The 288358-nt window shown below is 41.4% G+C and overlaps 3 protein-coding genes and 1 long non-coding RNA gene across 15 annotated transcripts; 2 read left to right on the plus strand and 2 right to left on the minus strand.

Annotated features, from left to right (window-relative positions):
* Positions 1-19937: 19937 nt before the first annotated feature.
* Positions 19938-138695, minus strand: CREB3L2 (cAMP responsive element binding protein 3 like 2). 2 transcript variants are annotated; one of them, XM_067747122.1, is made up of 12 exons: positions 138169-138695; positions 69790-70006; positions 53560-53735; positions 51855-51942; positions 47147-47331; positions 44646-44792; positions 43625-43683; positions 42027-42095; positions 29582-29681; positions 29173-29299; positions 27296-27512; positions 19938-25583 (listed from the first exon to the last, which is right to left on the minus strand). In XM_067747122.1, exons 1-12 carry the CDS (start codon positions 138268-138270, stop codon positions 25508-25510), a joined length of 1563 nt encoding a protein of 520 aa, XP_067603223.1. In that variant the 5' UTR covers positions 138271-138695; the 3' UTR covers positions 19938-25507. The 2 variants fall into 2 exon arrangements, with proteins under 2 accessions (XP_067603223.1, XP_067603224.1); XM_067747123.1 differs by lacking the exon at positions 138169-138695 and adding an exon at positions 138009-138119.
* Positions 138696-138882: 187 nt separating this feature from the next.
* On the plus strand, positions 138883-230289 carry AKR1D1 (aldo-keto reductase family 1 member D1). Of its 11 annotated transcripts, XM_067747125.1 has the most exons (14): positions 138894-139083; positions 139308-139387; positions 140647-140800; positions 159528-159628; positions 173252-173379; positions 183737-183909; positions 191521-191688; positions 195150-195266; positions 198655-198732; positions 202676-202798; positions 208190-208299; positions 208985-209150; positions 212325-212407; positions 227798-230289. In XM_067747125.1, exons 6-14 carry the CDS (start codon positions 183817-183819, stop codon positions 227868-227870), a joined length of 1011 nt encoding a protein of 336 aa, XP_067603226.1. In that variant the 5' UTR covers positions 138894-139083; positions 139308-139387; positions 140647-140800; positions 159528-159628; positions 173252-173379; positions 183737-183816; the 3' UTR covers positions 227871-230289. The 11 variants fall into 11 exon arrangements, with proteins under 11 accessions (XP_067603235.1, XP_067603236.1, XP_067603230.1 ...); XM_067747126.1 differs by lacking the exon at positions 159528-159628 and having other exon boundaries at positions 138893-139083; positions 183780-183909; XM_067747124.1 differs by lacking the exon at positions 159528-159628.
* On the minus strand, positions 193793-202783 carry LOC137229355 (uncharacterized). The gene is made up of 2 exons (XR_010945643.1): positions 202609-202783; positions 193793-194450 (listed from the first exon to the last, which is right to left on the minus strand). It is a non-coding gene; the product is annotated as an uncharacterized lncRNA (long non-coding RNA).
* A 21753-nt stretch (positions 230290-252042) lies between the features above and the next one.
* On the plus strand, positions 252043-254275 carry LOC137228732 (RNA-binding protein with serine-rich domain 1-like). The gene is given in 5 exon segments (XM_067745605.1): positions 252043-252109; positions 252697-252917; positions 252999-253679; positions 253822-253921; positions 253924-254275. Coding segments are annotated over 5 exon segments (1128 nt in total). The 3' UTR covers positions 253983-254275.
* The last annotated feature ends 34083 nt before the right edge of the window (positions 254276-288358 follow it).

The following is a 288358-nucleotide window of genomic DNA, read 5'->3' on the forward strand; positions in this document are numbered from 1 at the left end:
CTGTCCCCACCTTTCATTTCAGAAATGAAGAAACACCTAGAGAAGTTAAGTGACTCACCAAAGTTCACATAGCTAGTCAGTGGAGAACAAGGATAGTGTTCAGATCTTCTTTAATGTTATTCATTTCCCACAATAAACATTTACTCATTAAATAAGCATCTATTAAGTAGTCACTCTGTACTGCTATACTGGACAGTGTGCTAGGTACTGTTTTCAAAGATAAGTTGGGGATAATACACTACTCTGTGAGGATCAGAGTTTTGTGGGGTGAACAACAGGATAATAATTATAAGCAATATTGACATAAGTGCTTTATGTTCTACTAGATTCCAAATGTCTTGGAGTATGATCTTGGAGGACCTAACAGATGATGTCTGAGGAGCCCAGGGAAGAAGAGACTTTTGCCTTACTTCTGAAGATTTGAGTGGAATTTCACCGTCCAGAAATAGTACATTGCAAAAGTGCAGAATAATGAAAAGAACCAGGTGTGCTGAAAAATGCCAAATACTTTGATATGGCATAGACTTGGAATGGAGGAGCAAGGGAGAAGTGGAGGTAGATGAGGCTGGGGGGTAAGATACAGACACTTTGACAAATCCTTCTATTCTCTGAGGATTTTGAACTTTGTGGAATAAGCAAATAAAAAGTGCAGATTATTCCTAGGTAGGAAAAATAGTATATTTAGATTTGTTTTAGAAATCTATAGAGGTGTGAAGGACAAAACTGAACAGGAAGAGGCAGAAAGACAAGTTATGAGGTTATCGAAATAGTTTGTGCAAGAAATACTAAAGGCTTGAACTAAGGCAGTGGCAGTGGTCTAGAAAGAGGAATAAATATCTGAGAGATATTACTGAGATAGAACCAGAAGTATTTAACAAATTAATTATAGATATTGAGGGAAATGGTAGAATCAAAGTTGAAACAAACAAATAGTTCTAGAAATTTTAGGCAAATTCTCATAACACAAAGAACCTAATGGAATTTAACATGGTCTTATCTATATGTCATAAATTGTTGCTCAAGACTTCCATATCTAGTATATCAAATTCCTGCTAATCAAACACAAGTTATGCAAGGGAGAGGTTAAATCAAGAATACTTGTTATATTTACCAAGACTGAATTATGAAGAAATAGAAAATCTAAACAGACCAGACCTATAACTAGTAATGAGATGCATTGGTAATCAAAATACTCTCAGCAAAGAAAAGACCAGGACCAGAGGGCTTCACTGGTGAATTCTATCAAACATTTAAAGAAGAATTAATACCAATTCTCCTCAAATACTTCCAAAAAATTGAAGAGGAGGGTACCTGTCCAAATTCATTCTATAGGGCCAGCATTACCCTGAGTCAAAGTCAGACAAAGATACTATAAGAAAGTTATAGGCCAATATCCCTGATGAATATTGATGCAAAAATCCTCAACAAAATACTAGGAAACAGAATTCAGCAACACATTAAAAGAATTATACTTCATGACCATGTGGGATTTATTCCTGGAATGTAAGGATGGTTCAACATATGAAAATCAATGTAATACATCACATGAACAGTATGAAAGGGGGAAAATGTGATTACCTCAATTGGCATAGAAAAGGTATCTTATAAAATTGAACACCTTTTGGTGATTTAAAAAAAACACTCAAGAAACTAGAGACAGAAGGAAACCTCAACATGACAAAGCTCACATATTAAAACAAATAAACAAACAAAAAACCAAAGCTAACATAATACTCAGTGACAAAAGACTAAAAGTTTTTTCTTTACAATCAGGAAAAAGACAAGGATGCCTGCTTTTGCCACTTGTATTCCACATGGCACTGGAAATTCTAGCCAGAGCAGTTAGGCAAGAAAAAGAAGTAAAAGGTGTCCAAATTGAAAAGGAAGAAGTAAAATTATCTCTGTTTGCATACAACATGATCTTATGTGTAGAAAATCCAGAAGATTCCACATACAAAAAAAAATTGTTAGAATGAATCAATCAATTCAGCAAAGTTTCAGGATAAAAATTCAACATGCAAAAATCAGTTGCATTTCTACACACCAGCAATGAACAATCAGAAAATAAAAGAAAACAATTTTATTTACAATAGCATCAAAAAGCATAAAATACTTAGGAATAAATTTAACCAAGGAGGCGAAAGACTTATACACTGAAAACTACACAATGTTGTTGAAGGAAATTAAAGAAGACACAAATAAATGGAAAGACATCTTGTGTTCACAAATTGGAAGACTTAATATTGTTAAGATGTCAATACTACCAAAAGCAATCTACAGATTTAATGCAATCCCTATCAAAATTCCAGGGACACTTTTTTCAGAAATAGAAAAATTTACCTTAAAATGTACTGTGGAATTTCAAAGAACCCTGAATAGCCAAAACAAGTTTGCAAAAGAAAACAAAGTTGGAGGTCTCACACTTCCTGATTTCAAGTTCCTTACAAAGCTATAGTAACCAAAAGAGTGTAGTACTGGCATAAAGGCAGACATACAACACAGTGGAACAGAAAAAAATGCTCAGAAGTAGACCTTCACATATATGAGCAAATGATTTTTAACAAGGGTGCTAATATCATTCAATGGATAAAGGATAATCTCTTCAACAAAGGTCATTGGAAAAACTGTCTATCCACATGCAAAAGAATGAATTTGAACTTGCTTAGTCAGTCCTAGTTGTTGTAACAAAATAGCATAGGCTTGGTGGATTAAATAACAGACATTTATTTCTAACAGTTCTAGAGGCTGGGAAGTCCAAGATCAAGGTATCAGCAATTCGGTTCTTGGTGACAGCCCTCTTCCTGGTTTGTAAACATCCTCCTTCTGCCTGTATTCTTACATGGCAGAGAGAGGGAGCTCTGATGTCTCTTCCTCTTCTTATAAGAACACTAATCTCATCATGGAGGTTCCACCCTCATGACCTCATATAAAACTAATTACCTCCCAAAGGCCCCACCTTCTACACTGGTGGTTAGGGTTTCAATATATGAATTTTGGGAGGACACAAACATTCAATCCATAATACTTACACTTATAGAAAAATTAACTAAAAATGGTTCAAAGACCAAAAATGTAAGAAAGACCTAAAACTATAAAACTCTTAGAAAGAAACACAGGGGAAAAGTTTCATACCTTTGGATTTGGCAAATATGCCCTAGATATGACACCAAAAGCACAGGTAACAAAGTAAAAATAAACAAATTGGACTATATCAAAATTTAAAACTTCTGTATATCAAAGGACAGAATCAGCAAAGTGAAAAGGCAACCTATAGAATAAGAGAAAATATTTGCAAATCATATATCTGATAAGGGGCTAATATCCAGCATATATAAAGAACTTATACAACTCAACAACAAAACAACAAATAACTTGATTAAAAAATGGGCAAAGGACCTAAATGAACATTTCTCCAAAGATGATATACAAATGGCCAACTAGCATATAAAAAGATGCTCACTATCACTAATCATTAGAGGAATGCAAATCAAAACCACAATGAGATTTCATCTCATATGCATTAGAATGGCTACTATTAAAAAAATTTTTTTAAACCCAGAAAATTACAAGCTGTTGGTAAGAATATGGAAACATTAGAACCCTTGTCCACTGTTGGCGGGAAAGTGAAGTAGTATAGTCACTATGGAAAATACTGCAGCAATTCCTCAAAAAATTAAAAATAAAATTATAATATGACCCAGCAATTCCACTGCTGGGTATATATCCAAAAAGAATTGAAAGCAGGATCTCAAAGAGATATTCACACACCCACATTCATAGCAGCACTATTCACAATAGCCAAGAGATGAAAGTAACCCAAGTGGATGAATAGAAAAACAAAATATGGTCTATACATACAATGGAATATTATTCACCCTTAAAAAGGAAGGAAATCCTGATATATGCTACAACATAAATGAACCTTAAGGCCATTATGTTAAATGAAATAAGGCAGTCACTAAAAGACAAATACTGTATGATTCCACTTACTCGAGATACCCAGAATAGTCAAATTCACAGAAACAGAAAATAGAATGGTGGTTGCCAGGGGCCAGGAGGAGGGGGAAATGAGGAGTTATCTGAATGTTAATGAATACAGAGTTTTAGTTTTGCAAGATGAAAAAGTTCTGGAGATTCACTGCACAGCAATGTAAATATACTTAACACTACTGAAACATATGAATGATTAAGATGGTAAATTTTATGTTATTCTTTTTTACCACAATAAAAAATTTTTTAAAAACTGCTTGTGGAAATCCTCTGAAACAAGGGGTTAAGAACCATGTTTGAGGAAAAAAAAAATAAATTAAAATAAAAAATTAAAATAAATTTATGCTGAGACCACAAATTATTAAATCTGTCTTTGACTTTATGTCTCAGACCTTGAGCAAGGAACATACATTCTCCTAAGAAGATGAGTTCAAATGAGTAGGAGTCAGGCAGGGGCAACTGCAAAGCAAGGGAAGAAATAACTTCTTGATGGAGCTTCTCCACTAAGATGCCATCCCTGTTCCAGATTTCAGGACGTTGGAGCTTGCTCTTTCCTCTTCATTCATCAAAGATAATGAAGAATTACAGGGTGGAATTACTTGCCAAAGAGCTTTCCATTTTCCGACTGCCTCCCTCAGATGATGCTGATTGGAATGAGAAAAGTTCCCTGAGGACAAATGCTCGTGCTCTTAGGACGAGAGTTTGCTTGCAGCAAAAACAGAATGCTCAGAGGTCTGGTTTTGTTATTATTCACAGTCCCTTGGGCGAGCCAAGCACAGTCAGCAATACTCATCCAGGCCAATCCACCATTAGGGAGCTGCACGTGAGAACATGGGCATTTCCCCTTTTCTTTCAAGCGAGTCAGGTCTTTAATTGGATTGCGGTAAGGTACCCTTCCTTGTCCAGCACTGCTATCCAAGGGGTGTGAAAGCAGCTCGTGTTACATTTCTTTGAACTCCTATTTGACTCATAGTTTATACTACTGTTTTTCAGTCTTCCCTCATATACTGAACTCTCTTAAAGGAAAAAAGATTCTTACAGACTCCCGCAGATTCATTTAAATTCTTTCTATTATAATTTTAATTATGTTTGGCAAAACAAGGCAAAAGTCTTTATATTAGTTATAAAGACCCCCCCCAAAATTTCAAATACAATACAAAAGCACACAACCCAGATATTCAAAATCACAATATTTATGTGTGATGAATAGCACTGTTTTCCTCAAACTGAATCACCACTTTCAACAAGAATATGGTCGTGTTTGCTCCAGAGCAGGCTCCTGAGATGGGTGCTTTGTGACTACTCAGCTCTCTGGTCATATTTCTACACTGAAATTACTATTAAGCCTTTGCTCATACAGCCCATTCTGATGCCACTTGGCCTTACTTAGCACAAAGGCATCATATACATAATAATTCCACCTCTATTCTTTACTCATTAGCCCACAGTCACAAAACAGTGCTACTTGGTGATCGGTGTAAATGGGGCTCCTGAAATTACAGGTCATTTAGTAATGAGAGGTAATCCAAGTCACGCAGAATTGACATACACTAATTTTTTAGACAACCATATAAATTAAAACAAAAAAATTAACTTTGAAGATAAATGACAGAAGATTTAGTTTCTTGGAATCAGTTGAGGAACATTATAGTACACTTCCCTTAGCATCTACTTAATACTTAAAGTATTTCATTGTTTCCTATGTATCTCCACCAACTTAAAGTGACAGCAACTTAAAGGCAACAAGTTCAATGGTTCTATGGCTTCTCCTACAGAACCCAATAAAACTATGCCCATTGCCACAAATTATAATTGACCAGCTATTGCGTCAGAGGCTGCTGAACTGATTGATTAAGGTTTCCTGAATGTTTACTCCTTTGGAGTCTGTATCAGTCAATTTATTTTTTCCAGTTTTATTGAGATACAACTGACATAAAACATTGCCTAAGTTTAAGGTTTACAATAGGTTCCAATTTATTGAGTTAAAGAAGATATTATTACTGGGACCAGGAAATGCATTCAGCCCATGTGTAGGCCATTTTGAGACATGAAGAGAAGTTCCTCTGGCTCACCATGGATAGCGTTCCATTGACCACCTGCATTCAGACCATACCACCTGAGCATTCAAACTTGTTGGCTTCCTTTCAGTTGGAAAATGGGAACTGGACAAGAATGACAACTATGAAAACCTATACCAAACCTTCTATTGTCAAAGCCCTTTGCAGAAGGACTTTGTAGTGGAAAGGATGCCGGGTGAGAAAGCCAGAGCCCTGCTTGCTCTATCTTTATCACAAGTAGTTGTGTGACCTCAGGCAAGTCACCTAACTCCTCTAATATTTAGTTATCTTATTTACAAAACGAAAGAGTTGAAATAGAAATTCTCTAAGATTCTTTCTCACTCCAACGATATAATAACTATGAATGAGGGGGAAACGGGAGAGTTGAGGTAGGCTGCCACCTTATCCTATATTTTGCTGTCCTAGAGCAGCCTGAATAATGCCCTTACTACTGAAGTGTTTCATTTTTCTCTCCCGTCTCTCTCTTTCTCTATCTTTCCCTTCCTTCCTTCCCTTCCAGATGGTGATCAGCCTCAGGGAAGAAAGAGGAATGGCAACAAGAACACTTTCAAAGGGTATAACCGCAGACCATCTTAAACATACGCATGTGTTCCCCTTCTCTCAGGAATAGATATGGCTCTTTTGATGTTTTTCTGTCTCCGAAAGTAATTTCATGCGAATTTGCCAATCTGAATGTTGAACGTTTTCCAAAACATCACTTCATCAAAGCTAATGGGTAACTGTGGCTGGTAGTCAAGAGCTCATTGATGTGTTTCCTGTTCCATTACTCAATAAGCATTAAATAACAACAACAGAAACACTACTATTAAAACCACTCTGGAAGAGTTCTTTGAGATGGGAGGAAGTAGGAAGGAAGAGGAGACAACACATTATGCAGAAAGTTGTAACTCATACAAAAGGAGATGCATTTGTTCCCTACAGCCCAAAAGGACTTTGTGATTTGCTTTGAGTGTTACTCTGGCAGGTGATGAGGTGGACACTTCTTCCCTCCCGTAGGGATATGTAATCACATTGAACACACTAGCTCCACCGTGCTGGTTAAATTGACGTTACTCTAAGAGAAGATATGGTGAGATTTAAGAGAGTTCAGAAGCAAGTAATGAAGACTACTAAAAAAAATGGGGGAAATGAAATGAATTGGACATGTTTTATGAGTTTGAAAAGGATGAAGCTAATGGCTAACTCAACTAATATCTTGTGGGAATGTTGGTATGGCTGTCAGGGGACAAAGCTAAAGAAAACAAACTTTCTGTGTCCCTCTAATAAATTTTTAAATTCAGAATTTCTTTTGATTCCAAAAACTCTAATTTGTTCTTTAAGCAAATAACCTTAATAGCCCTCATTATATTTTTTATTAACATTGTCTTCAGTTCTTCCATACAAAGAACCTAATCTGATGATTCAGCCTGAAGTCACCTTCTCAAACATCTCTATCTCCTTCAATGGCTAGTGATAAATGGCTGGTGATGTTTCTTTGCCTACTTGTGCCAGCCAGCCTGTGGTGTCCTTAACACCAGTGTAGTCAGGCTGTTGGGCCTCTTAGGTAGAAGTAGTCAAGAAGTGAAAGGTAAGGAGGGTATCATTTCTCCCTCCAGGAGGCCTACAGCAAAAAGGCTGGTCAAGAAGGGAGTACCATGAGAACCCCTCTGGTGCAAAGGGACTCTGCCAGAGTAAGTAGGAACAGGCAGCCTCTCTCCCAGCCAGCTCCAAAATGATCCACTGGCTCAGCCAGTTGGTTACCCAAGGCAGCTAAGCAGACGACAGGCCTCCTCTGCAGCTTTCTGGTGTAGGGACCATCCTGTCTGGTATAGTTATCTGAGCTGTCTACCAGCTTCCTAATTTGGGGGATGGTCCTATATGGACTGTCTACCAAGTTCCAATGTTTGGCCCCAGTTACTTCAGCAGCTGAGTTGCCCACGCAAAAAGCAGAAAGATTAGGGAGTCTGAAATCTGTACTCAAGTCATCATATTCCCCAAACCCATTCATCTAACCTAGAGCTTGAGAAAATGATGGGGAAATGTTACATGGATTTTGAGGAATTCTTGGTAGCCCTAAGTAATTTAGTGATTTCTTTCATTTTCTGTTCCACCCACAATTTCATGTACCTATTTTCATTTCCTCATGCTTGTCTTGGCCACTTACATTTTTCTATGCCAAAAAAAAAAGAAAAGAAAACAAGAAAACCCCACAGATTCTTTCCTCCTCCCTACCTGCCTATTCTTTTGCATGTAGATAGCCATTAAGGTGGATAGGAATGTTTACAAATTTCAAAATGTGAGTATCTCAGTGGAAGCATGTAAGAAATACTGATGGCTGAACTTCACCTCAGACCAAATTACTCAAGACTCTCTTGGAATGAAGCCCAGGCATCCATATTTTGAGAAAAGCTTCCTAGGCAAATCTAACATATAGTCAGGTATGAGAACCATTGATCTGGAAGCTTGGTTTCTCCTGGGCACCACAATCTGGGCAGTTCCCGTGAAGTGAATGTTGGTACCTGATAAAGTAACATAGTTCCCCAATGCTCTTGCAACATAAACCAATGGTGTTACAGTAGTTTCCAGACGGGAAAGCTTGGGGGTGGGTAGGGTTATTAAGGAATGTTTTGTTGCAGCAGTGGCAATCCATAGAAAGTTTAAAATTACAGGTATATTTCTACTCTATGAGGAATCTCTGTCTAGAAACCTTATATACACAATAATAATAATTATAACTAACTCTTACGTGGTGTATACTATGTGACAATTATTAACATATTACTTCTGTTAACTCACTCTATATTCACAATAACCTGTAAGGTAGGTAATATTTTTATCCCCATTTTGCACATGAAGGAACTGAAGCAGAGGCTAAGAGACTTGCCTGAGACACTAAAGTAGTGCACTGCAGAGTCAGGATTTTGAACCGACTGTCTGTCTCCAGGATCTCTGCCCTAAGGTGGCCAAAAAGTTCATCCGGGTTTTTCCGTCTTACAGAAAAGCCCGAATGAACTTTTTGGCCAACCCAATAACTCTAAGATAGGAGTATATCTCTGGGGCCAAATCCCATTATAGAACCACTTGATTTGTCTGTGATTCCTTAAGCCGAGCTAAACATTTCCTGTTTTCCAACTCTATTTATGGGTTCTAATATTGCTGTTTGAAGACAAATCTGTTTCACATACAGGCATACTTTATTTTATTGTGCTTCACAGATACGGCGTTTTTCACAAATTGAAGGCTTGTGGAGTCAGACTCTCAGTGCTATTTTTCCAACAGCATTTGCTCACTTGGTGTCTCTGTGTCACATTTTGGAAATTCTCATATTTCAAACTTTTTCAGTATTATTATATTTGTCATGGTGATATGTCATCAGTGATCTTTGAAGTTATATTACTACTATGATTCACCGAAGGCTCAGATGATGGTTAGCATTTTCTAGCAATAAAGTATTTTTAAGTTAAGGCATGGACTTTCTTTTAGACATAGCTATTGCACTCTTAATAGTATATGGAATAGTGTAAACATAACTTTCATATGCACTGGGAAACCAAGAAGTTTGTATGACTTGCTTTATCATAATATTCACTTTATTGCTATGATCTGGAACTGAACCTACAACATTTCTGAGGTATGCCTGTAATAAAGGTCTTATATATATAGGATTACAGGATTATATATAATCTAGGATTAGGGCTGGAAAGGCCTTATAAATCAACACAATCAGTGTTGCCCCTGCATTTTATGGATGGCCAAACTGAGGCCTAGAATGTTTGAGATATTTCCAAGACTACACAGCTCATCAACTTAACTCCTGGCAATATGGTGGACTAGCTGTCCAAAGACATTTCCCTTGGTATAGACCACCTACAGTTCTGGATAAAAGACAGATAATATTTTTTTAAATGAATGTCTGATTTATTCATTAAAATCCTTCACTAAGCTGATCCCTTGTTAACTAGAATGGATGTTTAATGAACTGTGGAGTTGGGGAACAGGAGACTAAACCTAAACAGGGTGATAAGCTGGAATGAAGACCCACACACAGCCAAAATCCCTGAAACATTGCATCTACAGTGGGAGGTCTAGAAAAAGCCCACACCACAGAGGAAGTGGATAGGGTTGACTGCAGTGTGGTTGCTTGGTGAGCAGTTAAATACAATACAGAAAGGGGAGGAGGAGAGGCAGGAAGAGGAAGAGAAGGTGGTAGAGGAGGAAGATGAGGAAGAAGAAGAAGAAAATCTCCTCGGAAAATTTCTCATCACATTGGTGTAGCTTTGGGGTCAGAATTCATACTAATTAAATGAACACAGCTAATGATCTGAACACAAACTGGAGATTTAGTTTAAAGTAGTGCCAGGTAGGTTGGTACCTGGTAAGATAAAAGCAGATTTTCTTTGGAGGAACACAGGTTAAATCTAGGTCTCACTGCATTTCCACAGAAGAAGTTTCAAAAAAGATGAATTCACAAGCAAATTTCACAAAATCCATAAAAAGGCAAGGCACCATAAGCAAGAGTCCACAGAAAAACAAACTGCAGAATCATCCTGCCAAAAATTCAGATCTGGGAACTATTAATACAGAATATAAAATAATTATGTCTAATATGTTTAAAAAACAACAGAAGATATTGAAAGTGTGATGTAAGAACAAATGACAATCAAAACAACTAGGCCTTTTCTAAAAAACCCAGTAGAGTTTCAGGAAAAAAATAATTGAAATTAGAAATGTTGTAGACAGATTAAGCAACATGTGATAGACTCAAAGTTGAGCCATCAACGTTCCCCTTCAAGGAAGGACTTATTCAACTGCAAGGAGTACGGTCATCAGTCTGCCTCCAGCTGTCACCTCCTTCAGAGTTTGCCTCAGATGTGGAAAGCTGCATTTGCCAAGGTCACTGGAGCAGCCTGTATCCAGTGACTAAGTGATGAAGGATACAAAGACCCTGTTGGCTCCATCCCAGTGCAGGACAGCTCTGACAGGAGATATTCACTTCTGAGCTCCCTGATGGATTAGCCAAGGATTATTTTGGACTTCACTGCAGTTTGCTTTTTCCCTCCACCCAGTCCTTCTTCTTTCTCCTTCCTTTCACAGGTTTTGATCCTTAATAAACAGCTCATACCTCAAACTCAATTCTACCATCTGGTTCCAGAAAACACAACCTGTGGCACAGCAGATTAGACACAATTGTAAGGAGACTCATTAACTTGGAAAATAAATATGAAGTGATAGCCCACAGGAAGACAAATATGAGGGTTAAGATACTGCAGATAGAATAAGGTCTGGAACAAGAGTAGTCAGAATTCCATAGGAGTTAACACAGGGAAAAGGGAAGAGGCAATATTTGAGAAGACAAATTTTGGCAGAGAATTTCCAAAAATTGATGAAACATACCAGTCCTCAGATTAAGGAAATACAATGAATCTCAAGTAAGATCAATAAATAAAGCACTGAGTTTATTATTAGACAAAGAAAAGATCATAAAGCAGGCAGGAGAAAAGGCCAGATTACCTTCAGATCATCAAGAACTGATTTCTCAACAGCAAGGTAGGAACCCTAAAGACAGTGGAATCACAATATTGAGAGAGAATAACTGTCAATCTAAAAGTGTCAAAGAGGGACTTCCCTGGTGGTCCAGTGGGTAGGACTCTGTGCTCCCAATGCAGGGAGCCCTGGTTCGGTCCCTGATCGGGGAGCTAGATCCCACATGCATGCTGCAACTAAGAGATCTCATGCCACAACTAAGAGTTTGCATGCCGCAACTAAGAAGTCCACGTGCCGCAACTAAAGATCCTGCATGCTGCAATGAAGATCCTGTGTGCTGCAACTAAGACCTGGCACAGCAAAAATAAATAAATAAGTATTTTTAAAAATAATTAAAAAAAATAAATGTGTCAAAGAAATGCTAATTATGTGACATGATGTAGGTGTTAGTCAACATGGTAATCATATTGCAATATATAAAGATATCAAAACAATACATTGTACACTGTAATGTTTACACAATGTTATGTGACAATTATACCTCAATTAAAATAAAATAAAATTGTATACCCAGCAAAACTCTCTTTTAAGATTTATGAAAAATAAAAGACAATTACAGACAAATTAAATCTTAGAACAAGACCCTCATCTAACCCTTTTCCTGTATAACCCTTAGCAGGTATTTTTAAAATTCTTTCATAGCTGCCTGATCTGCAGTACCTGCCTCTCCTGCAACTTTAACATTTTTCCACATCTTATAGCTTTTTGAAATGTGTGAGCCAGCCTGCACTAGCTGAGAGGGGTTTAACATTATCCTAACCCTGGGTAATGCGACCATAAATTTCTTTGGCTTCCAGCTTCATAACAATGATGTCTACTGTGCTTTTTTTTTAATCAATTCTCATCTCATGAATCCAGAAACTTAGCTGCTCTTCCACCTTTTCCATAGCTTCATCACTCATAGATGTTACTTTAGCACTTTTTGTTTGTTTGTTTGTTTTGGCCGTACGCGGGCCTCTCGCTGTTGTGGCCTCTCCCGTTGCGGAGCACAGGCTCCGGACGCGCAGGCTCAGCGGCCATGGTTCACGGGCCCAGCCGCTCCGCGGCATGTGGGATCTTCCCGGACCGGGGCACGAACCCGTGTCCCCTGCATCGGCAGGCGGACTCTCAACCACTGCGCCACTAGGGAAGCCCACTTTATCACTTTTCCGAGTAGACTCGTGTCCAGGTCAGGATTTCCTCTTCCTTTCTCTGAATGTACTGCGTTGTTGATTTATTAGCATTGACCTTATAGCCAACAGCACTGTAACTCATGACTGAATGAACCTTCTCTAACACATACTTTCTCCATAAGGCAAATCACAGCTTTTTTTGCACTTGGTAACACAGACAGAATTTCAGCACTATGCTTGGGGGCCATTTTAAACAGCAAAATCACTCCAGAAAGCACAAAAATGCAGAAAACATGACACTAAATAGATCACAAAAAGGACACTTGTATACAACATGAGTGCTGAAATAAGAAGGCAGAGTGTCACCTTGTTCAACCTTCACTGGGTTCACATGCATCAGGCAACTCACATTTTTCGCTGTCCTGCACAAGTTCATGAATTATCATGAAAGTGCTGTGAGGACTGATTTCGGGGATACAAGTAAATTTTAATGAGTAGACAAACTCACAGATAAGCTCTCTGTAAAACATGAGGACCAACTGTACAACTAAAATATTGCACAAAAATTTCCTGAAAATTGGAGAACTGCTCAGAATTAAGGCATGCTGAGGTTCTTAGGTTGCTCGGGGGAGAGTAAACATACTGATTAATTTTAAATGTTTAAGTTAAATGTTCATGAAAAGAATAAAAACATTATGTTTCAAAAGAATAAAAAGTGTGTTTTAGTTCAGTCATAACCACAAGATGTCATTTTATACCCGTCAGAGTAGCAAAAATTAAAATCAGATCACATCAAGCATTGGTGAGAGTATTGGCAAACAGGAACATATATATTGCTGGTGGAAGTGTAAATTGACACAACCATTTTGATAAAGTTTGTCAATAGCCAAGAAGGCTTATGATACGTATTTTGAAATGCGGTACCCAGAACAGAATGGACTACTCCACACGCGAATCAATTAACTCAGGGCAGAGTGTACTCTTGCTTCCTATGACTTGGGGCAGATTCTAACTTTGCACACACTTCACGACAGTCACACTCCAAAGTGTCAACAGAAACTTTTAGATATATTGCCAAGCCAGAGCTTCCTCAACCTATGATTGGAAAGGCAAGGTTTTAGACCTAAAAATAGGCATTCCATCACACCAAGTGGTCTGCCTCTATCTGCTACCACCTACTTCATCCTCTTAATTTTGCCTCCACGGCTCCTGTGATCAGGTATCCAGGAAAGGCAAAGGGAGCAAAACTTACGTGTGTGAAATGCCATGCGGTCCTGATGGGAGGTCTCCTCTTTGCCATGTCATCCTCTCCCACTTTTCACCCAGGACATGAAAGTGGGACTTCTAATATATTTTTAATCCCAGATTAGAAATTGTTTTAAAATTTGGGTCCAAAGTTCTGGCTCTTGTTAACAACACCTACCCTTTCAGACATGCAGAGCTACATGACCTTGGTTCGTGCAAAAACTCAGGCACCTCTAGAGGAATGAAAACAGCATCAGAGACCACTGCAGGCTTGGCAATGTCAGAGGGGGATGGAGTTTGGGCAGAGAAGAGAAAAACTCACTCACGGCCAGTCCTTGGTGCCAGCCTTTACAACATCAGTTAGGCAATGGTGGGTGAGAACAAGTGCTGAATCATCTGGAAGATTCTTGGAGGTTCTTTGATGGAGATAATCCAAATAGAACACAGCTTAAGCCACCAGAGACAGAAGAAAACAGAGGGGAGGCATGGGACGAAAACAGGAGGATGAAATAAACCACATACTGAACGATTAGACTCTCCCCGGTGCCGTTCCCCACCATGATCCCAGAATACCTGTACAGTCACATTCCCCTGTCAGGACATAGAAATATTTTCCTCTTAAGAAACTTGAATGGTCCCAGGTATTCAAATACTACCCTTTGGGAACCCTAACAAGAAAACACTAACTTATCATCCTATCTCCGTAAAGAGAGAGAATTCAGTCAGTTTTTTTAATTGAAGTACAGTTGACTTACAATAGTCAGGTGTTGTTCAGGTGTACAACATAGTGATTTGATATTTTTATAGATTATACTCCATATAAAGTTATTATAAAATATTTGCTATACTCTATGTGCTATACATGAATGCTCTTTTTTTTGAGAATTTAAAACATTTTTATTGGGACCCTCAGAAAGATATAACTTTTAAGCTGTGACCCAGAACAACGCTTACATACACACAAACAGAACTGAAATTAATGTTACATGAAACAGTGTTAATCTCTACTAAATGCATTCTGATATTTTCTATTTTATTCAGTGAAATTCCATTCTAACCCATTCCATCCCAACCTCATTCTATTCCATTCTATTGTTTCTCTTTGGAAATTGTTGGTTAAAAATACATGAAATTGATTTCCCAGCCCTTTGGCCCTCAGTTTGAAGAACACTAGGTTAAACAAAATGAACATTCGCTTACCCTGACTCTCAGATTTATAACTAATCATTATACATCGTCAATGTTGTTTTATGCATGAGAATGGACAATAGCCATTCAGGTCTTTGAGGAAGGCTGGTAATATGAAAGAGAGGCCACATGGGGACAGAAATGCGTGTGTGTGTGTGATGGTGGTAAAATTCTTATATACCATGAAAAGAACTAACAGTAAGAGTCTAAAATTTATACATAAAATATTAGAACATAAACACATTATTTACAAATATAGAAATAAATGCAAGAAGAAATTTAATTTGGTTGCTTCCAAGAAGTAGGACTGGTGGATGGAAAAGATATAGAAAAATGGACTGCTACTTTTCAATAAAAGCTTTTTAGTACTCTAATTTTTTTAGCTATGGACAATATCACTGACAATATCATTGAATTCTGAATATTACATATTTCAAAATTTAGTTGTATTGCAGGAAAATTTTGTCGTGGGTTTCGATAGCACGATTTCCACCTCTCTCTTTTCCCTGTTACACCATACATGCAGACCCTGACTCTCATTGACCTTTTCTAAAGCACCCCTCCTTGTTCAACCTATATCCCCTGTCAAGTACTGCCCCTGGGGTAGGATTGCATGGAATTATGTATGCAATATTGCACATACTATTTCAACTGTATTTTCTTTTCTGCATTCATTTACAATTTAAACTATCTCAAACCAGGATAAAAAGTTGTATCATCCGTTGAAAGCATTTAAATGATAATGAAGCCAAGAAAGAAAATATTGGGGGGATTAGAGGCGCCTTTTCCATCCTGGTGGTCTCTAAATATGTAGGCGATTATAAATTTACATTTCTTCTTTGGGGGGAAGTTGTTTTCTTTGAACCAGCCCAAGCACATGGACCCATCAGGAAACTCAACTTGCCATCTGTCTTGCAGTAATATTGGGGAGGACATTAGTTACGAACACGCTGGCAGCCCCGATTCCCAAATGCTTTTCACTTAAGAAACGATAAACATTTTGAAACAGACTTCTTGGAGAACAGCACAGCAGCCTCTCCAGCAGCTTTCATGGTACCCCTCAATGGTTATTTTTGCTCCTCCATCGAAAAATGACAGCATAGAGGGAGGAGGGGGAACACATGGGCTCCTCCTGGGGCGAGAACTCTTCTTTAACATGGCCAGAAGATCTAGCAACAGCTGTGCCCATTGGAAGACAACATCAACTTGTGCGACCTGCCCAGGCTCATCAAATGATGAAGGGAGGGATCAAGTTGTAAGCAGCCTCGCAAATGGTGGCTTGGATTATTTTGCAGGAAAGAACTGAAATGAGCCATCTGCCTTCTTTTCCCCTCCCTGTAGAGACAGGAGCCTTTGGGAATGTCCCAAATCCTGGGCTAAAAATCAATCCTGAGAATTCCAGGCAAAAGAATGTGGCAGTGCCACCTTGCCAAGTGATTCCATTAGAGAGGTGATGGATGATAGCTAGAGTGTCACCTGCCCCAGATCAGGCATGGTTGAAGGAACTAGTACTAGGCTGGAAATCAGGACAGCTGGTTTGTGATTCTCCTCTGCACTCATCCACTGTGTAACCTAACGTGGAGCCATTCGCGTCTCTAACTGCCTCCACTTCCTCAGCTGAGCGACAGGGACAATAACAATTGCTCCACCTTCCTCGTGGACGATCAGCAAGTTACATTAGAAGGCATGAGGAAGCACTTCGTGGAAAGCACAGGGTCTTATGCAACGGGGATCATTAAAAAGATTTTTAATCTAAAATTTGAGATGAATGAAGATTTATCTCTGGGACTAAGGAGAACAGAGCCCGGATTGCAAATTGTTTTTTCCTGTAGTGCCTATAAAGGCGATCACTGGGTAGACTCCTCCCCCACTCACAGCCCAACTGCCTCCCTACTCAGGCCTCTCACTTCCTGTCCCTCAGGGTGAAACTAACCACCTTCCTCACCTCCTAGTCCCACCATCAATACAGTATCTTTTCCTTTATTCCCTCTCTCATGAATCCCAGAAAGTCAGCCACCATCTAGTCCAGAGGCTGTCAATTCAGACGACGGAAGGACCAGGTAAGTGATATAAATGAGTGAACCAGCCTGGGCGTGGGAAATGTGGCCAGGCAGAGATGACCTACACCATCTAAGGGCCACCATTATTCAGCTCCTGAAACTGCCACGTCTTCAAGTCTTTCAAGAGAATATGGAAATCTGGAGTTGTGTGAGAAATCTTTGAAGGTTGAAAGTTAACCAGCAATATTTAAATGTTTGAATCATCATAGGGCCAAACCAGAAGCATTTGTGCATGAGCTGAAGGTCTGCAACCTTTGATCTAGGCTAACTCCTGTATTTTTACAAGTACAAATTCTCAAGCCCTAAAAAACAGCATAGTGTAGTTCAAAGACTATGTCCTTGGAGTCAGCAAAGACCAGGGCTTAAATCTCTCATCAGCACCTAATTTGCCATATGGTAATTTGAGTAAGAGTTTTAATTTTTTGAACCCCAATTACCTCAACTGTGAAAGGGGATAATTATATATCCTCCATAAATGTTCTAGAGGAAATAAACAAGATCACAGATAATACATGAAAATCACCTGGTACATAACAGGCACCCAGTAAGTGTCTCCTTTTTCCTCAAGGTCAACAAGTTAATGGTATTACGAGGCAAGAACCCATAACCTTTATCTCCTGAATCCAACCTGCTTTCCCCGCCCCCGCACTGTATCCCATGGTTCCCTTGCCTGGAAAGCTCTCCTTTTCAGAGACATGAGGTATGATTCACCCTGGAAACTGTGCACAAGATTAGCACTCTAGACACCTGCGTTCTGATTTACTTTTTTTCCCGTGAACATGCCCCATCAACCTGTGTAGGTCTCGTTTATTTTCTCTGGAACAAAAGTGACAATCACTGTAAACTGAGGCAATAAATCTGTGTTACGTTGCTCTAAATCGTCATAGGCCCATCTGTGAAACCCAAATGCCTGTGAGCCTGGGATCAGACTCTGATTTGACGTTCTGATGCCTAAGGAATGTGTTTTAAAAGGTACGTTTTATTATTATTTAGATGTGGTGAGGCCAACAGATCAGGAGACAATTGCCATTGAAAAGACAGTTTGTTTGTAAAGAAATAAAATAAAAGCTTAAAAAATGTCCACCTTTCTCCAAAAAGTGATCTATAAGAAGATTTCGACTACATATTAATTAGCAGAGAGGTGAATCAAGTTGAAAGAATATGGAACATTGTCAACATATTTACTAATAAACATTGAGTATTTTTTAAGTTAATGTCTTATAATTTCCTAGCTTCTCCAAAGTAGACAAGCTTTATGATAGTGTTGCAATTTGTCCTATATCAGTTAACAGATCTCAATACACAGTGGGTACTTACTAAATATGTGATAATGATTATTACTTTTAATTAAAGCTGTTGAATTTTTTTAAAAAAAGAAAATGTAGATTGTTACTCACAGTCCCCGAGGTGAGGGAGCTTGCCACACCATGCAGGGCCACGCAGGGAAGCACCAGGGTTGATTGGGAGGCAGAGGGAGTGAGAAAAATTAGGCAAGAGGCTTTACTGTAGTTTCTGCAGAAAGGAACAAGCAAGGCAATGAAAGCGGGTTTAAGGGTGGCTAGTGTGAAAAATTTCAGTGGGCTCTGAGGTATAGCAATTGTTTCTAGTTGTCTGGTACCTCGCCATGGTGATTAGGCGATTAGGCTGGGGGGGGATAGTGAGGTCCTGAGAGCCCATAAAGGAAGCGGTTGGGGAACGGGCTGTGGATTGGTTGGCTTGCATATGAAAGTTGTGCTTATAGACAAGTCCTTTACTTTGTCTAGTGATGGGCTACCCCTGTGAGGAGCAGTCTCTCCCGAGTCCGCAAGGTCCCAGATGTCAAAGCATTGGAAACACGGAAAATCCAAAGGCACGATTAATACAGAGTATTTTCAAACCGGTGAGTATTTGGCCCCTCCACACACCCCTGGAAAGATATCAGAATGTCAAGGAGGAGGTTTCCATTATAGGCTCACAGAATAAGAAAGAGGGAGGGTGTATGACTAAAATCCTCCACTGGGAAAGGACCCTCGCATAGGAACAGAAGAAGAGAAGGTCAAGGTGCTCAGAGAAGAAAGGCAGCAGGAGATTAAAGCACCCATGAGCTCAAGGAAGGGTTCGGCATTCTGCTGAGATTAAAAAAAGTGGGCAAGGGGGGTGGAGGTCCAGGTAAACACGGTCCATGTCCTTAGTCTCTAACATCTTGGATACTCTTTCTAAGGCTAAACGAAGCCCCACTCTCTCTGAGTAGAGAAAATTAAATTTGAATACAGAGATTGCAATGGAATAAAGATGATTCTGCTCGAGTGCGTTGACCTTTATCTACCATTTCATCAGAATTTCTGGAGCGTGAATATGTGTTAGGTGTCCTCTGCAACTGTTCACATGAGGAAGGATCCTTCTCTTCCGCATCAGGTCCAAGGAGTCCTCAAGCATCCCGAGGTGGGGAAAGCAAAATCAAATCCATGGAGTTCTGAAATCTAGTTAGAGAACAGTTGTAGGAGACAACGAAAATAGCAGTCAAGCAGCATAAATCTCCGGAGAATACTGTCTTTCCTCCTGTGACTGACTGAAAAAACAATTACATTTCTCAATATTCCTCCAGCTGAGACTTGGATTCAGTGCTAGATAACATATAAATTGCTGGTTTGAGGCTTTTCTTTCAGGTGGACTAGATAGTCAGGAAAGAATGGTTAGGCGCACATAGGCAGGTCCATGCTTATATGAAAAGCTTTTAAAAACAGAGTATCAGGATTTTCAACTTTCACTATTTAAGAAAAAATATTTTATTTGCAAGAAATAGAAATACAAAAGCATAACAATTTCCATTCATTTTTTTCCAAACTAAATACAAGTATCCTACAAAGCATTTACTTTTTTTGGTATTTACTTAGCTATGATAAAGAATAAAAAGCCATAAAAAACAGCATGATATGACAGATAATAGACTCACAATGTATTCAGACTTAAACACTGCTGGTCTGTATAACGTGTAACCAAAGACAGCAAAGCCCAGCCTGTCAGCAGAGACATTAAAGCTCATGGTTTCTTATAGTCTGGAGTCTGCTCAGCATTGTTTAAAAAGGGTGGCTCACAATTTGTCAAAGAGAGCTGGTGTTTTTCATAGACTCAGACAGTGTTTCATCTGAAAGGGAGATTTGCTGAACAGCATAGGCCATGGGTCCACGGTGCCAAAAGTTCATTGTTCTCAGCCAGCTAGTGCGTAAGGAAGAGGAACAGAGAAACAGCTAAAACCGCTCGTGGTGCTTTTCCAGGATGCAAAGGCTGCTAGCTGGAGCTCACAGACGACTGCATGAACCGGACAGGAGATGAACATCTCCAGCGTGAGGCAAAAACCTGAACTTTACACAGCAGGGCCAGCCTAGGGAGTAGGCACTGCATTCCCTGCCCAGAGGACCTTAGAAGTTTACAGCGTGTTCGTGCAGAAAGAGATCTGCTCAACCTGACCCACAAATTGCTGCACTTTCCATATCGCTTAGCTGTTTATCCATCTCATAGTAATTCGTTGCCCTTGTTTTCTCTTTCTATAAAATTAACTTATTTAGCACAGCACCCAGCATCTAGTAGGTGCTCGAGAATTATTATTTCCCTTCCTTCTAGAAACCAAGACAAAATGAAGCATTCCCAGATTTTATGTTGCCCAAAAGGACAAAACGAAACAATACCTAGTCTTGTCCTGTGGTAGGTGCTGACCCTTTGTCCACGGAGACATGGAGCCTTAATCCTCAAATGCGTCAGGTTCCTCTGAGCTGAGAAAGTGTTCTGCTCTGAGGATTTATAATACCTTTAATCCCGGCTGGCCATTTTTTGATGTGATTGCACCTCTGCAAGATGGGATTTTCCTAATGGACATAACTCTTCCTTTGCTCCTGATGTGCAAATCTGATCATGGCTCACTTTTAGGAAACTATTTTTGAGCCTTTGGAAGAAGTTCCTTTTCCCATGTCCACCTCAGTCTAGTACCACAAAGCTGCATATAAAATCTCCCAGCCCCTAGGTAGTTCTCAGTCATCCTGGATTCAAATATAAGGCACATGTAAGACACAAACGAGTGTCCAAGATGAGGGAGGAACGTGTGTGCGAGTGTGCGAGTGTGCATGTGTGCGTGTACCTGCGCAAGAGGAAGAGAGAGGAGAGAGAGAGAGGGAGAGGGAGAGGGAGAGGGAGAGGGAGAGGGAGAGGGAGAGAGGGAGAGAGGGAGAGAGAGAGAGAGAGAGAGAGAGAGAGAGAGCGCGCGCGAGCTGGCACATGGGTCTTTTGAAGAGCTATTGATTAATGAAGCTTCCTCCGTCCCCTTATTCCCCAATATTCACTAGGGCCTTCTGCAACACTCTTCCTTGGGAGTGAATGACTGACTCAATGAATGAATGAAAAATCTGAACTCTGTCTCTTGCTGCTTCACAGCCCCCTACTCTCTCCTGTAGCTGCCCTCCCAGAAGGGCTTATGCGATCACGTCTCCTAATTGTCTCAGCTGAAAAGCATTCAAAGAAAATGACTCCGACCAGGGCACTACCTGCTACTGGTCTGTCTCACAGGTCCTGCCTGCACTGCAAGCAGGAGAGCTGGTGTCTGTAATAAAGGTTCCTCAAAGACTGGGTTCAACAGAACCGAACTAGTGACAAGAGCTCTTGGCAGAGAAGGGGGAGACCAATGCCTTCTCCTCGTCTCCCATCTCCCCACGTTAGCAAGGCCGGCACGGACGCTCTGTCTCCTCGACGGGGAGAGGGAGGTCTCTGAGTGTGCAACGTGCTCACGTGACACGTGTGTTCGGAGGAGCTGCCCCTGAAGGGCCTCTGATCCTTGTCTTTTGCTTGGTGTGAGGACAGAGGAGGAAGGAGGCACAAAGTGCTAAAAAAATTTTAATAAAACACGTCTGTCAAAAATTCTGAGCCCCCGCTGACTGGTCCTCAGCGGGGACCAGTGGGTCCTCAGCGGGGACCTCAGTGAGTCACTGGACAGTGACTCACTGCCAGAACAAAGGTGAACCAATGCAAGACCCCTGCTCCCAGGGCACACGAGAGTCACAGCCCTCTCTCGGCATTCAGGCTAAACCGAGAGATTTAGGAAGAAAAAAACATGGTACTCACAGTTGGTTTGTAAATAAGTTGAGCTAAAAGCCGCTTTCACAATCTACAAATTAGGTCTTTAAATCAAAATCATTTATATTCATAAAAAGGTTATCGAATTCTGCCTGTACTGGTGTCAAACCTCATCCCCACCCCCTGTCCAAAAGGAGCAACCTAGTTCAGCTGTCAGATTCTTATATAACACTCCCTTTATGTGAGCTAGGCTCCAGAGTCCTAACACTTCACAGAAATTCTTTCTTAAACCTGGTACTGAGGCCTTTCATTTACAGTATCCATTTCTAAGTGCAAAGTCAAGAGCTGTGAATAGAACCTCACTGGGGGGTCTGGGTTACTCAGGTCTCACCCAGTAAAAAAGTACGTGTTCTCTGAACTTTTGAAAGACATCTCTTCCACTAAGCTAATCAAAGAAAGGAAAGAGGAAAAGCTGTTGACATAATGAAAAATATATTAATATGTTTATCATTAACATTGATTCTTTATGATTGATGGTTGTGCTAACAGTCTCTTATTTTCCAAAACTGAGGTTCAGAAACCAAAAGGCTGCCACTGTTTGACACCTTCAGGGCTAACCAGGTATTACTGACTCATCTATGGGATGGCTCTGGGGAGGGAAACAAATCCACTGACATTGTGAGCTTAACTCTGGAACAGAAAAGGTGCACACATCCATTAACTATTTGGAACCAATCTGGTATTATCCAACTCTTCTGCATCCTCTTGACTCCATTACGTCCTCCTAAAGGGATAACTGTTTAGTTCCCCTTACTCACCCAAGCAAGGAGTAGAGGGCAGAGGTCTTTCTCATAATAGCAGCAGTTGGTCCTTGGATCCCCTTACGATGGCCATTTGAGCTCTCACGCTGAGGTCCCTGGTCTCTAGACACAGATTCAGTTGTGGGAAGAACGGTTTCCCAGAGATCAAGCCCTGCTGTATGGAGGGCTGGAGACAGTGACGTCAAGCAAGGGTAGGTCAGGGAGGAAATAAAATCCTCAAGGCACTAAAGACAGGCGCTCGGAGTTTGCTGCCCTTTTCCTTCTCCCTCCTTCTTCAGAAGAGCTGGTTTTCTACTCAGCCTAATCCAGGAGACTTAAAAACCCGATCTGGTTCCAGTGCGTCAGGTGGGTAAGCTGACCCACTCCCACTGACATACAAAAGCTTGCCTTTCTTATCGTCCAAATACTACTTGAGTTAATTCTATATTCTTACCTTCTTAGCCGCCCTCTCCCTCCCCATGCACACAGGCTGCCTGTGTCTGATAATTACATGACATTTTAAAGAGAGGGATGGTTCAGTAGTGGCCCATGGTTAGCAGACACCAGCCAGGCCCAAGAGGGTCTAGAGCAGAAGAGAAGGAGAGGAGAAGGTAGAGAGAAACAGAAGCAGGGCGCATGCTAGCAACCTTCCTCCTGCACAGCCCAGCCGGTCTCAGCCCTCCCCGGCCAATGGAAGGGACAGTGAGAGGTGTGCAGAGGACCGAGAGGGCTGCCAGGACCACTGCAATCCTGATCCAGCTTTACACCAGTGCTAAGAAGATGAATTTGGCTGTCTCCCAGCCAGAACTCTCTCCATCACAGTAGGGAGAGAGGAATCACTGACGGTGAGCCCCAAAGGTACCAGATCTGCTTATGAGGTCTGACGGCAAATGCTAATGACACCAAATCCTGTGTCTGCTATGGAACAGAAGGCCCAGGTATAGCTTAATCTCTTCTAAGTACAGGTTCCAATGACAATGTAGATGAGAGACAGAAACGGAGCCAGAGTGAGAGTTAAAGCCAAGGGTGCTTCAGCTGCTACTAAAAATAAAATACAAAACGTGAGCAAATTTCTTACACGAAATCTTTTACAAGCTAGGGAAAAACACTTAAGGGGCGTCTTCTACATTATACAGTAAAAAGTCAATTTCCATTTCTTATTTGTATGAAAGAGGAAAGTTTTTTTTAAAACTACAAAAGTTACTTTTAATCATTAAAAAAAATAAGAGCAGGTTGGGGGATTAGGTCGTGTCTCTTTGGGTGAGCTGCAAAGTAGCCAAACCTGACTATAAAAGGTAAGACTGTGGATACACAAATGTCACCTACTCTGACCCCAGGAACAGGCCTCAGGCTCACCTCCTGTGTTGAGGCAGAAGAGGAGGGGGAAAGCAGAAGTGTCAGGGGAGGTGGAGAAAGACAAGCTAGCAGGGTTGTCTGAAACGCCTGCTGTCAGGGACAGGGCTTCCCTTCCCTGTTATGGGTATGGGACAGAAAAAGCATCTATCCACAGAGCCCCAGACCCGAGCGAGGCACTGCTCCATCTTTCCCTGTGAGTTCGTTCTACAGGAGGACACATGCTTAGGGAGATTTCCCAACTATAATTACAGGGCTCCAGCAAAAAAGAAGAAAAGAAAGCAAAACATGGCCTGGAAGGATTGGGGATCCCAGAGCCTAGGGTACCCTCCTCGCTCCAAAGGCCAACAGAAGACTTTGCTAGCTTGGAGGGAGGCGTCCGGATGTCTTCAGTGTGGTTGCCCAGGGAAGCCTCAGCGAGCTAATAAATACTATTTACAAATGGGGAGGAGAAGCCAAGGAGGCAGAACTAGGGGCGTGTGGGGACACAGATTGTGGAGAAATCCTACAAGCAACATGATGGGGCAGGTTTGCCTGGAGTAGAAAAGCCTGATTCCTTCAGGCATTGCACTTGCGGCCTGAGAGTACGAAGGGGACGCCTCGCTCCAGCCCCAGGGCCGGAGGACCAGTCAGCGGGGGCTCAGCGCAGAGCATCAGGAGAGACCCAGGCTGAGCAAAGGCAGGACGTCAGTCGGTGCTTTGCCAGATTCCAACAGGCATCCTGGTATTTTTGTGGCTCGAGTTGAACGAACAAGCGTCAGCTCTTCTTCAAAGAGGCGGTCACACCCACCCCGGTGAGAAGCAGGCAGTATCTTTTTGGCACTGTCGGTACAAACAAGCCTGCTCGCCCCACCCCTGACCCTAAGATAATTTCCTATGGCAGTAAGCAACAGGGAGGGAGAGAAGCGGGCTCCCTTCTGCAGGGAGGGACGTGGGACCGGGGGGAGGCGCTCTCTCACCGTGGGTGGAAATCCCAGGCTGTCCTCGTACCCAAAGCCATGACTGCACATCCAGGTCTTCGGTCAAGATCAGGTGGCAAAAAGGAAAAGCTTATGACAAAGGCGGTTTGGAGACATAAAGGTAGAGTGAGGAGATAGAGGGAGGTGGCGACGGTCTCGTTAAAAGGTGGCGTTCACTCTTCTGTCGAGTTCTACAACTTTTAGTGTTTCATTCCCCTCCAGTTTGGTGCTGACCCTGCGAAGGCATCAGAAGGAAAAAGAGGTCTTACTACCAATTACCTCAAGCTCGGTAGGATGACACAATCATTCTATGACTGCGACTCTGCAGGCTGGCCCAAGCATGCTTCTCGTCCTCTCCCCTGTTCCCGAAGTCTTCCGCTACCAGCCTATCCGTCATCCGCATTCCTGCCTCTAGCCTCATGCCAAAGCAGACATTCCAGCCCAGAGGATAAACATGGCAGTTTGATACTGATTTGTTGTACATTGCTTTAAACGACTGTATTTCTTGAGGATGGTTAGTCACCCCTATGCTAAACTCTAGGAGGGAGAAAATAAAAGGATAAAGACCAATCCTTGGTCTAGAATAAATATTTTTTAAAATAATCTAGATAAAGATGAAATCTTTATAGAGATTAAAAGATTCTAGATAAAGACTAAAAAAAAAAAAAACCCAAACTAACTTGAAATAACAGTAAATATATAACAGAAAATAAATACATTATTAAATTATGTAACAGCCTAGAAAGACTCTAGGCATTCAGAGGAGGGCTATGAGGGCTCTGGTATCAGGAAGACATCCCAGAACAAGAGGGATTTCAATGGGGCCTTGAATAGCTGAGACAAGAGGAGAGAAGATTTGTGTCATGAGTCAAGTAGTTGAGCAGCTGATTCTTCTCTGCTCCTAGTGGCAGCTCTACAATTTGCTAAAATAGGAATAATAATAATAATAATGTCTAACCTCTTCAAGTATTTCAAAGGATTTACTGTATATGTCATATTTACATAGTGCTTGAAATAGTAAGCGCTATAAATAATAATAATAAATAATAAAGCACTAAATGCATGTATAATATCATGTAAACATATAGTAGTATATATAATTACAAACTTTCCCCTGCAACATTAGGGGAAGAAAACTGAAGAATCTGAAACAAAGTCTTTCCCACTTGCATTGGAATAGCATCATTTCTGGGAGGCACAGAGGCAGAGTTCAGCTAGACCACGAACCACACCATGTATAACCAGGATTGGACGCAGACGCTCCTTCCCGTGCCATTTGGTGTAGCCAGGTATCTCCCCAGCGTGACAACAAGCCCAGCAGTTGTACAAGCCTTTGTGTTTACACAAGGACTGTTCCTCATAACTATCTAAAGGAAACACCTCATGGAGAATTGGAGACAAATGTATGTTATTTTCAATATGGAAACACATACAGGCATAGTGCCTCTCGAAGTGTCCTTCAATATTAACATGTAATTATAACTAAATAATTAAGGCATGTTTATTTACACATAAATCATAAACTACATACTGACATATTGCATGACATATATGTATCTGTAGTTGGAAGGAAGCTGGGGAAAGCCTTGAGGCTGCATTTGCATAGCGAGTACGCTGCTGTTACTGGACTGTATGTTTACTTGTGAGGCTTTGAGGGAGGAAGGGAGTCAAGCCCTTTCCCCCGACTCTTGGAGCCACCACTGCCAGCTCCCCAGTGGCGCAGCAGCCACGGGGCCAGCTCACACCAGGTCTCTTCCCCAATCTCTGCTAGGGGCAGCTGTTCACAAGCAATAGTCTCTCCAGAGTCCGGGTGCTGGAAATAGGTCTTGAAAAAGCCAAAGGTACGACTAGGCCAGTGGGAAAGTCTACACCCCACACTGCACGTTGCTGACGCATAACCCATCGTCGGTGCCTCAGAGGAGGTGAATCTGTATCTATTTGACTCACAAGTGCTGCTGCAGCTCCAACAGCACTGATTTCTCCAGGCTGGTCTCATTTGATATAATGAAACGGGGAAGATCCACGTCAGGCCTGGACTCCAGCCCTGATGCCCTGAGCAGGGAGGAACCTCTGTCCCAGCGCCCAAGCTCCCCAGCCGAGGCCGAACTGGATGGCTCCTCCAGGGGAGAATGTTCCTCATAGATCAGCAGGTTCCTGGATCTCACTGAGAACAAAGCAAAGACACAGGTGTTACGAGAGACCACAGGGGTACATCATATCCCCTCACTCGATGCCCAGGGCTGGGAGCAGATGACAACTCATGGGTTCTTGTTGCCCAGGACACAGGGTGCCAACTGGAGTTGGCTTCCTATAAAGGCTTCAGGATTTCAGAGTTTTGTGCATTGAAAAATGATACCAATTATAAAAAGTCTGGAAGAACAATAGAAAAGCAAATAAACAGGAAGCATACTGCCACCCCACTGCTTTGAAAACAAAACTCCCCTCCATGCCCCACCCCCAACCATCTGGGGGAAACAATTTGTGGACAATAGGAGTCAAATACTTGGCGATGTCCAGACGCAGCTAAAATAAGCATTCCCAGTGAGTAGGTTTTGCAGAGGGAGAAGGTAAGAGGGCAGAAAACTGTGTTTTCATTTAAAACTGGAGAGAAGACACACAGCCAAAGTCACAAATCAAACAACGGAAACATTCTCTTTTGTTTTATAGGATAGTTGCATAGCTAGATGGCTCGTAGCAATTTTCTACAACAGAGAAACTATGCTCCCATTGGCTTCCAATCAAATTTAGAGATACATTCCCTTAGGGAAAAAGAATTTCCCGGGAGACCACTGCAATTATTTGGTTGAAATCTTAGCCTTTCTGTCATATATCTGGCAGGGATACACCTACCTCGCAAAGACCACAGATCTTTCAGAACCACAAAATTATGCCTACCCCCCAAATCCAGTACCCCCTAATTCCACCCTTGTTCTTACTAGTGTATCTATTTTATGATCCCTACATATCACCTCTTTATTTCCTACATACTTAAAAGAGATCATTCACTTCTGACACCTGATTCTCCAAATTTTCTAAATCTTAGGCATAATATTTTGTAAGACAGGCTGATTCTTTAATTTCATTTTACAGATGCTTACTATGGTCGCATACAATTCCACTGAGTTGAATTCCTTGAAAATGTCATGGGAAACTTAACGTTCTCCCCACTCCTTCCCCCCAAATGCGCATCCCTCCCCCTTATCAGAACTCAAAAAGAAGACATCAGAATTTGCCAGGGAACACAGTCTACAGCAGTAGTTTGCAAACTGTGCTCTGCTGAGCTCTAGAGAACTCCAAGGGGTGTCTCAGCCCAGTGGGTGAGTGCCACAAGGGGAGACCCAGCAGCCTGGGCGCCAGACACCCCCATGGCTCTCTTCCTCCCTTCAGTGGAGAAGCTACACTTTTACCAGTTCTTAGAAATTAGACTTTCATATGGAAACAGAAGCCAAGAACACTTCCTGCAATGTCTTGGCGGTCACAGCGATGACAGTTAACTGCAGAGTAACTAATTCGGGGGCAGATGCTTGTGTGGGCCTATTCAATGAATGTTTTTTATGGGGGAGAGGGAACAGTGATATTGAATTGCCTTCTCCCAAGGAACGGATATATATGCATTTTTATGGATAAATGATTTTGAGACCACTGCTCTGTACCCAGGGACGTTTATCATATAGCTATTCTAAACCAAGTGGTTCAGTAAAGTCCTCCCATCTAAAAAAAAAAAAATCAGACTCTCAGATAAGACTTCTTTCAGTAAGTCAAGCTTTGAGAAATGAAAGAGAAAAGAAACAAGCCACCTCCCAAGTTGCTGAGTGCTGTCTTACCAATGGAGGCTGTGTAGGGCTCCTGCATGGAATGCTGGCTGGGCAGGGCCATCTTGGTGGCAGAAGGATAGGGCCCATAGCCCTGAAAGAAGGTGCCGAATGCAACGGCAAAGCATAACACAACAACCTGCAGGACGAGGAGAGAAAGTGGAGAGCCGTCAATTCCGAGATCCACAGAGCAAACCTTTACACCTGCAACACCTGGGAGGTCCATAAAGACAGCTCCCCTCCATCAGGCCAGCAGATCGTACGCAGTCCATCACCGTCACATCATAGTGGAGAGACAGCCTCGGGGTGAGCTGTGTGGTCCCTCGAACACCCCAGCACTTGGACGTGGCAAGCTGGGGAGAGACTGGAGATTGGGGAGTGGGCCTGGGCAGTAACGGTGTTGTCCCTTCAGGAAACTCACCATGAGGCAGGTGCCAGTCTGTGTGCCAGCCAGCTTGCAGGTGCGAGAAACCTTGCCCATCACCAAAGTCTGAAGCTTCTGCAGCTGCTGCAGGAGAGTTCTGCAAACACAACAAATCAAAGCCAAGAAGGGCGTCTGAGAGACAAAAGAATGCTTGTGGGTGATCTCTGCCCCAGGCTCCAGGGAAGTGTCTATGGCTTTGTGTCTGAATTTGAACACAGTACCGAGAAAAAGGTTCCTCTGGTGAAGACACATACGCCACTGTCTTCCAGCACCAGAGTCATAGAGCTTACGGGGCTCAGGATCCGCCCACGTGAGCAGCTTGTCCATTCTGTGCTGTTCTGAGTAACAGTCATCTCTATGCCCCAAATCATCCCTGATAATCCCGGGATTTGTTTGTCAGCCATTGAGAAAAAAAATAAGTAAAAATTGGCTGGTGATGGTGAACCAAGGAGAATTCGTTCAACCAAGAGAAGAGAAACATTGAAGAAGACACAAGAAAGGAGAAAAGCATGAAGAAGAAGATGCCGGGCAGAGAACACGTGGAGGGGTGGCCAGAGGAGACGGCTGTGACAGGAGGTGGTAGCAACATCTCTGAGCAGCCGATGCTCAGATGGCAGATCTGAAGAGAGGGAGAGAGACGGAGAGGAAGGCAAGAATGGCGGGGAGGCAAACAGCCATGAGCACCTCAAGCCTGTGGCACTTGAAGGCTCACAGCACCTCCATAGGCAGAAATGAAGCCCAAATATGAATCAGGAGCAAAGAAGCCTGCTCAGCTGGACACACCTTCAGAGCCAGGATCTTGGAAGCCGTCCTCTGATGTTCCTCCAGGAAAATACACAGAACAGGAGCAAAAGAGAGTTGTTCTATCCCTAAAAGTGGACAGCTGTGCACACCCGTGCAAGGGAAGGGTTTGAGGATGAGAATAGTATGTTCTGCTCTGTGTGACATCAGGTCACAGGAGGAGCAGATGGTGAATTTCTTTGCAAATTCTGAACAGTGCAGCCATAGAAAAGGATCTCACAGCACACACGCCTGAATTAGAGCCTCGGGGATGAATTCTGCGTGAGCAGCAAAAAGAGCAGAGACTGCCCCTCGCCCCCATCCCTCCTCTCCAAGCCCAATGCACTCGGCAAGGTGGAGAGGTTTTACAAGCAGATGCTTTTTTCTTGGGTCTCAAAGATTTTCAGAAAATTCATGCTGTGATGGAACATTAGAAAGTCAGACAAGTTCACTGAAAAACACTGAAAAGCAAATCACTCATTTGCAGAAGAATTCTGGGCTTTGGCAGATAACTTGCCTCCACCACAGCCCATCTCCTGAACAGCTTCCCAGTGCTGGAAGGACATGCAGGTTTTCCCAAGTTTGCAGCTTCCCCTGTGACCAGTACCAGTGAAACAAGTTCTCTCAGGTTTAAGCCAACTAAGGACAGGTTGGCAGTAAGACTATTGCTTTTAGCAGTTCAATGGATAAGAGCAGAGGCAGAATTGGAGTCCACAGCACGTACAGAGAAGGCTCTCTGAACTCAGTGACCCCATGTGGTCCCATCTACACCGTATTTTTACCTTGTACAATGGTTTTAATTTAAGCAAAACAAAATCATTCATCCCATTATTTCATATCGTTAAATTCTATTAATATGGCGGTCTTTTTAGTACTTAGCTGTATGTTTTCTTGCTTTATGGTTATCTAGAAGCATAATCACAAGTAGTATAGACTGGTTGATGTTTCTGTACATTCAAGCAACACGTTCTTTAAAAGAGTTTTGTGAGTTACTCAAGGCTGAGAAATACCGATAGCATGATTACTATAAATTCTACTTTAGGAAATTGTGTCGTTTGTGACAACATGGATCAACCTGGAGGGCATCATGCGAAGTGAAATAAGCCAGACAAAGAAAGATAAATACCACGTGGTATCACTGACACATGGAATCTTTAAAAAAAAAAAGTTGAACTCATAGAAATAGTCGACAAGCGGTTGCTAGGAGCTGGGGGTGGGGAAATAGGGACAGGTTGGTAAAAGGGTGCAAACTTTCAGCCATAAGATGAATAAGGTCTGAGGATCTAGTGTAACATATGGTGACTCTAGGTGATAAAACTGTACCATATAATTGAAATTTGCTAAGAGCGTAGAACTTAAATGTGTTTACCAAAAAATAAAAATAAGGTAAATAGGTCATTAACTTGATGTGAAGAATCCTTTCACAACGTATACATGTATCAAATCATCACGTTGCACACTTTAAATATCTCACAATTTTACTTGTTGATTACACCTCAGTAAAGATGGAAAAAAATTAGAAGTTTGCAGTTAAATGATCGTATGATGCAGCGAGTGTTTTTCCCCATCACACTTTCTTCTCCCAGGACCTCCCAAGAGCACCCCATTCTTACTGGCTTGCACGGCTGCCTTTTCAAAGCTAAGAGCTGAGTGACAGACCCACTTCCTGGGTGAGCGTTCCTTCTGGCAGAGCTGAGATCTAGCGGGCAGTGGCACACATTTTATTGACAACATCCTGTAATGCCAGCCCCAAAGCCCTCTTTGGGTTCTCCCTGCTGTATCTCTGGAACTCGTGGGGAAGATACACAGGCGAGCCATAGATAAGAGCTACGCTTGACCGTGTGGCACAAACCTTTTCTCTCATATTCTGGCCTCCTCCTGTGGTGCCAATCAACAGGGTCTTTGTTACCAGCTAAACTACAGAAAGGGGCCTCGCTGTTTCCTTGGTGGCCTGCGGAAGAGCCACGTCTGTAATGCTGGCTGCCACTTCTGATGGGCACCTCAACTCCCATGGGGCACCCTGCTGCCTGCGCTGGCAGCTCCAAGGTGTTGAAGCTCAGCTGTGCTCTGTGCATGGAAGAGCTGGTGGAGGACATTCCTCTAACCAGGCTTCCGTTAGACAGCAGATTTCCAGATGTTACCACAGCCATTTACTTTTGCTCCAAACTCTTAAGGTGTTTTTAAAGCAAAATCGCCATTTCCATTTTTACCAACAGTCCCCATTTACCCACAACCTTCCTGCACCTCCTCCCTGCCCAATCCCTGCCCTTTGTCCAGTCCTCAGAGCATGAACCACTGAGAAAACCAATTCCACACAATACTCGGAATCACTCCTCCCTTCCAATTTCTGATTGTGATCACGAGGCCTGGGACCCCTTCCCTAGGATGAACAGTCTCCCAGGAGGCTCCACAGTCTGTTCTGAAGACAGACCTCTGACAGGCCAGACACACCTAAACCCCAATGGTATAATGCCTTAGGCTCAAGTTGGGAACCTCAGCTATAGGTGTAAAGTGCTATCAGTTTGGAAGAAGGACCATCTAAGTCTGGCTGGGCGAGCAGTAAGGGCTGTATCTTTACTAGTGGTGTGGCGCTTTACTTGGCATTCATCAGCACATCCTTTCCAAACTCAAAGACAATTATATTCTGAATCCACTGCAAATGAAAATGTTTGTTTAATGGCCCCTGATTTCTAACAGTTTATAATCCAACTCTTTAAGATGAGCAAACATGTAGTTCAAAATAGATTTTTCAGTTTGAAATTCTGGTGGAAAGCAACAGTGATTTATAATGCGCTGTTTGCTGCTGCTTCTCCTACTCGGATTAGCAAAGGTGAACTCATGGGAATGATGACACTCTGAAGGCCCCATCCATCAGCAACAGAGAGATTTCACCCAAGGAAAGCAGGTTAACTCATCCATTCCCCAATATCTAAATAGATTTCCATGATGTGATAAAGTTTGGGAAATTCATAGACATTCATAAAACAGAAACATTCTTTTTTTCTTTCTTTTTTGCGGTACGCGGGCCTCTCACTGTTGTGGCCTCTCCCGTTGTGGAGCACAGGCTTGGGACACGCAGGCTCAGCGGCCATGGCTCATGGGCCCAGCCACTCTGCGGCATGTGGGATCTTCCCGGACCGGGGCACGAACCCGTGTCCCCTGCATCGGCAGGCGGACTCTCAACCATTGCGCCACCAGGGAAGTCCTGAAACACTCATTTTTGTCATAAGGAAAGAAAATTATCAGTGATTGAGTGTCCACTGGCTGAGTTCTAGAACTTCATATACTGAGATACTATGTAAAGTTTTCAAAGACATGTAACCAGTAACTAGAAGACCTAAGATGTAAACCCAAACCTATCTGACTCCATAGCTCACGTACTTTCCAATTCAGCGCACCATGGTACCCAAACCTATAACCTAATAAAATTCATGATCAAAAGATTTCTTAGTTAAGTAGATTTTTCTTAAATCCAGTGACATTAACATCTTATTGAGGGAATTCCCTGGTGGTCCAGTGGTTAGGACTTGGTGCTTTCACTGCCGAGGCCCGGGTTTGATCCCTGGTCGGGGAACTAAGATCCTGCAAGCCGTGCAGTACGGCCAAAAAAAAAAAAAAAAAAAAAAGCATCACATTGACAACAGCACAACCAAGAGATGTGTCCACCATTAAATAAGAAAAGATTACAGTGACCAAACTGCAACAGAAGGGCCACAGTGAATCTGATGGCAGTGAGATATATACTAACAAAGTTTCAGTGATCTGATACAAATAAAAGCAATAGGGTAAAATAAACATTTCCTGGCAGATCTCTGGATATACCAAAATAAAATGCAAATGATGGATGAAGGAATAAGAGGTATTTCTTAGCCCACGTCAAGTGTCAGGAAGTCAAACCTGAGCTTTGTTTAGGAAACTGGAAGCTATAAGACCTGTCCCTCCACTGGACACCAACAGAGCTGATGAGATGGCTTTAGGATTACTAAGTCAGTAATATTCGCCAGAACACGGCGATAAGCTCCCAGGAAGAGAAACCTGAATTTAGATCTCAGTACCATGGTTTTTAATCACTTTCCTTAAGTCCTGAGTTCAGGCACTTAGTCAAAGTTAATTCTCTTGACCTCACCAGCTAACAGAATAATGAGAGAATCCCCTTCTGGGGTACTCTGGGTTTGCTGAAACAAATACACCTTTGCAGAGTGCTTGCTATTTCTTTCCACTGATGACAGATGAGTCTCTTTACAGGAAAGCCTGGAATCTCACAACTGATATGTTGGTCTGAGATGATGTGGTACCTTCCCTGATGCCATTGGGATAGATGCCACGGCATGAAGCATTGGGAGCTTGGATGACAGCTGTTACCCTGTTTGCATAAAGGGCCGGCTGGAGAAAAGGCAGCCAACAGATGAAATGGAAGAATTATTTTAAAACTAAAGCTATAAAAAGTCAATCATAGGACAGACTCTCTTTCCAACAGTACGTTCAGAACTCAGTTTAAACTTCTCCTTTATTACTGTATGTTAAATCATCAGTGATCATGGCTAATTATGGCTTAATGAATTCTTGGGCTTCCGGGAGCAAGGTCTTAATTTAGAGAGCCGTTTATCTGGGCCAAGACATTTTTCACAATTTGTTAAATTGGAGGGTCCAACACTTGATTGAAAATGTGGATTTTGTCCTGTGGTGAGATGTAAAAATAAACCTTATGGCTGTCCTCACACAGCTCCTAGTAAAAGAGCAGTTAGAGGCAGCTGCCAGCCTTGCCCAAAATAAAGCATCACCCTGTATCTTGGGAGGCATATCAAAGGAAATTGGGCAAAACATTCAAGTAGCCGACAGTGTGAGACACAATCTTATAAAAACTGGGAAATGCATCAACAGCCTCGTGTGTTTTCTTGTATTTGGTTTAATTTTGTTTTCTTATGTTTCTGTTATTTAAGGGAAACAGCAGGGGTTGGTGTGGGGAGGGAGCGAGAGAGAACAAGCTAGTGATACAGTTACTGCATCTTATACTTTGAACATTCTAGTACCTAATTTCCCACTGGCGTCAGAAACTAGGACCCAGGAAAAATAATAAACTGGTGGTTCCCAATTACTTGCTGTGCCAGGAGCTTCAACCAGGTCCTCTCCATAAACACAATTGCCACCAAATACTGTAACACACCTTACTCAGAAATGGACCTAGCTGGGCTGTAAGGCATGTGTGCACATTTGTGTGCGTAAGTACACCACCCTCTGGGGGACTCAGCCTCCCACAGGAATGAAGCAACTTTTTTTTACTTATGCAACTACTTAAAGCAGTAAGTTCTAAATTCCAAATCATGAACCATTCGTGGGTTGTGAAAACAGCTGGGGTGTGACTGGTGTATTTAATTAAACAGAATCAAATAGAACACACAATATCTGAGGGCATCACACATAGTAAATAAGTATTCATTGGTGAAACATTCATATTAGTTATGAATGTGATGTATATGTACGTGTGGTGTGTCTGGGTCACTACACAACATGTAAAACAATATGATCAAAAAAGTCTAAGTGCTACTTATCTAGTGCACACATGCAAAAAAATTATATGAGTGAACATTAGGTGGCTTCATGATGGAAGAGGCAGACATCCATGTCCTTTTGAACCAAAACCCCACCTGAATCCCTCCCCACCCACCCCAGTCTTCTAGAATTAGTGTACAAGATCGGAGGGTTAGGAGAGAGGTGTCAAAAAGCAAAAACAGGGACTTTCCTGGTGGTGCAGTGGTTAAGAGTCCACCTGCCAATGCAGGGGACACGGGTTCGAGCCCTGGTCCGGGAAGATGCCACATGCCCGGAGCAACTAAGCCCATGTGCCACAACTACTGAGCCTGCACTCTAGAGCCCGTGAGCCACAACTACTGAGCCTGTGAGCCACAACAACTGAGCCCGTGAGCCACAACTACTGAAGCCCACGTGCCTAGAGCCCGTGCTCCGCAACAAGAGAAGCCACCGCAATGAGAAACCCGTGCACCGCAACGAAGAGTAGCCTCCGCTCACCGCAACTAGAGAAAGGCCGCGCACAGCAACAAAGACCCAACGCAGCCAAATAAACAAATAAATAAATAAAATTAAAAAAAAAAAAAAAGCTAAAACATCTACCTCAAAATCCTCAGGCAGAGGGTGGGGAGGTGGTAGGATATAATGTTAATAATAATTCAAAACATTGCATAACAATATTTAAGGAGACTCGAACTACCTCAAAGACTTTTAAATACTAAAGTGCAAACTCTTATACAAAAGATAATTACATTCTGCTAAAATTCTAAACTTTGAATAAATACTCATTTATTTATGATCTTTCACTTAAGTTTTGAAAGTTGTTCATGGGGCTCTGGCCTAAATTTTTAAAAATACAAATTATGTCCTTTCTCTTACTGTGTAATTGCCACATTATAAGGAGGTTTATTTTTCAGGGACCAGAGGGCACTTCTGAAATATTCTATCACCTACTCACCCAGGAACACAAGAAAGAGAGAGTTCTAGAATGTTTTCTGGGGCTGAGGAATGTCTAACTTTACCATGGAATCCTACTAAAATGCCTTTGTAAACTCTCTGGGAAACTTAGTCTAGTATCCAACAATCCTTTGAAGTTTGTAATATTTTCAACTGAAAAGAAAGCTTATACTCTTCCCACAACTAGAAGTTAGAGATAATGGAGAAATGAAAAGTGAGTTAAACCAACACAAAGGTCTACAGAGGGTCATTCCTGGACGTGGGTCATTCCTGAGCACTCTAACAGCCTCTCTGTGCACAGCAGGAAAGAGGGACCAGCTGATTACAGTCAGTCGAAGAGAAGACTTCACATGTGGAAGACACAACAGTGAGGAGGAAGCTGACAGACAAAACTGGTGCAAATGGACGCAACTGTGCGTCTAAACAAACAAATGAGGAGAGCACAGTCAGAGCCCAGTGGGCTTGGCTGGAAAGACCTCCATCAGGAATCATATGTAGGTTTTTTTTTTTTTTTTTTTTTTTTTTTTGCGGTACGCGGGCCTCTCACTGTTGTGGCCTCTCCCGTTGTGGAGCACAGGCTCCGGACGTGCAGGCTCAGCGGCCATGGCTCACGGGCCCAGCCGCTCCGCGGCATGTGGGATCTTCCCGGACCGGGGCACGAACCCACGTCCCCTGCATCGGCAGGCGGACTCCCAACCACTGCGCCACCAGGGAAGCCCCATATGTAGATTTTAAAGAACAAGAAAAGTAGAGACAGAGAGGAGGACTATAGCTAAGAGGAAGGTCAAAGAGGAACACTAATGAATTCTTGTTTCTGATAACAACACAGACAGGACAAGCACATCCCTCACCTTCTGTGAGGTTCGGAGAAAGAATACCAACGAGGCCCACATCCCATACATGTCACACATCCTAAGGTTTCTCCTCACCCCACCTACCCCAAGCCAGGCAAACACTGCCCAAGGGCACCTCCGACACCTGCTATGTCGAGCTCCCTCCAAGGCCAGGTTAGAGCTCCAGACAGATATATCACCTTGTTCCTGCTGACTTCTCATCCCATGGGGAGGGGCGTGGCTCAGGGGAAGCTAGAGCAGGGCCCCCTAAAACACAGATCCCAAGGTGGGCCCTCTTGTTTGGAACTATGGTTGACCCCGTGCTGGGAAAGGCAGCGATCCTTGGAGAGAGAGCACAACAGCGGCAAAAGAGACCGAGGTCAGGTCCAGTTGAGAAAGTAAGTGGCTGACTTCTAGTCCCTGTCCTACCTCTAAATGGATGATCTTAACCTCATCAGCCCTCAGTTTCCGCTTCTGTAAAAGGAAGTGATTAACAGTTAAATGAGATGTCTAAAGTACATTTCAAGTCTAAGCTCCTTTAAGTCTACAAATCAGGGCTGAGGAGAGGGATAGTGGCTCACGGCCTTATAGCCAACAGCACGAGGGCAAAATTAAAAATGAACGGAGCAAACTGGGCCACAAACACCTCAAATGGATGGGCTGGGCAGTAGATGTGCATCACTTGGGCAGAAGAAAAGGCTAGAAAGTGGGGGAAAGACAGGGTCTCTCAAGAATGAGACATGCAGCTCGGAGAGGCGAATGATAAGCAAGGAATGGCGGCCAGGAAGACCCTCTGGCGCCACACACGGCCTCGCCTGGACTTTGCAAGTGCAAATGTATATCCTGATTGAGCACAGGAAGCAGGGCCCCCTGGGAGACCACTCGCTCTCCGCTCACACATTTCCTGGTGGCATGCGATTCGCGGATCGCCTTAGCAAGGAAGTGTGAAGGTGCCTTCCCACTGCTTCGGCTGCTCTTAGGCTCCTGGGGTAAGGCTGCAGAAGTCTCATCTCCTGTCTCCATCCTCTTCCAGCTTCCGGAGCTCAGATAAAAGGGGCTTTTTTTGCCTAGAAGCCAAGAGCATATGCTAATTGGCTGCTGCTGAGGCGAGTACTAACCGAAGAGCTGGGATTGACTTGGAATCTGAGGGCTCGTTCTCATCTGGACAGATGGAAAGTCCCTCGTGGGGGGAGCACAGAAGCGGTAAAATGTAAAGAGGTATAATTTGTCTTTATTTTGGTCCACGTACCCACTCGCCTTTCCCGCCACATCGTGCCAAATGAAACAACGGCACACAAGGTCTCCCACCCCACTTCTGGTGACCCAGGGTCCTGTCCACTTCTCACAGCCATTTCTACCTCTGCCCAGCTACCTCCAAAGGACGCTAATACAAGAAGCACGAACAGGACACAAACACAGGTGTGTGTTCACTGGGCCCTACCCTGTACTTAGTTCAAACACTGGGTCACTCACATGGTGTGACGAATAAAGGGTCTGAAAACCTCCCCTTACCACGGGCCCAAAACACCAACCCCTCCTGACTGGTTTAGGGCAAGAGATTGCCACGGTTCATGTTACAGTCACTCTGGCTACCGCAGTGTCCTCTGGCGAGGGGAAGCCCTTGGCAGGAACAGAAGAAGAAGGGAGAAGAGGAGGTCAGGGGCAAGGAAGGCCCTTCCTTGTGTGAACAAGAGCGGCTCTGTTTTTCTTCCCTGACTTCTCAAGCCACAGCATATTAAAAGCTGCTGGACTGAGAGATTATGACTCTAGGAACTCCCTCATCAGACTGCCCGTGGGAAGACTGCAGGTTAATCAACTAGCAACCGTTTCCACCATAAAAGGTTGTCTACCAGGAGAGGTAAGTTTGGAAGAGGGAAGAGACGGCACTTGGGCCTCTGGGGGAACCACAGTGGAGGCTCCTACAGTCCAGGGACAAGCAGAGCACCAGTGGCATAAGATAGATGGTTTTCTCAGTCGGGGTTCCAGCAGGCTGAATGGCTGGGAAAACCTTCCACAGTCAGTGAAGAAAACAGAAGGAAAACCACCGCTGGCTCTCAGGGAAGAACGCCAGATATGCCGACCCCAAGCTCCAATATGCATATGCTCCCACAACTCATATTGCACAATAACCAATAGCATAATAAAAAGGCTGTGGCCATTATCGCAAAACATAAAAAACAACTGCAAAACACGGACTGCTGTTACATAGAATCAGATGTGCTTTATGTCAGTGCTCCTCAGATAACAGCTCTTTATCAAAATCTGAAAGAAATAGGATTCTGTAGAAATAGATTTACTGAAATGAAAATATATACCCAGTGTTTTTTGTTAAATGGAAAAGGCTCTTAACAGAGGAGGATGTACAATATAAATACATATACATAAAATATTCCAAAATGTAAACATCTCTCTAGGTGAAAAGACTGTAATTTTTTTCCCTTTTTAAACTGTATTTTCTAATTTTTTATACAATGGGCATATATTACATGTGTGGGTTTTTTTCTTTTTAAGTTTAGAAAAATATGATAGAGCAGGGTCAGCCTGGAGAGGGGTGGAGAGACCCTTTTTCCCAGGAAAGGTGGCAGCGACGACGCCGTCTCATCGCAAGCACCCACTGCTCTTTGTGCCTCTGCTGCCCCCGTGTGGCTGTGGGTAGACATGACACCCAGAACCCCTAGACTAGACCCAACCTGGACCAAACTCCAAGGTTATGTTGGACGGATTCCTCTTCCCCTGTTCACCAATTCATGACATGGATTTGTCTCATTCATGAACACAGGACTTCTGCAACAAAAAGTGCTAGGACAGGGGGGTGGGAACACTATCAGCTCAGGATGCTAACAAGATGGATACAGACGCTGGTGGGGTTCAGGACCCTGAGAACCACTCTGGCAGGAGTAAAGGTGGAGATAAGAAGAGAGGAAGCCTCAGGAGACTAATGGCCAAAGGCAACCATGAAACCGGAAACCTGAAGTCGTACTGGAAACCAGCTCCTTTGCCTCAGGGGATCAAGGTGATACCACATGGAGCTGGTGGCATTTACTTACTTCTGTTGTTTGTCCACAGAGCACTAGAGGTGATTGCCCTTGACTTGCTATATGACCACACATTCCCAGAAATGCAGGGAAACCCAGCGGGGTCACAATGTCCACTTTTCCTACTGATGGTATTTTTACCTTATGACTAGATTAGCCTGCTGTTTGAGCAGCAGACCATGAAGATTTAGGAAATGGGAGCCAAATTGAAATGACACGCAAATAGATTTACCCTGATCCCTTAACATTTGCAAAATTGTTACTAGGCATTAGTGCTAAGCCTTAAAATGATGAATTAAAATTTTGCTTACCTAAAAGTCAATTTTTCTCTGCTTGTCTGATTGTCAGATCTATAACAACTAAGGGCAACAGGATCCCTTGACTAATGAACACTTTAATTTTCAAAGCATAGGCAGGCTCCGTGAGCGTGCTCACACACACACACACACACACACACACACACACGATGAAACTCCCCAACCGCCATTTCTCAGCCCTATACCTTAACCCCTTTCTCTTGAGTATGACTCTGGGTAAAGCTCAGTATGCTTCTCCTACATCGAGGCTCCAGGACCAGATTGCCTGCCTCCAAATGCAGCCTTCTAGCATTTACTGCGTGACCTTGGGCAAATCACCTAACCTTTCTGAGTCTCAGGACCTCCTTTATATAATGGGGATAGTAATAGGACCAGCTCATAGGGCCATCAGAAGGTTAAATGAATTAATATCTATAAAGTGCTGAAAACAGTACCTGGCACAGGAGGTGCTAGAGGAACTATCCTATAGTTATTTTTCAAAATGGGCTTAAAATGTAATTAATTAATTAACTTTTAAAAACAGTAATTAAAAAAACAAACTTGGTTTTCTCTCCATTTTTTTTACTAAAAAACACCATTTATTACTCAAGCTGGGTGACAAAAAAGTGGTCAGGCCCTCTTTGTCCACCTCTTAAGTCTGATGTCATTTTCAGGAGAATCGGACTCATTGACCTTATTCTTTTCCAAGCCTCTTCCTTAACCCCCTCATCATAGCCCTTATCAGAATCAGCCTCTTCATCAATCCCACGTATTTTAGGAAAAGTAAAGGACGTGCATGTGTGTGTGTGTGTGTGTGTGTGTGTGTGCGCGTGCACACACGCACACACACGGGAGGAACAGGTGAGAGAAGTGCGACCATCCTGAGCCTCCTGACACAACTATCCTTTCAATGTCATCTCCTCCCTTTTCCTCCCAGCTCTGGCCCTGGATCTCCCCCTCTTTCCCCACCTTCCATCAGGCAGTTGTGTCGGTTCCTCACGCCAGGGACCCTCACCTGTTGGTGTTCTCCAGAACCTCCACCTTCTTCCGGAGCTCTGAGTTCTCCGTTGAACAAGACTCCACCCTACAGAGGACAGACAGAGAGAAAAATAAACTTAGTTTTTTATCAGGGGAGCAAACACTAAGCCAGCAGCTAGGATGGAGGTAGGTGGGGTTGAGAGAAAAAAGACAGGGAAGGGCTTCCCTGGTGGCGCAATGGTTGAGAGTCCACCTGCCGATGCGGGGGATGCGGGTTCGTGCCCCGGTCCGGGAGGATCCCACGTGCCACGGAGCGGCTGGGCCCGTGAGCCATGGCTGCTGAGCCTGCGCATCCGGAGCCTGTGCTCCACAAGGGGAGAGGCCACAACAGTGAGAGGCCCGCGTACCGCCAAAAAAAAAAAAAAAAAAAGACAGGGAAGTAGCTATTCTAGGGAGGTGTGGGAGAGAACATGGCCAACCTGAGTTGGGGAAAAGGGTGAGTAGACAAAAGAAAAAAGAGAGAGAGAGATGGGTAACCAGTGCCTCAGTAATGGAAAATGAATAGGGATGGTACAAAACATAAACTTCTTTTAGGGTGTTCCAACCTTGATTTCTCTCGACTCTCCCCTATGGCTCTCAATGTCCATCACAATTCTCCCTCTATGCTACAGGGTCTGGATGCTGCTGGCTGTACTCTTGACCTGAAGGACTGACAGGAAGCCCAGGGGCTTGGGGCAGGGGGAGAGTGAAGGACAAGAACCCGGGACCTCAAGACAAGGAATCCAGGTGCCGGAGCAGGCATGCCCCAAAGAGGCGATAAAGAGATTTTCATCGAAACATCTTGACCCTGGATACCTACAGACAATAACAAACAGAATGGGACTGCTTAATGCTATATTACCAACACCTAAATCAGGAAGAAGAAACACTGACTTTCAGTAGGAACTTCAAGAACCAGCCAGGATCCACCAACTGCTCTTCTCACCAGACACACATAAAGATTCATTTCTAGGTCCCGGGACTCATTCCAATGGTATTAGTTTGCCAGATGGGAACTATTTTCTAGGGCTAATACAAAATTGTATTTAATTTACGTTTTTCTAACAGCCCTCCTGATATTCCAGGCTATTCAGAAGAGCACAAGATGCCTTCAAGTGTTTTTGTGAAAAGTCACTCACCTATAACACAAATTATAGTGGACAGAAAAAAGAGAACGCCAACCCGCTTTACTTACTTCATCCCCTGTTGCTTTCTCTAGCGTGCGAGGGTGTGTGGCCAACAGGAATTGATTAATTAGCGCCTCTCCTCTGAGGAGTCCAGGAATATGCATGAAGGTTAGCATTTGTACTTATTTGAAAGGAAGCCTTCAGGGACTTAAGGACCCTTGGTTGGAAACTGTGCGGTACAAATGCCTACTAAGACTGAATGTACTTCTTATCACCTGCCAGATCTATAAGCTTTCCCCTCTAAAAACCACTAGGTGGCAGGCAAAACATAGCTGATAAACCAACGGACTTTGCCGGGGTCCAGACCAAGAAATTGAACCCCCTTCTCATAGAAAGCAGGGCCCCCCCGCACTTACATTTCTCTACATGAATTGCTCAATACACACAACCACTTTGGCAGGAGGCTTACTTTTTCTCCAAACTGTCCATGTATTCCTTCTTCTTCCTCCTACTTTCCTGGGCAGAAATCTGCAATGGAAGGGGAGAAAAAAGGATTATGTTCCAGCTATCTCAGTAAACCAGTATTGACAAGAGGCCATGAGCAAAGAAATCACAAAAGCCCTGCTCACTTTTGTGGCCACTTCCCATTTGTTTAACCTACTGGCTCATCTACTAATCACCTCTTCTGTCCTCCCCGGTTTCAACCAGCTGATGTTCTCATCTACTTTCCAATACACTAGGCCCCCAGTGAGAAGGACAGTGGTCCAGGAGTCAGAGTGGAACATGTGGGTCACGAACCATCTGTATGGTCTTAGATAAATGATTTCAATTCTGTGGACCTAGTTGGCTCAACTATAATACATAATACAAGCCAGTTGGGGTTAGTCGTATAAAAATTCCCTGGCGGTTCTGCACATGGACGAAGAATTTTAACTCTAAGCTCTTTCCTTCCTCTCTCTTTGTCCCCTCCCTCCTGCTCTGCCCACGCCCTAGCCATGCCCCAGGGCCTCTGCACCCCTGATCCCCACTGTAGGGGCCTAGGACTAGGAGACTGCTGGACCCAGGTATAGAACAGTGGTCTGCAGAATTTTTTATCGAAAACCTCTATCAAGAAAAAAAATTAAGCAAGCACCCATAATACATTTATATTTATTCATTTATAAATTATACACATGCCTACTAGAGGGAAATATTGTGTATCTAATAAAACAAATTATAAAGGCTGAGATTTTTTCAAAGTGTAAATGGGAGTTCTAATATTTTCTTCCCGCCCCTGTATGGGTCATCTTAGGCACCACAGAGTGTGCACGCTCGACCTGGAGGCCCACTGACCAGAAGATGTATGGGGAGGTCTGGGGGAAGACAGGGGCAAGCCTTGGTCCCCACCACAGGATGGGCCAGTGTTGGCCACCGGGAAGGGAGGGTGGGCATGCTGGCCGGGTTTGCTCGCTGTCTCTGCTCACAGAAGCACCTGCATTTGAAGGGCTCACCTTGTTCTTGATTTTCCTCCGGATTTTCTTCAGGGCCTTCTCCTCTGACTTTGTCAGGGGCAACTTGGTGGGGATGGGATAGCCCTCGGCGATCAGGGTCCTCTTCTCTTCCTCCGTCAGGACCAGGGGGCCTGATCCCTGCAGCTTCTGTGCAGACCAAGGAGCAGAAAAGGGTCAAAGAGGAAAAGCCGGGCGTGCCGGAGAAACACCTCCTGAGGGGTGAGGAGGGTCTGTTAGGATGTCTTGCCAATGGCTAAGGGAAAAGGAGGCCCATCTCTTTTGGTGAGAAATGGGCACTTTGAAATGGAAGCAAAATTGCAGAAGACACTCGTGTGAGTGTTACAACCCAAGGATTATAAGGGAACGGGTAAAGAAACCTCCACCCATTATTTCCCAGAAAGTACCCTGCTGGCTAAAACAACAAAATTAAAGGATACAATTCATTTCCCACATCCCTAGAGATTTCCTGTCCTCGGAGTGATGAAGGATTCACTTGGAACTCTGTTTGCGGAAAGTTTTGTTGTTCTCCTAAAGATGCCATTTTGCAAGATGTTCTCTAAACACTAGGAGTTGCTTCTTGACCTCTACTTCCAGCTAAGGGGCCAGGGCTCCTAGGGACACACCTGCAGGCATGTTCCATGAAAGTCACTGGTCAGCACAGTCCCAGACTGTCCATCATAGTGGAGATGAGAACTGTAGCTCATCTCATTTCACCCATATTAGGACAATGTGCTTATAATTAGTCAAATAAATGGAGTACCTACTGCATATTAGCTCCACATCAGATGCACAGAAGAATCAAAACGAACTCCGTCTCTTAAGTAGCTAATGATCGAGACCGAGACTAAATTGAAACACGTGAAAGAATGAGAGCAATTAAATGCTAGACTGTAACATTCACTCAAGGTACGTTAAAGATATGAAGGAGAACGCTTATGTGAGTTTGTGTGATAAGGGAAGGCTTAGGGTAGCAGATAAGGCTTGAATTGGGCTTCCTGAAAGAAAGGGGGTGATTTACACAGAGGAGGGCATTACCACAAAGGCAGTATTGTAAAAAGTAACTGAAGAGGCCACTCTGCGTAGAGGGGTGAGGAGTTCTGGAAGCAGCGGCAGGTTGGGCACGTAGGAGGGTGTTTGTACCCAGCAGAGGTATGAGGGCTTGATGCCAACAGATAACAGGGAAACAACACAGATGCTGAGCCAGGGTATGATATGGGAAGGATTTCCTCCATGACCACGTGGAATGGACTAATTGTGGTAGGACCCACAAATCCATAGGATGGACACTATTTCAGTAATCAAAGGAGTGAAGGGTTAGAGGAGAGAAGGCAAAGGTGGAGTGGAAAGAGTTAATTCCCTGGCCCTCGGGAATAGTGATATATAAGAACGTGGCCACAGATCTAGAACTTTCTGAGTTTCTGACATAGACAACTCAAATTTTCAAAATTATGTTAATTAATACATGATTCTTCTAAGAATTTTTAAATAACTCATTTCATTCAAATTTTCTCTATGTGATATTATAAATTCAGTAAGGCTGACTAATTTTTAAATCCTCATAGAAATCAATCGACTGTTCAGAACAATGAGAAGTTAATTATCTAACCCTAATTTTTTTTTAATTTATTTATTTTATTTTATTTTTGGCTGTGTTGGGTCTTCTTTGCTGCATGCAGGCTTTCTCTAGTTGCGGTGAGTGGGGGCTACTCTTCATTGTGGTGTGCGGGCTTCTCATTTTGATGGCTTCTCTTGTTGCAGAGCACAGGCTCTAGGCGTGTGGGCTTCAGTAGTTGTGGCACACAGGCTCAGTAGTTGTGGCTCGTGGGCTCTAGAGCACAGGCTCATTAGTTGTGGCACACGGGCTTAGTTGCTCCGCGGCATGAGGGATCTTCCTGGACGAGGGCTCGAACCCGTGTCCTCTGCATTGGCAGGCAGATTCTTAACCACCGTGCCACCAAGGAAGCCCTACCCCTAATTTTTATTTGGAAAAATTATATATGTGAGGGATGAATGTTGACTCATGATTTCTATCCTGAGTCACTGGGTTAAGAGTTGCACCACAGACAAAAAGGTTTAAATTATATTTTTGAGCTTTAGACATCAATGCATTTACTCTCAGAGCAATTTTTCAGTTCATCAAAGATTGCTTATTTAAAAAATAAATTATTTCCTATCATAGGTCATAAAGACCACCTAAATTGATGATAAATATTTGTGATACAATTTTGAGAAGAAGAACAACCCATTTTTATTCCTCATGTTTGTAGCTATAAAAAAGAAACATGTGAATAAAAACTGGAAGTGTGCACAGGAAAGGAAGAGAATGTGTTAGCACGATGAGGTCACAGGCAGGTCTTAGAAAATGTTCTTTAAGACTGTCATCCCCCTGCTTCAGCAGTTAGACCTAAAACTTCCTACAGTCTCCAAATGGTACCCACGCTGGGTGAAGGTCCGAGTGACAGAATGGGGGATGGGGGTGCAGGGATGCAGGGGACACTCACGTGCGGTGCGGTGAGGAGTGGGGAGCTGGCAAGTGCCGAGGGGGCCCGCGCTGGGGCCCTGGCGGGGCTGTGGGTCTGCGGCAGGCCAAAGGGGTGCAGGCGCGGGCTGGGGCTCAGGCTGCCCTCTGAGTCGCTGCTGTGGCTGCTGGGAGGGGTGGGCGGTAAGTGCAGGTGGTCCACGGAGGCTGAGGGGAAAAGAACGGATTGCATCCATCAGGGAGCAACAGAGCAGGACTTGGGGCAGTTCAACATTCAACATCCCTCCAGCAGAACTCAGGACAGCCGAACGAAAGAATGAGGAATCTCTGTGTGTGGATATGGAAAGGCCTCCAAGATGTATTACTATTAAGGTTAAATTTTAAGAGTGTTTCTTTCAAAAAATTTGAAAGTTTGCATTATTGGGTTCCAGGTCCGCAGTCCTTGATGTGGCCTCGTGGCAGGTGCTCTTGGCTTGATTTTCAGGCTTTATTTGGGATACATTTTTGGATTGGGTTTTTCAGTTTTACTTTGGTCAATGGGGGTTTCAGTAGATGTGACGTTATTGTCTGCTGGTCTCAGCCTATAGAGGAGCGGAATAAATCAAGGTGCAAAACAGTGTATAAAGTGGCCCTCCTTTTGTATGAAAAAGGAGAGAGAGAATACAGACCCCTATTTGCTCGTATCTTTGTAAAGAAACTCTGGAAGGTATATAAGAAACTAATAAAATTATGATGTAATGGGGGCAGGGGAAATTACAGTAAGTAGGGACGGTGCTGGCATAACCTTCCCTCTGTTCATTTCATATAGTTTCCATAGTTTGACTTGTAAACCATGTTAATGTATTAGGATCTTTTTTCTTTTTCTTTTTTTCAATAGCAAAAGCAGGGAGCCCATGAGTGTTTGAGAAAAGCTCATTTGTTTCTGGAGGAATGTGCATGGTAGGGCCCATAGGCCAGATGCCAGGCATTCTTGATTCAGATAATACCCAATCCATCTGTGGATAGACAGGTAGGAATTGGAAGACAAATTGGGGGAGGGGTGTCTCCCACAAAGTCTTCCAGCATCTAAGCATCCTTCACCTCTCCTCAGGGAGACACCCACACACCCTGTCGGGGCCTTTGAGCCTTAGCCGGTGCCAATCTTGCATCTCCAGGGCAGGAGGGATGGGTTCCCAAGGGAGGAATCCACTCTGGAGTTCAACCTGACAAACGAGCTTTGGGGTCTCACTCTTTTTCTGACCTGCAAAACTTCACATTGTGCTGAAATACCTTGACAGCCAGCTGCCGTTACTGAGCCAAGGAACATGACCTTGGGTAAACCTTTCACTCCACATCCCTCCTGGAGCCCCCAGGACAACAGAGCCCTGAGTGCAGTGGCTCTGAACTGGGCAAGGAGCCTGGAGGCCTCATACACACCTGGCCTTCCACGGCCAGAGAACAGCTCGGGGCCATGGAAAGGCCTCGGTCTCCAGCCTGATGTATTGTGAATGGGAAGAGACTTTCTGACACACAGCTACTCACCTAAGAGAAAGGATTCCCCCATAGCTGCCTTTGGAGGTGACAAGCTGCAACCAGACGGCTCTCTCGCCCACTAAGACACCTGAATATCCAGGTAACCACAGGTGATGTGTCTCTCTCTGCCACGCCCCGCGCCCACTCCCATTCACAGCACACTTTCGTTCTCTCTTTCTCTAACCCTCTTTTCTCTTTCTAACATACTGCTTTTCACTAGATGCTTCTCCGCCCAAGAGCTCCCTGGTTTTTTAGAGTCCATGGGCACTCTTAAAGCTAAAGAATATTCTAAACCAATCCTATGCATCTCCACTGCCAACTCTTCTGCCACCACTTCCAGGCAGCTAAGGAGGGTAGGTATGCGCCTTAAACTTACGTGCTCACCTAGGAAGGAGTCCCAAGCGTGTTAACCAAGTTTTTCCCAATGCCATGATGACCTATGGCACTCTGTGGTGTCAGATGAATTAAGCAAGGAAGCCATCAGACTGGGGTGGCTCCAATGCTCTGGTGGCCCTACGTAGGCAAACCAAAATCTAAGCCTCTAAATGCTTCAAGGTTACCAGACTGAAACCCAGGACAACCGGTCACAAACAACCAACTTGGCTTTAAGTTATATCCAATCAATAATTTCCTTACTTTGGGCTTTCCTGGTGGTGCAGTGGTTAAGAATCCGCCTGCCAATGCAGGGGACACGGGTTCGAGCCCTGGTCCGGGAAGATCCCACATGCCGCGGAGCAACTAAGCCCATGCGCCACAACTACTGAGCCTGCGCTCTACAGCCCGTGAGCCACAACTAATGAGCCCACGTGCCACAACTACTGAAGCCTGTGTGCCTAGAACCCATGCTCCGCAACAAGAGAACCCACCAGAGAGAGAAGCCTGCGCAGCAATGAAGAGTAGCCCCCGCTTGCCGTAACTAGAGAAAAGCTTGCACGCAGCAACAAAGACCCAACGCAGCCAAAAATAAAATTAAAAATTTAGTTAAAAAAAAAATAATTTCCTTACTTTGCTTCCACCTTTTCTTTATAAAAGTCTCCCCCCAGCTCCTGTCGGTGGAAACTTGTAACTGGTTTGGCGCTGCAGAATGTAATTAATTTTTGCTCAAATAAGCTCTTAAAATTTTTAATTTTTTAGAGTTTATCTTTTAACAATGCTTATCTTTTAACCATGGTAAACAAACAAACAAGCAAACCAAAACCAAAACAAAACAAAACCCAGGAGTGGCCAAACCTAACAGGGGCTCCCGCTGTCAGCCGTGCTGAGCAGTTAGTCTAGAGAACTAACCAAGAATACCAGAGCTCGCTTGTCCCTTTCACTAGGCACAGCCCTAATTATTCTAATACCGTTCTCCTTTTTCCAAGCAGAAGGTGCTCCACAGAAAATGAAAATGGCATGGCAGGAAAAGTGAAGCAAACTCGAATCTCCTCTTACTTAATTATTAAGAGCTACTGCCCTGGCCACAGGTGCCTCGGTATCAGATTTCTAAATATCACTTGAAATGTTGCTCTTGGATTACTTACTGACAGGGCTGGGGACAACTGGCTACTTTGCCTAGAAGCCCTGTTGCATTCAAGGATATTTAATTTCCTCCTCTCTGTACATCTAGGATAATGAGGAAGGACGGCCATTTACTTTACCCTTGAAATGTTTCTCCTCCAGTGATCCCAGATTCCAAAGCCACTAGGGGATTCACTGGTACAGCTGTGACATTTTCTGAAGCATACTGCAACATAGATTTAAAAAGCAAGATGCATGTGATAGTTGTAACCGGTGTCACAAAAATGAAAGGAATTACTTTGGAGCAGTATATAAAGCTGAAAGGCACTAAAACGTGTATCACTCAGTGAAAAGAAATACTGTCTCAATATGGATTTTAGTCAGTATTTCTAATTTTAAAAACAGAATCCTTTCTTTACTGATGATAAAGGGTAAATGCCCACCTTGATTAAGTTGTCACGGATCAAGTCCTGAGTATGTTTCTGGTGGAATGAAGGTAGACTTTGTTTCCGTGAGCACTGCTACTAGGTAACATCTGCACGTTACATCTACCCAGTAGCACGGATACCCTTCCCATGACAAGTGCATATACTAATTTCCTATTTGTCGACCACACCAATGAGCTACCCTTCTAACCTTGTGCCAAAAGCATAAATAAAAAGGGAGGGGATGGCGTGTCTGAAGGCACAGAATTAAGAGCAGGATCTGTGCAAAGTAACTCAATTAAAAAGGCTGAGAGGGACGTCCCTGGTGGCACAGTGGTTAAGAATCCACCTGCCAATGCAGGGGACACGGGTTCAAGCCCTGGTCCAGGAAGATCCCACATGCCACAGAGCAACTAAGCCTGTGCGCCACAACTACTGAGCCCAAGTGCCACAACTACTGAAGCCCGTGCGCCTAGAGCCCGTGCTCCCCAGCAAGAGAAGCCCGCGCACTGCAACAAAGAGTAGCCACCGCTCGCCACAACTCCTGAAGCCTGCGCGCAGCAACGAAGACCCAACGCAGCCAAAAAAAAAAAAAAAGAAAGAAAGAAAGAAAGAAAAGAATAAAAAAATGCCGAGAGAGCTTCCTAGACTCCGTGAGACTTAGGGGTCTACGTTCAGGAATCCTGACTATGGGCTTCACACGGGACAAGAAAAAGACTGACACAGAGAAAGAAGAAAGTGAAAGTGTGATAACCCCAAGTGTGACACTACTTAATTCTAAATGGATGGCAAGAAGCCCAATAGGATGCAGGAACAAAGGAGGCTCCTTGCAACAACTGTCATCTGAAATCAACATTTAAAAACATTGAATTGGTCAGACAGATAAACCGTGAATTCACTTCACAAAGGGTTTAAACTAGAATTGTTTGTTGTAAGTAGGCCAGGTGCCTTTGTGGATATGTGCCTATTTGCCTCTACTGATCATCACTCCAGGATAGGGAGCTGGGTTTTATCCACACGATGGCTTGAGGGCAGCGGTTCCCTTGTCCCCTTGTCAGTACCCAAGTCACAGCAGTCTACGAACATGCTGAAAAGTCACCCTGCCTAGGAGTAAAAGTTAAAGATTTAGCTGGAAAAACTTAGGTTTCAAAGTTTGTATTTACCATCAAGAACAGAGCTATTTCATAAAGCAAGTTCTGCCTTTGGTACCATCAAGCCCAGCACTGTCTCGCACATTCCCCATCTCTTTAGACGGTGCACCCACATCTGTTAACCCAAAGGAGAGAGTGGACAGACCTTCCTTAGGAGAGAAGTTTAGGAACTGATCCACTTCATGAGGCTCCAGCTTAATCTTAGGAATAACTGTCTGGCACGAGGAATCAACCTAAAGGAAGAATTTCAAACACAGTTTTTAAAAACCAATAACAAACCTGAAGAAACACCCTGGGGAGTTATTTGTCATCTGTGTCTTCCTCCCAGGGCAGCCCTGCTTCTCTGGGGCTGGCGAGGCCCGGCCGAGTGCAGGCTGCTTCTTGGACAGGGAGGTGTTTTAGTCCTTAACATTTCCCTCACTGCCAAACCTGGCAATACAGGTGATGGAACCCTCAGAATTCTAAAATTAAGAACCCAGGGCTCAGGAGTTCCCTGGAGGTCCAGTGGTTAGGACTCAGCACTTTCACTGCTGTGGCCTGGGTTCAATCCCTGGTCGGGGAACTGAGATCCCACGAGCCTCACGGCGCAGCCAAAAAAAAAAAAAAAATCCAGGGCTCACTTACCAGTGCTTTCTTTCTATTGTTTTTATGGACTATAAGGGCTTTTATCACAAAATAGTCTGGTACATTTTTAAGGGTCATGGCCTCCAGCAGTGTGTCCTGCGGCAGGAACTGTGTGAACCCAGCTGCATCCATTCTCTCCAGGTTCCTGACAACTGACAGCAACTAACCATGAAACACTGAGTACGGGAAGGAGGAAAGGTATCTGGCCCGTGCATGGGGAGCAAGGCCATGACCCTGTCCTTTCTTAGTGACATGCATGAACATGAACTGAACTAAAATCTCATGGAGCAAGGAGACTAATACAGACTCCAGAAGCCTAGTCCGATTAACAGACTCAGGTAGCTATTGAGAAGGGAATTCTAGAGGGCAGTGCAGAGGTGCTCTGTCCACAATCCCTCATCTTCCACACGGATGGAAGGTAAGAGCACAGGAGTGAGTACTCAGCAAAGCCTTAGTGGCCCCACCACTGCTGTGTTACCTTTTCCTGAACAGGTGGACCACTATACCTCGCTCAGAGGAGATCTGACTTAAAGATCGTCAGCAGAGTCATTGTTTATAACCTGTGACTTTGAACTTAAGGAAAGTTAGGACTGGATTCCAATATCTGGAAGAAGATGTACAAGTATGACTCTGGTCCATCACCAGACACTGAAATACCCAAAGAGAAGGTGGAGTAAAACTAAATCCTACTTGCCGTAGGTGTGGAACTGAGCAAGGAAGAAATTCCAGATTTCTTACGTTTTCCACGGGGAATACATTAGGAATTGGTAGGTGGGAGATCCCTGAATTAAGTCAGGGTAACTGAGCACTACACAGGAACTAGCATTCCCTATTGCCACGGCACAGAAAGCCATGGATCGCGTCATCATCATAACCACTCCCTTTCCACCGGCTTAAAAATCAGTTCCAGGGAGAATCTTTTTTCCCCATGGATATCTATGTATTTTTAAAATTTTGTAATAGCAATCATAGAAAAAATGAAATGAGACTTGCTACCAATTTTTCTGGAAATGCCTTTAAAGGAAGTGATATAAGCAACGCTGACACCAAATCAACATATCCTAGATATACACATAAATACATTTTTACATACATACATACATATATAGTTATATATCTTTAAACATATACAACCACTAGCTCCAAAAAGATTAAGTGCCTTATTGGAGAATGAGGATCCGTATCTTTTGATCCAATCTGTTTATATGGAGGAAAAATGAGTATACCCCAGCGTTCATTTCCAGAGGGGGTTCCTCCTTTTCAAAAGGGGTAGAGATGGCAGTGATGGTCAGAGTGACAGACGGAACTAGTCCTGAGGGCGGCTCGTCCGTGATTGGCTCTGTCTTGATGGTTGTTGATGGAAAGTCTGTAGACAGGTACCATTTCTCACTCTCCACTTCATCTGTGGGAAAAAGATAAGCACATGTGTGAATCTGTTCAGGGCATCAGGTATAAGTAAAACAAATGGCACTGACCTTTTCCTCAAAAAGAAGCTCCAACACAGAATTATTGTGGGTAGAATAAAAGGAAATAAAACGAGGATGTGAGAGAGGAGATAAATGGATGAAGAAATGAATGGCAAAGTGAGAATCTATACTTGCATTCACTTGAGTGTAAGGATGCCTGAAGCAACTCTGGAAGGATACATATGAAAGAAAGAAACTAGGCTCTCCGGGCAGAGCAGGAAGGAGACTAGGTGGATGCGGAATAGGATAGGAGAGAGAATTTCAGTGTGTAGCGTTTTATACTTTTTGGTTTTCAAACCAATTAATATATTATCCAGAAAGAAAGAAAGAAAGAAAGAAAGAAATGCATTTAAAAATAAGAAGGAAAGAAGCGAATGGTTGACAACCAGGGTCTCAGGAGACAGGACTGGAGACAGGTCTCTGTCCTTCTCCCCAATGGATGGTTATTTGTTTTCTTCTTTTTCTTCTCACTCCCCATCATTGGTCCTAGTCTGCTTCTCTGCAACGTCGCTTATGCCTTACACGTGACCTAGACTTCCAGAATTTTACTTAGCCTTCTAGGAAACTTCAGAGTTTGTAACAGACATCTGTCCCTTGCTGAAATGGATGAAATGCTCATCCGGAGGAAAGGGCGGCATCTTGTCAAGGCTGGTCTTGGCTTGCCTCTGGCTTTCGTGACAATCACAGGCCTGGGGATCACAGCAAAGCAACAGCACCGAACAGACAGAAGCACCTCCATCACTCAATGACATTCTCCTGGGAGCCTGCATGGTAACCTGCATTTCTTACCAAGTTACATCGGAGCAGGTGCCTCAGCATAGCCCTGGGAAAGGAGGGAGGAGGGCAGGAAAGGGAACAACAGCAAGAAGGCTGCAAACAGGTGCAGAACGAGAGAAAACAAGTCAGAGATTCCCAAAGTCAGCATTCCTCACCTGTTACCAGTTTTACTAAAGCGAGACTAAAATAAAGCAAAGATATGCTCCCTTGCTTTATGAAAAACGTTTAAACACACACACACACACACACACCAGGTGCTTCGTGAACTATTACTATCCAGGGGAGCAAAGTCATTCACATTATGAATTATTTTACACTCAAGAATTAGGCTCAACTTTTCTTATGAAAAGGTACATGAACATCATTCAGAACTGTCAAGACGGCAGTGGAAGAGTGGGCACAGAAGCGAAAAACTAAAGTTCGCAATTGTTAAGGTTGTATTTCTTTTCTTTTCTTTTTTTTTTCAGTACACGGGCCTCTCACTGTTGTGGTCTCTGCCGTCGTGGAGCACAGGCTCCGGACGCACAGGCTCAGCGGCCATGGCTCACGGGCCCAGCCGCTCCGCGGCGTGTGGGATCTTCCCGGACCGGGTCACGAACCCGTGTCCCCTGCATCGGCAGGCGGACTCTCGACCACTGCGCCACCAGGGAAGGTTGTATTTCATAAGCAACTTCCTTCAAACACAGGGAAAGCTTAGATTCACATGCACCATGGAAAATAATTTTCCCCCAAATCCAATTTCTAATTGACTCAATTAATTATTCCAGCCCCAATTTACTTCCTGAGGTCAAATAAAGACAGGCAAGACTTAGGTTGGTTGAAGGTGTTTGCTTTTAGAGCTGGTTCTATGGGGCTGCTGAGTGCTATGGGGTGATGGAGGATTTCCATCATTCTCGGGGTGTGCGCCACATCCTGGCCGAGCGGGAGGGGCAGGTAACAAAGGTCCTTTTGAAAGCAGCCAGAGGATGGAGACCACACTGTACTTGATGCAGAACCCTGCTGGGCAGATGGGCCCCCTAGCTCAGCTTGGGGAAGCAATTGGATGAGGAACCAAATGAAGTACCTAACACCACTCCCAGAATGAGCTTAGGCATGAGGTCTCTGCCACCTGTAAGGAAGACACGCTTAGGACAGATGTGGGGAGGGGCTGGAGAGACAGAGAGAGCACAGATCCCATTTTCTCCACTCAGCAATGATGTGTTCATACCTCTGCCTTGTCAACACTTACAGCCTGTCCACACTGAGCAATATTTACCCCTAGCAGAGACTGGAAGAGAGACAGTAAGATGAAATATAGTCTCAGTATATATTAAAATTAACAGTTAAGGAGGCATCCCTGAGGAAAAGGTCACATGCAATTACCAGGGAATGGTGAGATAAGGCCAGATCCCATGGCTGTGTGGTTACAATTACTGTGACGAAACATAATTCACAAGGCACAATAGGTAAAAATAAATACAAAAAGCAAATACAAAATTACAAGCAAAATAGAGACAGGTAATGAAATTAGTTCTTCCAATCTGGCTAAGCCATTCTCAAAGTACACACATTCATAAAATAGGTCAAGATAGTCTATATTCTTTTTTTGGTTTTTTTTGTTTGTTTGTTTTTGCGGTACGCGGGCCTCTCCCTGCTGTGGCCTCTCCCGTTGCGGAGCACAGGCTCCGGACGCGCAGGCTCAGCGGCCACAGCTCACGGGCCCAGCCGCTCCACGGCATGTGGGATCTTCCCGGACCAGGGCATGAACCCGTGTCCCCCGCATCGGCAGGCGGACTCTCAACCACTGCGCCACCAGGGAAGCCCAAGATAGTTTATATTCTTAATGCTCAGTGTCCTACACCCCTATTTTAAAATTTTTTATATAATATTTGCTGTATCAGAGATGGAGACTGAAGGACAAATAATGACATGTGAACTATGAAACAAAACTTCCCCTGAACTCGTCCAAGAGAAAACCCCAAGGAAGCTGCCTCTCCTCCCCTGAGCCTTTTGGGGACAAACCACTGGTGCTGCCTTCATGCTTCCATTTCAGTACAGCAATTTATTACTCTACCTTGAAAGATGTTTTTTGAATTAGAAAGAGGTTTAAGGCCATCAACCTCAGATACGTGTTTTTATAGATGAGGAAACTAACATGCAGGTCTAAATCACACAGCAAATATGTGGCAGAACCCAGATCTCCCGATCCATTAAAGAAACAACTAAACATGTAGATAAAGATGTGTGCACGGGGACTTCCCTGGTGGTCCAGTGGTAAAGAATCTGCCTTACAATGCAGGGGATGTGGGTTCGATTCCTGGTCAGGGAAATAAGATCCCACGTGCCGTGAGGCAACTAAGCCAGCGCGCCACAACTACTTAGCTTGCATGCCTCGACTAGAGAGCCTGTGTGCCACAAGCTACAGAGTCCACACACTCAGGAACCTGCGCACCACAACTACAGAGCCCACGTGCCCTGGAGCCTGCGTGCCAGAACTAGAGAGAAGCCCTGTGCCACAACAAAGAGCCTGTGTGCTGCAACTAAGACCCAATGTGGCCAAAAATAAAATAAAATAAATAAATATTTTTTAAAAAAAAAAGATGTGTGCACAGGGCTTCCCTGGTGGCGCAGTGGTTGAGAGTCTGCCTGCTGATGCAGGGGACACGGGTTTGTGCCCCGGTCCAGGAAGATCCCACGTGCTGTGGAGTGGCTGGGCCCGTGAGCCATGGCCGCTGAGCCTGCGCGTCCAGAGCCTGTGCTCCACAACGGGAGAGGTCACAGCAGTGAGAGGCCCACGTACCACAAAAAAAAAAAAAAAAGATGTATGCACAAATATGCTCACTGCAGCATTATTTATAATCACGAAACACTGAAAGTAACCAAAAGAGTAAAACGGAAGGGCAAAGTGAATGAATTAGGGTACATCCATACAATGGAAATGTTATGCAGCCAGTAATGTTACATGTTTAAACCCTTCTTAATAACAAGGCAAAGAGTTATGATAGAATATTAAGGAAAAAACCTGAATATAAATTTATGTACTATTAATGAAGAAACTGATAGGAAAAAGAGACTGAAAGGAAATATGTCAAAATAGTAAAAATATCTCTGGAGAATAATTCAGAACATGAGTGACTTTTTTTTTTTCTCTAGTTTCATACTATTTCTATAAATTTCCTAGACTGGGAATATATTGTCCCTGGATGATCACATGTGGACATGGCCTGCTTCTGCCTGCTCTGCTTCGTATTTTATGATGGTAATTATTACATAGAAGCCTTAGTGGGTCAAGTGGCCCATTTAGAGTCCCTTGACTTAAGAAGAGTCAATGAGTACCTTAATATATGTTATAAATTGCATAACTGGCTCCAGTTCTTCGTTTGTCCCTCTATCCCTGTCCTTTGCCATGTAATTTTGCAGTGCCCTCCTACTGGGGACTAATCCCTACCCTGGGATTGGCCACATGACTGGCTTTGGCCAAGAGGATGTTAGCTTTGCAACACAAGTAAAGTCTTGAAATGCACTTGTACAACTGAACTTACACACTTGTACCTTTGCCATCACACTTATGAGAAGGATGTGCCAGGACAATCTACTGATCCCAGAAGGAGGACAGACACATAAATCAGAGTTGCTCCCAGATGAGCCTGGCCAAGATCAGCTAACTCTCAGCCTTAGACGTGTGAGTGAATCTAGCTGAAATCAGCAAAATCACCCAGCTGCCCCTGACCCTCCACGCCTAAATCAGCCAACCTCCAGCCAAGGCACAGACATGTGAACTCTAATAACAAATGATTGTTGGCAAAGCTAATGAGTTTAGTGGTGATTTGTTATGCAGGAATACAGCTGGCTGATACAATACAGCTGCATGTGTATACAAGAAATTAAATCCATTACATCAGAACCTATGGCAACAAATAGTTACACCTTGTTCCCATAATAATTCCTCTAAACCACCAACTGTGAACCACATCAATAAATATTTGTAGATTGACTGACTTGATCTACCAATTATATAATAAAATAAATGATTTCAGTTGAAGAAAGTTAGCCAGTAAGAAGTTTGGTGAGAACATTCCAGTGGCGGTTGAAATTAGAGAAAAAAGCTTTCATTCTGAACTACTAGGTATTGACTTATACTCTGTCCCTCAGTGGATCAAATTGGAGAAAACAAAATGACAAATGTAACCTGTGAGATAGGGGGTTAACAAAGGATAAAGGGAAAGGGAACCAGCCGAATATGTATTACAATTTTTCTATGTGACCTTATTTTTGTAGTTTTATTTCATTGGCAAAAGATCAGAAGAGCACCATGGCTTAGAACTTAGATGGTTGAGTTATTGATAAAACTGCAAAAACAAGATTCAGTATACACTCTATATACTGTCCAATTTCTAATACTAATACTCAGATAGTGAGTGAAAAAATTTTTTATTGTAAATTGTGTCTATATGTCTTTTAAGTTTCATTTCAGAAGGAAAACATCACCCAATAAGGTCAGTAGTGCACGGTGGGGAGTAAGAAGCACAACCAGCGTATCATCTGATTTTATTTAAACAGCTCCCTGGGCTTCCCTGGTGGCGCAGTGCTTAAGAGTCCACCTGCCAATGCAGGGAACACGGGTTGGAGCCCTGGTCCGGGAGGATCCCACATGCCATGGAACAACTAGGCCCATGCGCCACAGCTACTGAGCCTGCGCTCTAGAGCCCACGAGCCACAACTGCTGAGCCTGCGTGTCACAACTACTGAAGCCCGCGCACATAGAGCCCGTGCTCCGCAGCAGGAGAGGCCACTGCAACTAGAAGCCCGTGCACTGCAACAAAGAGTAGCCCCGGCTCACTGCAACTAGAGAAAGCCCGTGCACAGCAACAAAGACCCAACACAGCCAAAAGTAAATAAATAAAATAACTTTATAAAAAAATAAAAAATGAAATAAAATAAACAGCTCCCTATCAAAGGTCAAACTCGACTGGCAAATTTCCTTGGCATCACCACTTAGCTGTCAGCAAGAAAATAAAAACAAGCCACTGTCTCATGGCGATGAATCCTTCATATCCAAGGATGAAATGGAGCAGCTATGAGCAATGGGGCTAGATGCTGAGATTACCAAGATAGCGGCTAAAAACCCCACAAACCAAAACCAACATAGAGGCAACACCAAAATGCAGGTCCTCAATCATTTCCATATGTGCTGCGTAAATAATGGCACTGAATAGATACTGATTCCTGGGAAGGGGAAAAAAGAGATTAAACTCTAAATTGGGAGTAGGTAGTATCTTTATAAATATGTCTTATATATGTGTGTGTGTTTTATATATATATACACACATACACTCATATACATATTTATATATGGTGTGTCTGTGTACTTTTAAAAAGAGAAATCACATAGGACAAATGCCACTTACATGATATACACATATATGTACCCATTAGCTATTTATATAATATGTCTAAAGTAAAAAGGAAATTTTTGTAAATTAAAGAAGTATGCCTCATCTAAATCCTTCAGCATTTGATAACTGTGTTTGCCCTTTGAAAAATTTCAAAGGAGCTGGCAAATCTTGGCCGATTTTTGACGTAAACATCTCTTAAAGGAAAATGCTAAGGCTGGGTTCTGGAGGCTGGGAGAGGGGCAAGAATGCAGTTGAATATGTCAGAATCATATGAAGCTGTAGCCCACTGCGTGTTCAGACAGAAGGTAGGCGCCTGCCCACCCAGAGTCCCCTCCCTGAGTGCCTGGACCCTGAAATCACCTCCAGTGGTGAGTGGCATGAAGAAGTGTTGAAAACAGTAAAAATAGCAAACACTGAACTGTGAGCGTTTACTACGTGCTAAGCATTATTCCAAGTGCTTTAGATATATATTAATTAATTTAATCCTAAGAGTGACCCTGGAAGGCATGTATTATGATTACCCTCATTTTATAGACAAGGACACTAAGAGATTAACTCCCTCACCCTACGTTACCCAGCTGGTATACGGCCAACCTGGCATCCACACCCAGGCAAACCAGACCCACAGCCCTGCTCCTGGCCCCTCTAGCATACTGCTTCGCAAGAGACCAATGATGAAACGGATCTCTAGCCAAAAGTGAGCATTCTTCAATTAATGTTATTTTGAGCCCATAATTAGCCACTACAAAAGGTACAATATTGGTTCTTTCTATACTTCTCACCTTCGTTTATATGGACTCCTAATCCAATGTTCCTGAGGTTAAGAATTCCAGTTTAACACCAGCAAATAAGAGCTAAAATGTTCTGAGAGCTCACTGTGTGCCAGGCACCGTTCTAAATGTCTTCACGTACTTACACAGGTTTCTGTGATGGATGCGATTTCCCTTGTACACCTCCCTCACTCCATGCCTTCTGTGCTTGTGCTTACAGAACCTCTTTCCCTTACTCTGGTGTTCATGTTGTGGCCAGTTGATAAACTATGTATTTAATTATGTGGTAATTTACATAGGGCAATAATAACAAGAGCTAATATGTATTTAGTGTTTACTAATTGCCAGGCGCTGTTATAAATGCTTAATACATACTAACTCATTTACTCCCCCCAACAACAGCACAAGGTTAAGTATTATTACTATTATTCCCATTTTAAAGATCAGGAAAGGGCTTCCCTGGTGGCGCAGTGGTTGAGAGTCCGCCTGCCGATGCAGGGGACATGGGTTCGTGCCCCGGTCCGGGAAGATCCCACATGCCGCAGAGCGGCTGGGCCCGTGAGCCGTGGCTGCTGAGCCTGCGCGTCCGGAGCCTGTGCTCCGCAACGGGAGAGGCCACAACGGTGAGAGGCCCGCGTACCGCAAAAAAAAAAAAAAAAAAAAAAAGATCAGGAAAGAAACACAAGAGTTGAGCCACTTGCCCAGGATCACACCATTAGTAAGTGGCAGAGCCCAGATTCCAGTTCAGGCAAATTGATTCCAGAGATGAATCGCTATACTCCATCCGTGTTCTGCATTTGGCATCTCAGGTCTTCCCATAGGATACTGTGTTTAAAGTATTCATTGAATAAATATCTGTGGAGCAAATGACCGATTTCAAAAGATTTACTTAGTATATACACGCAAAAAACCCTTGTGTGTACATTTCTTTTCCTTCATGAAAATTAATGACTCTTACCCATGAATAGAGTAAGTTTAACGCTAGATAGCTGTACATATTGCTTTCTTATACCATTCTAGCATTGCAATGGCCAGGCAAACGAAGAAGTCATGATTTCACTTCTAAAAGGGGGGAAAGCATCATTATTTTCTTAACCTGTTAGAAAAAGAAAATAAAAGGTAATCTCAAAAGGATGATGAATAGCAAAAAAGCATTCACCACTAGCCCAGGCTTCAGACTCGGAAAGGAAGGCTGTTCCTCTGCTTGTCAACCCCAAGCACATCAGGTTCTTTCTGTAGCGCATCCATGTCAGGGGACCCAGCTACTCTCTGTAGGGAGATGACAGACACATCTGCCTTTTTTTTACCCTAGAATCTACCCCTCTAAGACAGCTCAGACCCATGCTCTTGTCAGCTCAGACCCACAGCTCTAATCAAATGTGATGAAGATACAGCTATTTATCATCTCTCTGTGACTTTCTTTCCCAGGTCCCACGGCCTTGGAATATTTCAACATCAAGAGGTCTTCCCACTGCAAACAGGAAACCTAAGTCACCCATGACTCATCTCTACCCTTTCTTCAGCAAACCCGATGGTATGCTAATCCTGCTCTGGGTTTCAGCTAATCCTTTCAAAATCCATTTTTTCTTTGCCATGGATGGTACATGCCTTTCCGTTTCTCCCTGCATTGCTATATCCATGCACACCTTCCCTGCTCTGGCATCATCAGACACGAGACACCATTTTCTTCTTCTAGACTCCAAAAAGAACACCATCCCACTTTCCTAAGGCCTTGTTTCCCATCAAATGCTGAGTCTCCGCCTTCCATCAGGCTACCTCATACCAGCAGCATCTGTTCATGTTTAGCTCACAGACTATTGTTTTCATTCCCGCCTATGAAAACAGCTCCTTAAACTTAGGATATCCACACTAAGCCAATGTACCCAGCCATCACTTGCCCTACTCACTCTAGAAGTCCAACCAGGCTAACCTGAAGGAAGATGATTATCATTTATGTGCTGGTCCCACCCTCTCTAGACCTGGAAGAGCCACAGTTATAGTCCTTTATTCCACCCAAAATAAAGTTACCTTGACTTGTGCATGGTGCCAGTAGATCACTTCTGTATTAGTATATTTTATGCTGAGTCTGTTGATATTCTATATATTTCCAACTTGGTTCTTATATCATCTTGGAGGATAGGGGCCATGTCTAGTTCTCTCTGAACAGCCTTCATCCAGCACTACTAAGTTTCTTCTTTAGGAAGAAGACTGAAATTAACTAACAAAGCAAATGAATACCTAGCCTCCCAATTTAATTACAGAGGAACATGACCAAAATAGAGTAACTCATGAAGATACCCTCCAGGTGGTGAGGTGCAAGACTTGGTCATTCACATATAAGCTTTTTATTCTTCAATCTACTTGGAAGCTTCTGCTTATCTCTTTATAACCTCTTTACTTTTTTTTTTTTTTTTTTTAAAGAACAGAAAACCCTGCTTAGCAGCCTTAATCATGGGCAGAAATGAACGAGCTGAATGTAGGATGTCTTTCTGGTGGTTCTGAAGGTCGAGCCCACATTCCTAGGACTGGCTCCTGTGGTTGCCAAACGATGTGAAGTCCTTTAACTCAAGTGTTTCAGAAAAGTCTACAGTCAAATTCAGCCCTGAAGACAGATGACTCCTGTGTAATCTTAGACTAGTGTTTCTCAAACTTCTTTTGGTCACAGACTCTTTTGAGGATCTAAAAAAATTATAAATGTTCTCAGCAGGAAAACTGACAAATGTTGACAGTCCAAAATTTTGCATATAATTTTAGGGGTCTACAGTCCATCTGAAGAACATGATACACTAACAGGATAAGAACACCTACATTTGCCCAATATAGTTGGCCTGGGGTTCAAGGAGGGAGGAAGAGGGAAAAGAAAGAGTGAGCAAAGAAAGAACAAGAAAGGAAGGAAGAAGGGAAGGAAAGAAGGATGATGGTGGGAAAGAGAAAGAGAGAGGAGAAAAGGGAGTAAGAGGGAGGGAAAAAAAGAGAGAAATCCAATAAACTGAGAGAGCGTCTGTGCTTGAGCTATTTAGCTTATCACTTTATTTCAGGCTTGGAAGCAATTACAGAAGAATGGCATTTAATCTCAGTAAAAGTGGACAAGAAGATTGGAATCATTGGCTTTCTGAGATATAATGAAATACTATCCATCACTAGAAACAAGAATTCCTAGTTTTGCTTAAGCGGTTTAAACAATGCAAAAGATGAAGATTAAATTTAATGCAAACAGCAATTTTTAAAAGTTGCCTATTTATGCGTTGCCTAAAGAACTATCATCCTCCTCGATCAGGAAGGCAATCTGCTTAAGAAAGCACTGACTCCAGAGAGACCTTTGTGAATTAATACTCCCTTAAGGCGGATGCAAATTGGGGTTCAAATAATTCTGTTCCCAAACATTTGTATATCCACAGAAAAACAGCTGAAGCCAGGAACTCGACAAAGCTTTCCCCGGCAAGTTCCTCATCCGTTCATGCACGCTGTCTACCTTTGATGTCACACATCCCAAAGGGTTCCTATCCATGTTCATTATCCCCTACTTATAAAAGTACTTTTGCTGGGACTTCCCTGGCGGTCCAGTGGTTAAGACTCTGTGCTTCCACTGCAGCGGGCACGGGTTCGATCCCTGGTTGGGGAACTAAGATCCTGCATGCTGTGTGGCTAGAAAAAAACAAAAGCTGGCATAGAAAGCTTTTACTCAGAGAGAAACCGGTACTTAACGAAGATGAACTGTGGATCAGAAACTCTCTGCAAAATATATCTGACCCACTGTACCTATTCTCAGCAAACTACCAGCATGGCCTATTGCAGTGTTGACTTAAAATGTTGCACAACCTAAAAGTTGAGAATTATGTTTCATTCGGCGGACTTTCTGAGGACTTAAGCCTGGAAAAGAGCCTCTCCGATAACTCTGAGGGACTGCTCCGAAGAGGTGAGGGACAAGCCGGGATATACAGGACTTTCTGCAACAAAAACCAGGTAGTCGGAACATCAAAAGATTACTGTTTATTAAAGAAAACCGGACACCTCAAGGAAATGAATTTAGCATTTTTCTCTGTGTGGGAATATGCAAGAGTCTGGGCTCATTGAAATCATTCCTTTGATGTGCACCAGAACTATCTAGGGCCAAGATCCTGCTTTTTTCCATACTGAATCCCCTCGGAGTGCAGTCTGGCTGATAGCTTGATGGCCACAACATCTTTTGTTTATTGATACGATACAGCAAGTGACACATTCTTTGTGCACAGCAGTATAGCACCTCTAAACAGAAGGAGGGGCCAGATGGGGGGAACTGAATAGTGTGTGCTTTGGCCTAATGATAAGAAAGCTTCCTGGAAAATACTGACTGATCATTTCTCCCCACACTAAGCTATCAGCATAGGTGGCATCTATGAGTTCCTTTACACTGCCTTTATACTGATTAGCATTAAAAAGCAAAGAAATAGTGTTATCGGGAAGAGAAACGGACCCTCAACTTTTGGAAACCTGCTTATTTGCAATCATTTTAGTCGGGGTCTTGGTTTAGAAGAATCAATGTCCTAGCCCTCGGCCCACTATGTGCTTCCCTCCAACCATCACCACTGTTTCAACTCTACTCAACGCTTTAGGGCCCAAACGAAATTCTGCCTTGTTCATGCAATTCTTCCTGTGATCTTCACTGGGCGTACGCTCTGTCTTCTGAACTTCTAGTTTCTTTTCCTCTTGGGACACTGCTCATATTCGGTCTGATCAAGTATTGGGGTACAAGGCATGTTCCCTAGAGTCTGGGTGTAAGTTTTACCATCGTTGTCTCACAAGTATCTACGACAGTGCTTGACACACAGTAAGTGTTCAACAAACACAGAAGTGAAGGGGAAAGTTGCCCAGATGGTTTAGGCCAGCTCTAATCCGCATAGTCTAGAAACAAGGCTGCTGAACGGCTGACTAGCTCCACAGATGATAACTAAATACAATATAGGTATTGCTATACTGTTATCACACTCCTGACACAGGGTCTCTGCACTTGCCGTTTCCTCTGCCTAGAAGCCTCTTAGACATACACCTAGTTCTTTCCCTCATCTGCTGATCTTTGCTCAAATACTACCTTCAAAGAAAGGCCTTCCCTGTCTATCCTATTTAAAATCTCAACTCCCCCACTGCTATGGTTTGAATGTTTGTGTCCTCCCAAATTCATATGCTGAAATCCTAATGCCCCAAGTGATGGTAGTAGGAGGTGGGGCCTTGGGGAGGTGATTAGGTCATGAGGGTGAAGCCCTCTGTAATGAAATTAGTGCCCTTATAAAAGAGCTCCCCAGCCCCTTCCACCATGTGAGCACACAATGAGAAGTCTGCAACCAGAGAAGGTTCTCCCCCAACCATGCTGACACCCTGATCTCAGACTTCCGGCCTCCAGAACTGTGAGAAATATATTTCTGGTGTTTATAAGCCACTCAGTCTGTGGTATTTTGTTATGGCAACTTGAATGGATTAAGAAATTCCCCCCTCCTCCAACATCTCCCTATTTTTTTTCTGATTTATTTTTCTGTATATCACTGATCACCATCGAATACATATATATAGTTTACTTCTTTACTTTTTCTTATTTCCTATTCCCCCCTCACATCCTAGAATATAAACTCCATGAAGCAGAGATCTTTATAAATTGTGCTCAGTCTTTATCCCCCAGTGCTTAGGATAGTCGGAGGCAGATTAAGCACAAAGTAGGTGCTCAGTGAATAGCTAAGGAATACATTTTTAAAATGAATCACGAAGCACCTGTAAAATACTTACCTCTACTTGGCACTGTGCTTGATCCTGCCCAAGACAACTTCTAGAAGCCAGGAAACTGTAACCTGATCAAATACCTGCAGCCCAGTGTGTCTGCACAGTGATGGGGCACGCAGAGCAGGTGTCTCCCCTGATGTATCACTAAAGGCTGGGAACATGCTTCATTCAGTCTCCTATACCTTCTCCCTTAACAACTCAAGAACCACTAGGAGAATGAATGGCTACACTGTAAGGCACTGATAACATGTGATAAAGGAGTTCAGACATGGAAGAAGCCAGTTTATAGACATCACTATGAGAAGAAGTGTGGTGGTCAGCTTCTAAGACATCCCCCCAGTGATCCTGTTTTTCTGGCATTCCCATCCTTGTATGGTCCCCAGCCACAAGGAATCAGGACTCCCCTGTGTGACTGACAGAATAACTTCCACAGCTGGGTCAGAAAAAGTATTTTAGCTCCTGCCTTGGTGTCTTGGCTCTCTCACTCTTTGGAAGGCACCTATGCTTACCACTACACCACCAACGTATCCCTCACTCTTTCGGAAGCCAGCTCCCATGCTGTGGTGATACTCAAGCAGTGCCATGGAGAGGAACTGATTCACCAGCATCAACTTGCCAGCTATGTAACAGAACCCCCTTAGAAGCAGATCTTCTAATCCTGGAAAAGTCTTCAGATAACTGCAGCCTCAGCCAACATCCGATTTCAACCTCATGAGAGATCCTGAACCATGTGGACAAAGAATGCCACCTGCCATATCAGCAAACGAAGGATGTTGTAGCCATCAAGCCCTCAGCCACTGCATCTGTCCCCAGCTGTGCACCCTGAGGGGATCCAGGACGGGAAAGAACAAGATACTGGCCTTAGTTAAGGTGCACATCAGAGGAATGATTTCAATGAGCCCAGACACTTGCATCTTCCTATACAGAGGAAAATGGTAAATTCACTAACTCGAGATGTCTGTTTTTTTTAAATTAACAGTGATCTTTTGATGTTCTGACTACCTGGTTTTTGTTGCAAAAACTCCGATATATCCTGGCTCCTCCCTCACCTCTTCCAAGCAGTCTCAGAGCTATCAGATAGAGCTATCTGAGTCTCAGAGTCTATCTGAGAAGCTGCTTCCCAGGCTTAAGTCCTCAGAAATTCCGCCAAATAAAAAAACATAATTCTCAACTTTTAGGTTGTGCATTTATTTTTCAGTCAACAAACAGAACCACCTAAGTGAGCCAGTCCTGAATTCCTGATCCACAGAAATCATGAAAGGTAATGAATGATTACTACTGCTTTAAGCCACGAATTTGGGGAGATCTGTTACACAGCAGTAGATAACTAATACAAGAGGTATCAGAAATGACTTCCACAAAGGAAGTAGGGCTTGAAATAGAGACATCAAAGGAATTGTAGGAATAACAGAGGCAAAGCAGTAAAGAGAAGACAGGGGAAACCATGAGCAAAGGCAGATACAAATATTAAACAGAAACCATACCCACACAGAACCTCAGGATTGGAAACAAATCTTAAAGGTCAATTTAGTCCAACCTTTCATCTAGCACTAGAGTCTACTTTAAAAATAAAACAACTAAGGCAGGGACTGCATGAATTTATCTAAGCTAAAACCCAGAAGAAGGCTGAGTCCTTACAGTGGCCCTCTGTGTAATGATAAAATGAGGAGTATTTAGTCATAACAGAGACCATATTCCTGCATTTGAACTGAGGTCATTCCTGGAAGTGATTTAATAAGAAATTGAGGGGGAAGGAAGATGGAGTACAGAGGAGGGGAGAAGAAAGACAAAAAGGAGGAGAAGCAGAAGAAACAGAAGCAGGAGAAGGAGGAAAAGAAGGGGATCGGGAAGAAGAACAATAACAACTCTACAACAACAGAAGATGAACGAGGAAACACTGATTTATTGAAATGCTGTATGGTGGGCGCTGTCCTAAGTTCTTTAAACACATCATCTCATTTTACCCTCACAACAGCTCCACATCCTCAAATTATTTTAGCTCTACTTCTTCCCTTCCTTCCCAGGAGTCTTCCCCTCACCCTGTTCTCCAGATCTGAGGTAGAGAAAGTGGACAAAACACAGAGAGGAAGGATTAAATCATCATGCATCTGACCTCTTGTCAGGAAAAATCTGAGAATACAGTTAAGGCTCCAGAGGGTCCAATCAAGAAAGAATCCACCCACAGATTCGAGGTCTTCCCTTCACTGAGGATATAAGGCCAGATTTCCTGGGCCGCTGGTCAGCAAACCTCTAATCAAAGGAAGAGTAGATCTAAGATGGGAAAGAAAAAACCTAGAGCATTCTCTGTCCCAAGATATGATGCTTTACTGATCCCAGAGTTGGTTCTTTTAGAGGCCAGTAGTAGACCTAAGAACCCCAACTGGAGGAGGGATTCCTCCACAAAGCTAATAGCCTATTTGTGAAGTTAATAGGAAGCATTTGCCTTTGACCCAAAGAAGCAGGAGGGAGCTTGTTCTGTAGGTAGCCACTTCACAAGACGTTGCCATGTGTACAGTGGTATAGGAAGGGAGGGGGACATCCAGGTCAAGCCAGAGGATATCACGTTAGTGACCATCTCCCACACTTTTCATCCTCCTGGGAGAAGAGAGCATATGTCAAACTAGTATTAGAGAATATAATTTTCAAAACTTAACTCAAGATACTAAAATAGCTGATTATACTTCTAGGAAAACAAACATAGAAAATTAAAGTTTAAAAGTATACATACAGCCTATACCAATTAAAGGCCTATGGATTAATAGTCAAAACATCTGAACATCTCTAAGGTCAGGAAAACTAAACCTTTAACACATACCATACTAATGGCATTGATAATGGACATGAAAGGGTAACCAATGAAAAAAGTCGTAGGGATGCTAGCCAAGATCTCCTATACATGGGGTCAATGAAACATGCTGAAAATAGGTTAAGAGGATGCCCAAGAAGTGTTTACGGAAAGAATGGTCATAAAAATGATTTCTCAGAAAAAAAAATGGCATGACCTCTGAAACAATGGATGTACTGGAATTATCAACCAGATAGGCCAACTTGATTTGCAAAAGGATGCTTTGCTGCCCAGTCCACAGGGTCAGAGAAAGCAATTAGTACCATTCCGCTCTAGCAAATTCCCAGAGCACACAGTCTCAGGTAGAGAGAGGTATTCTGTGCCTCTCTGCATTTCCCCATGGCCCAAGCACAAGGCCACACACAGCAGGTATGTGGCTGAAGGGGGCGCTAATGATAACACACACTCCACACCCTCAAGGAGGTCAGAGCCAAAGGTGCCGAGGTCCCAGCTGCTTCCCCTGCTCTGGGTTTACCATCATTGAAGCTGTCACTGGCGGTGACGTGGGCGAACGGTGACTGGGCCCGAGGCTCCTCACACAGGGAGTAGCTGTGCTCAGCCTGAATGAGAGGCGCCGGGGACGTTGGGGACGGCTCTACCTCCATCGACACACTCTTCTCTGAGAGGAAAGGGTCGTTCAGGAGCTGGCCCAAGACGTTCTGGGAAAACTCATCCAGCAGCTCCGAGAAGTGCTACAAGAAACAAAGGAGGAAGGACTCAGTTTCTCTTAACCATGATCTGACATTTACACACATGTTCTAAAGCAAAAATATCATCCACTGCTTCAGATGAAGTCCCTTATACACAATGTCCAGTTATCTGTTGCTGTGTAGCAAAGCACCCCAAAGAGTGGTGGCTTACGACAGCCAAGAGTTATTATCTCTCACCACTCTGTGGGTTGGCTGGGTGGCTGTGCTGATTTCACCTGGGTTCACTGACAGAGGCACAATGAGCTGGAAGGCTGGAGGGGGCTGGGCTGGGACACTGGACGCCTGGGCCTTTTTCTCAAAGAGCCTCTAGCAGGCTGGGAGTCCTCATAGGATTAGGATGGTAGAGATGTTCCCAAAGGGAGAAAACCAAAGCTGCATGGCCTCAGAGGTCACACATCATCACTCCCTCCACATTCTTCAGGTCAAGGCAAGTGACAACGCCAGCCCAGACTCATGGGGTGGGAAAACAGACACCACCTCTTGACCAGAGGAACTGCAAAATCACATCACAGGCAAGTGTAAACAGGATGGCATGACTCACTCGGGGCCATCACTGGAACTATCCACCACATTTTGCATTGGGAATATTTTAAAATAAGCTACCTTGTATTTTTGAAGCATGAAAGTGTTATTTATAGCCAAGTGCCAAGTTCAAAGGCATCAGAGGCAGCTTCCTTCTATTCTCCCAAGTACCTGGACTTTGTCCCTTTCTAGTTTTTCCTTAATCTCCTTAATCTCTTCTCATCTTCCATCTCCAACAGCAACACCTCCCTACCTACCGCCATGCCATGACAATGATAAAGAAATGGTCTATACATATATTCACAGGGAGTCCTATATCCCTCGTTCCATGGTCCCACATTAAAGGACTGTAGCCCCATCTACTCTCCCTCACTGATAGGGGGATGTTCATGATATGAGGGTCTGTAGAGCTGGGTTTCTCAACCTCAGCACTACTGACATTTTAGATGGGTGATTTTTTGTCATGGGGGGCAGGCTTGTCCTGTGCATTGTAGGATGTTTAACAGCATTCCTGGCCTCTACTCACTACATGCCAGTAGCACTCCCCTAGTTGTGAAAACCAAAAATGTCTCCAGCCACTGTCAAATGTCCCTTGGCCAGGGCCAGGGGGGTGGGGGTGGGGGTAAGGGGAAGATCACCCTTGGTTTAGAACTACTGCAGTAGAGTATATTAAAAATAATTATAATATAATTTAATTTAAAATTTCCCTTGATACCAGCTGTTAGAGCCACTTCTACCTTCTTAATGTTCCCTGAGTCACAGACCAACAGGTGTCATCCTTATTGATTAAACTTTAGGGACACCTCTGGTATAGAAAGGAAGTTAGGAAAGCAGGTACAGCAATAAGAGAACTGATTGCAAATGGTGATACTTGGGGTAGACAATGAAAACTCTTGGGATTTGCAGAGCAACTAAGTCCTACCATTGAACTGAAGTGTCAGTGAAGGTGTTACGAAAATGAATGCAGCTTAGGGAAGCGGGGGGCAGGTGGTAACCCTAAGGTTAGAGCTCTAATATTAGGATAGTTGTAGGGCAGAACTTCTGCTTTTGTAAAGGAGAGAAGCAGACAACAGAGAGGAGGCCTTGCAGGCTAGGTCCTTAAGGCAGAGTTAGATTGCTAGGTTTCCCCAACAGCACAAACATGAGATACGGCTGCATCTCATCAGGACAGAATGCAGAGATGCCACAGGCCTTGGGCACATCCTAATAGGCATGGGTAATCTGTGAGAACAAGACAGGGTGGTTGGGAGAGGGTTCTCTGTCTACAAACATATTTAGAACTGAAAGGTCCTTAGAAGCATCTAAGGTAAGAATTCCCAGATGCCAACTGTCTGCTTCACAATCACCAGAAGAATTTTGCTGTAGTTGTTTTATAATGGAATATTTCAAGCATTCAGAAAAATTAGAGAGAATAGAACCATAAATAATTACGTATTGATTCCTTTTTAAAAAATTATTTTTCCACATTGTTACTGCAACATTTTTTCTTTACTCTGTCTTTCTTTTTTAAAAAATAAAACATGAAGCTCCTATCCAATCCCCTTCTTTCCTCTCAGAGTTAACTACTACCCTGAACTTGGTGTTTATTTTTCCCATCTAGGACTTTACACTTTTACTACATAAGTATGTTTCTATTACAAACATACGCACTTTTTAAACTTTAAGTAAACAGCACCATACTTCACACCTCCTCTGCAAGTTTCTTCTTGCAAAAAACTTTTTAGGCTTATTCATGTTTACATGTGTAGCTCTATTTCATTCAGTTAAATTTCTGAATTGTATTACATTGTACTTTTCCATTTCCTCTTGAGGAACATTAAAAGATTTTTTTAATATATGCTATTGTAATAAACATTATTGAACATAAAGGGAAATTTTAAAACATACCAATCCTATGACCCATCTTCAGAGCTTTTGACTTAGTAGGTCAAAGACAACCATATAAAAACCACCACTACCACCTGTGATTCTAATGTTCACGTCAGTTTTTCAACGATTGAAGGTTGACCGCATCTCCACTCACCATCTCTCTCCCTACACCACTTTACAATTAAGTCCCTGGAAGTTTACAAAGTCACTGGAAGTTTACAAAGTCCCTAGAAGTTTGGACATGCTCAAGGTCAGAGAAAGATTCATGGATTTTGCAGCCATCACGTGCTAAACTTTAGATAGGTCCTGTGGATATAAAGTAATAAAGAAGAAGACAGAAAAAACCCTGCCTTCCTTGAGCTGATCGTATAGACCAGTGCTTTTCAAACTTTTATGTGCATATGAATCACCTGGGGATCTTAAGGCATAGATGCTGATTCACAAATCTAGGTGGGCCCGAGATTCTGCATTACTAATCAGCTCCCAGGTAATGCTGCTGGCCGGTGGACGGACTCTGCATGGCAAGGAGTAGAGCAGCTTCAAGGCTAAGACTAGGATGCAGGTTTCCTGACTCTCTGATAACATGAAGCCAGGGTCTGATTCCCTAAGCGGCTCCCCAAAGACAAATTTACTGGTTACCTGAGGGTGAATATTCTGCAAGCGTTTGATGGAATTCTTTTCAAGACCAAAATTAAGGAAACAAGAAGAGAAATAAATGACACAATGTAAAATGCAAAAGCAAGACTTGAACTCACAATCCCTGCATCCCCAAGCCACAATCCTGTCCCTGTGCTGCAGTGTCAGCCCTTGCCAGCTATGCTGGCCCATCTAAGCCTCTGGAATCCTGAGGCAAGGCTCTCTTTGATTGCCGGTGCTTTCCCATGGAAGTTGGCCATGCTGGGCTGCTCTGCTGACACCATTTTCTTTCTCCTGAGCAGCACTAATGAATGTTTTCATGAACATCCCCCGGATAACCAATAATAAACCTTCTCTAACTCTGCTAACCATCCCTGACCTCCCCTTACTTTGGATTTTGTAGTGATTATCATGTCACCAAACAATTTAGTCCTAAATGACAGGGAGTCCTGAAAAACTCATGGTTGTTAAAAAGTGCATTATGGGGCTTCCCTGGTGGTGCAGTGATTGAGAGTCCGCCTGCCGATGCAGGGGACACGGGTTCGTGCCCTGATCCGGGAAGATCCCACATGCCGCAGAGCGGCTGGGACCGTGAGCCATGGCCGCTGAGCCTGCACGTCCGGAGCCTGTGCTCCGCGACGGGAGAGGCCACAGCAGTGAGAAGCCCGCGTACCACAAAAAAAAAAAAAAAAAGTGCACTATGACAACCTTCCCTCTGGAAAAAGAAGCTCCTCAGAAGAAGGGAGCAACTGTGCTTAACCACCACCCACACGGAGGAACTCAGCAAAGTGGTGAGCACTGAGAAGGTCCCAGAGAGACACTTGTGTGTCTTTGGGATCCCAAGGATACGCCCAACTTGTCCCAACCAGACGCTGTGACTCAGCCCAGCAAATTAGCTCCAGCTGGCCTCCCTGGCAGCTATGGGCTCTGGGGCTCAGCAGACAGGTCAAGCTCCCACTGCCTGTGCAGGAACCAGGCCAGAATCAGACCATCTTTAATGCCAGTGAGAGAGGGGCATATGGTCTTGGAGGCCGAAGACCAGAGAAAGAAGCAAAGTGAGCCTCAAAGAGGGAGGCTTTCTGCCTACACACACTTTAGCAAAGGACTACTCGTGTAGTAGTTCAAGGGCTATGAAATGTCAGTTGAATTCTTTCAAAGACATGGCATAATAGAATTTTACCGTTCTGCCTAAGAGTTTCATCAAGCTTTATGGGTTTATAATACTTTCACAGCTTTCCCCTCAACCAATGTTCACATCAGTCCTGGGAAGTTGGCTTTAAACGCACTGTTCAAGGTCTCAGTCACCTACTGTTTGAGCTTCGCCTTGAACACAGATCGTCTTATTGCAAATTGACCGAACTTTCCCCACATTATTTCTCCTAGGAAAGAAGTATCCGAGCTTTACAACCCAACGGCTTGGAGAAGTTCTAACCAGGATGAAAACCTGATGCTGATCATTAATGAAGATGTTGATAGGATCAGGTGGTAGGCTCATCTGATGGACTTAGTGCTTGACATATTAGATTTTCAGAAAATGAGCTAAGTGTTTTGCTATAAGGTAGGCATGTCTCCATGTATAGATGAGAAAACTGGGGCTCAGGGTGGTTAGGTATGTTGCCTAAGGTTGGAGATGCATAACTGAATTAATATTCCATCCCAAGGCTAGCCAGTTCCAAAGCCCATGTACTTTCTACCACGGAATGCTCCATCATTTAAGTCAGCCTCTAAAGCTGACATGTAGTAGCGACTGGATTTTAAAAAACAAAAGACAGACTCACTGACAGCCCATCCACTCATCCATTATGAACACACAGTTCTCACATTCGAAGTGTAGAAATGTGTCAGGGGTTTGTTAGATGGAGAGGCTCCTGGTATCACTCCCACGGGGCATCAGCAATGAGAACAGAAATATTTTCTTGCCCTTTGAGTGTGGTTCTGCCAAAGGGTTCAAAGCCACATCACAGACTCTCCGGTTGGAAGAAACTTCCTGTCGAGGTTAAACCTCTATCTCATGACATGAATATTCCTCATCTCCTCGGTGAAGATGCGTGCAACTTCCTTTATGAACCCTTTTCAAGGTCTGTCTCTCCATTACTGAAGACCTGGCATTTAACATCCTTCAACCTGGCCCCAACCGTCCTGTGAAGTCTTGTCCCCCTTTATTCTTTATTTTCTTAAGATTTTTTTTGATGTGGACCATTTTTTTTGATGATTTGTTTTTATTGTTTAATATTCCTTAAAATGTGAAGATCCTATTGTACTTTTCTCTAATTTTTTTTCAATTTTCTCTATAGTTTATTAATAAGTCAAAAGAAATTTTTTTTTTAAAAAAAGAGAAGCATCATAAACCTTTTCCTTCTCCTAGTTCCTGGGTCTTTTTTTTTTTTTTTCCACACACACACACTGTATTTTATTTTTACAAGAGATAAATAGACTGACACCAAGCATTGTAAATGCATGACCACAACAGGAGCAACAATGATTGCAATTATCAAACACGAAACACACTCATACTATGTCATAATATTGACATTCAGTCCAGGAATCCTCCACTGTTACAGCTCCTTTACTTTGCAGTGAAAATTGGTTTGTATATTTTTTGCCTCTGAGTCCTTGTGGGACTTTTTTTTTTAATTCAAACAGAAAGTCACAAAAATTATAATCATCCTCATCAGTTCACTCAGTCCCACGTAATTAATTTTTTTTCATCTTGATCTTTTGTTAGCACTTTTATGAGTTCATCAGTTTTCCATTAGAGTTCTGAAAATGCTTATTCATTCAGTTCAGCAGTAGAGTCAGTTACCAGAAACCTGTACTTGTCAGTCTTTTCGATGAATTCCTTGAAGATGAAACCCTTTTATAGGAACATATTTCCAAAGCATCAGAGTACATCCGCAACCGTCTGTAAATGACAAAAGACTTAAAAATGACCACGGTTAAAGATTTGATGTAAGTTCATAAGGTGAAGTTTTAACCACTGGACCACCAGGGAAGTCACTCCCTTTATTCTAATACATGACACTTTCATTCCAGCCCTAACAGTGTCCATATCGGACGCTGGAGCAATACAGCTTTGGAGCCAGACGACTGGATTTGAATCCTGGCTCCTAGCTGTGCAAACCTGACGAAGACCCTTCAGTTTTCCAAACTCCAGTTTGCTCCAACTGTAAAGTGAGGCTAATAATACTACCAGCTTCCTGTTGTGATGATTAAATTAAATAATGCGTGTAATGCACCTAACGCTTCACGGGCAAAGCAATCAATTTTTTAAAAAGCTTTTTTAAAAACAAAACCCTATCAAAATGGAAACAAAATGTGGGCATTCTCTACTTGTACACTGGCTCCCCCCACTATTCCTCCTAGAATATCCTTTCATTTTCCTCTTCTATCAGGAATCTACCTAAAACAAAATAAATCTATTTCTTTTACAAAGTCATCCTAGACAGACACAGCTTGAACTGACCTTGCACTTCCCTGACAAACTACAGCTCTTCAAATAAGTATTTCTTAACTGGACATTTTTTTTTTTAACTTTCCTTTGATGTTCCTTTCATTGCCAACTTAAAGTTTTTGTCATTAGGCCTTATAAACTCTGTGACCCAGATGTAAACACTTTTACCTACCCCCCTCTGAGCCCAGCACAGATCACAGATCATATGTACTCACCAATTTTCTCTTTCCACCTATTATTATTGTGTAATATCCCAGTCGAGCAGTAAACAAATCTAAATTAGAGCCCAGGCCTCCCCAACAATTATAAATAAATGCTATCCAATGTTTAAAACACATATCCAAACTTACAAATCAGATAAATTAAGAGAAGTTGTTACCCTTACATAAATGACTAACTTTATAAGAAGTTACCCTGACTCTGAAGCATTTACACTTGTGTTTGCAGGCCCTTAACTAGCTGTCGAGGGAGCTTGCAAGGAAAGGGTGGTTTCAAGTCCGGGCCGCCTCCTTCTGCTAACAACTGCCCCAAGAACCAGGGTCGTGGGGGTGAGGAAAGTGGAAGGAAAATGAAGGATTCGTAATTTTTTTTTTTTTTTGCGGTACGCGGGCCTCTCACTGTTGTGGCCTCTCCCGTTGCGGAGCACAGGCTCCGGACGCGCAGGCTCAGCGGCCATGGCTCACGGGCCCAGCCGCTCCGCGGCATGTGGGATCTTCCCAGACCGGGTCACGAACCCGCGTCCCCTGCATCGGCAGGCGGACTCTCAACCACTGCGCCACCAGGGAAGCCCAGGATTCGTAATTCTTGAGCTCCAGCAACTGGTTGTATAAAGATATGAAGCTGTCTTTCTTGTGCTGCTCTTCACGGGGGTTCACTCACTCAACAGAGTGAGCAGCTCCTGTGAGCAAAGCCCGCGCTGGGCAAGGCGTGGACAGAATATGATTAAAGGTCATCTTATAAAGAGAGGACTGTCCTGAGGTGCAACATGAGTTATCTGAAGTATGTCGCATGACTGCTGGGCTCATAGAAAAGGTTCTAAAGCAATTTTGTCCCCCTGATGTGGGCCCGACATCTTTTGTGCTGGATCAGAGTAGGGACAGGAGTTCTAGTCACAGCCCTACACCTCACTGGCTGTCACCCCACCTCTTCTGGATTCTGTCTCCTCGTCTGTAAAACTGTGTGTGTGTGTGTGTGTGTGTGTGTGTGTGTGTGTGTGTGTGTGTGTGTGTGTGCTGGAAGGTGAGGGGAAGTGATTGAGAAGACTTTGGACTTGGTCAGTAGTTTCTCACCTTTTTTTGATATGTAGACCCTTTTGAGAATCTAATGAAAGCTTCCTGCTGGTAAATGCCCACGGGCACTACACGCCAAGTGCAGGATTCTGTGGGGCTCCCCCACCCCGCTCCCCCCGGGGTCTGTCCATGGAGAGGAGGATTCCGTGGATTCCGGGTAGACACTCCCAGCAGAGGTGGTAGTAATAACACACGACGCGTTATCAGTCATTGCTGACAAGCTATTCGGCTCTGCTACACTATAATTTTCTAAAATGTGGCAGGTGATATTAAAATGGAAAAGCTTTGCCGCTTAGGAAAAGAACGAGGGAAAACGCCCTCTTTCTGCTTCTTGGGTTTATTTAGCTTTGCCCCTGTTACCCTGCCCAGGGGCAGTGAAACGGGTGGGGCGCAAGCTCCGAAAGCAGAACTTGACCGCTCCCTGCGGGAGGCCCGGGTCCAAGGCTCGGGCTCCGCCGCCCGCGCCCCACAAAGATCCTATTCTCCAGGCCCGCCGCCTGGAAACCGGCTGCCGGCTGGAGGCTCCGTCTCAGGCAGGGGAAGAAGAGTTTTTACTGAAAAATCGCAGCTAGGAGCCTTGCCCAGAGCACAGAATGCTCCACAGATAGCAGTCACGGATATAGTGGACACGGCGGGGGCAAGCTGACAACCCCGAAAGCCTCAAAGAAACGCAGGGAAGTAATTTGGAGGGCACGCCTCAAATTCACTTTAGAAACCAAGGTTTCCCTCCAATAAAACACAGTCCGCCTGTATTGCGGGGGACGGAGGGAGGTGAGGTAGAGAGGGGAGGGGGAGGGGGGAAGAGGTGCCTTCCCCGCTCCACTCTCCCAGGGGCCCACCTTCAAGGAGCCGCACGTTAGACCTGAGGGGATTCCTGCCCTGCATATGTGCCCTGCGCACATACCACACAGAAAAGGGCCAGATGACCACCTGGAGAAGAATAGGCCACTTTGTCCAAGTTACAAGAAAAAAAAAAAAGGCTCACAAGTCAAACCCTATTACAGTGAAATTTCAAGGGGACCCAATTTTTTTCTGGTACCAAAATTTAGATACATTACATATTTCTCTAAATAAAAAAAAAAATTGGGAGCTGAGGCTTGGAACTCTGTTACACAAGAGGTTTGGAAATTTGGGGGGTTTTGTTCCTTTGATGAAGTGATGTTGGCTTTACTGAAATTTTACAAGCAGTGGCAAAAATTGTTTTTTAAAGAGCCCAATTCCAAAACATGCACACTCTGGTTTTTAATATCCAGATGTGGCTTTCTTTGTAAAACAAGTATGTGAAATATGTCAATCAAATTATAAAGGTACTAGGGATGCTTATTTAAAGGAAACCTGCTATAAGTCCATTGATAGGATATATTCTATTTTCTGTAAAAAGAGTCACCCCTAATTTATTAATTATGCAAATATAAAGTTTTACATATGCTATGTGCTTCAAGGTAGATGTACCAATACTAATTCCTTTTTAAGCTACATCATTCTTCATCATTAAAACAGGTAATGATGCACTTTCTCTGAATGCAGTCCAATCCTGAATGGTCTACAGCAGTTCTTAGCTTAACATTGGATGTGAAAAAAAATTCACTGCTTCACTTTATACAAACAAATCAGTTAATGAGATTAAGAGAAAAACACCAGTGGTGGCTTCTGCTGGCAAAGGAAAGCTAAGAGATTCAGCATTAGCTGGCGCAAAGAAACTCAATCTGCCTACTTCTTGGCTCACTTACATGGACAGCTGCAAATGCCCCAAAATGCACTGCTTAGTTGTTTCTGAACCCAAACTAGCCTTAGCCTGGTGGAAGGCCTCTCCTTCCATGGCTTAACAGTGTCTAACCAATCCCCACAGGAATAAAAATGTCAAGAAAATATAATAAGAATAATAAGGATAATATCATCTCCCATGTCCAACACATAATGGTTTACATATGACAAAACACTTCCACATCACTGTTGTATCTGATCTTGACAAGATCAAGGATTATCCAGAGTGTACAGCTGGAGGTTGTGGAGAGAGTGCAGTAGAGCAGCATGCCTGCTTTCTGGTTCCCACGCCCATATACTTCCAGCACAGCCTTCTCCCTCCCGATCACTAATACAGAGACCTCAGCAACAAGATTGCTGACTGTCAAATGCTTCTTGAATTGCAATGTGGGCCTGAGATCTGGGCAATCTCCTCACACTATGGGAGGAAATCCTTAGGGTCCTTTCAGAGCAGTCAGAACCATTCCAGAAATAAATTATAGTCCATATAAGATGGAGGAGTCCTCTCTGATTGGTTTTGAGAAACTCAAACCATCCCCCAGAGTCCTTCTATTGCCTCTTCCTTCTGCCAAACAGACAGCTGAATTCTCCCAACAAACAAAAGCCCTTCAAAACCATGATCAAGCCAACCATTCAAGGCTGAGGCAGTAGAGAATCTGCCATTGTGTCCTCTCCATCCACGGTGGGAGAGCCAGAGGCACCTGGGATGGTGAGAGGCAGCCATCAGGATGACCGAGTCTTCCTTCCCACCTACTCCACTTTGACCCCTAAGTCCAGATTCTACCTCCACACTCTCAGTGGGAGTGCTGGTGACCCTGTGGGGCTTTCTGCCTGATCTATCCTACAGGCCAAAGCCAACAAAATGTTTGCTTTTAACCTCCCACACTTAAAAAATTCTCCAAAGTAACTCAAAGTCCAAATTCCCCACAGTTAAGACTTAAAATTGATTTAAGTTTCTTATTCACTATTTCCCAGTTAACGTCCCTGAAGAGTTTCTTCCTAATTGATGTTTTATCCTTTGTTTGATACTCCTCCTGTCCTTTACCTTCAATTTGCAGGTTTCAACCCTTTTATGTTCTCATTATATGAGGAAATTCAGAGGCTGTTTTGGTCAGGCTCTTCTAATTGGGTCTCTTGCCCCCTCTACAAACATAATCTGCTCCTCTCAGGTTCTTTCCACTCTCCTAAACAGAAAACAACTTCCCATTTTCCCTCTTCCATCACACACCTTCCATTACCAACACTTCAGTCTTTACTCCACCAGGAAACACCCAGGGCATTCCCTCATATCCTTCAGTGAAGGCCCAAGCTAAGACATTCATTGTTTGTACGCTCTTAGGTCTGACACTAAAACAACTAAAATCTGGTATTTTGCCATTCCAGAAAAGCTTCTGATTATGATAACAGGCTCCAAATCATAGACTGATGAAGCATGAAGAAACGCTGGAAATCATCTGAGTCTACTTGGTGATTCTAATTTAAGAAATGACCTCTAATTTGAGATCTAGGGTGGTACATGAAATCAAAGAGTTGAAGGTTGACCTCTTTATACTATAGATCCTGTAGTAAGAAAGATGGTGACTAACCATTAAGGATCACCCAACGGATGACTGAAGAGGGTCCCATAGCCGTCCTCCATGGAATTCTCTGAATAGAACATATGTTTTGCAATAAGAGAATTCTGTCTCCAAGTCAAGATCCAATGCCAAAGATGTCAGATATGAAAAATTAAAGGAGCCCATAAAGTTTTTATGAAAAACAATGGCATACTCCCTCGAAAGCTATCCTTTATTTGTGAGCCAGATATGTCGTAAGAATTACTGAGATAATCTCTTCCCTAGAATGCAAGAAGGAGTAAAGGGAAAGTGCTTCAGACGTACAAGAAATTATTTGCCCTGTTTTGTAAGTGCACAGGGATGACTCACTGCCAGAAAGTACTCCTTCACCCCAAGATAAAAGCAAGAAAAAATCCAGAGGTTACCAAACTGGGAGACCCAGGCAAGTTCTGGCTTAAAGCCACTTAGATTCTCACTCTGTCAGATCTCACAGTCATGCTCCCCCTCTCTGGAATGCTGGCCTGCTCAAACATACCGGAGAATCTTAACCATCTGAAGGAGTATTTTATGCATGGGAGTCATGAGTCAGAGGACACATATGCTAGATCAGCTCTGCAATTATCAGCAATAACCTTGGGCACATCACTCATGCTTTCTGTTCCACCTGAAATTAGGAAGAAGACATTCTGCCATTCAAAATTGTTGTGAAGATAAAATGAAGTCATAGATAGTCTGATCTAGATATAATATAGTACGGTACGATAGTAAGTGAAAATTAGCTGAGAACCGTTAGTGGGCTATGAACATGAAAGCTCCCTCACGGTCACGCACATAGTTATTTCTTACCTCCACCTTGACTAGCCAGTTAGCAACGGCCATTAGTGGGAGCATGGCACCATTGGCTGCCTGCTCCTGCATGTTTCCTCTTCTTACAAAACTCAACCAGCTGAGGTAATGAATCCTCTTTTCTCTCCAAATGGTACTAGAATCTAGGAACTCAACAGCCTGGTCAGGATAGGACAGTTGGGAGTGAAAAAGCACCAGATGGCTCTCTGTTACCCACACTGCCTGCTCCGAGCTGAGCCATTAACTCAAATCCCATCAATAGAAACAAGAGTGATTAGAAAGCCAAGCTCCATTATTTTAAAAGAAAGAAGATGCAGTTAAGAGATGCTAAACCACCTGCCCCCTTATCCCAAAAACAGATGCAAAATTTGATGTTTCTCTACTCATTTAGAGCAGTTCCCTTCACTAATAAGAGCTCAGTAAATGATAGCTGTTTTATTACTGTTATTACTACATGCCTTGCTGAAATTGGGACAAATTATTAAGCATTTCTCTGATCTATCAGCCTATTAACACTATAAAAAATTATGAGGCTTGTTAAATATCATTTATTCTTAGTGATCTCATACTAGATTCTAGTTTACTCATTTGCTTACCACGGGGTTCAATTCGTCATTCATAATCGATACCTCTTCCTTTTCCCCTTTTTGAAGACCAGGCCCATATCTCCAGTCTCAAACACCTCTCGTATTCCCTGCAATTCCTCTGTAGACTATCAAGAACATTTTGATCACATCATATGTTTCTTCAGTGCCCTTTCTTCATTTTAACTAGCAATTATAATTTTTTGTACACCTCTCACTCAACAATTTATAAGAGAACTGGTCACAGCCAAACTGAATTATCAAGTTCCTTCTTTCGTGGTACTACTGACAAAAAAAGGGCCAGAAAACCCAAAGTAAGCCAGTAAGAAGAATGAGATCATCACCCAGTGGGCAGCTGAGAGTCCATGATGGCGCACCAGCAGAAAAGGAGAAAAACAGAGCAACTTGGCCATGAGAAAATGTCCTGGACATGCTCAAAGATTCCTGACCCTGAACTAAGCAGCAGCCTGCCAGATCTTTCCCAACAGATGGGTATGTTCAGGTTCTCAAGCCTTGCTCTGGAATTGGAGTCCAGGTGCTCCAAAAGGTATCCCTCTAAGTGCCTTTGCCACCAAGAGAGTCCCTGTCACCTAGCTAAAACCCTGCCCCTCCTCTTCATTTGACCTTGGAAGAGTTAAAGAATGTCTAAGGAAGATGAAAAAAGGAGGCCAGAATGTTCTCTTTCTAAGAAAGACCATAAAAAGGAATCTAGTGATCTCAGAGTTGTGTGAACTAAAATATCGCCTGCCATATCAGTAAACAAAGGATGTTGCCATCAAGCCATCACATTACAGCCACCCTGACAGTGAGCCCTCAGGGAACTCAGGATGGAGACAAACAGGCTGCCCACTGCCAAGCCCATCTAGCAGTCAGCCAATGCAGCCGTTCTCGACAGTGCACCCTGAGGAAACTAAGAATAAGAAAACGCCCCAGACAGCTGAGGTGCACATAAAAGGAATGATTTCAGTGAGCCCAGACTCTTGCATCTTCCCATACATAGAAAAGCACTAAATTTAGTGATCATTTGATGTTCTGACTACCTGGTCTTTTGCTGCAAAAACTCCTACATATCCTGGCTCTCCCTCTTGCCTCTTTGGAGCAGTCTTTCAGAGTTTTCTGAGATGCTGTGTCCTGGGTTTAAGTCCTCAGTTTTGTCCACTGAATAAAACATAACTCTCAACTTTTAGGTTGTGCTTTTTTTTTTCTTTTTTTAGCCGACAGTTGTTAACGAGACTAAGCAAACTGAAGATGTTCTGCAGTCCCTCTGGGAAATGCGTGCAAATTCCAAGTTAAAACTTGTTACCAAATAGCTTAACTGAATAGTCTTCTCCCATAGAGAATATAGAACAATGCTTCTACATTTTTTTTTCCATGATTGGGCAGTGGTGGATAACTGCTTACTGCATGATGAATAGGGAGTCTTTGCCTTCTGGTTGTAAAAGATTCTTTCCTGTTGCCCATGAAGCCAACGGTCTCAGAAATGACATAAGGTTTCAATGAAACAATGATGCAGTACTTCAGTGGGGGTGGGGAATATTTTGGAAAGAAAGTCAGCAAAGTTTCATTAATAAACAATATAAGAAGTCAATAGGGTAGCTGCTGGTATAGTAGGAAGGACACTCTATTTGAAATCAGAAGGCTTGGGTTTAGATCCAGCTCTGTCACAACCTGGCTCTGTGACCTTGGGCAAGTCATTTAACCTCTCTGGATCTCTTTTCTTAGAATGTAAAATAAAAGAATAGGACCAGCTGGTATCCCAGGCCCCCTGCATCTCGGACAGAAATCTTGAGATCAGTTATGGTGGAGGTAGCCTCTGCTTCCACGTGCCTAAAGGAATAAAATAGCCTGAAAACAAATTTTAAGCCTGAGTCAGTGTTCCCTGCAACTCCCTCTCTCTGGTCTTTTCCGAGACTCTTTTTGCAAGGAATTAGTTCCCCTGAGGATGGCTGAGTTAACAGCTGGACGGTATTGGCTGATTTCTGCTTTTGAACAGCTGGTCTATGAGAAAAACAACCAGACAGGCTTTTGTCAGAAAAAAATGACTCCACTCTTACAGGCCAAGTATAGATGGAGAAAAATAGACTTAAAGAGTTCTGTACTGCTTTCTCCTGACCGACATCTCCTTACATGGACCAATATCCTTCTAACCTTAGCTCTGCAGACCCTCTATGAGAAATGGTGGAGAGAGAACGAGGACTAGACAATTTCTAGAAAGCTCCAGAAAAAATTCATGGCCATAATTTCTTGTTTTCTTTTCCATTCCTTTCAAGAATCCAAAAGTCTGAAGGGCTTGAGGTTCTCAAGCAGACCATGTTGGAATTTTAGGTAAAAAGACTCTTCATTGATTGGCATTGTCCTGAACATCACAGGTCCCCTGGGCACTAAATACTAGTAGCTTCCCCTCCCCATCATGACACCAATCAAAAATGCTACCATGTGTTTCTAAAAGCAAAAGAAGTCTGACTTTCCATATATAGGCTCGGCTGGATTATGAGGAATCTCGATGTTGACTCAGGCTCTTTCCATGGGTCTATTTTCATTATAATAAAAAATTCTCTTGATAACCATCTGCATCTTAGTGCCCCTTTCCCCATTCATCCTACTACTCTCAACATTTGCAAAGCTTAGGTTTCTAATAGGTTAAACCTCTAACTTTTAGTCTGGGCTTGTAATAAACTGATCTTTTCCTCACCTTTGTTTAAACAGATTTTTGCCACCAGCAGTCCATTTGGAAGGGAGAGGGAAAGAAAAACAGCAACTCACAAAGCTGTACACAGCCTGTGTGTAGGACGAAGGTGCAGCTGGACCACCTCGCTGTGATGTCTGTAACGTGCAGTAAAATTAGTAAATTGTGCCAGTGCTAATACTCCAGTCTCAACAAAGCGGTTTGTTTATTAGGGCTTCTAGCTCACAAAAGAGGTATTTAAAAACTCTACACGTAGCCTTGGGAACAGACCAGGGGAAAAGTAAACATAAAGCACAAGTTTCGCCTTTGCAAGCAGCAAGCACAGCATCAACGACATCAGAGCACCTAATAAATGAAGAAAAATGAAGGGAGTGTTGGATGAACACAACAGCATCACAACCACTAAGAAAAATTTACTGATAAAGATGGATAACCCTGACTTAATAGCTATCATCTATCCACCTAAAACTTAAAATAGCCCATCTAAGATTGTTTCAGTAAATTATAGTATATCTAAGTGGTTATTAAAAACGTGATTGTAGAAAGCTATTTGTTAATAGCTTTCTATTATGAACATCTAAATGTTCATAATATATAACAAAGTGAAAATATATTACAAAAAATGAATTCTCTATTTTTCGATTATAGAGTAGAGAATTGTCTGTAAATGCCATAATGTAGAAATGAATGGACGGATAGACAGCAAAATGGTGACTGTACTTCTGCATAGTGTAACAGATGTGGTTTTTTTGTTCTTCTTACATGTATTTTCTACAATGAAAACCTATGAGTTTACAATGGTGGGGGGAAGCATTTGTTTTTAAAAAACAGACTCCATTTAATCAAATTAAGTGAGACCTGGTTTAAATAGTCCTCAGGGAACAAAGAACAGTGAGGACACCTGACTAGAGACAGCATTTTCTACCCAGAAGACGGATACTCTATATTTCGTTCCTGATCAAAAATAACTCACTGGCAGGCGCAGGCTTAAAAGACAGACCCCTCTGCAGGACAGTAATATCCCATTTTTCCTGACACTTTACATGTTAAATGGACAGAAACCTCCTCTCTAATTTTATCCTCCATGTTGAGAGCAACTAGGACCCACAACAACTGGGCCTTTGTCCAACAAGCACGGCTACAGCTAACCCCAAGTCACGTGCAAGGTTTGTCTTTAAAAACAGCTTCCATCAGGAACTCTGTTTGCAACAGAATCACAAACATGGGCAAAGAGCTCCTCTCATTCACCCTCTCCTCACCAGGGTGCGCCCTGAAACAGCTCCCAACACTTGCCCGATCAATAACACTTTTTCTTTTCGAAATCAAAATTTCCACCCTAAGCCACTACAATTAAGTTTCTATCCTTAGATTGTACTTAGTGGTAGTTTCTGTTCTCTCATGACTTGGGACAACCAGCCACAAACACCTAAAATAATATCTTTGGTCCTGCTCTCCAACCTCTTCCCAAATTACAGTCCGCTAAATGGAGAGAACAGACAAGCACTGGTCGCTTACTTTCTCGCCCTCTGTAGGAGGCTGAATTCTAAGATGACCCCAAGATTCCTGCTCCCTGGTGGACACACCCTATAAGATCCCCTTGAGTGTGGCCTGTACGGCCTAGGGATATGATGGATGGGGCTCCTGTGAGTGCCAGGTTACACTGTGGGGAAGGTAATTTTGCAGACATAATTAAGGTGCCGTATCAGTTTACTCTGAGTTACCCAAAAGGGAGATTTTCCTGAGTGGGTCTGCCCTAATCAGGCAAGCCTTTTCAAAGAAGGCCTAGAAGTCAGAGAGAGATTCTCCTGCAGGCCACCAAGAGTCATACAGATGCAAGACACTGAATTCTACCAACAACCACAAGCTCAGAGGGACTGCAGCCCAGCTGACACCTGACTGCAGTTTGGTGAGTGAGTCCCTGAGGAGAGGACCCAGCTAAGCTGTACCCAGATTCCTGACCCAGGGAAAGTGTGAGATAATACATGTTGCTGTTTTAAGCCACTAAATTTGTGATAATTTGTTACATGACAATAGAAAACGAACACACCCGCTGACTGGCCAAGTGTCTGTCCACGCCCTTGCCCACGCTCTCGCTTCTTCCTGTCCACCTCCTCTGAGGATGTCTACGTGGAAAAGAATCCTCTGTGCTCCTTGGACTCAGCCTCCAACTGGGGAGTGAGGCCCACCCAGCAAGACTTGTCGGAGGCACTCCACCCCTGTTTCGTGAACCTGATGCTTTGCCTCCCTCCCTCTGTTCACTCCTTTTGGCAAGTCAGGGTTAGATGGTGGCTGTGGCTTAATACCTGGCCTCCCAGATCACAGATCTAGGTCTGAATAAATCTCTTTTTCCTGATAGACGGGCAAGGTCAAGTTGATTTTTTTTTTTAAAGAAACTTTTATAAGAAAACTAAGGGAAGGAAGAAGAAGGAATTTTTGAAATGAAAGTAGACACACATAGGACACATTTCTTGCTCTAACTTAACTAAAGGCTGGCCACAGCCTGGCTTGGCTGGTGTAGCTCCTGGAACGTTCATGTCCACATCCGCTTCCCTCCCCAGCCCTGTCTTTGCAGGAGGTTTACAACTGTGCCAGGCTCCCTCTGGCTCAACTTGCGTTTGAGTTGGCACCTTACTAGCCCTGGAGCCTCCCTCCCAGGTCCTCCCACTCTGGTTTCTGGCTCCAAGGATGAAGAAGGAACTTCTCCATCTGACTGCAATGATTCCTCTCCCAGGCCTCATGCTGGGGACCTTACAAGACACTTGTGCTTTACTCACTGTCTTCAGACCTCTGTGTTCCTGTGTCTTGCTCTTACTTTCTGTCCCTTTGGCTTCAATTCACCTAAGATGTATTAAGAATTCACTGTGTGTCAGGCAACTGTGCTGAATTCCAGAGCTACAGAGATGCTATCACGTAGCCCAAGGCCTACTAGAATTGCCTAAAACACACTCGCTAGTCCATCACGGAGACCGGTACTATACAATTCCAAAAATCGATTCACGGTCAACCTACTTTTCTTAGCTGATGCCTAAGTGGCATCTAAGCACCATGGTAAGGACCAAAACTTACCTGAAGCTTCTCTATCACCTATAGGTTTACTCTATAAAGCTGTAAGAAAACAAATGTAATAGAATTTCAATGTCTAAGTTCCATCTCCCTACTAGACTTTCACTATTAGACTGTCTACTTGCAGAGACCCACCGCAAGTAACAGAAGAGACTCACTTTGGCCAACGTGAATCAGTAGACGTAAATATTAACCTCTGAGAGGGTCCTCACGGTTACTCAAATGTGTGCTGAGCTCAACACAAGAATTCCCTAGTGTGAATTTTCCTATTGAATTCATAGGCGTGAATATTAGCGTTTTACTGAAAAACATGAAAATAAGCTGACCATGCCCACCCATGTAGCTGTCCTAGACTGCAAGCTCCCAGAAAGCACATCAGATACATTTTGTCCTCTTTGTTCTGTGACTGAATGGCGTAACAAGCAAGTGGCCATTCTAATGAGTTCTAGCGATGACAATGAAAGCCAGTATGATCCCTGCAATTGCCCGTGTCAGTTCTATCATGCTGCCCCAAGCTTAAGGATGGCTATGTATGAGTCACTGGAAATATAATAGGATGGTCACACAAAAATGGGGAAAATCTCAAACAAGTTATACATGAAGCATTCCTGTATCTAATCTCGAGCTCACATCAGGGTTCAGAGATCACCGGTCTCAGAGTAATCTCAAAGGCCAAGCCAGCAAAAACAAATGTCGTTTTTCTCTCAGGCAGACACCAGCTATCAAAGTTCAGAAAGAAAGAGCCACTTGGACCTGGAGTTTAGCATTCAGACTGCTGACACCATCATCCCTGCCACTGTGAGGTTTACTGTGACCTTATAAGAGCACTCTAACGCAGCGGTCCCCAACCTTCTTTGGCACCAGGGATCGGTTTCGTGAAAGACAACTTTCCAAGGCAGGGGCTGGGGGGAGGATGGTTGAGGCAGTAATGAGAGCGATGGGAGCGCAAGATGAAGCTTCGCTCGCTCGCCCGCCGCTCACCTCCTGCTGCGCGGCCCCATTCCTAACGGCCCAGAGGTTGGGCACCCCTGCTCTAACGGATGGGTTTCATTTTCTACTGATGCTGCACAGATGTTTAAAGAAGAACACGCCAGAAACTGCGTTGTAGGTGTAAAATAGATCTCAAAACATTTTATAAAGGACACGTATTCATTTAATTGCAAAACTATCAGGAACAGAATCTTTTTCTACTCCTCCCCTCATCCCACTCTAGTATTTCAAAGGCTGGCTGCTTGGGCAGGCTTAATCTACTTTGGGGATCTTGCTGTGCCAGTCACTTCCCTATATGTCACTTTCCCATGAATAGAACAGGTACCGGTGCTGCACAAACCTCTTCCCATACCACTTATTTGACCTGGGTCTGTTATATGAAGCAAGCCTTTTCCACCACTTTGTTCAACAGCCAACATGTACGTAAAGCTTAACAACATCCCAATCAAGATTAGAAAAAAAATCTAAGGGAGACTTCATTAATATTTATTTTGAAACATTTATGTTTCTGACACGAGGGGAAAAAAACGTGTGATGGAAATGACATTCGTTTAGATACTCATTGATGCAGAAGCCAATGCACACTGTTTATTCGCTATTGGTTCTGTTGGGGGTGGTAATCTCCAGGCAGAGTTGCTAGGAAACAGAGGTCACTGTCAAGATTACTTATTGATTTTTTTCCTAAGGATCTATCAATAAGCTCCTTGTCATCACAGTTCTTATCATCAGAGGTATAATGAGGAAAGTGGCTAAATATATTATTTCATTAAATCTTCACAACAAATGTGTTTGTTAGGTAATATTATTACCCCCATTTTACCGATGCAAAAATGTAAGCTCGTAGAGGTTTGACAACTTGGCTGACGTTGCACAGGTAAAGAAGGGGCAGAGCCAGGAAATCAGATCACTTCCTCTGACTGTGAAAGCTACGTTCTTTCCGCTAGACCAACTGCCTCTCCACTCTCCAGGGTGAAAATGCAAGTGGATGTTATCGTGCACTGGTGGACCACAGGAGAGAGACCGGTTTCCAATGAGATATCATGTTCTCCGGGCATCTGCAGAGGGCAAAATGCCTGAGTCATTTCAGAGAGACAGGTCAGGTCAGGTATGCATACCATCAATTCACGTTTGTGTCTTTTTCTGGGAAAATGAAGATAACAGTTCCATCTCCCTTACCGGGTCCTTGTAACAAAGATCAAATTACGTAGACCACATCAAAGAACTTCACAAATTCTAAAGCCCTTGTAAATGTAAGGTGATATGATTACCATTATCCCCTACTGAGACAGACAGCTGTTTCTCACCTACCCGGTGCTTCTGAGCTAGTAGGGCTTTTTCAGGATTTGTTTCCTTTGGGGTGGGGAGTACGGAGGAATTAAGGAGGCTCCACAAACACCAGAGCATAAGCGCGTCTGTGTATACATCCAGGTGAGTCATTGACGGGCCAGTTAATCACGGCACAGTCTGTCAGTAGAACAGCATACAGCCGACCCTCATTACCCATAAATTCCATATTTGCAAATTTGCCTACTTGCTAAAATTTATTTGTAACCCCAAAATCAATACTTGTGGTGCTTTCATGGTCATTCACAAATATGCACAGGGCAGTAGAAATTTGAGTTTCCTGAAGTGCACATTCTCAGCTGAGGTTGAACAAGGCTACACTCTGCCTTCTTTCAGCTCATACTGTAAACAAGTGTCCTTTTCATGGTCTATTTAGTGCCACATTTTCACACTTTTTTTCTTTTTGTGGGTGATTTTGCTGTTTAAAATGGTCCCCAAGTGCAGTGCTGAAGTGCTAGCTAGGGTTTCTGAACAGAAGAAAGCTGTGATGTGCCCTATGGAAAAACTACATGTGTTAGGTAAGCTTCGTTCAGGCATGAGTTATAGTTCTCTTGGCATGAGTTCAAAAATATATGTATATTAAATAAGATGTTTTTAAACCGAAACACACAGAAAACAAGGCAATGTATTGATCAGCTGATGAAAATGTGTGACTAGAGGCTCACAGGAACCTAACCCAGTATTTCCCCTAGGAGCAATGATTCAGTATTCACTAATTCAGTATTCACTAATTCACTACTCACAGGGACTTTATAGAACATAACTACCTCCCAAACAAGAACGGATTATATTTAGTCATTAAAATTTGTAAATATAAATTTGAAGAAGAGCGGGAAAATGCCTGCTATGCATTTAAAGGGCTACATATTTTTTTCTTCCAGTTTCACTGAGGTATAACTGACATAAGTATAAGGTACACAGCATAGTTATTTGATTTACATACATAATGAAGTGACTATAACAATAAGTTTAGTGAATATTCATCATCTCATATAAATACAAAATTAAAGAAATAGAAAAAAAATTTTTCTTGTGATGAGAACTCAGGATTTTCTCTCTTAACAACTTTCCTATAGAACATACCCCAGTGTTACTTATATTTAACACGTTGTACATTACAACTAAACGGCTACCTATCTAAAACCAGAAACATGAAAAAGACTGGGAGGGAATATACAAAATAGATAAAAAGTGCCTCTAGGTTCGTGTAATTATAGAAGAGTTTTCTTATTTGTCCAACTTTGGTAACATGTTATTTTCATGGTTTAAAAATAAAATTTTAAATGCAAAAAACTCCCACCATTAACATCTGTGAGAAAAACACAAAACTCCTCATTGTCAATTCTATGACTAATCTGTTAGGCAACCCCCCAAAGGTAATTAAAACCATCTGGAGGACTGGTGAGGTTTGATTCACTTTTCTGAGAAAACTGAAAAGGATGTTCCTAGTATGGCTCTGATTTATTATCCAACAACACTGAAGGTTCTTTTTCTGTTTTGATTTCTACAATCTATTTGCTACCATATACTCAGTCTCCTTCCCTACTTCCCCCTATTGCCAATATGGCATCACTCCAAGACCCTCAGATTCTCAGCCCCTCAACTCAAATGTCACCCCAGAAAGGCAGTGCCCATACCTCCAACTGTACCACAGACCTTGTTTTACCATCTTCCTGGCATTTACCATTATCTGAAACTATTGTATTTATTTATCTGTTCCAGCTTTTATCGCCTGCCTCCTGCCCCCGTGCTGGGACATACACGACTGTTCATCTTACTCATTGTTGACAGTCACCTTGCCCACCCCACCCCCTCACATACCTAGAAGGGCCCATGGGCAGATAGGAGGAGTTCAATAAATATCTGCTGACTTACTGACTCTTAGATTTTCTAGGTTTTCCTGATTCCTTTTTCTCCTTTGACCCCAAACCAGCCATAATCATTTATTTACCTATCTTATTCCAAAGGGAGTTTAGGAATACCTCAATCCTATAGTAAGTCCTTTCAATTCATACTTCTCAATGTCCCTTGATTCCATCCCAATTTGTTTCCTGGGAGGCAGCAGAGTCCAGAGTTAGAGATTTAGTTCTCTCTAACTCCCTGCAGTTGATTTAAAGTGGGATTAGCTCCTGATGACGTTTTGCTGCAAACCTGCTTATCACTGAGCTGCTTCACAGAACACATTCCTTCCTCGTGACCAGATCCCTGCAGCAGCCTCATAACTTCTCTACACACACTCCAGTCTGGCTGAGGTCCAAGGGATCGATGGACCAATAAGAGTCTGAGATTTGTGTGGGTTTATGTTCATGTTCATTAAAAAGGGCCAATAATAGGACCTCCCTGGTGGCGCAGTGGTTGAGAGTCCGCCTGCCGATGCAGGGGACGTGGGTTCGTGCCCCGGTCCGGGAGGACCCCACGTGCCGCGGAGCGGCTGGGCCCGTGAGCCATGGCCGCTGAGCCTGCGCGTCCGGAGCCTGTGCTCCGCAACGGGAGAGGCCGCAACAGTGACAGGCCTGCGTACTACAAAAGAAAAAAAAAAAAAAACCTTAAAAAAAAGGCGGGGGGCGGCCAGCAAGCCCCAACACGTGACTCTCCACGAAGGATAGGCGTCTGTGGGGTGTGGAGGAGGGTAGATTCGAGTTGGTGGTGGCCATCTCGAGATGTGAGTGTGGAGCCGTCATTTTATCTCTGCTGAAAATTTTGTTTCATTTATCTGTGTTTTAAGGCCATGAAGAGGCATACACTGAGCTATTTCTGACATCATGTCTTAATCAGAAAGCAGCTGTAATATAGAAAAAAGTGCTTCCCTTAATCCTGTTTGCGTAATGGTTTCTAGGCAACTGCTTAATGCTTGATATGATCATGGGTTTTCACACAGCCCAGTAAGATCCCACAGCCATGTAACTTTGCCAGGAGGAAAAAAGAAGCAGGGATTTGTGAGCAGCAAACACAGAACAAATGGAACTTTCTCGATGAATCATACAGAGAAAAGAAATCCAGTCACTCTCAAAAGAGAGAAGATCAAACCCTTGAGAGGCGCCCCTCATGGGCTTCTGGCTGGGGTTTTGAAGTTTCACAAGCATAACTGCAATTCTGCCCTTTGATCTTGAGATACAGTTTGTATTTGTTCTACTTAAGCATGAGGGATAACGAAAATGACACCTAACATCGTGAAATGACCCTGTAGCATTTAACTTTCACAGGGGACAAACGCATAGGATTTTCATGTTTACTTAATTTTGTTCCAATTGCTATTATCTTTCCTGAAAAGAAAAGACTAGTCATCAGTCCTAGGGACATAATTCACAGTTTACAACTATACCTGCTCTTGCAGGTGGGGACAGTGGATAGCTCTCCAGGAGAAGCAGGAGGGGAGTCGGGAGGGGGCTGTAGACTTGGGGCCTCTTTGCCCCCTGCTCTAACTGCGGTAGCCCCCATCTTCTATGTTCACAGATGTTCAGCAAAAGGAAAAGCACTGCAAAGAAATAACCAGAGCATCGCAGGGTGGTGTCACCCTCTACAAAGACAGTCAGACTTAAGCTTGAACTACTTAAGGAGCGCCCCTATCTTTAAAAACTGGTCGTTGTTTTGCCAAGCTCCCCAGGCCCCCGCCCACCACCATGCCAAGTCCCTGGAAACAGTGAACAGAGTTGTCGGGAGGCTCACTGTATTGCGTGGCAGTGAGAGGAGGCAAGAGAGAGGAGACGGGCAGTGGGGCTGGAAGGGAGGGTAGCCACCTGCCCTAACTTGCCCAGGGCTTTCCTGGCTTTAGCACCGAAAATCCTGCATCTCACAAAACTCCTCAGTCTCAGGCAAACTGGGACAAGGGCTCAACCTACAAACGACTGGAAGGAAAATTGCAGACCTTGCCTAAGCACAGATGTACTTAGTCATTCAACACTCTTGGCCACAGAGAACCCAGACTCAGGAAAGCCTGTTCCATGGTGTCCCTGCTCTAATACTGCAGGGAACCAGCATCTGTGATGATGGGACCTCCCCACCCTGTGCCCCACACCGGGCGTCTGGGTTCTCATTGAATATCAAATAAAGCACAGCATTCCTCCCACAGAGCCACTGCTAAAGACACCATTCTTCTACCATTTCACCTACCCTATACTTAGAGGTAAACAATTGGCCATGATAAACCAATTACCTTCCTGACCCCTAATTCTCACCAGGCCAGCCTCTTGTAAGTGGTTAAACACATACACTACCATGCCATCATTAGAAATTCTCTAGAAATCCTTGCCCATTTTCCATCTTCGTAGAGTAAGAAGCCATCAGACAGGCACAGGAAAAGCACATGTTCACAGACATTTCCTTTAAGACGCAAGCAGCAAAGGCCTGTTGGATAGAAGCAAAGCCACACTGTAGTTTCTTAAGAGCCGCAGGATAAGTGTGACAAGGACAATTTTAGGATTCATTCTTCAGCACTGCCACCTCATTCATCTCCCCTTAAGCCCCTCAAGCTAACACAAACATCAGATTCAGAAATGCTTATTGAGTCTAGATACATGGGTGAAGGCACCCAGCACTTTCACTTACCATTTCTGATTAAAATTCTGTTCTAATTAGGAAATAATTTGAAATAAAGAGTAATTCAGAAAATAATGTCACAGATACCCCTGAAACCCACCACCAGGGTTTTCAAATGTCAGTCTGCTAATGTTGGCCTCAGATTTTCACAAAAGAACTGAAATGTTGCAGGTAACACTAGAACCCCACTCAAAGAGGCAGACGCCATAGGAAGGTGGAAACTGCAGCTCAGAAAGATTAAATAATTTCCCAGAGCTAGAGAGGACGGGTCTCTGGGAGCATTCACATCCTTGCTACAAGCATGATTTCTCTTCTCTCACTGTCCCTTTCAATGCACTTGAAATCATTCCTAATTGGATGCTTCCAACACTAACCAAAGCATGTGATTCCAGGACTCAGATTCTGCTGCCCCCAAGTGCTAACAGGTGCCAGGTATTTGGTGGTGAGACTGAACAGTTAATTCATGCCAGAAACTTAAAATTTCGAGTCAGGAAAGCCCCCAAAAGGCCTCATAATCACTTACAAACAGTTGTTTCTTGCTTATAAGCGGAAAATGAAATTAAAAAGCGGTCATTGTGTAAAGAGAATAAGATATACCTAGGAGTGTACGATTTCAATGTAATTGAACATTTTAAATTATAAACCATTTTTTAAATTTCCTCCATATAAACCTGAGCTTTCTCTTATTCACAAAAGCTCTCAAGCCCACCCCAGCCCCCTGCAGACTGCTATATCACTCTACATTTTCCATTTAGGGGGCCCTGACAAGCCACAAAACAGAGTGCCATGCTGAATATTTTTTGAGAAGCCAAAAACCCAGAAATGCCACATTGAAACAGCAAAAAATAACAATGACAAGTATTTCATTTTAATTCATATTTCACAATCCAGGTTCTGAATGTTACAATCAGTACATACAGTACAATGTTGCACCCGAAAAGTCAGACCATTCTAACAGGTGAAATAACATTCCCCAGGGTGGGAAGAATCTGTTCACCTTTTTCTAGAAAAAGGAATCCTCTGCTTACAGGAAAGGGGCCAAATTCAATTAACCTAGTTGTTGAAGAGCTGCTTTTAAGGATGAATAGCATTTCATTTTATAAAATAGAGGCCTTTCTAAAAACTGTGTGTGGGAATTTAATCCAATTTCCCCCTGATGTATATTAAAATTCTCAAAATGTGTTGTCTTTCTTTCTTCCTGCCTCTCCACTCACACAGGCCCTGCTCTGGTCTAGCCAGCCATAATGACATGGATTTCCCCAAACACAGCGCTCATCACATCTGTCTGACTTTAGATACAAGATTTCTGCAGCCCAGAATTGCATTGTCCTCCCTCCTCCTCCTAGAAAACTCTGACTTCATAAGCCAGCCTTTTCCCACTCACCCATGTCACCATGCACCCAAAGTGCACCTAGAGCCCCTTACGTATACTTCTCTTACTACCTTTATCACTTGTGCATTTTTACTATTTCCCCCTCTTCAAGGATGTGACCACAGGATCTGACATAATGCCTAGACATGGCAGAAGCCAAATAAATTCTTGATAAACCCAATGACAGTCATGCCCTGTTGCCTTCCCTGCCCTTCTATACCACCTCCTGACCAACCACAGGGCTGCCTAGTTATACAAGTCGGGGTCACCCTTCACCATGAAACCTCAACTCAGCCCTGACTACCTCCCGCCAGAAAAAAATACAGCAAGTGCAACCTAAACAACCAGGCCATCCCTTCAACTAATGAAGAACTCTTAAATTCAAATGACGATGGATAATTTTTCTTCGTTTTTAGAAAGTGAAGAATATTTTGCTAATCCAAATAATTCCTACACACCTGTAAAAGGACAACTAGGTATAAGAGAAGAGTGTGAATGCAACGACCTTTACCTCTTTCCTCTGCCAAGGTATTAATGATCAACAAGCAAAAACACTTCCGATGAGCTCTTACTAATTTTTGCTGTAATACAAGGTGGAATAAAGATCACAATATAGCGTCTCCTCCCAGAAGGTGGAAGTACCATGTCTGGCATGTTCTATACTTGGCCTGACCCACTTAAATCTTGAGGAGCTATTAAACTGAATCAATCACTTCCTAGTTTTCTCCTAAATCCAGGTCATCACTGTACCTGACCTGCATGGTCACTAAGGGAAATAGGCAGCTCTGTGACCCTTCCTCTTCTTTCCTTGCTCATGCAATTCCCTGGGGTCAGTGGGAATACAGTGGAGTTCAGAATTCACAGGTCAGATGACAATCAGGGAGTCTGAGTTACCCAAGGCATACAAGGCCAAGGCTATAGGTAACAAACTTGATGGTCTAACACAAGTTAGAAGAGCATTCATGTTATTTTAAAAAAAAAAGAAAAAGAACCCCATTAAGCCTGGAACTTGGAGACGAACCACTGAGCTCTCAAGTCTAGCATCTGGAGAAAATGACTGGAATTTCTACTCCCTCAAAATGATGGGAAAATGACTCCTTGGCTACTCAAGCACACCCAGCAGCTTGAGATCATCTGATGGATTTTAAAGAGTTCAACACAACTTTATTTAAGGAACCAACTTATCTGCATAGCATTTGCTGCAATGCAATGTCTAAATGTTCCAAGAAAGCCAGTTTAAGTAAGTGGGGAGGCTCTTTTTCCCACACACCTTCTGCATCAGAGGACAATGAAGAAGCTGCTCTTGAACCTGGGTCACCTGAGCAGCCTCCAGCGAGGTCACCCAGCTGACTTTCCCCACTCTGCCTGGCCACTGCTTGGGTACGGGTGAGTGGATCTGTCAGGGATGAAATCAAGCCGGGGTCAAGGTCAACCTTCTGGTGCCAGCATTTTACAAACTCGAGCTCTGGCCGCAATATGAGGGAAGTAATAACTTAAGCATCTTTTTTCAGTCTTCAGAATACCACTTCATGCAAAAACCAAAAAGGACAAAAAGTAAAGCAGAAAATACTGTGGTAGACTTGAGGAAGAATATATCGACTCCAAGGAACTATAATTGACTTATCAATGAGGACTGTAGAGTCCTTACCTGGGGTGGGTTGCAAAAATGTCCTCAATACCGTGCAGCTCCTCCCATTAAGAGGTGGCCTCTATTTCTCTGCTCATTCATTCTGGAATGGCCTTTTGAGTTGTTTTGGCCAACAGCATGTGGCAGAACTGACACTGTCCAACTTCTGAAACTGGGCAGAACTTGACTCAAGAATCTTTGGAACCTCCAGTCTCCCTCTTGGAAACTCAAGCTACTGTATGGACAAACAAGGACTAGCCTGCTGGGTGATGGGAGACGCACGGTCCAGCACCCTGACCACTCCCATCCTCTTTCCTCCAGCTCATCACTAGCCATGCTCCAGAAGGAGACCTTCCCAGCTGAACAACAACTGGTCACAGACTCACTAGTGAGCCCAGCCAAGAGCAGCAGAACTATCTGTCTGAGCTGAGTCTGAATTTCTGGTCCACAGAACTGTGGGTTAAATAAATGGTTGTGTGTTTTAAATCACTAATTTATTACTCAGTTATTAGCAGCAAAAACTCATACACCATTCTCAAAAACTTTTTGGAAGAGATGAACATATGTCTGAATGGCATTTAACTCCTTGAAAACAGGGAACCAGAACAATGATTTCTCAGATAGTCTACAAACTTGGGTGAATGAAATCATGATGAAATTCAAAGTCAGAAAGACCAAATTAAATTATCCTATAGGTAAAATGCTTCCTTCACCATCCAGTGAGGGAAGCAGGTACAATATTTAGAAAATTTTAAGTAATTTTACTACTGAATTTACCAGTAGAGCAGAAAAATCAAATGGTAAAATACTCACCTCAATAACTTTTCACTTTCACTCCATTCCCTTTATTTCGCAGAAGTCTTCCCTTCCATATTCCCCTTCCCTAGTTTTTATAATTCCCATTACTTCATATCCCCATTGTAGTTTTCTAACACAAACAAAAGGAACAGCAGTAACTTCCACTTAGGGAGGCACTTTAATAGGTGCTTCAAACACATTGTATTGTGAATTCTCACAATGGCCCCATTAGGTGAGCATGATTAGGCCCATTTTACAGAGCTGTAAACTGAGGCTCAAAGAGGTTAATTACCTTGCCAAGGTCATATGGCTTGAAGGTGCTGGAGCCAGAATTTAAACCACCATCTGTGTGATGACACAGCTCATGAATTTCCCGTTATGTAACACTGCCTCCACGTGACAATGAGTGCTGAGCTCCTAACAGACTTCTCACGAGGAAAGCAGCTTAAAATCAAAAATAAGTTTTTATGAATACACATATATGTAGGGGGAGAGAGAGTGTGTGAAAAAGAATAAAAGAGAGTAAGAAGTGGCTGTGCAAACTGCAATTCTACCAAAAGAACTGGAATTTTATTGACTTTGGCCAAAGCCTTTCCATGACTTAGAGAAAAGGAAAGAAACAGGAATACGTGATGGTTAGGATTTGTGGTATGTCAGTTCGGAACTATCAATAAAAGACATCATTGGACCAATCATCTCTGAACGTGAAACATACTCGTGTGAAGACATCAGGAGGGGAACTATATAAAATTCACAGAAACACAGCTAATTGTGCATATCTGTGAACAGTTTTGCATAACACAACCACTACTAAAGTCAAACATACATTTTATTTAACAAATAAATATAATCTTCTTTATCAATTATTTTAAACTTAAAAGTAAATTATCTCTTTTACTCCAAAAGAAAGGTGGCTTTAAAAAGTAAATCTGCCACTTGAGTAAGAAATAAATATTTAAATTGAACCTTATGTTCTGTATTAAATTCATTTCCTTCTTCCAAATTATTCATGAACTGGAGGGGAAAGATGAAAACGTTTAAAAGGTTTGACTGTCCCCAATTTTCCCAATTTCCACTGATTAGTCCCCTGCGATCAGGCCAGTATATAATTAAGCTGCAGTTTTGGGGAAAGTATATAAATCCTCTGAATTAAAACCAGGGAAAGAGGGAATTCCCTGGCGGTCCAGTGGTTAGGACTCTGCACAGGCCATGCGGCCGCCAAACACCACCACGGGGACTCTTCCCCTCTACAGCCAAAGCAAAGATGAGTCTGAGTCTCTCTGGTTGAGTCAGCTGTCACTGCCCACACCCAAGGGCCCAAAAGCTGGGGGAATCTCACCTTCCCACTTTGCCCTCTCTGGAGGAGGTCCTTTATGAGGACATTCAGAGCAGTCCTTCTGTGGACCCGCCCCTAGGCCTCAACTCTGCCCCTCCCCAATCATCTCACCCAGGGGCACCTCTCACAGGCCTCTGGATTACCACCTTGACCGCTGTCTCCACACTCCAGTCCCTGGAAATTCACCACCTCATCCTTTGCTGAAGGATCCCCATCCCCCATCCCCCTTCCGCCAACCTGCCCAGCACACCATCCAGGCCTCTCTCACCCGATCTTACGATGACAATGCCGCCCTCCTCGTGTCCCCACTGCTCAGCCCATCCACCCCTCTATGACTGATGCCCTAACTTAACTGAACCACACAGCCCCTTTCCCAGAAGCTCAATCCACTCCCCGGTGTCTCCAGGAACCTGTCTCCAGCCCTCCACTACCCCACTCACCTCCACGCCCCTGCTCTGCTCCCCCATCCTCCAGCCCATCAAAAGTCATGGCCAAAGTCAAGAAACTCTTGTCCTCCAAGGGGGGAGAATCAGAGGATGCTCGCGTCAAAAGGGACCTTGGAGGTTTTCAAATGTAAACCCAGGCTCTACGCAGAGCCTGAAGATGAAGCCCTCTCAGAGCTGCGTGGACCACAGCTGAGCCGAGCAGCGTGACTTATTACACTGTCACATACTGAACTAAAAGCCATCTCCTCGTAACTTTCACTGGCTGGCTGTGGTTCTGCCTTTGGAACTTATCTGAAGACTGACATATAGAAGTACTCTGAGTATTTATTCTCAGATCTTGTTGTTCCTCTGAGCAAAATCCTGACTCTCACTTGATGAGCAGCCGGCTCCAGGCCCTCCCTCCTCCCCTCCCGTCTCCCATCTCCCTCTTCTTCCGGCATCATTCCCCCACCCCCTCTGCTGTCTCTGCTCAGACACACTAGGCCTCCTTGTGCCTCCACGCAGATGCCCACACACCTTCGGGAACCACTGTTCCCAGGACTGGGGTTTAATATTCCTTCATCTTCACGGCTTCTGGCTCAGATGCTGCTATATCAGAGAGACCTTCCCGACCACCCTATGGAAACAAGCCGCCCTCCCATTCCATTTCATTGTTCTCCATAACACTAGCACCTCCTGAGAAATTATGTACTCATTTAATTCTGTTTACCCTCTCCCTCACTAGCATGTCAGCTCCACGAGGGCCGGACCTCCATCGCTTGCTGCACTGCTGCATCTCAGTGCCCAGAATACAGCACCTGGCACAAAGTAAGTACTCCGTAAATATTTACTCAATAAATGAATTCCCACCCCTCCCACCCTCACCATTCCCCATCGCTCACGTACATATTTGCTTTCTCTCCCACTGGCCTGCATATCCCGCCTGCCTACCCATCAAGGGGACTGTGAATACTGATTCTGGCATATGAGCAGTCCCCGGCAGCTTTGAGTCCCTGCAGTCTTCTGTCCTCCACTTCTGCTTCCTTCCTTCCCTCCCTCACACCAGCCCCTCCTTTACTCCCCTTCCTGATCCAGAACCTTCTACCCCAACGAAAGTCATGAAAAGTATATGATCTATGTCATCTTCTAACTTGCTGATATGAAAGATGAACAGACACAGCCCTCCTAAAGAAGCCCCTCTCCTATGGCTTTAAGCCCGAATCGACATTCTCTTGACTACCTCTTAGCAAATCCATGCTACCACTCAGCCAGCACTGCTTTCTTCTCTTCCCCCAAGAACCTGTTTAATCATCAGCTCTACATGTTTGCCAGCGATTAATGTCAAGCTTTTCACTTTTCAAAGATCTATACTGGACTTCTCTCTCTCTAGTTCTCTGGTAACTCACACTTCACGTTGGTATTCCTTATTACAATTTAACAGTCCACAGGACTTTTCTATTTGTCCTAAGATAAAGGTCAACCTTTCTATCCTCCGGACACATTCTTTTGAAATCTGAGCTTACCAGAAAACTCTCTCGTCACTCTGGTGTTGTTACTCCCTATCTTTGTTTTAGGGTTCATGCTTTTTATAGATGAAATTTAACTTGTCTTCTAACTTCATCCTTTACAAACTATATTAGAGTCTTTGGCCATGGAGCTTACCTAATTTTTTCCCTGGATCATTTGAAATCCTCCTCCCTAAATTTCTGATACAAGCATAATTATGTGCAGGTGTTACTTGATGTGTGTTCATAACCTTAAAATAGAAATGGTCATTCCCCTCTAAGTTTTGGTGGGGTGGGGGTCTTTTTAGCCTATTTTGCTCGGTGTTTGGCATATTTGTTGAAGAAAGGAAGAAAAAATAAAAATGAACAAATGATGACAAAGTCAAAATAAGCACTTACCACTTACTTGTTTCTACTTCCAGCAGAACCAAATCATAGAAAGTCTAAACAGTCCCCTTATCTTCTTTAAAGTAACCATGAAGAAACCCATGTACCTAATCTACCAGCAAGTCTGTATCCCGGCCCCCAAAACACCTGCTACAACGAAATCAATCACGTATTTTGACAGGGGAATGTTTTCTTCAGGTCTTTATCTTTTCCCCACACTCAGAACAGAAACGCAAGTACCTGAGGCTATGGACCCATCAGACACAAGAATTTTAAGCCATCCAGAAAAACCAGATCATGCAGGTAAAGGCGTTATTTGGCCTCCCCTGCCTCCAGGGAGGGAAGGAGAGGAACAGGTGTGATGTGCAGGGTAGTCAGACATTGAATTATCTGGACAAACTGCTTCAAGTTCTACCCTTTCCTTCAGATTACAGAGCATCACAGCCAGTAATGAGTAAAATCCACTCCACAGATTATCCAATAGGGGAAACAAAACAGAGGAGGAAACTGCCGGAAGTGAAAACACTCGAAATACACATCTCTCCAAAACCAGTGCGGACAAGGGACACCAGGGTGGCCAGTGCCCCACAAACTGCTCCACCTGCTGCCACTCCAGGAATCACGGCTTCTTCAGATAACTTAACAGTTTTCCCATAAATAGAAATTTTGCTCTCTCTCTCTCAAACACACATCACACACACACGCAAACACACAGATATGTTTATACTATTTTATAGGAGAACAAAAGCCAGAAAGGATAGAAAAATGTGGAATTCTGCTAGTTTAAGCATTTGACTTTTTTCCCCTAGAATTATTAAATGGAAATCCATGACAAAAGCCACTTGATTTCGAGGTTTTGGAGTCTACTTCTGAAATCCTAGAATATTGTTATTAAAATGTTAAGAGAACTCACAGGTGATTAGGCTGATGCCAGAGGTGCTTCTGGAATATTTCCTTAGGCCACCTTACAAAGAATCCTGGGCTCAGAAAGCAAAGATTAAATAGTCTTAGAGAAGGAAACAGCCCATGTCAGGAGCAAGGAGCCTGGGTTCCCATCTGAATGATGCAACTGACTATCTGCAAAGCCTTGTACAGGCACAAACCCTCTTCTATGGTAAAGTGAACTGACCAGGGCAATCCTAAAATCTCACTCCACTTGAAAATGATTCTATACCTGAAGAGGAGCAAAATAAAGTACTGTTATCTATGCCAAAATTGGCAACTGGGAGATAAGTCCCCTGAATCTAGCCTCCTAGCCTGGGCCAGGAATTCTTAAACTTTAGCATCGTCTTAGTCCTTTGGGGCTGCTTGCTATAAGAAAATACCATAGACTGGGTGGCTTATAAATGACAGAAATTTGTTTATTTCTCATGGTTCTTAAGGCTGGGAAGTCCAAGATCAAGATGCTAACAGATTCAGTGTCTGGTGGGAGCCTGCTTCCTCATAGATGGTGCCTTCTTACTGTGTCCTCACATGGCAGAAGAGGCCAGGGTTCTCTCTGGGGTCTCTTTTATATGGGCCTAAATCCCACTTACCTCCTTAAGGCCCATCTCCAAATACCATTATATCGAGGATTAGGATTTCAATGGAGGAATTCTGGGGGGACATAAACATTCAGTCCATGTCAAGTATGTATCAGATCATCTGAAGGGTCTTTAAAACACAAATGGCTGGGTCTCACTCCTGGAGTTTCTAATTCAACATATCTGGAATGGAGCGCAGGAATATGCATTTCTAACCAGTTATCAGATGCTGTTGCTGGTCCATGGGGCACACGTGAAGAAGCACTGATCTCCAGGGAAGGGCCTTGATGTTCACTGATGGGATCAGGGACTTAGGGAGCTGGGGGTGGGAAGGGTACCAGTCAACCAAGGCAGGAGAGTCAAAGAAGACACAAGACCAGAGAAGCAGGTACAAATGTGAACAGCCATGAAATTCTCCCAAAAGGTGGAAGCATAGGGCTAGTTCCATCTTCTTAAGTTATATCCTCATCTACATTACTTTATAATTTGTAAAATAGATTATATGTTATTTTGATTGTATATTTTGCTTAAATACTTAAAAAAAAAAAAAACTATGTCCTAATAAGCTTAGACTGTAATTTATTGCTCTTTCAGAAAGCAAGTTAAAACAAAAGCAAATTAGTTAACAAAGAAAACTGGATGCACCTGTGCTCAGGGGAAAGGCATGGCTTTATCCGTGGTGTTACATATAAATATTTAAGAAGTTTTTGTTGATTCTTGCCAGGCTCAAATAGAAGAGGGAAAGCTTGGAATAAACTAATCTTTTGGAAGGAGGTGGAGAATGCCTCACCTTGGGCCATAGAAAGTTTAACCTGGAGATTTTACAAAGAACAAGCAATAACATGTTTTGCCCCAGTTTCATGACTCTGGAGTGACAAATAATAAAAATAAGGAAATTATAAACAGAAAAATTGGAGGTGAAAAGGAAGAACTAATATGAGAGTTAATTGGAGCTCCCTTCTAAAGGGTTTTAACTGACAAGCTGCAAGAACTGTGGTTCTGAATAATTTTTCTGCTTCCATGTAAGACATATGAGCAGCACTCTCCTCAAGGCAGCATCTATCATTACATACAGATTCTCAAGTGTCTGGGAATGGGAGCATGGAAAGAGGGGGCTATGGACTGAAAATTTGTGTCCCCCTAAAATTCTTATGTTGAAGACCTAACCCTCAATGTGATGTTTTTGGAGAGTGGTCCTTTGGGAGGCAATTAGGTTAAGATGAGGTCATGAGGGTGGGGTCCTCACGATGGGATTAGTGCCCTTATAAGAAGAGGCCAGAGAGTTTGCTGGCTTGTTCTCTCTCTCTCTCTCTCTCTCTCTCTCTCTCTCTTTGTCTCTCTCTCTCTCTCCCCCTCTCTCTCCCTCTCTGTTTCCCTCTCCCTCTCCCCCTCTCTCTCTCAACTGGGAAAAATTATGTCTGTTGTTTAACCAACCCAGTCTATGGTGTCTTGTTATGGCAACTCTCACTGACTAAGACGGATGGCAAATAAACCTAGATCAGCCCAACAGTTTGGGCTCTGGACTCATTATCAAGGTATCATCATCTACCTAGTGACAATCTGGGCCAAGTACCCAGGAAGAAAAGAGCCTCTTTAATGTAATAATGTCATCACATCAATAGCAGCTCTAAAAAGAGAATACGCCCCAGGCTTAGTCTGAGTGCAAGCCCCCCCCCCACAGTGGCTCCACCCAAGCCCCCAGTTCCCCACTAATGCTAACCCCAAATAAAAGATGCTCCAGATGGCTCAACAGCAAATTGCCTTTGCCATTCACTTGAACCTAATGGGACAGTTTGGCTCTGGTACTTGGATTCTCCTCCAGACCCCAAACCCCATGGAATTGTGCTTCTGATCCCTGGAACCTGCCTTACAAGTTTCCCTCCCAGCCACAGGAGGCCTGCCCTGAACTCCATTCCAAAGTACCTTCTTCTACCCACTGACAGGTCATCCTCATATTGGCCACCTGCATGAACTTACAACCATCACCTACCAGGGATTCCCTTCACTGCAATGCTCCATCCACTTGTTGGGACACCATGTAAATACCTAACACCATGCAAATGCTGTTTATTGAGCACCAACTCTGTACTAGGATCTTGGCTTGAACATGCATTATCCCTAACCTTCAACACAACGCTGCAAGATAAATATTACTCTTTCCATTTGTGGGTAAAGAACATGAGACTTAGAAAGTTAAATAATTTTCCTAAGATCACACAGCTCTACTTTAGTCAGTAAAGTCTTGCTATTTTAAGCTGTCTGTCTGACTTTAAAGTCTATAGCTCTTCCAGTACAGCACCATGCCATTTCTTCCCATCTTGGTGAAACCCATCCTCTCCCTAACTTCCACCACTGACGCTTCCCTGGACTGAAGCTGGCCATTCCCACATCCTCTTAGCCTCATGCGGTGCCAGGAAGCTGTGTGAGCCTCTGCAACAGGGTCTACCTGAGGTCAGTCCCCCAGTGCACCCTCTTCAACCCCATCACCTGGTCTGTATCCCAACCCATAAATATGGAATAGATCTAATCTTGCAGTTCCCACCTGCCACACCATCAGTTTCCAGATAGAAGCATAAAATAATTCCAGTGCATAAGAACAAGTCTTGTGTATATTATGGTGGGGGGAAGGGCCGGGGAAAAGGAGAGGAAGGAAAAAAAGAAAATTTGGAAGGAGAAAAGAGAAAAGAAGGAGAAGAAAGAATCAAGAAAAAAGCAGAGCAGAGAAGAGAGAAGGAAGAAAGAAGGGAGGGTGCCCAGTAAAACAACATGTGTCAAATAAGGACATTTGTGAGGCTGCTTAGTCAGGAGGGAAAGGAAAATCTGGAATCGTAGCACAATCCCTCGTCTTCTAGTTAAGCCAAAGCAAACCATTCCTAGGCTGAGAAGAGAGTGTGCATGATATCAAGATTACAAACTGTAAAAGCAATGTCTGATCTTTCACTGGATACTGGATTTTTTACAAATCCAGCTATAAAGGACATTCTGGGAGCAACTGGACAACATGGACACATTAGAAAACAGCAGTGAATCAATGCTAAGTTTTTTGAACCTATAGAATTTTCCTTGAGGTTTTTTAGGAGTAGGTCTTTATTCTTCAAAGATATCTGCTAACTTACTTAGAGATGAAACGTCATGTCTCAGTTAACTTTTAAAGGGTCAGCAAAAACAAAACAAAACAGACATACACAGGCAGAAAGACAAATAAGCTAATATGGTAAAATATTAACAACTGGTAAATTTAGTTGAAGGAGATATGCCTTCATTGTACTGTTTTTACAACTTTTCTCAGGCCTGAAATTTTTCAAGATAGAAAGTTTAGGGGAAAATATTACAAATTAGCCCCAACCTAAGAAGCAAAACTTCCATAAGCCTCGCCTACTGACCTTGAAGGCACTATTTTGTGGGGATTAAAGTCTCATCCAGCCCTGGATTCATGCTGCCTGAGCTGGGACACCATCTATCACTCATGAGCAGAACAAGTTACCTAACCCCTTCAAGCCTCAGTTTCCTCACCTGAAAAATGGGGCCAAAAATAAAACCTAGCTCCAGGAGTTGACTTGAGAGCTAAATGAGATAATTCACAAAATGTTACCATTATTATTGTTATTTTCCCCACTCAAATTGCCCAAATAGAATTCTCAAGGATAAGCTATTTTGTTTTAGAATTTTCTTTCTCTCTCTTCCTCTTTTGTGAAATGTAGAGAGGCAATCTCAGAAACATGGCATGTGCCAGAAACCGGATACTGGAATTGATCTACTCATCACATCTCTTAACAGAAGAACAGGGTGACGCCTCTCTACCAAATAACATTTCTTCTAAACTCCGTTTTTAACATTACATTCAGGTGAAGAACTTGTCATGAAGAAACAGCAACTGTAAGAAAGAAAAATGAGGCTTCCCGTGTAAGCAGGACAATTCACGGATCAGGAGCAGGGGCTGGGTGGGAAGTCCAAAGTCAAAACAGACAGATTCCTTCTTCTGGCAGGAAAAGCTCAGGCTGAGGACCTGTAGGGCTGGCTTCTCCCTCCCCCCAGTAACTGCCTTGCTGACTGGGAGTGTGGCCCAGACAGAGCACATTCCTTAGGGCTGGAGAGTAGGCATGGGGCCAGCAGCCGTTAAACACCACATTTGTATCCTCCAGCAAGAAAGAATGTCTGGAACCAACAGCCTGTGCCTTGTTCTAAGAACAGATTTCTCCTCCAGCTATTTCTCCAACTGACAGAAGAACTGTTATGCAGCGCACATCCACCTATACTGCACTTACTTTAAAACTGAGGGCCCCAGTGTGAGACACTTCAGAATATCCGTATTTTTTTAAAAGCCTCGAGTAGGAATGCTTTCAGCATCAGTATGAACACAGTTCCTGAATTAGGTCAGCAGAAATATTGAGACACACAAATTTAAAAGAAAATAATCAAGTCTACACAGGGCCTAAAGTTGTCCACTTATTCCCAGAATTTGAGTTATGTATATTTTTTTAAAGTTTTGGATGACAGACAAGTTATTACACAGGACACTAAGGAAAGCTGCAGACACGGCAGAGCTTGATGTCTCTGTGGCAACGCTGTGACGTTTGGGTACATGCAGAACTGGAGTCCTTACTCCCTGCAGTTCAAACGCCTTGGGTCCCCTTCCCAGTTGCAAACCACCTTATCATATGTTCTTCTGACCTTAATCATGGACTTCTCCGGAATGTCACAAAAAGCCACAGAATGCATGTTCCGGCTCTTTTCACCTTTCTAAAATTATAAAAAATTAATCCAACCTATTTAAAAGAGAAAAAAATTCTAACACTTGGATATTAGTTAAGAAACTATAAAATATACACGCAATGAATGAAACATAGGCATTAAAAATTTTAGTAATAGGTAAGAAGTATGAAAAATGTTTAATGTCTGTCATTGAATATAAAAGAGTATGGCACAAAAGTAATACGAAAAATATGAATCATAGCTATATAAGAGAAATATTCATAGAAAAATATCCCTGAATGCTAATGCAACAGAAGTTAGCAGCAGTTGAGGGGGAGGCTGAGTTTTTGAGAGACGTCTTTTTTGTTTAGTTTTCAGTTTCTGTAATGGGGTAATATTCTTTCTGTAGTGAACAATAATACCAGTTTTTCTTGATAAGAAAAAACAAAACAATGAATCTAGAATAAAGGCAAATTTCTTATTTTGAATTCCACAGTCATCTAAGGGAACTAAACACCAGGTATCCGTAATAGTCACTCATAAATACACCGTGGATCAATCAACACAGTGAGTATTTTCACACCAGCAAGTTCCCACCTGGACATCCTGGCAACAGAGTCCACCTGTCTGATTTGGGAAATCTCCCCAAATGCCAATAGAAGGGGCCTTTGTGAAAATATTTGTACATGAGAAAACACACACATACACACACACAGCAGAAAATTGAAGAAACAGGCTAGTAAAAAGAACTGAAATGGTTTGAAATCCTTCAACTAACGACGAACTCAATTGTAAAGAGCCCTATTCCCAAATGTTCTTGTGTAGAAGACTTGGGTCCTAAGGGGCGGAGGTCCTGGCTCTTCCCTGAATCCAGAAGCTCACAGTGGCTGTGAGATGCTCAAAGTTGATAAGCTTTTACTAAGTCAGTTTAGTATAACAGCAAGAAACACAGAGTTTCCTAGACAGTGGCCCACAGGTGCCTCTTCTCTTTGAACACAATCGAGACCGGCATGGCCCTTGGGGGCTAGAAGAAAGCACGGCTAGAGTAAATTATTCTTCGTGTTCCCCAGAGGAGTCCAGCAGCAAAAGATAACAGGACACGTTCAAAGTCAAAAAAGCAGCAGCTGAGGGCCCGTCTGGCACGAGATATACTGCTGTGCTCAGAGACCTAATAGGAAGGATCTGAGACACTGGAAGGGACAGGGCATTTTCTCTAATGCCATGCAGGCAAAACGTGAGAATGGCAAGAGAGGTCTCAGTCAGCCAGAGCTTCACAATTCAGTCTCAAAACCCTCCTCTTAAAATCCTACTTTTATTGTTTAAGCAGTTATCCATCCAGAGCTTTTAATTAATGACTCTCCCATCCATATTCACAGTTAAATTCTCCATTAGTTAATTAAGCAAGTTTTCACAAGGTTTCTAGCAATCTAAAAACATCTTGTGAGTTGGCACTGATGTTCTGAGGAGCATTTCCAAACCAGTGATTGTTCACTACTGACCGCTGGGGTGAAGCTGGAATCAGCTGGGAAGAAGAAATGATGGAAGAAGGAACCGATTGGAGGCAGAAACATCTCTATTATAAAATTAGAAATAAAAGAAATAAAGCCAAGTGTCTGCCTTTCAAAACAACCAATCTCCTTGTGTTAAAAAATATATATATGAATGAACAGGCTTGCCCTACCTACCCCACTGGGATCATTCACTGAAGAAATATTTCTGTGTGATGGGGACTGGCGTACAACGGCGGTGAAAAGCAAACAGATTCTTACTTGCCTGGAACTTACACTAATGAGAAAGAAGATGTCAATCAATCAAAATAATGAATATAAAAGATAAAATGTTATAACTCCTCTGAAAGAAAGGAACCAGATCTCTAATTGCCGGGAGAGTTTCTTTAAGGCTTGAGGTCAATCTAAAGGCTAAGCAGCAGTTAACTGGGAAAAGGGGAGAGGGGAGGAAGAGTGTTCCAGACGGAGGGAATAGCACGTGCAAAGAAAGTCCCTGTGGCAGGAGGAGTATATTTAAAGAACTTAAAAAGAGGAGCACAAATTGCCAGGGCAGAGCTCTACAGGAGTCAAACCACAGAGGGAGCTGTAGGCCTTATTAGGGATTGTCTTTTGTTGTTGTTGTTGCGGAGCACAGGCTCCGGACGCGCAGGCTCAGCGGCCATGGCTCACGGGCCCAGCTGCTCCGCGGCATGTGGGATCTTCCCGAACCGGGGCACGAACCCGCGTCCCCTGCATCAGCAGGCGGACTCTCAACCACTGCGCCACCAGGGAAGCCCGGGATTGTCTTTTTATCATAACAGCAATAGAAAGCCATTGAGGGGCTTAAGGAATGACAGTGACCTATTCGGATTTGCTTTTTGTAAAGACTTCTTCCAAATTTGGGGATGATGGGAAGGAAAGAGGACAAAAGAGATGTGAGGAGAGCTGTTAATAGGTTGCTGCAGTAGTCCTGGTAAAAGATGGGGGTTGCATTGTCTTAATAAGGCAGCCCAGGAGATGGAAAGAAGTGGATGGAGTCAAGACATTTAGGAGGAAAGTCCATAGGACTGAGTGACAGATTGGATTCGAGGGTTTAGGGAGAGGATGACATCAAGGATGGCTCCTGGGTGTCTGGCCTGTCCCCATGGGTGGATGACTGTCCCATGTGCTGGGATAGGAAAGAGGTTTGGGGTGGCGCCTCGGAAAAAGAAGTATCATAAGTTCAGTCTTTACCATATTTCGTGGAGGAAACTTTGAGATAGATAGCCCAGCGGAGAGACAAGCTTGATAATCAGTTCTTGGAGAGAGATCCAGGCTAAAGATATAAATTATAGGCCTATCATAATATAGACGGTAATCGACACAACAGAAGTTGCCCAAGGAATGCTTACAGGGTGAGAAGAGATGACATTTCAGCATTGAGCTCTGAGGTACCCAAACCCTTTTAGGTTATGTGACTCAAAGGAAAGAACATCTATGAATGGATTTTATAAACTGTAAAGCACTGTAAAAATTAGTTACTGTAAACCCTGAAAGAGCTTGGAGACTCACTGAATTTGTCTGCATTTAATAGGTGTAGAAACTGAGAGATCAAGCTCAGCAAGTCCAGGAGTTGTACAGACAGGGCTGGGCTGGAGTAAATCCATATCAAAGCTCCAGTAAGTCCAGGAGAGCAGACTGTCTGCGTTCTCTGTGAGCCCAAGAGGCTCTGGGAAGGAGGCTTCGAGTTACTCATAATCAGCAGGGTATTTCTTTTCCAGAACCCACAAATGAGCCCCATACTCAGGCCTCTGCAATAAGCTGGCTGCAGCTCCCATGGGCCTGGCTGAGACACTGTAACCTCACATCTGCAGGACTCTCGCCCTTCTCTCTCTCTCTTAAAGGGCCTTTGTCGCTTATTCCCCAGCCCCACAGGCAGAACAGAAGGACCTTTGCTTCTGTAGCCCTTAAAAGCAGGATGAAGTTTGGGGAGCAGAGAAGTTGGAGAGAGACTTCATTCTGCCCATTTCAGGGAGGACCGGGACCCATGACTCAGTGAGAAATAAAACAGAAGCATCACACAACACACTTCTCCGTAAGGCGCTCTTCACCTCCTGACGCCCAATTTTAAAATAGCAGGGGGGAGTGAGGCAAGCAAGCCTTGCACAAAACAGCTTTTATTTTTCTCCTAGGGAAGCTGTTTTAAACTGCATTCATTTGCTGGAATTAAAAGTGATTTCACCCTCAAAACGGTGACCTTAGACTCATTCTGTCCAGCTGCATAAATCAAATGCAATTCAGCACAGGGCCAGTGGGAAAGACTGAGTGGGAGGCTGGACCAGATGACCCTCAATGGTTTCTCCAGCTCCAAGACTCCGCTCCCGTATGTAAGAACCAGATGTTCTTATACAAGAGTCAGCATCTTTCAAAAACATCTATTTTCTCTATGCTCATACGTAAATCAATGGCACTCAGAATTCCAATTAATCAAGTTTGGAGCTCAACATGGATATTTTTTCAGCCAGGAGTCTGCTCTCACCTACTTTCTCTCTGGGGCCTTCTTGGGGTGACTTTTCTAAATATACAATGGCCACCCAGCCACCAGGCATGTGCTAAAACCTGCTGACCCTACACTCTTTTCCCAGAGGACAGACGTGGTTTTTTTCTACTCATCTCCACCATCAAGCCTTGGGTGGCATCAGCCTCAAATTCATCATCTGGAGAAGTGGGGAACTTTTTTCCCCAATATTCTAATTTGAAAAATGTAAATCTGAGCAAAGTTGAAAGAATTTTATGATGAATGCTGTATGCCTACCACTTTGATTCTACCACTAACATTTTATTGTTCCTGCTTGACCACAAATCTACCCACCCATCTATTCATCTGACTCTATTTTATTTTTTTATGTGTTACATGGTATATCACAGACCTCCTGGATAAATACAGACCTGATCTGAGAACTATTTAAAAAATTCTTATGCCCTAACCTTAATCTAATCCTAAGAAAACATCAGACAAGCCCAAATTGAAGAATGTTCTACAAAATAATTATCAGTTATCTTCAAAAGTGTCAAGAAAAGTATCATTAAAGAATGTGACACTGTCACAGATTGGAGGAAACTAAAGAGACATCACTACTAAATGCAATATGGGATTGTGGATTGGATCCTGGACCTGAAAAAATACATGAGTAGAAACGCTGGTGAAATCTGAATAAATATCTGCACGTGAATTAATAATCTTGTATCAATATTAATTTCCTAGTTCCCATAATTATACTATGGTCATGTGAGTTGTTAACATTAATTTCTACGCTATTTTTTCTATTTCTCAGTAAGTCTAAATTCATTTCAAAAAAAAAACTAAAAGTTTTTGCTCTAAATAAAAATTCTTATGCCCCATGTCCAAACATTCTGATTTAGTTAATCTTGGGTGGGGATCAGACACCAGTATTTTTTTTTCAATCTCCCCAGGTAATTCAAACATGTAGGAAAGGGATCGATGAGAGAATACATATGCTTCCCATGAGCCCTGACAGGTGGGGGTGGGAGAGGCCACAGGGTGGAGGCAAAAGAATGCCACAAGCTATGCAGCCGGCAGCACTGCCTTCCTGTGGGTGCACACCAACACACACAACCAACCACAGTCAAACACAATGGGCAAAGGATGCGGGGGTGGGTTGGAATGACTTGCCTTTATTCCTCTAGAACTGAGGCTGCTGTAGGGAAAATTCAAGTCTAAAGACACTCCCTGGGCCTATGCACTGGTCCGTGGCCCCTGCCCAGCTGCCTCTCTCCATCCTTGACAGCTTCCCTCTCCCCCTCGCTCTGCCCTCAATGTACACTGAAGGCTGCATGGAGATGGGGTTGCAGGTATTCTCAAAATCTACCAACAGGGAGAATGGAGGGTCAGCAATAAACCCTGCCTAGGTTTTTCAGTCCACAGGATCCAGGAGCAGAAGGCTTCAGCGGCAGCAACCACTGAAGCAGCAGCATCTCCATTTTTGTTCTCACAGAGACCCAGAGCACACATGTGAAATGGTTATGCAACAACACGACGGTTTCAGAATAAAACTGTGGGGACAGATCATGCCTATAGGAGTTCAGAAAAGGGAATGACAAGTAGTGACTATGGGAAGAATCTTGGTATAACCCACTGGGCATCTAACCAAATAATCAGTAGTAGTATCAGAAATACCTTGATATTACTTTCATGTTGAAGACAGTAGATAGATAGATAGATAGGTGACCAATCATATGTAACAACACCAATAAACTTTGTTTTATTTTGCTTAAGAAAGGTAGAAGCAGTGTCCAGCAGTGCCTTTTAATTTGAACTTGATACTTCACAATTAGGGAGGACTCAACCTTTTCTAAAATGATTCCACATAAACAATCTCATTTAATCCTCAAGCCAACTCTGTGAAATCAATGGGTGTTATCATTCCACTTTATAAATGAAGCAAATGAGGCCAAGATAAATAAAATTAAATCAGAGACTATTGAGCTTAATGAATCCAAAATATAATATAAATGACCTGATTTCTGGCCACATTTTTGTAATCTTGAAAGCATTTTACAGAAGAATTGAAATCAAGGTCAGAGAGAACAATCTCTCTTAAAACAGACTTTTAACAATGGAAAAGATGAGCTTGAAGGGCAGGCAGGACAAAGCAAATAAAATGTCCTGATGCCATTTCTGGTTCTAATTTCAGAAGCATCTCCTATGGGTACAGAAACAGCACACTTTTTGTGTAAAACACAGATAAATTACAACCTGGGAGAGCCATGCCTGAGTCGGGATGATGGCAGCTCAGTTTACACAGGTTAGAGCATTTGCTAAATTTGTGTGAATTTTGAGAGTCCAAGATTTATCTCTGAATGCCCTGTAAAGATTTATCTCTACTTGTGTTCATTTCTTTAATTTGGTGGCGGGGCGTAGGGGGGCAACTTTTAAAAAGCAAGAGATTTACACAAAAATCTGTGTTTCTGACTTCTTTGAAAGCTAGATCATCTGCCAATAGTGGGTCCAAATTCCTGTCTGGCACCGTCTGTTGGACCTGAGGGGCTGCAGATTCTGCTGAACAGGTCCCAAGCTCTCCCAGTCTCTCCAGTCCCTGACCCCTAGGATCTCCCAGATCAGCTTCCTTCATTTACCTGCCTGACTCCTGAGCTCAAATCAACATAAAAGCAATGGTCCAGGAAGGTAGTAATGGACAGCCCTAACGGTATATGAAGGTTAGTAAGTCAGGTCACACTGTGTTCAAATAATGGGGAGCCTGGTCAGGCAGTGATTCTGGGGATCAGGAAGCTAAATGACCCAAATCCACTGTTATTCCCACCAAGTGATGAGGAAGGAAAGGAACTGAGCAGGGGTGAGGCAATGAGGAGGGGGGCTGGGTCCCTGTTAAGTTCGTGCTTCCTTAAGTCCCAGCCCCCTGCAGCGCTGGGCAGAGCGCTGCCCCAGAAAGATCTGTGGGATGGAGACAAGAATGACAATCTCCGAGACGCGTGCATTCGTTTTACCAATTGGCTGTGAGGGCCGAGAGGTACAAGAGTGGCAAATTGAGGCAAAGGGCACTGAGGGCATCTCAGAGGCTATTTGAGAACTCGAACTCAGAAGTTGTGCTAAGAAACCCGAGAATCACCATATGAGTAGTAAATGCTGCTTGCTATTCTGGGAAAAAGAAAATTCAAAGTAGTTGTATCTTAAGTGCAAAACATGAGGAATTGGCAGCATCTACCTGGAGTGCCCTATTGCGGCGTGGGAACTAGGGAACTAGGACTAGGGTCTTGAGTGAGCTCAGAAAGTAAAAGAGCTGGATCCAAAAGGAGGCACCTGCTGCAGGCAAGCAGAGGGAAGAGCCACACCTGTGCTTCGCACCTGTCATCTCTGTTCTAATCATCCCATCTCTAGCATGGTGGTTTTTTTTTTTTTCCATTGTCTTTCATGAAACTTTTGTTTTAGTCTGATTTCCCTACTTCCACCCCCTAGGGTCAGGACGGGGCAAACTCTGCCAGGTTGACCAGGCAAAGCACCACAAGGTCAGGCCATCAGGCCGAGACATCCCAAAGCACAGACTGCAACCAGTTCCACTGGCCTCCAATTTCAGAATAGGATTGCTGCCTAGACCCTTGTATCCCAGTCACTGAAACATGTTGGGACTTCTGAGGAGACAGGTAGAGAAGGGATTAGTCAGGAAAGGGAGGGAGCCTAATCCAGGTGTAGAATTGACCCCCAGGAAGGGCTCATGGGGGGCAAGTCAGTTTCTTGGGGTCCATCTAGCCTGACCTGGCATCAGTACTCGATGCGGTGTTCCAGGTTGGGGGTTCTATCCCTCACAGGAGGGGCAGCAGGACATTCTAACCCCTGGTTCTCACACTTGAACGTGCACAGGAATCAGCTGGGAGCTGTGGACCTTCAGATTATCATCTGGAAACTCTGGAGTAGATTCTGCATCAGTGACTAACTCCCAGATGACGTTGATAATGCCAGTCCACAGACCACACTTTGAGTAGCAAAGCCCCCAGCCAGCAGCTCTCAACCTTGGTTTCATTTTGGAATCACCAGGGAAGCTGTTAAAAAAAATCTTACCGCCCAGGCCTCATCCCAGAACCAATTAGATCAGAATCGCGTGGGCTGGGACCCAGGCACTAGGTCCCAGGTAATCATGACGTGTGGCGAAGACAAAGAACCATTGCTATAGGCAATGGATGTGGTCACGGCAGGAGCCTTCCTATTCCAGGGGGTTCACTGGGCCTAAAGCAACTTGTGGGTGAGGTCAGCCAAGGAGGTGGCCAGAGGCCCAGTTAGAAGAACCTAGACTCGTGGGCCACACCCCTAGGCCTGGACGAACACAACTGGAGAAAGGGGTGCGAAGGATTGCTGGTGCCCAGAGTCAAGCATTACAGACACCAGTAACTAGCAAAACTAGACCCAGATTTCCCCAACCAGTGGACCAGGCTTGCTCAGTGTAGGTGACAGAACCATTAGACCTGGAGGTCCCCAGTATTTCAACTGAAGGGGGGGAAAAAAACAAGAAAGGCAAAATAGGAAAGAAGTTTTCCACTGTTAACCAGTGAAATTCCTCAGTGACCTCTAAGAGTGACTAGCTCATCCCTTGGCTACTCCTGCTCCTTATTTATACGTTGGCCCAGTTACTCCACAATGTGACCCCTTCTGGGTCTCTAGCTACTGCATAGATTTGGAAAGTCATTACTGCAATTTCCAGTCCCCCCTCAGCAATGCACACCATTAATGTGACAACCTCCAGAATGCCATCATCAGCTGCAGACCACAAGTTCTGGCAATGAGGCAGGAGAATCTAAGAACAGATTCCAAACCCTGAGTTGGGGTCCTCATACCATCAGGGCTGAGCAAAGCTCTAGAAACAGTGGCAGAGTTAGGGCACAGTCATAGAAGAAGGGAAAGGCCCAGGAGAGCAAAAGACACAAAAAGAGAAAAAGGATAGGAAGGAGATGAGAAGAAGGAAGCCGGGGTGGGGAATGGGGAGATGAAACCCAGGCCAATGCCTCCAGCGTCCTTTAGGGACTGTGCCTGGGTCAGGAGTGAGCCAGCCTTAGGTTAAGCCCAGATTCTAGGAAGGTCTGTGCTTTTAAAATGTATTTACGAAAAAAAAAAAATGTATTTACGTTTACCATGTTTCAAAAATGATTTAAATGGCTTAAAGGAAATACATAATATGAAGTCAAATAAAATTCAAAATGGATGTAGAGAAGAATTCATGATGTGGGAGGACCAGGAAGTAGAGGAGAAAAAATAAGGGCGAACTAGGGTTTAGCCCTGGCTGTGATGAATGAATATATGGGCCAGACCCCTCCACTTACAGTCGGAAAAGGCAGCTTCAACTTTTGCCTACTTTGAGTCAGTATCTTGAGAATACTATGAAATGTCTTTAATATGCAAGAATTGTTTTTTGGCTTATGATGTAAGCCACTCATTTTTTTATGCATTCTTCAAAAAAATAAAATAAAATGTGTTTTTCCCAAAAAACAAAGACAAAGGGTTTAAGGTACAAACCATGCAGTTTCTGGGGAAAGAGCTCCTTTAGTTCCTGGGTGGTAAGCTCACCTGTCAGCAGTCAGAGTCTAATTAGTGCACAGCAGCAAGAGGAGGCAGGGCTTCTCTGGAATGCTGGGGGGACGAGGGGGTATCACGGGGGCAGGGTGGTCTCATCCATGTACACAGGATGCTGGCAGTGGACACCGGCTGTGCACAGACCTCACCCCTTTCAGCCTCCACTTTAGAAGTACAATCTCCAGGACAGAAACTCTTAACATTTTGGGGTCATGAATACCTTTTGAAAATGTGATGAAAAATGCACATGTGCAGTGTACCTACAAATCCTGGAGAGCAGGAGGTTCCAGGAGGTTCCCAGACCCACTTGAATTCATGATCTCAGCTTTAAAGAACTGCCACTCTACAGGTTTTCAACTGTTACAGGTTTCGTCCAGTAGAAAGCACACTGTCTGGTCACCCCTACTTGTTAATTAGGAGCCTCATGAGACTCCAGTGAATCCCCAGTGCTATGGACTGAATTGTGTCATCCCAAAACTCATATAGTGATGCCCTAACCCCCAATGTGATGGTATTTGGAAATGGAGCCTTTGAGAGGTAATTAGGGTTAGATGAGGTGATGAGGGTGGGACTCCAATAATGGGATTAGTGCCCTTAGAAGAGGACAAGAGACCAGAGATTGCTCCCTCTCTCCACCATGTGAAGACACAGCAAGAAGAAAGCCAGGAAGAGGGCCCTCACCAACATCAGAATTTGCTGGCACCCTGATCTTGGACTTCCCAGCCTCCAGACTCTGAGAAATAAATGTCTGTTGTTCAAGCCAACCAGTCTATGATATTTTATGAAGGCAGCCCAAGCAGACTAATACACCAGATACTTTCAATGCCAAACACCGTCCACCTGGTCCACTGTAGAGCATAACAGCCGCTGAGACACTGATCGCCTCATTTTTGCCTCCTCTACCACATGGCTCAGAGGCAAGGTTGGAGGATGCCCTCCAGAGCACTATCGGGCACACAGATCCAGCACTGAGGATACGGCTGCACCCCCAAAGAAGGAATCTCAAACAGGAGAAGCAAAGGAGAAATGAAATGTCGGGGCTACCAGTCAGTCCTAGGAAAAGGAGAGGATTAAAATTGAAAATTCACAGGGAAAGCTGGTACAGAGATAGTGGTCTTTCTGACATGTTCCAATAAATCTGCCCATCGTAACACCCCCTCTGCACGCAGGGAGGAATCCATAAACACTGTCAACTCAAGGCTGCTCTTCTAAAGAAAATACACCAGGCTACAGGCCACTGTTATTAAATGGCTCCAACCAGGCAAAGCTGCTTACCCTCAAATCAGTGTTGTTACACACCATCACTCTCCACCATATAACAGATCTTTACAAATTCCTGCTCAAAGCCAGTGCCTCCAGGTTGCCTTCCTGGCCTGGCTGCTTGGTCTACCATTGCCATTCCTCACAGTCGGCACACATCACACATGTGCCATTGCTCTGGGGGCCCTGCTAGGCTTTGCTCCTCAAGGGCAGGGCTGAGTCTTCCTTGGCTTTGTGATCATTCCAGGAGACTGGATTCCAGGCTCTGCACTCAGAGGTGGCCCAGCAATTATCGTTGGCTGGCTGCTTTTCCTGAGGAAGCATAACCAGACCTTTGGATACCCATACACACACTGCCCGCATCCCTGCCACTCTCCTCTCCTGCAAAAGGGACTTCTTCATAGCCCACTCACATTCCGGGCGGTTTACACATCCAGGGATGAGCAGCCCAGCCCAGGAGGGCCCAAAAGCGCAACTGGGGTTTTGGGCACATGGAGCCAAAGTAGAAGGAAATAAAGCAATTCCCTTATTGTGGCAGGAAGGGGCGGTGCTTGGCCACCTCAAAGGTCCCTACCAGACCTAGGATCCTATAAGTTTGGGAAAATGTTCTTTTGTGGTGCAGCAGACACTGCTGCTTGACCATTCAACGTCCATCTTGCCCTCCCTCCTCACAATCAGACATGCCAATCTTGTTCAAGGTAACAAGGTATCCAGCTAAAACACCTTCCTGGTTTCTCCTCAGTGAGGGGTGGCCAGCGAAACCTAAGAGGAATTCTGCTGGGGACCTCAGAGCAAGCCTTGGCTTTTCAAGTCCAGGTATCCCCCTCTTCTGCTTTGCCCTCCCACTTTCTCCCTACCGGGGAGGCCGATGTTATACCTGAGGTAAAGTAGTCATCTTGCAGTCGTGAGGTAATGCCCAAGAAGATAAAGGTCTACCTGCTAAAGACGGCAGAATGAAAAGATGGGACAATCCTGGGTCCCACTGGCACTGTTCAACCACTATGCCAGTCCTAGATGGCCTCGATCTAGACTTCTTGGTTCATAAGTAGGCCCCCTTACATGTTTCAATTACTGTATTTTAAAGCCAAGTGACATATACGCTTGCAATCTTGAAACTTTTGTTTCTGGTTTGCTTTTGTTTTCTAAATTGGGCACAGGCAGTGGTTTCTCAAAAGGGCAATAAGAAAAAAAAAAAATCTACCTACCAGGATATTTTTCTTTTGGTTGGAAAATACCAAAGAACAAACTTCTCCATGAAAATCATCTGTATTTCATGAAAAACCAATGAAGGGCTAACCAGTCTCCCAAATTGCCTGCTGTTTTGCAAATATGCAGCTGCATAGAGAAGAACCGTCAGGTTACTCATTCAAACTTGTTAGCCTCTACAGCTAAGGATTTTTCTCTCTTTGGCATTCACCCCATTATCAGCAATGGGTTTTTTGGTGTGTTTGTTTACAATAAAAATTATAACTTCCAGAGGGGATGAAGATTTGGACACAGGTTTCTAACATCTCCCTCTCAAAGTCCTACTGACACTGCCAAAATAATAACAAGGCGTTATGGATGTGGGTCCATTCACATGCCAGAACCCCTATGGACCTTCTGTTAGAATGCTAGCTGGCCCACACAAAAGGCAGCCAGAGAAAACCAACTTAGAATTCTGCTTCCCAAGCAAGCAGACTGAGGGGAGGTTGCCTTGCTGAACTCTCCTTACATCAACTACTTTGGAAGGTCAGTTCCGGCCCTGGGTCAGAAGGAGAGCCTGTGGCTTTAACGCGTTTGCTGCAGCTTACCAACAGCACTCAAAGTTGCACTGCTGGGGAGGTCCAGGGGCCAGGCGGTGCCGTAGCAGATGGAGAGCCCTTTAGCACTACCCCCTGATGCTGCGGGCAGGGCCCCCAGGGGCTGTTCCACATCACGCTTACCATTCCTTCCCACTCTCTTCCTATTAAGGAATTCTTAAGCTTATCACAGTCAGACCCAGAAACGCTATTTATATTAAAAAAGCAATGTAAATCATCTCAGTCACAGATGGCTGTTTCAGGTGATGGCAGGAATAGGGAATGGGCCAGCCCCTACATGCCTTGCCTCTTGTGACTTGAAGAATGTTAACACCTGCCACCAATCCCCACCCCCCTCAAAACCTACAAAGAATTTCAGTTCTGCAGAAGCAGGTGCTTGAAAAATCGAAGTGTGAACTCAGTCATGCAAATCAATACCAGGCCTTGAGCCTAAAAAGGTTCAGGTAGGAACTGAAAAAACTTTTCGGGTTTTTTCCCCCCCTAAATGTCATCACAATTAGGCCACATTAGGGTGAAGGTGGCCAAAAGGTACCAACTTCCAGCTATAAGATAAGTAAGTCCTGGGGATGTAATGTACAACATAGTGACTATAGTTAACAATACTGTATTGTGTATTGGAAAGTCTCTAAGACAGTAGATCTTAAAAGTTCTCATCACAAGGAAAAAAAATTGTAACTCTGTGAGATGATGAATGTTAACTAAATTCACTGTGGTGATCATTTTGCAATATATACATATATAAAGTCGTGTTGTATATCTGAAACTCACATGTTATATGTCAATTATATCTCAGTAAAACTAGAGAAATAAACAAGCAAAATAACTAGGTCACATTAGAGAAGCTTTATTCTATTTACTAATTTTTTTCCTTCAGTTTAGAATTCCACAAGCATTTCTTCCTATGCCTCCTTGAAATTACTGGAATAGAAAACTGGAGGGCAGGAACCTACTATCTCCTAAGCAGAGGCCATGTACCCGACATAGAGACAGACACTTCACTTACATCATGTCACTCATCCTCTATCACGGCCTTGTGAAACAACCTCAGAAAGGTACCCAGAGTAGGGAGTGCCAGAACCAGGTCATAAGCCCAGAATCACTCACTCATCCATTCACTTGGCAAACATTTCATTGGCTCCCTATGATGTGCTCATCACTGTTCTGGTGAGCTTCCCAACAAGTATGCCTATGGAATGCCCTGAGTGGAGGCTAGAGCCCACAGAGCACTTGGGCTGTGATCAGCCTCATTCACTATTTCAATGCCCCGGGCAGATATCATCATTTTCTCTTAGTGCCATGTTGAGAGAGCTGGGAAGCACTGAATAAATAATTTGTTGGTGGTGATAAGGGCTATGAAGTCAGTGCTGACTCCAAAATCCCTGTTTTTTCTACCAACCCTCTGCCCCAGCGGTTGAGTGATCAGCAGACAACAGGATATTCAGAATCCACAGCAGAAATAGGAAGAGTAGGAATCAGAAAGCTGAAAACTCATCATGTTCAATCCACTGAACCATCCATCTCTCAGCTGGGCCAAGCTTAATTGCAGTTTCCTCCTATAAGTCTGTATTTAAGTCAAAAGGAAACACTAGGTTCCTTTGATTTAAAACCACCTCATGTATACAATGGAGAAAAGACAGCCTCTTCAATAGGTGGTGCTGGGAACTGGACAGCCACATGTAAAAGAATGAAATTAGAACACTCCCTAACACCATACACAAAAATAAACTCAAAATGGATTAAAGACCTAAATGTAAGGCCAGACACTATAAAACTCTTAGAGGAAAACATAGGCAGAACACTCTACGGCATAAATCACAGCAAGATCCTTTTTGACTCACCTCCTAGAGAAATGGAAATAAAAACAAAAATAAACAAATGGGACCTAATGAAACTTAAAAGCTTTTGCACAGCAAAGGAAACCGTAAACAAGACGAAAAGACAACCGTGAGAATGGGAGAAAATATTTGCAAATGAAGCAACTGACAAAGGATTAATCTCCAAAATTTACAAGCAGCTCATGCAGCTCAATAACAAAAAAAACAAACAACCCAATCCAAAAATGGGCAGAAGACCTAAATAGACATTTCTCCAAAGATATACAGATTGCCAACAAACACATGAAAGAATGCTCAACATCACTAATCATTAGAGAAATGCAAATCAAAACTACAACAAGGTATCACCTCACACCAGTCAGAATGGCCATCATCAAAAAATCTACAAACAATAAATGCTGGAGAGGGTGTGGAGAAAAGGGAACCCTCTTGCACTGTTGGTGGGAATGTAAATTGATACAGCCACTATGGAGAACAGTATGGAGGGTCCTTAAAAAACTAAAAATAGGACTACCATATGACCCAGCAATCCCACTACTGGGCATGTACCCTGAGAAAACCATAATTCAAAAAGAGTCATGTACCAAAATGTTCATTGCAGCTCTATTTACAATAGCCCGGAGATGGAAACAACCTAAGTGTCCATCATCGGATGAATGGATAAAGAAGATGTGGCACATATATACAATGGAATATTACTCAGCCATAAAAAGAAACGAAACTGAGTTATTTGTAGTGAGGTGGATGGACTTAGAGTCTGTCATACTGAGTGAAGTAAGTCAGAAAGAGATAAACAAATACTACATGCTAACACATATATATGGAATCTAAAAAAAATGGTTCTGAAGAACCTAGGGGCAGGACAGGAATAAAGACGCAGACGTAGAGAATGGACTTGAGGACACAGGGAGGGGGAAGGGTAAGCTGGGACGAAGTGAGAGAGTGGCATGGACATAGATACACTACCAAATGTAAAACAGATAGCTAGTGGGAAGCAGCCGCATAGCACAGGGAGATCAACTCCGTGCTTTGTGACCACCTAGAGGGTTGAGGTAGGGAGGGTGGGAGGGAGATGCAAGACGGAGGACATATGGGGATCTATGTATATGTATAGCTGATTCACTTTGTTATAAAGCAGAAACTAATACACCATTGTAAAGCAACTATACTCCAATTAAGATGTTAAAAAAAACAAAATAAAATAAAATAAAACCACCTCATGTTCCTAATATGTAAACACAGCTGAAACACCAAATGGTTTTTTGGCTGCTACTTCTCTGCCTCCCTTTCTCATCAAACACAGAAATGTATGTGTATGTTAAGATTGCCAGGGTCACTGGGCACCTTCAGTTAGAGCACGATGCCCTGGAACACAAGGGGGTCAGGTTAGTCTCCATCTAGGTTTGGTCTTGACCTCCTCGGCCTCCCCAACCCACAGCCCCAGGCCTTCCAGCTGCTCCCAAATGTAGGTCATGGGCTGCAGGAGAGTCCTGGAAAGAAAACTTGCAAATCCAGAGCAGAACCAGAAAAACAACTCCTGGCAGTGCCTCAGAAATGAATACTATCTCAGGGTAGGAAGTTCAAAGTCATAGCTACAAAGATCAGCTTCAGGTTCTGTGATTACGAAACAATACAGTATGTCCCCCACTCAATCCCACCCTCCTTTCCAAAGGACAACGTCCAGTTCCTAAGCCATTTGTAAATGGAAGCAGGCAGAGGTTGGGGCAGGGGCGCATGGAGGGCCAGCCTATACACACACACATGTGTCTGAGGCTCTTGTGGACCAACCTGGCTTCTTGCTGGATTACAAAAGGGAGCTTGGCTGTGACTAATTTCAAAACACAAAGTTAAAGTCAAAAGCTGCCACAGGTAACCCCAGCTTATGAATCCACGTTCCAAAAGTTTGCAACAGCAGGATGCTGATGGTGGGGTAGGCTGTGCGTGGTGGGCGGACGGCAGGGAATGTATGGAGACTCCATACATTCTGCTCAGTTTTGCCGGGAACCTAAAGCTGTTCTAAAAAATTAAGGCTAAAAGATAAAAATAAAATAAAATAAATAAATAAAATAAAAAATTAAGGCTATTTTTAAAAAATTGGTAACACAAGTGCTTCAAACTCACAAGACATATAGTTATTGAAATAACATGATTGAAAGTAATCGGTTCCCCCTCCTACACTGTTGGTGGGAATGTAAGTTGGTGCACCCACTATGCAAAACAGTGTGGAGAATCCTCAGAAAACTAAACAGAATTACCATATGATCCAGCAATCCTACTCCTGGGCATATACTCAGACAAAACTATAATTCAAAAAGATACATGCATCCCTATATTCACAGCAGCACTATTCACTATTCACATTTAGGAAACAACCTAAATGTCCATCAATAGATGAATGGATAAAGAAGATGTAGTACATAGATACAATGGAATACTACTCTGCCATAAAAAAGAACAGGATAATGCTATTTGCAGCAACATGGATGCAACTAGAGATTATCATACTACGTGAAGTAAGTCAGAAAGAGAAAGACAAATACCAAATACGATATCACTTACATGTGGAATCTAAAATACGACACAAATGAACCTATCTATGAGACAGAAACAGACTCACAGAGGTAGAAAATAGACTTGCGGTGGCCAAGGGGGTGTGGGTGGAGGAGGGAAGGCCTGAGAGTTGGGGATTAGCAGATGTAGACTATTTTATACAGGATGGGTAAACAACAAGGTCCTACCTTTATAGCACAAGGAACTATATTCAATATCCTATGATAAACCATAAAGGAAAAGAATATATATATTAAAAAAAAGCAATCAGTTCCCAGTCAGCCAAGAGACCAACTTAACCCATACTGTAGCTGAACTGTGCTGGGTGAATTCTCAACTCGGTGTCACCTCACAGGAGTCTGTTCTGCTCTGGGCTGAGAAGGGCTGCCCGCTTCTCCCTGTGCAGTCAGTCGGAAAGCAGAGTTCTCCTTATTCTCCACCCCCTTGTTTCCTGGGCCCAACTTCAGTCCTGGGGTCAGAGTTCTCCTCCCATTCTTGTTCCTCATCTCCCCAGGAGGGTTGAGGGCCATGAAAGCAACATCCTGGATACAGGGAAACAGAGAGCAAAGGTAGAATCGAGCCCCATAATTCAGGGGGCACGGGGAGGACTGGAGGGTGCCCTCCAGAGTCCCCTCTCTAGGTCCTGAAACCCAGGCACTGCTTGGAGCTGCACATTTTCTTCGAAGAGACATCATTTACTTTAGTGTTCCTTCCACTGGAAAGCCCTCAGGCTCATATTCTTATTACAAAACCATTTGTCCTCACCTGCCCCTATTATTATGTCATTAAAAATGGGGTCAATTTGGTTTTTTTCTATTTTCCTAACATGTGAATACCGTTGATGTCTCCGTGATCAAACTTATCTTTGGCAACCACTGGGTCCACTTGATACTTTCTCAGTGGGAAGTTAGCAGAAATATAGAAAGGAAAAGGCTCAAGACTTCTAGGCATCTGCTAAATCCCAACTGTCTTATACAGATTTAATGAATCCAGAGACCCTCCTTTTGCATGCCCCAAAGCCTGAGACTCCTAAATGACACATGCACAAAGGGACCCAGGCACAAACTACTCCTCGCTCACGAGAAGGACATCAGGAATAGGTGGATTCAGCGTGGAGAGAAGAATGAAGAAAGGACCTTCATAACACTGCACGGGCACGGGGACAGTCTCCAAGGCCAATTTTGAGGACTGATTTTACAAAAACAAAAGGAAAGAAAGAGGCACTATTGTACATATTATCTACCATGCATATTTACTCCCAGCACCTGCCCTTCTGCAGTTTCTGCTCTTGCCTGGAAACAAGGCCTGCACTCCCTGGGCACAAAGCCAGAGAGCATGCCCACAGGTCCAGACCCTCGGGGGACCTCTGCGGCTCCAGGACACGGTCCCGCCCTGAGCTAACACCACACAGTGCTTGGCAGGCAGCTGAAGAGCATACTCAGCCCTTCTTTATCTTGACCACTCCATAGCAACCCTCCCCTCTTTGGATCCTGGATTTTCCTGGATTTTCTCCACTTTCTCTGCTGATTCCTTCTGAGTTCCATCTGCAGATTTCTCTTCCCCTGCTAACGCCTCAAGTGTCCCCAGGGCTTCATTCTCAGCTTTGCTCTCACACTCCTCACTCTCCCCCGGACCTCGCTGGACTATCTTATTAGGACTATTGGCTTCACTTCTCCCCCATGAGATTCATAACACCCAAATCTACATCTCCAGACCCTTCTCCAGAACTCCAGACCCATGTTTCCAAATGCCTTTCAGGTACCTCTCCTGAATGCGCCATGAACACATCAGAATCACCATGTCCCAAACTGAGCTCATTATCTTCCCCAGCAAACTCATCTTCCTGCACGAAGGGCAGCACCGTCAGCTCAGTGTGCCGCATCAGAAACCATGACGCGTCCCTTATCCCTTGCACGCCCCACTGCCGCCAAGTCTTCACGTCCAGCCCCTAACCCCTTCTTGTATTCATGTTCTGCTCCCTGTCAGGTTCAAGGCCCTCATGGTGCCTTGTTCTACTTCATGGACGAAACAGCCAGCCAGCAGATCACCTTGCTGCCATTAATTCTCCCCTCCAATCCATACGTCATAAACACTAGGGTTTCCTTTCCAAAATACACTTCTCTCCCTGTCTCTTTTTTATTAAAAGTCTTAAAAGCTTCCCACACTACTGCCCACAAAAGAATATCCAAATGGTTAACAAAGCATGCAAACCTTGTATGATCTTATCATATCTCCCAACACTCCCCACAGAGCATCCTACTCGAAACTACATAAAACCACTTGGGATTCCCAGAATCAACTATGACATGTTATACATTCCTACTCTGTATCTGCTGTTCCCATGGCCTGGAGAACTCCTATTTATACTTCAGGACCCAATGCAAATATCACCTCTTCAGTGAGAGGCTCTCCAACTCTTCATCTCCTTCAGATCTCTTGTTCCACCCTCTGTGTGCCAGAAATACTTTGAACGCAGCTTTAAAGCAAAATGTACACCAGATATTTAATGACTTGTGATTTAATGACTTCTTTACATATCTCCCTTCCCACTCTGCTGGGAGAACCACAAGGTCAAGAATGTATATCCTCCTGCCTAGAACATGCACAGGTTTAGAAAAGCAGTTCATTAAGTTCCTCAAATTGGAGGAAGGACCAGTGATGAGAGATATTTCCCCAGGATGTACAGACAGGAAGCAAGGGGAAGGAAGGAGTTAATGGCTGAATCTTTCAAATGCTATGACTGGTAACCTTGGATTTAAATGTCTGTTTGACACAATTGGCTAGTGAGAAAGCATTTTCATCACACATCCTTGTTTCCTCCAAGTTTCCTAAAAAAATCACCCTATCAGTTTGAATCCTGTAGGCTTTCTCAGCCAAAAGGAATTTCCCTTTAAACAAAAACTATTCAGACATTTCCAAGATACGAAATGTTAAAAAACCAAGATTTTCCACTCAGACGACTGAAAACTGTTTGTAGATTTTTTTTCCCCAGACTCCTCTAATTTGCCAAGAAGTCTGAAGAGGGGTGTGTGTGTGTGTGTGTGTGTGTGAGTGTGTGTGTGTGTGTGTGTGTGATGTTAAAAAAAAATGTCTCCTACCTCTGTGTCTCTCTGTTTTTCCATTCTTTATTTTGTCTGGGTTTTACTGAAGCAAGGTTTTTAAGTCAGAAAACAGAGGCTACAAAATGCAAAACTATACCCACCAACTGAGTGCCCAAAGGAAAGAGGCAATCAACTGACCTTTGTTGTTGTTGTTTTAAATCACCCATTTTTTAAAGATCAGAGACTTTCAAGGGTGACAGCATGATACTCAGCACAGAACTTTGGAGTTAAAAGGAACCTCTGGGACCATAATACAAATGTAGCATTTTACAGCAGGATAAACTGAGATGGAGGATGTGAAGTAACTTGTACTACGAGTTTTGCCAAAGAAAAACTCTCTTCCAAGATACTTCTAACAAGAAGCAGGCATACAACTTTGAGTGGCTCAGTGTCACCCGTCTCAATTCTTTAAAAGCTCTTCAGTAATGTCAATAAAGTTTAGATAAATAAATTATACCAGAACAGAGCAATTCAAGTGCAGGCAATTCAACATCAGGCAACTGTAACTGAGCTCGGCAGCAGCTATACACACCAGAAAGATCAATGGTACAAGATCTAAGAACTTATATCTGACTTTTGCACTGACCTTCCACTCAGTCCTAGAAAAAAATTAGATACACCACCGCAGAGCACCAAAAAAGTGCTTCCCAAGCTGAAGAATAAGTATGAACCCAGTCAAAACACAGCCTGCATCTGATGAGTGACACTGACTCAAGAAACAGCTGTGTCCCAGCAATGACTCATGAGCCTCTCTTGGGTTTACACTGCAGGAGAGCTGAGTCACAAAACATCCCCTGAGATAACAGGGGTGCGGTGATAAGGGGGATCAAAATGTTCTCAGCTCTTCTCAAAGTAATGCATCAGGAAGATTCAAAGGTTACCCAGCCAGAGTCACTCTACAGCTCATGAGGGCCCAGAAGATCTTGGGTCATATTCCAAAGATCTCCCAGTTTCCATCCACAGACAACTAACAGATGTAAAGATCTGAGAACCAGCTGTATTGAAGTTGATGGAGGAGCCCAGGAGAGTGTACAGGGAGAACACAAGACCAAGTACCAAACGCTCATGTTTAACAGGTGGTAATGCAGCCAGTAAAGGAGGAAAATCTAAGCCTCCCAGGGTATCATGGGAGCCAAAGCAAGAGCGAGTTACGAGATGAACGTGTGGTCGGTCAGTATTGCCAAATGTTCCCGTGAAGCCTTGCAAGCTAAGGATGGAGAGAAGACTAGTGGATGGGGCAGTTAGAGAGAAGCTGGAGAACCTTCAGGCAGCAGTAGGAACCAGAACAAACAGGAGGCAGAAGTAAAAACTGAGGAAATGGGGGCTTCCCTGGTGGCGCAGTGGTTGAGAGTCCGCCTGCCGATGCAGGGGACACGGGTTCGTGCCCCGGTGCGGGAGGATCCCACATGCCACGGAGCGGCTGGGCCCGTGAGCCATGGCCGCTGAGCCTGCGCGTCCGGAGCCTGTGCTCCGCAACGGAAGAGGCCACAACAGTGAGAGGCCCGCGTACCGCAAAAAGAAAAAAAAAAAAGAAAAAAACTGAGGAAACGGAGACCGTAGCTATTGACTACTTGCCTGAGAAAACCTGGCAGTAAACAAGAGAGAAAAAACAAGCGGAGCAAGGAGGGGCAACAGCATCTGGCAAACATGTGTTCAAGGCAGAGACCTGTGTTTACAGCACAAGGCAGAAGCTGCGGAGGAGAGGAAATGAAGATGCCCGAGAGAGAATAATTACAGGTCCCTTGTGCTTCCTGAATGATATCAGACTCCTGAGGTGGGGATACCTCTTCCCCAGAAAGAAGACATTTGACTTAGGGGAGAGGGTGAAAAAGTGTGTACACTATGGGCTAGGCAGTGACATGTGAAGAAACTGAGACCCAAAGAGGAGAGGTTATTTGCCCAAGGTCACCAGAGAACCAGTGGCCCTGGATTCCAAATCTGCCTGGCTCGAAGGCACACCCTTTCCACAATGCTGCCTTCAACTCTACTCTAGCGGAAACTGGGACTATGATAGAATCATCCTCCCTCCCATGTGGGTCTCAAAACTAAACAAGAAAAGTTATTGACATCAAACTACTCAAGTCACTTTCATATTAAATTTTCAGACTTGCGGAGGCATTTACAAGCATCCAGAGTTTTAAAAAAAATACATTAACAAAAGAGACCAAGGCCACTGAGCTTATTCATTCTCCAAGACTGCCTTACTCTACATAATTGTGCATCGAGCAAGTATTACATATCTCTGAGCATCCTGTGCTCGGGAGTGTAGAAAAGACAGTCATGTCCCCCGCCTTCAAGAAGCTTGTGTTCCAGCTGAGGTCTCTTTTTTGCTCGAGGTCTCAGATTCTCCATAGATAAAAGGGGCCATCACCTCCTATGTGCCTTGTGGGTAACCTAGACAATTCCATTCAGGGAAAAAATGAGGTCACTTGGAAGAGCCGGAGAGCATGTGGTGAGCAGGGAGAAGGGGGAATAGACTCAAGGTTGACACCAATGGTGAATCTCACCATTTCATTTCAGGCTTGACTCTACTGAGTCAGGGAATGTAAACACTATGCCCTCATTCATAAAATCACTGACAAGCAATTCAGACACTCTGCAGCCCTAGACCCTCAGTCCTACCAATCTCCCAGCCAAAGCCTAAGGCCGTTTGCCCCAAGACAGTCCACAGACAGGTCAGAGCCCCGCAGGGCTGAGGCCGGCAGTTCAAACCGCAAACAGGCACACTCTGACCTTATCAGTGTTTGAATAGCCATATGCAACTGGAAAAACAGCTTCTTTGAAAAATGGCATTCAGCTCTCTGCCTGCGGAGATGAGGCTGTGTGGACCTCGAACAGAAAAAGTCATTCTCGTCTTGCACCGTGATCATGATTACAGGCTCAGCTAGTTACCTCCAGCCCTGATATTTGACCCTGACGCAGAGAGTTCAGATAATATAGTTAATTCTACATTTCCTCATTCATGAGTTGGGACACAGCAGTACCCCCTCCATGATAGCCTTTGCATGCATTGCAGAGATATTCCATGCTTAAATGTTTTAAATTTTCCATTTGCTAGCCCACCTTTGTGAGAAAAACAGCCATTAGCTAAATGAACACAACTTTTAGTGAAGGAAAGGTCTGCCAACTCAGACTATTTGACTAATGATCATTACACATGGTCATGCTGGTTGAGGCTCCAAGAGCTCCTCCATTCCCACATGACTAATCTAAGCCAATCAGGTAAATCCTTTTCCAGCCATTGGTTCAGAAATGATGATGTGATCCCATCCTTGACAATAAAGCTCGAAGAGAAATCAGCTGGTAGGCATCTAAAAAAAGTTTCTTCCATCTTAAAAAAGGACAGAGGGAAGACACAACCTCTCTTCTCCCTTTGGATATTGTCATTTTTATTTGAACACCTGAAACTCATATGGATATGAGCTGCCTTCTGGTTGCCTTCAACTTGAAGATGAATCCTGCCTATGGATGGATGGAATCTAGGTCCATGATGAACTGAGTAGCTGCTGAATCAGCCAAACATGTAGCTATACTTTTAGGCATCTTGCAACGTGACAGAATAATTCACTTATTGTGTAAGCAATGTGAATCAGTTTTCAGTTACTCGCAGCGGCAAGCATTGTCATTTAATTCAATTATTAATCTAGATGCAGTGCCTCATTTCTCCTGCCAGAGCGACTTCACATCAGAGCTCAATAGGATATTATCACTCAGGGATCACTCAAGAAAGAGGGCAAGTACAAAACTCAGTACTGCCCTCTCATCTTTCAGAACTGTGCCCAAGCCCACCTTCCCCCAACCCATGTTAACACAATGAGAACAATTTCAGAGACAATAATCTAATTGAATCAAAGATTTTTCACCAAAACAATGAAAATTCTTTAGATCATAAGCTAAATCAGCAACATATATGCAAGGCCGCCTTATGAATAGGGGCCACATGCAGAGGGGTAGTGAGAGCTCCCCCCAGCTCCCCAAATACTCCTCCCCTACTACCTGGCTATTGCCTACAGTTCTCCATTTAGAGATTCAAGAAATTATTGTTAAATATAAACGCCCATTTAGGGGTCATATGTTTAGCTTTACTAATATTGAAATTTTTAGTGTAAGCTTAAAAATCTTTCCTGAGAACAAAATTAAAGAGGAGGAGTTGGAAAGAGAACACCATTACAGTGAGCAACTTGGGGTCCAAGAAGCGAGGGGAACATGACAGGAGTGAAGGTGAAGAAAGGTGAAGTAGGGCCTTGAAGACAAATTATACTGACTTCACAATTCCGTCTCCTACTGGGACTCATTACCTTTATTCAATTGGTGGAGGTCAGGTGACCAGAAGTAATGATTTCTCAAGCCACAAGGACCCAGGGTCCCACTCAGAATCTGGCCAGAGGCCAACAATAGGAGGCGAACATCAAACCAAAAGCTCCCATATCCCAAGGGGGCCCTATCAAGTCTCTGGGCCGCCGAGAGGAAGCGGAAACCACCAGCCTCTCAGACCAGCCATCCACCTTCCGGCAATCACGATGGATGTGGAAGCCAGATGGCCTTCACATCCGCTCACCAGGCAGGTGGAACCGACCCTTAACACCCCACCCTCTGGGCTCAGTCATTTCATTTTAAGAACCAATTGGATATAAAATTTAAGCGCATAACCACTAATAATTCTACAAAGAACTGGATTTACATGAGTTTAGTATTTAAAAGAAGCAGAACTAAATTAGGAGGTTGGAATTAACTGATATACACTACTATATATAAAATAGATAACCAACAAGGACCTTCTTATAGCACAGGAAGCTATACTTAACATTTTGCAATAACCTATAAGGGAAAAGAATCAGAAAAAGAAAAAAAAAAAAATATATATATATATATATATAAATGAATCACTGTGCTGTACACCTGAAACTAACATAATATTGTAAATCAACTATACCTCAATAAAATAAAATGAAATACCAAGCAGAAGCTCTGTCATTATCTTTGCAAAGAAAAGGTATCCTATTGTATACCTTAAAAAAAATAATCATTGCAAAAATTGATAAAATCCCCCTTTTCCAGATTGCTAAACTGAGCTATAAGAAAATTACCAAGAGCACGAAGTTTATCATACACAAACCCACTGTTAATCCTCCATCCTCAAAGCCCTTTTCTAGCAAGCACTCCTGCTTCCTCTATTCATTACCCAAGGCCTCCACCAACGCTGGTGGTATTGAGTGAGCACCAGAAACCTCTCTCTCCCCGAGGAAATGCAGGCTAAAATTACCTCTGGTCCAGTTTTATGTGGTGCCTTTAAGTTGTCATTTTTGATTTCCTAAATACTTTCAGGAGGTAAAAGTTTGAACAGTACGAAAGGGATAGTGTGTAAGTAACTCCCTCTCCCTCCTTCCCTCTCTTGACCTCTAGTCCCTCAAGTCCCCTTACCAGAAAAACATCAGCCATCTGTTTCTTGAGCATCCGCCCAGATATAGTCAGTGCATGTAATAATATACATAGATAAGATTTATAGACTGTTTTGCTCCTTAAATTGCAAAATCCCACAGTAAATTCCCAGAAATGTAATTTGCACAGAATCTTACAGGAAACACAACATGAATGTTAGAAACATCCAGCATCCTGGAAGGTTTAGGGGAAGGGACAAGGCTTCTTGCAATGATCTGAAACCATAATATATACACTCCTCATTTTTATATCTGCCATCTTTTCTGAAACCAGTTTTAGCTTGTATCCACTCTAGAAGCAATAGCTTTCCTAAATGTCCTACTCACTGATTTAAAATTATATCTCATCATCTGTATGGGAACTATTTTTTCAGCTTCAGGAGGAAGCCCAAAGCTCTAATAATTCAGGATCTAATGAGCAAGTCCAGATTCGCTCTGTGTGGTTCATTATTTTATAGACTTTGAAACGGTCTCCTCTAAGCCTCTGTCCTTGTGGACCCAGAAGTTTTCTTCAGAACTAACCAAATGAGAAAAACACTGCTCCTGATGGCTCACAGAAGCCGCCTCGGAGACGTGACAATCCCAGCCTCGGGCAACTTCTATATTTTTAAAATCAGGTAGGTGACAGTTTTGCTAACACAGGGCATTAGCAATCATGCGTGTGGTAGCTAAATTCCTATTTAGAGCAAAGAGAGTGATCATGCTAGGAAGGGTTGGTGGCCCCACTGCCACCTCAGTTAAATATTAGCTACCCTCAGACTCAGCAATTTCTGGCTCCCCATCCTCTGACTCAGTTCCTTTTAAGTCTGGATCCTCCATTCATACAGCATAGTGGGCAAGAGCTTGGGCTTTGGAGGCAGGTAGACTTGAGTTTAAATGACCTTTTACCAAGTCACTTAAACTCATTAAGGCTCAGTTTTCTTATCTGTAAAATGACTCCTTCACTGGGTCATTGAGATATCCTCTTTTTTTTTTTTTTGGCTGTGCCCTGCAGCATGAGGGATCTTAGTTCCCTGACCAGGGATTGAACCTGTGCCCCCTGCAGTGGAAGCTCGGAGTCTTAACCACTGAACCGCCAGGGAAGTCCCACTGATACATCATTTTTGTAAAGCACTAAGTACAATGCCTTTCATGAGGACCAGCTGCATAATCTATGGGACCTGCTACAAAATGCAAACGTGTGGGCCCTTGTTCAAAAATTATTGAGGATCTCACAATGGTGACAGCAGAGCATCAAAGTGTGGGGCCCTGTGGGACTGCACAGGTGGCAGGCCCATGAAGCCAGCCCTCCCTTTCAGATAATAAATATACAATAGATGGTAGCTATACTATCTTACCAATTTCCCAGCTTGCATGTGTACCTTACCCTCCCTGCAGGCTCTCCACTCCCTATGTGATGCCTAATCCACTCAACTTGGAAAGTTTCACTGGGCCATTACACAAACAGGCACTCTGCCTCAGAAGTAACCTGCATTTTTACAAGAAAAAAACTGACAAAAATGGGGGGATCTAAAACAGAAGGTGATGTTACCATAAGCTCATGCCAGACACACTCCCACCTTAGAGCCTTTGCTGTGGCTTTTCATCCTGCTGAGATAACATTCTCCCCTACTTCAGGCCTAGAGTGTAAGCTTCTCAAGGTCAAGAATTTTGAGGTTTTTTTGGTTCACTGATGTATCCCAACTGCTTAGAACAGTGTTTCGCACATAGAAGCTCTTCAATAACCATTCATTGAAAGAACAAATAAATCGTGAGTGAATGCATCATCAGGCCATCCTTTTTCCACTTGGAGGTCAGGTCATTTCTCATTATGGACAAATGGCAATAATAACCAGCTCTGCAACTGGATACCCAAGAGAGTTCAAGAAACAGATGGGAAAGTTATCTATTTTCAAATCTCTGCCAAACTCCCCTTAGTTTAGAAGGAATATAACCCAGTTGTCTGTGCTACCAAATCCAATACGTCTTTCAACACTAATTCATATACTCAGTTTGTGGGCCACGGCTTGCAGCAATGACGAGTGGCATTTTATGTGAGTGAGCTGCCCAGAAGAGAAACACGTCCCTAAGTGGCCTACATAAAAGTAATTAAAAAAAAAATCAAATTAGAAGAAAAATAATCACCCATCACTGCTTCATTACAATGACATAGAAAAATTAAGCCCTTGCTACCAAAAGGAAGGTAAGGTCTCTACCCCTGCAACTGTGCATAAAGATGTCAGTTAGAGCCAGTCCAAGCTGTCCTGCCTGAAGTTAATGTCACAGTCACGGGTAGCATCTCAAACCCTGGCATAAGATCTCAGAAATGCAAGTCATGAGGCCTGGAGAAAGGGAATGTGGATGCTGTGCATAATTCATCCCACCAGCTGAAAGACAATCCAAAGCATTACAGCTGCGGGATGAGACACTTTCACAGTACTCGTGAGAACAAAAGAGAAGAGCTGCCCCTCGCAAATGGTTAAAATGTGGCCTATGTCAGGAGAAACATCTGGAGATACTATGAGAAGATATTTGACGGCCGGCGTTCTCTGAGCTCTGTCCTGGCGACAGGAAGCACATCTGGGCCCCCAATCCAAAGGCAGCCCACGTAGTGTCCTCGGGACAGACTCAGTGAGCAAAGCCCAGAAGATCACACCACACATCTGGCTTTTGACCCGGCATGAACTTCCACTACCTCTCTGCCCTGCACTCGGCATGTTTTCAACAAGCCATTCTCAGCCACCACAAATGCCTTGGTGGGAATCACAGGGAGGCCCTCATCCCTTTTCCCAAAATAACGTCAGCCAGAGGCAAAGGCCAAAGGGGTGGAGCCTGCAGGCCATTTTGCAAAAGTTTCAAATATCCTGGCACTGACTCCATTAAAAGAATCATGAAGGGGAAATAGCCAAGCCTCTCATTTTCTCATTAGTGTCTCTCTCTATACAAACTCTGCATTTGTAAAAAAGAAACAAAGAGATCTCACAATAAAGTCATACTATCAGTGCTGGCTGTTGGAAACAAAATTTCATTTTGCAAATTTAATACCAAAAACTTGAAATTGAAAACTTTATAAGAAATGTGTGTGCTCTGTGACAGTTTAATGCCCAAAGGGATCTCTGAGGCATAAGACTGAGCAAGGAACTGGTGAGCTGTCCCACCTTCTCCAAAGCCTTTCTGAAATATGCATTGCCTCAGATTTTCCATTCTCCTTTGCTGATCTTTCCTCTGAAGAAGGAGGAAGCAGATTTCTTGGCTGGACAGTTAAAGGAGCCAAATAAAGTAGTCTTCCTCCTAATACGAAGGGGCTTTTTTTCAAAACACACACACACACACACACACACACACACACACACACACACACAGGTACACTTCCTAAAATTCAAATAAGATAGTAAAGGAAGAGAAAGAATATGACAGCGAAGGAAAGAAAATGCTACTTTATTTTGCCCAGTTTTTAAAAAATCTTCCCACAACAATTAGTAGCAAACTAAACAGAGGCAGATTATCAAAACATCTACGCCTTCTCCTGCTTTACAGCGCAATAGGAAATGATATAGCATATGTGAAAAGCCCTCGGGGAAAAGAGTATAAGTTGCTGAAGGAATACAAAGCGTCGTTACTATTATCAAAAGTTTAAAAGAGACAGCGGCCCACCTTCACTGTTCAGCTAGAAAAACCACACCTCTCCCCAGATCTCTCCATTCTGGGCATGCTCTTCCCAAATGCTTCCTTCCCAGTTCCCTGTCCCAAGCTGTTCCTTTCATGACACTTTCCCCTCTCAAGCCGCCCCTTCGCCGCCCCGCCAAGTCCTCACCGTGTGATACATGAGAGCCTCGGTTTCTCCGGGCTCTGACAGCTCGCTCAGCTTGCGGTCCCACTGCAGGACGCTCTGCTCCCCGCTCTCCAGCACCTCCATGGTGGTCCGAGGCGCGCTGGGCCGAGGATGCTGAGGGCAGGAGGGGAGCGGGTAGGGCGGCCTCGGAGGGCGAGATCCGCCTCTGCGTGAGTGTGTGTGCGTGTGTGTGCGTATGCGTGTAGCTTATGCACTTAGAAAGGAAAACGTTCGCTCCTCTGCCTGAGAGAGAATTGCCAAGGGCTCCGGTTCAGCGTCCTCGGAGACCTGAGAATCCCCAGAGGAGACAGACTGTCTAGAGATCAGACCGAAGGCTGAGGAGAATAGAGCAGGGTGTGTATCCAAAATAAAGGCAGGAGATCAGTACTCATCCCAAGAAAAGCCCTTCTCAATAAGCTCACTTTCCACTACTGCTCCAGACACAAACTTTGAGATTCCCCAGGGCTCCTCAGCTCTGCTCCAGGACACAGCTATGTCTCCTCCTCCCTCCAGGGCGGGGACCAATCGGATGCTCACTTCTCCCGCCCTACCCAATCAGAAGTCTTTCTCTCCGTCCAGAGGCAGGGGCAGCGAGAAGTCTCCGCCCAAGCTTTGGAATGTGGGCGGGCAGCGCCTTTGACGTCATCGGAGAGCTACTCCGGTTTTACTACCGCCGGCAGCCGAGGTCTGCGGCAGCAGACAAATGGAGTGCTTGAGCCCAGGAGTGATGGACTGGGGGTGCAACCAATGAGGAAGGAGCGCCTGGGAGGGACAGCCAATCAAATAGCGACAAGAATACATTTTATAAGAGGGAGGGTGCGCTCAGTCGCCTGAGAATCCAGAGAAATTAGCGCGCGCGTCTAGAGGAAGAGAGTGCTGCTGGGAGCGCCGATTTACGTACTGTCCTAAATATTTTCAAGTAGTTTAGCTCATTTGAGTCTTTCAGGATTTTTAAAAAATAAGTCACATATTACACACAAATATATTTATATTAGCACATATCTGGCAAATTGTAATTGCTTGTGCTTCAGGTTTTTCTCCTGCTTTCTGTTAGACTCTTCTCCTGACGTGTTTTTTATGGGCTCTCCTTATTCTATTTTTTTCTTTTATTTACCCAACAGACATTGTCGAAAAGAGCCAACGGCTTCCTTTTCCAGGTCATAGAGATTTTACCTCAGTGGAAGAGTCAGACAATAAACAGGTAAAGAAAGAAACGTATAATGTCAGAAACTGGTAACTGCTGTAAAGAAAAATCAGAGAAAGGTAAGAGGGTGGGGCAGATAGATGCTATTTTAGATAGCCATCAGGGTAGGTGACGTTTGGGAACAGACCTGAATGAAATGAGGTTTGGGGAGAAGCTGGTGTCTTACAGACAGCCAAGGAGACAGGTGTGGCTGCGGATTGAGGTGCCAGGGAGTGAGTGAGGGGAGAGGTGGCCCGAGAGATGGGCAGGGGACAGACCACCAGGCCTGCCTATATTGGGAAAGAGATAGCCTCTTCTAAATTATTTTTCCTCAACTTGTGATTTTTTTTCCTCCTTTCAGACTCCTTTTTCTTAAATTAATTTTTATTGGAGTATAGTTGCTTTACAATATTGCGTCAGACTCCTTTTAAGGAAACAAAGTGCTTGCATATATAGTTTGCTCATTTTAAATGTAAGGGAGTCTTTGCCAGTTGTCTCTAGAAGTTTCTTACAGTGGCACATTCCGGTATGGAGGTGTTACTTTGTTCCCTTCGCAAGTATTTTTTTGGTGGATAGGGTCAGTCCAATTTTGTCTTAGAACTCTATGGTGTCTTTAAGTGGTAGTTTATTATAGAAACTGTTCCATTTGTCTGGTCCTATCTCCTGGGTCGTTGGAGAATATTTTAATGCGTAAGTAGAAATTCTAGTTTATGGGCCCCGTACCTTCCTTGTAAAATAGTTTTCTCATTTTTCTCTTAGTCCTTGGTTTTTATTTTCCAGTCTGCTACCTCCTTCACCACATCCTTTTCATAGATCACCTTTTCAATTTTTAGCAACTTTTTCCATTTTTCTTAGCATAAGACTCAGCATGAGCAAGTGAGGTAAGAAACATGTACACCCTCCTTCAACTGGAATACAAGCATGTATCTGTCAAACATTTCTGCCTTAGGCAACGTCAGTCCCTGGTTTTGCCCCATGTGGTTGGCAGTTTCTAAGATGGCTCCGATGATCCTGCTTCCTGGTGTTCACACCCTCTGAAATTGCCTCCCCTTGAGCATAGGCTGGACCCGGGGGCTTCCTTCTAGCAAAGAGAATGTGGCAAAAGTGATGGAATGTCAAAAAATATTCTGGCTCCTGTCTGGCTCGTTCTCTCCTCCTCTCGTTTGCTTGCTCTGATCTGTGAGCTGCCCTATGGAGAGGCCCACATAGCAAGGAACTGAGGAAGGTGTCCAACTAACAACCAGCAAGGAACTGAGTCCCTCAATCCGATAACGCAGGAGCAACTGGACCCTGTTAATATAACCACTTGAGTGACTGTGGAAGCAGATCCTCCCCGAGTTGAGCCTTGAGATGACTGCAGCCTTGCGAGAGACCCAGAGTCAGAGGACTCAGCTATGCGATGCCCAGGTTCCTGACCCGCACAAACTAAAGGTAAGAAGTTTATATTGTTTTAAGCCACTGACTTTTTCCTTCATAAAATCAGTAACATAGTACTTGGTTTCCTAAATGCTTGGTTAAATTTATCTGTATTGCCATAGTAATAGAGTAATGTCACAATTCCTACATGGTTTTTCAGCCTCCTTTGTTGCATGTATGCTTCTCCCATTCAAGGTATGAAGACTTCTCACCAGCACATTTCTTGTTCTATATCTTGAGTCTAGAGTTTGTCCCTTCCCCTAACATAATTAGGACTTAACAATTTAGCTGACTTTTTTTCCAGCTTCTCTGGCATCCCTTAAAAAGTAGCAGCACTCAGGAATTCCCTGGCAGTCCAGTGGTTAATACTCGACAGTTTCACTGTGGTGGCCCAGGTTCAGTCCCTGGTGGGGGAACCAAGATCCTGCAAACTGCACAGCGCCACCAAAAAAACAAAACAAAGTAGCAGTGCTTGCTCCCCTGTCTGGTTTTGGGTTTGGTTTTGTTTGGTTTTTTTGAGATATAATTGACATATCACACTTATTAGTTTCAGGTGTACAACATAATGATTCGATATTTATATATATTGTGAAATGATCACCACAATGTCTAGTTATAGCCACCATGCTGTATATTATAGCCCCAGGACTTATGTATTGTATTTTATAACTGGAAGATTGCCTTTTGACTCCCTTCGCCCATTTTGCCCACCCCCAACCCCTGCCTGGGAATCACCAGTCTCTTTGTATCCATGAGTTTGCTTGTATGTTTGTTTAGACTCCACCCAAGTGAGATTATACAGTATTTGTCTTTCTTTGTCTGGCTTATTTCAGTTACCATAATGCCCTCAAGGTCCATCCATGCTGTTGCAAATGCCAGGATTTTCTTTTTTTTTTTTTTTTTTTTTTTTTTTTGCGGTACGCGGGCCTCTCACTGTTGTGGCCTCTTCCGTTGCGGAGCACAGGCTCCGGACGCGCAGGCTCAGCGGCCATGGCTCACGGGGCCAGCCGCTCCGCGGCATGTGGGATCTTCCCGGACCAGGGCACGAACCTGTGTCCCCTGCATCAGCAGGAGGACTCTCAGCCACTGCACCACCAGGGAAGCCCCAGGATTTCCTTCTTTTTAATGGCTGAATAACATTCCGGTTTATACATATACCACATTTTCTTTATCCATTCATCCACTGATGGATGAATGTGTCTTGGCTATTATAAATAATGCTTCAAGGAACGTGGGGGTCAGGATATCTTTTTGAGTTAGTGGGGTTTTTTTCCGTTGGTTAAACAGCCAGAAGTGGAATTGCTGGATCATAGGATAACTGTATTTTTAAGTTTTTGAGGAACTCCATACTGATTTCCAGAGTGGCTGCACCAATTTACATTTGCACCAACAGTGTACAAGTTTTCCCTTTTCTCCACATCCATGCCGTCTCTTGTTTTTTCTTGTCATTTAACAGCTATCCTAACAAGTGTGAGGTGATATCTCATTGTGGTTTTGATTTGCGTTTCCCTGATGACTAGTGATGTTGAGCACCTTTTCATATTCCTGTTGGCCATCTGTATATCTTCTTTTTTTTTTAAGTTATTTATTTATTTATTTGGCTGCATTGGGTCTTCGTTGCTATACACGGGCTTTCTCTAGTTGTGGCGAGCAGGGGCTACTTGGTGTGCAGGCTTCTCATTGCGGTGGCTTCTCTTGTTGCGGAGCACGGGCTCTAGGTGCGTGGTCTTCAGTAGTTGTGGCACGCAGGCTCAGTAGTTGTGACGCGTGGGCTTAGTTGCTCCACGGCATATGGGATCTTCCCGGACCAGTACTCAAACCCATGTCCCCTGCGTTGGCAGGCGGTTTCTTAACCACTGCACCACCAGGGAAGTCCCTGTATATCTTCTTTAGAAAAATGTCTATTCAGATCCTCTGTCCATTTTTTAATCAGATTTTTGTGTGTTTTTTGCTATTTAGTTATACAAATCTTTTATTTTTTGGATATTAAACCCTTATCAGGTATGTGACTTGCATATATTTTTTCCCATTTAATAGGTTGCCTTTTCATTTTGCAGTTGCTTTCCTTTGCTGCACAAAAGACTTTTGGTTTGATGTAGTCTCAGTTTTTAATTTTTGCTTTTGTTCCCTTTGCTTGGTGACAAATCCAAAAAAAATCATTACCAAGGCAAATGTCAAGGATCTTACCACCCATGTTTTCTTCTAGGAGTTTTAGGGCTTCAGGTCTTATGTTCAAGTCTTTAATACATTTTGAGTTAATTTTTGTGTATTATGTAAGATAGTGGTCCAGTGTCACTCTTTTGCATGTGACTGTTCAGTTTTCCCAACATCGTTTGTTGAAGAGACTGTCCTTTTTTCATTGTATATTCTCAGATCCTTTGTCATAAATTAATTGAACATGTATGCATGGGTTTATTTCTGGGCTTTCTATTCTGTTACATTGATCTGTGTGTCTGTTTTTATGCCAATACAATAATTTTTTGATTATTATAGCTTTGTAATGTAGTTTGGAATCGGGAAGCATGATGCCTTCAACTTTGGTCTTCTTTCTCAAGATTGCTTTGGCTATTTGGGGTCTTTTCTGGTTCCATACAAATTTTAGGATTGTTTGCTCTACTTCTGTGAAAAATGCCATTGGAATTTTGGTAGTGACAGCATTGAAACTGTAGATCACTATGGGTAGTATGGACATTTAACAACATTAATTCTTCCAATACATAAATGGAATATCTTTCCATTTATTTGTGTCTTATTCAATTTCTTTCATGAGTGTCATACAGTTTTCCATGTGTAGGTCTTCCACCTCCTTGGTTAAGTTTATTCCAAGGTATTTTATTCTTTTTCATGCAATTGTAAGTGAAATTATTTTCTTAATGTATCTTTCTGATAGTTCATTATTAGTGTATGGAAATGCAACATATTTTTACAATTGATTTTTGTATCCTGCCACTTTACTGAATTTGTTTTTTAGTTCTTAGAGTTTTTTGCTGGAATCTTTAGGGTTTGCTACATATAATATCATGTCATCTGCAAACAGTGACAGTTTCCTTCTTCCTATCTGGATGCCTTCTATTTCTTTTTCATGTACCTGTTGCTCTGACTAGGACTTCAATATTATTTTGAACAAAAGTGGTGAGGGTGGGAATACCTGTCTTGTCCCTGATCTTAGAGGAAAAGCTTTCAGATTTTCACCATTGAGTATGATGTTAGCTGTTGGCTTCTCATATATGGCCTTCATTATGTTGAGGTACATTTCCTCTATACTCACTTCTGAGATTTTTATCATAAATGAGTGTTGAATTTTGTCAGATGCTTTTTCTGCACCTTTTGAGATGATCATGTGATTTTTGTCCTTTATTTTGTTAATGTAATATATCACATTGATTGATTTGTGGATATTGAATCATCCTTGCATCGCTAGAATAAATCCCACTTGATCATGGTATATGATCCTTTTAATGTATTGTTGAATTTGGTTTGCTAGTATCTTATTGAGGATTTTTGCATCTGTTTTCATTAGTGATATTGGTCTGTCTTTTTCTTTTCTTGTGGTGTCCTTGTCTGGGTTTCATATCAGAATAGTGCTGGCTTGGTAAAATGAGTTTGGAAGTATTCTCTTTTCTTTTATGTTTTGGAAAAGTTTGAGAAAGATTGGTATTAATTCTTCTTTAAATGTGTGGTAGAATTCAGCAGTGAAACCATCTGGTCCTTGACTTTTGTTTGTTGGGAGGATTTAATCAAAATCAACTGATTCGGGGCTTCCCTGGTGGCGCAGTGGTTGAGAGTCTGCCTGCCGATGCAGGGGACACGGGTTCATGCCCTGGTTCGGGAAGATCCCACATGCCGCGGAGTGCCTGGGCCCGTGAGCCATGGCCGCTGAGCCTGCGCGTCCGGAGCCTGTGCTCCACAATGGGAGAGGCCACAACAGTGAGAGGCCCACGTACCGCAAAAAAAAAAAAAAAAATCAACTGATTCAATCTCCTTATTAGTAATCAGTCTTTTGAGATTTTCTTTCTTCCTGATTTAGTCTTGGTAGGTTTATGTTTCTAGGAATTTATCTATTTCTTCTAGGTTGTCCAATTTGTTGGTGTATGTTCATAGTAGTCTCTTAAGAGCTTTTGTATTTTGGGACTTCCCTGGTGGTCCAATGGGTTAGACTCCACACTCCCAATGCAGGGGGCCCAGGTTTGGTCACTGGTTGGGCGGCGAACTAGATCCCACATGCCTGACGCAACTAAGAGTCTGCATGCCACAACTAAGAAATGCACATGCCACAACTAAGAAGTCCACATGCTGCAACTAAGAAGCCCACATGCCGCAACTATGAGCCCGCATGCCGCAACTAAAAGATCCTGCATGCCACAACGAATATCCCATGTGCCACAACTGAGACCCTGTGCAGCCAAAATAAATAAATAAATTTTTTTTAAAAAAGATCTTTTGTATTTCTGCATTTACTTTAGTGTTCTCTCCTTTTTTTTCTCAGTGGGTCTAACTAAAAATTTGTCAACTTTGTTTATCGTTTCAAAAAACCAGATCTTAGTTTCACTGATCTTTTCTATTGTCTTTGAATTTCTGTTTTGTTTGTATATGCTGTGATCTTGGTTATTTTCTTCCTTCTACTAACTTTGGGCTTCATTTTTTCTCCCTTTTTAAATTCCTTGAGGTTGTTTAGTTGATATATTTCTTGTTTCTTAATGTAGGCATTTATCACTGTGTTTTTGCTGCATCCCATAAGTTTTAGTATGTTGTATTTCCATTGTCCTTTGTCTCAAGGTATTTTTGATCTTTCTTTTGATTTCCTGTTTGACCCATTAGTCGTTCAGTAGCATGTTGTTTAATCCCCACGTACATTTGAATTTTCTAATTTGCTTCTTGTAACTGATCTCTAGTTTCATACCACTGTGGTTAGAAAAGATGCTTGATAATGATTTCAATCTTCTTAAATGTATCAAGACTTGTTTTGTGGCCTAACATGATCCATCCTGTACACTTGAAAAGAATGAGTATTCTGTTGCTTTTGGATGGAATGGTGTGTGTGTGTGTGTGTGTGTATACATATATATAAGTTGATGTGGTCTAACCTGTCATTTAAGGCCTTATTGATTTTCTTTCTGGACGACCTATCCATTGATGAGAGTGGGGTATTAAAAGTGCCTACTATTATTGTATTGCTGTCTATTTCTCCCTTTAGATGTGTTAATATTTACTTTATATATTTAGGTGCTTCTATTTTGGGTGCATAAATATTTACAAATGTTATATTCTCTTGTTGGATTGACCCCTTCATCACTATATAATGACCTTCTTTGTCTCTTATTACCGTCTTTCTCTTAAAGTCTATTTTGTCTGATATAAGTATAGCTATCCCAGCTTTCTTTTGGTTTCCATTTGTATGAAATATTTTTCCATTTGTTCACTTTCAGTCTGTGTGTGTTCTTATATCTGAAGTGAGTATCTTATAGGGAACATATAAATGTGTCTTGTCTTTTTATCTATTCAGCCACTCTGTCTTTTGATAGGAAAATTTAGTCCATTTACATTTAAAGGAATTATCGATAGGTATGTAATTGTTGCCATTTTAATTGTTTTCTAGCTGGTTTATAATTCCTCGGTTCCTTTCTTCTTCTCTTGGTCTCTTCCTTTGTGATTTAGTGATTTGCTATAATGGTAATTCTAGATATCTTTCTTTTTATATTTTTTGTATCTAGTATAGGTTTTTGCTGTGTGGTCACCATGAGGCTTACAGAAAACAACTTGTATTTATCATAATCTATTTTAAGTTGATAATAACTTAAGTTTGAATGCAGTCTAAAGCTCTCCCTTTTATCCCCCATTTTGTTTTTGATGTCACAATTTACATCTTTTTATCTTGTGTATCCATTAAAAATTAGTGTATAATCTACGACAAAGGAGGCAAGAATACACAATGGAGAAAAGACAGTCTCTTCAATATGTGGCACTGGGAAAGCTGGACAGCTGCATGTAAAAGAATGAAATTAGAACATTCTCTAACACCATACACAAAAATAAACTCAAAATGGATTAAAGACCTAAATGTAAAACCATATACTCTAAAACTATTAGAGGAAAACATAGGTAGAACACTCTTTGACATAAATCACAGCAATATCTTTTTCGATCTGTCTCCTAGAGTAATGCAAATAAAAACAAACAAATGGGACCTAATTAAACTTAAAAGCTTCTGTACAGCAAGGGAAACCATAAACAAAATGAAAAGACAACCTACAAAATGGGAGAAAATATTTGCACATGATGCAACTAACAAGGGATTAACCTCCAAAATACACAAACAGCACATGCAGCTCAATATCAAAAAAATAAACAATCCAATCAAAAAATGGGCAGAAGATCTAAATAGACATTTCTCCAAAGAAGACATACTTGGCCAAAAAGCATGTAAAAAGATGCTCAACGTCACTAATTATCAGAGAAAAGCAAATCAAAACTACAATGAGGTGTCACCTCACACCAGTCAGAATGGCCATCATCAAAAAGTCTACAAACAATAAATGCTGGAGAAGGTGTGGAGAAAAGGGAACACTCCTACATGTTGGTGGGAAGGTAAATTGATAACAGCCACTATGGAGAACATAGTATGGAGTTTCCTTAAAAAACTAAAAATAGAGCTACCATATCATCCAGCCATCCCACTCCTGGGCATATATCTGGAGAAAACCATACTTTAAAAAGATACATGCACTCCAGTGTTTATTGCAACACTATTTACAGTAGCCAAGACATGGAAACAAGTTAAATGTCCATCAACAGAGGAATGGATAAAGCAGATGTTGTACATATATGCAGTGGAATATCATTCAGCCATAAAAAGAATGAAATAATGCCATTTGCAGCAACATGGATGGATCTAGAGATTATCATACTAAGTGAAGTAAGTCTGAAAGATAAAGAGAATATCATATGATATCATTCGTATGTGGAATCTAAAAAAATGATACAAATGAACTTATGTATAAAATAGAAACAAACTCACAGACATCGAAAACAAATTTATGGTTACCAAAGGGGAAAGGTAGGGGGAGGGATAAATTAGGAGTTTGGGATTAACATATACACACTGCTATATATAAAATAGGTAATCAACAAGGACCTACTGTATAGCACAGGGAACTCTACTCAGTACTCTGTAATAACCTATATGGGAAAAGAATCTGAAGAATAGATATAAGTACATGTATAACTAAATAACTCTGCTGTACACCTGAAACTAACACAACATTGTAAATCAACTATACTCCAATATAAAATACAATTATTTTTAATACCAAAAAAAAAAAAACTTCCCCAGGCCAGTTAAAGTTAGAATTGTATTATTTTATTTACACTCTTATAATGTCCATATAAAATGTCCATACAGTATAATGTTCAAAGGAGAAAAGGGTGCTATAATAAAGAAAAATATATATTAAATCATATCCCATAAACTGGATAATTAAAAACTATAATTTTAATATCAAATATGATTTTTATTATATATTTGATTACCTTATTATAACTGTAAGTTTTGTAAGTTCTATAAATCAAGGAATTATCTAGTTTTGTATTTAGAACTTTTCCAATGTCTGATACAATGTCACATACAACTTTCTGTGTATTTTATAATGTTCATTAAATAAATTAAAGAAAAAGATTATTGTAGTTATAGTTATTTACTCTTTTGTCTTTTAACCTTTATACTAGTTTCGTGATTTACCAGTGAGCTTTTACTGTCATATGTTTTCCTGTTAGTGCCCTTTTGTTTTAGCTTAAAGAAGTTTCTTTAACATTTATTTTAAGGCCAGATGAACCCCTTTTGCTTTTGCTTGTCTGGAAAACTCTTTATCTCTCCTTCAATTCTGAAGGACACCTTTGCCAGGTAGAATATTCTTGATTGGAAGTTTTTTTCTTTCAGCATTTTGAATATATTGTGCCACTCCTTTCTGTCCTGCAAAGTTTCTGCTGAAAAATCTGCTGCTAGTTTTATGGGAGTTACCCTTGTACATAACAAATTGTTTTTCTCTCACTGCTTTTAAGATTCTTTCCTTGTCTTTAAATTTTGACACTTTGATTTTAATGTAACTTCATGTGGGTCTCTTTGATGTGTTCATCTTATTTGGAACTTTCTGGGCTTCCTGGATATGGGTGTCTGTTTCTTTCCCAGGTTAGGGAATTTTTCAGCCATTATTTCTTCACATATGTTTCTGCCCCTTTCTCTCTCTCTTCTCTTTCTGGGTCCCCATAATGCAAATGTTGGTCCCCTTGCTGTTGTCCCATAAGTTCCTTAAACTACTCTTATTTATTATTTTTTCTTTTTGCTGCTCTGATTGGATGAGTTCCACTGCCCTGTCTTTGAGTTCACTAACCTTTCTTCCACTTCATCTAGCCTGCTGTTGAAGCCCTTTATTGTATTTTTCAGTTCAGGTGTTGTATTCTTCAGCTCTGTGACTTCAGTTGGTGCTTTGTTATATTTTCTTTTTATTGAAATTCTCACTTTAGTTCATCCATTCTTCTCTTGAGCTCAGTGAGACTCCTTATGACCATTATTTTGAACTGTTTATCAGACAAATCACTTATCTCTGTTTCATTAAGGTCTTTTTCTGAGGTTTTTTCTTGTTCTTTTGTTTGGAACATGTCACTCTGTTTCTTCATTTTTTTCTTTGACTCTCTTTGCTCATTTCTATACATTAGCTAGAATAGCCATTTCTCCCAGTCTTGAAGGGCTGTCCTCATGTAAAAGGTTATTGTCCAACCCTGCCTTAACTCTTGGATATCTCTCACACCATTATGACTGTCCAAGCAACATAGTTTATTCTTAGTGGTTCACAGAGGTTGAGACTATGCCAAGACCTGTTAGTATCCCAAAGGGAAGGCTCTCAGTCAGCACTGAGATTTAGGCTGCTTGGAAGTCAGACCTGTAGGCAGCAGGTTGTAAAGTATGCAAATACACCTCTTTCAGGGAAAGACTGGAGATGGGCATTTCTGCCTGGTCCCTCTGCACTGAGCCCTGGGTGATAGGCAGTTAAGAGCTGTTTCTTTGTTTGGTACTGTCTCACTGAACCCAAGAACACAAGCCCCACTGGCCACTCTGGCAGGCTATCAAGGGATGTGTTTTTTGGGTCACAGCCACAAAAAGCCAGTGAGCCAGACAGGTACACAGCTCTTTTCTCAGAGACCCAACAACCTGGGGTGGGGCAGAGGAAGAGTGTGAAGATGGTATCCACTGGCCTTCCTAGTCTCTGGAGAGGATCGTAGTCAGTTCCTAGATGTGTTGAATTAGAAACCTACTCCTCAGGCCACAGCTGTCAAGGTAAACTAATAGACCTCTTTGACAGAAAGACTGGGGATATGTTCCAGTCTGCTGTCTCTTCACTGTGCCCTAGTGGGGAAAGGGTAACTGGTTAAGGACTCGTTCTCCGTTTGTCACAGTCTTGTGAGACCCACTAGTGTAAGACTTGCTAGCCACCAGAGGCAGGTGATCAAGAGGTGTCTCCTGGGCGGCAACCACAAGCATCAGACAAGTTCACAAGCTCCTTTCCAGGAGATACTGGCAACCTGGAGTGAGGCAGAGGGAAAACTCATATATGGTGCCTGCTGGCCAGTGTCTTTGGAAAGTATTTCATCTGCCCCTAGATGTGTGTTAAATAAGTTGCCTGCCCCTCACTCCAAAGCTTTAAGATAAGCAAATACGACTACTTCACAGAAAGACCAGATGCATTTCAGTGGGGTGCTTCAGCATTGGGTCCTGTAGGGTAGCCAGGGGAGTCCGTAAGAGCCCTTTAATAACTGTTTCTCAGTTCGCTATAATTTTGTGGGTCTCGTGGACACAAGCCCCGTTGGCTTCCAAAGCCAGATGTCTTGGGAGCTCATCTCTCAGGTGCTGGTCTTAAAAGCTGGGGTGGCAGATGTAGGGTTCAAGCCCTTCACTCCTCAGGGGGAAGCTCAGGGTTGTGAGTTCCCCCCCAATTGTGGGTCACTGCACCAGGTGTGGGTTCATGGTGAGACTGTGTCTCAGCCTCTCCTACCCATTTTGATGTGGTTTTTTTCTTGTTTGCTTGCCGTGTAGGAGTCACTCAGCTCATTTAGGGGTTTCTTTCAGAGGAAATCGTTCCATGTATAGCTGTAGATTTGGTGCGTACATGAGAGGAGGTGAGTTCGGGATTCTCCTATGTTGTTATTGTTGACTAAAAAAAAAAGCACAACCTAAAAGTTGAGAATTATGTTTTATTTGGTGAACTTTCTGAGGACTCCAGCCTGAGAGGCAGCCTCTCAAATAGCTCTGAGGGACTGCTCTGAAGAGGTAAGGCAGGAGCTGAGCTATAGAGGGGGTTTTGCAACAAAAACCATGTCGTCAGAACATCAAAAGATTACTGTGAATTAAAGAAAACCAGACATCTCAATTTAATGCATTTAGCACTTTTCTGTGCATGGGAAGATGCAAGAGTCTGCACTCATTGAAATCCTTCCTTTGATATGGACCTTATCTAAGGCCAGTATCCTATCCTTTCCCATCCTGATTCCCCTCAGGGTTCACCAAAGGGGGCTGTAGTGGCTGAAGGCTTGATGTCCACAATACCCTTTGTTTGCTGATATGTCAGGGGCATTCTTAGTCCACATTATCTTGTCCCCTGTCTATTCTTGATAGATAAATGGTTTGTCTCTGAGCATTGCTTTAATGATTCTGAAGACACAAGTATCTATTTCGTTCTATAACGCTCTTGGCTTTCTATCACACTTTGAGAGTTTTCATTCTATTTCACTTTATTCTATCCCGTAATTCTAGTTTACAATGGGAGCAAAATTTTTACTGCTCCTTGATGTTCCTTCTTTTAATTCTCCCTATTCTAACCATATTCAGTTTAACAAAGACAGTTTCCAGCATTGAGGAATTACTTTCCGTTATCATTACTTAACTAGAAATGGTGTCTTTCTATTTCACAGTCATTATTATTTCCTGCACATAGCACACAGAGGAGAGGTGATGTCTGGGAGAATCCCTCCCTAGAAAATGAGGGATTACAGGAGTGGCTATGGAGTCCTTTAACCCTGAGGGATCCTGAAAAAAATGGTATGAGAACCCTGAGAATCAAGATAAAGAATCAAACAAAAGGAGGAGGTGAAGGGAGGTGCTCTCAACCTCTGAGGAGTCAGCCCTGAGGAGACAGTGAGCTGGACAGGGCTGGAGGGCGCAAGTACCTTGGCTTCACATACAATTGCTTGTTGACAGAGAATAGCCCCTGCGGCAGGTCCTGGGTGGTCCCACTCTGCCTGAAGCCTAGGAAACAAATTCTCTCTTGATTTCTGAGAGGGCGCTAGGAAAGCCTAGAGAGCTTGGAAAATCTACTTAAAAATCTGTAAAAAATCTTCCCATCCTGGCAAGATCAGAGATGGCAGAGCCGATGTGGAGCCGCCGTGAAGCCGCTGTGAAGAACAGGAACTGCTGCAGGTGTGGGCAGTTGCAGCCACGTGTTGCTGGCCCGCCTGCACCTTTGCTGCCCTCAGAAGATCTTGGCTACACCCTCCCAGTGCCACAAGGCAGCTTCCCAATCATGTTCTGAGTCTGTGCTCACGTTAATTTGCCAGTGAGCCTGAGCTGGCTAATACACTACAGCTTCTTTTAAAATGTGAGAGAACATTTTCTCAGCCAACTGGCTGTGTGTGTGTGTGTGTGTGTGTGTGTGTGTGCCTTAACTTTTTATTTCAATGGGTTTATTAAGGTATAATTTACATGTAATAAACTACACATGTTAAAGCCGACACATATTTGAAAAGTTTTGACCCATGAAACCACCACAGTGAAGGTAATGAACGTATTCATCACCCATAATAATTTCCTATTTTGCCCCTTTATAATCCCTGCCTCCCACTCTTCATCCACCTCCCTCTGCCAGACATTCATTTATCTGATTTCTGTCACTATAGATTAAATTGTAGTTCCTAGAGTTTTATATAAATTGGAGTCATATACTATGTTCTCCCTTTTGAGAGAATAGCATAAATATATTTCAGTCAGCATAAATTTTTTTTTTTTTTTGCGGTATGCGGGCCTCTCACTGTTGTGGCCTCTCCCATTGCGGAGCACAGGCTCCGGATGCACAGGCTCAGTGGCCATGGCTCACGGGCCCAGCCGCTCCACGGCATGTGGGATCTTCCCAGACCGGGGCACGAACTTGCGTGCCCTGCATTGGCAGGCGGACTCTCAACCACTGCACCACCAGGGAAGCCCAGCATAAATATTTTTATTTTTTTGTTTTTTAAATTTTATTTTATTAAATAGCATTAAAAGTGTGAAACAGCACAAAAGTGTGAAAAATGTAACATTAAATAGACCACACAAATGACGTATGTTTATATACAATGGAATATTACTCAGCCTTAAAAAGGGATGAAATTGGGTCATTTGTAGGGATGTGGATGGACCTGGAGACTGTCATACAGAGTGAAGTAAGTCATAAAGAGAAAAACAAATATATTAGTGCATATATGTAATCTAGAAAAATGGTACAGATGAACCAGTCTGCAAGGCAGAAATAGAGACGCAGATGTAGAGAACAAACATATGGACACCAAGGGGGGAAAGCGGGGGTGGGATGAATTGGGAGATTGGATTGACATATATACACCAATATGTATCAAATAGATAACTAATAAGAACCTACTGTGTAAAAAATAAATAACATTGGCTAACTGTTTGAAAATAAAATTTTATAACCCCTACCTTACAACTTATGTGGAAATAAACTTCAGATGGACTAAGGATGTGAGTGTAAAAGGAAACGAAGCTGTTCAGAGTAGAAGTAAAACACTTACAATTTTAGTGTGAGAGTGATCAAGGCATAATATGCAGGAAACATATAGGAAAAGCTAGATTTGTATATACCTAGATATATGTGTGTATGTATGTATATATGTATATATATTTATATACACATATATATATCCACACAGAATATGTAACTTAAATATCATTAAAATGTTATACATGCTGTTGTTAACCCGAATATTTTTTAGTGAAGGTCTTTTTTTAAATTGCTTTTCCCTCTACTCCCATCCCATCTCATGTAAACAATGTTAACAGCCTGATATGTACCCTTCCACACTTTGCTTTGTGCTCATATAGTTCTGTACAAATACACACACATATAGGGGAGCTTGTTACATTATGCACACTTCCCTGCATTTTGCTTTTCTTACTTAACAGTAGATCTTGAAAATCCCCCAAGTCCTGCAATATAGATCTAATGCATTTTTGTTAATGACTGACTAAAAAAGGACTATGAAAAGATAACTGAGACATACTTAAAATTTTAATAGTTTGCTTGAGCAAAAAGCGATTTGAAGTGGGCAGCAGTGAATCTAGCAGATAGAAAGGAGCTCCAAGGAGCTGTACAAAACGAAAGACTTACAGACAAAAGGGAGCCGGAACAAGGAAGTTAACAGTGGGCCAAAAAAATCAGGTTGGTTATGGCAAGGTTATTTTCCTTTAGGGGATGGCAGGCGTCTATCAGGCAGTTTACCTAATGCTGATCAGGAGATTCCATTTCTGGCGGAGCAGAAACTCTATTTATGTTAAGTCTCAGTTTGGTGGCACTTAGCATAAGTGACTCCATTTGGGGCCTGTTGTCTTATTTTAACAGGATAAAGCACTTTTTATTCCCCAATTGATAAGCATTTATTCCATTTCCAGATTTTACTTCTAGAAACATCAATTATATGAAATGGGTTAATACGCCTTTTTCTTTTGAATTTCCCTATAAGTGACCTTCTCCTAGTAATGGAAGATTAGGTTCCGATTGTTGCATTTGACAGCCTGCAGAGCACCTGGTGCCCAGAGAGCGGGAATGGGGTCCCAGGAGTGGAAGACTGGAAGGAGTAGGGAAATTAAAGGGCGTGAAGGGCCGGGAAGAGACAGAGGCCTCAAAGATCGATTTTGCCATGCCATATTTTTTGCCTCAAACCAGTGTATGCCCCTCACCTTAGGATATTGTTCGTGATATGTCACAGGAGAAGGTGGTGGAGGCCAGAGATTACTAGAAGGAGGATGGAAGACACAACCAAACTGAAACAAAACATCTGAACTAGAAAGGACAGGAACTTGTGTTTCAGCCAGAATTTTGTTCATTTCTACAACACTGCCACCATGTGGCTATAGAAGAACATTGCAGCTAGCAAACCTGAAGTTGTGGGTTGGAAGAGCTGAGTAGTCATTAAAAAGAACGATCTCTTGGGACTTCCCTGGTGGTGCAGTGTTAAGAATCCGCCTGCCAATGCAGGGGACACAGGTTCGAGCCCTGGTCTGGGAATATCCCATGTGCTGTGGAGCAACTAAGCCCGTGCACCACAACTATTGAGCCTGTGCTCTAGAACCCGCGAGCCACAACTGCTGAGCCCGTGTGCCACAACTACGGAAGCCCATGCACCTAGAGCCCGTGCTCTGCAACAAGAGAAGCCACTGCAGTGAGAAGCCCACGCACTGCAATGAAGAGTAGCCCCCACTTACCACAACTAGAGAGAAGCCCACGCACAGCAACGAAGACCCAACACAGACATACATACATACATACATACATATGTAAAATTTAAAAAAAGAGCAATCTCTTATGTTCTATCTTAATTTTCACCTCGCAGATCAACATGTAGAACATTTCCACCAACCCAAAGAGTGCCCTTGTGCCATTTTCAAACCAGTACTCTCCTATCATCACTTTTCCAACTTCTAATATTAGCTGTTCTTGAGCATGATCTAAATGCAGTCCTACGGAACATACTCTTTTGTATCTGGTTCACAATGTCTATGAGATTCAACCGTGATGTTGCATGTACAGTCAATTCTTGTTATTCGCAGTAGTTGCATTCTATAAATTCTTCACAAATATTGAATTAGCAAATACTGAACCATTACTCCTGCAAGTCTGCTCACGACAGTTTCATCAACTGATCAATGTGTATCAAAAAACATATCAATGTATATAAAAGTATATTAGCTGATCAATGCACATAAACAAGCAAAATCAAAACAAGTACCTTGTCTTATGTGTGTTTCTGTTTAAAGATGCCTTACTTAATATAGATTGTTGATTCATTAACATTGAACTCATTGCTGACAGCACTTCAGCTCACGCCTCACACCTGAAAGAAGCTTATCTAACACACTGATTTTCTCTATAAAGCACATCGCAGCCTTCTTGCGCTTAGGAGCACTAGGCAACATTTCAGCACTATACTTGGGGGGCCATTTTAAACAGTGAAATCAACATCAAATAGCACAAAAGTGTGAAAAATGTAACATTAAATAGACCACACAACTGACGTACGTTTATAGTATGAGAGCTGAAACAAGAGGTCGGAGCGTGGCCTTGTTCAGCCTCACCAGAAACACACACACCACGTGACTCAGATTTTTCACCACTCTACAGGTCCATGAGTGACCATGAAAATGCCTATTGATTGTGGACTTACGAATAAATTTTTGCAAACAGGAAAATTCTCAAATACAGAATTTATGAATAACATGGGTTGATTATATCTGTACCTTGTTTTTTTCCTACTGCTGAGCCATAGAATTATCATATGTATACAGCACTATTGGTTTGTTTATCTTTTCACCTGTAGATGGAATTTGGGATTGTTTCCTATTCAGGGCTAGTATGTATTAAGCTCTTATGAACATTCGTGTACGAACTGTTTTGTGAACGAAATGTACACACACATTTCCCTTGGATAGATGTATATCTAGCTGTGAAATTACTGTGGATGTTCCGCTTTATTAGAAAGTTTCAGTTTTCCAGAGTGGTTTTCACCATTTTCTTCTCTCATCAGCAATCTGGGCGTTTCACTTGCTTCACATCCTCACCAACACCTGCCTTAGACAGGTGGGCGTGTACCGGTGGTATTAATTTGCATTTACCCAGTGATTAATGATGTTGCATACCTTTTCATACACTTGCTGACCATTTGGATATATTTCTTTGTGAAGAACTTTTTCGAGTCTTTAGTCCATTTTTAGTTGCAATATTTATCTTTTGTATTACTGATTTATAGGAACTCTTCATAGATTCTACATGTAACTTCTTTGTCAAGAACTTGTATGTATGAATTTACATTTATGTATTTGCAATACACGTAGTATAATTTTTGTGTCCCAGTGTGTGGTTTGCCTTTTCACTTACTGAATGGTGATTTGGGATGAGTTGAAGTTTAAAATTTCAATTAAGTCCAATTTGTCGATTTTTCATTTAAGATTAGTGCTTTTTGTGTTCTAAGAACACTTTGCTTACCCGTATGTAATGGAGTCATTCTCCTGTTTCTTCCAGAAGCTTTATTATGCTACCTTTCAAATTTAGGTCTATAATCCATCTGAAAATAAATTTTATGTATGAAGTGAGGTAGGAATCAAGATTGATTTTTTTCATATAGATATGCAATTGCTCTAGTACTGAAAGAGCCTTCTTCTTGTGTAGAAGCTTGCATTGTGTAAAGATATATATATACTCACATAAGATTTGCTTCTATTCCAAAGCCTTTCACCATGACGCCAAACTACCACTATCTCCACTAGAGGGAACTATTTTTTTTTTAATTTGTTTCTAGTATGTCGTTCCAGTGCTTCTCTTTCAAAACTTTTTCCTCAGTTTGCATCTTACAATCAATGAAATGTAGGATATCTGTGCCAAGCCATGTACATTTTAGTACTGCTGGCTTTTGAACTTCATAGAAAGGGTATCTTTACTGTTTGTTGTTTTCTGAGGCTCTTTTTCTCCCCCACTCTATTATATTACTGAGAATTGTGCATATTGCTCTGTGTAGCTGCTGTTCACTCAGTTTCATTGAGGTGTGCTGTTCCATTGTGTGAATATGCCACAAGTCATTTATCCTTCTGTCTGTGGCATTTGATTGTTTCTGGTGTTTTTCCTATTATGTATATACTCTTGTGACTATTCTTATTCATGTTTCCTAGTACATGTGTGAGACTTACACCTATTTAAACAACATGGAATTGCTAAAGAGAACAGTATGTAATGTTCCACTCTAGTAAAAATTGTGGAGAGACTTATGGTTTCTAGTCCAGCTTGTAAGGAGCTTAGAAGTCATCATTCCTACCCACACAAGAAGAAGCTTAACACCTAGCACAGGGAACTATATTCAGTATATTCAATGTCTTGTAATAACCTATAATGGAAAAGAATCTGAAATATATATATTCATATATATCTGAATCACTTTGCTGTACACCTGAAGCTAACACAACATTGTAAATTAACTGTACTTTAATTTTTTTAAAAAAAGATAAAAAAAAGAAAAAGCTTAACAAACTGAAAATCAACCACTCTTCTTAGACCCATCAAAGAATTGATGTAACAGGGCAAACTGCTGTTCTCCAAATTGGAGAGATAGGCAAATATAGGCAACCACAAATTATCAGAGTAAAAACTTCCTCAGGAACCAGTACTGGGGTAGGAAACCCTACACTGTAACTAATGAATTGCTGTAGGCTCAGTGTGGACAAGTTTGAGAATTAAAACCTCAGAGCAGGAGAGGAGACTTAGGGGAATCCCCACACTTTTGTGAGTTTTACCTCCAGGAGTTCAACCAAGTTCTTACAGTGAAGATCAGAGAAAAATCCTCTCACGCTTCTCGCAAGGCGAGGGGGAAAGTATTCTGTTCTTCTTAACAAAGCCTACCTCAAAAGAAACTATTTTATCAGAGCCTAACTGACTAGGGTTTAACCAGAGTCTAACTGACATGGGGAAAGGGAAATACCCAACTCCAGCCCCCTCTAGCCTTCCTATCTCACCCAAGGAGGAGGGGAGACTGAGAAACATTTGTGAAGGCCACACGCCAAGGGCACAGGCTCCCTAAAACGTGGAGACCTAATCATAGGACTATAGAAAGCTTCTCTCCCCCACCACCCTACCTCCACATCAGTAAGGCTCCTGTGTAATAAAGAATTACAAATGCAAGCCTCAGGCCTTACTTAAGAAGACATATCTAGGGAACCCAAAAGACAGTAGGTGAGATAAAAACAAGGACACCAAGGAAATTTAGCATCTGACAACTATAGGTACAAGAAATAGCACATACAGTCTAACCCCTAGCCAGATAAACCTACAATCTCACACTAAAGGCCTATTTATTTCCGTACCTTTAGCCCAACATATCATGTCTAGTTTTCAACAAATAATTGCAAGGCATGCTAAAGACAAAAAAACACACTTTGTAGGGACAAAGCAAGCATCAGAACCAGACTCAGACTTGGCAGAGATGTTGTAATGATCAAACCAGGAGTTTAAAACAATTATATTAACATGCTAACGGCTTTAGAGGAAAAAGTGGAAAAGATGAAGAACAGATGGGTAATGTAAGCAGAGAGAGGATGTTGAGAGTTTAGCTGAACTACTCCATGATATTGCTGCATCCATTTTGTGTGGCTGAGCAGCCTACGGGGGCTTTGAACTGGCACTTGCCCCTCCGGTGGGTGCATGCCTTAGATAAAGACCTGCAGAATCACAAGTAAATTAAATTCCTGACATGACTTCCGCAACTACCCTTGTGCTAAGCACTTTCCCCTGCCTCCGAGTGCCTTCCCATTGGGCTCCACTTAGATAAGATCCCTGTGAAGCTTTCCAAAACCTTACTCTTTTGTGTTTGAACTGACAAATTTGGCTTTAGCCTGGGAACCCCAAAGCACTCCACCCACAGACCCTAATGAAAACATGTGCTCCAGGTCCTGCCCTGACCTCTTGGCCTGCATTCTGCCTTGACCTCCCCATGGAGCCCCCCGAGATGTGCCCTCTTGAGGTGTGCCATGTTCCGCCTCCAGGACTTGTGAGTAATAGGCTTCTCTGTTTCACTTTTCCTTGCGTTTATTTTTGTGGAACCGTGGCTCACTCTCTGACACACTGGGGCACTACTTAACAAATGTTAATGTAACAAAGTCACAACAGGTAGAAACTCTAAAAAAGAATCAAAGGAGATGCTAGAACTCAAAAACACTGTAACAGAAGTGAAGAACGCCTTAGATGGGTTCATCAATAGACTGGACACAGGGAAAGAAAAAATCAGGGAGCTTCAAGAAATGTCAATAGAGGACTTCCCTGGCGATCCAGTGGTTAAGACTCTGCACTTCCATTGCAGGGGGCAGGGGTTTGATCCCTCGTCAGAGAACTAAGATCACACGTGCCGCACAGTGGGTGTATGGGATCTTAGTTCTCTGACCAGGGATCAGAGAAATGTCAATAGAAATGTCAATAGAAACTTTCAAAACTAAAATGCAAAGTGAAAAAAGAGAGAGAAAAAGAACTGAATATCCACAAATTGTGGAACAGTTACAAAAATTGTGATGTCTATAATGAAAATACCAGAAGGAGAAGGGATAAAGGAACAGAAGGAATATTTAAAGCAATAATATCTAAGAATTTCTCAAAGTTAATGATAGACAACAAATCACAGATCCAGGAGGCTCAAGCAGGGTAAATACCAAAAAACTACACTTAGTCATATCATATTCTAACTGCAAAATATCAAAGACAAATAGAAAATCTTGAAAGAAGCCATCAGCGGGGGGAAAAGAGGAAACTTACCTATAGAGAAGCAAGGATAAGAATTGGACTTCTCTACAGAAACCATATAAATGAGACGAGAGTGAAGTGAATAATTCAAAGTGTTGAAAGAAATAAAACACCAACCTAGAATTCTGTATCCAGTGAAGTTATCCTTCAGAAATGAAGGTGAAATAAAACTTTCTCAGAAAAACAAAAATTGAGGGGATTTGTCACCAATGAACCTGCTTTGCAAGAAATGTTAAATTCTTCAAAAAGAAGGAAAATTATATAGGTCAGGAACTCAGATCTATGTAAAGAAATGAAGATTGTTAGAGAAGGAATAAGTGAAAAGTATTATGCCTAGTGAAATAAGTCAAATAGAGAAAGACAAATACTGCATGATTTCACTTACATGTGGAATCTAAAAAAGAAAACGAATGGATATAGCAAAACAAACACTCAGATACAGTGAACAATTGAAATTTGATTTTTAAAACACGACATTTACATTAGCATACAAAAAATGAAATACTTAAATATATTTAAAAATATGTATAAGATCTATATGAGGGAAAACTACAAAATGATTACTGAAACCAAAGAAGATCTAAATAAGCAGAAAGACTCAATATTGTCAAGGTGTCAGTTCTTCCCAACTTAATTATAGATCCAACACAATCCCAATCTAAATACCAGCAAGTTATTTTGCGGTATCAACAAACTGCTTCTAAATTTTATATGGAAAGGCAAAAGATCAAGAATATCCAACAAAACATTGAAAGAGAAGAACAAAGTCAGAGGAAAGACCCAGAATAGCCAACATAATATTGAAGGAAAACAACAAAATCAGAGGACTGGCACTTCAAGACTTACTATAAAGCTGTGGTGATCATGACAGTATGTTATCAGCAAAAGAATAGACAAATAAATCAATGGAACAGAATGGAGAACCCAAAAATAGACCCACATAAATTCAGTCAACTGATCTTTGACGTTTGACAAAGGCAACTCAATAGAGAAAGGAGCCACAACTACTGAGCCTGTGCATCTGGAGTCTGTGCCCCGCAACAAGAGAGGGCGCAACAGTGAAAGGCCCACACACCGTGATGAAGAGTGGCCCCTGCTTGCCACAACTAGAGAAAGCCCTCGCACAGAAACGAAGACCCAACACAGCCAAAAATAAATAAATAATAATGTTTTAAAAAAAGAGGAAATAAATAAAATAGAGATTTAAAAAAACAATAGAAAAGATCAACAAACCAACAGCTGGTTTTTTGAAAAGATAAATAAAATTGATAAACATTTAGCCAGACTCACCAAGAAGAAAAGAGAGAGGACCCAAATAAATAAAATAAGAAATGAAAGAGGCAAAATAACAAGCAATATTCTTTTAAGAGAATACCATGACCAGTTATATGCCAACAAATTGGACAACCTAGGAGAAATGGACAAATTTCTAGAAACATAAAACCTGCCAAAACTGAGTCAAGAAGAAACAGCCAATTTGAACAGACTGATCACTAGAAGTGAAATTGAAACTGTAAAGCAAACAAACAAACAAAAACATAAAAACCTCCTAGCAAACAAAAGTCCAGGACTGAACAGCTTCACAAGGGAATTCTACCAAACATATAAAGAAGAACTAATACCTATCCTTCTCAAACTATTCAAAAAAAAAAAAATTGAAGAGGAGGGAACATTCCCAAATTCATTCTATAAAGCCACCACTACCCTGATACCAAAGCCAGACAAAGACACTACAAAAAAAAAAAATTACAAGCCAATATCTTTGATGACCATAGATGCAAAAATCATCAACAAGATATTAGCAAACCGCATCCAACAATACATTAAAAGGATAATACACCATGATCAAGTGTTTTTAATCCAGGGTCACAAGGATGGTTCAACATTAGCAAATCATTCAGTGTGATACACCACATTAATAAAATGAAGGATAAAAAATCACTTGATAATAGACACAGAAAAAGCATTTGACGAAATTCAACATCCATTCATGTTAAAAATCAAAGTAGGTATAGAGGGAACATATCTCAACATAATAAAGGCCATTTAGGACAAACCCACAGCCAACATCATACTCATGGTGAAAAGCTGAAAGCCTTCCCACTAAATTCAGGAACAAGAAAAGATGCCCACTCTTGCCACTTCTATTTAACATAGTGTTGGAAGTCCTAGCCACAGCAAACAGACAAGAAAAGGAAGTAAAATGTATGCAAACTGGACAGGAAGAGGTAAAACTGGCACTATTTGCAGATGACATGATACATTATATAGAGAGCCCTAAAGTCTCCACCCCAAAACTATAAGAACTAATAAATGAATGCAGCAAGGTTGAAGGATACAAGATTAATATACAAAAATCTGTTGTGTTTCTGTACACTAATAATGAAATATTGAAAGCAGAAAGTAAAAAAATCTCATTTAAAGATGCATCAAAAAGAATAAAATACCTAGGAATAAACTTAACTGAGGAGGTAAAAGACCTATACTCTGAAAACTATAAAACATTGACAGAGGAAATTGAAGATGATACAAAGAAATGGAAAGATAGCCTGTGCTCTTGGATTGGAAGAATTAATATTCTTAAAATGCCCATACTGATCAAAGCAACCTACAGATTTAATGCAATTCCTCTCAAAATACCCATGACATTTTTCACAGAATTAGAACAAATTGCCAAAGCACTCTTGAGAAAAACTAAGAAAGCTGGAGGTATCACCTCCCAGACTTCAGACTATAATACAGTTCTACAATAATCAAAACAGCGTGGTACTGGCACAAAAACAGACTCATAGATCAATGGGACAGAATAGAGAGCCCAGAAAAAAACCCCACACACCTATGGTCAATTAACCCATGAAAAAGTAGGCAAGACTATACAATGGAGAAAAGACAGTCTCTTTGACAAGTGGTGCTGGGGAAACTGGACAGCTATATGTAAAACAATGAGATTAGAACATTCCCTCACACTGTATACAAAAATAAACTCAAAATGGATTAAAGACCTAACTGTAAGACTTGAATCCATAAAACTGCTAGAAGAGAACATGAGCAGAATACTCTTTGACAAATCATAGCAATATTTTTTTGGATCTGTCTCCTAAGGCAAGAGAAATAAAAGCAAAAGTAGTTCTGCACAGCAAAGGAAACCATCAACAAAATGAAGACAGCCTATGGAATGGGAGAAAATATTTGCAAATAATATGACCAACAAGAGGTTAGTATTCAAAATAAATAGATCATAGTACTCAATATAAAAAAAATACCAATAAAAAATAGAAGACTTGAATAGACATTTTTCCAAAGGAGACATACAGATGGCTAACAGGCACATGACAAGATGCTCAACATTGCTAATTATTAGAGAAATGCAAATCAAAACAAGAATAAGATATCACTTCACACCTGTCAGAATGGCCATCATCAAAAAGTCTATAAATAACAGATGTCAGTGAGGATGTGGAGAAAAGGAAATCCTTGTACAGTGTTGGTGGGAATGTAAATTGGTGTAGCCTCTATGGAAAACATTATTGGGGTTCCTCAAAAAACTAAAAATAGGGCTTCCCTGGTGGTGCAGTGATTAAGAATCTGCCTGCCAATGCAGGGGACACAGGTTCGAGCCCTGGTCCAGGAAGATCCCACATGCCACGGAGCAACTAGGCCCGTGTACCACAACTACTGACCCTGCACTCTAGAGCCCACGAGCCACAACTACTGAGCCCAAGTGCCACAATTACTGAAGCCCGTGTGCCTAGAGCCAGTGCTCCACACAAGAGAAGCCACCGAAGTGAGAAGCCCGCACACCACAATGAAGAGTAGCCCCTGCTCGCCGCAACACGCAGCAACGAAGACCCAATGCAGCCAAAAACAAAAAAAATTTTTTTTAAACAAAACTAAAAATAGAGCTACCGACGATCCAGCAATTCCACTCCTGGGTATATATTCAGAAAAACAAAAACACTGATTCAAAAAGACACATGCACCCCAACGTTCATAGCAGCACTGTTTACAATAGCCAAAACATGGAAGCAACCCAAATGCCCATCAACAGATGATTGGATATATATATATATATATATATATATATACATATACACACACACACATTATGGAATGTTACAATGAAATTCTGCCATTTGCAGCAATGTGGATCGACTTAGAGAATATTATGATTAGTGAAATAAATCAGACAGAGAAAGACAAATGCTGTCTAATATCACTTATATATGGAATCTAAAAAATAATACAAATGAATGTATATGCAAAACAGAAACAGACTCATAGATATAGAAGACAAACTTGTGGTTACCAAAGGGGAGAGGGCAGGGGAAGGGACAAATTAAGGGTATGGGATTAAGAGATACAAACTACTGTGTATAAAATAGATAAGCAACAGGATACGTTGTACAACACAGGAAACTATAGCCATTATCTTCTAATAACCTATAATGGCGTAGAATCTGCAAAAATGCTGAATCTCTATTCTGTACACCTGAAACTAATATAATATTGTAAATCAACTATGCTTCAATCAAAAAACTTTTTTTTGGAAAAAAAAGAGGCACCATTTCTTAAACATAGTAATATTAGATTCCTTTACAGATAGTACAAGTGAAAACCTCATGATTTTTCCATGTCTTTGTTATTTTAAGTGAAATTTTTGTTGTATTTACACCACTGCAGAACAAATAGAAAACCATTAGTGCTTTTCCAATTTACATGGCTAGATTTATAGACTTTGGACAGTTTGATAATATTTGAATGTAACAAACTTTTGCTTTAGAACATTGAGGAGACACAGCAATAATGGGGCACCCTACATTTAGAAACCCAGTTATTTATGAGAGACACAGAAGCAAGGAACAGGGAATTCCCTGGAGGTTCAGTGGTTAGGATTCCACACTTCCACTGCAGAGGGCACAGGTTTGATTCCTGGTTGGGGAACTAAGATCCCACAAGTTGCATGGTGCTGTCAAAAAACAAAAACAACAAACAAAGACCACACATAAATGACAAATAAGTCTATCATGTTTAAAAAACAAAGAAGCAAGGAGCAAATAAGCATACTATGTTTGTACCATTCATCACGCTGCCCCTTTGCTTGCTGGTAGAGTACCTTAATGCTTGGACTGAATTGTGCTGGCACTGGACAAGTATGTAGTCAGTATCTGTATTATTTAAGGCCAAGAAAAAACACATATACCTCAAATCTTAGCTGAAAATACGTGATTGTAATGGGAAAATGTCTGGAATCCCCAGACTTTTACACTAGTCTCCCTCTCTTTCAAAAACTAATATTATAACACCTGCCCCTTCACAATATAATATGTAAACAAACATAAGTGCCTGTATGCAGGATACTTAATTACGCTTTTCTTAAATTTTTAAATTGTGGTTTAACATGCATGCTATCAAGTGCACAAATCTTAAGTGTACGGCTAAGCAAATTGTTACAAATGTATATATCCCTGTAACCACAACCCAGGCAGAAAATATGGAACATTTTCAGCCACCCAGAGGGCTCCCTGTGACCCCTTCCAGTCAATAAACCTCTACCCAAAGTAATCATTATTCCAACTTCTATTGCCATAGATTAGTTTTGCCTGTTTTTTAATTTCATTGAAATGAAGTCATACAGTATGTACTCTTCCATGTTTTAGTGTCTTTCACTTAACATATCTGTGAACTTATCCATGTTGTATGTTGTTCTTTTTATATTATCTGGTGGTTACTGTTTCTATGGCAGAATCTTCCTAATATGGGAAGCTATCTCAGCATACACCCAAAGATGAATTTGCTAGATTTACTCTTTCAAAATCAAAAGGCACTGACTGTGCATAGGCAACAAATTGTCACAATTCGGGAGGCCAATAATTTTAAGAATAACAATTTGGACATTAATACTGTGTTACTCTGTTAATATTGCAGTGTCTTTTCAAAGTTTGTTCCAACTCTGAAATTCTGGGCTTCGTTATCCAGAGGCTAGACCATCCATGTAAATTGAATTCAAACAAATCTTTTCTTCAGCCTCTATTATCTTATAGAAACTACGCCAGTCACTTGTGTCATATTTTAGATTCCACATATAAGTGATAGCATATGGCATTTGTCTTCCTCTTTCTGACTTAACTTCACTTAGTATGATAATCTCTAGGTCCATCCATCGTGCTGCAAATGGCATTATTTCATTCTTTTTTGTGGCTGAGTAGTATTCCATTGTATATATGTACCACATCTTTTTTTTTTTTTTTTAACATCTTTACTGGAGTATAATTGCTTTACAATGGTGTGTTAGTTTCTGCTTTATAACAAAGTGAGTCAGTTATACATATACATATGTCCCCATATCTCTTCCCTCTTGCATCTCCCTCCCTCCCACCCTCCCTATCCCACCCCTCTAGGTGGTCACAAAGCACCGAGCTGATCTCCCTGTGCTACACATCTTTATTCATTCATCTATCATGGCCATTTAGGTTGTTTCCATGTCTTGGCTATTGTAAATAGTGCTGCAATGAACATTGGGGTGCATGTATCTTTTCGAATTATGGTTTTCTCCAGATTACCAAACATGATTTTTAAAGGAAACAAAATTTGAAACACAATCACTTTGTTGGTTTCAGGAACCACTCCCCATTCTTGCCTTTTCAGGCTGAGGGGGGTAATGGTCACCATTGTCACCAGTCCTGACATTCTGTGATTTCCTTATACATACATCTTCGTGGGAAGTTCCATGTGACCAGTTAATAAAGGAAGAAAACCAAAGGTCTGGTTTACAGTTAGATGGCATGCACTATGGCCAACTCCGACAGAACAGGATGACTGCTACACTATGGTCTTACTCCAGAGTACCCCTGAAGATATAGGTGAAAGAAAATCTTCCCAGTGGGTGGAATGTCGCATGGTATTGCTAGCTACCCACTTTGTGTGAAAAGAGAAATAGTCTAAAGATCAACACAAATTCATGGGGAGTGTCTAGCTAGTTGTATAGATGCTCAGAGAATGACCCTGTTACTTCTTGGTACCCAACAAGACAACAGCAGATATTGCCCTATTCCCTGGACGACTGTGTTGGTTTCATTGACAGACTGTGATGGATTGATTACACCAGATCCCTTCTATCAAAGAGGGGACAGTGTTTGTTCTCACTGAAGTTTGACATTTTGGCTCAGATATGCATTACTTGCTCACAGCATTTCTTCCAGAATATAAATATTTACAGAATCTCCATGTACTGTAATTATTTACCAAACAACGGTGCCTCTGACCAAAGATCACACTTATTGGGAAAGAAAGTAGGTCAATAGATTTATGTTCATACAAGTCACGGTCTTCTGGTTGATGTCTAATCATCAACCAGAGCAGGTAGCTAAATAAAATTAGAATAGACTACTGAAGATTCAGCCATGGTACCAGCAAAATAGTCCTTGCCACATAGTTCTTTTGATTTTTTTCTAGTGTCTTGCAAATATGGATAATTTATATAGCAAAAACTTGTGCACCCATAATTTTATGTTTTTGCCATTGTGTCTGTGGATAGATTCCCAGGACAGGGATTGCTAGATCAATGAGTAAATGTGTATGTGATTTTCTAGATATTGCCAAATGTCCCTCCATAGGGGTACATAGGGGTGCACCATCTTGCATTCCCTTCATCAACGTGTGACCGTGCCTGCTTCCACACAGCCTCTACAATGGGGAAGATTTTTTCCGGTCTGATATGTAAAATATAATATCTCAGTTTAGTTTGAATTTGCATTTCTGTTATTTTGTGTGTGAGAGAGGTTGAACAACTTTTAACATGTTTAAGGGCCATTTTAATTTCTTTTAATCTGAATATTCAATTTTTTTAACTTTTTACTTTATATTATATATAGTTGATTAACAATGTTGTGTTAGTTTCAGGTGTACAGCAAAGTGATTCAGTTATACATATACATGTATCTATTCTTTTTCTAATTCTTTTTCCATTTAGGTTGTTACATAATACTGAGCAGAGTTCCCTGTGCTATACTGTAGGTCCTTGTTGATTATTCATTTTAAATATAGCAGTGTGTACATGTCAATCCCAGACTCCCTAACTATCCCTCCCCCCACCTTTCCCCTGGTAACCATAAGTTGTAAGTTCGTTCTCTAAGTCTGTGAGTCTGTTTTTGTTTTGTAAATAAGTTCATTTGTATCATTTTTTTTAGAAGAATATTCAGTGTTTTAAGTAATTTATTGTGTTGCTGCTCTTCTTCATTTTTTTTAGAAGCTGTTCATTAGTTAGGAACATCAACCCTAATTAATGTCCTAAATTTATGACACACACAGAGTTTTATTGTTATTGTCTCTAGAGTTTGGACATAGGAAAGTTTTCTTGTATATTTGGAGAGACTCAAACATTATACTGCTGTCATAGTCTTGCTCTTTCTGGAAGTTTCCCATAAAATCTTGAGCAAAGTGGCTAAAAAAACCCTTCGAATTTCCAGAGCCCTGGATTACATAATGAGTTACCACTTGTTGAATTGTATCACTCAAAACAAATTTACCTTTATCCCTAAATTTAGGCACCCAATTTAAGGACAGGAGTACTCTCCACAAATATCCTGTCAAACTATAATTTTCAAAACGTTGAAAATATGACTCATATAAATGTAATATAAACAAATGTCAAAGGTTTATTTCACCTATTAAGAAGAGAACAAATAAAACGGTAAAACGGGTTCCAAGAGAATTTTAAAAACAAAAGTTTAAGTAATCCATCAGGAAAGACATTTTAAACATTTAGAAAAAAAAATGCTGGGTTAGGTACAAAACTGGTTAATGTCCCACAGAGCAAGACAGCTATAACTTTTGCGACTATCTTTTCTAACAGAAATCTACAAGTTAACATATAAATTCAATACCTAGATTTTTATCAAGTAGTAAAGAGTCCTAGAGAATTAAATAATTCTTGGAGGAACTTTTTAAACAATACCCCTGTATGGTTTCCAAGTTTTAGGAAATTTTTCTTAACAATACCTGGTGAAATTGTCAGACTGCAGTATCAGAATGCAGCTGCATAAACATCGCTCTTACAATCATGTAGAATTACTTTTTGCCCTTGCTATACCTGGGAATAAACCTGGAAGAAATTTTTGCATATGGGTAACATCATACATAATGGGTTACATCATATATAATGCAAAAATGTTTTCTGAATCTTGCAAACCTTGTTCACATTTATATTGTCTACTAAAAAAATTCCTGATTTGTTTTTTAACAATACATTTCCTATATTTTACATCTCTCTCCTTATAAGTTCTCTTACGCACTTCTAGTTCATGTAGTAGCGAGAAGGGCTGGACCTTGGGAAAGCCTGAAGGGTGGATACAAACACAACCAGAACATTCTCCCATCACTTGTCACTGCTTTCCTTTTCTTGTCGGTTACATTCTCTCAGATCATCTTCCTCTTCTTGGCAGGGATTCTGACTGACCCCACCTACTTTATGTGCTTACCTCTGGACCAATTGACACTGGCCAGGAAGAGTGAAAGATACTGTGATTAGCAGCCTCTATAATAACCACGTGACTAGACTAAGTAAAGGAGCAATTTTCAAAAAGATGGAGGGAAGATTGCCTCCCAAAGATGGCAAGAGCGCTAGGCAGACAGTAGATGCCCACCAAACCTGATCAGTCACATAATATTGACAAGAGGTTTTTTAATATAATTATTTATTTATTTTTACTTATTTATTTTGGCTGCGCTGGGTCTTAGTTGCGGCACACGGGGTCTTCGCTGCAGCAAGCATGCAGGATCTAGTTCCCTGATCCTACATTGGGAGTGTGGAACCTTACCCACTGGACCACCAGGGAAGTCCCAGACAAGTGTTTTTATTATTGTTTCTTAGGCTTTGATGTAGAGAAGATCCTTACAGGCTTAGCAGTAGATACAGAAAAATACAAATATCAAGACAGGATAGTAAATATAATTTGTCTGTTTATCAAAGAAATTGTTGTACATGATTAAGATTATAAACTCAATATGATAAACATAATTTATTTAACATGCTTATAAATTAATTATACATTAAGACTAAAATTAAAACCTTTACATTTATCATCTATTTGTATATTTATATATCTTTGAATGTCTTAATACTTACATATAAATACTTACATATTAATAAATCCATTATTACAAATTATTACATGAATATTGACCCAAAGGTGAAAATGACAATTTAGGTTGTCTTTCTGTAAAATGACTCGATTATTTTGTGCCATAGAACAAAATAAATTTTTTTTCAATAAAAAATGTCTTTTCTGTTGTCTCAGTATTCTGTTAGCCCTCATTAATTCTGGCATGTTCTTAAATCATTTTAACAAAAAGTTCCTTATTGCTCCAAAGAGTTAAAAGTTTCTACTAATTATTGTTTCTGGCTGTGATTTGCTTTAAGAATAATGCCTGGACAAAATAAAACATTCCCTATAACTTGTGCCTGCCTCTACAAACTTGTGTCTTATGTTTATAACTTTTACCCTCTAGGCATTCTTGATTTTGCCTTTCCCAAATTCAGAAAAATAAAACTATATGGACGATAGAGTTGATTTACAGATGGAATGGAAAAACTCTATCTCTGGATCTCCTGGATGACATTTTTGACTCTTGGCCAAAAAGGGGTCAGTTTTATGATCTGTGAGTTAAAGAATGAAACTCCCTTAGAAATCAGTTCTACCCCCAAGGTCAGCTTCTTTAGTGATGGTGTGCAACTGGCCCAACCAGTTAAGTTAGCTGGCAGAGTCATAAACATCTATTCTGGGAGCCTCGGTTTTGAGTTCCAGCCGAGGCTAAGAAAGCCCTCGTAGATCGTGGTGGTTCAGCCAGGACACTGGACGTGCTGCGTGTGTGAACGTGTCCCCTGGGAAGCTTGAGCCTGGTAGAGGCCACTTCTCCGACCTGTCATTCTTGCCTGAACTTCTTGCTGTGCTCTCTCCTTCACCTGTAAATCAAAGCATTACCTGACTTGACTCTTTGGGGTCTCATGAGTCCTTTCAAATGTCCCAACTTGGGAAATTTTTTCAATTAAGATGTCTTTTGATGACTAACCTATCATTGAATTTCCTGGAAAGACCACTAGGTACCACAAAATTTTATTTTAAAAATAGGTAAAAATAATCAGGTTTACTTGGCATTCTCCATATTTTCATTAATTTAGAAAAACTGTACAAACTCTTTTGATTATGAAACTTGAAAGGGGGGAGGACCTGATAAATCAAAATGAAAATTTACCTTCCCAGGTTAATTATGTCTAAATAAAATGTATTAATATAAGTACATATCAATAATTGTATACTTTTCAGGTTAAAAGAAACATATCTGTTATTAAATAAAGGACTGGTAAAGTAAGTTTTAAAAGACTTTTTTCCCTGGGTTTTAGACTTAAATGCCTTGTCAATTGGAAATAATTATAATACATTTATGGGATAAATTAAAGGCCCTGGAGACAAGTTATTGTCATCATTGCTTCTTCTTCACTTATCACACTACCCATAGCTGTAGCACCTTGAACCTAACAATTCTCCTTCCACACATGAGCAAGAAAAATCCCTTGCCTATTATTTTTTGTTTTGTTGGCCGTGCCACACGGCTTGTGGGGTCTTAGTTCCCCAACCACGGATTGAACCCAGGCCCTCGGCAGTAAGAGCACAGACTGCTAACGTCTGGACCACCAGGGAATTCCCAAGAAAAATCCCTTGATTGTTTAACATGTGTTAGGAAATTGCTTGTGCCCTATCTGGACCTTTGGGCTAATCTCAGCTGATCTGAATTGGCCAAATGCTTATCTCCAGAACTGCCTGGAGCATGAGAGTGACCCGTGAAACACTATGAGATACATGAAATAAAGGTTCTGTAACCATAGATCTGTGAGTTATTTTGAGACAGAGGTACCAGTCTGTCAACAACGTTCAGTAGTAATAACTGGATTTAACTTGCACCTGACGGGCAGAGTTGCCAGTTCAGACTGGTCACGTGGCTGGAATGTGCCTGGGCCACCAACCAGCTTACCTGGAGCAGGCTTTAGGTTTCTTGGCACCAAGGTGCTTCACACACATGGCAGTGGACGTTCAAAACCTTGAAGACAAAGTGTATCCTGGGCAACCCAGTGGTGGAAGGGTAAGGAAACCGCACCTGAGATCTCCAGGGCCCTCCCAGTGCATATTCTTCTCCTGCTATTATAATATATAATATATATAGCTATAATATTGCTATATTATATTTGTTGCCTGTAACATGAGCATAAATTGAGTCCTGTGAATCCTTTCAGTAATTAAACAGTCAAACATAATAATGCACCTTTTGGTAACCCTAATTTAATTTTGTTCATTTATAGTTCATACTTAAACACAAATACTAGAGGTTGTCAAGCAAGTTATGCGCCCAGATTCAAATTCACTCTTGGCATATGGGCCTCTTCCAAAAGAGAATTCACTTCAGATAACAATTACCTGGGCCAGCCTGCCAGTTAGCATGAAATAAAAGAGCAAATATTGATCCAATCACTATTTTCTACTATGCTTTGATCATTCTTTGCTTATTTTTAAGGTAGATTAAGACTTTTTCTGCCAGACTATTATTAAAGAACTTTGAAGAATTTTGCCTTTTACTCAAAAACTTCATTATCTTTATCCTTAATCTTTACAAAAATGTAGAGAAAGCCAAGGAATTCTAAAACTGAAAATTGTCAAAGTTCTCAGAGACTGGAATTTCCACATCTCAAGGTACCCCCATTAGTCTTAATGACATGGGCTATAACTCCCTTTATGAGTTAATAACAGCCCACTCTGCATTTAGAAGTTTCACTCTAATCCTAGTCTTTGCCTTACTGCAAACTGATATTAGTAATCTTATCATTAAACAGGTATGAGTGGCTTTTCCAAATTAATCACAGAAGCAATCTCTGAATGACCTGAAATCTGAAGATTGAGTCTTCTGGAAAAGAAAATAAAGGGAGATTTGCCTTGGCTCCAACAAATAGGACCTTATCAGGTACTGCTAATAATTAACACAGTAATGAAACTCTAGGGTAGTGATCCTTGGATTCATATTTTCAATTAAAAGCAATACATCATTTTCTCTAAATCATCGGACTTCCACTTCATTGGTAGACCTCAAGCTGAGAGTTCTTTGAAATCTCCCAGAAGTAGACGGTCCCCCAAAATAACAGTTGACTCAAAACCCTCAGCTGAAACTAATTACACAAAGTAGACAGTTTCTGCTCAAATCTCTGTAACAGTATTCATTTTCAGAGAACTCAACACCCTTTTTCTTTGGGTTTTTTTCTACATTGACGCTGCCTGGTAAATGACTAAAGGGTTCTCAGTACGGTTTTCTACAATTTCATTTTCTTCCTTCTAAACCCCTAGGGTCTTTTTGTGCCATTTAAAGAGAGACAAAACATTCTCATGCATTTTCCTCAGACCATAATCACTGCTATAAGTCTAATTGGTAGATCAATACCCACTTGACCCTGCTGAAAAAAATTAATAGGTGTTTTTAAAAACATTTTCAAAACAGACTTCCTTATGCAGATTTCTTCTGGTCCTAAAAGTTCTCTCACATCATAAATCCCAACCTTCAACCTTGTAAAAATTGGACTATACACATCAACAGAATGATTCTTGTAAGATCATTAAACCCTGCCAACCAAACCTAGTTTACTGAGAAGCAGGAACCACCCTCACTGCAATAGTCAGTTTGCTCTCTTCAGAGTCACTGTATCCTGCTTTGAAGGAATTGTTTAACTTAACATATTGTTTAAGTATCAATATATAAAGAGTATCAGTATCAGTATCAATATATAAAGAGTAACTCCAGCCATTTCTCAAAAGAAAAGCAATCCAATATGTAAATTCACATCAATTTAGTCAGCATGTGTGATAAATTAAAAATTAATTTTAGGAATAAGTGAGGGTTCTAGCTCCACTAAGATGAAGTAAGCATATTCTACCCTGACTCTCCCACTGAATACAGCTATAAAACATGAAATAGGATGGGAGGAAGTTAGTTCAGGACTCTGAAAAGTAAATAGTAGCAGGTGGATTAGGAAAGAAGAACAAAACTCAAGTGTCACTGGGCTCTCTCAGTATCACCCTGCCAACCAGTTAGTGGGCACCAGAGTGCAGACAGAACTTCAGGAGAAGACCTCTAGTTCTGACGTGAGAGAGAAACTCAAAATACTTAGAGAATCTGAAAATCCCCTACTTTCCCCTACTTTTTTGCCTCTTTTTCTTTCCCCTCTATTAACTTGTGACCTAGTTCCCAAGAAATCCCATGGTAGGCGTTGTAGCATTCTCAGGTAATACAGGCCAGCAGGATCCAAAACTATGCAGAAGGGAAAGCTTCCTCTTTTTTCAGGGGAGCTGCAGTTCCAAGAGAGTGGATCCAACCTCTCTTGCCTTTATACTGTCTCTATAGTCTCTTGTCACATGGCCCTAGATTCAGGTGCAGTTGTGGAAGCACACAATAGAGCAGCGGGGTAACCAAAGCTTTCTAGATAGAAGACCAAAAAGAGAACATTAAGGAACTAGAATGTAACCAAGAGATTGCAGTGAGGGAAGAATTTGGGAAAGTGACGCCATAAAGTTGTTTATGAACTACCCTGGGCTCACCCTTAAACTGTGTATGCTTGGATCAGATACTATTCGTTATATCAAATATTTTGAGAAATGAACTATATAGATACACCACTGCCTAAGTCCCAGATTTGCCATCAGGTGGTATACATGCAAGATAAATCCAAAGATCACTGCAAAATCTGAGAAATGAACCATAGTTCACAGAGGCAGGGGAACCTTGTGGCCTAAACCTAACCAGGTCGACTGCCTTCTGAAACAAAAATATCAACATTTTACAGGATATAAATAGGACCCAATGTCTTAAGACCTCATTTTCAAAAACTCTTCAATATAATCTAAATTTACATTGCAAGTGAATAACAAGGAAAATATAAATTTATGTAGGGTAAAACCAAAAGATGTCAATGCCAAGATGTCATAGAGATTGTAATTATTTGGCAAAGATGTTGAAGCAGCTATTACAAGAGTGCCTTACCAAAAATCAAGAACAGTCTTGAAGCCAGTGAAAGAATAGAGAGTCTCAACAAAGAAATATTTTTTTAAAAGAATGATCAAATAGTAATTTTAGAAATGAAAAACATAACGTAAAAAACTCATTGAAGTGGAGCAACAAGAACTTTCATGCATCGGTGGTGGGAACGCCACTTTGGAAGACAGGTTGGCAGTTTCTTACAAAACTAAACAATTATTCTTACAGCATGATCCAGCAATCGTGCTCCTTAGAGTTTAACCAAAGGAGTTGAAATTTTATGTCCACACAATAACCTGCACACAAATGTATATAGCAGCTTTATTCATAATTGCCAAAACTTGGGCTCAACCAAGATGTCCTTCAATAGGTGAATGGAAAAAGAAACTGTGGGGACTTCCCTGGTGGTGCAGTGGTTAAGAATCTGCCTGCCAATGCAGGGGACATGGGTTCGAACCCTGGTCCGGGAAGATCCCACATGCCACGGAGCAACTAAGACCGTGGGCCACAACTACTGAGCCTCCGCTCTAGAGCCCATGAGACACAATTACTGAAACCCACATGCCACAACTACTGAAGCCCGCGCACCTAGGGCCCGTGCTCCGCAACAAGAGAAGCCACTGCAATGAGAAGCCCGCATACCACAACAAAGAGTAGCCCCCGCTCGCCGCAACTAGAGAATGCCCGTGGGCAGTAACAAAGACCCAACACAGCCAAAAATAAATATAAATAAATAAATTTATTAAAAGAAAAAAAAGAAGCTGTGGTCCATCCAGACAATGGAATATAACTCACTGATAAAAAGAAATGTGGTATCAAGCCATGAACAGACATGAAGGGTGGGGGAGACGTGGAGCAACCTTATATGCATATTACTAAGTGAAAGAAGCCAATCTGAAAAGGTATGATTCCAACTATATGACACTCTGGAAAAGACAAAACTTCATACACAGTAAAAAGATCCGTGGAAGCCAGGGATTAGGAAGGAAGGAGGGGTGAGTAAGCAGACCACAGTGGATTTTTAGGGCAGGGAAACTATTCTGTATGATACTGTAATGGTGGACACATGATATTATACATTTTTCAAAACTCATAGAATGTATAACACCAAGAGTCAACCCTGATGTAAACCATGGACTTTGCTGTAAAGCATGGACTTTGGTGGCTAGTGATGTGTCAGTATAGGTTCATCAGTTGTAACAAGTGTACCACTCTGGTGGGTGTGTTGATAGTGGGAGAAGCATATGGAGGAGCAAAGAGTACACGTGAACTCTTGTAGTTTCTGCTCGATTTTGCTGTGAACCTAAAACTTCTCTAAAAAATAAACTCGGGCTTCCCTGGTGGTGCAGTGGTTGAGAGTCCGCCTGCTGATGCAGGGGACACGGGTTCGTGCCCCGGTCTGGGAGGATCCCACATGCCGTGGAACGGCTGGGCCCGTGAGCCATAGCCGCTGAGCCTGTGTGTCCGGAGCCTGTGCTCCGCAACGGGAGAGGCCACAGCAGTGAGAGGCCCGCGTACCGCAAAAAAAATAAATAAATAAAGTTGATTTAAGAAAAAAAAGGAACTCAGTGGATGAGTTCAGTATCAGAATGGAGGAGAGAAGAAAGAAGACAGAGGAAAGATGAAGTGAACTTGAATATAAGTCAAGAGAAATAATCCAATCTCAAAACAGAGAAATTTGGGCTTCCCTGGTGGCGCAGTGGTTGGGAGTCCACCTGCCAATGCGGGGGACGCGGAGGACGTGGTTTCGTGCCCCGGTCCCAGGAAGATCCCACATGCCGTGGAGCGGGCCGCTGAGCCTGTGCTCCGCAACGGGAGGGGCCACAGCGGTGAGAGGCCCGCGTACAGCAAAAAAAACAAAAAAAAAACAGAGAAATTTTAAAAGATTTTTAAAAAATGAATAGAGGAAAATAGGAGAGTGGGGAACTCCAGGGCTCTGTCCCTTTACAAAAACCTGATGAGCTGGCAAAAGCTGTCAGCATCATTTTTTTGCAGAACTCTGGAGTCTAGTCAAAAACCTACAACCAGGGGAAAGCTTGATGAAGAGAGAAGCTGTTGCTTTGCAGTAAGAGACAGCTGTGGTGATTTAAATTGCCTACGTCCCACATGCTATACCCCTATTTGGTGCCAGCCACCAGGACTGCACCCACATTCCTGGTGCAGGAGGCTAGTGCCAGAGGGAGCAATGCAGAATTTCTCGAAGAATTCTCTAAGAATTGTGGTTGTAAGTTCCAGCCCATCCGGTGGCTGTCTGAAGGGCTTGACTTTATTTTGCCTGACTCAAGCATTTCTAGGGCTAAGGTGACAGCCTAGGAGGCTTTTGCTGTATGCATTTAAAGGCAGAAATATTGGCTGTGGCAGCCTCGGGCTAGGGATAACAGTTGGGACAAGCAACAAACAGACTGAAAACCCTGGGAAACAGCAGGCAGGGAAAAGAGATATGTGGGGGTAAAGGGGCCTTTAAAGGCTCCCATGTATACCAGGGAATCAGGTATACATAGTGTCAGGGGTGGGTACATGCTCAAAGAAGGCCTGAGAAGACTCCAAGCTTTTACCTCTGAGTGGCCTTCAGGCTCTGTGCAAGCTGTGAGTGAAGGCTAAGGCAGAATTGTAAGCAGCGTGGCTGAGCATTGAAGGAGTGCTCCAACATAGAACCAATCTGCCAAGACTGGGCGAGTATTTTCTTCTCTTCTTTCCTTTTCTTTTTCCATTGAAAGAAACTCTGTCAAAATACCAGGTGACCCCCAAGTTAATGGAACACAGACTTCACATCACAAACAATACAGACTTAACCAAAATAGTTTGGAGAAGTCACAAAACAAGCAAACAGCAACAGCCTACAACAAACAGCAAAAACAAACCCTGAAGAGGGGGGAAATCTGATTTCCAGGGTTGTCACATTTAATATTAAAAATCTCCACGTTTAAACAACAGAAAATTACAACACATGCAAATAAACCGGGAAGTATGGCTCATTCACAGGGGGAAGGAAAGAAACTAATAGACACTGTCCATGAGGACACCTAGACATTTAGACTTACTAGACGGAAACATTAAATCAACTCTCTTAAATATGCTCAAAGAGCTAAAGGAAGTCATGGAGAAAGAACAAAGGAACCAGGAGAATATGTCTCACCAAATACAGAATATTAGTAGAAATTATAAAAATGAAACAAATAGAAATTCTGGAGATAAAAGTACAGATAGATCAATTGACATCCAGTTTAAGAAGTGAAAAGAGAAAAGAAGGAAAGAAATGATCCAAACCTAACAGACCTATGAGACACCATCAAGTATACTGACATATACATACCCGGAGTCCCAGAAGGAGAAGAGAGGAAGAAACAAAAAGACTATTTGAAGAAATAATGGCCCAAAGTGTCCCAGATTAGATGAAAATCATAATCTAAATATCCAAGAATCTCCATGAACTCCAAGAAGCATAAACCAAGAGAGATTCGCAGGAAAACACATAGTCAAATTGTCAAATCCCAAAGACAAAGGGAGAATCTAGAAAGCAGCAAGAGGGAAGTGATTCATCACATACAAGAGATACTGTGTGTAATTAATAGCCCATTTTTCTTTGGAAACTGGAAGCCAGAAGACAGTGGGATGACATATATAAAGGACTGAAAGAAAAGAACTGTCCATCAATAATTGCATATCCGGGAAAACAAAAACAGAAAGAGCTCATTACTAGTAGACCTGTGCTACAAGAAATGCTAAAGGGAGTCCTCCAGGCTGAAATAAAAGGATAATTGAAGCCATATGAAGAGATAAGGAACACAACAGTAAATGTAGCTACATAGATAAATATAAAAACCAGTAATATTGTATGTCTGGTTTATAACTCCTTTTTTTCCCTACATGATTAAAAGATAAATAAAGCAATAATTATATATTTATGTTAATTGACCCACAATGTATAAACATGTAATTGGTAAAAATAACAACATAAAGGGGGGAGATGGAGTTTTAAAGGATCAGAGTTTTTATGTATTGGGTTGGCCAAAAAGTTAATTTGGGGTTTTCCATAAGATGTTATGGAAAACCCCGAATGATCTTTTTGGCAAACCCAATACTACTGAAAGTATCTTGGTTCTAATTCAAACCTGATTCTTACAAAGTTAAAATGCTAATTGTAACCCCAGGGTTACCCTAGTATTACGGACTGTATTGTGTCTCCCCAAAATTCATATGTTGAAGCCCTAGCTCCCAATGTGGATGGTATTTGAAGATGGGGCCTTTGGGAGGTAATTAGATGAGGTCATGAGGGTGAGGTCTTCATGATGAGATTTATACCCTTATAAGAAGAGACCAGAGTGTGCTTGTTCTCTCTCTCTCTTTTCCCCACCATGTGAAGACAGAAATAGAAGTAGGCCTTCTGCAAGCTAGGAAGAGAGCTCTCATCAGAAACTCATTGCCAGTATCTTGACCTTGACCTTGGACTTTTTAGTCTCCATAACTGTGAAAAATAAATGGCCGTTGCTGAAGCCACACAGTCTATGATATTTTGTTATAGCAGCCAAGCTGACTAAAACATCCAGGAAATAACCTTTTTTTAAGTATACAGAAAAGGAAACAAGATGGGAGTCAGAATAGTAAACTAGAAAAAAAAAATCACTCATAGAACGAGGCAGTAGTGAGGGATAAAAAGAAAATTGAGGAATAAAAAGAAAAGAAGACATAGAGAAAACAAATAGCAAAATTGCAGAAGTATATCCTTTCTTATCGATAATTGAACTGTAAATGGATTGAACCCTCCAATTAAAAAGAAGAGAATGGAAGAATCAATTTTTAAAAATGATCCAAATATATGGTGTCTAAAAGAGACTTACTTTAAATCCAAGGACATAAATAGATTGAAAGTAAAAGGATGAAAAATAAATTCCATGCAATAAAAAAATGCCAAAAGAGACCTGGGATGGATATACTAATATCAGACAACATGGACTTGAAGTCAATAATCGTGATGAGACAAAGAAGGACATTACATGTTGACAAAAGGGTCAATATATCAAGATATGCCAATTATAAACATATATGCCTCTAACAAAAGAACCACAAAATATATGAAGCAAAAAACTGACATAATTGAAAGGAGAAATAGTTTTACAGCAACAGTTAGAAACTTCAGTACCCCACTCTAAAGAATAGATAAAACAACAAGCCAGAAGATCAGTTGAAAAATAGAGGACTTGAATGATGCTATGAACCAACTGTATCTAAAAGACATCTAGAGAAGACCCTACCCAAAACAGCAGATTGCATATTTTTCTCAAGCACATGTGGAATATTCTCCATGATAGATAGTATGTCAGACAACAAAAACAAATCAAGTCTCAATAAATACTAAATGATTGAAGCCATAAAAATCAATCCTATTTCTATGTATTAGCAATGTAGAGTTGGAAACAGGATTTCTAAAATGCCATTTAGAATGGCTCTAAAAAACTAAATATTTATACCTATACTTAGGTATAAATCTAACAAAACAAATATAGGATGTGTATGGCTGAAAACCTCAAGATGCTGAAGAGCTAAATAAATGGAGAGAAATACTGTGTTCATGGATTCAAAGACTCAAAGGAGTAAAGATAAGAAATTGATCTACAGATTTAACTCAATTCAAAAAATTCTGGCAGGACTTGTGAAGACACAGACAAGCTGATTCCAACATTTATATAGAAAGTTAATAAATAAGAATAGCTAAGATACTTTTGGAAAAGAAGAATAAAGTTGGAGAAATTATACCATTTGATTTTTTAAGTCCTTTTATAAAGTTAGAATAATTTAAACAGTGTGGTATCAGTAAAGGAAGAGACACATAAATCAATGAAACCAAGTAGAAAGTCCAAAAGTATATTTACCCAAATATGACCTTTGATTTTTAACAGTAGTGCAAAAGAAATTCAGTGAAGAAAGCATAATTTTTTTCAACTAATGGAACTGGAACAATAGGATACCCTTACGTAAAACAAAACAAAACACCTCTACCTAAATATGCTAGATTATACAAAAATTTACTCAGAATGGATTATTGATCTAAATGGAAAAAATGAAACTATATAAAACTTTTAGAAAAAAAATAGAATAAAACTTCTGTGACCTAGGGTTAGACAAAAAAGTTCTTTCACATGAAACTCTAAAACAATACAAAAAAATTGAACGTTATCAAAATTAAAATCTTTTGCTGCATGAAAGACACAGTCAAGAGAATGAAAAGACAAACTACATACTGAGAAAAAAATATTTGTAAACCATGTATTCAGTAGAGAACATGTATCAAGGATTTACCAAGAAATCTCAAAACTCAACACTACGAAGACAACCCCACTAAAAAATGGGCACTGAACCCCCATGTTTGAATAGGCACTTCACCACGAGGAGATATAGATGGCAAATAAGTATGTGAAAAAGTGTTCAACATCATTATCCACAATGCAAATTAAAATTAACAATGAGATACCATGACAAACCTATCGGAATGACTAAAATTATAAAATACCGACAATGCTAAGTGCTGTCAAAGATGCGGAAAAATAGCAATTCACGCGCATTGCTAACGGGGATGCAAAATGATATAATCATTCTGAAAAGCAGTTTGGCAGCTTCCTACAAAGTTAAACACACCACATGACCCAGCAATCCCACTCCTGGGTATTTAGCCAAGAGAAATGAAAACTAATATTCATGCAAAAACCTGTACACAAATATTTATAGCAGCGGTATTCACAGTCATCAAAAACTGGAAACAAACCAATGTCCTTCAAATAGAGAAACAAACTGTGGCACATATATATAATGTATATAGACATTACTACTCAGCAATTAAAAACAAGTAAGCTATTGATACAAACAACAACCTGGATGAATCTCAAAGGTGTTACGCTGAGTGAAAGAAACCAATCTCTAAAGGTCACATACTATATGATTCAATTCACATGATATTCTCAAAAGATAAAACTATAGCAATGGAAAACAGATAATGATTTTTATGAGTTGCTGGTGGGGGAGCTTTTGATTACAGACAAATAGCATGAAGGAGTTCTTCGGGTTATAGAATTTTTCAATATCCCAATTGTGATGGCAGTTACGCAGATCTGTACATGTGCTAAAATTCATAGAGCTAAACACCAAAAACGTCAAAAATAAGAAAAATAAACATATATAGCCAACATCTTAGCACACAAAGGTGCACAATAAGTGTTTGTTGGATCGAATTACAAACAATGTTGAAGATCACTACTGCCCATATTTCACCCTGCCCCAACATAGTTGAAATTATTGTGTCCACTGGCTGATTATGTGTGTGTAAGCAAGAATGAGGTTGTCCTGGAGAGAAGACAAGTCAGTTAGAGACAAACTTCAGGATACTTTCACCATCATGGACACAGTTATCTTTAAGGTCACCAGGTCCAAAACTCTCATACACAACACAATCCTTTGGAGGAAGACTATAATAAACATGTGTTAATTGTTTCACTAACTGCTACTCCTTTCCTTTTTCTTAACATCTCCAGAATCTCCCCAGGTGGGATTAAGCCCAACCCCAAATTTAAAAATGGCTTCTAATTACATTAAAGCAATCAGTCTTTTATTTTCTTGGACCCCTGTGATTGACTTAGTGATTGGCTCCAGGAACTAAGAAAGGCAATTGAGGCCAACTGGACACTATTTCTGGATTACTGTGTGAGCTATGACGTAAAATCCCTTTTTTTGTTGGGTTTGAACCTGGAACCATGTCACTCTAAGGACTGGTTACCATCTTTCAGTGATAAAGAGAAAATCCACTGAGAGAGCAAGGAGGCAGAGAAATGAACTGAGAGTGAAAAACTGGTTCCCGGCCATAACATTTTCCCCTCCAGTCCAGTTTCCCACTTAACTAGGTGATAAAAATACCAGACCCCTTCCCAGTCCTGCTAGCCCAAATCTCTAGGGAAGTCCTGGAAAACTTAGTCACACCTGGAGCTAGCTCTAAGGTTGGAGTTTTCAGGAATATAGACCAATAAATTTCTTTTATTATTTCAGAGAATTTGTGATAGGTCTGTTACTTACCAACCAAAGCATCCTAGCTGACAGAAGCCAGCTAGATTTGTTTCCTTTTATTTTTAAAATCATTTCTTTGCAGAGAACTAAGCATAAGATCAAAATGGGATATTATTTACATGCCTCTGATAAGTTCAAAGGACAACCTCAATTAGGATTTCCAGAACAACCTGAAAAAAAAAACAGGTTGAGAAATCTCTCTTCCCTCCCACTGCTCCTCCCTCTGGCTCTCCTTTCTTTGATTAAATAGGCATTAGGACACCTTTTCAAAAAGGCTTTTCTGTGGTGTTCAGAAGCATTTCTAGAAATTGAAACCTCAGACTTTCCAAGATGTACCTCAGTGCTGCATATCACCGCATACCTCTAAGTGATGGAAACAGCATTCCTATCATCGGTCTTGGTACCTACTCAGAACCTAGATTGGTAAGCTTATCTCTCTCTGTTTTTTTTTTTTTTAATTAACACTTTCCTAAAGGATAATCTGTAATTCATTTTGAATGGATTTCATTGATTTAATTATTGTAATAATGAATGCAACCTTGAAGGACTGCTGTTTGGCTGAATAAGTACTGAGCCAATGGTTAAACTAAATCAGTTTATGATTTTAAAGTATCTTGGCTTAAAGAATGGGACCTTTCTGCTTCCTTGACTAAAATTCAGCCTGAATGCTGGTTATAAGGTTGAACTGAAGTACGTAAAATTTCTGAGTTTATGATTTTTTTAAGTTCATATTTGAGAATTTTTAGTTCAGTCCAACGAAACATTTAGTGAAAACCTACCATGTATGAAGCACTAGGCTATAGAAGCTTCAAATATGAAGAGAATAGTGTCTCTGCTGTCTAGGGATTAAAAATCTAATAGAGGAGACAGACTCTAATAACTAATTAATCATAGAACAATGAAGAGTAAATGCTGTCTGAGAATTTTAAACAGTATCTCTCTGAAAACACAGGAAAGGGAATAGTTAGATTTGACCATGAGGACTGAAGTGGGTTTCCATTAAAACACAGAAAAGCTTCTACTTGTAAGAAAAATATCTTTCTGCTTTCCACATTGCAATTCCACATTTAATGCTAATTACCAGAATAAACAGTGGTTATATCTAGAAATGCTACTGAAATTTGAATGATCATGTGTGAATGAACTCTGTTAAACTAAGTATAAGTTAACTAGGCAGAGAAGCAGAGCTGAGGCAGGACATTGTAGGCAGAAAGAGAAGCACAGAGGCACAAGGATATGAATCTGATTATGTCATGCCTCTGCCTGACACGGTTAAGTGTTAAAAAAATTTTAGCTATTATTATTGTATGCATTTACATCTCCATATCCTCTGATGCACACATATATATATATATAAAAAATATATATACAAATATATATATACCTATACATATACATATATACATATATATATATATATATATATATATATATATATATATCCTTTCATTCACTTGACAAGGATTACCTGAACACCCAGCACGCATACTATACTGGGAATATAAAGCTGAACAAGACATGGTCTCTTTCCTGATGGATTTTACATCTTACAGGGAAGATTGCACAGAAAATTTTAGCTATTATTATTGTAGTACTCTTTGTAGTACTTTATAGTACATGCATTTTCTAATTTAATCCTCACAACATTATGAGAGAGATACCATTTTACAGATGAGAAAACTGAAGCATGGCAAGATAAAGTAAAATGTCCCAAACTTATAATGGTGAGGAAGAGAACTGGAATTTGAACCAATGCAGTTTTGGCCCAGGTCCTATCCTCTGAGTCCCTATACTATATTACCTGTTATAAATGTATGTTATGTCAATGCAGCTGCATATTTCTATGACTTTCTATATATATTTCTATATATGAAAGTATCTAGGAATATATATCCAGAAAGTACCTAGGATGGATGGATAGATAGATAGATAGATAGATAGAATGATACATCTAGGATATGAATCTAATTATGTCATGCCTCTACTCATTTCAATGACTATCAATTATATGGCTCCTTGCTTGCACATCTATCATTCTATCTATCTCTCTGTCTCTCTATCTGTCTCCTGGAACTCAGTGGGGCTCAAAGTGCTGCATCTACCAATAAATATTATTAAGTGCCTGCTATGTGTCTAGTAATATTAAATGCTACAGGATGGAGACATTCCAAAGCATTCATGTGTCATTTCCCAAAAAGAGTTGTAACTCACTTCAGAAGATAAGACATTACTGCAGTTAGAGAATATGGCATTCGAGGAATATTATTAGAAATGAAGATTGTGCATGCACAAACCACATTTGTGATCAGAAATACAGAACTAAAGGTATGTCTCACAAAATTGGAAACTCTAATGTGAAGAAAAATGCCCACCATGGAAGATTTGGGGGAGGGGTATAGGCAGAGCTAGGTTGAAGGGGAGACGGGGAGTGGGGAGGGTGGAGTATCTCCTAGCTGGAACACTCAGCAGTTTCTGTTCAAAGCCATACAGCTGACAACTCCCTCACCATCTACCCAGGGCTGATGAGACAGACACTAGGAGTACCCATGCCCAAGTCGGTCACGAGGAAATAAAAGTACCGAATTAGATTTAACGTCAGAATCTTAGTCCTAGAGATGAAATCTGATGCCAAAATTCAGTCTTCTCTCCTCAGCGTGCCTGAGGTGCTTTTCAAAACCTTTCATTCCACAAGAGATGGAAGGAGAATGACAGGCTGAGGTAACTCATTAACTGAAATGCTTCACATTTCACGTATATAATCAAGTCAGTCAATATTTGTCCTGGGATCCTGTTCCATTTTGATACAGAAGTTAGCAGGCGCCAGGGGAAGATTTAGGCTTGTCTTCAGGGGGAGTCGGGGTAGGAGCAGAGATGAAAGGCTGAGATAAGGAAGACTAACAATAACCTCTCCTCCAGCATCTGCCCATTTGAGACTCCACTGTCACACACGTGACGATAGGAACTGTAGAACAGCAGCCCGGAGGAACATTATTGTGCAGCTGTGTGAGGCCAACCAGCCTAGCTTCTCCTGACTTACAAAGATTTTTTTTCTCTTAATATGCCCACCTTTCTTATTAAGGTGTTTCATGCCTGTGGAGTCAGGGAATTTGAGATGCAACCAGCATTTAGTAGCACCAGGCACTCTGTGTATTTCTCACTTGACAATCACTAACTAATGAAAACTGAACTGTACAAATTATCTATGCACCATTTCCCTAGGACAGAGTCCCAGAATATTTTCATACAGGGATGAAATAGTCTATAATAGCCTCCCAGCAAGTCTCCCTTCTTCCTGTCTCTCTCCCTATATCGCTGTCTGAGAAAGTCCGATAGGCAAGAGTTTTGAATCTTGTTCGTTTTTCTGCTTTGATAGAAATTAATTTGGTTTTTATGTATATCAGCCCATGAGTTAATAACCAGTATTTATCAAAAACTTCAAGTAAAACTCAAGAATGTTACCAAGTGTGCAAATGACACAAATCTGAGACCAATGGTAAATATTTTGGAAAATGGGCAATAATTCAGTTCAATAAATATTTATTGTGTGCCTACCATGTATGAGGCATTTTTCTAGGTAACACAGGGATTGAAACAATGGACTAGAAACAAGGGATTTGAAATCCGTGAGTGACTGAAGGCAGAAAAAATAAATACACTTATAAATAAAATATAAAGAAAAGCTGAAGTGCTTGTCCAAAGATGAAAGTAACAGTGAACAAATCTAGTTATGGGGTAGATCATGAAACACCAAGCTATAGGGCAGGAGCAGCCTAGATTGGGGTTGTAACTGATCCAGTATCCCTTCCTGGGTGGCTCTGGTTAAGATTTCTATAGCTGTAAACAGTTTTCACACTCTGAAGAGTGAGCCAAAGGCTTTGTATGTGGGGCAAAGGAGAGGTGAAGTCCAATCTCTTGAGTACTAAGGAGGAGGCTGAAACATCAAGGGGCCACTGTGATGCAATTTTGTAGTAGGGAAGAGAGATTGGTGTCAATTCTGAATACATGGGCAAGTGAGAATTTATAACCAAGGTGCAGGGTTGGAATCTGTGGGTAGAAAATTACTAAGAGGAAACATCAGGAATGCGGGGCCATTCTGGCTAAACTGACCTAACAGGATTCTTGCTGAAGACAGGGTGGGGTGACTAGACATCTCCTGGGGCATGGTGGAGGAGGAGGAACCTGATTTGATATCAAGCGTGATCAGATATGGAGGGTGAGAGGTTGTGGTTAAACTGACTTAGCAGGATTCTTGCTAAGCTTGGACAGAGCAGAGATGAGTATGAAAGTCCATGTTGGAAAAGAGTTCAAAAGAACCTGATTAGAGTTTGGTCCATGAAAGAATCTTTGTCAGAGTTGAGGATGTTCCCACAATCTCTACCTAAAGGGACCAGGGACCAGGCAGGAACCGTAAATAAGTGGCCCTAGAGAGCCAAGTCTATTTCTCAGTTTTGTTCTGCTTTCCCATTTTGGTAGTAGATATAAGTGCAAGAAATGCTTTCTTCTTCTTTGCTACAAAACAAAAACAAAAAAACACAAAAAACATGTGCAGGTAACACTTAGGAGACGATTGATGGTACAAAACACAATAAACAGAGTACCAGGGATTCCACTCACCATTCTAAATGAAGATGGTAATTTCTCCACGACAGCTAATTGTCATGCATAAACAAAAGTCCAGTGTGGCCTGATCTTCTCACATTTTTCAAAGAATATTGTAAAGTAATTAATAATTTTTAAGTAATGGCAACACTTATATTTTTGTAAAACGCTATATGAGCTAGTATTTTAAGAGTCAAAGAAAACAACTCAGCTGGTGTTTGTTTTTACTTTTAGTAGAGTGTGTATCCTGAGTTCTTTGCAGTACCTGTGACCCCTTCACACTCACACTCCTGCCACAGAAGCCTTGGCTCTTAGAAAGCAAATACCAAGAACTGACTTCTGCATTTTATATCATTCCTCTCCAGAGGCAATGAATGCTGCACATCAAGCTACAAAAAATGGTTTGCCGGGGAGGGGGGGGTTGGGGGGGTAGATGGTAACAAAAAAATACCAGGGAGAAAAAAGTAGGTTCATATTTCAAAGCTATTACCCTGCCAACGTTAAAACGAATTAAAATGAGAAGAGGCAAAATACATAGAGATCAAGTGAGATGGCTTCTCTAATAAATCAGGCAAAAAATAATAAGAACTTAAACTTGGTCGGTGGCTGTGAAGAAAATAATTTGGCTGGGGCCTAAAAAAGAAGTAACTTGGCTGAAGGATACAAATCATGGGGTAGACTCTACAAAGCTTGGCAACCAATGGGAACCAAACAAAGGAGAACAAATAGTAGGTCCAAGGCCACAAATGGATGTTTCATGCCCAGGTTACTACATTCTTTGGATCTAAAGTTTTGAACTTATTTGAGTCACTTACCTTTTATTTTTGATCTACTTCCTTATTTTTTTAACATTTAAAATTTTGAAATATATAGAAGGGTGAATACTTTTAAAGCTAACATCTGAGTAACCACCACACAGATCCAAAATTAGAATATACCAACCCCCAGAAACCCTCTGTGTCCCCTTCCCAATTCAAAACCATCTCTCCCTCAAGAGGTAATTTATCTTCTAGCTTTCATGGCAATTATTTTCTTGCTTTTTTCTAAAGGTCATATAACTTTTTTCAGGTAGATTGCCTATCTCCTCTTCATTTAGTTGTTCTTGTGGGGTTTTTTCTTGTTGCTTCATTTGCAACATATTTCTCTGTGTTCTCATTTTGTCTGACTTTCTGTGTTCATGGTCTTCTTTCCACAGTCTGCAGGATCATAGTTCCTCTTGCTTCTGGTGTCTGCCCCCTGGTGGGTGAGGTTGGTCCAGGGGCTTGTGCAGGCTTCCTGTTGGGAGAGACTGGTACCTGCCCTCTGGTGGGTGGAGCTGGGTCATGTCCCTCTGATGGGCAGGGCCATGTCCATGTCAAGGGGTGTGTGAGCTCAGTACAACTTTAGGCAGCCTGTCTTCTGATGGGTGGGGCTGTGTTCCTATCTTGTGGGTTGTTTGGTGTGAGGCTTTCCAGCACTAGAGTGTGCAGGTTATTGAGTGGGGCCGGGTCTTAGTGCTGAAATGTGGACCTCTGGGAGAGCTCACTCCAATCAATATTCCCTGGGGCTTCCGCTACCAGTGTCCTTGCCCCCACAGTGAGCTATAGTCTACCTTCACCTCCCCAGGAGACCTGCCAAGACCCCTAGGTAGGTCTGGCCCAGGTCCCTATGGAAGTACTCCTGTGTGCTGGATCCCACTGCACGTGAGACCTTGTGTGCACCCTCCAAGAGTGGAGTCTCTGTTTCCCCCGCCCTGTGGAGCTCCTGCACTCAAGCCCCACTGGCCTTCAAGGCTCAATGCTCTGGGGGTCCTTCCTCTCAATGCCAGACCCTCAGACTGGCACAGAGGGCTATTTTTATGTGGGAACATCCCTGTGTAGCCTGCATGGGTTTAATATTTTTTGGTGTGAGGGCTCTTTTTAGTATAGATGTCTGCCACCTCTTTCCTCAGTGTATGCTGGCTGTTATCCCTTTGATAGGAGGTGTGACTGATGTTGTGGTGACCAGAACCTGCACTGGATATTGAGCAGGGCCTCCCCTTTGCTCTCTGGTTGTCACTGCCCTGTCAGGGGTGGGATCTGCTACCTAGTCGTCCGAGTAGAGTCCCCCAGATCTGTTTCTGAGCTGTGTTTCTGATCTGTGGTGTGAGGTAGGTGGGACTGGAGCATTCCTCCTCTGGAGCTGTTCACCTATGGGTGTGCTCTGTTGTGTCACCTTCACCTGTTGTACAAGCTCTTAGATTACACTGTTGTTGGTACTGCTCTCGTCTCCACCTTAACCGTGGGAATGCCTGCAGTTGGCCCCAGTGTCCCTCAGACATTGTTTTCACCAGGCCACCAGCGCAGATCCACTGAAGTCATGTCCCAGGATTGCAGTAAGCATGGATCTGGACCCGCTGTGTGCACTACGGGGGCAGCTCAGACTCTGGCCTGGCCCGACCCCCTGTGTAAGTGCCCACAAAGTCTACAGCTGTTAAGCTAGGCCCATCTTGGCTGCAGGAGCAGCTGCTGTCCATTTAGATGTTCTGCAGGCACTTAGCTTACAAAGCTGGTCGCAGGGTCATCAATTCGCAGATTGTGCAGCTGCGAGGAGAGACTTCAGCTTTTCTTCCTTAGTTGTACAGCCCCTGGGGCTCAGCTGTGGTTTCAGCACCACCTCTGCATGTGGGCCACCCACAGGGGTCTGCTCCCGAGGCTGCCCTGGAGCACACAAGTCCGCCCCGGCGAGGAGGGGGTTGTGGATGCAGCAGCAACGGGGGTCACAAGAGCTCCTGCCCTGGCAGGAGCCCTTCCCCGTGCCCAGGGAGGCAGGGGCCTCATGTGGGGAGAGAGGCTGCAATGGCAGTCCTGCTCCTTGCAAGTCACTTAACAGTGGTGCTTCGCTTCTATGGCAGTCTGGGTTTCCTCTACAAGCGTTCCTAGTTGTGGATTTCCTCACTTCCATCCCCTCAGGCTGTCTCCGCACAGTCAACAGTCAAAAGTCTTCTCCCCGGGTCTGCTCTCCAAACCCCACATTTTAGCACCCAGCCCCCATACACACTGGCGACACACCTTTCAGGCTGGGGCACACAGGGCTGTGGCGAGGACCATCTGTGTAGGTCTCACTCTGTCCTGCCTGCCACAGACAGGTTGCTGGGCTCTCCTCTCGTAGCCCCCAAAGTTCCCCTTCTGTCCCAACTGATCTCCTCGCTGTGAGGGGGCTTCCCCGGGTGCGGGAACCTCTCCTCACCTTCAGCTCCCCCAAGGGGTGCAGGTCCCATCCCACTTCCTATCCTCTTCCTTTTCCCTTCTTTCTTTCATGCTACCCAGTTACGCAGGGGTCTTTCTTGTCCTTTTAGGTGTCCGAATTTGTCGTTTTCGCTATAAAACCATGTATGTGCCAAGTGTCCTGATTAAGAATGATTAAAGAAAAGACACATTTCTCTTCTCCCCCAACCCAACCCCCCTATCATTTTAGACCCCTAAGGGGACCTGTGCAAGATCAGTGAAAATTGCCATTGACACGGGGTACCGGCACATTGATGGCGCCTACCTCTACCAGAACGAGCACGAAGTGGGGGAGGCCATCAGGGAGAAGATAGCAGAAGGAAAGGTGCAGAGGCAGGATATCTTCTACTGCGGAAAGGTGAGGTCTTCCCTTCACCCTACACGACTTACGTTCATGGTGGGTCTGACGTCTTTTCTCTGCTGAAGAATATTGAACTCACCAAACCCTGCAGGCTTGCAGGATCTTAGTTCCCTGTGTCCCCTGCAGTGGAAGTACAGAGTCCTAACCGCTGGACTGCCAGGGAAGTCCTGAGGAGTGAGTTCTTAACTGCCAAATTCCTCAATCTTGCCAAGGATTTAGGGACTAATTAGCCCCATGAAGTTTAGGGAAAAGTTCTTTCTTCATACTTGGGCATTGATTTAAGACAATACGGAAGAGCCAAATCAAAGAAAGTTGATTTGAGGAGTGAAGGGAAGTAAGGAGGTGGTTCATGTTATAATAAGCATGTGTCAAAACTTCTTTTAAAAGGAGGCAGCGTTTTCTTCTGTATATGCCTATTTGTCCATAGATCACTAATTTTTTTTGAGATATAATTCATGTACCATAAAGTTCACCATTTTTAGTATATTCATAAAGTTGTTCAACCATGACCACTACCTTTTCCAGAATATTTTTATCACTCCAAAAAGAACCCTCTTACCCACTAGTAATCACTGCCTATTTATCCCTCTCCCCCATTCACTGGTAAACACTGATCTACTTTCTGTCTCTTTAGTTTTCCTATTCTGGACATTTCATACAAAAGGAATCATACAATATGTGTTCTTTTCTGTCTAGCTTCTTTCACTTAGTATAATGTTTTCTACTTTCAACCATGTTGTAGCACATATCAGAATTTCATTTCTTTTTATGGCCAAATACTATTCCATTGTATGGATATACCACATTTTGTTTAGATCACTACCTTTTGAGAAATTGAAATCTCCAGAAATCACTATCCACTGAAGAGCAATCAGAAAGATAAAGCACCATGATAAAATGAAAGCCAGTGGAAATATAGGATACATATTTACAGGCAGCCTTGCAGGAATAAAACTGTATAACTTTAGAGAACTTGTAATACAATTCTCCTAAGTTTTCTAAAGAGAACAAAATGGTGCTTCTGACTTCACTCACTCCCCAGACCCCATCCTCCCTACTCCTTTCCAGCCTCTCCAGGAGTTTGCAGTTTCCCAAGTCACCAGCCACTTATGGGCTATGATTTCAAGGGGCCATGTAGAGCCACTGTCCCAAAATATCAGCCTGAAGCTTCTCACTTTATTATAGCTTTACAGCCTGATTCCTAAAGATTTTGTTATTACAGAGTCTCTCATTACAACTCACCAAGTGTTTCTGGGGAAAAATAAACTTGAACTCATATCCTGAGGACCTGAGCCAAAGAATCCTGCCCAAAGCTGGAAATATTTTTGAATTTATTAAAAAAAAAAACACTTTCATTCTTATCTCCTTGGTAAACCGTTAAAGCTGTTGGAATACCTATCATGATGAAAAAATTGAACTGAATTAAATCACCCATTTCATTTCATTTCAAGGCTTGATATGAGTTAACATTTACAAAGCACTTAAAGAGTACCTAGAGCTAGTACTGCATGTTTGTTGAATAAAAATAGATTAAAACATAAAACAGAATTTTCAGTTAGATGAGATTTCACCAATACACCAAAAGGACCCACAGTAACAACAAAAACACGTTTTTCTCTACTCTCACATTGTCTTCTCTATGCTCTGAAGGCAAGAAAAAAATTATTGTCCAACATAGGAAAAAAATCAAATTTTGCTAATTTTGCTTGCTCTTAACTTGTGGCAAAAAATGTACATAAATTCCAAGCTTTTTCTCCCAAAAAATATGTAAGCAAATTTGATGCTCCAAGAAGATGTATTCATTTATCCTGAAGCTCTGGGTACCCTTCAGCATCCCATGTTTTACAGACCTCAAGGGTACACATGCTCCAGTTTGACAACCCAAGGCTTAATCTTTCATTACCTAACACTTAGAGAACGAGTAATTTCTTTTTCTTTTTTTTCTTATTTATGTTAAGCTGTCTACATTCCTTTTATTTACTTTTTCAGCTTTATTGAGATATAATTGACATATGGCCTTGTATAAAGTGTACAATGCACTGATTTGATACAATTATATATTGCAAAATGGTTACCACCATAGTGTTAGCTAACACCTCCATCACATTACATAATTACCATTTATTTTCTGTGATGAGAACATTTAACATTTATTCTCTTAGCAACTTTCACGTATATAATACAGTATTGTTATCTATAATCACCATGCTGTTCATTAGATCCCCAGAACTTATTCATCTTAGAACAGGGAGTTTGTACCCTTTGACCAACATCTCCCCATTTGTATTCATGAAGAGCTGTTTTGTTTTGTTTTGTTTTTTCATGAATAGCTACTTTATTGTTTTTTAATATAAATTTATTTATTTTAGTTTTGGCTGCGTTGGGTCTTCGTTGCTACACGCAGGCTTTTCTCTGGTTGCGGTGAGCGGGGCTACTCTTCATTGTGGTGTGCAGGCTTCTCATTGTGGTGGCTTCTCAGGAGCACAGGCTCTAGGCACGCGGGCTCATGAGCGCAGTCTCAGTAGTTGTAGCGTACGGGCTTAGTTGTTCCGCGGCATGTGGTATCTTCCTGGACAAGGGCTCAAACCCGTGTCTCCTGCATTGGCAGGCGGATTCTGAACCACTGCGCCACCAGGGATGCCCCATGGATAGCTATTTAATTGTTGATCTTTGTTGGAGGACTGGAGGCTGGGGTCTCCCATGCCGCCATTTTGGTGACATTATTGGTTCAGATCTTAGTAGGGATTGGCAGAATTTTCCTGGGGAAATGAGGAAGTGAACCAAATGAGAACAAAGGAGTGGTGAAAAGGGATCTAAACTTTTGCAATAATTTAAAATTTCACCAGCTTCTGCACCACCCATCACAATGTGGAGGATCTGGTGAAGACACATACACAACCATATTTCTTACTCAGATGAAGCACACCTTTTATCAGTGAAAGGAAAGTAAAGTGCCAAGCCAGGTCAGAACCACTAGTCAGATACATGTTCCCTAATTACACAGTGAGGAAAAGTGAAAGTGCGAAGAGTCGATTAGGCAGTTAGCACAGAGCAGAGGAAGACTTTATTGCTGAATTAGGTACTCTGTGGTTCAGATGGATCTTGAAATCTCTGGTACTATATTTGGATAAAGTTATACTCTGGATGTCAAGTTATATCAGCTCAACCTGTACTCAGATGACACTGCAACGTAAACATATTTTTGTGAAATGAAGTGGTTGAATACAATGTGTATGAGTGTTTGTAAAGAATAAAGGGCTGGGAATTCCCTGGCGGTCTAGTGGTGAGGACTCTGCTCTTCCACTGCAGGGGGCATGGGTGTTGGGGAACTAAGATCCTGCATGCTGCACGGTGCAGCCACAAAAAAAGAAACAGTAAAAACAAATTTTAAAGGGCTGCATCATTGTTAATAATAATAATGAGGATATTAGTTAACTATCTCCCTTTTTTTCTTTCAGCTGTGGGCTACACATCATGACCCACAGATGGTCCGCCCAACTCTGGAGAGGACGCTCAGGGGCCTCCAGCTAGATTATGTAGATCTTTACATCATTGAAATACCCATGGCTTTTAAGGTAAGTTCATATGCCTAAAGGTAAAGCCTCTGCTCTTTGGCAACCATGGGCCAACATCTATGTACGGGAAGCTCATTCATTACTTAGCACCATAGAATATTATGATGTTTTGTTACCGTAAATCAGATAGTACTGACCTAACCCAACAAATGCCAAGAAAGATTATGTGTAGCCAACTCAGGCCTGGATCCCAAGTTTCTAGATTCATAATCTAATGCACTGTCTGTTATATCCTGTCTTTGCAGCTATAAACGCTCTCCATCAAACCAACAAGTAGTCTCCTAACTGTAGTCCACATTGCAGTTGTCCAGCATCCAGACACACCCTTCTTCCCATTCACACAGTCCCGAAAACATCCCTGCACAACATAATGTAAAATAATAAATACAACTGAAAACCTACTCACACTCCACCCTCTCCAAAGGAAAATAACCCAAAGAGTAGTCAGATTTTTGAAGGCAGCTCCAAGATCAGGACCTCTAGGTGATATCTATTCCTCTAACTCAAATGCACTCCTTCCTTGAACTTTCTCCATATACGGACTCAGTTTAACCACCACCAACACACCCAGTATACACTGCTGAAGAGCAGCAGCTGCTTTAAAGTTTCACTGAGGGAAGGAGAGATTGAAAAACAAAACTGACCACTTGTCCATGAGGTAAACCAGATCCTGCTGGACAGGAAAGACAAGGACTCCCTGCCATTGCAGTGGCCAGAATTTCTTTACACAGCCAACCTGGCTGCCCCGTTCTGTTCTCTGGAAGCACCTTCCTTATTAACTCTCCTCTGTGGTCACATCCAAGATGTGACCTTAGCAATTATATATCCCAAAAACCTCATCTCACAGAAGAGAAAAGCAATGAACTACTTAGGATTAAAGTCCATCAGAATTGGAACCAGATCCTGGGTCGCCTGATGCCAATCTTATACGTGTTCCCTTATACTACACTACCCTCTGCCTTATCCTCGCAAGCCTAATAATCGCAATGTCCTGTGGACTACAGTGATTTTTTTATTTCAGGCTCTTGGGATTTTGACCTTAGCCCTTCTCCTTACTCAACTAACTTCGATTCTTATTCAAATGACAGAGTTCTAAGCTGAGTCTTACAGATTTGGAAAGAACCTGTATTTAAAAGTGAGAAAATGAAATTTACTCCTCTGTGGCTAACTAATGACTTGTAAAATCTTTTTGGAGAAGGTAAATAAAGGAATTCTATTTCTATTCTTAAATAGGATCAAGGCTCAAGGACACAGAGAAGGTAAATTTTTAACAGTGAGAAATTACACAGTATAGTGACATTACCTCCCAACTGAACCTGTACTTCCTGTAATTGAGAAATCAGTCTTTGAAGCCAAAATATCACTTGCTTTTTGAATCTCATGATTCTTTTTAAAGAAAAACCTTTCTCGCTAAAATATTTTACCACTTTGTTATTTTTTAAATATAAAGTTAATAAGCAGACACAATTTCAGAACAACAAAAAGTACAAAAAATCATGATAAGACATTTTAAAAAGACGAAGTTATTGCTAAACAGGAATGAAGGTCAATAGCATGGGTTTTTAGAGGGTTGAGTTATTCTTCTAATAATGCCTTACAGTCAGGAGCAGGAAAGGAGGAAAAAGACAATGAGTTTATCCAAATGAAGGGATTAGTAAAGTAAGCACAGTGGAACATCATAGAAATATCTAACATGGGTTCAGACTTGGAGAGGACTTAATTAAAATTTGTGAGAGTAAAAACTATTAATAGTGAGAGTTCATAATGGAGATATAAAGCCATTTCAGGTCAGAAGTAAAATTAGGAAGTGCAAAAAGCAAGAAATATGGAGGGAGTCTGGAGTGGAAATAAGCCTCGTAAGTGTTGAGAAGGTCAAAGGGCTTAGAAATCAGAGGTAACCAGGGTAGTTAATATGAATGATTACATGGCTTTGAGGAGAAAGGAGTCTTTTTCCTGCTCTCGGTGAAATAGAAGAAAATTGAGGTGAAATTATCTTTGCTAAAGAGGGCATGGAGAAATTGTTATCACCAGGTGAAAGATTAATTCAGGTGAGATGGCAAAGCGAAAAATTAGGGAAAATTTTTAAGAATATAATGGATTTTATCCAATTGCTTGATTTTCAACAACAAAAAATTCCTATTATCAAGGTCTACAAAGACTTCTATGCCACCAACCAAATCCAGTAGACACTTTGTCCTCATATTTTATTTGATCTCTTTCAGCACAGTTGACTACTGCCTCCTTCTTTAAACATTTTCATCTCATGGCTTCTATGATATCACCCTCTGGTGATTCTTTGACAGCTTCTTCTCTGCCAAACTCCAAATGTTTTGCCCAGTGCTTTATCCTCAATATTCTTGTCTTACTGAGCCGTACTCTCTCTATAGGTGATTTCATCCAGTTGCATGGATTGAATACCATTTTATATGCTGAGGACTCCCAAATTTTATCTGTACCCATGATCTCTCTCTGAGCCACTCTCTGAGACTTCTCTGTTCTCTTCAAATATCCACTTGACTGTCCAACAGTCATTTCAAACTCAAACTATCCAAAACAAAACTCTCAATTCCTTGTCCAACCTCAGGAAATGATTACCACCATCCACTCAAGGAGTCTAGAAATTATCTTTTATTTCTATCCCATTTCCAGGCCCATAAGAGATGGGTCCCATTTTTAAATATAGCAAAAAAGGAGAAATCTGAAAGACAATTTCCACACCATAGTCAATCTTCATTGGGAAAGTATCATCCAAAAGTTAGAGGAGGAGGTTTGACACTTACATAGTGTATGAGGTAGAAAAAAAGATGCTGAACTCCTGGAGGGCCCAAAAAGGGTAAGAAAAGAACCATGGGGCGATTAGCCAGACCTGAGAAGTAATGTGCTATGCATTTCCCTTATACTTAAGGAATATTGCATTCCTCAACTATACTTAGCTGAAGAATTTCCTCCTCTCAGCCTTAGTGATGACCTCTGGTTTCTTATAAGAGTAAGAAATTTGCTGTCCTCAACTTTGGCCAGGATAGACTATCCAAACACTGAGTCTAAAAGTCCTAATTCTCAACTTTTACTTTTCTTTAATGAGAAATTTTATCATTAAGAGAGAACTTCATGGCTTAAGAACAACAATAATCTGTCAATAAATAAAGAATAATGAATGCTGGGGTGAGAGAATGAGACTAATGTGTCATATATGTTGGACAAATGAATTTCTGGACAGTTCCACAGGGGGAGGGGAAAAAAAATATATATATATATATATATATATCTTGAATTGGTTTCCCAGGGCCCGGGTATATTGGAATACTGACAACTTAAATTCCATCATTTCAATCCCCAGATATAAATAAAGTTAACTACACTTTTTCATTTTCTTTTTCTTTTTTAACAGCCTGGAGATGAATTCTATCCTAAAGATGAAAATGGCAAATGGTTATATCACAAGTCAAATCTGTGTGCCACTTGGGAGGTGAGTTCAAGTGGGCCTCTTATGTTAAAAGAGTACATTTTTAAATTGTGATCTGGTTATTCCTATTCGATTTACAGAGTTGTAACCTTTACTCCCAATGAAAAGTAGTAGTCAGGTATTTCTAACCACGAGCAAAGATGTATAAAATCTCCACTTCTGAGTGCTGAAAAATGTTTGATTTTGCTTTGATGGAAGAGAAGAATGCCAAAGATAAGGAAGAGAGAAGTGTGGGAGGAAAAATAAAGTAAAGGAAATAAGTTCTACTGTAACAGTAAATAAAAATATATAAATGAGATAAACTCACAAATTTTTGGTTTCTCAAATTGAATTTTTAAAAATCAGTAATATGATGTCTAAAAGAAACAAATGTAAAATAATATATGAAAAACTGAAAAGCAATTCTGGTGCCATTTCTGAGCAGGCTGCTGGCTCTTTCCCCAAGATTCTAAGAGTGAGAAACTAGGGGAAAATAATGCGAAAACCCTTATGGATTTAGGTGGGAGGCAGGTACAGATATTTTGAACTGGTTTGTTTATGAGGTTATACGGAAGCTTTTACCTAGAGTGAAAAGCAACTCAGCAACCACTAAGATAATATAGGAGAGGAACTATCGGAGTTATTTTTGCTCTTATTTCTCTCTTGCTATAGCCTTGGGACACACTCCACACATGTAGACACTTAGGACTCGTGTTCAGATGTCTTCAGGAATCAAGTCAGAGCAGCACTGGAATCTTGCACTTGTGAGAAGCTGATAAAAACATAAGTCTCTGCCTGACCTCTGGCAGTTGTTTCCTGCCTCTCCCAATTCAAACTCCAAAGGCTGGAAATGATACTCTAATGATCATCTCATTCTAATAGACTTCCCCCTGTTTAGGTTACAGCTGAGGATCTGAACTGTGGCTTGTTTTGAGGGGTGAGGAGGCACTGACTGTGTTTTCTACTGTCTGGGGCTCTCCACCCGAAAGACCATACACTCACTCCTGACCTCATTGGAGCTGACTAGGATTGGAGTTTGGCATTCTCCTCTAAGGGACTGCCTCACAGTGTACCTAATATCCTCAGGAGAAAATGAGCTCAGAGCCCAAAATAACAAGGCATTTATTTCACAAGGAAACAACATATCTCAATTACATATCGCAACAAAAACAGAACAGAGGACCAAGAACTTTTTAATTAGCCAATTAATATATTCAAGGAGATAAAAGAAAGATATCAGCAATATGAAATAAGAACAAGAAAACTTCTTTTTAAAACAAGCAAAAATAATAATTATGAAAAATAAAAACACAGTGCAGTAGATGGGATAAAAATAGAATGGGTACAGATAAGGAAAAGATGATCAGCTTAAAAGATCAGAATGAGGAAATCTCCCAAGTGAAGAAGGAAAGGACAAGAAAAAATTTTAAATGTGAAATATGAAAAGCTAAGAGATGTAAATCATAAAATTAGAATTTCCAGTATCCACACAATAGAAGTCTTAGAAAAAAAGAAAGAAAAGGAAGTAATAATTGAAGAAAAAACCCAGAGATGTTGAAAAGGCATGAATTACCAAAGAGGAAAGAGAAAGAAACCCATACCTGGATGCTTTATAGTGAAATTTCAGGATGTCAAACATAAAGAGAAAATGTTAAAACTTCTGGAGTATAGCAAACAAGCCAGTAAAGGAGACAAAATGAAATGATAAAAAATAATCAGTCTAAGAGAAGGCAGGAAAATAAGAAAAAAGGGGAAATGAATAGATGGGAAAAACAGAAAATAAATAGCAATATGGGGGATTTAAATTCAGTGGTGTCAATAATCACAGTGTATGTAAAGAGCCTAAACAACCCAGTTAAAATGCAGAGGTTTTCAGAATGGATAAAAGGCAAAACCCCACCATATATTATATACAAGAAACTCATTTTAAATAATAAGACACACAACTAAGCCCATGCGCCACAACTACTGAGCCTGCGCTCTAGAGAGCACACGCCATAACTACTGAGCCTGCATGCTGCAACTACTGAAACCCGCATACCTAGAGCCCGTGCTCAGCAACAAGAGAAAGCCACCACAATGAGAAGCCTGCACACCGCAACGAAGACTAGCCCCTGCTCACCACAACTAAAGAAAGCCTGCACACAGCAGCAAAGACCCAACGCAGCCAAAAATTTTTTAAATAATAAATAAATAATAAAACAAATAGGTTGAAAGTAAAAGGTTAAAAAAAAAAGTGAAAGTCTAGAATAAGATGTACTAGGCTGACAGTAATCAAAAGAGAGCTGGAGTAACCATTTTAATATCAACAAAAATTTCAGAGCAAAGAGTGTTACCAGGGATAAGGAATTTTGTTTTATAATAATAAATGGTTCAATCCTAAACATCTATGCACCTAAAAACAGAACTCCAAAATACATGAAGCAAAACTAAGAGTAGTGAAAAGAGAAAAAGAATAATCTAGTCAGAGATTTCAAAACCTCTCTCTTGATAATTGAGATAATAAGTAGACAGAAAGTCTATAGAATATAGGAACTTAAACATTATCAAACAACTTGACCTAATTGATATTTATAGAATACTTTTCCAAAATATAACAGAATGCTATTTTTCTAGTGCACATGGAATACTTCACAAAATAGTTCATTTTCTGAGACATAAAATGGATCTCAATACATTTAAAAATATTCTTAGGGCTTCCCTGGTGGCGCAGTGGTTGAGAGTCCGCCTGCCGATGCAGGGGACATGGGTTCGTGCCCCGGTCCGGGAAGATCCCACATGCCGCGGGGCGGCTGGGCCCATGGGCCATGGCCGCTGAGCCTGTGCGTCTGGAGCCTGTGCTCCGCAGCGGGAGAGGCCACAGCAGTGAGAGGCCCGCGTACCGCAAAAAAAAAAAAAAAAGATACTCTTCATGCAAAGTAGGCTGTCTGATGACATTGGAATTAAATTTGAGTTAATAACAAAAATATATCTGAAAAATATATATATATATATATCTGAAAAATCATCATATATTTGGAAACTAAGAAGATACGTGTAAATAACCCGTAAGATAAAGAAAAAATAACAAAATCTGAATCTATATGTAGCAACACACAATTGGAAATGGAATTTTTTAAAAACAATGTTAAATATTTAGAGATAAATTTAACAAAATCTATGCAAGACATATAGTTAAAACTACAATATTTTACTGAGAGGATTTTTTGTTAATTTGAACAAATAGAGAACTGTATCATGTTCTTTGATGGAAAGATTGAATACAGATAATTTGTTAATTCCCCCCTAATTCATGGATAGATTCAGTGCAATCCCAATGACTATCCCAAAGGAAATTGAAAAGCTGATTCTAAAATGTATAGGGAAGTGCAAAAACCATAATGATAAAGATTTAATTTACTAAGAAGATATATCAGTCTTAAACACATATCTACCAAATAAAATATCTTCAAAATATATAAAGCAAAAATTGATAGAATACAGAAAGACACTGGTAAATCCACTGTTACAGTGGGAGATTTCTGATATATTTCTCTAAATTATTGAAAAGCCAGGAAAAGCTAGACCTAATCTTCTATATAATGCATGTGTATGTGAGAGAGAGAAACAAGAAGGATCTGTATCCAAAAATAGGAGAATATACATTTTCCACACATACCAGACACATAAAAATTTTCAGGTACTGTACCATAAAGAAAACCTCAACAAATTTTAAGAAATAAGATCATTATTATCATGCTGGTATACATTATGAAAATACAAGAGGAAGATATGATATACAACATTTCCCCAAAATCATTCAATTACAGAATTCCTGCCTATCTCCTCCACTTTTCTTTAGTTCACAGAATGCCTATTAATATACCCGGGGACTTTACTTTTTAAAGAATGCACAGTCACCTTTATAAATGTTTATTCCTGCTTGTGTTGAGATTTCTTTCTTGACCCATTTGCTCTTACCCTACAGGCTTTAGAAGCTTGCAAAGATGCTGGCTTGGTGAAATCCCTCGGTGTATCCAATTTTAACCGTAGGCAGCTGGAGCTTATTCTGAACAAACCAGGACTTAAGCATAAGCCAGTCAGCAACCAGGTACAGCTTGACAAGGGGAGGGAGGGGAGGGGGGGTGTGGGGAGTGGGGAATGTGGGAGGATCCATTACTCAACAGAAAGAATCCTGGACTAGGAGTCAGGGAGTCTTGTGGTCACTTTACGTGTATCTCATCATTAGACCGTGGGCAAGTCAATTTATGTCTCTTAAGAAAAAAGATTTGAAAGTCCAAATCCAAAAAGTAACCCAAACTTTTTCTGAAGAAAAATAATAATGTAGGGGAACAAAACCCACCAGACATTGACACACAGAGTATTTAAAATAATGTAAGATTACACAAGAACCAACATACAAATAAATAGAAAATAAGAAATACCTTAGAAACAGTCTCAAATAAAATAGAAACTTAATGTAAAATAAAATAGCACAAACTAATGACAAAGGAATTGATTTTTCAGTGAATAGTGTGGGGAAAATTGATAGTTATATAGTAACAAATATAGATCTTTGCCTCATGTTATACTCCAAAGTGTCCCTTTGATCAGGCGTTAAAGAAGAAACAAGAAATTATTTGTGAATACTACAAAAGAATTTTAGTTTTCTGGAGCTATGGATAGAAAGGGAAGCCATGGGAAAGTTATAAAGAAAACCAATACATGTAATAGTGTAAAAATGTTAAACACTAAAAATATTAGAAACAAAGAGCAAACAAAATTAGATGATTATATCTAAAAATATAACAGAAAAAGGGGATCATGTCCTTACGAATTAAAAGCCTAATAAAAATCAATGAGAAAAATACTAAGGCTCAAAAGAAATGAACAGAAAGTCACAGAAGACAGATTGCAAGACTGATAAACATATGAAAAATATTTAGCTGCTCTAGTAATTATGGAAATTTAAATTTAAGTGTAATTTTGTATTGTGTATCAAATTAGCAAAGTTTCTGTTTTATTTTTTAATATAGTGTTCCATGTAAGCAAGTGATGGAGTGCTGGCAAATGCAAATTGGTTCAACCTTCCTGAAAAGCAATTTTGCAATAAGTAGCAAGAGTCTTAAAAAGTGTTTAGTTTTCTATTTCTAGGAATCCATCCTTGTGAAAAAAAATCAGAACACCCATATGTGTGTTTGTCACAGCACTTTATGTGTGTGTTTGTCGCAGCACTGTTTATCATGGCAAAAAAAAAAAAAAAAAAAAAAACACCAAAAAGGAAACAACATAAATATGAAAAATTCAGGGAATGTTTACATAAACTTTGAAACATTTATAATATGTGAAATCTTAACAAAAAATGTTCTTGAATCACTCTTGAGGAAAAGAGAAATGGCCACGATATTAAGTGGAAAGACCAGGATACAAAACGTAATACAGTTTGAAGGCGATTATATTATTTAAAAAGTGCAAATATTGGAAAGAAATATATCAAAATGCTAACCGTGGCTATCTCTGGCTGTGAATTTTACAAGTAAATTTTGTTTTCTTCTTTATGCTTTTCTGTATTTCAAGTCTTCTGCAGTGAGCATATATTACTCTTATAATCACAACAAAATACTATTGTTAAATGGGGATATGACATCCTCTTCCCTCTACTTCATAAAACATTAAGCTGCACTAAAAAATGCTCTTGGAACTGGTAAATATTCACAAACTTGGATTATGGTGGACTTGTTTGTTGAATTCATTGTTATTAGAAACTCAAAAGGATTCATAACAGAAAAAATGAATTACCTACATCATGACAGTAGCCCACAGCTAAATAGAAGTGTTGCCATATTTAGAAGTACCACTTCCAAACTGATACCTCAGCTAGCGCTATATCATATGCTCTCAGGAACAGAGAGCAACAACATTTGCCTTCCTCGTTGATCTCAATCCATCCCTTTATTCCTAACCAATCCCCTACCCAGCATATCCTTCACATCTCCTTCCTGCACCCCTAAGAACAATATTTTGTTCTAAAAATGTTGACGTGACAAGCAGCTTTCTTCTTACAAATGCACAGAGACAGATGGTGATTTTCGACCTGAGAATGAAAAATAGTGAAAATTTGACAGTGTGTTTCCTCATGCCAAGGAGGAAATACCCTGATCTGTTGGCACAAGAATGTCGATCAGCTTCACAAATATACCCTGAAAGAGAATCAAGGCTTGTTGGAAGATCATAGCCTGAACCTATTCATGTGTCCTGTCGTGTCTGAAAGCAGAATATGTCAAAACTCTAGAGCTGGCAAGGTCAAAGTGCAGGTCTCCCAGCCACCAGCCATGACCCTATGCCCTGGTAGGACCATCTCTACTCCAGAGATACAAAATGAGCAGCTTTCAACCCAGGAATATGGTGAGCATATTTTGGGCATTAGACAGAGTGGACACATTTCATGTGCAAGGGATACATACCTGAAGGCTTGCCTGATTCAAAATTCACGTATTTCAAAACTAATTTTCCCATTAGACTAAATCTAACGTGAAATTTGCAAAATTTTATATTTTTCATTGACTTCGTGAACAAATTGACATAGAATATAACCTCACTCTATAGTCGTTCTCAGAGCTTGAGCAATCCAAGATTCCTTAGTACTCCCTATGATGTCCATCTGAAGCAATGTCCCTCCAGGCTCCGCCCCTGGCTTAGACTGTCTGAAAGCCTTCCTAGCGTCATACAGTGCTCTCCCAGCCCAGTTCAAAGGGGACTGTGGATCTATCTCAAGCCATTTAATCTCATACAAAGTTGCAACACCTAACTCTAGGAACGAAGGAAAGAAGGGAGGTAAGGAGGGACGGAGGGAAGGAAAGAAGAAGGGAAGGAGTAAGGAAACTTTCCACATTCTTCAGCTTTTCCTGATCCTATTCACCATGCCTAACTCACAGGTGTTCTGACACAGAAATTAGTAAATAGTTGTTGAGTGACTTCATTAATGAAATGAAAATTCAATGCAGTTTTTCATGGAAAGACAGAAGAGGTTGGGTTAATTAATGAAAGGACTTTTGCTATTTTCCTTCATGGATTCTGTCCAGCTTCTTAACTTCACCCTGTGAGATTTTGATATCTAAAACTACAGCATTACCAAAGGGTGTTGTAAAACCCCGGACACACCAAGACGCTGACGACTTACATCAGTTTTACCTAGCAAACAAAAGTAAATACTGCAGCTCCACTGGCTCATTCACAAAGGGCTCTAAGCAGTCCCTAGCAAAGAAGAAGGCAAGTGTGCTTAGGTACCCTTCTCCTTAGAAATAAGGATGACATCAAAGCCCTGCAACATCAGGAACCATCACCACCCTCTACCTTAAACTGAGCATCCGCTCCCAGCCAGAAATGACCAGCTGTACCCCATACGAAGCCCAGCCTACAACAGTCTGCAGCATCAAGAGTGATGTTTCCTAAGATTCTGGCTTTGTCCTTGCTGTATAACTCTTGTTTTCACTCATTCAACAAATGGTCATCAAGCACCTGCCTTATGCCAGGCACTGTGCTAGGTTCTAGGCATGCAAAAGTGACCAAAGACAGATATAGTCCTTGCTCTCGTGGATCATACACTAATGAAGTCAGGAAAGTTATATGTAATTGGAAACTGAGACAGATGCTCTGAAGAGAAGGAATGTGACTCTCTGAGGTCATACGCACTTGGGTCATGTTAGCCTACCCTCTCCCACCCCCACCCTCACCTCCATCCCTAGAATTTCCTTCACTGAGTGGTCCTTTAGCCATATGCCCTCAAGTTTTTTATCAAAAAACTATCTATGCAAAGATCTTTGTTATATTACATATTATATTATATATTTGAGTTTATATTACATTAACTCAAATTTTTGTTGAGTACGGGTTTCTAGTATGTTGCCCAATGCAACTTTCTGTAAACTCCTGAATTTGTTCACAGAATGGATATTCCTGTTTGTTTTGGTTTTTAATTGTATTAGCCTTATTATGTATACATTTTGTGTTTATATATATATATGTATACACACACACAAATACACACACATATATATGTATATAGGTAAATACACATGCTATATACACATGTGCATACACATATTTAGGCCAGAGACCATAACAGCACTCCAACTGATTAGAAAGGAGTCCCTGTGGGGAAAAGTAAATGTGTTTGGTGCAGGCAGGCAGGCACGAAAGTAAGGAATTCACACTTAGTCTTTAAGTGATGACGTGACCTGATAAAAAAGAAAAAAATTGTTTGAAAAGATTAGTGTACCAATAAGATAGAAAATGAGAAAGAGACCAAAGGGGGAGAGTGATGCTAGGAGTGGGAGAGGGTAAGGGAAAGAAATACAGTCCACCCTCCATAGCCATGGATGCAGAACCCGCAAATATAGAGGGCCCACTGTACTGCACCATTTCATAGAATGGACTTGAGCATCTCCGGATTTTGGTGTTTGCTGGGGTGGGGGTGTGTGTCCTGGCACCAATCCTACGTGAATACCTAAGGACCACTGTACTGTGGACACTGTGTGTCACTTTTTAGAATTAAGAAATGTTCCCAAGTGGGGGAGAAAACAAAAGTGTCTTAGGGAAAAGGAGGGATCAAGATTATGAGGGGGCAGGGGAAAAAGAAGAAATGGGAGAAACTGACAAGGGGGAAAAAGAAAGTTTATCAAATTAGAAAAAGGAAAGAAGACCCACCTCTAAGAGTTCCAGTTTACCTTTCCACTTCATCAGTAGCATTTTCTTGTGCCTTCTAGAAATGTAACTTGTCAAGTATTTAATACTTTAGATAGTGAAAATAATAATTATATACTTAAAATATTTTAATTAAGACTTGGTTGATTTTAATTAAAAAGAAAGCAAACACGTAGGTCAAAAACTACCGTAGTGTTTAAGAAGAAACTTTGAGAAGAACTTTTGTTGACACATGTGTTTTTAGTGCAGGAATCCTGTCAGTAAGATACAGAAAATGAAACTAGGCTTACACTTGGTGTAAAGAACTCTCCACCAAGAAGACAAAATTCATCTGTAAATTTAGTTTTATACACACTCTACCTCTTGTGAAAATATTCATAGATGTTTGATAGTGAGGGACAGAGGGCTTCTGCAACATGTCACTTCTATTTACCAAGACTGTAATGTGAACCTTGAGACTGCGTGTTTGTTATGGAAAATTGTATTTGCTAGAATATTTATTATAAATAATTGAATCTGTTCACTTAAAGTTTTAAACCGATAGCTGTAAAAATTGAATTTGTCCCCAATTATTTTAGGATTAACCCACAGATGGTGACCTCACTAACCTTGTTTTAATTCATCTCACCGATATATAAACAATGTAAACTTCCTTGTTGGGAAAAATATGTAAGATTTACCTTGCTATCCAGAATACTTTTCAGTCGATTTTATTGAAGAACTTTTTACAAACTATATAAAATTGCATTCATCCAAAAGCCCTTAATTTTGTGCTCTGCTCTCCAATGCAACCACATAGGTTGAATGCCATCCATATTTCACCCAGCCAAAACTCTTGAAATTTTGCCAACAACATGACATTGTCATTATTGCATACAGCCCTTTGGGGACCTCTAGGAATCCATCCTGGTAAGTAATGCTGTCTGTCTCCTCAGGAAGTATATTTCCTTGGTGTAGAGTATGAGGCTAATGTAAATTACTTGACTGAAATGACTCTATTCAGCTGTGTGATCTTAAGGAAGTAATTTCTTCAAGTCATTCTCCACATATGCAAATTACAGCTAACAAAACCTTCCTCACTGAGGTGTTGTAATAATTGATTAGACTCTACCTGTAGAAGTGCCTACCAGTACCTTATTATTTGACAAAGAGTCTCTATGGCCATATTCCGAAATTTTTGAAATCTCTGTATTCAGTGGCAACACTTCTACTGTGATGCATTCCACAGACTTAAGTAGAAATTTTTCTACTCTAAGATGATTCCAAGAGTTGTGCCTTTGTTTCTTCTACTTCAGTCTTCTTGCCTTCCCCTGTATGCCTACTTCCAACCCCATTCTCTCTATAAGATCCATGAAAGCAATATTATTTACCGTCTGGAAGAGGCAGCTCTGAATCTGCCTGTCTTGATCTTCTCAGACTAAGAGCAAGTCTTCTGAATACTCTGCACTCAGAGAAGTTGGTTACAGGTGACCTGAAGTGTTCTGGATAGGTTACCAGGTGAATGGGGGTCAGAGGAGGAGGGTGATTGGTAAACCGCTGGTTCTCATTACTCGGCCTAAATATGATGCATGTTTCGATTTTTTTTTTTTTAAAGGGTGAATGTGTCTTCCCCACCTTTGTTAAAGGATGCACTTCTAAACTCACTGGGGAAAAAATACAATAAGACAGCAGCTCAAGTTGTTTTGCGTTTCAACATCCAGCGAGGAGTGGTTGTCATTCCTAAAAGCTTTAACCCTGAAAGGATCAAAGAAAACTTTCAAGTAAGAGAACTGCTTCTGGAAATGTAAAAAGTAGGGTATTATTTTTTTTAGAGAGAATTTTGTGTTCAGATTAATAAGAAAGTTGCAATGCCTTCATATGTTATTTTATACCTGCTCCCTGACCACCTCCACCCACACCTGGATTTAATTTTAGCTGAATTTGAGACAATTCCTAGTAATTCAGGGATTTCTTTGCTGCTTGTAGGCTATCTAGCTCCCTTATTTCTTCTGTTTCCTTACCTATTGACTCTGGACACTACCTACTCCCTTCCCCACCAGCACAGCAGGAATAGAAGGTATAAAATTGGAAATTCATAACAGTCAACTTTCCACCTTCTTAATGGCTCTGGAAAAAGTTGGGGACAAATTTGGAAATTATTGAAGAGGATCATTTAGACTTCATAAATGCCAACCCCCTTTATTTCCTCTATAAGTAATCTGTAATCAGCATTATAAATATAGGTGAGAAAAGAGGCCACTAGACAATGGAGTGATTAGTTTACTGTGCTACTTTCAAAGAATAAACTGCTAGGTAAATGCAGCCATAGAGAAGTACCATGTAAAGTTAATCAGTTACCCATCAGTTAATAATTTAAATTTCAAAAGTAAGTTGTTTTTTGTCTTACTCATAATTAAAGATAAAAATGAGATAGTATTTATCCCCTCAGATAGGAAAATAATCAGAATGTTAACAGTGTGTGGGAAAACAGGCAGTTTCATATAATACTATTAGAAACATAAAATGATGTAAGATTTGGAGAAGGATGTCATTTTTCCAGATCCATCAAAATTCAAACATACATGTCCATTGACCCAACAATCTTTTTCCCATAGATGTATTTGCATATTCATGCACACATATACAGATGTTTATTACAGCATACTTTATCAGCTAAAAAAAACTGGAAACAATTTTCAATAGGATATTGTAAAACAAATTATGATATATTTGTGCAATGAAACAGTATATAGGCATTTTTATTTATTTTTCTTTTTTAACAGAACTCTACTGAGGTGTAATTGAAATGCAATGAACTGAACATAAAGTATAAAATTGGAAAAGTTTTGACATATGTACACACCCATGAAACCATCACCACGATCAAGATAATGAACATATCCAGCACCTCCAATAGTCTCTTCATGCCCTTTTATAATCTATCCCTTCTGGTCCCCAATCCCAAGCAAGCACTGATTTTCTTTCTATCCCCATAGGCTAGTTTGCATTTCCTAGAATTTCAAATAAATGAATTCACACAGTATGTGTGCTTTTATATCCATTTTTAAATAATAAAGTGAAAATATAAGTACTGACATGGGAAGACATCCATGATATTAGACAATTATCTTCAGAGCTTTTTTGCTACCACATGAAGGAATGAAATTCAAATTTACCAAAGAAAAAGAGACATAATTTATTGGCTCTCATAACTGGGAAGTCCCTGGGTAGGTCAGACATGACTGGACACAGGTATTCTAATGATTTATAAAAGGATTGAGTTCTCCTCACCCCCTTTCTCCACATGGTGGCACACACAGATTAATATGGGTTAATCTGTTACCCACATTTAGTAAAGATGATCACAGATAAAGGCTTCTGTCTCTGTCAATCCCTGCTTGTCCTTTTATGGGTCATTGGCTACTCCCATAATAATCACTGTGTCTAATGAAAAAGATACCTTGATTGGTCCCCTGGGCTACATCCCTATTCTTGTGCTGAAGGAGGTGAGGTCATGTGACAAATAGCCCTACTAGGTGCGGGAAGGTGTTAAAGAAAAAGGAAGCTTGTAAGGATTTCTTTTATAAGTGACTGGTTCATTCATGACTGTTTTTATGTTATAATAAATTTCCTTCTACAATCTCATAACTCCAATTCTTGGATAATAAATAATCAAAGGAAAGAATGCTCTGAAAAGACCACTTGGAAACAATCCTTGGGGGAATGACTAAGTGAATCGTATTACATCTATACTACGGATATAGTAGTTAAATAAATAAAGTCAGTCTATATATTTTGACAGAAAAGATCACCAAGACATATTATGTGAATGAGATAAAGCTGCAGAATAATAGAAATATGATACAATTGCATTTTGCTGTTGCTGTGTTGAATGTTTGGAAGGAATCTGTGGGAAGGGGAATAGCACTGGGGTGGTGGGTATCAAGAGGCACTTTTGTTTCTTTTACTCCATACATGTCCATGTATTTCTGTAGTGTTTCATTTCTTTACAAAAAGCATATATTCATGTATTACTTTTACAATTAAAATTTATTCATGTAGGGCTTCCCTGGTGGCGCAGTGGTTGAGAGTCCGCCTGCCAATGCAGGGGACACGGGTTTGTGCCCTGGTCTGGGAAGATCCCACATGCCGCGGAGCGGCTGGGCTCATGAGCCATGGCCACTGAGCCTGCGCGTCCGGAGCCTGTGCTCCGCAACGGGAGAGGCCACAGCAGTGAGAGGCCTGCGTACCGCAAAAAAAAAAAAAAAAAAATGTATGCATGTAAATTACTAAATTAAAAGTTAAGGGATAGAAAGATAAAATAATAAGAGAAATTATAAACAAATCAACTGTTAAAAATATAAATAAGCTAAAATAAACTATTAAAATGTTCATAAAGGACAATTATAAAACCAAGGTACAAACTGTACAAGCTAAAAAAAAAAAAAATGAAAAAGTAATTAGAATTAAAAGGTAGATAAAGAGACATTAAAAATGACAAGAGAAAGGATTAATATGATGAACCAAAGCAAATTAAAAGTTAAAAAAAATACATAAGCAAATTTAGAGACTAGGGAATATTTTTGTTAAAAAAAAAAAAAAAAGTGCACGAAGGCCATAGTCCAGAATCAAAAGTTCAGCATCTTATACCAAAATAATAAGAATTCTTCACTTTTAGATTTTTAGGAGATGTTCTGAATGTGTATTGTTTCAGAACATTTGAAATTTCTTGCAAGGTGTCCCCAGCAGGATTGTCTTAAAGACAAAGGGCAGAAAGAATTCCACCTCCACATGGGTGGGGTGGCCCCCCCGCACTAGCCCAACTCCTCTAAGACATTTGCAGAGATGTTCATAAATCTTTGAAGGGCTCCCACTGCTGGCCTCACTCCCTGATCCCAAGCTTGACCCATCTTCTACTATTATAAATGTCTGTTTTTTTGTTTCTGTTATTTCAGATCTTTGACTTTTCTCTCACTGAAGAAGAAATGAAGGGCATTGAAGACCTGAATAAAAATGTCCGCTTCGTGGAAATGCTCATGTGAGTTCTGGGGGATCATTAATCAGGTTCTGTGCAGTGATGTTGGATTGTCAAGCATCAACCAACAGGCTCTCATGAACCGGGACCATGTCCATGGAAGGCACAAGGGTAAAGGCCGGTGGGCAGCATGTTCTGAATTAGGAACTTCCTACAAACCTGCATTTTTGCTTAAAAGAATATTTTTGACATTTATGACATTCCCATTGGTTAGGTTAAGGCATCACAGGCTAAAAACATTGAGGAGAATTAAATCAGTTTTCGTTATGTTAATACAACAGCAGCACAGATATGCAAACAACATATTTATTTCTTCCTTAGAAATCAAAGTGGGCACAAATTAGAGCAAAGCTCAACAAGAACAATTCCTGGGAGAGAGGCATTAGAGTGCAGTAGAAAGAGCACCAGGTTGAGTTTTAGACAAATGTTTGCCTATAAGATTTGGAGCTTCTGGCTTCACCTATTGTCTGACTTCCCACAAGCAAAATTCCTTCCAAGTGTTGCCAAATTTAACTATCAACTGAAGTAACCCTTTATTCTCTGAATATTACAGAGCCTTAAAAATAAAAAAAAAGAATATAGTTCATGTATATATACACATGTATATATTTGTATACATACACACCCACATTTTTTCTTCTTAATCATTCTTCATTAATATTTCCAGTTCTTGAAATCACCTGGATAGTATTCTTCTTTTTACAATCTTCTCTTTGAGTGTGCATTTAGAAAATGCTCGTTAAGATGGTTCGTATAGTTTGGGCGCTTATCTTATCGGTCCCACTATTTTTCATGAGTCAAAAAGTGCGGACTATGCTAACACTGAATTTCTGAATCAATTTCTGAATTAATAAACAGCTTTCTAATGTGAATTTTCCAGGGGAAAAACTATTTGAAATCAAGAAGCACCTCCTAGCCTCAAGAACATAAAAGTAAACACAAACACAGAACTAACCCTTACACGTTAATTAACAGCTCTTGAAGATAAACTATTTCTATTGAATAAATATCATTAAATTAAAAATAGTAAGAGATAGCCAATCCTCCAATATGCTGTTTTGTTTTGTTTTTTTACAGTTGGTTAGTGACATTATTTGGTTTGACATTTTATTTATTTATTTATGGCTGTGTTGGGTTCTCGTTGCTGCACGCGGGCTTCCTCTAGTTGCGGTGAGCAGAGGCTACTCTTCGTTGCGGTGCGTGGGCTTCTCATTGCAGTGGCTTATCTTGTTGCGGAGCACGGGCTCTAGGCGCACGGACTTCAGTAGTGTGGCACGCGGGCTCAGAAATTGTGGCACACAGGCTCAGTAGTTGTGGGACACAGGCTTAGTTGCTCCATGGTATGTGAGATCTTCCCGGACCAGGGCTCCAACCCATCTCCCCTGCATTGGCAGGCGGATTCTCAACCACTGCACCACCAGGGAAGCACGACCTTTGACATTTTTAATACCTAATTCTAGCAACACTGGGAAAATAACTCATCACATCTGGAAATAACTAGAAAAATCAGCAAGGAGAAACAAAGATTAGGCCCCATTGATCAAAAAAATGTATCATTTAGGGATGCTGGGCCAAGGTTCTGCTGCTTTTCATCTGGCTGATCCTTGATATTTGAGAGCCTTCTCTGGTTTTGTTTTATATTTTGATTTAAAGCTCATAGTACTTGCAGAGAACTAAATCTTAGGTGTGCTTCAGTACAGGCACACACACACTCCAGTCCTTCTATAGACTGTTTCGCCATTTTTATTTAAGAGGTAGCTTCATCATTATCATCACTGTCATCATCATCATGGAAACTTACTTTGCTGGTCATCAACTTTCTAAATCTCAAACTTTCAACTCTCAGGAGGCCTAGTGATAGGGGCAAGTAAAAACTCTGAGAAGAGACTGACACTGATTCATGATAGAGTTTTTTTGTTTGTTTGTTTGTTTTTGCGGTACGCGGGCCTCTCACTGTTGTGGCCCGGAGCACAGGCTCCGGACGCGCAGGCTCAGCGGCCATGGCTCACGGGCCCAGCCGCTCTGCGGCACGTGGGATCTTCCCGGACCGGGGCACGAACCCGTGTCCCCTGCATCGGCAGGCGGACTCTCAACCACTGCGCCACCAGGGAAGCCCCATAATAGAGTTTTGAAGAGAAATGCTTATGTGGTTTATTGAAATGGGAGGCAGTTTATATCAAGAGAGCAGAAGGAGGAAGAAGTTGGGACAAAGTATGTAAGTAGGCAGGTATTGCTCACCTCCTGTGCTTTTGTTTTAAGAAAATGTTAATGTGGAGACAACTAGCCTTCTCCCCCCAATCCCCCCACCCCACACTTACACCCAGGGTGCTATCTGGGGCTTCAATAAAAGGTGCTGGCTTAAGGGGAAACAGGGGAGGAGAATGGGCACGAAACAGAAATGGAATGAGTAAGAGAAAGAGGGAATGGTCGGTAAAGTTACCAAAGAATGCTAGTAACACATACAGCCATGCAGCATTTGAAGTGAACTTTTTCCCTTTGGGGGAATTGTTTTGGCAGGTGGTGTGACCATCCTGAATACCCATTTCATGATGAATACTGACTTCAGAGAGCTCCGCAACAGATATTTTCCCTCTATGTGTGCCAGGACTTTGGGCTGGGTGGTTCCTCCAGCTATGGAAATCAAAGGAGTTTACTATCCTCAGATGAAATGGTGATGGAGACACACTTAACTTTTGTGTAGTGTAAGTGACTTTGACTTAGCTATGTGGGGGGAAAAAAATAGGTTTAAATCTGTTGAAATAACTTGGAAATTATCAGCTAATATTTTATTAAATCAATGTCTTCTGGGTTTCAGAAAGAAAAATATTAGGCTTTAGAAAAGACTTCAAAGGCAACATATGAAGATAAATAACACATGAATTCAGATACTGCTGCCATGGGTAGTCTGAGTTCTTTAGCAGTTAACAGGGCAACAGCAAGGATGGAGAGCTGGACCATGCCAGTGTGCTGGCAGTGGTCTTGATGGTTTGGACCATTGACTGTAATACAGACACAGCCAAGGTAAGATCCACACATGCATTATTAGCAGGGAAGTGATTTGCTTCACCTTGAGTAGAGAGAGAGGGCTAAGTATAGAAAAGTCTTACTATAGAGCTAATTAAACACCACATCGGTCAACAAAGCCATACTGATTTGATTGTTGTTTGTTTCCATCCAATGTGTGTTCGTGTAGCTTTTATCCAGCTTGAAAGATGGATAATTGCTTGTTCTCTCTTGCATGTTTTAAAGGGCCTGAGCTTCAGTAAGCTAGTGATCTATGCTAACACTGCCTGCAACTCCTGCCCCCATTCATTATATGACCACCATTATGCAAAGTGGCTTGAGACAACCTGCATACCCTGTATTGTAAAATAGTCCACAGACCATTATTTCAAAGAAGACATATAAAAAGGAAGCTTTAGGAAACATATTGAAAGAAGAGGTTTTATAGAATCATTAGACTTAAGACTTTGAAAGTTATTGGGATAACTGAATTTTGAGAAAGTAGCAAGTTCAAAAGAACACTGATAATTTTACTATATGTAAATTTTTTAAGTGAATAAAATGATTATTAGAATTCCATAGTAGAGATGTACCTATTTTCAGTCCAGCCAGAGCAGTATATTTTATTCATTCATATTAAGTCACTCTCACAGGGCAAGAGAGCGCTTCAAAACTTCAAAACATCAAAACAAACTTATGTTTGTCCAAGATCAATTGCTTATAATCTTCCATGATCTGAAAACGTACATTTCTGAGAAACTATCGTTTTAAAAAATTGATCTCTACTTATTGTTTCCAATAATTCTAATATGAATACTTATAATGCTATTCTCTGGAAAATATCTCATTCACAAGAAATAATAAAAATGATGATTTATTCTACCACATGAATCTCCATTTTGTTGCTTGGGGTGGGGGGAATCATCTGAATTCATTTAAATTAGAGACCTTTGGTTGAATTCCTACTGTACATTTAGCACTGGGAAGATAGGGAAGATAGGAAGAAAAGGGAGTACCATAATGAAAGAACAGAAACTCAAGTCCTGACCTCTACTGTCAAAACTCTTCAAAATATTTCAGGGGGCTGGTGTGGAAGAAGGACCACACCTATCAAACCATTTTTTAAAGACAGGCATTGGAAAAGAGTCCCACTATTTGTCAGGGGAAATGTATACATGTATTTCTAAAGATTGGAAGAGGGGAATTCTGTCTTAGTCTTAACAGAGATGGAGGAAAAAGAGTTGGAGGCAGAAAACAGAAGGTCAGGAAAGAGTGATCCTGGTCTGCATGAGTTTCTGCATGTCACTTCTCCTTTCACTCTCATTCCTCTCAAGCTTCCCAACTATTTTGGGATAAATTGTATGCCCCCAAAATTCATATGTTGAAGTACTAGCCCGTAGTACCTCAGAACGTGACCTTATTAGGAAATAGGGTCATTGCATATGCGATTAGGTAAGATGAAGTCATACTGGAGTATGGTAGACACTAATCCAGTATGATTGGTATCCTTATAAAAAGGGGAAACTTGGACACAGGCAACACACAGGGAGAGCACCACGTGCAGATAGAGGCAGAGGTCAGGGTGATGCTTTTACAAAGATGTCCAGCAAACCACCAGAAGCTAGGTGAGAGGCATGGACCAGATTCACCCTAATAGCCCTCAGAAGGAACCAACCCTGCCAACACCTTTATCTCGGACTTGTGGTCTCTAGAACTGTGAGGCAATAAACTTCTGTTATGTAAGTGGCCAGTTTGTGGCACTTTGTTCAAGCAGCCCTAGCAAGCAAATATACCATCTCTCAGTCAAGATTTCCAGTCTCTCAAGCTGACACCAGCAGTAAAAATGGCCTTACTTAGTCAATGCTTTACTGAGCTCAGGTATTGATGACCAATATTTTTGACCTTCTTGGGGACTTTTGCAACCCCAAAGATGTTTGTTAACCCAAATCAATCTCTTTCCTAATCAGAGGCCTCTAATGGAATATGGAGTAAGATACATCAATATTTACATAACCTGCCTGGAAAAGGAGAGGAGGCCAACAGCGTATCCACTGATCCATAAAAACACATGGACCAGAAGAGCAAGGACTTTCTGCCCCAGCCCGCAGAATGTTTTTTGTTTGCCCATCACTGACTATTCTCCTTGGAAGACCTCCCTCAGGCACTGTCTTCCATAATGACACAGAGGTTATTGGAAGAGGCCACAAGAGGCACATAGGCACCAATCCCAAGTCTGCAGGCTTCAACACTGCGACGTGCTGCACACTTCATGACCACAGTTATGGAAATGTAAAAGGTTGAGGTAAATTATATTTCCCAGGCTTGGTATTTCTCTGGAACTCCCTTAAAATTTCAAGCTTTCACTGGTGACTTCAATTTCTGACCATTCCAAACTAGTAACTAAATCATGATATCTTGTGGAGCCCTGGTCCTTGCATGTGAACCCTCCCGGAATCTGAACTGTACCCACCATGTTTCTACCTCCAGATACCAAATCCCCAAGTTCTCACTTCTCTTGATGGGGGCAAGGGGTGAGGAGGGATAGGATAATCTCCTCTGGGCACTGGTATTTTAGCTAGATTGAGAGCTGAAATGCAGAATATGGTGGGAGGTATGGTGGGAGTAGCAGTGGTCTTGACAAAAGTACATGGACTTTTCAGGTCCCCCCTTAAATCTGGCCATTGGTAAATCTTCCTACAAAGACTATGTGGCATCCTTAGGAGCATGAGGGCCCCTTTAATTCTGTCTTGGGGGTTGTCAGGAAGAGATAAAATTGCCAAAGGACAATTTGGAGCTGGGTAGCCCTCACTTTATGTCCTGCTGAAGTTGGTCACATGTTGGTCAGAGAGGAGCAGCTAGTGGAAATGATTGAACATACGTTTTTAAACTGTGTTGTGTGTGTGTGTTGCTATTTGATATGTACTATTGAGCATTTTTTATTGACATTCGTATATAAGACTATTGTGTAGTTTTGTGTATACTCTTTAGTTTCTATTATCAAATTGTGCTCCTTTCATTGTTAAAAGGAGAGAGTGAGATTTTCTTTCACACTCTCCACTCTAGAACAAATTAAATTTAAATGATTTATTTCCTAAAATATTGGTGGAATTCACCTGAGAATTGCCTCTCTGTCAATAGAGAGCCTGTACATTTTCTATTTCATCTCAAATCAATTTTGCAAATTTATCTTCTTCTATAATTTATCAATGTCACGTATTTAGCATATGGAGGTATATTTGTTCATTTAGTCAACAAGATTTTTGTGTGCCACTATGGTAGGCTCTATCCTTGGCAGTTGGGATATTTCAGTAAACAAAAGTCCCTGAGCTCTCATACACGCCCGTACTCTTCCAATTCCTTTAATTTTCCTAAACATGTGGTCATCTCCCTCTTGCAATTCTTCTTTTGTATGTCTATGGTCTTGTTTTGTAATTAATGGTTTATCAAGTTATTTTTTATTTTTTCTGGATTTCATTTAGACCAAATTTCCCAAAGGAAAGAAAATTCATTGACTACTTCTGTCTTTCTGTTTCTTAATTCATTCATATCTCATTTTCTTTTACTTATCTCTTGTCTGTTTTTTATAACTCATCCATAGACTTCTAACTTCTTAGGTTGAATATTTATTTCATTGATTTTTGTTAGTTTTTCTTGTATAGTAATATAAACATTGAATATAATGAATTGTCCATTGAGTACTGTTTTAGTTAAGATTTCTTAAGTCGATTTTGTAATTTTACAGATATTCTGAGTTTGGGGTTTGCTTTCTTCTTTAATCGTTTACAAGAGTTCCTGTCTTAGTTTAATTTCTAGTGTTAGAGCTTTTTTTCTAGCTTTTATATTCTACTTTTAATCATGCTGAGCTCAGATATCATCAGTCAATGTTTTCAACATTTCATGGAATTGTGACAAGATACATTCTATTTTAAAGTATTGAGTTGGATATAACGGACATATAATCCTGTGTTATACATTTTTATCATCTAGTATTAGAAGAGCTATTTGAGTGAGTGGTTCTTTCTTTTAAACAGTGATTCTTAACTAGGTGTTAAGAGATTTGGCAATGTCTGGAGACATTTTTGATTGTTACAACTGGTGGGGGTGGGGAGAGGTGATATTGGCATCTAGTAGGAAGAGGCCAGGGATGCTGCTAAACATCCTACAATGCACAGAACAGCTCCCACAACAAAGAATTATCTGGGCCAAAATGTAACTTTTGCTGAGATTGAGAAACCCTGCTATCAGAAGAGTCTTTCTTGATAGATGTTAAAATGTGCCGATTCCTAATGCCATAATTTCAATATATTGCATATAACTGAAAACTAATCCATTTAGCCTTGTTTATAGTGCTTGAAGTAAACTGTCCACCTTTTACATGGACAGTTTGAACAAACTGTCCAGCTATGTTTTTTTCTTGTGTATTTTATCTTTTCTCAGATTATTAAACTGCTAATGGATGCCATGCTTTTAGTATTTGAGTTTAAAACACATGGGCAAGCGAGCCCCAATGAAAATAAGTTAATGCAGGAAACCAGGCTTTCCTGGTGACTCAGTGGTTAAGAATCCACCTGCCAATGCAGGGGACACGGGTTCAAGCCCTGGTCCGGGAAGATCCCACATGCCGCAGAACAACTAAGCCTGTGCGCCACAACTACTGAGCCTACACTCTAGAGGCTGTGAGCCACAACTACTAAAGCCTGCATGCCTAGAGCCTGCACTCTGCACAAGAGAAGCCACCGCAATGAGAAGCCCGCGCACCGCAGGAAAGAGTAGCCCCCGCTCGCCGCAAATAAAGAAAGCCCGTGCACAGCAAAGAAGACCCAACGCAGCCAAATATAAATAAATAAATTTAAAAAAAAATAATTTCTTCAGTATGAGTCAAGAGAAAAATTGCTCTAATAACAGACCACCATTGAAAAATAGAAGCAATCTGAAAGATTAGATTAAGCTGGTAATCTACTTTCATTCTTGTCCCAAATTTCTTTCTTTTTTATTTATTTATTTATTTATTTATGGCTGCCTTGGGTCTTCCTTGCTACACGCGGGCTTTCTCTAGTTGCAGCGAGCGGGGGCTACTCTTCCTTGCGGTGCGCAGGCTTCTCATTGCAGTGGCTTCTCGTTGCGCAGCACAGGCTCCAGGCACGCGGGCTTCAGTAGTTGTGGCACATGGGCTCCATAGTTGTGGCTCACGGGCTCTAGAGCGCAGTCTCAGTAGTTGTGGCGCACAGGTTTAGCTGCTGTGTGGCATGTGGGATCTTCCCGAACCAGGGCTCAAACCCGTGTCACCTGCACTGGCAGGCAGATTCTTAACCACTGTTCCACCAGGGAAGTCCCCCCAAATTTCTTGAAATAACTAAGCAGAGAGCCAATTAAATAGACTAAGTCTATAGCACCTCTCTAAAATAAAGAAAGGGTACCATCACTGAACCCCAAATCCTTAAGATAAGAAAGCCGAGGTAATTGGATTGACAAAGAAGTAAGAGTAGACAACAGTAGCCTAACGTACTTGCCGGAAACAACTGCTACAAAGGTAATAGCAATTTTAGACATGCTTCAAGTTTAGAATAAAACAATAATAGTAGAAGTTCCCATGACCTCACATCTGACAGGACTATCCCCTCCATACAAACAGTTCTGAGGGGCTCCCAAAAGCCATGTTTGTTTGTTTTATTTATTTATTTATTTATTTATTTTTGGCTGTGTTGGGTCCTCGTTGCTGTGCCCAGGCTTTCTCTAGTTGTCATGAGCAGGGGCTACTCTTCGTTGCAGTGCACAGGCTTCTCATTGTCGTGGCTTCTGTAGTTGCAGAGCACGGGCTCTAGGTGCGCAGGCTTCAGTAGTTGTGGCACATGGGCTCAGTAGTTGTGGCTTGTGGGCTATAGAGCTCAGGCTCAGTAGTTGTGGCGCACCGGCTTAGTTGCTCCGTGGCATGTGGGATCTTCCCGGGCCAGGGCTTGAACCTGTGTCCCCTGCATTGGCAGGTGGATTCTTAACCACTGCACCACCAGCGAAACCGGCCATGTTTGTTCTTCAGGCTGAAACCTATTTCTTTCTAATCAAAGTGAATACTGTTCCAGAAGAGAGCAGGTAACTCAATATTGAGACTGGAGAAACAGATCACAACCTGGGAAACTTCAGAAAAACACACAAAAGGTAGGATTAAAAAAAGAAAAGAGCAAAGCTGATTTTGGCATTTACTTCCAGGATAAAGCTGTGGAGTGGGGGAGGCGGAGAAGAAGTGACAATGGCGGGAGGATTAAAGGCTACCCGTGGCCATGTGAGAACCAGCGTATATAACTGAAGCAGAACAGATTTTACTACCTCAAAATACTCCACATGGGCTTAAGAATTATTTTGTGCTGAAGACAATTGAGAAGAAACAGATATAAGAAATCTGTCTTCCCCCGATTTGCCTAAAAGGAGGAAATAAACTTATAAAGTGTCCCTCCTCCCTCTCTACCAGGAAGGACAAAAGTTGAACTGCTAGAGACAACTTTAGATCCTTATCAGTCTGGAGATGGGACCAGAGGAATTTACATAACAAACTTTGCTAACTAGACCTTATCTTCTGTTAGTCTCCCATATATTTGTCCTCCCATGATTTGCTGCCCCTAGACTCAAAGTCCTTTTCTTTTGTCTTGTCACTTCTCAAAAAATATATTGCTCTTTTGTTAAGAAGTTATGTAAGACCTAGTTCTAACCAAGCCTTTGAGTTACTCATCTCTGGGAACTCCCATGTGTAACATGCATGAATACATATGTCTGTAAACTTCTGTTTGTTTTTCTCTTGTTAATCTGTCTTTTGTCAGTCCAATCTACAGGGCTCCAGCTGGAGAACCTAAGATGGGTAGAGGAAGAGATTCGTCCTCACCTATAAGACTATGTCAGGTAGAAGCTCGTAGTTTCCTTTTAATAAGGGAGGCAAAGAAGCCAATGACATGAGCAATCATCATGGAAGCCATAAGACCGGTTGTCTCCTCTTGCCAACTCCACCTGCCTTCTGGGCACGAAGCCTCTGAAAGAAAAGTTAAACTCTAAGGTGAACTATGGAAAACTGAGGAACAAGAGCAGAACACAGTTTACACCAGCCAACTCCAAAGAAGACAGCAACAGGGCTTTGCCTAAAACGGCCTTGAGCAATTGGTAGTCTAGGAGGCAGAACCATATAGCTACGAGGCTCCAAATGCACTGCTGATATTCAAAATTCCAGAAGCATTCTTCAAAGGTGTGTGGCATGAAAAGGACGGCCCATATACACAGGTGTCATCAGTCACAGCTGCACCTATTAGCACCATCAATTTCCACCTCCATTCCCAGGCTTTTTAAACTGGAAACTGTATTTTGACCAGGTGATAGACCCTGCCAGGAATGCCTCACACGTATTTCCTTTGGGGTAAGCCCCTAAACACAGGTTTTTAACTGAGTAATGTTAAAGAACAGCTCTGGGCTAATACCTAAGGATGTTGCACGTATCCACACAGGCACTTAGGCAAAGCTTGATCTGCAGCTGATCTGAGTCTTGGCCGAACATCCTGGGTCCTCTGAAAACAAGAGTGTGCTGGAGGCATGTGAGGAGCTGCTACCAGGCCGTTTCTCACTCAGTGCCCTATCTGCCAAGAAGGAGGCCACAGTGAGGCAGTTTCTCATCTTCTGCCAGGTTTTGATGAGACCTGAGACCTCTGACTCACCCCTTGGGGTCCAGCTGCAGACTATAAAGTACCTTAGCAGCAACATAGCAGTGGCCCTTCAGCAACAGGATAGACCATCATTCATGTTGCAATCATCTGGACCCTTTTGTTTTGGTGTTGCCCTACTCCAGAGACTAAAGGAAGGAGATTGCCATCATCATAGGGACATAGAAACTGGACAAAAAAAAAAAAAAAAAAAAACAGCGAGATTATGCTACTATAGAAAAAAATTATAAAACTACTTAGATTCCAATAATGATTCTCCCTCAAGGGTCCTGCTGGTACGTAATTATATCTTTGTTTCTTTAACTGATCAATATTCCTAATAGTGACGCCATTTCCATATTAGAGTCTCCTGCTTTGTCACCGTTGCAAGTCTAGCTTGCACAAGAGTTGGTAAAATTTCCCATATTATAATTTTTTTTTTTTTTTTTGCGGTACACAGGCCTCTCACTGTTGTGGCCTCTCCCGTTGCGGAGCACAGGCTCCGGACACGCAGGCTCAACAGCCATGGCTCACGGGCCCAGCCGCTCCGCGGCATGTGGGATCCTCCCGGACCGGGGCACGAACCCGTGTCCCCTGCATCGGCAGGCGGACTCTCAACCACTGCGCCACCAGGGAAGCCCTCCCATTTTGACCAAAAATATGTCTTATCTACCTCCAGGAAGAATTAATAAACCAGATTATAAGAGTTATTAAAATTTAATGGAGCAAGTTTTTATTCCAATTATCCAGTGAAACAACATTAATATATCAAATATTAATATAAATCTGAAGAAAAATGCAAAGATTTCTAGGTTTGTTTTTTTTTTGCTTTTTTATGATTTATATGTAGTCTCTAAGGGGGAAAAATGTCTTGCTAAGGTAGTAACAGAAAAAAATGTTTTAAGAGAAGCTTATGATAATTGGTTACTTGGAAATATGTCAAGAGCAAAAATTGTTTTTAAAAAACTTAAAAATTTTAATAACTGGTACATAGTTATATAGGGAAAAGTTTTATATAATAAGATGATACCTTGGATAAATTAGACTGGTTTAATCTTTTGGTTTAGAAATAGCTATATTTTCTCTGATTTTACCAGTATAATACTATTTAGCATATTTTCTTGGGTTTATTTTCTAATAAAAAAAGCGAATTAACTTGAGTTTTCTAGATTTCCTCTACTGATTTTAATGGTCAAATAAGCCAATTCATAATAGATTATAAAATATTAAAATTATGTGTCAAAATAAATTGAATTATAATAGGTAATTCTTTATAAGAGGGATTCTTACAATGCTATAAATCATATAGACTAATGTGTCAGCATAAATTATAATATCCAAATCCTTACTTTTAAATACTTAAACTAATATTAAATTGTGTTAATCACTGAGTTATATTTGGGTCCCTGAAAAATTTCTAGGTAAGATAAAGACAAAACATTGATCACTAAACGTATTAGTTTACCCTCTTCCTTATTTTTACAAAAACTATAGAATGGCAATCAGCAGATTAAAGGATGAACTTGCCCTTAAATGAAAATATACATGAATATTTTTGCCAACTTAAAATTTGATAAGACGATAGTGTGGATGAAAAATTGTTGCTCACCATCTGCCTCTACAGGGATTAGGTCACTAGCCACTGCAGTCCTTCAGCACACCCCGAAAGGGGTTCAGGGCGGAGATCGTGGAAAAACTGGCAGAACAGGCCTTCAGATAGTTAGATGTTTTCAGAAGAAGGTTTTATGAGCCTAATTTCTTACATCTTCTCATATCCAGAAAAGCACTAAAATCATTAACAGAGACATCTGCTCCTCATGAATAGCAGTAAACTTCCAGCAAAATGTGTGCTTGATTGCACATCTCCCCCTTCACTAAAATCTTGTATATACTGACCTCCTTCTTTACCTCTTCAGAACAGTTCCTCAAATAAAAACGCAGACTTAGAGAACGGACTTGAGGACACGGGGAGGGGGAAGGGTAATCTGGGACGAAGTGAGAGAGTGGCATGGACATATATATGCTACCAAATGTAAAATAGATAGGTACTGGGAAGCAGCCACATAGCATAGGAAGAACAGCTCAGTGCTTTGTGACCACCTGGAGGGGTGGGTTAGGGAGAGTGGGAGGGAGATGCAAGAGGGAGGAGATACGGGGATAAACGTATACGTAGAGCTGATTCACTTTGTTATACAACAGAAACTAACACAACATTGTAAAGCAATTATATTCCAATAAAGATGTTAAAAAAAAAGAAAGAAAGAACAGTTCCTCAGAGCTGAGAGGCTGTCTCCCTGGCTATAGTTCTCATTTTTTTTTTTTTTTTTATAGTTCTCATTTTATCCCAAGTAAAACTTAACTCACAACTCTCACGTTGTGCTTTTTTTATTTCAGTTGACAGTAGATAATTAGTACTTATGGACAAACATAGCTGTAGACCTTGTTTCTTCTCATTTTAATTTTCTCTGTTAATTGGGTACAAAATTTGGTTGCTATAGTTAAAGATCTCAAAAGCCCTCTCTTGGAAGCCAGATCCTAAATAGACCTTCCTTTCTTAACAGGTGTTATAGCAACAGCCCCCAGTCTCTGGGCGTTTCAAACTATGCTAAGCCTCTTTTCACTATTAATTGATAAAAGTCAAGCTTATGTTTTAGGGTAGTAACTCCAATTTAAAGCCCTAAATTTTTCTCATTCCAATTTGATACTAAACTCTGATGACAATCTTAATATGATTTTATTTGGTATTAGGAATACTTAAGGTAATTTCTAAATATTTTATTTAAAATATTATGTTATTAACAAATCATCCCATTCAGATAACTGACCCAAGCATGCCACATTATCAGAGGCTTAAGAATTAACATCTATAGGGCTTCCCTGATGGCGCAGTGGTTGAGAGTCCGCCTGCCGATGCAGGGGACACGGGTTCATGCCCTAGTCCGGGAAGATCCCACATGCTGCGGAGCGGCTGGGCCCGTGAGCCATGGCCACTGAGCCTGCGCTTCTGGAGCCTGTGCTCCGCAACAGGAGAGGCCACAACAGTGAGAGGCCCGCATACCGCAAAAAAAAAAAAAAGAATTAACATCTATATACTTAATAGTAGATATTATGCCTTTAAAGTTGCTTATGAATTTGCCATGCTACAAAAATAAAGGAGTTTTCTAACTTCTTTGTGAAGCCCAAGAAAATTATTGGAGATTATCCAACATCAAAAAAAAATCTCATTATTAAGCTTAAAACCAATGAAGAAAATGCATTTTCTATTATTATGCAAACTAGTGACTCTTACTGGTTTTCATCCAAAAGAGACTAAACATTTATAGTCAATAGAAAGATAGTTATGTAATCTAGTTTCTAGAAGGAAAAAAACCTTATTGATAAAATCTTCCATTATTTGTAATTTTTATAAACCCCTAATAAACTGAAGCTGTAGGGCAAGAACTGAAACCCCTACCTAGTGAATCATTTGAACATTTACAAATGAATCTCATTTTTTTGTTTCAAGCTTTGATATATATTTTTTAATGATTATTTATAAATAAATATTTTGGTTGAATTTAAGCAGTCTTTTGCCAAAAGACTAACATGCTGATATAAAAACAAAGATTTCATTTTCCCACCTGGAAATATCAATAACAGTGAAAGCTCACTTTACAGGTAAAATATTTTTTAAATGTATGCAAAGTATTCACATTTAACTGAAAAGTCCACATCATTTTCAAAGTTCTAAGAAGAAAAAGGCAAGCTAATGACATTTTAAAGTCAATACTGCCCAGCTTCCAAAGAAGCTTACTCTCCCTCGAATGATAATGGGATCTTATCTCAAAATCTCTATGGGGACTTCCCTGGTGGTGCACTGGTTAAGAATCCGCCTGCCAATACAGGAGACATAGGTTCAATCCCTGGTCTGGGAAGATCCCACATGCCGCAGAGCAACTAAGCCCGTGCGCCGCAACTCCTGAGCCTGCGTTCTAGAGCCCGCGAGCCACAACTACTGAGCCCACGTGCCACAACTACTGAAGCCTGTGCGCCTAGAGCCTATGCTCTGCAACAAGAGAAGACACTGCAGTGAGAAGCCTGTGCACGGCAACAAAGAGTAGCCCCCACTCGCCACAACTAGAGAAAGCCCGCACGCAGCAACAAAGACCCAAGGCAGCCAAAAATAAATAAATTTTTTAAAAACTCTCCATGAACTCTCACTATATTGTTACTAAAATTACCTTTGGGCTTGGCTTGAGTTCTCTACTGACAGGTTCTGCCTTGATGCATCCTGATCTCATTGAGTGTTATTATTTAGCTCATTTATGTGCTTAGTTATCTACCCAGCAGCTGCCGGCCACACATCCAAAAGGGAAACCAATAATACACCTCTACAGACTAACTAGTTTAGAAGCACTACCACACGGATGGACCTTGAGGACATTATGCTAAGTAAAATAAGCCAGTCACAAAAGACAAATGTTGAATGACTCCACTTAGAGGAGGTACCTAGAATAGTCAACTCGCAGAAACGGTGGTTGCCAGGGGATGATGGGGCAGGGGGGTGGGGAGGGAGATGGCGGAATGAGGAGTTAGTGTTTAATGGATATGGAGTTTCAGTTTGGGAAGATGAAAGCTCTGGAGGTGGATAGTGGTGATGGTTGCACAATGTGAGTAATGCCCCTGAACTATTCACTTAAAAGTGGTTAAAATTCGTTTTATATATACTATACCACAGGAAGGAAAAGGAGAAGGAGAGAGAAGAACTTAAGATTCTACAACCTGGCCATACAAACCTGCTAGAGGCCTGACCCTGAAACCCACTAAAAGGCTCCAGAAACAGACCACGACCAAAGCAGACAGCTTCCTGTGAATTCTGTAATTAAGATTCTCTGACTCAAGATGACATTGGGTGCAGACAGTGTCCCGCCAAGGCCTTCAAATCAAGACTCGTAATCAGGATATAGGATTTACATTTGAGCTTAGGTTTAATAATCATCTCACCTCCATTTCCTTACTCCTTTCACGTTAATCTTTTCTGTGGGCAACACTATCAATTTCCAACTGTTAAATTTGTTGTCCAACCTTCCAAAGTATTTAAAACAAAGCCTGATATCAAAACTTATCAAAAAGGATCTAAGACACTGGATATCATTGACTTCTTTTTTTTTCTTTTTTTAAAAATATTTATTTATTTGGCTGTGTTGGGTCTTCATTGCTGCATGGGAGCTTTCTCTAGTTGTGACGAGCAGGGGCTACTCTTTGTTGTGGTGCACCGGCTTCTCATCGCGGTGGCTTCTCTTGTTGCAGAGCATAGGCTCTAGCTGCGCGGGCTTCAGTAGTTGTGGCTCGCGCGCTCTAGAGCACAGGCTCAGGAGTTGTGGTGCACGGGCTCAGTTGCTCCGCAGCATGTGGGATCTTCCCGGACCAGCGCTCAAACCCATGTCTCCTGCATTGGCAGGAGGATTCTTAACCATTGCGCCACGGGGAAGTCCTGATTTCACTGATGTCTATGAGGATTCTACTCTGGCGAGAAGTCTCAAAAACTACAATGTATGATCCATAATTTAGTTTTGATGATAAACCAAATAACAGTTAAAATACTCCATCAAGACAGGCACATCAAAAACAGTTTATTTAAATTTAGTGAAGCTACTTTTCTTGCTAGGCTTTACGTTCCCAATTTTCTGTTAATATCTGTGGCTGTCCTCATCCCTTTGTGCCCTCCTCCACCAGGTGTGAAAATAACCAGGTGTGAAAATGTTGCTGTGTAGCCATCCCATTATCCCAAGCTGACACTCAACTGATAAGACTGTGTCAAGAAGAGCCTAACCCGTTATGGACAAACCTGTTTCACTTGGACCTCATTTGACCAAAAGGGGAAAGCTGAGAAATTCCTGTGAGGAAAGTGGTGCAGCCGAAGGGTGGGGCTAACCAAAGGACCCAGGTAGACATTACACAGAGACACTATTGTGTGTACTCCATGACTAAACTCCCAAATTCTTCTGGAGAATCCATAAACCAATGAAGTTCTTAGATACCCATAGTTGGCCTTCTTAAGGACAGAATATCCAGACCGACCCCATACTAGCTGCCAGCTAGCTACCCAGTGGGGAAATGAAAGTATATTATAATAAGGCTTTTATACTGAATATGAAGTTATTTGACAATAGCCTGTTTTATGTTAAACGTGCATGAGGAAAACTCTAGAGCAACCGTTAAAAAAAAAGTGCAGAGCTAATAAGTCAATAGTAGATAAATGTAATAAAAAATATTCAGTAAATTCAAAAGGCAGAAAAATAGAAAGCATATAGCAAGATGGTAGATGCAAACCCAATCAAATTCATAATTATATCTAATGTAATTTGTTTGAGAATTCAAAATAAAAGGCAGATATTGTCAGACTAGATAAAAACGTAAGACCCAACTATATATGCTGTCTATAGGACACTAATTTAAAATATATCTTTGTAAACAAATTAATGAGATCATTTTATACTTGTTAGGAAAATTGGGGGATATTGGCCTTAATGAACTGCTGATGGAAGTGTATTCTACCAGTACAGCCATTTTGGAGAGCAATCTAGCACTTGGCCAAATTAAGTCTGTAATACCCTGTGGTTCAGCTATTCCACATCTGAGTATTTATCCCAAAGAAATCCCCATCCATGTCCATAAGGTTTCATGCACAAGGATATTCATGGAAGCATTGTTTGTTGTAGTTGGATGTCAGAAGCAATCTGGATGCCCATGGCAGGGGAGAGAATGAGAAAAATACGGTAAATGCACAGAGTACTAATGCAGCCAGAAGAAGCACCAGGCTAACTGTAAACACAGCAATATGGATCTTTAAAACATAGTGCTGAGAGAGAAAAATATAAAAGAATAAGAAACAAGATGAGATCTGTAATGATACAATTTACATAATTAGAGGCATGTATTCTAAGCAATGTTATCCGTGTTAGAGCAATACAAACACAGAATATGCATTTAAAATAAAAGAATGGGGCTTCCCTGGTGGCACAGTGGTTGAGGGTCCGCCTGCCGATGCAGGGGACACGGGTTCGTGCCCCGGTCCGGGAAGATCCCACATGCCGCGGAGCAGCTGGGCCCGTGAGCCATGGCCACTGAGCCTGCACGTCCGGAGCCTGTGCTCCGCAACTGGAGAGGCCACAACAGTGAGAGGCCTGTGTACCGCAAAAAAAAAAAAAAAAAAAAAAAAAATTAGAATGGTTACTTATATAGAGAGAGGAGAAAATGAAAAGGGATAAATAACAATACACAAATACATATGTACATATGTAAAAACAAAAGAGGTGCCTCACACTCCCTAATAATATTAACGTGCCATAAAACGAGGCTTGTGATTAACTCAACCCCCTGTACATAAAGTCTGACTAAGAAAAACATATATAAAATAAAATGTCACATAGTTGAATCTGTCAGTATTTTCCTTTAGACATTCTGACTTCTTTACCTTACCCTAAAATTATATAAATCACCTCTATTTTTCTAATCATTTCTAGTTGCTTTGTGTGTTTGCATTTAGATCTTTAATTCATCTGAAAATGCTTTTGCATTTGCTATGCAGAATAGTCATAACCATATTTTTAATGGAAATCTAGTCCCAATGCAATATATTCAAGGAGCCGTCCTTTCCTCACTGATTTTAAATGCTCCATTTATTATACACTTAACTCCCATATGTACACAAGTCTATTTCTGGGTTCTTTTTTATTCCTCTGATCTATTTGTTTATTCTACTCAAACTACTAACTACTGTTGCTTTATATTTTAGTATATTTAGTATATGTTAGGTGTTCCCTATTATTCTTTTTCAATAATTTCTTGGTAATTATCACATTTTTTCCCTTCAGATCAAAAATAGATCCCCCCCAAATGCTCTATTGGGATTTTGTTTGGAATCACATACAATTTACATGTCATTTCGAGAAATACTGACAGCTTTATATTATATCTTCCCACCCAGGAACATGGTATGTCTTTGTATTCCAGCTTTTGTTTTATGTCCTTCAGTAAAATTGTATAGTTTTCCTGAGATAAGTGTTCCACCTTTCTTGTTTAACTTATACTTGGTAATTTATAATTTGTTGTTACTATAAATTTTTTAAAATTTCCATTTCTAACTGGAATGCTATTATAAAGAAAAGCTGTTGATTTTTGACTATTTACTTTGTATCTAGAGATCATTCTAAATTATCTTCTTATATATCATAGTATTTTTTAATATGTTGAAGTTTCAATTTTTAGAAAGTAGGTGATTGGTAATTGCTTTCCTCTCAGAGTGAGCAGGGGGGAAAAAAGAAATTTTAGATTAAACCATTTCTCTTTTATTTTACACACACACACACACACACACACACACACTGGTGAGCAGAACGTTTACAATACTGTTTAAAAACTGGAAAATTTTAAAGCATTTATTTTACCAACATATAAGGTAAAGGCTGTATCCAGAAGTAAATATAAACATAATGAAATGAGGTATTCAAGAAAAAGAAAATATTTATGTATAAAATTAAGCAATTTCTGTGGGCCAGGCACAGCACAGAAGCTTGAAGTTTAATGTAGAAAAGCATTAATAATATTAAATTATTTTAAATAATAAATGTACATAAATTTATACCAATAAGCAACAGTGTATCAACTACAGGCAATCCTCCCTTTGCATGTAGGACTATTAAAAATAGTCCATGCAAGCTAAAACTATGCAAAGCAATCTTAATAATCAATAGGAAAAATTAAAATTGCCTGTGATGTTTAAAATTTTTGTCAAAACATTGAAAATTCTCTTATCCGTAATTATAAATGTAGAGTAAAATTGAAAAAAAAATAGAACTAATATTCACTATGCCATAATTTAAAATTTTAGTAACATTGAGAATTCAAGTGTTTTCTTTCTTTGTAAAAAAAACTCGATCAAGAGTAGTTTGAACAGGGGGTTTCCCTGGTGGCGCAGTTGTTGAGAGTCCGCCTGCCGATACAGGTGACACGGGTTCGTGCCCCGGTCCAGAAAGATCCCACATGCCGCGGAACAGCTGGGCCCGTGGGCCATGGCCGCTGAGCCTGCGCATCCTGAGCCTGTGCTCCGCAATGGGAGAGGCCACAACAGTGAGAGGCCCGCGTTCCGAAAAAAAAAAAAAAAAAGTAGTTTGAACAGTTTTTGCCTTTTCTCACCTAAATTATGATACAGAGCAAATATATTTTCTGTATTTTGGAGAATTGTACTATTTCTTTTCTAACTTTGGATCAGATACCAACATTTTCTGTTTTCAATGTCATATATCATATATTATATGATTCCATTTATATAAAATGTCCAGAATAGGCAAATCCGTAAAGACAGAAAGCAGATTAGTGGTTACCTGGGTTTGGGAGATTTGGGGAAATGCGGAACGGCTGTTAATGGAGTTTCTTTGGGGGATGATTAAAACTACTGGCACTTCTACCTGGACCGGAAGGGAAGCCAAATTCCCTGAAATTCCCTCAACTGATTTGTCTACTGAGATTGGGTCAATCCTCTCCAAAAGGGTACTTAACTAGGGCCCTGACATTATCAAGTGTAGTGTTTTTCAGACTTGTTTTTAGCAGCAGAACCCATTTGGGGAAAAAAAAAATTGAATTTGGGACCCCAATATATAAGAGAAATAAAAGCTATTTTTAATTGACATAATGCAATTTATAAATTCAAATTTGTAATATTTATTATTATAAAGTCACTTAATTAGAATAATGAGGATGTTTTGATAACCCCCCCAAATTTTAAGATATTAAGTGTTACAGCAATCTCTAGATCAAATTTCCTTTTTTTAATTGCAGAGTATTAAAAATCCTGACACAATATAGGAATAGTTGAAAAGAGTAACAATTACTATTTTTTTTCTTATTTTTTTTACCCACCTTATTTATTATATTGATAATTGTTTCCTCAGCTCTGGTAAAAATGACAGCAAAATAACATATACAATTTTGAATGCTCAAATCATTAATGTGAAGTCAGTAATCACTTTTTAAATAGCTCTTGAAATTAGAAAGTAGTACCACATGAAATGTTGATTTCAAAGTTAAATCACTGGCAATTGCTAAACCTAGTTGGTGTCTTTATCATAGATATACAAAAATCAAACATGAAGTCCCTAAAATTTATAGTAAAGGCTGAAAATTTTATATGCTATTATCATTATATAGTATGTTGTATATTTATTTATTACTGCATAAGGACAACTACCCAGTAACTATGAACATTCTCAAGGAAGCCCAAGACAAGTACTAAGAACTTCTATATTCTATTGTGGAACAGGATAAAAATTATTATAGTTCGTAATATATATTAATAATTTATATATATAAATAAAACTTGGACACAACTCAACATTAAAATAAAGTCATACAGCTATTATTTGCCATTAGCACTTTTAGAAGGAAATAAGGTACTAAAGATTCTGGATGCCTTAGAATTGGTATAATCTAGTGTTCTGTAATTATTGTTTGAGTTTGTTGCTATTGCAATATTGTATGACCTAGCATATTTGGGGAGCAAATTTGCCCTGAAGAGAGGACAAAGATCTTTGAGAATGAATGTCCATATAGCAGTGTTTCCATGACAGTATAAGAATTATTTTAAAAGGAGGAGGGGCTGTTTTTGTTTCCTCTCCCCAACTGAACCCCTGCCTTAAGTGATAAGGCTGTAGACTCCAAATCTATCAATGGATAAAATAGTGCAAATATTGCTTCACATCCAAAGCTAGTACTATTTCTCTGAAGAACTGTGGCCATAGCTCCATCTCCAATCTAGGACACCACAGACCTGCTCTTTCAGGCTGAGAACACCAGGTGGCATATGGTGGCTGAATCAGAGCCTTGGTAACCATGGCAACCAGCTACCATTCCAGCTCTGGGCAGCTGCCATCTTTTATCCAAAGCAGTGTTTTGTGCACACTGGGGGTTTTGCTTTGAAATTGTTGTACTATGTGCTTTTCATTCTTCACAGAGTCAGGGTTTCTACTTCTGGGAAGGGAATTCCAGTGCCAGAGATAAATACCTCGGGTCAGTTGCATTAATTTTATTTTCTGTGCATTATTCATTGTGTCTGCATAAACCAGACTATGCACTGATATTTGAGAAGGCCACGCCTTTCACAGCAGGCTTTCTCTAGGGAGGCTAGACTTCACTGAAGGGAAATGCATGAGGGAGTGAGTGACTCCTCTCTGGACCGAGGTTAAAACAAAAATGCCCAGCTCAATGCTTGAATCCGTTGTAGGTACAACGACCCTGAGAGCTGCCTGGACAAAAGATGTCTGCTGTAACTATCACTGATCTATAGACTGAAGATGTCTGTTTGCCAACCTACTGGAAGGATGTATTTTACATAAATAGTATCTTCCCACAAAATGTGTTTTGTGTCTGTCATGCAGTAATGAACCAAATATTTATAAATTGGAGACTATCCCTTTCCTTTTCTATCAGTCAAAAGTAATGAGATTTTCCAGGTTAATCATCAGGCGTTGCCTCTGGTGATTGGCAGTATATCACAAGCCAGGCTGCCAAAAGCCATTCTCTTTGCCATTGGGAACAGAGCCGAAAGCAGTTATGTTATCCAAATGTCTTCTCTAAATTCCTAAAAGGTTCTGTACTGAACAGGGACTCATTTATAAACACATCTATTGCAGCCTGGTGTTGTTTCTGGCTGTTAGATAGAGGGGCCATATCTTAAGTGTGCATTCTTTGGATGAAAGATCCTTCTTATAGAATTAAAATCCTGTTAAAAATACATTATTTTATGTCACATGAAAAATGAAGAATTTACACTGTATATGTAATGTAAAAATAATCATGAAGGGTGGAAGAGAGGAACCTCTGCTAAGAAAATGACTGAAAAGAAATACAATAAATATTAACAGTTTTGAGACTGGATATTTTTTTTCCACTTATGCATTTTCTACTTTTTAATCAAGAGAATTTACTACTATGTCATAAACATGAGAACATTAAAATGTATTTTGGAACGCATTTTAATTTCATTAAAGCAATCTCATTGTTTTTCACTGAACATGTTACAAATGTAAAACGTTTAACATTTTATTTGAAAAATTATTTGAAATCATGAATGTCCCCAAAAAATCATTTTAATTCATTTTAATTGTTAAATAAATTTTAATATATTTGCACTAATAGACCACAAAATTTTTCAAAATTTATAAATAAAAAATACTCAATTTTTATCTAGTATTCTCTATGAATTAAAGTATTATTTAAGGGTATCAGAAGAGGGGAGTTAATACATGTATTATATGTCAAACTCCGTTTCCTGTTATTTTATGAAAATATTGATAAGAAAGATGATATATGTATTTATTGAGAAAGTTGCTTGTAATTTGATAAATTAGTCATAGGGATTTTCACGCATTTACTGGTTTCATACTATTGCAGGTTTTTCCATCTTCTACTTAATAAGAAGAAAAAAGACCCCGATAAAACTGAACCAAAAGCAGTAGGGGTACACCATCCATGCAGGCTAATAATTTGCCACCACTTCATAAATATTTCTCCAGTGTTTATTTGCAGGAGCCTGTGTCACTGACTGGGGGAAGGATGGCAGAAGGTCTCTGGGCAAGTGACCAGCTCACTTTCCTCCAGAACAGTGCCACTGCAGTAACTGCAACTTGTACACCATACTCAGCACAGTGGAATTCTGTGGGGCAATTTTGTCTAGAAGCACACTTAATAATATGGAAATATATTCAAATTATGTCATTAAGTGAGGAAAAATTATGATATTGAGATCGATGACAGATAGACACACCCTCCAAATGATTAAGAACCATCATCTCTGTCATCACTTAATTAGTGCAATTGCAAGTAATTATTTTCTGATTTTTTTACACATTGCAAATATTTTCTGCTGGATTGTTGCCTTTTAACATTTCTTCTGATATCTTTTGTCTTACCTCAGTGTTTTGCTTTTATCTAATGAAGTCTCTCAATCTTATCTTTTTTTGATTCTGGGTAGGCTTCCCAGAATTAAAATATTATCAGTTTCTTCTATGATTTTTAAAAGTGTCTATGTCTATTTCTTTAATATATATAGAATGTATTTTTTTATGTACTGAGAGGTAGAGTTAATTTTGCAATAAGGAAAAAGCTATTATTATTCTTGAAGGGGTTCAGAATTTTCCACCCACTTTGGCATGTGGATTACTTTGAGCTAGGCAATCAAGAGCCAGAAGATTCAGGAAAAACTCTTAACTGCCTAAAAGAAAGTATCAATTTCCCCATTTGTGGGAAAAATCTACATTAATAAAAGAAACTTCCATTAGAAAGAATATCTGTACCAGGAAGAAAGCTACTATCAGAGATAGCTTTTTTTCACCTGAGATTCTTATTTGCATAAAAGGGAAAGCTTTATTCACCACACATTTTTTCCTGTCACTGTCCTATGAATTGCCTCCCCCACTTAGAAGCACCACACCCCAATCCCTTTCCTTAGCTCAGGATGCTATATAAGTCTCAATCCTCTGGCAACATTTGAAATCTCATATTTTTGTGGGGCTTCCGTGCATATATATGCAGTTACTTTTTTTTTTTCCCATCCTGTTAAGCTGTTTTATGTCAATTTAATTCTTATATCAGTCACAGAAGCTAGAAGGGTAGGAGGGAAATTGTTTTTCCTCCTCTACACTATATTTTATTACACCTTTTCTAGATTTGTTCTTTATCTCCTAGTTCTGCCAGATTCCCTGAATCAGATACATATATTTAAGTTCTATTTGGTGCTATGAAGAAATCTGAGAAAGAAGAAATGATTTTTAAAAGAAATGCAAATATTACAGATATTCATCTGGTCACTTGCATGCATTTGTGGCTGAAGACCATGAAGGATACAAGGAAGGGGCTGCAGTGTTGTTTCAAGTGTACCTCAGTCAGTTTGGTCATGCACGGTTATTACTTGCCTTTTTTTTTTTTTTTTGTAAATTTATTTATTTTTTATGTTTATTTTTGGCTGCATTGGGTCTTTGTTGCTATGCGTGGGCTTTCTCTAGTTGCGGCGAGCAGAGGCTACTCTTCGTTGCAGTGTGCGGGCTTCTCATTGCAGTGGCTTCTCTTGTTGCGGAGCACAGGCTCTAGGTGCATGGGCTTCAGTAGTTGTGGCGTGTGGGCTCAGTAGTTGTGGCTCACGAGCTTTAGAGCGCAGGCTCAGTGGTTGTGGTCCACGGGCTTAGTTGCTCCGTGGCATGTGGGATCTTCCTGGGCCCGGGCTCAAACCCGTGTCTCCTGCATTGGCAGGTGGATTTTTAACCACTGCGCCACCAGGGAAGCCCCTATTACTTGCCTTTGGTAGATACGCATGCCTTTCAATAATTAGAGGCAGGTGACAACTACAGGGACCTCACTTCCAGATGGTGTGTTATAATGAAAACAAGTCTCAGATCGCATTCTGCCACATGTATAAATATTTAGCAATCAGGTCCCAACCAATCACATGACCTGCTTACTGAGCTAGATGAAGTCTCAGCACTTGGGCCTTTTACGTGCCCAGCATCCTACAGGCACTAGAGGCAAGGAGAACAAGGTTCCAGCTTTGTGGCAGGACTGAGCTCTCAAATCAGAGTCAGGTGAAAGAATCCTCCCATTACAGCCCAAAACACACTTTAGCATCCCAAACATGGAGAGATAATCCAAAGCGTATAAACTGTTCGGCTGGCCAGATTTTTTTAATGTTGTTTACGCAAAGGCAAGGCTATGCCTAAGACATGTTTAGCCAATCCACATAATTGAAACTCATCTGAAATTCATTTCACCAATGAGAAATTATTTCTAACCTCAGTATGCTAATTAACAAAGCCCCTGGGATAGACAGAAGATAAAGATGGCTGGAGCCTGTAACCAAACCCCTCCGGAATGTGGCTTCTGAATGGAGAATTTCAAATTTAACCTACCACCCCGCAGCGTGTGTTTTCCCAATTAGGGTTCTTCAAATATCGCGTAACCGTTCCTAAGAAGAGAATAAAACTAAATTGAACGTATCATACCACACTGTCTATGCTGAAACAATTTAAATTCATTGTAAGGATCATGTAATCACAGACACATATTGCTCACTATTTCTTGGGGCTATTCATATCTCCTAGTCTGACAAGGTAGTTACCTACCCTTTCAGGGCAGTCCCCAGCAACGGTCCTCTGGCCTGGTGTCCTTCCAGCCAATAGAACGAGGCAGAGTTTGGTTCAGAAGCAAAGGAAAGTTTTATTCTTTTTTTTTTTTTTTTTTTTTGCGGTATGCGGGCCTCTCACTGTTGTGGCCTCTCCCGTTGCAGAGCACAGGCTCTGGACGTGCAGGCTCAGCGGCCATAGGCTCACGGGCCTAGCCGCTCCGCGGCATGTGGGATCTTCCCAGACCGGGGCACGAACCCATATTCCCTGACTTGGCAGGCGGACTCCAACCACTGCGCCACCAGGGAAGCCCGAAAGTTTTATTCTTTGGAGAAGCACATGCTCCAGAGAGGTTGCGGGTCGGGCTGCTTTATAGGGATCTCGTTAGCCGGGAAAGGGGGCGGAGCTCTCGCGAGGCTGGCTCAGCGGCGTGGCTCTCGTTCCAGATCGCAGTGCTGGCCGCAGCGTCTCTGCGCACAGACCGCTGACGCCATCTTGCACTGAGTGTCGTTCTCAGAGCTTCTGCCCGCGACCAGCCCTGCTGAGGTGCCTGCGTAGCGGTTTCACAGGAGGAGGTCTGGTCTGGAGCACCAGGTGAGAGGCGTCTGCCCCTGGCACCTTATGAGCGAGTGAAATCAGACGAAACACAGAGGGGGAAAAAAAAAAAGGTTAGACTTTATTACCCAGATTCTATTTTTACTTCCCAGGAATTGTTAATGGGCTTTGCTGGTGACAAATCCCTCCTGTCTTCTGTGCCGCTCCTCAATCTTGAGGGGTACTGAGGGGCGACGGGTCCGTCTTCTATAACTGCTTCCTGCTAAGTTTGGGCATCGGTTGTTATAACCCCGGGTAGAGGAGCAGAAGTTGTCCCCAGCAGCCCTTAGATCTGTTTGGTTGTCACCAGGCCTCAACTGTGACTCTTCACATCCCCGAGTGACCGCCACTTGGAGTTTTATAGATTCTAAACTTTTGGAGACAAAGGACAGCAGACAATTTAGGATGCAGGCCCAAATATTAGCAAGAGAATAATGGTCATGAAGGGGCCCAGGAAAAGTACAAACCAAGTGACGCTCCGGAGGGTCTGCGTTACTCCCTCCACATATGTTTGGCCGGATTAGGCGGCCTGGTTTCTGCCAGCCGAGTGGCTTTTCCCAGTGGTCTGTCTGTGCTTTCTCCAATCAGGCCACTTTCATCAATGCAAAAACTGCACAGTGTATTTTCCAGCACACAGACCCCTCCCCAGGCAGCTAACAGATAATCTAAGGCAATTCGGTTACCCAGGACTATACCAGCCAGTGAGCCAATGGACTTTTGTCATAGCTTGAAGTTGAGGTGGGTCTTATTGGCCACCAACACCACAATGGCTGTTACGTTTTTTATGTTGACAGAATTATATAAGATTCCCCTGGCCAAGGTCACTAGAACCCCTATGAGAGCAATGATTCCTGCCATTAGTAGTCTGCTCTTTGGGGGCACACTTTTGTTGGTTTTTGGAAGAGAAGCTTCAGATCAGAGAGGTTCGCACAAGTAATCAAGGGGGGCCGTTGCCCCAGGTTATCAGAGGCTGGGGCTCGGGAGCCCTCTTCACTCAACTGTGGTGTACCCATGGAGTGACCCCCTGCAACTTCAGGGCAGAATAGGTGGTTAGGCTCACCAAGTGGGGTTTGTTCCACTCAGGAGTAAGCCAGTCTCGGGGGTTGCTGATTTTCCAGATTTTTAGATACACCCAGTCTCCAGGCCGGAAGGGGTGGAGGGCTGTGTCAGTGGGTACGGATAGCACCTGGTTACCATATTCTGTGAGGGCTTTCATGGTTTCTCCTACCTGGAGGGTGTACTTGAGTTGTTCCATTTCAAGGGGGCTAAGGTGTTCCTTCTCTGAGGCTTCGAAAATGGGTCTACCATATGTAAGTTCAAATACACTTAAATTTAACTTATATCTTGGAGCAAACGACATGCATAGCAGGGCAGTTGGGAGTAATTTAATCCAATTTTCTTGAGTCTTCAGGCATAGCTTGGCTAAGGTTCAATTTAAGGTCTGATTGGATCTCTACTTTTCTCAATGATTGGGGTCTCCAGGCTGAGTGCAAGGTCCATTTTATGCCCGGGGCACTTGTCTCTTTTGCCATTTGTGACATGAATGCTGGACCATTATCACTTAGTCGGGATCTTGGGTATTATCTCTTTTAGTAATACGTTAGGCACTTCAGCTGCCATTTCAGTTCTAGTGGGGAACGCCTCTACTTACCCTGAAAACGTGTCCACTAGCACCAAGAGATACCTGAAATTGCCTAGTACTCTCAGCAGGACAGTGAAATCAATCAGTCGGTCTTCCCCAGGATATGTCTCTATGGTCTAAATGGGCCTTATCTGGGGACCTCTGAGGGGTCTGATGTTGGGTGTGTTCCTGTTTAGATGAGGCAGGTCTCAACTATCCAACTGATTATATTTTTCGTGCCAGGAGTTACCACGACCTCAACTAACCAATTACGTATATAGGGCTTCCCTTCTGTAATGAGTTCCTTGATGAGCCTCCCTCATGGCTTGACAAGCTGCAGTTTGGGAAAAGAAGTATTTCCCGTGTTCATTAACTAGCCACCCCTGGCCTCCTAGATCTCTGTTGCAGCCCCATTTCTGGGCTTTGTCTCATTCTTCCTTTGTATAGACTGGGGAGTAATTGGATAGATCTGGCCTTTTAGGTATGAGGAGTAATTGCCAAGTTACTGGTTCTAGGACCGCCCTTTGGCAGTTGCCTCTGCTTTGCTGTTTCCCTTTATTACCTCTGTTTTCCCTTTTTGATGACCCCTCCAGTGAATCACCACCACTTTTTTCAGGAGTTGCACTGCTTCTAGGAGTCTCAATATGTTTAAGCCATGTTCCACCTGCTGCTTCTCTGCAGTAAACATACCTCTTTTCTTCCAAATAGCCCCGTGTGCATGTAGGATGGCATAGGCATGCCAGCAGCCTGTGTAAACATCTAAGATCTTCCCTGTCCTGAGCTCTGGGGCTCAGGTGAGGACCATCAGCTAGGCCTTTTGGGCTGAGGTCCCTGGGGTAGGCTTCATGCCTCAATGACTCGGGTCTGAGATGTCCCTGCATATCCCGCCATCCTTTTTTTCTCTCTCATAAAATTGCTCCCATCTGTGAACCATTCCTCTTTGGCGTGTGGGAGAAGCTCACTTCCTAGGTCAGGGCAACTGGAATATATCATGTTCTATACAATCATGCTGCAGGGGCCCCATTCCTGTGGGTAGCAGGGTGGCAGGATTTAGGGTGTGACAGGTTTTTATGGTAATGACAGTTGTCTAAAAGCATAGCCTGAAGCTGAATCGAACTTCGGGGGATAGCCGCTCTGTTCCCTTAGAACTTACTAAAGCCTGACCCTGGTGGAGAGTCCAAATAGTGACTGGCTGACGAAACATTAACTTTTCAGCCTCTGTTAGCAGGATTGAAGTAGCTGCTGCTGCCTGTAGGCAAGGAGCCCATCCCTTAGCGGTTTTATCTAATTGTTTAGAGAAATAAGCAACCACCCAAGTAAGGGGTCCCAGTTTTTGATCTAATACCCCAAAGGCAATTCCCCTTCTCTCATGAATGTAAAGGTCAAAGGGTTTAACTAAATCTGGGAGGGCCAGAACAGGGACCTGAAGTAATTGCTTTCCCAATTCTTTTTTTTTTTTTAATTGAAGTATGGTTGATGTACAATGTTGTACCAATCTCTGCTGTACAACCAAGTGACTCAGTTATACACATACAGACATTCTTTTTTTATATATACGTTCTTTTCCATCATGGTTTATCACAGCATATTGAATATAGTTCCCTGTGCTATAGGACCTTGTTGTTTGCATTCTCAATTCTTTTTTTTTTTTTTTTTTGGCTGTACTGTGTGGCATGCAGGATCTTAGTTCCCTGACCAGGGATCGAACCTGTACCCCCCGCGTCGCGAGTGCGGAGTCTTAACCACTGGACCGCCAGGGAAGTCCCTGCTTTCTCCATTCTTGAAAGGCCCCTTCACATTCTGGAAGGATGAAGATCCTTTTCTTTCAATTTTTCATATAAAGCCCTAGCTATTAGACCATTAGGTATCCAGATGTGGCAAAGCCCAGCCATCCGCAGGAAGCCCCTAAGCTGTCTTCTAGTTTTAAGAGGGGCAAGACTGCAAATGGCTTCATTCCTTTCCTGGGGTAGGCTTGTCTGACCTTCTGTGAGGATGAAGCCTATGTAGGTAACCTTCGTTTGTGATATTTGAGTCTTTTTCTTGGACACCTTATATCCTTTATCAGCTAGGTGGTTCCCGGTGGTTACAGTGTTTTTGTCAGAGGCCTCCTTAGTAAGGTTGGTGATCAGAATGTCCTCTTATATATGAGGGAACCCTCCCCCAGATATATTGATAGATCTTTAAGGTCTTTAGCTAAAGTTTCCCCAAAGATGATGGGGGAATTTTTGAACCCTTAGGGTGGGACTGTCCGGCAGTATTGTTTTTGTTGTGTGTTTGGCTCCTGCCACTCAAAAGCAAAAATTTCATGTGACTCTGGGGTGATTAAAATACAGAAGAAGGCATATTTTAAATCTAATACAGAATACCAGGTCCTGGTGGATTGTAGAGGGGTCAGCAGGGTGTAGAGATTAGGGCCGACTGGATGTATATTCTCTGTGGCTTCACTGACTGCCCTGAGGTCCTGTACCATCCAGGGTTCCCCACTGGGTTTCTTTATGGGGAGAATTGGGAGTATTACAGGTGGATTGGCATGGCCTAATAAGGCCCTGGTCAACTAGGCCCTGTATAACAGGGGCAATGCCCAACAAGGCCTCCTGACAGAGAGGGTACCATTTTCCATTGGGCCATGTATGTCTGGGTTTTAGATGGACCATCACAGGACTGGCTCCTTTAGCTCGTCCCACCCATCCCGGGGCCCAGACCTCAGGATTTCTTCCAGGGAGGTCAACTTGCTATGTCCAGGGAGGTTTGTCCTCAGCCATTATCATCTTGTGCCCCTTGCCTAGGGGATGCCAGTCTCCATTTTGTCTCCCATTAGGTGGATAGTAATTCCCAATTTATGTAAGATATCCCTTCCTAGCAGAGATATAGGCATTTGGAGACATATAAGAAGGAATGGGTGAGCATTCTAATGGCTCTATGAATGCCCATTCTTGGGCCTTCCCTGATAACCCCATAATTTTACAACTCTTGTGACTGTGTTTGCCTGATCTGGTGTTCAAAACCAAGTAAGTGACACCAATGTCAACTAAGAATTCAACAGGTTTTTTCCCTATGTCCAGTGTCAGCCAGGGCTCCTTGGGGGTCAGTTGGAGTGCCAGCTTAGGAGTCCCCTGGCCCTGGCATTCTTCTTCTATTTGGACCATCTGCCTTCAGGGTAGTGGGCAGGATCTGCCACTTCTGTCCCCCTTTGGGGGCAGTGAGGGCATTCTCTCTTCTAGTGTCCCTCTTGTTTACATATGGCACACTGATTGGGTCCTAGTTTCCTTGGTTTGCTGTCCCTCAGTGGGGGCCAGTGGTCACTCACCAGAGTCAAAGGTCTCTGTGGGCAGTTAGTCCAGATTCCTGTGCTGACTGGTTGACACTAGAGGGCAATAGCCAGTAGGTGGGCCTGCCTCTGGGTGTTTTTATCCTCTTACTTTTCCTCCTCTATATATCTGTTTTTAAACACGCAGTAGGCAACCTCCACCAGGCAAGAGATAGGGGTATCTGGTTCTATTTCCAGATTCTGAAGTTTATGCATAATGGTGAGGGCACTTTGGGAAATAAAACATGCCCTCAGGCTTGTATTCCCTTCCAATGACTCGGGGTCAGTGGTACTATAAATTCAGAGACACTCCTTGAGGCGCTCTAGCAATGCCGAAGGGTTTTTTTTCTGTTGGCTCCTGGTTGTTCTCCTTTATTTATTTATTTATTTTTTTAATCTTTTGGCTGTGCCACACAGCATGTGGGATCCCAGTTGCCTAACCAGGGATCGAACCCATCGCCCCCGCATTGGAAACATGGAGTCCCAACCACTGGACCACCAGGGAAATCCCTGATTTGCTTTATCTTAGTCCAATTGACAGGTTTCTTTCCTGCTGCCTGGATTCCATTTAGGTCATATTTTTATAATGTGTCAGCCTGTCTTTTACCTGCTTCTCCATTGTCTCAGTCCCGGTTGGGTTTGTTATCTAGGACCGCTTGATTCCCAGGTCTGAAAATGGCATGACCTACGTTGTTTCTGTTCTCTTTGTATGCTTCCTCTCAGGTTTTCAAAAAGACTGTGGCCTTTTCTTCCTCATTAGGAGTACATTGAGGAGGCTCTAAATGTCAGCCCAGGTAGGGTCATGGGTCTGAAAAATTCCCCTAATCAGATTCAGGAACCTCTCTGGATCTTACCTCAACCCCTTGCTATGACTTTTCCAGTTATACAGACCAGAAGTGGTCAATTGTTGTATACCTGGATGAGCCCTCCTTCTCCACTGGGGACCAGCCTCAAAGGGAGTACTTTTCCTTGTGGGTTGTTGGACTCTATCTGGTAATTAGTCCCACTCCGTTTATGTGCTGAACCACGTTCCAGGGGAGGAGGCTGCTATGGAGGGAACTGCTTGGGTCTGTGGCCCAAATCAGGTTATACGAAGGAAGGGGTTAGGGAGGGAGTAGTAGGAGGAAGGTTAGGGAGGAGATCAAGAAGGTCCTCAGCGGAAGGGTCAAGGACTGGTATTACCTCAGTGGAGAGAGCCCACAACCTTTTTGAAGGCCTTTGTTCTGAAAAAGCCCATGAAAAACGACATAGGGAATTTCTTTCCATTTCTTTTGTTTCTGGCATAGAAGGTCCGGTTGTAAAATGGTATTGTAATTTAGAGATTCACTGACATGCCAACTTTCTCCATCTCCCAGCTAATATTGGGACCAGGCTGTATTACATAGGAAGATTAACTGTTTTCTGGTCAGGGGATGATACCTGAAGAACTTACAGTTCTTCAGGATTCACCCTAATGGGCATAAGTATGGAGGACATTTGGTTCCCCATACCTTAGATGTTCTGTTTTAGATTTGTTTCCAACTACTGAGAGGGAGGTTGGAGTGATTTGTTGGCGTGCAAATGCCACAAGATTTGGCTCAAATAAGACTTCCAGTTCAGGAAATTTGGAACCAATACCAAACTGTTAATGGGTTCCTCAGAAGACCCAAATAGGAGATGTCCAAGTGGCGTGGATGCTGATGTTACTTGGAGACCCCCCCTTGAATTTGTAATGGCCCGTGCTAGAGACGGTTAGTCCCTCCTCAGTCAGAATACCCCGCGGGAGGTTAGATGGCACTGACTCAAGGATAGAGCAGCTTAGCCTCTCTAGTTCCTAGAGTGTCTAGCAAGTCCAGAGGCTGGTGGGTGGGTCCAGGTGGGAGGGCCACAATCAGTCCCATCTGGGTCACCAAAAATTTGTTACCAAACCTCCCGAGTTGGTCCCCCCAAAAGGGTTCACTCGCACCAATAGAATGAGGCTGAGTTTCATTCAGAAGCAAAGGAAAGCTTTATTCTTTCCTCAAGGAATGCAGAGGTATGAGCTTGCACTCGAGAGTCCATGCTCTCCCTTAAAGACCATTGGCAGGGCTGCCTTATAGGGTTCTTGTCAGCAGGGAGGGAATTGGACTTCTTGAGGGTCAGGCACAGCTGTACTGCTCAGAGCGATCCAAAGTGCTGGGTGCAGCATTTCTACACACAGTATGCTGCCACCATCTTGAATTGCAGTGTTGAGCACAGCACTTTTGCACACAGCCCACCAAGCTGAGATACCACGCACAGCCATTTCACACAAGGAACTCTGGTCTGAAGTGCCAGGTGCAGGGCCTCTGCACGTGGTTCCCAAGTGAAACTAGACTAAGCACAAACGAAAAAATGTTTTATTTTTTCTGTTTTATTACCCAGATTCTATTTTTATTCCCTGGGAATTGTCAGTGGGCTTTGTGGTGACAGCAACACCAGTATTTGTGATTACAAAAATAAGACTCATCACCTGCCTTTAAGAATGACATTTGGTTTAGGCTTGGAAGTCACCATAGAAGCCCAAGTCGTCTTTTGTCTTAACCTTAGCTGTTATGAATAATACTCTCCTCTCAATGTAGTCCATCATTCTCAAGAGGAGTTGGGATATTGGGGAAGGATCCCATTCCAAGTTTGGCTTATCAGAATCTCCTAAGGGAAAGACGTCTCCATCCTGTTAATCCTCCCAAGAGGGAAAGTTACTATTCATCTTCCCAAACCCAGCACTCTTAGATTGCAGTCCCATAGGACTCTTCTCTGGAGTCTGTATTTCACCATTCCCTTGACCTTAATCAGTAACAAAAGCTTTATAATACTACCATGGCATTGCTCACCCCCCACCCTTTCCCCCACCCTTCCCCCACCCAGGTTTATAAACTCCTTAGCTCCCTTGCCTCTGGGCAAGTCTGTCTATAGCATCTCACAAAAGAAGAAGAAAGAAAGAGTAGAAAAAAGAATGTCTAGCCCTAAGCTTCCTTTTGCATCTGTATGCTTGCTGGTCTCTGAATCCCAGAAGCAGTGAAAGGTAAATAAACCTCTGGTCTATTCTTCCTTTGTTCTCTGAACTGGGACTTCACTCCCGAGGAGATTTTCTTCTCAGATGAGATTTGGAAAGGTCTTTTTTCTTTGCTTAGATGGTTTGAACTGATAATTTGCATCTACAAAGGAAACTAAAAAATACTGAATAGCTCTTAGAAAACACTGTGGAGACACTCCTTAGGATAATCTTGCCTCCACTCTGAATGAGAAGAGACCTCCAAGTGAATGAAAACCCAAAAGCAAAATTTTCAATGCTGAGTTAATTTTAATATTGTCCCTGGATAACTCTCTCTAAGGTCAAACAGAATTTAATTCACCAGCCTTAAAATCAGTACCCCCTCTCCCCACCAAGGAAAACATTTAGATAATTTCAAGATAAACAAATAAAAACATAGGATTAAAAAAAATTAACCTAGTATTACAAAATAACCCAATATTACAAACAATAGAAGAGTAAGATAGGAAAGGCTCATGTGAAATTCTCACACAAGCCCACCTCCAGTTGAGTTACTTCATAAAGCATAAGATTTTTGAATAAAATATACACAGTTTATTCTGTTTATTCTCATCAGTTCAAACCAGAATTGACTTTCATAAGAGAAATAATACAACAAAAGATAGCAGCTGAACTAAAATAGATAAAAGAAATAAAAGAGATGATACAGATGAAAGAAAAGCAGGCATTACTAAAAAAAAAATCAGAAATAATGGAGCAGTAGCAAATCAAATCAAAGTTATAACACAGAAAAATTTTCTGTCAAAAGAAAACAGATAATGCATTGTGAGAAATGACCATGTTATAGAGAAGGGGGCATTGTGAACAGAGAGCAGTGCTCATACATACCTTGGGAATAGTTTTAAATTCCAAACACAAAGGCAGCAGGGACTCAGCCTGCAGCGTTCTGCTGAAGAATTTATGAGGTTCCTTGGCCGCTTCATCTAGCACCTAATCACAGAGCCACTTTTACCTGAAAATTCTCCTGTTTCCTTACACACAACCATCAAACACTTTATAAAAACAGAGCTTCAGGCTTCAGGAAATACCAGACAATGACAGAGTTCTGTGGAAATCAGAAAGAATCAGCTTTGATCTTATCAGACTGACAATAATGATAGAAATGTAAGTTACACTTATGTCTAATAAGAGGCTTGATGAAGTCCAGAATGCTGGGCTGGCCATTATCTTTCTTAGCACAAATGAGAAAGAGTTGGCTAAATGATATTTACATTCTGGTGATAACCATGAAAAAAAAAGGACTTGTGACAAGGATTCTCTCCTTGGGCAGCTTTACTGAGGTTTTTCTAGAGCCTCCATCTCAGGTGCACCTGCTGATGTTGGCCTTCTGTGTCCATCTTTGAATTGTCCAGTTTTAGCAAGAATCCTGCAGTCGGTTTAGCCAGAATCCCCACCCTTGATATCTAATCACCCTCTGTATCTGATCAAATTCCTCATTCCCCACCATCCCCCAGGCAATATCGCCCTACCCTGTCTTCATCAAGAATCTTGATAGGTCAGTGTAGTGAAGAATTACCCATCTTTTAATAATTTTCCATCCACCGACCCCTTCACCCCCACCCTGCTTCTTGGTTATAAATCTCCATTTTCCTTTGTTGTATTCAGAACTGAGCCCAATCTCTCTCACTGCAAAATTCTACTACACTAGTCCCTGTACTTATCAAGATAGTCCTGAATAAGATCTGCCTCTGCGTCTATAATAGGTGTTAAGTTAATTAAACAAGGAGGGTGTTAGACTAAGGTGGCTTTAATGCCTTAGTAGCCTATGTAAGCAAACCCAAACCTAAGCCTAAAATGCCTCAAGGTTAAGAAATCAAAACGTACAGACAACAGATCACGAACAGACAAGTAGTCTTTTCCAAATATGCAAACACTTATTATAGCCAGTCAGATAACTTCCTTGCTTTGCTTCCACATCTTCCCTATAAAAGATGCTTCCACATCTTTCCCTTAGCTCCTGCCAATGGGGTGCTCCTAGCCACTTCCACATCTTCCCTATAAAAGATGCTTCCACATCTTTCCCTTAGCTCCTGCCAATGGGGTGCTCCTAGCCACTTCAGTTCTGGTGCTGCCTGATTCTTTTTTTTTCCCCCCAGCTTTTTATTTTATTTTAAAAAAACTTCATTGATGTATAATATTATATGTTACAGGTGTACAATACAGTGATTCACAATTTTTAAAGCTTATACTACATTTATATGTATTATAAAATATTGACTATATTCTCTGTGTTGTACAATAATATATCCTTGTAGCTTACTTCATACCTAATAGTTTGTACCTCTTAATCCCCTACTCCTATATTTTCCCTCCTCGCTTCCCTCTCCCCCCTGGTAACCATTAGTTTGTTCTCTATATCTGTGAGTTTGCTGCTTTTATGATTTATTCACTAAAGTGTTGTATTTTTTAGATCCCACATATAAGTGATATCATATAATATTTGTCTTTGTCTGACTTATTTCACTTAACATAACACCCTCCAAGTCCATCCATGTTGTTGCAGATGGCAAAATTCCCTTCTTTTTTATGACTGAGTAGCATTCCATTTTATATATATATAATATATATACATATCACATCTTCTTTATCCATTCATCTGTTGATGGACACTTAGGTTGCTTCCATATCTTGGCAATTATAAATATCAATAATATGAACATTGGGGTGCATGTATCATTTTGAATTAGTGTCTTTGTTCTTTTTGGTTACATACCTAGGAGTGGAATTGCTGGGTCATGTGGTAGTTCTAGTTTTAGTTATTTTAGAAATTTCCATAATGTTTTCCACAGTGGCTGCATCAGTTTACATTCCCACCAGGGGTGTACAAGAGTTCCCTTTTTCCCACATCCAAATAAACTTTAAAATTTATTAAGTTCTGGTTTATCTTTTAACACAAGTGTTACGAATAATATTTTCTTTGACACTAGGTAGGGCAAAAATATCTCCAACTAAGTATGTTAGTTGAATATATGTTTGTCTCTGCTCATCCAGAAACTACTGAATAATAGTAAAGTCCTATGAGTCACAAACCTGAAAGGGCAAAGAGAATAGGCGAGTAGGGGAGAAGTGTTGTCAACCAAAGTTTGGGAGCTGGAATGAAAATGAAAGATAGGTAATTTGCTTACCAGGCCAGAGAGTGCCTGAAAGGAGGGCACAACGGTATGTGGAAGTGGAATATAAGCAAACTGACTCACAATGGTTTTGTTTTGCTTTTTAAATTTGAGTTTATTTAAGCAAAAATTGATTCATATCAGGTAGTGCCAAACCACAAGTGGGTAGGACTAGTGCTCCTGATTCACAATGTTGAAGCCCAGACAGTCTCAGGAGATTTGAGGCACCAGGGTCCCCCAGAGGTGGGTTGCAGATGGTCTAAAAACAGAGGAAAAGTCTGTTTTTAAAGTAGTTGGGTAAAAGCAGGAAAGAATGAGGTAAAGTGGCAGTGATCCTGTGTGTGGAGTTTGCCTCAGATGTAAGCTGCAACACAGAGCTAACTGACAGAACACTTACCTGAAAGTGAAGAGCCCTGAACTCCTACTTTAAGCTACCTGTGGATGACAGCACCTTGGAAAGCTACCCTTAGATGCTCTCTGAGCACAAGCCCCGCCAATGGTGACCTCAAAAGGAAATTGATAGAAAGATTTTATACAGAACAATGCAAGCCTCTTTGGTGGTTTCCATTCCAATATGTAAAAGAGCTTGGAAGTCATCACTCCCAACCTCAAAACAAGAAAAAAGCTGTACAAACTGAAAATCAATCATTCTTCTTAAAACCATCAGAAAATTGAGGTTACAGGACAAATTCCCACTCCAAAAACTGAAGAGACAGGTGGATCACAGCTTACATGGAACAGAAGCCACTGGAGCTGAAGCCTGTGGGAACACTTCAGATGTTATTGACTAGTTACTGGAGATGGAACAAGGACTGGCTTGAGAGTTAAAAACTCTTAGGGGCTCAGTCTCAGGGTACCCCCTGATACTTTCATGAATTTACCTCCAGGAGCCCCACCAGGTTTTCAAGATGAAAATAACACAAAAATCTTCTCATGTTTAGGGTAGGAGAAGGAGAAAATCACCGCTATAAATATATCCAGACGGAGAGTTCTGTTCTCTATTAAAAAAAAAAAAGAGTTCACCCTCAGAGAAACTAATGCTTTACCAGAGCCTAACCTATCCCAGAGGGAGGGGAATTAGACAGCCTTCCTGTCCTTCTCTAGCCTTCCTGTCTCACATAAAAGGAGGGGGGAAAGCCTATGAAAATTCTTCTGGGGCTTCCCTGGTGGCGCAGTGGTTGAGAGTCCGCCTGCCGATGCAGGGGACACGGGTTCGTGCCCCAGTCCGGGAAGATCCCACATGCCGCGGGGTGGCTGGGCCCGTGAGCCATGGCCGCTGAGCCTGCGCGTCCGGAGCCTGTGCTCCGCAACGGGAGAGGCCGCAACAGTGAGAGGCCAGCGTACCGCAAAAAAAAAAAAAAAATTCTTCTGAAGGTTGCAACCCATAGACACAGGCCCACTAAAAAAAAAAAAAAACACCAAGATTCAATCATAAAATTACAGACTTCTTCCTTTCTGTAATACCTTGTCACCATATAAACAGGATTCTGGTATAACAATAGTGAGTTACAACTGACAGAGCTGTAAGAAACAGTCTCTAACTAAGAAAGAGTTGCTAGAGAAGCCCAAAGGGAACAGGGAAGGCAAAAACAAAAACACTAGAGGAAGTTGAACTCTCTGACACCTACAGCTACAGCAGACAGTAAACACAACCTAACACCTACCCAGGTAAACATAAAACCTCAGTTTTATGTTTATCTCAGTTCCTATTACCCAATACATTATGTTCAGCATTCAACAAAAAATTCAAAGGCATGCTATAAGGCAAGAAAATACGCAGTCTGAAGAGACAAAGTGAGCATCAAAACCAGTCTCAGATATGGCAGAAATTTTGGAATTACGAGGCAGAAATTTAAAATAATTATGATTAGTATGCTAAGGGCTCTAATGGAAAAGGTGGATAACATGCAAATACAGATGGATAATGTCAGCAGAAAAAATGGAAACTCTAAGGAAGAATCATGTTTAAAATTAAAAAATAAAATATTGTAACAGAAATGAAGATTGTCTTTGATGGCCTTCTTGGTCTGTTGGACACAGCCAAGGAAAGAATTAGTGAGCTTGAAGATATTAATAGAAATTTCCAAAACTGAAATGCAAAAAAAAAAAAACAAAAAAACAGAACATTCATGAAACGGAACAATTGCAAAGGTGCAGCATACATAAAATGGAAATACCAGAAGAAGGAGAAAAAGGGTAAGAAGAAATATTCGAACTAACAACGGCTGAGAATTTTCCAAAGTTAATGACTGATACCAAATCACAAATCCAGAAAGCTCAGAGAACACCAAATATGATAAATAGCAAACATCTACACTGAGGCACATCATTCAAACTGCAGAAAACAAAACAAACAAAAAATTCTTGAAAGAAACCAGAAGGGGAAAGAACCCTTGCCTATAGAAGAATGAGGATAAGAATTATACCAACTTCTTTCCAGAAACCAGGCAAGGAAAAAGAGGGTCAGTGAAATATTTAAAGTGTTGAAAGAACAAAACCAAGAGCCTACAAGTCTCTATCCAGCAAAAATTTCCTTCAAAAGTGAAGGAGAAATAAAGACTTTCTCAGACAAACAAAAACAGGGAATTTCTTGCCTATAGACCTGTCTTTTAAGACATGTTAAAAGAAGTTTTGTAGAGAAAAGGATTATTTAGGTCAGAAACTCAGATTTACATAAAGAAAGGAAGAGCAGTAAAAAAGAGTAAAAAAATCAAAGGAAAATAAAATATTTAATTTTTCTTATTCCTATTGATCTAATCAATGTTCATTCAAAATAATAATAGCGGAAGTGGTCGGGGCCGCGGCGGGAGGAAGGGCGCCCTCGCTTCGCTGGCTCTGTGGCGGGCCCAGTGAGGACCCCGGAATTCGGAGCAGCCGGGAGCCCGGCCTCCGCCCTCGGGGCCCTCTCGCCGGGCTGGAGACCCAGGCCCGCAACGCCGGGCCCTACCTACCCTGGAAGTGCTCGCGGCCCGGCGCCTGGACTGGGGAGTTGCTGCACTTTGGCGTAAAATCAATTAGGGATTGTTTGTCAGACTCAAGTTAGAAGTGAGAGTTCAGATAAGTGAGGCCGCCATTGCTGCTTTGAACACCTCAGAAGGGGAGAATAGATTTATCAGGAGTGAAAAAGAAGAGCTTGCTAGGAGTCAAAGAAAATAATAAAAAGTCCAGCACTAGGGCTCCTTCTCCTACCAAACGCAAAGACCGCTTTGATGAGAAGTCCAAGGATCGCTCCAAAGATAAGGGGGCCACCAAGGAGTCGAGCGAGAAGGATCGTGGCAGGGATAAAACTGGAAAGAGGCGCAGCGCTTCCAGTGGTAGCAGCAGCACCAGGTCTCGGTCCAGCTCGACCTCCAGCTCGGGCTCCAGCAGCGGCTCCAGCTCATCTTCTGCATCGAGCCACTCAGGAAGTTCCAGCACATCCCCCAGCTGCAGCTCCGGCAGCTCCCCTGGCTCTCCGAGTCCTTCTCGGCGCAGGCCTGACAACAGGCAGCGTTCCCGCTCCAAATCCAAACCACCCAAAAGAGATGGAAGGGAAAGGAGAAGGCGGAGCCCTTCCCCTAAACCCACCAAAGTGCACATTGGAAGGCTCACCAGGAATGTGACCAAGGATCATATCCTGGAGATATTCTCCATCTTCGGGAAAATTAAAATGATTGACATACCTGTAGACAGGATGCACCCCCGTCTGTCTAAAGGCTACGCATATGTGGAGTTTGAAAATCCAGATGAGGCCGAGAAGGCGCTGAAGCATACGGACGGAGGACAAATGGATGACCAGGAGATCACTGCCACTGCTGTGCTGGCCCCCTGGCCTCGGCCACCCCCCAGGCGATTTACCCCTCCCAGGAGAATGCTGCCACCACCTCCCATGTGGCGCAGGTCACCCCCATGGAGGAGGAGCAGGTCGTGTTCCCCTCCGCGCAGGTCCCCCGTGCGCCGGCGATCCTGCTCCCCGGGCCGCCGCCGCCACAGGAGCCGCCCCAGCTCCACCTTCTCCCAGTAAGCAGGGCCACCGAAGCTCTGCCCTGTGACTTGTATCCCGTCCAACTCACTTTTGTCACTTTTCTAGCAGGAGGATCGGTAGGAAAGAAATCCCTCACTCAGGGGCAGGCTTCGAAGGTGAAGGCAGCAATTGCTGTTGCCCCTGGTGGCAGAGTTCCGGCTACAGGAGTGTTGTTGGTTTGGGGTCGTGCTTATGAAGATGCCCTCCAGTTTTCTGGCTAGAAAGCTTCCGCATTTCTAGTTCCTGAGAGTCAGTTTAGTGGCAGAGCCAGCAGGGATGAGCAGGGGGCTCCAAGAAGTGGTACAGCCCCAGCCTGGGAGCATGTTTTCCCATTCCACAGATGATGTGGGGCCCATCTGGTGGGCTGGTTGTGCCCTATCCTGTTAGCCTGGCCCTGCTCCCCTGCTCGAGTCCTCTTCTGACCTCTAGGGCCAAATACCCAAAATGGTTCTTTTCACGTGTACTCATGTGCGTGCACACACACACACACACAAACCTACGTCTTCCTTTCTCTCTGAAACTGGTAAGTTGAGAGCCAGCTCTGTTGGGTCATCACAGAGCCCCCTCGTTGTGTTGGTATTCATGGTGGTCGTGCAGGTTACCTTGGCAACGTGTACTTTGCTTTTTGGGCTTTTATTGTACAGTCAGTACTATACATTTTCTGTTTTGAGTTTTGTAACTTTGTAGCATTTTAGGTAATACTGTGTTTGTACTTTGTTGTATAGAGAAAAGAATTGTGTTGAATAAACCTAGGATTAGAGTGCAGCTCAAGTGTTGGGTTCGCTGCCTCCTTCCTGTCCCTTGGCCCCAAAGGCAGCTTCAGTTGTGAGGTAATTAAACATGATTGTCTAAAAATAATGATAATAATAGCAACAATGTATTAGGTGATTATAGTGTATGGATAAGTGTAACGAATGATAGCAATGTTATAAGGGATGGGAGGAAGAAGTTGAATACTCTGTTATAATGTATCTGCACTAGCAGTATAGTATTATTTGAAAGTGGACTTAGTTATAAATGCATAGTGTAAACTCTAGGGCAAACACTGAAAAATAATTTAAAGTATAATTGATATGCTGAGAGGAGGGAAAATGGAATTGTATAAGATGTTCAGTTAAAACCAGAAGAAGCAGGGCTTCCCTGGTGGCACAGTGTTTGAGAGTCCGCCTGCCGATGCAGGGGACACGGGTTCGTGCTCCGGTCCGGGAGGATCCCACATGCCGCGGAGCGGCTGGGCCCTTGAGCCATGGCCGCTGAGCCTGCGTGTCCGGTGCCTGTGCTCTGCAACGGGAGAGGCCACAACAGTGAGAGGCCTGGGTACCGCAAAAAAAAAAACCCAGAGGAAACAGAAAACAGGGAAAGAAAAAAAAAAGAAACAGAAAGTTCAATAAATAGAAAACAGTTCTAAATATGGCAGATATTAATCTAACTATATCAATAATCAGTTTAAATATGAATGGTCTAAATACACCGATTAAAACACAGAGACTGACAGACTAGATCAAAAAATAAGACCCAACCATGTTGCGTACAAGAAACCCACTTTAAATATAGAGACACAAATAGATTAAAAGTAAAGGGAAAAGATACACTATGCTAATACTAATCAAAATAAAGCTGAGTAGCTATCTTAATTTCAGACAAAGCAGATTCCAGGATAACAAAAATTATCAGGGACAAAGAGGAGCATTACCTAATGATAAAGGGGTCAATTCTCTAAGAAGGCATAACAGTTCTTTTTGTGTATGCATCTAACAGCAGAGCATTAAAATATGTGAGACAGAGCCTGCTAGAGCTGTAAGGAGAAATAGACAAATCCACTATTATAGTTGGAGACTGCAACTCACCTTTATCAGTAATTGACAGAAAATCAGCAAGCACGTAGTTGAAGTGAACAGCATCATCAATCAACTGGTTCTAATTGACATTTATAGACTTCTTCATCCACAGCAACAGAATACACATTCTTCTTAAGCTCACGTGGAACATTCACCAATAATTACTATTCTCTAGGCCACCAAACACACCTCAACCAATTTAAAAGAATAGAAATCATATGATGTGTGCTCTCAGACCACAATGAAGTTAAACTAGAAATTAATAACAGAAAAGTAGCTGGAAAATCCAAAATAGTTAGATATTAAACGACACACTTCTAAATAACAAATGGATCAAAGAAGAAGTCTTTAGAGAAATTAAAAGTATTTTGAACTAAATGAAAACGAAGAAAGTGTTTAGATCTCTAGATGTACACCTTACCCCCACAGAGCTAGGACTCAGCCTTTCCCCCACCCTGGCAGAAGACTAGAAATTTACTCTCTGGAGATCCTGCTTTGAACTCTGGACTCAGGACAATAGGCATAGCTGAGGATGCTATCTGAATAAGAAGAACTAAGTAATAGTCTACACACCATGTATCCACTCTGTTTCCCAGCCCCTTTCTCCTACCTGTCTTACAGAATAATAGTAACCAGGAATATGCCCCTGTGGGAGGCAGAATAATGGTCCCCCAACGATGTCTACATCCTAATCCATGGAACCTGTGAATATGGTATGTTACGTGGTAAAGGGAAATCAAGGTTGCTAATACACCTGGATTATATGAGTGGAAACTAAATATTACTGGGGATAGAGAAAGCGGACATTGGGGTACAAAGGTGGAAGGATTCCAAGGTCTAATGCCTCCTTTCCCACACTAGGAGGTTAATAAATAAAACCTAAAACTCCTAAGTCAAGAAATAGCATTTTAATACTTTAATAGTGATTTTTAAATGTGGAAAAAACATTAAACAACAATTGAATGAATTAAAATGGCTTCCTCTGAAGAGTGGAAATTAAAGATAGAGCAGAAATAAGACAGAGGATGATCATTTTTCATTAAAAGATTTAAAAATTATTTGATAAAATTATACTTTTGAAAGATTAATGTTTGCATATTCTATTTCTTTAGATACAGAATCCTCTTCTTATGCTTACTGATAGTTATTGAGAAATATTTTCTTGGTATCAGACAATCTCAGATCCCTGATATAAGCGTTTTCTTCCCAAGTGTTGCAAAATGCAAGGGAATAAAGAAATGCATTGGAGGGCACAGTGGGGGTGGGGCAAATGGATGAAGGCGCCCAAAGGGCGAAAACTTGCAGTTATGAGGCGAATAAGTCCTAGGGATCTAATGTACGTAGTGACTATAGCTAACAATACTATATTGTATACCTGGAAGTTTGCTAAGAGAGTAAATCTTACAAATTCTCATCACAAAAAATAAATAAATAAATGGTAAGTGTGTGGGGTTATAGATGTGCTAACTAAACTTATTGTGGTAATCATTTTGCAACATATACATGTATCAAATTATCACATTATACACTTTAAACTTACACAATGTCATATGCCAATTATATCTCAGTAAAACTAGGAAAAGAAAGAAATGTATCTGACAGATCCAAATATAAACATAACATGAAGCTCCATTCTTCCATAGTTCTGAACACTTCATTCAGTGCTTTCCATGGATTTTTTTTTTCTTTTCATCCTCCTTCTAACCCTCTGTATTAGTTTCCTAGAGCTGCTGTAACTAACAACTACAAAGCGGGTAGCTTAAAACCATAGAAATGTATTGTCTCACAGAAGACAAGGAAGCTAGAAGGCCTAATTCAAGGTGTCAGCAAAGCTCCAGGGGAGGATTTTCCACACGTCTTCCTGGTTCCTGGCAGGTGCTGGCAATCCTTGGCGCTCCTTTTCTTATCAGTCCGGTCTCTGCCTTCATCATCACATGGTGTTTTCTCTGTGTGTGTCTCTGTGTCCAAATTTCTCTCTTTTTATAAGGATACCAGTCATTGTATTGGGGCCCACCCTAATCTAGCTCAACATCATTTTATCTTGATTACATCTGCAAAGACCTTATTTCCAAATAAAATCGCATTCACAGGTACTGGGGTTAGGACCTGAACATATCTTTTGGGAGGGTGAAATTCAGTCCACAACACCTTCCCAGCTAATTGTGTTGTTTATTCTAGCATTGCTTTCCTTCCCTTTGCCTCCAGACTTCACCTTAGCCCTGCTTCTGTAAAGCCAAACTAGGCTTCTCTCAGTAATGTAACTGTTTAAGGAAAACACCTCTTCTGAATGTGCCCCAACCCAAACCTACCAGTCCCAGGAAAATTGTACACTCCATTGGGCTAACCTAGTTCCTCCAGTTGGGGAACCCCACAATACTTAGTAGTTCCCAATTGGAGTTGATATGCAAATGATACAAAGATCTCAGCATAAAAATAGAAGAAATAATGATGTGATTGAAAGAGTACAGGGTGTGAAATCAGAAAACCTGAGTTACGATTTTGATACAAACACTTAGAAAACCAGGACCAACCCAGGTCTAAATTCTAGTATAATGTTATTTCCACCATTGCATGGCTAGAAAGCTCCACCTGTGATCCATATTAATTCCCACACCAAGGGCAACCATAGATGGCACTGAATGTATTACCAACATTTGAATGGAAACTCCTCAGGAGAAGGAAGAGAAGGAAGGGAAGGAAGAGGAACAGAAGAAAGAGGAGGAAATAGCAAATATAGTGTCCACAAAATCTCTTTTAATGATTGTTAAACAAATACACAGAGAAAAATTCCAAAGGCAAACTCTCTTAGAGCTTCCCTAAAGATGAATGGCAAGAAGACCTTGGCTCTTACCAGCATGTGCTTCATGCGATTTCGGTTAGTGGGTGAATCATACATGCTGGTAATGAATTTCCCAGGCTTTCAATTTTAAATGGGAGTAGATAGTGCAAGACATTCATTTTAACGTGGAGTGTTTTCTCCTGATGTTCATAAAAAGAATCCATTGTGTTATGATTAGATAATGCTTAACCCACCTCCGGAATGTTTTCAGAGTGACAGAAATTTATTTCTCAGTGACATCATCAAGGTTCAAGAAGGTCTGATCAGCATACTTACAAAGCCCTGTGATCCTAAAAGGGCTAAGACAAATCCTCCCCCTCCTTTGTAGGTTCCTCCATCTGCGCTTGGGTAATAATGCCTACCTTTCCATTCTAAACATAGAATAAGAGAGTAATTAAATAGAGCCTAATCATAGCAAAAGAAAACTCTGCTTTTTTAAAAATCTTTCTTCAGAATAATTTAGTTGTGCTTCACATGTGCTTTGAGCAAAAATTTTAGACTAGAATTTAATCTTAATACTAGTAATAAAATGCCATTTTTTCCTCAACCTATCATAATTACTCCATAAGCACATAAATTTTAACTTAAAAAATTACATCTAAGACTATCCATGCAAATAGATTGTACTTATGGACAGAACCACTGCAAGTGGTGATACCCAAAATCTTTGATGCCCCCCAAATACCCAAAACAAACAAACAAACAAAAAATCTTTGATGCCAAAACTTTGAAGGATTTGGCTTCTGAAAATCAGCAAATCCAGGCCAAAATCATCAGATCAGCAAATTGGATGTACTGAACTTGACCCAGTGCCCATGCAGTCAGTTTAGATTTGTAACTAATACAAAAAGTTGATTACTTCTCCTTAGATTTGTTGCTTTGAAGGGACATCAGGTGAAAGACTTTGGATATGACAGAGAAGCAGTCAGGTATCTCTTAGAGATTTTTAACTGAATAAGGTTAACTGGGCATTCTTCCCATTGAAATATCAAACTACAGCAACATTGTATATCAACTATACTCCAATAAAAATTAATTTAAAAAAACCAAATATCAAATTACAAAAGTAGAGATCTTTCTTGAAACAGCTAACAATACTTAACCTTAAGGAAAAGGTAGGTTTAACACCATCAATTCACATTTTAATTGTTTCTTTATAATTGTGAGGTTTTTTTAAGACAAGAAATGCAACTAAATAAGACAATTGACCTAAAAAGAAATCTATGTAGGGTTCCTTTCTTTTAAAGTAATCTCTTCCTCCTCCAAAGGCAGATTACTCTACAGATAGCAGCTATAAACCAAAAGAAGTAATAACTTTGGTTTTGGTTTTATAACAATCAATAAAAAATATTTAAATTCTCCAATCAAACAAGATTCCCAAGGATTGTTGCTGGAATTGTTTTTATTACAGTAATTACATAATAACTCACTGGAATGTAAAGTAAGAAGTTAACTGAGACAGACCACTAATGGAAAAAGCAAGGCATTGGGGGTATTTTTTTCAGTGTCAGGTTTTTTCCCCCAAACATCTCAACATTGGACATTTAGTTGAAAAGGGGAATGGGAGAAGAGGCACTATGTCTGTTTACATACACCAGTTTCTCTATATACATTAAGGAATGGAGAATGGGACAATGAAAGACTTAACAAAGTTAGACTGGAGTAGTTAGGATGTAGTAATAGGAAAGTGGGGTGTGGGCGGGAGGGGAACAGACTTGTTACCTGAGCATGTGCCACCTGAGGGAGCACAGTTCTGGAGTAGAGTGAGGCTCCCTGTGTAGTAGACACCTCCTGCTGCTGGGACACAGCTTCTCCCATCCACACATTCCCAAGGCAAGTGTGTCCCTTAAATTGATTGCTCCCATCAACCCTCCTCATTGACAACCTGTGTTACTCCTTGTACCTATTACCTAGTTAATGATTCTGCACTCATTTCCAGTGTGTGTGTGTGTGTGTGTGTACACGAGGGAAGCAGGTTCCCAGACCACCACACAAGTCTAACACCAGCTGGGTGTCCTGCAACTCAACACAGTTCTGACACTATCCACCTGGAGCCAGCATCAGATCCCATAGGTTAAGGACTCAGCCCTTAACCCCCTTCATTGCCAGTTGCAAGTCCAGGTTGTCAGATGTGCTTCTGACTAACTGGCTACAGATTGGAGGTTCCAAGCCCCGCTTCCTTGTATTCAACCAATTTGCAACAAAGGCTCACAGAACTCAGTAAAACAGTTTACTTACTAGATTATCAGTTTATTATAGAAGGACATAACTCGTGAACAGCCAGATGGAAGAGGTGCATAAGGGAAGTTATGTGGGAAGGAGTGCAAATCTTCCATACTCTCTCTGAACGCTCCACTCTCCCAGGACCTCCATGTATTCACCAACTGGAAGCTCTCCAAACCCTGTCCTTTTGAGGTTTCATGGAGGCTTCACTACATAGGCATGATTGATTAGATCGTTAGCCACTGGTGCCTGAACTCAGTCTCCAGCTCCTCTCCCCTCCCTAGAGGTTAGGTCCCAAACCTCTAATCACTTGGTTGATTCTTCTGGCCACCAAATCCCATCCTTAGGTGACCTAGGGCTTTCAAAAAGTCACTTCACTAACAGAAGTTATGGAGTTCATCACCTAGGAAATGCAGGAGTTTTAGGCCCTTTGTGGCAGAAACAGGGACAAAAACAAAATATATATTTCTTACTATAAATCACATCTTACTAGTTCATGGTATATATTTCTTAATCTTCAGTGGTTCCACAGAACTGCCTTGTCCCATGTTGGTTCTCAAACTGACCCTTGTACATGGAGGGCAAGGAGAGACTGAAGAAAGAGGCAGAGCACTCCAGATTGGTAGGCAGTGGGTTGAATAAGAAGGAAACTTACTTGTGAGGCTTGTCTTGAGCACCGAGAAACAGTACATCTTTGCACCTGCTGCCAGAATCTCAAAAGTTTGTATTGAGGCCTTAACGGTTTCAGTCACATATTCAGTCCTGTCGTTCTCAACACCACATTGCTCTGTCCAAGATGCGTCCTTGAAAATGGTTCCAACTGTGGGAATGGTGGACAGAGCATACATTTCAAGGACAGGGGATAGGATGAGGAGCCTCCCATTGCCCTGGTCCAGCTCAGGAGTCAGTCGGTGGTCACATCTTCTCCATGACCTCTAATATCCCACCACCTTCAAATTAATACGATCACTGCTATCCTCCTCCCTCAGGCTCTTCCTGGGCAGCGGTGACCAATCTCCTCCACTGGGCTGCCACTTCACAACGAAGGAACCAGGGCTACACCCAAGGAACACACAAGCTGCACCTGTGCATGAAAAACAAAATATGTTTAGAATAAGGTTTTAGAAGATAACTATTGCTATTAGTTACCTTACTCTTAATCATGTGATGTTTATGCTGGAAGAGACCTTGGAGATGAGGAAACTGAGGTTCAGAGAAGTGAAGCGGCGGGTCTGAGGTTCACACTGAGTGAACTGTGGCATCAGCATGAGCACCCAGGTGCTTGACCTACTTGTGCACTACTCTCCATCACTCCTTCCTCTCTCCCATCAACCATCCTGAGTCTTAATCCTTGTCTCCTCATAGTTTTAAAGGAAGAAAATTGAAACCTTCTTCTATTTAATTTACTGTTAAAAGCCCACCAAAATCATGCCCAGCTCTTCACATGTAAATATTAGAGCAAAAAAAAATAGTGGAGACTCATGCAGTGATCCAAGTCCATGTCTGGACATATATTCCCTGAGAAAATTGTGCCCATCTGCACCAGAATATTTAACAAGAAACTTCATGTATTTTGCCCACTGCATCCTTGGCCTCTGCTTCACTGAGAGGGAGACAGTCCCGAATATGGACTGCCGTCCCGTATCTGATCCAATGGTGGAACCAGTGGCCTGTGGTGGCTACCAACTTGGTGCCGGGGACATCGGCCTGCTCATTCCAGTTGTTCTCAGCTTGGTAGGGGTCCTTTTTACATTTATCTATCTAGGTGACAAATATTTTGCCTTCCCACTCAGCCAGTTTTTGCCATAGATCTTGTCATACTGGGGTGCCTTTGATAGCTCAGTGCACTTTTTGTTATTTCCTTTACCATATGACCAGGTCACAGGCCAGGCCCAGGAGTCCATGAAGGTGTAGTACGGAGGGGATTTGAAGATAGCCTGCATGGCTACCCACACAGCCACTTCTCTGCTCATTGGGTCTGTCTGTCTGATCCTTGATTGCTAATGATGTGTCTATCTTGACAGCTGCTAATGAACCCCCTCAGACTTTCGTCTTCCACCTATGAACCAGGCCATACCTTCTGCGGGAACCTCTTCTAAACGTGGTCCCAACAGGCTACTGGGGTAACCAGAGGCTTCATTGCACCCAGAAGTGGTCTTTTAGGGTGAGGGCCACGTGTTTATGCAAGCATGTGACTCCTGAGGACCTCACGTAACTTTGGTCTTGTATGTATTTTTCCGTTTGATGATGGAACTTTGTTGTGCCTGCCCCACTTTTTTGGTTGGGTTAATGTCGATCCAGTTTAGGATGGGCTGGTCAGACCTTGGTAACACCATAGACTCACGAGTCAGGTGTTGTTTCTACTAGCACGTAGTAATAGTCCAGGAGCTGTCACTCATCTATATCAGTCTGGGACAATGTGGTCCAGGCAATGACCTCAGATGGTTGGGTCATTAACCTCTAAAGATTTGTAGGATCAGCTCAACATGTCATCTTTTTAGGTACAATTTGGGATGGAGCCCAATGGGACATTCTAGCTAACTTTAAGGAGAAGTTTCTGACTATACTTATGTCAATTAAAAATTAATCAGTTGATCTAAGAAAGAAATGGAAAATTTTATTTCAGCCAAATTGAGGATTTTAACCCAGGAATAGCATCTCAGAAAGCTCTGAGAACTGTTCCACCCATTAGAAGTCAAAGCAGTTATATAAGTTTTTTGAAACAGAGGGCTGTATGTTAAATGACATATGATTGACAATTTACACAATCCAGATCTGCAAGTACAGGGTGGTGGGTCATGTGACCCCTTACAAGATCAAGAAGGAATGTTATCTTTTAAGGAGTTGTCTTATGGTTGAACTGGTATTTCTGCCAATGGGGGAGGTTTGGTTGATGCATAATGCAGATACACAATGCACAGTAGAGGGGAGAGTGGAAGTCAAAGGGCAGAGAAAATTTTTTATGTTTAAATGTTTCTTGTCTTGCCATAAAAGATGAATTTTATTTCACCCCTAGTACTCCCAACTTTAACAAAAAGCACAACACCTGCTGGGGCTTTTTAGGCACTGGAGACAATACATTCCACACCTCCACATTCTGCTTGTCCCACTGGTGCAGGTCACAAAACCCCACCTTAGAATTGGAACAGAGGCACACTGGAGGAAATACAATGTGCAGTACATGCAGCCCTGCTCAGGGGCTCCATGGCCCTTCAGTTCTTCTGAACTGTAGGTCTCAGCAGTGTTACTGAACTGAACGTGGGTCCATTCGCCTGTTGCGCAGCAAAGCCAATCTACTGACAGTGGGTTGTGGTGAAGGAAATTACAGTGTTTATTGCAGGATTGCAAGCAAGGAGAATGGGCAGCTCATGCTCAAAAGACCCAAACTCCCTGATGACTTTCAGGGAAGGATTTTTAAAGGCAACATTAAGGGTGAGGGTTGCAGCTCGTGGACTGTCTTCTGATTGGTTGGTGGTGAGGTAACAGGGTGATGTTTTGGGAATTTTAACAATCAACCTTCTGGTTCTAACCGGTCTGGGGTCTGCATGGTTATTATGGTCAGCATGTAATCACCTTTTCCACCTGGGCCAGGGTCTTATTTTCTGCAGAACTCAAAGATATGCATCAGATTGTTATGTACATCCCTTCAGGAGGAACTAGGACTCTGAACTAGTGTTTATTTTTATTTTTTTTATAAATTTATTTTATTTATTTATTTTTGACTACATTGGGTCTTCATTGTGCACAGGCTTTCTCTAGTTGCGGCGAGCAGGGGCTACTCTTCATTGAGGTGCACAGGCTTCTCATTGCGGTGGCTTCTCTTATTGTGGATCACAGGCTCTAGGAGCACAGGCTTCAGTAGTTGTGGCACGCGGGCTCAGTAGTTGTGGCTCACAGGCTTAGGTGCTCCGCGGCATGTGGGATTTTCCCAGACTGGGGATTAAACCTGTGTCCCCTGCATTGGAAGGCAGATTCTCAACTACTGTGCCACCAGGATAGTCCCTGAACTAGTGTTTAAACTATCATTACTTTTCTTGCTTTTTCTTTGTTTCTGCATTCCGTCATTTCCCTCATTAGTAATAGCTTGAGTCTGCTCTTTGGAACTTAGGGAAGGCCTAGGAGAATAAAGCCTTTTTCTAAAAACAAGAAACAGGGGACTTTTGTATCCAGGAAGGCCCTGCAGAATTCTGCTTGGTTTCAGCACCACCCACCCAGTTCGACTGGAGCCTATTCCAGAAAGAGCCTGCTACTGTCATTGGATGACCTGTTAGGTATGAACCAGGAAATTCCAACAACCACCAGGTACTCTGCCTTTGAGCAACAGCTTCTTGAGGGACCCCAAGCTAACATAATTATGTTCTTTTTAGTTCTCTATATATGTATTCCATTCATCAGTTTTGTTTCTGTTTTTGTTTTAATGTTTAAAATAATCATGGCAATCTGTATAGTAATAAGAGTCAGAGAGAGAGACATAATCTGGTAGCCTATCTGCGGGGGCTGGTAGTGTTGCTGAAACGTCTAGAAAACATTTCTGACCTCTCAGTTCAGAATTTTGAAAATGTGGTAAATCATGCTCTACTACCCAGCAATCATAAATGGTTTCTTTGTATTAACTTCTTGAGAAGAGGTCTTTTGTTTTCCAATCTTTAAAGCTGCCCTGAGGCAAAAAATACCAATACGGGTGAAATTTTTTGCAGGTATAGGGGAACAGAATTTGCCATCCCAAAATGTATCTCTTCGGCATATTAATTATTTTAAGCTAGTTATTTTCTAAGAAACAGCAGACATGGGGAAAACTCTGAAAACAAAGAAGGAGTTACCCTTTTGTAAGAAACATTTATATTTGTGAGTGAAATCTCCTTTTGTACAGATGCCTCCTTCACTGTACCTGGAAAAGGAGGATGACCAAATCTCTGGAAACTTTTATCAATAGAGAAGGCACTGACTTAAATCTGTATAACAACCTTACCCTTGTTTACTGCGCTTTTCCTAGTCACCTCCCATAACTGACTCTCCCCTCCCTCAAAATCCTCTTTTGTCTTTAGCTGAAGGTGGTATTTAAGAGAGGGCTTTGCCCATTTTGGTGAGTTACTCAGTTTCCCTGGATCTTTCCCATGTATACATGTTCTTAAACTTTTGTTTCATTTTCTCCCATTAATCTGTCTCATGTCGATTTAATTCTTACACCAGCCAATAGAACCTAGAAGGTTAGAGGGAAACTTCTTCCTCCCCAGCACAGTTATTTGTCTAACCATTCATTCCACATTCATGGTCTCAGTGATCCTCATGAGAATTATTCTATTATTGACCCCATTTGAGAGATGAGGAAACAAAGCCTCAGGGAGATTGAGTGATGCCACTTGCCACTTGTCCCCTAAGTGGGATACCAGAAAGAGAACCAATGTCTTTGACTTCTGGTCCTCAGTGTCTTTGCTTTCTCCTTCCATTTGACACTTGTTTTGATACCATTATATTTTAACACTAAATAGGGCTTTCGATGTAACAGAACTTCCCAGGAGCCCTAACCCCTTTCTGGACTTCAGCCAACAGCTCAGCTCAAGACAGTAGTTTCATCTCACTCTGGCTCTTGGTATACATACCAGACATTGTCTAGACAAACTAAAAAGACCCCACTAGACCAGGACAATTACAAATGACAGTGACCAGGAGAAAATGGAGCATTTCTCCCCCCTTTTTACATTTATTTATTTGTTCATCCATTAGTTCATTCCTATTCCTTTATCCAAATGCTTTTCAGTGAAGGAGGAAATTAAATAAGTATAATATTCTCTGCCTGTACTCAAGAAGTTTACAATCTACTCAGGGACTTTATGTGTCTACAAAAATTATTAGCAGTCTCTTGAACTTTTAGAGTGTGTAACGTGGAATTTTATTGGACATATGGATTATAATTTTTAAAAAAGTTTTCTTGATGCTATTTTTCAATGAATAGTCTTATGATGCTGCCTTAATCTTAAATTTGTGTCTATCTGAAGTTTATTCATTTTCATTATTATGGTGTTCCGTTGTATGTAAATATACCTCAATTTCTATATTCTATTTGGGGTGGATATTTGAGCTATTTCAGTTTGGCGCCGTTAGGCTATAATCCAGCCCTTCCCCTTCTGCTGCAGCAGTGATGTTAGGGTATTCTCTCCTCATGGCTCCCTCATGGCCATTATTAAATGTCTGAATGTAGGTATTTCATATTCTTTTTGCCAGTAATAATGTAGGCCCCATAGAAACAGAGCCCCTTGAATGGTCTGACTGTCCACCCAGGCTCTGCCATCTACCTGGCTGCCCAAGGACACTGGCCACATTGGAAGGAAGTATGTCACCCATGAAAGACAGTAACCATAAGGGACTCCGAATCCAGAGCATGGCTTGTGAGTGTGAGGAAGAGCAAACCCATCTGAGCTGTTTTTGCACAAGGAGATAGAAGACTTCTGGCAGTTGTCAGGGAAATCCCTGCCATAAATTTCTCCTAGCTGCTCTGAAGACAAACTCCAGACTTCCCAGTTACATTAACCCTTAACTTCAGTCTTGAGCACTTTCCAGTAGTCTTTCTGTCACACCCTGCATCCTCAGAGACCACAACATCCTCAATTTCCCAGCCTTGTTTGTCACCTAACCCAATCTGCCTCACACAAAAATGCATTCCTCTGGAAAATCAAGTGTCCCAGGATCACTGGAAAACTCATTTAAAAGACCAGCTTACCCTTAGAGAAAACTACATACACCTGATGATTGGAAAATGGCATTAGAACTAATCATTGTAAAGCAAATAGCTTGGAAGTGATGATTTAAGTTTGCCATGGTAGAAATATAACATTTAGGAATAATGAGTATAATTGACTATAAAAGAACATTTCTTTGATCTTTGAGTGATTGCTATTCATAATGCAAGCCTAAAGAAAAATGTAAGGCTAAAATTGTTTAAATTGATTTTTCCAGAGTACATTTTTAATATACTCTATTGATTGGGGAGCAATAAAATTTAAAACAAAATTCACTATTGTTACCAGAGCACTGGCTCTGGTTTCATATTGTAGTTCATATCATCAACTATGTATTTGTTGTACTAGAAAGGTATTATTGAGTTTCTAATTTAAATCTGTAAGTTCTTTCATTATGATATGAATCGCTATGTGATAACTAATATTCATTTACCACTAAAAATTCACAAAGCAGTATTTCATAGACATAAATTAGACATTACTAAATGATTACCCACTGTACATTTTATAGAAAGAATTTATTTAATATTATGGAAATTTCATCAGTATAAAAGTAACTGCTATTAACATTTAGAGTGTGTAACATGTATATTATTTTACATTTATTTTTAAGTAATATCAGACATACAAAAAGTTGCAAAAATGGTATAAAACATTCTCTGTATACACTTCGCCCACCTTTCCCTAATGTAAACATGTAGTATAACCATCATACAATGATCAAAACCAGGAAACTAATATTGATACAGTACTATTAACTAATGTAAAGACCTTATTCACATATTACCAGTTGTCCCATTAATGTCTTTTTCTGGTTCAGAATCCAATCCAAGGCCCCACATTGCATTTAGTTAACATGCCTCCTCAGTCTCATCCAATCTGGAACAGTTTTGTTCTGTCTGTTTTGCTTTGTTTTGTTTTGTTGTTGTTGTTTTCATGGCTTTGACAATTTTGAAGAGCACTGACAAGTTATTTCGTGAAATGTCCCAAAATTTGGGGTTGTGGTATGATAAAAAATATGTTTGGTCTTAGAAATAAACCCATGTGCTTATGGTGAATTAATCTATGAAAAAGGAGGCAAGAATATACAATGGAGAAAAGAAAGTCTCTTCAATAAGTGGTGCTGGGAAAACTGGACAACTACATGTAAAAAAAATGAAATTAGAGAGGGCAGACAGCAGAAGGAAGAAGAACTACAATCCTGCAGCCTGTGGAACAAAAACCACATTCACAGAAATATAGACAAGATGAAAAGGCAGAGGGCTATGTACCAGATGAAGGAAAAGATAAAACCCCAGAAAAACAACTAAATGAAGTGGAGATAGGAAACCTTCCAGAAAAAGAATTCAGAATAATGATAGTGAAGATGATCCAGGATCTTGGAAAAAGAATGGAGGCAAAGATCGAGAAGATGCAAGAAATATTTAACAAAGACCTAGACGAATTAAAGAACAAACACCTAGAAGAATTAAAGAACAAACAAACAGAGATGAACAATACAATAACTGAAATGAAAAATACACTAGAAGGAATCAATAGCAGAATAACTGAGGCAGAGGAACGGATAAGTGGTCTGGAAGACAGAATGGTGCAATTCACTGCCATGGAACAGAATAAAGAAAAAAGAATGAAAAGAAATGAAGACAGCTTAAGAGACCTCTGGGACAACATTAAACACAACAACGTTCGCGTTATAGGGGTCCCAGAAGGAGAAGAGAGAGAGAAAGGACCCGAGAAAAAATTTGAAGAGGTTATACTCAAAAACTTCCCTAACATGGGAAAGGAAACAGCCACCCAAGTTCAGGAAGCACAGAGAGTCCCAAGCAGGATAAACCCAAGGAGAAACACGCTAAGACACATAGTAATCAAATTGACAAAAATTAAAGACAAAGGAAAATTACTGAAAGCAACAAGAGAAAAATGACAAGTAACATACAAGGGAACTCCCATAAGATTAACAGCTGATTTCTCAGCAGAAACTCTACAAGCCGGAAGGGAGTGGCATGATATATTTAAAGTGATGAAAGGGAAGAACCTACAACCAAGATTACTCTACCCAGCAAAGATCTCATTCAGATTCGATGGAGAAATCAAAAGCTTTACAGACAAGCAAAAGCTAAGAGAACTCAGCACCACCAAACCGGCTCTACAACAAATGCTAAAGGAACTTCTCTAAGTGGGAAACACAAGAGAAGGAAAGGACCTACAAAAACAAACCCATAACAATTAAGAAAGTGGTAATAGGAACATACATATCGATAATTACCTTAAACGTGAATGGATTAAATGCTCCAACCAAAAGACACAGGCTCACTGAATGGATACAAAAACAAGACCCATATATATGCTGTCTACAAGAAACCCATTTCAGACCTAGGGACACATACAGACTGAAAGTGAGGAAATGGAAAAAGATATTCCATGAAAATGGAAATCAAAAGAAAACTGGAGTAGCAATACTCATATCAGATAAAATAGACTTTAAAATAAAGAATGTTACAAGAGACAAGGAAGGACACTACATAATGATCAAGGGATCAATCCAAGAAGAAGATATAGCAATTTTAAATATATATGCACCCAACATAAGAGCACCTCAATACATAAGGCAACTGCTAACAGCTATAAAAGAGGAAATCAACAGTAACACCATAATAGTGGGGGACTTTAACACCTCACTTACACCAATGGACAGATCATCCAAACAAAATTAATAAGGAAACACAAGCTTTAAATGACACAATAGACCAGTAGATTTAATTGATATTTACAGGATATTCCATCCAAAAAAAGCAGATTACACTTTCTTCTCAAGTGCACATGGAACATTCTCCAGGATAGATCACATCTTGGGTCATAAATCAAACCTCAGTAAATTTAAGAAAGTTGAAATCATATCAAGCATCTTTTCTGACCACAACGCTATGAGATTAGAAATCAATTACAGGGAAAAAAAATGTAAAAAACACAAATACATGGAAGCTAAACAGTATGTTACTAAATAATGAAGAGAACACTGAAGAAATCAAAGAGGAAATCAAAAAATACCTAGAGACAAATGACAACCAAAACACCACGATCCAAAACCGGTGGGATGCAGCAAAAGCAGTTCTAAGAGGGAAGTTTATAGCAATCCAAGCCTACCTCAAGAAATAAGAAAAATCTCAAATAAACCATCTAACCTTACATCTAACGGAACTAGAGAAAGGAGAACAAACAAAACCCAAAGCCAGTAGAAGGAAAGAAATTATAAAGATCAGAGCAGAGATAAATGAAATAGAAACAAAGAAAATAGCAAAGATCAATAAAACTAAAAGCTGGTTCTTTGAGAAGATAAACAAAATTGATAAACCATTAGCCAGACTCATCAAGAAAAAGAGGGAGAGGACTCAAATCAATAAAATTAGAAATGAAAAAGGAGAAGTAACAACAGACACTGCAGAAATACAAAGCATCCTAAGAGACTACTACAGGCAACCCTATGCCAATAAAATGGACAACTGGAAGAAATGGACAAATTCTTAGGTATAACCTTCCAAGACTGAACCAGGAAGAAATAGAAAATATAAACAGACCAATCAAAAGTAATGAAATTGAAACTGTGATTAAAAATCTTCCAACAAACAAAAGTCCGGGACCATATGGCTTCAAGGGTGAATTCTATCAAACATTTAGAGAAGAGCTAACACCCATCCTTCTCAAACTCTTCCAAAAATTGCAGAGCAAGGAACACTCCCAAATTCATTCTATGAGGCCACCATCACCCTGATACCAAAACCAGACAAAGATACTACAAAAAAAGAAAATTACAGATGAATATCACTGATGAATATAGATGCAAAGATCCTCAACAAAATACTAGCAAACAGAATCCAACAACACATTAAAAGGATCATACACCATGATCAAGTGGGGTTTATCCCAGGAATGCAAGGATTCTTCAATATACACAAATCAATCAGTGTGATACACCATATTAAAAAATTGAAGAATAAAAACCATATGATCATCTCACTAGATGCAGAAAAAGCTTTTGAGAAAATTCAACACCCATTTATGATAAAAACTCTCCAGAAAGTGGGCATAGAGGGAACCTACCTCAACGTAATAAAGGCCATGTTAAAAAAAAATGAAATTAAAACATTCTCTAACACCATATACAAAAATAAATTCAAACTGGATTAAAGACCTAAATGTAAGACTTCATACTATAAAACTCCTAAGGAAAACATAAGCAGAACACTTTTTGACATAAATCTCGGCAATATTTTTTGGCTCTGTCTCCTAGAGTAATGGAAATAAAAGCAAAAATAAACAAATGGGACCTAATTAAACTTAAAAGCCTTTGCACAGCAAAGAAAACCAGAAACAAAATGAAAAGGCAACTTACAGAATGGGAGAAAATATTTGCTAATTATGTGACCAACAGGGATTAATTTCATGCATATATATGAATCATTTTGTTGTATACCTAAAACTAACACATGGTATATCAACTATATTGCAATAAAAAAATTTAAAAATTTGGTCTTTGTCCCGTTTTCCTGCCATTGAGCTCCTAAAACACTTGAGATTTCCTGAGTGATAGAAGTACCTTTGTTACACTAGTAAGGTTACTCCTGACCCTAGATAGCTTCTGGATGGGGGGCTGGTTACCAAAAAAACCCAACCATGTGATTAAAAGAATAGAAATTTCAGCCTTTGTGGAGAGAAGAGAGACTAGAGATTGAGTTCAATCACCAGTAACAAATGTTTTGTCAACTGAGAAAAATGCACAATGTGAGAGTTGTGAGTTAAGTTCTGTTTGCGGCCTAATGAGGACTATAGCCTGGGGGAATAGCCTCTCAGATAGCTCTGAGGAACTGCTCTGAAAAGGTAGGGGGGATGTCCCTGGTGGTCTAGTGGATAAGACTCCGCATTCCCAATGCAGGGGGCCTGGGTTTGATCCCTGATTAGGGAACTATATCCCACATGCATGCCATAGCTAAGAGTCTGCATGCTGCAACTAAGAAGTCTACATGCTGCAACTGTGTGCCTGCATGCTGCAACTGAAGATCCCACATGCCACAACGAAGATCGCGCATGCCTCAACCAAGACCCAGTGAGAAAGAAAGGGAGGAAGGGAGGGAGGGAGAAAGAAAAAGTAGGGGGAGTTCAGTATATACATGATTTTAGTGAAGGGGATACAGGCATTCAAGCACACGTCTTGGCAGAATGTTGCTGCTAGCCATGGGGAGAAGATGTCTCTGTCAATGCTGTGAAAAGATGCAAGAAAATGCGCTCATAAAATCTCCTAAAAGCATTCAACTACCTGAAGGCCTGTTCCACCAGTTTTCTCAAGAGCACAGAGTGCCTCATTCCTGATCTTCACCCTGAACTCCTTTCAGGGTGTGTTGGAGGTCAGTGGCTGCAGTGGCTAGTGACTTCATTCTTGTAGAACCAGATGGTTAGTGACAGTTTTTAGTTGGCATAATTAACCTTGTCTAGGTAATGAAGCCTTGACAGAAGCTCTTGAACAACAAGGATCTGGGAGCTTCTCGGTTGGTGAACACATTAGTGTGCTGGGAGGATAGCCCCCTGGAAAAAGTGCGGAAGCTCTGCACTCCCTAATCCCTCCTCAACACTTGTCTTCCATTTGGCTGTTCCTGAGTTGTATCCTTTATACTAAAACTGTAGTTGTAAGTATAGCACATTCCTGAGGTCTGTGGGCTATTCTAGAGAATCATCAAAACTGAGCAGAGGGGTGTGGTTGTGGGAACCCCCAAATTTGTGATTGGGTGGGCAGAAATGTGGTGCTTTGAGGACACTCAAGAATTTCAGCCGGTGTCTGAAGTAGGGGCAGCATTGTGGGACTGTGCCCCTTAACCTACACGGTCTGTGCTAATTCTGGGTAGTTAGTGTCAGGATTGAAGTGAATGGAAGGACACGCAGCTGGTGTTACAAAACTGATCTTGGAAAATGACACACAGGGTTATCTGATGTCTGCTCATGATAAATTCACGTTAATATTTTTGGTAAGTAAACCACGGAAGTTGATCTTGGGGGGTCACAGGGTGTGGCAGCTTGAAGCAGGATCTTAGTTACCTGACCAGGAATTGAACCCAGGCTATGGTGAGAAGAGCACCGAATCCTAACCACTAGAACACGAGGGCCAGCAGGCTTGAAACAGAACCTCAGTCCTTGTCTTCTTTCAAGAAATAATTCAGCAAAGAGACAGAGGTAGTGAAGTGGGTAATGCATTTATTAGAAGCAAAGTACATGTGAAAGAACACACAGGCAGCATGTGGAGTGAGCCCCATGCTTTTGGGGTGGCTTAAATTGCTTATATGGGGGCAGTTTTCTGGGTTCCCTCTGGCCAATCGTCTTGCTCGTTGACCATATTTGGTCTGACTCATGTGCGTAAACATCTTTTACCCAAGATAGATTCCAGTGCGAGGGTTTCTGGGAGATTGGCAGGACATATTATGGGCTGGTGCTCCCTCCCTTCCCTGACCCCTGAGCAATTTTCTGCGCATGTGTGGTCTGAGAGGTCTCCTTGATCCCAAGAAAAATGTGGCCTCCTTATCTGTTACTGAAGCAGAGCTCTGCCATTATCTTTATCTCGGAAGAGTCAACAGGAGACAATTTCCAGCTGCTCAGCCTGAGGCCCAGATATCTCCTGTCTCAAAGTGATATTGAGTCCTTCTCAGTTCATGATGTCAGCAGGCACGTGATGATGTCATGTCTCATATCAGCGAGGAAGAAATTTTCCTCTACACTTCTATGTTCTTCTGTCTGATCTAAGAATTAAATTGACATGAGGCAGATTAACAGTAGAAATCAAACAAAAGTTTAACAACATGTATACATGGGAGAGACCCAGGAGAAGTGAGTAACTCACCAAAATGGCAGAAGCCCAAATACCACCTTCAGCTAAAGACAAAAGAGGATGTTGTGGGTAGTGGTTTGGGACTTCAAAAGGGAGGAAGGCAGTTCACAGGGAGATGGAAAAGCAAATGTTTGGTAAACAGAGACAATGGAACATGGAGAGGAATTTTAACAGACAGACTTTGCTAGGCTCCTCCCTGTCTACCATACCTACTCTGTACTGTAGTTATCTATGGTGACAGTTTCTTTCCTGGAATAAGTTCTCTATTTACATTCTTTTAGGCAGTTAGGGGGAAGGTCAAAGTTTCTTCCTGAGTCTTTTGGTCCTTGATTGTTTATAGCTCTAAATTATCCAAATGCCAAAGACACGTTTTGGGGTAAATTGTGTTATTTTACACTCTGCCAGAATGTTAACTTTGATCACTTGGTTAAGGTGTTGACTGCCAGGTTTCTACACTGTATAGTTATATTTCCCCCAAACCTATTATTTTTAAATGTTTCAAATTATAAGATATTATGTTATTCATAACTTCTTCCTAGATGTCAAAAAGAATTTTTAAAAAAATTATCAGTATAAGAAAAGAGAACTCCATTAGAGAAAATGAAAGAAATATATTTGTATCATTGAACAAATTTTTGGAGAAAGTAGATGAAATACAGGAGGGAAAAGGAGAAGACCTTAGAGTTAGCAGTTTCAACAGAATGTGGCACTGAGATGTCACTGATTGGACAGGGTATGAATTTACCTTCTATCTCCATGTCAGTCATAACTGATGAATTTTCATTTGAATTAGAAGATAAAAACCCAAAGATTCCATTAAACCCAATGTACTTTTCGTGAATGCAGGTACAGATCCATATAACTTGAATATTCAAAGGAAATTCTAGTTGATACTTATCCACCTCAAGTTACAAATAATAAATTTTAGGGACCATCACACACAAATTCTTCCAGATGACAGAAAAAGATTACTAGAACATTCAGCTTCAAAGGTGTCTGTATTTTGTCTCTATATCAAAGTCATTGCGAATGAAAAAGTTGACTTAAGATTGATAATAGTACAAAGTTTGGAAACATTTATCACATGCTCTTAGTAAACATGAAGAAAATTAAATGCATGTCAACAATAGTGTTAGGCATTTGAAATTGAACTGTGATTTTAAAATATAGCTATAATTATTAATGCTACAAAACAGAAACTATGTGAAAATAAGATAAAATATCTCATGCAATTGTTAACACAATATAGATGATACAGTTTTGGTGCAACAGTGCTAACATTCAGATCATCCGAGAACTTTATGACATTTTCTTTATCTGTCGTAACTACAACAAATGATAATGATAACATTAAATGTAGAATATTTTCTTAGAATACAAACATCAACAGCAAATCATACATTATTTGAATAAGGTAAGAAGTGCTAAATATCACCTATTTTAGTTACAATGCCTGATACACACTATGTAGAACAGATTATAATTATTACCACTTTTTTGGATTTCAAAAAGGCAAACATGTCTGTAACATTTTTGGGGAGTTTGTTCAGTAAATGATATGACTAGAAAAAGACTATATTTTTCATAATGTTGACTATTGTCTCCCTCCACAAAAACTACCAGAATAACCTGTTGGTCAGGCAAAGTTAAGCATATTAGACTTACAGCAGCCGGGGAGAGCACCATCTCAACAGAGTCTTAGTGTCTCAGCAGGGAAAAGTTTTTGGCTCTATGCTCAGGTAATTTAAGGCAAGTTCTTCAAGATAGGGAACTGGTGAGGATTAGGCAAAGTTTGTAACATAATAGTTTAGGATTAGTGGGCACAGCAAGTCTTGAAACAAGTCTGAATACACAAACTCTTTTCCTGATAAGCAAGCTGTTTGTCCGGTTGAGCACACAGTTTTCTTGATATGACTAGCTGGTTTCCACAGTGAGGTAACTCTTTGCCATGATAAATTGGTTTGCAGAAATTTCCTGAAGCAAATGGTGAAGTTAGTTATTTACTGGTTAACAATCTTATCTCCTTGGGCTAGAATTTCCTGGGGAAAAGCAGTTAAGCCATATTGACACAGATAATATCACTTCTCAGTAGAATGCCTACAAAAATAATCTAGACAAAATCTAGACAAATCTACAAATAATAAAATAATCTAGACAAAATAATTTGAATGACCAGGCATATGACAAGGCCACAGATATGCATGGAAAACATAAGGGATCATGGCAGAAAATTCCTGAAAAGAATTATAAAATATTCCATATTCCCTGTTTCGTTTAAACTTGATAGAAAACATTCAACAACTTTTTTGGTATCAGTGTTGGAGTTTATTGAAAACAATTTTAGGAAAGAAATTTGAAGCCATTTTTGAAAATAAAATATGAGCAAGTGAAGCTGAAGCTATCATGACACTAGAAACTTACTTAAAGGAAAATGCAATGCTCTGTTAAAAACCATTGTGCTGTTGCATTTTCTGCAACACAAGTCAAAGGTTTGATTTTGAAAATAATCATTTTAACATTTATTTGGTAGGTACCAATTTGTAGTAATAGCTTCAGTAAAATTGATGTTAAGTGAAAAATGATGCAGGAACAAAAATTCAGTGTACACAATGCACTTAAAAGCATCAAAGGAATTAATTACATTTTTTGAAGACAAAGCAATAATGTTTATGAAAAACATATTGATACTAAACAGATTGCAGAGTCTCTTGACATTGATATCTCTCCCAATATAGGCAATACCAAGAAAGGAGTAAGAAGTTTTAATTCAACTGAGAATCCCATTTATGATCCAAAACTAAATTTAAATTCAATTTTCTTTTTTCTTTATTAGAAACAACAGCATCATTTTTAAAGGAGAGTCTTACAATACTGAAAGAATATAATGGCCTTTCAGTGTCATAGATGGCAAATGTAATTTAAAGAATAAACTATTGCAGCTGTGTAAACACTAATAGTTGAAGTTGCCTGGTGAACAAAGTAAGGAAAATGATACTAAGGGGAATTCTATGTATAAGGACTAAAATCCTAAGTTGATTTCTAAAATCCACACTTACAATACTCTAGTTTAAGAATTGCAGGGGGCTTCCCTTGTGGTGCAGTGGTTGAGAGTCCACCTGCCGATGCAGGGGACGCGGGTTCGTGCCCCAGTCCGGGAGGGTCCCACCTGCCGCGGAGCGGCTGGGCCCGTGAGCCATGGCCGCTGGGCCTGCGCGTCTGGAGCCTGTGCTCCGCGGCGGGAGAGGCCACAACAGTGAGAGGCCCATGTACCGCAAAAAAAAAAAAAAAAGAATTGCAGTATATTTGCAGTAATAATTTACAGGACACATTTCCAATAACTCTTTGTGGCTCTTGGGATAAATTTAATCTTGCAGTTGCATTTGCCAATGAAGAGTTTTATAGCTTCATGAAAATAAAATTTATTAAAGGTATAAATGTCACAAGAAAAACTGCATTTCTATAGAAAATAAGACAGAAGCAAGTAGGCATTAAAACTCGTAAAAAAATTTTGTCTCTGTGAAAGCAAGATGTATAATTACTTTATAACAAATTATTAAATCCTAATTTCTTGAGTACTCTAGTGAGTTATTATGATTACAAGTTTTATTTCCTTTATTGTGTGTTCAGTACTTTAATTTGTAGATTTTAAAAATTATTATCCAAGTTTCAGGTGTACCGTGTTATAATTCAACAACTGTATACACTACAGAGTAATCACCACAAGTCCATCACCAAACAGTTGAGCCACTTCACCCATTTCACCCATCCTCAAATGCCCTTCCCCTCTGGTGACCACTAATCTAATATATATATCACATCTTCTTTATCCGTTCATTCATCAGTGGACACTTGGATGTTTCCATACCTTGGCTACTGTAAGTGATGCTGTGATGAATATAAGGGTGTTAATTTGTAGAATTTATATAGAATGACCTCAAGCTTACTGTAATTTTTATTATTAAAAAATAAATAATATACTACCTTCTAAAATTTGTACTTGAGGAAAATAAAATTAATCGTCTTTAAGGAAGGGACAAATTTCCTATTTCACACAAAGGCAGTATATGGGTGGCAAAGCATAGTCTCAAAATGTTAAAAACATAACTCTTAAACAAATAGATAGCACATTACACTGCCTATCTCACAGTAAAACTTCATTTTTGAAATCCTGTTAGATACCTGCACCCTGTGCTTCCTTTCCAGTTTTCCTACCTACACTCCTCCCCAACACCTTCCCTAGCACTTCTTTTTCCTAGTGCAAAGTGCTGCATGGTGGGGATAGTGAATAATATCCTCCAAACTGAGAAGGAACTTTGAGACTGAAAAACCAAGCAGGCAACTGTGTGAAGTGCAATTATGAAGTTTATTGTGGGTAACTTACATACAGGCAGGATCAGGTGGATGAAGGTCCAGAGGCATTCGCGCCTGCACTCTGTGCTGCCGAAAGGGGTACAGGGGGATTTAAGGGGCCTAAACTAAAAACATAATCTGACTACTAAGGGAGGAGCACGTCCGCACCCATGGAAACTGGGGGTTTTTTCTTCCCTCCCCGCCGGGGGTGGGGTGGGGGGGCGGGGTCTCATGACCATCAGGCCTTGCAGGCCATTAACTGTCTGCATCAGCAAAAGGCATTCTTGCAGTTTTCATATTAGATGAAGGCAAGGGTAAATGTTGATAGGGAACTTATCTGGCTGTGGCACATTCCTGGTGAGTAGGCTAGAGCTCAGTCATGCAGAAAGGGGAGGGGGTCGTACTGTGGGCCTGAGATGGAGCTGACAAAATGGAGTCGGGGTGGTTCAGCCACACAGGAAATATAGCCGCCTGCAGCGTTGCAGCCTCACATCCAGTAGCCTCTAAGCAAAAACCATTTCAAACATTTCATACTAATGGGATTCAAGACACGTGACCCCAAAATATGGCACCTTGGTATATTGACTATCTTACACAGAAGGAGTATGGGAGAACAGCAGGAGGAAGGTCATGCTGACCTCCGCTGCCTCACCCTTCTCCTGTTTCAAGGTCAACAATCTCCCACGTGAATGTACCCTCCCTGTCCCAGGAGGAAGAAAGGCATCCTTATCACCAGAGACAGGGAACTGGGGGCTGAGAAATCTGTATAAATAAACTTTGTTAAACTAACTCTTATCTTCCTAGTTACTCCTTTATTACTGACTACTCCTAATCAAAACGTGTCTGTCTTCTCAATTCATCACAAATTTAATGTTTCTTTGTCTACAAGGTATAAAAGCTCCTACTCTGGTCACTTCTTTGAGTCGTCATTCTCTTGGGAAGGCACCCATGTGCTTGTAACAATTCAGTAAAACGTGTATGTGCTTCGCCTGTTAACCTGTCTCACGTCAGTTTAATTTTCAGACCCAGCCAGTGACCCTAAGAGGTTGACGAAAACTTTCCTCCCCTACAGTACATTAAGATCCAAAATGAATAATAAATTTCAAATCAATTTTTTTTCTTTTTATTGTCACTGTTGGCCCAAACTGACCAGCCTTGCCTCAAAAAACATAAAAGACCCTACTATATATAAAATAGATAACTAATAAGAATCTGCTATATAGCACAGGGAACTCTACTCAATACTCTGTAATAGGGACTTCCCTGGCAGTCCCGTGGTTAATATTCTGCGCTTCCACTATAGGGGCACGGGTTCGATTTCTGGTCGGGGAACTAATATCCTGCATGCCGTGTGGCAGGGCCAAAAAAACCCAAAAAAAGGACGACAACAACAAAAACCCCACACAATTTTGTAATGGCCAATATGGGAAAATAATCTAAAAACAAACAAACAAAAGATAAGCTGGCTTGTCTGTTTCCAGTCTTTATTTCCTCAACACTAACCCTGTGTTCCATGTTTTCACATCTGTTATCACAATCTGTAGTATAAGGTAGGCTGATATTACTATCACCATTTAACAAATTAAACAACTGAGTTCAAAGAGGCTGACATGTTATAGATAATAATAAATAGCAAGGCTCCAATTGAGATTCAGGTCTTCACATTCCAGGTTCAGAGTTGATTCCTTATTGCTCAGCTCAGAAGTTATAGCCCTTCCGTTCTGCTCAGGTAAATCCATGATTTTGTGCTCAATCTAAGGTGCTGCTTAGAATCTATTAACTATTTATTTCTTCTCCAGGATTTCTCAACCTCAGCAGTATCAACATTTTTCTTTTTCTTTTTCTTCTTCTTTTTCTTTTTCTCAAGAGGCTGTCCTGTGCACTGTAGGATGTTTAGCATCATCCCTGGCTTCTACTCACCAGGTGTCAATAGCACCTACTCCCAACCTTCCCTACCCGCAGTCATGACAAAATCAACCCGGGTTGAGAATCACTGTTTTACTCTGCGCTGAGTTCCTTTAGAATTTGCATCCTCTGTTCCCTTCAGTATGTGAGAACACATGGAGTCTCAGACCTGGTGTGTCAATGTGGAAAACCTCCCTGCCTGTACCCTGTACTCGGTCCCTCTCCTGCAGTAACTGACATCCTCACTGTAAACTTCTATCAGTTCTTGGAAGGTATCCAAAACCTACTTACATTGGCTTGATTCTGTGCAAGTTCATCCAGTCTACTTGATGCAGTGACTGTTCAAGATCAGGGGTCCTGAATTGAATTGGCTGCCCCGAAATGATTTACTGGAGACTTCTGGAAGTGTCCCCCACAGCTAGATTAACTATTTTGATTAATTTGGCCTGTCAGTTTGTTGGGAAGGAAGGGAATAGCCATTTAATTTATTTATTCACTTAATTTATTCAACTTAATAATTTATTTAGATTCATTCCTTTATTTAACTGATACTGGGACTGAGATGACTTTTTTTTCCACTAAATTGAACAGCTAAAATTATCAGATCAGTTGTACATTTAGGCTCAATATGAATGCAGCTTCTATCTCAGCACAAATTATTTCATATCCTTTATTCCCCAGAGAATGTAGCTCAGTTAATAATCAATTTTCAGAGGCTGTTTCTAACCACTCTCTTTTCTTTTTATAGCAGAGAGAGTAGCAGAATTTTTTCCTTAAATTTCAAAAACTATTTTAAAAAATGTTTGAGGAGCCCTTGTGCTTGTTTGATCATGACTTTCAGGCAAGAGAGGGTATCGTTAGTATGTACATAGAACTCAGAACAATCAGTGTGTGTCATTGTACGTCCATGGTGGATTTCCTGTGTGATGGAGGGAAGAATAAGAGGAGACAGACCAGAGGGTTCATGTCACACTAGATTTCTTAGGAAGCTTGTAAAAAGGATTTACTGTATTTTGATTAATCCATCCTTCATCCACCTTGAGTGTCTCCATGGCAACCAGATATTTGTTTCCCAAAGATGGGCTTTCAGACTGGAAGGTTCATTCAGCTCCATACAAAACCCCCTGTATTCCTGTGGCCCACATCTTTGAAATTCCACATGCATAGACAACCACTCCCAAACCCTTATCTGTGTTACTGATCCCAGTGCTAGTATCATTTTATCAATGGCAAGACATGATCAATTGTTTGAAGCATTTTCTCAGCCAACAGAAACATCTGTTTCGCCTCTATTCCTCAAAAATATCAAGTGTTTTAAGCTCAGCCTAAAGGAAGCTAGCTGAACAGTCATTATGGGGCTTTAAAAAATATATACAATGTCACATATTGGTTAGAGTATTTCAGAGCATCCACCAATTAAATGCTCCTATGAATTAAAAAATTAGCTTTCATCAAAAATTAATGGTTCCTTTGCCAAAACAGTTATAAAGCAGAATCTAATTCAAGGAATAGTAACATGCAAAGAACATTTGCCCAAAGTCTCACATTAGTTAGAAACTGACCTTAAATAAGGACATGGAGACCCAAACTCCCAGCACTCAGCTCTGCCTACCCTACAGCAGGGCTGCCTTCTTTTGCCCATAGAAGAATCTGAGCAGTGCCCTGATTATGTGCTGTCTGAGTCTTCCACTTTGTGGGAACAGGATACTCCTCTGTCCTGCCCCCTCTCCAACTCTTTACTCTCAACATGGAAAGATGGCATGGATGGAGGGATGGATGGAGGGATGGAAGAAAAGCTCTATATTAAAAGTCTGGAAAATATATAACTTTTTTCTTACCCATATCACCAAAAGGTGTTATATGGGGGAAATTCACTTCAAATATCTTGCATTCCTTTCTTTTTCATGACCATAAATGATTTTTATAATCAACAAAAACAAAAAAAGCACTTTCATTTTGAAAAAGCAAAATAACAATTGTTCTTCAAAGCTCAAATTATACTCTAAATTTATTTCTAATGTAAAAACAAACAAAAACGACCATTTATGCAATTGTAATGCAGTAAGTAGGAGTTGCACAATTTCTCTCATTTTATTTTTTTAAAAATCATCACATGGTTTGTAATGCCCTTATTAATGATTAAGGTAATAAAATCATGTTCTTTTACCCACATTATGGGACTAATAATTTCAACCTTTTTTTTTCCTGCCTAAAAGTAATATTGAATTAGTCTGACACAGTTTAGGAATCATAACTTGAATTATTGGAATTCATTTGGGAAGCCCAGCCTCACTTAAAATTGCTGCTGTCTGCAGTATAATAAATGTGATCGATGGCCTTCTGCAGCGATGCAGCTCAGCTGCTCCTGCATTGCTGAGAGAGGTCTCTTTGTGTGTGTGCCTGTGCAGATTTCTTCAACATTCTGCAACTGTTTCCAACAGGAGCTAGTTTTCAGCCTCCTGTTCACAGTTATTTAAGAATAGACTGCTATTTTCCATTTACCATGGATCAATTTAGATTGCCTATAGCAAAAAGAATCTCGTTAAAGATTGATGACTTGTAAAAAAAAAAGTAAAAACATACACAGAGAGAGCCTTTATCAGTTCTACCTTACTTGGTTCTTTGTCATTTTGAGCTAGAAGAAAAAACTCGTTTCTACTAGAAACTAGAACTTTCACATGATCATCAAATTAGGCAAATTAACATGAGAAGACTTAAATTAGTCTCACTGTTGCTCTTTAAGGAATAAATGTTTAAATAAACTTCCAACCAAAGTAAAAACAGACTGTAGCCAATGCCCCACCCCCAACATCTCTTCAACAATTCTGATCCCCCTCTGCTGGATTTCCTTCCTTCCATTGTACTTATCACTCGAATTAGCGATTTTCAGAAAATTTTTTGACACACCTCTTGCAATCGGTTACAATATAACTGTGTATTGAGTTAAAGCAGATAATCTAAGAAATACCCTTTGCTACCTTGTGAAATATTTAACTCATAAATCACTTCTTTCATTTAGTAAATTTATAAATATAAATAAATATTTGCAAAGAAAAACAACTGCCCAGGAGCCTTGTCAGGGTTTTATCCTAAATACAATTGCAAAATCTTAAATCATAGACTTTTTGATTTGGAAGAAATCCTAGAGACTATTTCATACATGGTGAGACTAAAGTAAGTTGAGGCTTGAGTAACTTACCCAATTTTGCAGTGCAAGTGAATAAGGAATCCAAATGCTCCTGAAATCTTTCCACCTTACTGAAACATGAGGGAAGGGGGCAGGGCACAACCTTTGAAAGAATAACACAGCCGGAGGACATGACATAAACTGATTAAAACCAAATGGGTCCAAGCTGGAGGACAAGTCAACTTCCACTAGATCTTGAGCCTCAGTATACGCCCACTGTGACACAGCAGCAAGCTAAATGACACACCCACAGGCGCCATGACAGTTCCAAGGATCCATAAGGATCAAAAAGTGGGCGGTGGCCCAATCCCTGGAAATCCCTGCCCCTTCCCAAAATAGCTAGAATACGCCTCTCGCTCATTAGCCTATGCAATTACCCACCCCTATAACCATACCCTGGTGCCTTTCTCATCTTCTGAGATGGCCCACACTCTGTGGAGTGTGTTTCTCTCTAAATAAATCCACTTCTTACCTATCACTTTGTCTCTCAGTGAATTCTTTCTATGATGAGACATCAAGAACCTGAGCTTCAGTAAGTCCTGAAATCAGGTGTGTGCTCTCAGTTGGAAGACTGTGGGTTTTGGCCGGGTTCGAGTACCAGCCACGTGGGTTCAAGTCCCAATCAGGGTTTTGGCCGGGTTCAAGTCCCAGCATGTGGGTTCAGGTCTCAGTCTGAGGTGCATGGTTTCACTACTATTCTGCTTTTCTACTGGGGGAGCGGAAAAGAAAGGCACGCAAATGACCTTCCTCATTCAACACAACAATCTTGTGAGGTACATATGATCCTGATCGAAGAGATAAAGAAAACTCTTCTGAGCCTCTGAGATATAACTTCTCAGTTGTCCAAGGTCACACAGCTACTAAGAGCAGTGGAATTTGAACCTCAAATTGTAACCTGAGTGGATTCTATGAGCAGCCTCTATCCTTAGTCACATCCAAGTTCAGACTATTGATGAAAGGCATTGATAAGAAGAGAATATTTTGGAACTCGCCTGGCAGTGCAGTGGTTAAGACTCCGTACTTCCACTGTAGGGGGATGTGGGGCACGGGTTCAATCCCTGGTCGGGGGAACTAAGGTCCCACATGCCATGTGACCAAAAAAACAATATTTTACTGAAGATTGGGAGGATCCACTGAGAAAAATTCGTATCACATTAGGCAAAAAGTAAAATTCTTCTTTAGGTATTTCTGTTATCTCCCCCCAAAAGTTTCCTATCTTCAGAGGTTTGTTTTCTATGATGTTACAAGTGGCAATGCAAATAATTAATAAACATTCTATAATAAGGGATAGAAGAGAATTGTTTTCAAGCTGACGACTATAACCTAGGAGACACAGATTTAAGAAGCACTTGAATTGTGTTCTGATGGTCTACAAAACGAGGGAGGCTTAATAGGCAAAACCCGCAAAGTTACATAATTGTCGAGGATTAGGATTGGAGGGACTTCTCTGGCGGTCCAGTATTTAGGACTCAGAGCTTCCGCTGCAAGGAGCGCTGGTTCTATCCCTGGTTGGGGAAGTAAGATCCTGCATGCCGTGCAGTGCAGCCGGGGGGAAAAAAAAATAGGATTGGAGCTGGCAAGAAGTAAGGGTGCTTTTTTAGCAAGGATTCCTTTGGTTCTGAAACAGTTGCATAGTTACAAGGGGAGACCTTGAGACCGTAAGGCTGCAGCGGGCATCTGCTAGCAGATACTGTTTTGAAAATGGCTGGCGGTGTCCTTGAGTTTGATAACAGTTCAGAAAAGTGAGGAATAGATGCAGGAATGTGCCGGAAACCACACCCACGATGGACACCCAGCTCCATTTTGAATACCTGAACCATAGTTCCTCCATTTTGATTATTAAATGATCTTAAACATGTCATCACAAGGGAAAGGAATTATAATTGCTTAATTAACATAAAAGCTAAGGTTTGTGAAAAGATGGCCTATCGCCAAGGCTGCATACATACAAACGCTGCAAACATTTTACTTCGAAAAGAAAAAAATGGGGTGCGGGATTCCTTGGCGGTCCAGTGGTTAGGACTCTGTGCTTCCACTGCAGGGGGCATGGGTTTGATCCCTGGTCAGGGAACTAAGATTTTGCAAGCAGTGCAGCACAACCAAAAAAAAAAAAAAAGGAAGGAAGAGAGAGAAAGAAAGAAAAAGAAAGAAAAGAAAGAGAAAGAAAGAAAAGAAAAAAATGGGGGAAAGGGGGAAAACATAGCCAAGCTAAAAACAAAAACCCAAGATGCCAAAAAGAGAGTGAACTGAAAGTCTAAGCAGCATGAGGAGGCTGAAGCCAAAATGGCTCACAGAGTTGTTGGAGCCTTACATGCCGTGGGCTAGAGTGAGGACAACTTCTCAGGAATTAGCATTCAGCCCATGCCTTGTGTGCACAAAGAGCTGGACCAGGGCTGTGTGCGTAAAGCTAAGAGTTTTGGAGGACAGCTGCAGCTCTGAGATGCAGATTTAGAAAACATAACCAAATGAAGTTCATAGAAGAATATAAAGGAGACTATAAAGCAAACTATCGATGAACACAGTTATATCTAGATAAAGGATTTCTATTTAATGAAGCACACCAGGGTGAAAAATTAATAGAGAAGAATATGTGAATATATTTGTGATGTCTATGGGAAGAAAAGGGTTAAGCTGTAAGTGTGCAGTCTCTTCTCTCCTTTGATTAGGGGGAAAGAGCGCGGGGGGCAGAAATAAGATAGGTGACCAGACCTTATTTCCTTGTAAAAATGCTAATGAATATCTCCTAGCAAAAGAACTAAAGGGATTTCCTAGCAAGGGAGTCCTTATCTATGGAATGTTTTTAACAGGAAGAACATAGTTGGTTAAGATTGCTTCTGATAAACAAGCCAGGAATCTATGGATTTATGGGCATGGCTCAAGGGAAAATATTATGTAATGGATAAAACCATCTAAGTATAAATTGAAGATGTTCATGACCTAGATGACAAAATATTCATTTATCCCATTTCTAGTGAACTGAACTTGATCACATGGTTAAGATGGTATCTGCCAAAATTTCTCCACTTATTATTTTCCCTTTTTCATTGTAAACAAGAACAAAAGAGCATTTTTGCTCACCACTCAGTTCTACAAAGATTCATTCACCCACTGCAGTTTCTGACCAACAGTACACTCTGTGCTTCAGTCAGAAAGTTAAGGTGATAATGGGATGAAGCACTCTTGTTCCAGATAGAGGAAATGAAGATGATAACAGGATGCTCTGTGCTTTGGACAAGCAAGGCCCATAGATATTTAGCTGTATAATCTTGGGAAGAATTTTATTGAACCCAGGTTCCTGCATCTTTCCATTCATAGAAAAGCACTAAAACCATTAACTTGAAATACTTGTTCTTTGCGACTAATAGAAATCTTTTACCAAAATGTATACTTGACTGCATGTATTACCCAGCCAAAATCACAGATAAATTGTCTTTTCCCTCTACCTCTTCGGAACAGCTTTCCCAGAGCTACTGAGCAGCTGTCACTGGGCTATAGTCCTCGAAGACCCTGAATAAAACTCAAACTCACAGCTCTTATGTTGTGTCTTTTTCTTTCAGTTGACATAGTAAGTATCTTACAGAGAGATACTTTAAGACTATGTAAGTATCCTGTTTGTCATCAAATTTTCACCCATTCATCTTAGCCTCCCTTGATGACTCTCCCCTAAAATTATTATTCCGTGTTGGTTGCCAAATGGCAATTTTCTAATTGAACCATTTGCTCTGCATTTATTAGCTGGCACTCTGATGAAAAGAAGACATTTCACCTCTCCCCCATTTCTTTTTAAATTTTTATTGGAGTATAGTTGATTTACAATGTTGTGTTAGTTTCTGCTGTACATGAAAGTGAATCAGTTATATATATCAGTTATATATATATCAGTTATATATATAATCCGTTATATATATATATATATATATATATATATATATATATATATATACTCTTTTTTAGATTCTTTTCCCACATAGGTCATTACAGAGTATTGAGAAGAATTTCCTGTGCTATACAGTAGGTCCTTATTAGTTATCCATTTTATATATACTAGTGTGTATATGTCAACCCAATCTCCTGACTTATCTCCCCACCCTCCACTTTCCCCCCTGGTAACTATAAGTTTGTTTTCTACATCTGTCCCTCTATTTCTGTTTTGTAAATAAGTTCATTTGTACCATCTTTTTAGATTCCACATATAAGCGATATCATATGATATTTGTCTTTCTGTCTGACTTACTTCACTCAGTATGACAATCTCTGGGTCCATCTATGTTGCTGCAGGTGGCATTATTTCATTCTTTTTTATGGCTGAGTAATATTCCATTGTATATATGTACCACATCTTTTGTTTTTTTAAATTTTTGTTGGAGTACAATTGCTTTACAATGTTGAGTTAGTTTCTGCTGTACAGCAAAGTGAATCAGTTATACATATAAGTATATCCCTCTTTTTTAGATTCCCTTCCCATTTAGGTCACCACACAGCATTGAGTAGAGTT

Source organism: Pseudorca crassidens, chromosome 8 (assembly GCF_039906515.1).
Source record: "Pseudorca crassidens isolate mPseCra1 chromosome 8, mPseCra1.hap1, whole genome shotgun sequence".
NCBI classification, from domain to species: Eukaryota; Metazoa; Chordata; class Mammalia; order Artiodactyla; family Delphinidae; genus Pseudorca; species Pseudorca crassidens.

Excerpts from the sequence above, each read along its gene's own strand:
- AKR1D1 (XM_067747126.1), top strand. The coding sequence starts at position 183,817 with ATGTACCTCAGTGCTGCATATCACCGCATACCTCTAAGTGATGGAAAC. Across the intron at positions 191,689-195,149 it reads ATATCTTCTACTGCGGAAAG|CTGTGGGCTACACATCATGA; the intron begins GTGAGGTCTTCC and ends TTTTTCTTTCAG. Across the intron at positions 195,267-198,654 it reads AAATACCCATGGCTTTTAAG|CCTGGAGATGAATTCTATCC; the intron begins GTAAGTTCATAT and ends CTTTTTTAACAG.
- CREB3L2 (XM_067747122.1), bottom strand. The coding sequence starts at position 138,270 with ATGGAGGTGCTGGAGAGCGGGGAGCAGAGCGTCCTGCAGTGGGACCGC. Across the intron at positions 44,793-47,146 it reads CACTCCTCACCGCACCGCAC|AAGCTGCAGGGATCAGGCCC; the intron begins GTGAGTGTCCCC and ends TGGTCTGCACAG. Across the intron at positions 43,684-44,645 it reads GGAGGAAAATCAAGAACAAG|ATTTCTGCCCAGGAAAGTAG; the intron begins GTGAGCCCTTCA and ends CTTCCATTGCAG.